We start from the raw sequence: 288,358 nt of genomic DNA on the forward strand, positions 1-288,358 counted from the left end.
GGGCACAGCATCATGTGAAAGAAAAGCTCAGTTCCTCTGCTCCTTCACACAAGCCACAACAACAATCAGCTTTGCTAAGGGTGCAAGTGCCCCCGTGACATGTGAAATACAGGAGTGGAATATATAGCTAGGCACACAGCACAGCCACGTTACAACTTGCATAATCTCCAACAAATAAATGTATTTGCCATAAGCAGCAAGCCATCAAATACTTATGCTCACTTCAGAGGTGGGGCCTCACCCATAGACTGTGAAATGGTCCAAAGTAGAATGAAGTTGCCTTGACAAAGACTAGTTCAAAGTTGCAGTGCCGATCCTTTTCTCTCTCTGCAATGTTCCTCGTGGATTTGTAAATGCTTCCATTGTCTGTGGGCACATCTTCAAAAGGCAGACTAGAGAACATCACTGTGCGTTCATTCAGACCTGCGTGAACTCATCGACTCAGAGTTTCATACAAAACCAAGTGAGGGCAGAGTCTAGCCCTCCAAACGCTAGCGTTGTTTTACAAAGCACCGATTTTATTTTGCAGGGACTTAGAGTAATGTATTTTGCATTGATTTTACCACTGTAGTAGATTGCTTTTCAGGCCAATTAATTTAAAGGGTAAGCAAACAGCTGACGGTTTTGCTTGCAAATCACTTGTTCTAGTGAATTTTAAGCAACGGGCTTATTTGTTAAAAACACAGTAAAGGAAGAAAAATATCACGCTTCCGTAAACTGGAGTCATTCAAAGCACGAGTTTGGGTGGATCTACATCCTATTACACAGCAGATAAATTGATTGCATACATAATTTTTGTTATCATCTTTTAGGCTACTTTTCCTCTGTTCCAACATTCCTCACCTCTTGCTGTCACCACGCTGATGGGTGACATTTTAGATGCTCCCTTAAAGTGCAGGAAAATTATTTTTCTAATTATTGCAAATCTCTCCGGACTCAGGAATATGAAGGCTATAGGTCAACTGTCCTTGAAAAGTCTATTAAGTAATAATCCTCTACACAGATAACATGGAGTACCTTGAGGTGAAGTTATCTTACCGACATTATCTTGTTTCTCTTCTGGCTCTACGTAGAGATCATTTGCATGGCAGGATGGAGCTTGCCTCTCTCCTTGCTTTCTTTTTGTACCTGAACCAAACTTTCCTCAGAAGACTGAGCGAATAGTTTCCTGGCTGGAAGGCATCTATGCAAAACAAAATCCCTGATGATTCAAATTAAGAAAATTTAAAATAAAAAAATAAAGATGAAAAAAGAAATAAAGAAAAAAAAAAGAAAAAAAAAGAAAGTACTCCCACCCATAACCCTTCATCACAGAGAGTACAAACAAGGACCTTATAGCTAGGAGCCATGTGAGTGGGCTTAGCAAACCTTCACCCAGTGCACATATAAAAAAGGGATATGAGATTCCTACAGTCTGCAAGCTTTTGTGTAAATAACTTTACTAATCTGTGCAAACTCATGCCAGTATAGATTGCTATGAAGTGAAACATAACTTCAGTGGGTAGACAAAATATTTGTATTTCAGTTCCTCAGCTGAGAAGTCTTGGATGACTCAGTACCAAGATCTAAATGGAAAGAGTCAGTTCTGCAAAATTTCACTTGGAAAGACCAAATCCTTTCAAATCCTAAATGAAGAAGTCACTACTTGTGCTGGATAGTCCAATGCCCCTAAATGTCCAGTGTCCCCACCACTACAGGCAGGCAGAACACAGGTTAGTGTGGAGGCAGAAAACTATAAATGAAACAGTATTTAAAAGTTACAGCCTCCCAGCTAGATTCTTCACAGGAGTTACTGCTACCTTTCTTACCTTAGCAGATTGCAAGCACGCATAGAACGCACTTCAGATTAAGGCCAGTATCTCGTTAAGATGAGCTATTTTACCTGCTGTGATCTGACAATGCCCATAGATACCTTCTAAAATGAAAAACTCTTACTGGCTAGGTGATAAGTAAAAACACCTTTTAAAAGGTCCTAAAAAATCCTGCTTTTGGAAAGGGCTTTAGTTTCTGAACTAAGTTCACTGAAGTGGAAATCAGTACATACTCCCCATCCTCAAGTTTCTCATTTCCAAGCAGCAAGAATCCCTGCAGCCATAACCATCAAGAAAACATCCTCGTGAGCTCAGAGAGGCTCTCCATAACCAGCACATTCCAAATCCCAAGGTGAGTAGATCCATTCAGAATCTGCCCACAATTACTGCCACAGTGCAGTACTTTGGGACTCTGTGCTGTGAAAAGCAGTCCTTAAAACCACATTACAACAGCTTCTAGGCAATTATTTATCCTAAATAGTTAAAAGTTTCCTACAGGATCATCTATATTTTAGTAAATACAGAAGCATCTCTTGCTGTGACAGAAGCCTTGTCTGCCTTACCTCAGGGTCTGCTCAGTCTGCAAGCAAACTGCTATTCTTTAAAGACATTTTCTATTGTAGAGGGTTTGTTATGGACTAACCCTTTGAAAAAAAAATACAGCAAATGTAAAAAAATCATTCACTCTCTTCAGGTACCAATTCTAACAGAAGTCCTTGAAGATAACAGACTTGGAGGAAAATGTAATAAAATCCATCATGGATTTAACAGAGTTGTAAGACGCAAGAGAAACCTTGCAAGGATTTCTATTAAGATAATATAATAATATTTTATTTTCTAGATAAAGAAAATGCCATGAATCTAGTTTGACCTACATATCAACGCATATATCTTCTTCTATATACTTATTTTGATACCACAGAGATTTCCCTGTCTAATTGAGGAAGATAAGGACAATGTTAAGGAACTCACTGAACAGTGAACAATGGCACTTCCTGTTCAAAATGGGATACGGTGGACATCCTCCTCAGTCAGTCGTGGGATGCTTCAGCCGTGAGGCACACAGAAGTCCTCAGCACAGGGGACAGACAGCACCTTGTGCCCTCAGCCTGGGAGAGCAACAGTGGGCAACAATCAGCAGCAAAACTTCCAGGTCACACGCTGAGGTAGAAGTGGTAAGAACCTGACAGCAGGAAGGCACGAGCTGAAAAGATGCAAGCTTAGAATAGCAGTGAATAGCAGTTTGTCTACTGAAATGTCAACGCAGTGAAAGAAAATACATTGGGGTCATGCTAATGAGGGGAGAAATGAGCAGAGTTAAATGAGATATATATGCATAATCAGGACATTAGAAATTAGATCAGCTTGCACATCAAATAGTTTATCAAAGGAGTGAGTGTCTGCAACAGTCTTTTGTTAGAAATTGTATGACAAAACTTTGCAGTTTTAGGACAGAGGGAGGGGATCTGTCTCTGAACCAGACGGAGAAGGCAATGAGACACAAGAACCCACATGTTTTATCCCCACAGAAGCTGAAGAGTGGGAAGAAAGCAGAGATTTGCTGCTTACAAATTCTGCTCTTCTAGAAGTAGATATGCACAAACTAAGCCACTTCCATAGAGAACACACGACAAATCCAGGATGCCTATCTCTTCTACTAACAGAGCCTCTGGCAAAGGTTTTAATTTTGCAATCATTCAGCAGAAGGCCAATACTGGTGTCAGATGTCAGACAACAGCATGAGAAGAAACAGCAATCCTCCAAAAAGAGACAGGTATCTATTAGAGCATCTGTGCAGTGAGTCAGAAAAGGCTGTAAATCATCCCGAGATCCTCTGGAACGAAGATTCCTTAGAACTACAAAATCTTTGTCATCAGCGGAGGATCTAGGAAGGAAGTCATTCACGTGGGCTGCATTTCATAATCCCATGCTATCAAACTTATGCTCTAGTCTCCCCTTGCTCCAGGGATGCTGAATGCCCCTTCCAGGCAGGTGCTGTAAGAGATGTCATGTACCTTTTACACCCCCCACGAGCAAAGCTTAATCAGGTGTAATAAGGTTTATGTTGGTTCTCAGCTCTGCCATAAATCTAGTGTATGAACACTGGTAAATCGTTTTTCTTTGCATTTACCTTCAGAAAAAGTAGTAACTTTTCTTTAAAATTCTCATTTATCCACATAGATCAGAACATCCCAGCAATGTTTTTTACTATGCTTTTATATACAGAAATTAGCAAAATAAATAAATACCGATTTGGGGCCAACATTGTACAAACAGTAAACAAAAAACAACTTCACTGATGATATTCCTGAATAGATAGATACAGAAAAAGTAGAAAGAGAAAAGGCAGTATTAAAACTTAATTGGAAAATTGAAACAGTGGAAGAATACTAGTAATGCAGGACTCATTAGGGAAAGTAGAGTCTGCTAGGTAGAATCACTGTTTAGCTGTTCAAGGATACAGCAGATGATCTCTTTTTTTTTCCTTAACACTGAGTACAATGACCACTATGATTCCAGCTGTAATCAAACGCATAACCAAAAGTGGGCTAAACCAGAGAAATCAGAAGAAAAAGAACACAGGGCCAGACCTTCCCCCACTAACTTCTGTGGAATTATCTGGCTGAAAACTCGCACTCATTCCAGCAAATCAAAAGCAAAAAAAGCTCAACATTATTCTGAACAGCTTCACATGGCTGATGGTATCTTCCCCACAAAGCTGAAAGCGTATGCACAATGATCTAAATGAATACAACATACTTTCTTTCTCTTTTTTCTTTTCTTTCTTTTCAGGTTATATAAAAATTAGATTTACATTGTTACCCTCATATTTACATAAAGCATAACAGTGAGTTCAGCAGCTGGGTCAGCAGCAGTTCATCTGCAAGATATCCATCTGCATCATTGCATTTTAGTCAGTTTTAATGCATCTTAAGTCCAAAATGATATACTGGGAATCAGCCTGGCTACAGCTTCACTTCTACTTACTGTTCTATTTATGAAGACTGATGACAAAAAACTGCAACAGGCAAATAAGAAAAACAGTATGAAATGCATCTACAATAATATGGAACAATTATGTGTCACAAAACGTAATCACTTGGAAATTCAGTCTGTCAAAGAACTGGACATTTAATTATTATAATCAGTCTAAACAAGAACTAATTGAAAGCGAAGATTCACTTTTATCCAGAATTTTGCTCATGAATTTTAAGTATGTTACCTATTAGGATATAACCAAAGCTATGAAAATCTGAACAAATTACTCTTCTTCCAGTAAGCCCTCTTTATGCAGTACAAGCATGCTCGCCTTTTTCTTTTCTTTCTAACCTTTTTTTTTTTTTTTTGAGGCATCTGAATGCATATTTCTAGCTAATGGCTAAATTCTTTTCCATATCTAGATTCAAAGAGGCAAGGGATACATATACTTTGCTATTCCCCTAGAGAATGGATTTATTTTAGGACAGCAAAAAATGTATCTACTTTCAAATTTTGTCTCTTCCTTATGCTTCCCTGCCTCCACTTATGAATGTAAAATTTAAAGTACCTATAACTACCTAAGGAAATAAATTTAATTGCACAGATATAACCAAAGTATGCCCTACTATAATCATTACTGATTTATAAGTGCCATCTTTTCACTCTAACAACCTTGACAGTTACAAATCACAGCTGAAAATACACCAATATGTTATTTACTAACACTGTCCTGTTGGCTAACTCAACATTGGGATCAGCTTTGCATTTTTCTGCTGTACTGTGAGAAGTACCTCAGACAAACCCATAATGGTTCCAACGTAAGAATTTTCTTTCTATGGTATTCTAGGTTAATTTTACAATCTAAACTCATTTAAAGCAATTTTATATATCTCAGAGTCACAAAGTTTTGTCCTTGATGTACTGCAGAAGTTCAGGTTCATGCTTCTATGAATTGCTGCCAGGCATCAGAAGCTGGAGAATCCAAGGTGTGTTTCAGGTCGAACCAAATCTCCTTGTGTTTTCTCACCACATTACACATGTATTGTTCTGTATAGCAAAATCCAGGTTCAGGAACTACAGCCACCATTGAAGGAGTTGTCCGCCACTCTTAAGTAAACTTGCTTGTTCAAAGACTGAAGTCAATAGCACCCTCACAAAATAGGGCCTGGATTCTGTCTAACAGCCAAGCAACACAGTTGCACATGCCATTGCTCCAGGAGGACCCACAGGTTTATTCTTTGCTACCGTGTTACCTATAAAAGAAGAGGAAACTGTTACCAACATAGAATCCATCCTTTCCCCCCTTGCAAATGGGGAAGAATAAGACAGCCTGCAAGGAGGCGGTTTTGTCAGCTCTGCTCTGTAGTGTCTACACATGTTATAAAGCTTAACAAACACAGAGCACTTTTTATTTCCCTCCCCACAGTAACTGGTTTAAATAGAAGCCCTTCAGCCTTTCACATATTTAACTGTCCCACTCAGCTACCACCTATACATCTAATTCCTGAGTAGCATCAGGAGTATCTTCATGCTTCATACACCTCAAGTCAGTCTAATACTTTCAAATAAGACAGCAGATTTAGAAGTGATTACGTGGCATTTCCTCTCTCAGTGTATAATTAACCTGAGGAACTCACTGTCCCAACTAGGACTGATCCCAAGGTCTCAGTAAGCTTTAAAACTTGATTAGAAATTTAAATGGTAATGAGATCATCTTTGCTATGTAACATAGAAAAAAAAATAGCATCAAATGGATCTCAACACTCATGCTTTAGATATAAGCCAACTACAAAACTGGAAGAATTTCATATACGAGTACATATTCTATATCTACCCACAAAGGTATTGCTGTGTCTTTCCTAAGTATACCAGCATTGAGCCATACAGGCTGGTGTATGGTTTGGATTACTGCTCATTGGACAGTCCTCTTTTTGCACTGAGTTTTAATAATGTATTTAATGCAGATTGAGCTGAGTTTGGACAATTGTTTTGTTCATCCTTAAAATAAAAAAATAAGTTACATCAATTTTCCCCCTAACAAGGCTTTTTTCCTTCCATTCCTTTTCACACTCCTTCCAGCTCAGTGTTGTTTGTGCCATAAGCCTCTGTTCAGAATCTATTCATTATATTTGTGCAACAACTGTGCCTTAGTAGAAAGAGAAAATCACTCACAAGACATGCAGAATATATACGGAGGAAACATGGATCTGCTCTTTAAGGTAACCTGCTACCAGTCTGCTCCCTTCTCCAACACGGCCAGCCACTAGTAAAGTTTAGGACTCCTCTCAATAAGAGGTATAACCAGCAACTTTGTTATTCATATCTATATTTCTGTTGCTGCAGAACCAGGATCTCCCTTATGCTGTCACTAAGCACATGCACAGTAAAATACAGCCCTATCTTAACATGTGTAAATCTAGAATAACAAAGGGCAGCAAAAGATAAGCAAAATTATGCAAGAAAAAAACCGAGCAGCTCTCATATCAGTAATTCAGTAGAACAATTCACATCTAAGTACAAGTGCCAGTTGTCTGCTTATCCTTGCAATTAAATACCCCTTAAAGTAAGCTCTTATGGTGATAAAAACCAATGCAAAAAAACATTACTTCACATCCCAGCAAAGTAGAGGATGAGTTTAATGAAATAACATTTGCTCTCATATTGCTACACTTTGCCCTCTGTTAGACTCACACAAACTCATTGGAGTTGATGAATTTGCACAGGTCTAATTGCAGGCAGGATGATTTGTCCCACTCTAGCTTTATAAAGACATCCCTAATCTCATCAGAATGCATTGCCATATTTTGTAAGTTTGCTGGTTGCAATTTTTGTCATGGATAATAAAATAAATGATCCGTGCCAAATCTGCCCTTCTATTAGTAAACTCCCACTGACTCAGGCTGCCTATTTTCACTGTTTTAAGAGCAGGAGTCATGAGCACAGGCTATATTACACATATTGGGGTCAACTGACCTCACTGAACTGAATGGCAGTTGCTTACAGGAAGGGACACCTGCATGAATGAAGACTTGATGCTCCAGTTGTCAATGCCACAGATGCAGTTTCTATATTCAACTCCTACTTGGCCTGTCTCACCCCTCTGTGTGATGCCACCACATTATTCCTTTTTTCATATGAGCAGCTGAAGTCAATGCCTATGAAAAAATTCAAAGGCTGAGGGTAATTTATACCTTTTCCATAACTCATCTGATTGAGCAGTGGGATTGGACATGATGACCTCCAGACTTCCCTTCCAACCTAAACCGTTCTGCGATCTTTAAAAGAGGAATATGGTTTTTCAGACTTTTCTGGTCAGATTTCTCCAGTGAACTTGTCACCACAGAATGTGTATGTCTGGTTTCTGGATCACTGCACTCACTCCATAGCTGCCCAAAGCCATCTAATTTTCTCTTTCATCCTGAATTAGTACATGTTTTGCTCTTAAAACAGCCATTATTAAGCAGCATTTGGTGTCAGTATTTGCTTATTAATTCAGACTGTTACTTAATCAGCAATATTCATTTCCATTTAGAAGAGGCTGTAAAGGAAAAAGCTAAGCATATGTCTCTGCTGCTTTTGCCTGCTGAAAGCTCATGTTTTATGATATATTTATACACGCAGTTCACTACGACTTGTTGAACTTCAATGCACTGAACTCATTTCAGATTGTTAAGCAGACAGAGAACATGATATTTTCTTTCTGCTGGCCATTAATTAAGAAATAGGATGGCAGAGCAAAGCTTATTTTAAAAACAGGTTGTCACCATGATGACCTGTAATTAGAAATTATCAGAACCAGCTTGATTTCCACTGGTGCTCAGTGTCTCACAGTTTCAGTGACGTCAGTACAAATTCTCAACTCCAACGGCTAGCTACCTCACTCCAAAGCTAGAAGGGCTTTCCAGTAGTGCAAGAATATAACTTTACACCTTGGGTATACAACCTTAGTATGCAAACAGAAGAACTGATCCTGGAACATGATTATCCCCCTAGCACTGATCACAGCTGAATTGTTTCTTCAGTTTGATTCCAACATCCAGTAACTTAACTAGGCTGGGAGCTAAGGGGCAGTTCTTACCCAGCATTTTCCTCCCTGAGAACAATCACATTAATAACAAATTAATAACAATCTGCTTTCCAGAACACTGAGGAGTCCAGTATTGGTGCTCACAACCACAAATGCAATGAAATAAGCAAATGTCATCAGCAGCCTGTGTTTAGATAGGTGATCTCTGTACTTGCCTTTGTGGTTTTTACTTTATTTCCACTGCTGCAAGACCACCCTGAATAGTCTGGTAGTACTTTACAGTCCTCTCCATCCAAACAGGGGTTCATATGACACCACCACTTCTGCAGGACAATAGAAGCTTGAAAAAGAAATGAGAAAGAGAAACAGAATACAATCTTTTCTTAATAGTGTTGTCATTTGTAGGTAGGTTGCCTGCGAGCTGTTCAGTTGTTTGATCACAAAAGGTAGAATGCACAGTTACTGTTTTAGTAGCTTATCATGCTGAGCAAGTTTAAGCTTAAGAGGTGACTAAAAAAATTCACCCAGACAGGATAAATGGCATACAGACCAACACTAGCACAGAGTGATCTGGCCTCTGGAATTGCCTTTCCTCCTCTGCTGACTACGGAGGTGGCATTTACATGCTTTAGCAAAGAAGCTGCTGTGAGGCAGTAGAAAACTGAGGCTTCTTGTTTAATTCAGATATGCATATGTGAGACTGGACAAAGAAATGCCAGTTTCTCTTTCCACCAGGTAAGAAAATAGAACTGCACAGAAGTAAGCATGTGAAGTCTGTCAGTAAATAGGGCAAGTGAGGACATGAAACCGATTGAAAAGCATTAGATTATTAACTAAAAATCTTGCAGTTACACTTACAGTTTTGCAATATGTTTAGCAAGGCTTCAGTAGCACACCAACTGTGCAAATTTATTAATTTTCTACCCTTAAGCCAATTTCTGTTAATAAGATCACGCTTGTTATTTTTATAGTCGTAGTTGTGACTTTTTAATACTGCTGGTAACTAATTCCCAAAAACTAATGCAAACTTCTGCATGCATCTCTCAGTTTTGCATTGTTCACAGGATTCATCAAATCCCAGAAAATGATCTTGAAAAGTATCAGTTTGTCATCATACAGAAACTAAATTGGATTGCAAAATAAAACATGGTGGGGAATGTTGATGTCGTTAGTCTGCATTACTCTACAGCATGCACTGGAGTCTACGCTTTAAAAGACAGTACATCCAAAAGAGATGAACAAAAATAATTCAGCCTAATTCTTGTAAAGCACTTTTTGTTTCTTTGTAATTTCAAGGTAGATTTGTATCTCTGCAACCTTCAGGTAAGGGTGAAAAGCAGGCAGGCTGACATGAGGATATTGCTGAAATGCTCATTCAATTACTTTTGTTTTGTGCTTTCACTCTAAGGCTACATGAAGAGCACTATGAAAAATGTATTTCTGAAGCACCAGTGTAGCTTCTAGAAATGATTCTTTCACTCTCCTAACGTTGTAAAATGAATGCATGATTCCTATCACAGCTATTTCCATCCTAGATCATTTGCTTTGATGCTGATTGCTGATAAAATGGATGAAATGTGGTTATGCCTCTCAAAGAGGTGAGGGATCACTTCCACTCGAGACAAATAGTGCAGCAGTTTATTCATAGCTTTGCAACTTTCTAAATTTTATTCAATTTCCATACCACATTAATTTCTGATAAACATAACCTCTAGAAGGTGAGACTCAAGAAGCTCGAGGGCATCTCGAGGGCATCAGGGACCTCTGAATGACCCTGGTAGTAAGCTATCTGCATCTCCAAAGCTCTGCTTCAGAGCCAGCTAGCCCCACTGGGAGGCCTGGTTACTGCTTTACACGGCTCTCCACACTCTGTGAGTGTGGATGTGTTGGCATAGGAACTTGCCTGCATTAGGACATGAGAACTTGCTTTCATATTCACAGTGCTACCTTAAAAATTTAAGTTCAGCTTCAGACATCGAAAACAACCTCTCACTCATTCAGCTGTCCCTTCAGGTGCCTAGAATCCCCGGTACCTCAGATGTTGTGATAACTACTCAGATCCAACCTTTTTCAGATTGCCTTGAGCACAATTTGTTCTAAGACTACAGAAAGTGCACCAAACACTGCAGGGTTTATTTATCAATACAACCTGCATTAACCTGCTTCTAACAACTTATTAAAAAAGGCACTTACTGTCTTCCCAGAATTGCAACACACGAATGGGTCACACAGCATCTTGAACCACTGTGACCATGTAGCTTCCCGGTCCATGAAGCGTTCACAAAAGGCAGTGAATCCCAACCATCACTTCCAGCTATACCATCTTCCATTAAAATAAGCAGGGATATGAAAGGGAAACACTGTGGAGTCAATCTAAACCAAACAAGCTCTTCAATAGCCTGCCTAGTTCACCTCCTATTCATCTCATGTTTAGACACTTTCAGAGAAAATGACTCCTACCCTTCTGCTGTTTGATTTTCACTCTGTGCATACATCTTTCTTCCCATTAATGGAAACACTTTGAAATACCTAATACAGGTCTCATTCTATTAACTTTCAGCAAATCCCTAATTCTTTGCTGTAGCAATGCACTAATTCTTATATCCATTTTATGTCCAATTTCTTAGTAGCTCTAATGTCCACTCTGCTGTCTGTACATCCTAAATGGCTGTGGCTGTTTGTATCAAACACACACCTGAGATTAGTCTATTAAAATTCTCCATCAGATGCTTAGGTTAATCTTCAGAGCAAGAGATCTTTAAGTATTGCTGTCCTTGTAACCGTGTGACTCCACAGGACATAGAAGTTTCCACTTCTCAGATTGAGGCACGCTTGAAGACATTTCAGCAGATGACTTTTCTAAGGAACGAGAGCAGCTATGTCACACTCGTACACAGCCACCCTAATGAAGGGAAAGGAGACTGCTTTAGTTTGACATTTGCCAGTCAATTTGCTGGTGGTTACCCTACCAGAAATAAATCTTCTGCTGACATCGCTCCCTAGATGATGCAATTCCATGGAAACAGTAGATTCATAGAGATTAAGGCCAAAAGGTGCCAATACATCATCTTGTCTTGCCTCATGCAATTCACTGTGTTGTGCCCTCAGTTGTGTTCGGTTACATTGTCTTCCAAGCCATTCTGGCACAGGTGAAGAAAGTAACTTCTCCCACTGACATTTTTCACAACAATTAAACAATCTCAGCATGAAACACAGAGTTTTAGTGGGGTTTTTTTTTTTGTTTTTTTTCCTCTTTAAACCTCTTCTGTTGCACTTTCTTCTCCTACATTACAGCACCTGTTAGTAATCATCATTTTCTCCCTGTGAAGGTATTGAACGCGTTGCAATCAAGTAACTTTTCAATCTTCTGCCTGATAAGCTGAGCCCATTCAACTTCTTCAGTTTCTTGATGCAATCCATTCATCTTTATTAACACAGAGTTTTTTTGAACAGGTTCAACTTCCCACAACACAGGACTACGCCATGTGACTGCCTGGGGCAGTAATTAGTTACTCCTTTGATCCACCAGATGAAATCCATATATATATATATATTTTGTCGGGAGATTCTATATTTGCTTTCAGGTCACTGCTGAAAATGCTGCAGAGGGATAGATGTAGCACTGTGAAATCCCAGTAGGTATGTGCCATCTCACTCTACCTCCTACTGATGACTGTATGGAGACACGTGGTTTTGAGCTACGTTAGGATCCTGACACTGAGCAGTGCACATACGTTGTAGTATGTTTTACAGTTTAAAGCTGAAGGGATTACAAAAAGTTTATTTAATTATTTCATTGTATTCTACTTAAACATATCTGTGTTATCTGTAGTCATGACAAATACAGATGTCTTTCCTACCTACTCAGATTAAGCTTTCCACGTAAATTTTCAGTAGAGTATTCATTTTATTCTATGTTTCTTTTTCTTCTTTGAATACTGACATAGCATTAGCATCCCTTTGAGTTCTAAAATTCTCCTGAAATACATCCAAACACAATGGTAAGGGAATCTTCTCCACCATTTGTACTTTTATCTGTTTACTATGTACTGATTTTTTGTTTTCTTCTTTCTCTATGGTCTCTTCCCTGCAGTCTGTAATCCAGTTGGGCTCTCAGCCAGAACTGTACTTTTTCTTCATTGTGTTTCTTTGACCCTATAGAAAAACTTTAATTATTTAGTCCCTGAATCCAAGCGCTTTTCCTCATAAATTCCACGGCTAAGAGACTTGACTGGATGGAAAATGATTTGGCTAGTGATGATTTACTTAGAGGCATTTAGAAGCACTTTGCTTCTCTCCAGACAAAAGTTATTAATGTTTTATCTCCTTGGCAGAAGCTGGTAGACAAGCTGAAAGTGCTTACTAAAGAAGTTATTTTCAACAAAGAAAATGGACAAAAACAGAATCTCGTTATGACTATTTCAAATGTAACTGTTGATCCTTGACAGACAAACGAGTTGACCTCTGTTAAGCAACATTTTCTATAGCTGGAATCAAGTAGTATAGCTACAACTCAAGGCAGGGTATATAGGCTGTATGGTATGTTTTCTCTGTATATTTAATTACTTCCTATCATTTTGTGTCCAGTTCTGGGCTCCCCAGTACAAAGAAGACAGGTATCTCCTCAACAGAGTCCAGTGGAGGGCCACAAAGGTGATGAAGGACGTGGAGTATCTCTCTTATGAGGAAAGGCTGAGAGAACTGTGGCTGTTCAGCCTTGAGAAAATAAGACTCAGATTTGTTCCACGTCTATGGATATCTAAGGAGCAGGAGGCAAAGGGATGAGTCCAGGCTCTTCTCAGCAGTGTGTGGTGATAGGATGAGGGGAAGTGGCCCCAAACTGAAGCATAGGAAGTGCCACACAAATGTGCATGGGAACTTCTTCACAGTGAAGTGATGAAGCACTGGAGCTGCACAGAGAGGTGGTGGAGTCTCCTTCTATGGAGATGTTCAAGACCTGCCTGGACACCTACCCGTGCAACCTGAGCTAGTGAGCTGCTTTGGCAGGGGGTTGGACTAGATGATCTCTAGAGGTCCCTTCCAACCCCTACAATTCTGTGATACGTTCTGCTTTTTCCTGAGTTTAGTGGCTCAATTCATCTACAGCAACATTTCTCAAAGCAGCAAGATAGCTTGTGTCTGAAAGGTGGGAAAAAAAAGAAAAAGGACAGAAAGCCTTGCTTTTCTTGTTTGCCAGTACTTGCCAATAGCTTTCAGAAGTAAGTTCAAATACACAGATCGGAGCTTCTTGTTAGCTGCATCCAAAATACAATTATCCAAAAGAGAAGAAAGTTAATGAGTATGCCAATGTGGACAAGGGATTACAGAAATGTCCTTATCCAAAGACTTCTTCCTCTATACTCCTCTCTTCCTCTGTACTCTCATTTAGGCTGCAACAAGTGATTTTACTACGCTTGTTGAAATGCTATTGAATATCCCAGACAATAACATTGATTTTAGTCTTTATATCCCACTTTTTAGATGAACTACTCTGATTTTTGCTGCTACCAACGTTTAAAGTTTCTGGGATGAGAGACACTGTAGAAATAAATGCAAAGCACTCTATAAATGTTAGTTAGGCCCCACAGTGCTGTACTCAAGGCACGTCAGAGTTTCATTTGATATATTTATAAGACTTAAATATTTTTATATTCCTTCCTGTACAGTTTTAATAATGTTTTCCTTGAAACTTACCTGGATATTTACAGTCTTTCCTGTAACTCAAAATACTTCTCTTAGTTTTCTCCTTATTATTTATCATTCAGAAAAAAAATGTCCCTTTTACAGGTCTATGCCTGAATGTAATCATACAAACATCCAGTCTGACCTGTCTCAAACAGGAGACTTTCCTGAAATTCTGGTAGCTCTGAGTACTGGTACACTTTGCACTACTCCTCCAAGCAGGGTTCAGATGTAACATATAGTACTGCTTTAATAAAGTGCTGCTTTAATCTGACCTTGTGTAAAGTTCTTCATCATCTGTCAAGCTATTTCAAGATGTAAATATCCAGCTGGCCTATGACTGCATCCTAAAAACAATCATGACAGGCTTTATAAACCTATTTTATGGCCTGTTTATGCAAAAGGGCACAATGCCCAATACCTATCAACAAGGAGCTGTGTTTGATGAACTAGATTCTAACTCCACCCAAATTAATCAAAAATCTGTCACTGAAACCCAGTAGGAGTTGGGTCTGAAAGCCCGTATGCTGAAAGACTAAGAAAATCCAGGGAAAAGAAAAATAACATCCATAAAATACCAAAACCACAAGTACAGTTTTCAGATGAGGAAAGCTTATTTTGATTGTTACAATTTTCTGGGAAAAAAAAAATAATAAAATATATATATATACATACATATACATATAGCTGGAGGCTACTTGAATGTGAAGTTCCATTCCAGAATAGAACAGCAAGAAAAGCTTGTCTAGACATTACTGAACTCACAGATCTTTACTGCCTTCCATATTTTGAGAGAATCTATTTGCCTCAGTAGTCTTAATTTCCTGTGGATGAGCTATAATCTGTAATTTGCCAGCCTAGCTGAAAGGAATGTTTAGAGCCAGCTCACTGTGCTTCCTGGATTGTGAATACTAAAACAGAAACCAGGCCTTCATTCAAGAAAAGAAAGAAGCAGCAGACTTGCTAAAAATCATCTCATAGATATCAAAATAATTAATTGTAATTACATAACTATGTAACCACTCATTTATTCCGTCAAGAAATAAAAACACTATTGCATTCCAACAGCTTTTTTTTAAGGTTGCTATTCAGCATTGAACATGAAATATGAGCCTGTTCACCCTGTTGCAGTCACCTCTTCAATGCTGAAAAGTTCAGTCAGCATCGACATTTGTCCAATTTCACCCTATTTATTATTGTTTTCCAACATGACTTTCACAATTATTTCCTTTTTGAACATGTGTTGACGAGGCTAAAGTCCAAACAGAAAGTTTTTATATGTATATACATTCTACTTAGATTTAGAAAACATTTCCTATTAAAAATTACTAAGTAGTAGACATTATAATCAAGAATTTCAATCTGTAAAAGCATCTGCATATACAACCAAAAATCATGTCATCTGACACAAGTGGGTGGCACTTAATGAATACAAATTCACTGAACGTGAAGTGCCTTATTTCCTCTTTTCTCTGAGCCCAGTTAAACATGAATGCAACGTGAGGAAGGAACTGCAGGAAGCAGCCACCATGTGTGTGCCGATGTATGTTCAAAAGCACAGAGATAATGCAAATAATAATTACTACTGGATGAGGTCTGAAGTTCAAAGAAATTACTTCAGAAGACTACTATAAACCAATTGCTCTACGGAATCTTTCCTTTAGGTTGGAAAAATCACAATTCAAACATACTCTTCCCTCTAAATTCAGAGCAAAATACAGGCAAATCAAATATCCCTCTGTTCAGTAGAATGGAGTTAGAAAAGAAAACAGAATGTCTATGCTGGACTAAAACATGCTAATTCATAACTTTTTTTTCAGAAAATATTTCTGGTTTCCACAGCATAGAAGCCTACTGAAGGCTGTGTACAGAGTGAGGAAAAACATGCCTAATCCTGAGGCTAAGTAAAATTTGTTATAGTTTCTGTGCTACAGCAACTGAAAAAACACTGTAGTCTCAGATGCTTGCAAGGAAAAAAAGCAAAAAGTGAAGCACCAAAAAAGAAGGAGGAATCAAAGACTTGCATTTTAAAAACCAAAATCTCACAGTCATAATATTCTGTCTTATTTAATTTCAACTATACTTGAAGGAAAAAAAACAGCCGCTAAATTCTCTCAGCAACTATTTGCACTGACAGCCTGAATTAAGCTTCTACCATATCATACATTTATGTCTTTCTATCACAGAATGTAGTGTCACCTTTGCAATCCTTAGGCAAGTTTAGAACACTGACTGACTTTTATTATCTGTCATATCAAAAAGTAGTTCTGATGCTTGTTGTATCACCTGAAAACAGAGGGTATTTCTCCTTTGAAGGGAAAACTACTTAACAAATTGTACAGTTAAAGCTTATTGTGCTCCCAAACTACAAGGCATGAAAAGTCTAAACAGTCTAAGAAAAAAATTAAAATGTTTTCTTAAATAAGAACTGGAAAACAAGAAAAAAAAAAGACATTGCATGTATTTAGTTTTATGACTAGAAGTAAATAGCTCTGAAAGTTCAAAAGAAAAATGTTTTGAGGCTTTTGTTTTAAATTTAACTCATAAAGGTTGAACTTCCATATGGAAAAGCTCACTCTGCTCTGGTCTACTAACTCCAACTCATTTGGAGTTAAAACGTACACAACAGAGTAGATATGGGACGCCATTATAGCACTGATGTCCAGCATTAAGAGCCTATTTGGTACATAAAATGGTGAGTCATCCATCTGATAAACAGCTTTCAGAGTCAGATACCCCAGAATTATCTGCATGCTCGCTCTTAGGGCTGCATTTATTACCCAGTGATTTTTCAGCCAACTTACTAGGTCTAAAGGTAACTGGAAGAGTTAATAGCCTTAAGTTAAGGTTTTTCTATTTCTGCTCTTTCTAGACCCATCTTAAAGCAGAATTCTGTGTGCAAAAAATTATGAAGTTCTATTGACACAGACATGAAATGGACGAGTACATATATTAAGAGGATTAATTACGCCTGGATTTATGCACAGACTCATTACGATCAACGCGCAGCGATGTTCTCAAAATTAACAAAAGGAAGGATTATGCTTTTGAGGCAGAGGGAAGTCGAGCAATCAAGGAGACGAAACTTCTCAAACAATCCTTATGAACTGTGAGTGAGCAGGAGACTTCTTACCTTCCACGCACGAGGGCTGAGCCCGCGTCGTCCCGGCCACCTGCCCCGGGAAGCAGGAGCACTTGACTGTTTGTGATCGTTCTTCAATCCGGTTCTTATTGCAGCAGCGATGCACTGCCACAACCTCACATGTCCCTTGCTTGACTTGGTGCTGGCCTAATAATTGCAAGGATCAGTGATGGAGAGGAAAATAAGACATCAGTGTATACAGTGTATAAAGAAAAAGCCAAAGCTTTTCAAACAGATGGAGAGAGGCTTGGCAACCACATCAGACAGTTTTCTCAGGGCCCTGGGCTCCTTGCACTAGACTGTTTTCCTCCACTTACCTCCTAAACCCTTGCTCAGCAACCCCACTTCATAATACTCTCCTCTTTGCATAACTCATTTCCATAGCCTCACTTTCCTGAACTGCCTTCAAGTGCTTCATCTCACATTTGCTTATCTTACACAGAGTAGAACCCTGAATGGCACTTATCTATGTTTGTAAAGCACCTTGTAAATTAGCACTACCACAGAGAAGGGTGATGGTTTCCGTTTGTTTGATTTTCATTTTAGTAAGTAAGTTAGATGGGGAGACAATGCCAAAAATATTCACCATCTAAGTGTTACACCTTCCTTATACGAGAATGGAGTAAAGTACAGATTCTGATGTAGGTATCTCAGTATCAGTTACTGAGATGTAGCAAAAGAAGTGAAAACATTACAATGACAAGCTTGTAGAACTGCCCTGCTTGCCCATCCAGTATCTGTAATCAACTGTATAGAGAGCATCTTGCACTGATGCAATATGGACAGGTTTACGTGGTTACATCCTTATAGACAAGATGTTACTGAATGATTAAGTGGGAAACCTTCAACGAAGTTAGCAATGCAATTTAGGCCTCTGAACAGGTTTTCCATGACAGCAAACAAGAGGACAGCATACAAATATATGCATAATTTTTAAGAGGTTTGCTTGGCAATGTTACTTTGCTGTGTGTGTTTTTGTTTCACAAGTACTTCGAACACAGCTGGAAGGCTGCCTTGACTTGTCTTGCCAAATCTGTATTCACAACCACCTCAATGGGCAGAAAACTATGTATACAAAATTCTGGAAAGGAAATTAAGTCTTTATTTGCACGCTCTAAATGTAAAAAGAAACTCTATGTACAGAGGTATTTGGATGTCTTTTTTTTTTCCCCCCTCAGGTAAAAGCCACACTGTACTTCTAAGCAAAATACGCTAGAGCAGGAAAATGCATAATGCATTTTACAGAAAGTAGGAAAAATGTTGAAGACAGCATAAAAGTATCTTACATAGATACTATATTAAGTTTACTGTGAGTTTTCATGCAAGTACCTAATATCTACATCATAGTAAACATGAAAAAAAGGTGAAAGTAGCTATGAGCTTGTAGGACTGTAGCTTCTCTGTAAGTCAGTAAGAAAAATAAAAGCACAAACGAACAAATTAAATTGGCTGTGCCACTTCATTCCAGAGTATTATTATATAAAACACCTCTGTGTGACAATGCTTGGAAGTAATGAGTAGACAGACAGAGATTCTGACAGAAAAGATTTCGTAAATTGAGGTTGTTAGACTGAGAGCATTTATCTATTTATTTATTTATTGGATCAAAGTCCTGAGGCAGAACATTTTGGAGCAAACAGTGAAAGTTTCCATCAGCTTAGAGTAGTGGTCCTGCACTCACTGCAGTCAATGGTAAAATTCCTCCTGACTCCAGGAGAGCAAAGTCACTGGGCTGTCTTAGAGAAGGACATTTTATAATGGAGTGAGGAAAGAAAAAAATTGGAACTGCTCAAGCCACGTACTTGGGTTTGCTCTGTATCTCACCTGAAAGACCAAGTGGTCAGGTCTTGTTTTAATTAAAGTCATTATTCACCCCACATTAGATGCCAAGATAAGAGAAGAAACCATTTTGTCAAAGAGCACATCATAAGGATGGACTAGAGCCAGCTCCAGAGATCAATATGCAGCTGAAAGAATATCTCTTTTCAAACCCAAATCCTGCTTCCTTGAGGTGAATAGTCCTGATAAGTCAATACCAAAAATAAATCAAACAGGATTTGAGCCTAGCACACAAAAAAGAAAAAGGAAAACAAAAAAAAGGCTTGCTTTCAATTATCTTATTTGAATTTTGAAGCACTGTAAAGCACCAGGAGTCAACAGGCACACAGATACTCGTACAACACAAAATTAGGTTACATCCCAGATGCGTCCTGTGGCTCAACAGTTGTTTTGCTATACATCCATACAAGCATAAGTAAAAGAAGGAGTCCCCTCTTTGGTGGCCGGGGGAGGATTTTAATGCTTGAGAATACTACTGCCACGCAAAGGAAGACAGAACTCCTATCCTTTGTCCCTAGTATGCAGATCACATGGTGCAAAACAGTGAAAGGTACTGAAAAGCCAAAGACATCTGCATGCATCATTTGCATTAATTGGATTGCCCTTGTAATAGTCTTTTCCCTCCTACATATTCACATCTGTATTTCCTCCTGCTTGTTCACGCACATCTTAACAACTCTTCATTCTGTTGAACACCCATATACATTTCCTCTTAATATTCCAGCACATTTGTGAACAGGTGCTGAACAATTGCTAAGCATTAGCAAGCTAGCTCTGTGCACCGTTTTTCTTAACATTCAGCAATCCAGAGGACAAGCACTCAGTGTGCTGAGTGGCTTTCAGAGTTCACAAAACTCAACGAGTACCTAAAAAACTAATCATCAACTCAAACAGGCTATTCACTGCCTAAATCTCTTGAAACCTATCTTATCTACATTCAGGTGCCCAAAGGCAGAGAAAAGAAAGAGTACAGGAATACTTTTCCACACATTTTAACCTTCATCTTGAGCTAGACAAACTTTCAACTCAGGTTTAGAGTACATTTAAGTTACGGCTGAGAGTTTAAGAATCAAAATACTCAAGAATGTTCTGAACATGTTTTCTAATGAATGGATTCTCAGAAAGACAATGTACTAGAGAACTGGGGACTGAAGAATTTTTTAAAGATCACAGTAAGTGAATTCTATGCCAGACACATCAGGAAAGCCATTTCAGGGAGAACTGCAGTGAGAGATAGGTAGAAAACCAGAGTTGGGAGAGCGAAATCCCTTTGGGCTCACTTATAAAAAGCCTATAAATTCACAGCTCTTCACCTGTAAACCTATTCAGATCTGCAACCTAAGGGCTGTCAATATTTGCAGTTGAAATTCAGTTACATTTTCACATTTAAATAAGAGAACTCTCCAAGGAGAGATGTGTTTTATCAGCAACAGTACTAGAGAGAGGTTCCTGTTGTTGAACACCTTTTGCATACTGAAAGAGGAGATGTCTGCCAGTCAAGCTCCGTGGAGAACAAAGGACAAATCCTGAGAACTGTAGGACACTGGGCTGCCTCTGATCAGGAGTTTGGCACAGGAGTTCTCCATATCCCTCATCTCTTAGCTTCATCAGAAATACTAAAGCTAACTAACAACACCCTCTATATCCCTCCATACAGGACTCAGACATAATGAAAAGACCTTGCTTTCACTTTCTTCGTGTAAGTCAAGGGACAGATATGCAATAAATGCATCATTAATGCATAATTAATCAGAAACAAGTAAGTTGGAAAGTCAGCAATGCAGTTCAGAAGAGCAAAGCACTCTAGGAAGCCCAGCACCAGTTCATGTGCCCAGCCTTCATGTTACATTAGCCTTTGCTTACACACAAGTTCTCACCAAGAGGAGAACATTCCTTCAGGAGGGAAAACATCCAACTATAAAGAAAATAGTATTTGTTGTTTTTCACAACATTTTGTATGTGCATGTCTTTTTGAGAAAAGGGAATGGGCAAAGGAGAGGGGACATTCCGAAGACAACAGGTATTCTTAGGATAAAAAGCTGAAAGTCACTTGGAATGTAAAACAAAGACCCTATCTTCTAAGATGAAATGAAAACAGAGGGCTTCTCTACTAACATCCCACCCACCACTGGATTTTTTCAGTCATTTCACATTCGTGTCAAGGTCCTGAACTAGACACTCTCTTTCAAGGATGTACAGTACTTACATGAACACCTCCTCATAAATTGCTTTGGCATATAAAGTTCAGTTCTGTTTCACGTGTAAAGCTGTACCTTTTCACTTGTTGGCAGACAAGAGACTGTTCAGAGGCAGTCCAGAACTGCCACAAAAGGACATTTCAACTGTCTTGCAGATAGACAAGAGATATCTTCCCATAATCACCTGGCCATGATAACAGGCTAAATAAGATGTAGTACAAAACCAAAAAGAGAGAAAAGGCATTCAGCTTGCTATCAGTTACTTTCACGTTCCTCAAATACGTAGCAGTACTGTGATTACTGAAGCTAACATCGGTAACAAAGTAAGAAGAGATGCAACAAACTCCCACATTAAGGAACTGACACAGATGCACACATAGTGTTCATGTTTCCAACCAAAGAGTTCCCATAAAGTGGCATCCTGTGTTCCAACTGAAACATTTACTCATCTGCTGCTGGGGAAGCCAGTAGTGTGGCATGTCCAAAATCCCAATTGGTATTGTAAGTGGATGACAAGTGAACACTGATCACCTTTAACTTGTTTGGGGCAAAAAGTCAAAGTAGGTAAAGCGAGTAAAATAATGACTCTCAAACATGCAACCAATTTGAGAGGAGTCCTAAAAGGAGCAGATCTAGGTACATATTTCAAAAGGTGAGTGACTTCAAGCCCTGATAATGAGAACCAAAACAGTTAATGGAATCAAAAGCATGACCTTTCATATGTGCAGGTAGAGGAACATGCTGACACAGCCAGAGTGAATCATGTAACACAGTGAATTCTTTGGCAAGTATCAGAGGTCACATCCATATGGAGATTAAAGTCCCCAGGAATAACTAGTGTAAGTGACCTTAGATCAGACACAAACACCAAGACTTCTCAGTGGAACAAAACATTAAATCTGAGCAGTCGATAAATCAAAATAGCTGAGACCAAAGTAAGCGCTGCTAGTGTGGCAAGGAGGGGGGAAAAGTTGCTGCAAATGAAAAGAAAGGTGAATGAAGAATGACCTGGAAGCAAAAACAAATTAAAACATGAAGTTCTCTACCTGATGGGGTGCTATGTTGAAGCTAATCAATAAAGACTGTCTTTCAGCCAGTCAGTAATATGCGTTCAGGTTCAAGCACATGTACTGCTTGTACAAATTCAACCTAGGAGCATAAACTTCATAAAGTACCCTGGAGTAAAGCAAAGTGGTGCTAATCACTTCCTGCAGGAAGCTTTCCAGCGTGCAACTATGTTAGGTGAGACTAGAAAATATATGAAAAGGAAAGACTTGGTTTTCTATCACATCTTGTAGCAAATGAGCAATGCTGTCAGCTATAACAGGCATATCTCCTGCACGTCCTATTAACATGCATGCTTGCTATTACATGTGGACAGCCCTTTTTCTTGTTTGTTTCTTCCTTCACAGATTTATCATGGAAGAAAGGGAAAAAGAACAAAGTACCTCTAATATTATCATAAACAGGAAAGAAAGAAATGAAAGGAAAAAAAGAAAACTTTGTCTCATGTATGCAACAAAACAAATTTGGGGGATTAGGCCTTGTGCCCTTCTGAGCATTCCTCCGCCACCTGAAATATCAAATGACTGCTTTTGGGCTTAGCTGTACAAAACAAATGTTTGTAATCTACTTAATACTGGAGGTATTTTTGACTCAGTTCAAGGTCACCCATCAGACAAGAACGATATTTGTTTAGAGAATACAAAAGAGTAATTCTCAGCTAAGACACGAGCCTCTGCAGATTAAGAAAATAGCAGTTGCTAGAAAACAGAGCAGACATTTGAGAAAAAAAAAGCACTTTTTTCATTTCAAGCAAAAATCAAAATTTTATGGTCATGCCCAAGTATAGTAAGTAAAATGGAGGAGAGCAAGTAAGAGAACCTGTACTCTCACGCATTTCAGAACCCAGTACAGTTAAATACACAATGTAAAAAGAACAAAAACCCATAACATTCACCTTTTTTGCTTTTACCTTTTTACCTATTTTAGACCTGAAGGTGAGTCTCCCTTCTTTAATTACCTTTTATGTGACTTCAAAGGAATAGGACTGTGCCTGAATTTGGCAGTCAAAGGTAAACAAACAATTATTGTTTAGTTGGCCCTCATTTGATAATCTGCTCAAGAAAGGTCCAAGAATAACTGGTCATTAAACGCTGTGGTTTATGAAAGTTTTCCTGGTGCCATTTCCTGTTTGACAGCCTTAATTTAAAAGACTGAATTTGGCAGTGAATCTCTCCCATTAATTGCTCTGTGTTTATTATAACCATGTAGCAATGTTTGCTGCTACTAGAAGAACTGCCTCTTTCAAAAACAAGGGCCGGTGGATAACAGAGAATTTGAGTGATACATTTCACCGCTGAAGTGGAATGAAATTTTCATGTGATAGGCAAACCAGTAAATGGAATTTCGAGGCACACTGAAAGCAATCAGATCGGTTAATGCACTGGGCACTGGGCCATCAGCTCCTCAGCTGGTCTTTAATCCCTGGAAAAGCCTCTATGCCTTGATCACCGCTGATTAATTATTTTCAGAGTTTGCTTCATTTTATATCAGGTTTTATATAGCTGTAATGGTTATCTTGGGTTTATTCTGATGGAGTGGACAAGGAAAGCATTGCAGCAGTCCAACTATAAGATCCAGCTGCCAGTTAAGCAATAACAGGTCATAAAACTAAATTGCACAAATGCATTTTTAATTCTGAGTGACGTGAGGACTTATAAATGGTTTCAGCAAGTGCAGACTATCCAACCTGGCTGAACAGCTAATTGAACTTAAGCTGTTTTAACTATTATGTCCATAAAGGCAATGTATAAGTGAGTTTTCCAAAATGCTGGCAGACTTAATCAGCCAATATTATAGAATGGTTTCTTTTTTTTATATGGAAAAAAAAATAACACCACAGAGTGCCCACCATTTAATGACACAGTGTAACAGCAAAGACAAACAAACAAACAAAAAACCCCACATAAAATACAGTCACAATCAAATAAAGAATCAGAAACTGATCACAGATTCCCATAGGTTCACATTGTAACTCATGATCCTGAATTATTTAGTATTATTATCATGAATTAACAGTAAAATAATAATTACAAAGGAAGGCAGGATTCAGATGTTGCAAAGGTCCATAAATTTCCTATGTTATGCTGGTGACTCTTTTCCCAAGTTTCACCATGACTGCTTTTTACAAAGTTCTGCAGATCTCTTGAGTCTTTGAATTCATACAATTTTAACATTTGGATTGGTTGCCTGAAGGAGGTAGAACGGAGCATGAGAAAGTCTAAGATTCCAAGGGCTTTGAGATTCCATTGCCAAAATAAGAAATCAATATCTATCTGAAATCAGTGTAAATGAGATTTTTAAATAGCAGGAAGACACCAGCATATCTTTCTAGATCTTGTCCAGAAAACAAACAAGCCACCTGGAAAAATGGACAGGTTTCATTCACTATACAGAAAGAGAAGATTCCTGCTGTTAGCAAGAACATTTGTCACAACAGGGCAGGTTGTAGAAACAACGTAGAGAAATCATCTTTTCAAAGTACCTTAGGTAGCTTGTCAGATTTGACTAACCTTTATTCTAACCAGAAAACAACAGACTGCCTCACCTGGTGAATTTTCCCTCGACCCTAATGAGACTATCAGCAAATGTAGAGATGAATTAGAATAGTCATTAAGGAGGCAGAGCATAAAAAATGAGTCATGGGAAAGGTCACAGCAATGAGAGTGAATGAAGAAGAGCACGTGCCCTGTCACAGCCATTACAGATGCGAAGGAAATAACCAAGGGAGAGAAGCAGATGTTCCTGTTAAAGCTGTGCAAATTTGACGGCTGCTTTCAAGGATAATGGAGCAGGCATAGGTGGCAGGAGAGGGCATGCCATCAACTTACACAATGCTACAGTCTCCCCCAAGAGTCATTGACTTTAACAGAAATGTTGCACCATCTCCCCAGCCTCAATCGGATTAAAGGTGACCTGGTACAGTTGTCATTAGTTCCACTATTCTTCCACAAAGATGGTCCTCTGACCATTTTAATTAGCTTTTTCCTCTTGCAGTGTGCATGTTAGGAAGGAGAAACTTCTCAAATGTTTATCCTCATCACATTCTTAAGAAAAAATAAAATCAAGTTACATGGCTTATTTTTCTTACCTTTTAAATCTGTGATGATTTTAAGTCACTGGAAAAAAAGTTACTGCTTCTGTGATTGACTTTTCTTAATCTTAAAATATGCATTGCCTCACTTGCGAGATAAATTAGCAGAATCGTAGCCATCTCCACCAATGAACACAGATAACACACATTCTGGTACCTCTTTTAATTCAGTGCCCTATCAGAGATAGAGTGGGAAGGACCAACAGGTGCAGCTTGTGATAGCTGCTCTGCAGAACAGTGGCAGCTCCATGAAGGCAGGCATCTCAGCAAGACCAAGGTTCTGGGAACGCACACAAAGGTCGGTTTAATCACTTGTGAATCACAACAGCAGGAGTGAGTGACAACTGCATTAGCACTACTGTTGATAACGAGCTGTGAAGCTCTCCACAGTCAACACAATACACTTGCACAATGGCTGGGATTGGTCATGGATAAAGATCTCTCCTCCTCTAACGCCTGTTCAACTGTTATTTTCAGAGTTCCATAGGACCGTGAATGTGGTTGCAGCATCCCCCTCACACTGTTTTTCCACTAGCCTTTAAATATGAACGACTCTACTACCTCTTTCTGTCGATGTGCCTCTAGTGCCCAAAGCAGGGGACTCATGCCTGACACTGCTGCCCAGCAGGCAGTTCTCAGCAACACTGAAATTGGCCAAAATTCATTACCTTTACCCAATCAGCTCAATACAAGAAAACAGCAGAAATTCTGTCTCCAATCCAGATAAGAAGGAAGGAGACAGCCTGAAAGAAAACCACAGCCACAGCAATTTTTCTTAGCTAGACATGTACTTACTAACAATGCTGCAATCTTCAACTAATTTCACACTAACCAGCTATCTGAAGGCACTACCAATCACTACCCAGCAGGTCGGGATTAAAAACAATGACTTCGAGGTGAAAGGCTCTGTATCTCATTACTAATCCATTGAGGCTTCCTGTTCTCATGTGATTGCATCTTGTAATTATTTACAAGTGCTTCTTTTGAGCACAAGAATGTACAAGTCTTCCTTTACGGTGACTATACACATTTGGAGTATGTAAAACTGGCCATTTGAGATCAAGCAATATAATTAGCTTATTTATTACTGCACAACCACTTCTGTGAAGAGAACTCTCAATTGTCAGCAAACTGACAGGCCTGGCTAGACAAGTTCAAATTCTACCTTGATGTGGAGAACATTTAAGGAAAATAGTTCAGATACATAAAGTGCCAAGCTGTAACTAATAAAAGAGTCTGGCTTTTTCATTTTTTATTTTTTATTTTTTTTACTATAAGAATACCTCTATTTCTGCGTTAATAAGAAAATTCAGTTTTGCCTGAAAAAAAAAACCAACCTACAAAATCTTATTCTTAGGCAAAAAGCATGGCATTATATAGCATAAAAATGCTGAGAAATAAATGAATTTTAAAGTCTTCTTGCTATTTTATACTTGATCTATTGCCTGCAAGTTTCTTGTTTGAATACTTGTAACACTCATCCAGTTTATACTCATGCATTACCTAAGGAATAAGAAGAAATTTAAACTGAGTTCTCCAACTTGCTTCTGAGAATGTAAATTTAACAGCACGGAAGTTAAGGAAAAAAAATCCTTTCTGGACAAAGGTTGAGTAAGAATCAAAAGGGGAGAAAGATTTAAGAGATTCTAGAATGACTACAAAATAGTCATGGGTTTAAAACAATAAAATACAGTGAAAGATACATCCTGTTGGCTGTGATAAGGAAGGACACATCTAGGATGAGTATTTTTCTTCATTGTGAAATTGGTGGCAGATCATCAGATGGCCTGAGGTTATCATAAATATGTACGCTTTGGAAGTGGCCTTAGCTGCAAAGGTATCTGTCTTCCACAATGGAGCCTGAAAATAGTTCACTTCAAAACAGGAAAGCAGATTTTCCAGTATCAATGGTGTTCCAAACAACCTGTGCTCTGAGAAGCTAAAAAAAAAAAATAGCAATTCATCTTGAATAATAACAACTCAAACTTGCATAACAAGCTTGATTGATGGGCTCATAGTCAACACAGTTTAATCTGATGGTATATAGAGTATGCCTAACGTCAAATTACACAGTGTTTGCTTACAGGGTTCAGCATCATGAAGATCCAGACCTACAGATACGGCCTTTAAAACTTAGGACACTTTATTTAAAATATCCTCCTTTTAATGAAGGAAACTAAAACAAACAAACAAACAAAAACAAAAAAAAAAACAAGAAAAGAAAACTTCAGGTAATACACAAGGGGTGGCTAAATGACATTTCAACTTCACCTTTTCTCCAGGGTTTGTTTTTCACTCTAACGCCTTTTATGTCACAAAGACATAAGCAAAGGCAATTCCTCCAAGTATTACGAGTACAGCTCTAAGGAGGACAATATCCACACCGATAGACTCAGAGTGACGTTTCTGCACTGGCCAGGGATGGGACACCCAAAGCAAACTGTGAAAGTTCTCACAGTGATTTCTGCTGTCTCTACGTAGAGTGTTTTGATGATCTCTGTTAGAAGATGATCCCTGGCAAAAAAGCTCGGCAGAGATTTTGAGTGTGGCTTCCAAACTGATCACAACAGTTAGGCTCCTGAAGGACTGTGATTTAGTGTAAACTTCATTCCTTTTCTGAGCTTTAAGTACAAGAATCCTGCATATCAACAGTAAAAATCTCAGACCCACAACTTGTTAGCTATGGAGCATACCCCTTTCTCCTCCCCTTGAAATCTATTCAGAGAGTGAGCTGGGGTAGTTTTGTTTCCAAGGTGCCTTGGCTTCACATTTGTTCTTTAACAAGAAGCATTCAGAGCACTGAATGGCCACCTACAGGTATCTTTTACAATAAAATGAACAACAGGGTGTGTCAAAGGAAGAACTTGGGTGCCTTCCTACTGAGAACCATTCGATTTTTTCAGTTTATACTAATTAAATTTTGCTAACTATTGGACATGAAATAGAACATGTTATTTGGCAACAAACTTGACAGTTGCTTTCCATGGACTAGAAAATACAGCATCATTTATCTCCTGCAGGAATGTGCTTTGTACACTACAATTAAAAGGTATGGTCTCTTGAAAACCGTAACTCAATTTTCCTTTCTTTTTTAATTTAAGACTAGACATATTTTATCAAAAACTTTGGTAATACATTTACATGAAAAACACTGAAGTTGGGCATTAGATTTCTATTTCTTTCAGTTACTATCAGCTTAAATATGAGGGATTTTTCTAAATGAACTCTTTTTTTAACAAGTCCATCAAATTACAATACAAATCCCAGTAGAGAAGAGGAAAACTCTAAATCGAGACCATCTATAGATGAGATGATATAGTGAAAAAGGACATATTTGTGCACAAGACACACAGGCCATTTATGCAGGCTTACTGTTGGAAGTGGAAATCATCTTTGCAAGATTTTGTCAACATCTTGCCTAGATACCCTCACACTATGAAGCTCATGCTCTTACTGAAACAGAATAGGACTCCTACGCAAAGCTACAGCCTAGGACCACAGAACACTGAAAGCAATTCATTAAAAATAAAGAAGAAAAGCCTGAAGAAAAGGACTGACCAGTTTTCAGTTACAGGCAGACAGAAAATGTACTCTAGATTCCCTCAGTAAGCAATCTCTCCTTGGGTGTAAGTACAACACAGTTTACATCTTACCTGCACCAGTACTGAACCAAGACAGGCAATTAGGCAAAATGACACTGACCTCTGTGAGACCATTTGTTTTTTGTTTACTATATAGTACGACCTAATAGAGACTCTGCAGAAATGAAATCCCTTCCTGGAGGTCTTGGCTTTGCTCATAACTCATTACCGTAGAGACAAGAGATATCACTGATGTTATTTTAATCCACTAAGCTGCCTTTGCTCAGCTATATAGTAAGTCTGACAAAACTGTAGAGTAAAAAGAAAAAAATCTCTCCCCTGGCAAGACGACCTTGAACTTGAAAGTTTGATTCTCTGTCAAGTCAGTCTACTGCAAAATGATTAGTCATAATAGTACAGCAAAATAATGCCTTATATTTTCAAATCTTAAGTTCTGATGAATAGTACCAGTACACATGCAGCAATCCTTGTCACCAATCTTTACTACTTCACAGCAACTACCCCAAAATTCTCACCAATTAACTGATTTTTGTTTCCACCATTTTCAAAATGAAGAGAAGTACCGATGTCTTCAAACCACAGTCAGTAGTTGACACATATCTTTGATCTATCTGAAGGAGCTGCTGTCACAGAGATTGCTTAAAAATATATTTGAAGTGGTTCCATACAATACTTCAAGGATGTATTGCAGAGACTTCTGCAAGTATTAATTTTTGGGGTACTGTTTAGATCAGTACAAATGAATATATAACACTCCTCCATGGCCAGAAGCGATGATTTGAAGTAAGTGCTATTTATAGATGGCCAGCATTTTAAGGGCTAAAAGAATATTGAGAACTGCAATTGCATCTAAAAATAAAAATAAAATAAAGCAATTCTTGACTTTTTCAGCAATACACGCTAAATATTTAATAAGGGATCCTGGAGCTCAGAAAGCTAAGACAGTGTGTTAGAATATTGAACTAATAAGCTCCTCCAGTAAGTCTCTAAATACGTATAGTTAAACACTACCTAGTTTATTTTAATTATTTAACACAGACTGAAGGAGGTTAATGTGACCCAGTGGACTTGTTTATGTTGAAAACTATTGCCTCTCCTTACTCAAAAATCTGAATGCTGAGCTGCATCATAGCACAAAGCTACAAGGGAGCAATACTGAATAGACATTTACAGCTGCTTGGTAACGTCCAGATGATAGCATTTATATCAGGGCAGTGACTGCATGAAGGCACAGGTAATAGTCAAGCCAGGCCCACTGACTTTGTTGACTTTGCTGGAAAACCTAACATGTACGTTAGGTGCACACTTCAGAATAGCTTGGATGATGGAGGATTTTCTTGCTAATATTTCATTTTATAAATCCACAAATCTCCATTTAACATGCAGCTTACAAATCATAATAGCTTACTAGCTGTCCTCTCTTCAGACCATGGATAGTGTATCACTTTGATCTTCAACATTCTCTTCCAGATGAGATGGTGTAGAAAGCAACCTTCACTAAGCCACTGCAAACAATGAGGAAAAAAAAAAACCCAAAAAAACCCAAACCCTTCTCTTCGAAAACCCAAAAGATAAACATGTAACAAAAGGAGAACAAAAGGAAAAAGAAGCCCCACTAGAGAGAAAGAAAAAATCCAGTTCTAAGCACTACCAGCTAAGGCCTGGTCTATTAGCTGTAAAAAGTAAAAAGATTAATAACTAGCTTTAAACAAGTGATAAAGGATTTGAGATTCATTTTTAACTGGGTAACTAGTTTAATAAAAGAAACCTTGTTCAAAAACATTCATTTTCATTTGTCCTCAGGAACACAATCACAAGATGATGCTCATGCCCCTTCTCATACATGAAATGCAAAACTGTAAGCATCACCCTCAGCATGATGTGTCAAGAAAAAATGGGGATTAGCTTTGCAACACTTCTGATTATTTTAGAGTTTGGAGTCATCATTTTTTATTTTTCAAACCAACATTTATGCAACAAATGTTAAAAATAAAGGAAAAAGCTATGGAAAGCAGAAGTCACAAGGTTCCTAGGAGATCAGCTGGCAAAATGAACAGTTTGGAGTTACCTACACTAATGGTGATTAGATGCATTCGGAAGGAAATAAATAAAGGTGCATAAATTCCAAAGCTACTGAATTTCAAGCATTTAAATAAGCTGTTTTTGGCATCTTGGACAAAAATTACTGCTCTCACTGTGAAAACAAGATTTTCAAGCAACACTTTGGTAAACTGATCCCACTGCCTCCAAACAAAATCAACACTACCTTTAATCAACTAAAATCTTAGTAATGGAGCAATCAGTGGAGCAGAAACAGAGAAGGTCATCTATACAGGAAGAATATTCAAACAATTATTGATTCACATGTTTTATCTGAGAATAAACCCAGAGATACCAGAGTTTTTTTCCTCCCAGTCCCAGATAAAAATAGTACACTTAAGTTTTAATTTTGTTGGCTTATTTTTCCTTTTCTGCAGGATTTTCATTACTGCTTGCCTTTAAAGCTCTCCCAAGACTCAGTTATGTGCCCAGAGAGCTTTTAAAGGAAAAGAGCTTACTTGCCTGGCATCTCTTTCCAGCCTATCTCAGCTCTAATTACAAGGTGAAGATTAAAAAGACAAATTAACTTTATCATTGCATTCTTGGCCTTTTGGAAGGGAAAAACAAAACAAAAATCAGTGGAGCTTCCAACCCCAGCCAAATTGTTGAAGTCAGCAGCTTGTACAAAGGGGGGAAGAAAGAAAAGATGAAATCCAATTTACCAAAAAAGAAAAAAAAAATTCACTACAAAGCTTACATGCCTTGTGGCAGTCTTGCTGGAGTACAAAGCTGTACAGCATGCAGGTGACATAATTAGGTCACTGGGGGCAAGGCTTCTTAGAACTATCACATAAATAAATCTATAAAACTTTTCAAATTAGACTTCTTCCAGGTTTCAAAGGTAGATATTTCCTTTTTGCTGCCATGGCTTAAAACAGTGACTCTGCAAGAAACTTGGACTAAGTCCTTCCTGGCAGCGGATAGCACTGCAGTTACATATTCTGGCTAACTCGTGGTTGTTCTTCATGACTACTTCACTCTCCACTTGAAATTATTTATAGGACCCTGCTAAATATATTTTAGAACTTCTGTGCTGAATACAAAACAAGATTAAAGAGGTGCAATAGGCAAGTTGCCATTGGTGTTTCCCTGTCACTTCAGGATGAGGACTGATATTGCTCATATAATAACAGCGGACAATGAGTTAGACTTTGCAGATAGGAATTCCAGAAGTGTCCAAAGGGTGACCCATAAGCACTGAATTCAATGACCTTTCCTGCTCAGAAAACAACAACAAAAAGTGCAAATAGACACTTATGTGGGAATGCCAATGGCTGACTTGGGAGGGACAGACTTCAGTGTTGGGATAATGGCCCACACTCACACAACAGCTACAGCTCACAATCATAAGCAGCCACCATAAAGGCTGTTGTTGAGTATTATAACCTAATGCAATACCTGCTCCCTGACCTTTATCATCACAGGCTGGTTGGAACTGACACAGAGATGACCCTATAACTGGTACATCTCTCAGTAATAGTGGCATAAAGAACAGTATCTAAGTCATCACTGTCTTCTCTCATCAGAAGAAACCAAATTTTTCACAAGTCAAATCCCATTTCAGAAGAGGCCATCTCTTAGCGTGTGCCACGACCTATCTCACTTCCAGAAATTCTGCAACATTTACGATTGTTGTTTAGTTGGAATTGGACAGCAGGCTCAAAAATGTAGCAGGGATTCAGTACCATTTGGAGGGAGTGTAAAGTTACATATGCCTTGCTCCTTTCAGGAACTTCTAGTCCTTCTGGGATAAGAGGTGTTCAAAATGCAAGATGTATACATAGTTCTCATTTTTGAAAGCACGATGAATTAAACCACTTCACTAAACACCTTTGGACTCAGACAGCTCTTGTTCTCTGCAACAGCCACAATTCCATTTGCTCTGAAGTTTTTCATAATTAATTCAGAACATGCTGGACCACTGGATTGACAAGTATTGTAATACACAAGAGCAAACTGAAATGGAACAGACTAAAGAAAAGGAAGAAACAGCTTGCTCTGTACAAAAAACAAAGAATTGTTCTTGCCACTCATAGCTAATCCCTATACTTGGAACAAGACACCAACATCAGGATCTATTTTATAGCAGTCCTTTCACATAATTATTGCAGCCACATAAATAATTTCATAACTGTACAATATCATTTTCTACTGAATGTACAGGAAAGAATCCTTGTGTTTATCTATTCTGTACCCTTAAAACTCCAAAATTCCCTTTTAACTGCCCAGTTTCAAAAGGATTATTTCATAGGTCTTCCAGCTAGAGTTGCTTTTCTCTCTGTGGATCCTTCCATCATCTGTCACCTGGGGTACACACAGCACATCATTCCCAAACGGCCAGTCACAGTTAGATTAACAATGATAACCAGGTGCCTTCTCTGAGTGACACAATTAACCCTAATTAAGAAATCTCCTTATTCTTAAGGAAAAAAAAAAAACTTCCTACAATGAGATATTTTCTTCCTTTGGGCTTTCAAGCTAACCAGATATATCCAACTGCTCTTCCAGCTCCATACATCGAATGGATCCAATTTCCATACCACAACATCAGATAATACATTCAGCCAGTACACATTGCTTGCGTGGATAAGTTTAGGTTTATGTCACCATATTTGCAAGGAAGTTGCCAAAATCTTGTTTTAGTCTCAGACTGAAGGCCAAATAACGTCAAGCCTGTACCTGCTTCAAGTTTAAGTTTTTCCCCTTATAACTTTCCTGACTTTTATTGTCTCCACGTGCTTGCCTAGAACCAACATTAGGACCTGTAGCTGGAATTAAGTCTTTCCCATGTAACCAAAAGGAATTACTGTGTAATTACCATTAACTCTTCAGTCACTGGACATCACTGTTTCTGTATTTATAGGCCCTGTTGCTCTGTTCTGATCTCTTTCACACTTGCAACATCAATTGACGTTGAATATGATATTTAATATCATATTCAACTCCCCTACTAAATAGAAGTATTTTCTTTTGGAGGTAACACAAAGTTTAAGAGAAAACAATCGTGATGTGATCAGAAACGAATCCCATTGTCATTTCAGCCATGGTATTTACTAAGTAATCACAGTTAAAAATATCTAGATAAAATCCCAAGATTTGGTTGCAAGTGACTGGAAGCCAAAGAATAAGAAAGCTCTTGTTCTGCTGATCGAAGCTCAGTCTCCACCTAGCTACCCAAAAATGTCACCATCATTAAAATTTTAGTTTTTGTGGGACTTTCTCATACCGCAGAGAGAAACTTACCTATTCAAATCTCAATTTCTTATGTGCACATAAACTCCTAGAAAATGCTATGGAATTGAACTGCCCACACTTCCACCCCAGTGTTTGTTAGTGAGCTGGATCTCATTTAAATGCTGGCACAAATATAAAATGTGTCAAGTCCAAGTATAAAATGACAACATTTTCTTAAGGAATGTGTTATGTTATAAGGGCGCAGCGTTACACAAAACGTTGTTACAAATTTTAAGTGGCATAATTTAAATGTTAAATAGCCTCAAAAATTAAGAGACTGCTTCAAGTAACATGAAAAAATGTGGGATTGCTCAAGGTCAAATCTAATTACAAAGCTTGCTAGGATGAAGACGGTGTATTTAAGTAGTGGGAAATTAAATTATTTGTCCAAGCTATCTGGCAGTAAATACCTGCCTGTTTTAATTGCTGTTTATTCAGCCTAATAAATACTGGAAGGGAAATGCTATGCTCGGCATCAGTCCCCTTTCCAGCTAAAGCTCTGCCTGATGTCTGGTGGGTTGGTGTGGTCACTGCTGCAGCCTGCACCATACCAGGCAAGCCAGCACAACACTGTCCTGCTGATCATTTCCCACTGGGGTTGGTACAGAAATACACATTCTTACACACTGGGAGGAGTCTGAAAACCAAGCTGTACCTCTGCTGGGTGCAGAAAGGAAAACAACAGATTAAGCGAGAAGAAAGTCTCATGAAAGCTAGAGGAATGTTCCTACTTGGATGGTCCCGCTACTCAGTAAAGGAAAAATAAAATGAAATAAATAAGAAAGGAATGTATGGATGTGTTCCGCTGCTGCCACCCAGTGGGAAGGTTGAGTAAAAAGCACTTCAGTAGATCGGTGGTTAACGAGGGCTGAGGCTGAGTCACGGTCAGGTTGATATTTATGCTGCACCTCGCTGTCAGTGCTTTCCAAGACAGAATTTTTCAGAGAAAGCAAACTAAAACTGAAGGAGAACCATTGCAACAGTCTGCACCTTCTGTGCAACTGAGTCACCTTGCTACTTCAACTCAATCCTGGTGCCTGTTAAATCACCCTATGGACCAGATCTGTTTCAACCCCACAGCTCTTGAGCTGTTATTTTGGGATGTTAGCTGTTGATTTTTTGTGGTCCTCTGTGGAGCCAGAAGTTGAACTCGACAATCCTTGTGGCTCCCTTCCAACTCAGGATATTCTAAAATTCCCTAAGATGCTGGAGCTGACAGAAAGACTGCTTACACCATTCCAATTTTCAACTCTTCATATTTACAGATTTCATAGTAGTTAAAACTGAAGTTCAGCACCTACCCTGTTACACACATCTGAAAAAGTCTACTCACTGCAGATCTGCAGCAAAAGGGATCTAAATGCCTTCCTAAATTTGGCTTTAAAAGTCCACATCTGCCTCATTTCAGTACTTGGGAGCTTGAAATACAGATGTTCAGGGTAAAATAAAGAACTCTGATACTCTGCTATCCACTTAGCATCCCCTCATAGATGAGGCAGGGCCTCTGAAGTGGTAAACGAGAGCATAACATTTTCATTATCTACATCATTACTTGAGGATGATAAAGCAGAAGCAATGACAACAACTTAAAGACAACTCAAGTTGTCAGAGTACAGTCTACAGAGCAATTAATGAAGAAGATAAACTTCTGATGTTAAAGGACTCTCCAGCAAAACAGCAATAGGCAAGAATTCCTCCAGCAAATCAAGAAGAATGGGAGGGAAGTGGGGGGAAGTGGACTGCCTTGAGATGAGGACAGATGAAAAAGATAAGCCCCTCTTCAGCAGCCCAGCTGCACAAGCAGCACTTTGCTTTGTGATGTGCTGCTCAGACTGACTCTCACTCCTCTATGACAATTTTTTCCATGTCTTCATAATATTCTCTGTAGAATGAGTACAAGCAAAATTATCACTGTACCCACAGCATCAAAATGCAGTATGCAGAGCTCTGCCAAACAGCAGCAGTGGCGTGGCAGTTAACAAAGAATGGGAAGCTTTCCTTTTGGTGCATGGGAGGCAGCGGGTAAACCGTGTAACAATAAACACCATCCACCAGTGCTGACATTCAAATACACCATCAGCAGAATGAAAGAATCAAAGTTCATGTTTCATCTGTATTGTGTGCTGAGGACTTACCACATGAACCTAACTCTATCTTGGGATCTGTATGGCAGCAGCAAAGATTGACATACGTTGGCCTCTTTGAACAGTTAACTATCCTGAAAAGCAGGGATACAAACAGAACCCTCTGTACTCCAGGAAGTTCTTGCTGCTATAAATAGTATTCTCATCAAGCCAGATGCAAAATTTAGAGGTGCCCTGTAACTACTTACCATACACTTCTTCAGGCACCAAAGTCAGCATTCTACAGGGTAACTGCATGTATATCTGCCCTTATTTTCTGCCCTACATTCAGTTCAGTTCAAACTGAGCAAGACACCATTCCTGGGATCCTCTCAGCGCTGAATTTCAGAAGCATTAATTTAAGGCAGTTAAGTTTCACCAGCAAACAGATGTCCTTGATTTGCTACTATGCCAAAACACAAAAAGCCCATTTTTTTCTTTTTTTTCTTGAATGAATTGTAATATGAAAGCTACAGTAATATGCACACCCATACAAACAATGCACAGAAAAAAATACTTGCATAGCATGTAAAATGAAGAATAACTTCTGCCTTGGCACATTTCTGTTAAGTTACTGCTTAACCATTTTAAACTGTAACGCTTGTTTGGATACGGGACAGCAGAATTAACTGAAGATGTCAATCTATTATTTGATCTTTCATTCCAGTCAAGAGGATATGTAATCATTAGCACAGACCTATTTATCTTCCTCTTTATTTCGTCATCCTGTAATTTAAATGATTTCTGGATTTCATTTGGCTTATCAAGTTCTCGACAACATCATGAAATCCTGTCTCCACAGAAAATGATTTCTGCCTTTCTTCTTCTTTGAAGACTGTCATGTCCTGTTCACTCTATCAATCAGCCTGACATTATCTTCCTTCCATGGAGTGGAAAGCTTAAGTTATCAGATTTATGCAAAAAATAACAAGTGGTTCTCATTGCTCCAGAGATCGCTTTGCAATTGGATGTTGTTCTTTAAACGGAGTTGCTCTTATTGAAGCAAGGGGTTCATTCCTGCATATTTCATCCTCTCTTCTATTTATATCCATCTATTTATTGCTCAATTCTTCATTTGCAGCATGTAACAACATCAATGGTCTCTGTTGTTGTTTTTTTTTTTTAATACTACTTACTGAGTTTTGATCAGATACGGAAAAATAGATACACAGAGAAAAAATGGAAAGACAGGTGTTAAAGAAATCTATTAACACAAAGTGGAATCAAGACCTGGAACACACACTCATTGCATGTAAGCTAGTAAAGCTCATCTATTAATACACAGGTTCTAAATACACCACATCACTGAGAAAACTCCAATGACCATCACCTTCCTTCTCACGCTGTGTGGTATGCCCAGTATAGACAAAATGCACCCTCTGTTTTGTTCTTTCTTTTTTTAAACCTGCAAACTCATTCTCAACTAAGCAGTTGCTCTGCCATTACAACACAATGTATGTCTCACACAAAACGGTGAATTGTTTTGTAGGAACCAGAATGTTATACATTATCTCTTGGGACTTGTGTGTCCCTGTTGCTATGCAGTGACAGTATGAGCTCCTCAGCTCAGAGGGAAGAACTCCACTTCTCTCCCCCATGCTGACATGCAAGTAGCAAACCAGTCCTCAGTGAACATGCCAATAAGAGCAGTAACAATTAGCAATATCTCATTACAACCATCTGCTGAGACTGCCACAAAAACACCATCTTTCCACTGCTCGTCTCCTGACTGAATTCATCATTTCACAACATTCAGTTTTTCCTTGGTCAAGAAATGACCTTGCTATTACTATTTATTACTTAATGGATCTCGATCTGAAAGCCCACGTCATAGTCTATAATAAAATATAGTGAGCAAAACTTAACCAACTTTTAGAGCATTTAGCATTCAACACAAAATGTTAATAATAATTCAAAAGTGCCATTTATTCACATGAACTTTTGGCCAGCTTAGCTAATGGATTCAGAACTAAGAAGTATTGAAAATAATTTTGGGGAGGAGCTCACCAGACACTGGTCAGCTTTCAAATGTTTTTCACTCTAACTGGCCAGAACAGTGCAATGATGTTATTTAAGTACCATACTCTGTTGTTTGCATAAATAAAACTCCGCATAAATTTCCCCCCTTTGGAAGGCAATACAAAATAAAAAATTGAATTAATTTAAAAAGAAAAAAACCCCAACAAAACAACATCAACAAACCATCACTGTATTCAGACTACATCATATTCAGGCCTTGATTCTGATGCAGAGTTCACTTAGCCCGAATCCCTCGATACTGGGGAAGGGTGGAAAAGTCAGGAAAATGCTTTCTGCACTCATTGTTGGATTAGATTTGCCCCCTGAAAGAGGTCACATTCTCACAGTAAGCTTCCTTTTCTCCCTAGCTTGGCAGAAACCACCATGCTATACAGTCTGGATATTTCTTGATTTTAGCATAGCAAAATTAGCTCAGTTATGGAACCAAAATAATTAGTCTACGTCTGGGGACTGTCGCATCCCTTGCAGAAAACAGCATTTTGCTGAGGACAACAATTTCACTTCATTTCTAAAAACTGGTGACAAAAAGTTGCAGATTTCTTTTTTTATTATTTTTTTGTATTTTCAGTAACAAAGCAGAGGGGAAGAACAGTGAGCCTGTAACAGCATTTCAAAATAAATGCCAACACTGGAAATGAAAATATCAGCACAATTTTCATTCTTTTACTGACCCCACAGTGCCAACTCCAGCGGGATGCACCCAGACAATACTCAAGGACCTTTTTCTACATTGCTACCATTTTTGATGGCAAATTTTACATGATTTCAGTTTGGGGTATTTGTTTTCAGTTGGAAGAACACCAAGCATCTGCTGAAAGGACTGAATAGACAGAAATCATTAGCATAAACACAGCTTGGGCCAGACACTCATACTGCTGGTGTGATTCACGCCAACAGACATAATCTGCACTTTGTTCAAATTATATCCTGACTTGATTTTCATACTTTTAGTAAATTTTATTTTCTACGGATAATCTAGGAATACCTAAGAATAGGAGCAAACATCACAGTAAACATAGATACCTTTCCATTTGACTTTCTTTGAAGAGAAAACCTCCCCAAAATACTAAGTCATAAGAGGACAGTCACCATATCTCAGGGTGACCAGTTATTTATTGTCCCTCATTAAATAATAATAATAATAATGTGCCTGTGCAATTATTGCTTATTCATGAAATGAGATAATATGCTTCCTTAATTTCCAGTGTCTCAGTACATTTATTACACCAACAGCAGACTGTGCAAAGGACATCACTGAGACAAGAGCAGAGAATGTCTCAGAATGCCTTGATCTTTTCGAATTGTTTTGTGCACAGGATATTATTAAAGAGCCTTAAATATCTGCTTTCCTTAGACATAGATATTTTCATAATCTTTTTCAAGAAATATTATCTTTCACTGTGCCATACATTTTGGATCAGGAAGTGCATGGGATCCAACCTGGTACTCCATAGTTATAAATGAGGGGTGCTGTTCTGCTTTTTCCAGCAATGGAACTGCTGAACACCACTTGTGCTGGAGCCAAGCAGGTTAATGCCACCCTAGACTCACTGTATTCTCACCTTTATGATCCATCTAGTGATGATCCAGAGGCAGTGTGAAGGAAGAAGGTCAGCATGATCTTTATTTGCTTCCATTTCTTGCTATAAAGAAGGAAATCTCCCAAAGAAAAAGGGAAATAAAGGGGAAAAAAAAGGACAGAAAGAGCAGAAAAGATGCTCAAAGCTTTTTAACCAGACAGAAAATAAAATACATGGGGAAGACTACCTTGATACATTTAAATTACATTCATTTGTGTTAATCAGGCATCAACAACCAATATGAAACTAAGTCAGCTATAGGCAATGCCTTATAAATACTTGTTAATACAATTATGATCTGTCACATACCAATCATGATGTTCCAATATGATGTTGTAGAAGTACAACACCAACCTACATTGCAACAGTTTGTCACTGTGCGAGGAAAAAAAATACAGTAGAAGAAAGCCATTTATTCTAACACTCACTGCATCTTAGGATGCTACTTTGACTCAGGTGCAAAACTAATAGGACAACTGTAACCAAGAAGATGTAAGCAGTAAACAAAAGCTCAGAGTAAACCTATCACGTGCTTATCTGGTCTTCATCTCAGATTAGTAAAAAAAAAACAACAGTGAACATCACTGGACCATAAGTCACATGGGTTATGTCCAGCAGAGAAACAAATGTGGAAATAAAGAAGGGGAGAAAAAAAACAAAGGCAGGTCAAACACTAAAAAACAGAAATATTAAATATTTTCTGCTCATAACTTCTGTTATTGGCAGGGTATCATTAAAGATTGCCTCCCTAGAAGATAATGAACGTCAGGTGTAGCATCAGTTTGTGTGCTGACATAAAGCATCTTCAGTCAGACAAGGAGAGATCACCCTGCTCAACCCTACAAGACATCTTTAATCACCTGATTTAGAACCCAATTGTCATTCTCCTGAAGGAAATCTGTCAAACACTGAAAAGCAGAAAACTGCAGCAAAGGGATAGTAGCAGCAATTTAATTATTAAGTTTTGTTTGTTTGTTTAAATCCATTGTCAGGTTCTTCCACAATTAATCATATTTTTGTTTACAAGCCAAAACACATCCTTGACATGAGACACCCACAGTACAAACCTCCAAATTTAAACCAAGCAGCAGGTTATTTCTGCAGGGGAAATAACCACATCTGGCATGAGAACAGAGCTGAGACCTTTACATGGTCTTAGTGGACGAGGCACAGTTGAGGTCAAACATGACAACTGATTTCCTGCTTTTAAGTACATGACTTTTTAAAGCCTGTGCAATCACTCATTTGGAACAGAACTCTCCAGTAGCACAATGCCTTACAATTACATTAAAATTGGACTTCAAGTCTGGGACAGGCTCTGTGCTGCTATTACAACTAATGTGATTGTAAGGCTGTGACAACACAACCCATGCAGTAAGCAGAGGCATGTCGATCAATAGCTGAACAGACCCTAAAGCAATTTCCATCCCTCAAAATGGCAGTGATTTGCAAAACACTGAATGACGAATTCAGTAAGAATTTTATTAACACTTGAGCATTAATAAAATCATAACTACGAAGTCTAACTTTTCTTTTGGGACTGAGCACCATATGACGTATATGGAGCGGGCTGGAAACTAAATCACAGAAGAAACACAAACTTCCCATTCAGTCTGGTCAGGACTTCCATCTTAAGTAAGTCTTTCAATCAGTTCAGAGAAAGGAATTCAATACAAGTCCTTTACATTTCAATCTATTGCCTTCATCACTCAAACATCAACCTTCCCAAGGACTCAGCATGTTGACCTCCATGTAAACCCAGAGCACAGCTTTTGAGTAGAACACATTCTGCTTTCCATTGGAATCATAGAATTGCTCAGGCTGGAAAAGGCCTTCAAGATCAAGCCCAACCTCAATCTAACCATACTACCTTAACTCTAACAACCCACTGCTAAATCATGTGCCTGAGTACCACACCCAGAAGGTTTTTATACATATTCAGGGACAGTGACCCAACCACCACCCTCGGCAGCCTATTCCAGGGCTTAACGATTCTGTAAAGAATTTTTTCCTTATATCCAACCTGAACTTCCCCTGACCCAACTTGAGGCCATTTCCCCATGTCCTGTCACCAGTGAGAAGAGACCAATCCCACACTCACGGCACGAGTTTGCTCAAGTAAACACAGGTCAAGACACCTTCCATCTTATTTGTGGATTTCTACTTCTTTGTCTCCACATTGGTACAAGCATACTCACTTGAAAAACAGTACTTTATTTTGTACTGTATACATATATACGTAACTTCTATGTAATGTAAGTTACAAGTTTGGAGTCAGTGAAGAAAAAAAGAAAGAAAAAGCGAACAAAGATTGCTCGATTAGAATTGCGGAGAATGGAATATAAAGATTACCATTTCTGCACATAGTGACTATATGAAAAAGTGATGCTGCCAGTGTAAGATGAGTAAAATAAAGACCATATTTTCACAAGCTTTCCCCAAAAGTCTTAGAATAGGGTCACCCTGATATGGCTGGAAACAGCTTGGTTTCAGCCTCCTGCCTCATATTGATACAATGGGCTTATCATTTTTTTGTTAAGTGAGACTCAATCTTCCAAAACAATCTCTCTTCTTTTAGCTATATATTATTGCTTCTCTTTTATATTTTTTTTCTAACATTATGAAGTACTATACACTTAACTACACATTCTTCGGCTCATCAGTAATTTTTCCCATAATTCCCTGAGATAAATGTTTTCATATACAATCATATACCACTCAGCTAAAGCACACACTCAAGCTATGTTTTACCCTATAAAAGACTAAATTAACACCAAATTTCTTTTTACCGGTAGCCTCTATGTACACATGGATTTTGAAAAAGTCCATAATATATACAGCAAGTTCTCGCTGTTATTTAAAGCTCCTCCTTCACCCCTTGACCCCAAATAAAGGTTTATTTCTTCCTCTTTCTTTCTTCTCAAAAAAACACCAGCAAACTTCATGCAGAAAACTCCATGCCATTTTGTCTTAAAGGGATCCAATTGCTCAACTGAATTGCTTTCCCTACCCTATTACTTGAACAGATTACAGCCACAGCTGTATATTGTAGCTACCCTATATTTAGTAGCTGGATAATAAAACACATAAATAACACTCTGAATAAAACATTAAGACATAAAAGGAGTTGAACAGCACAAAAGGCTAAAGCTTATTGCGCACTAACCACATCTGACCCATTGAAATACAGAAGACTCATAACTCTAATTAGTAAAATGCACCGTTATGACTTAAATCACGAGACAGCAAGCGTGCTGTCTGACTGCAGCTGTGCACTGGAGCCCTTTTCACAGCCTTGCAGGGCCCTCTGGTGGAGCCAGGAACCAAGCCCGTAGCAATCTGACAGCACTGTCAGGATGAACAATACCCCAGCCCAAAAATAAGGGGAAAAATCAGAAGCCTGCTTTTCCCTTTTTTCCTTGAAAGCAGCAATATCTCTAACATAAAGTAGCATCTTTCACATAGCCTCCAATTAAAGTAGATTAAGCCGTGGAGCTAATGTAAAAGAGAAGTTTTTCAACTTGACTCCATTGAGGGCACAGTTCTACTCACAAAGTCCTTAATGCTGTGAAAAGCTGCAACGGATGTGGAACTCTGCTGCTAGACCACCTGAAACCAAAAGCCTGACCAAAAGGTCTGAATTCCAGCTGACAGTAACATCTCACATTCAGAGAGGAAAAAAAAAAAAAAAAAAAGCAGATTCAGAGAGCCCCGCAGACCAAAACAATTGCAGTCAATGGCAGAACCCTGTCCCAGGCCTACGTACATACAATACTTGTCACTATCAAGTGACAAGAAGACTGTTTCTATGACAAACAAGTGAATTAGATTGTCCCATTAGAAGTCTAGATCAGAGAGCAATTAAAGACAGGTAGAAAATCAGAAATGGGTGCATTCTAAAAAGACTCTGCCTTCTCTAAGCAACAGCAAGGGCAGAATACGAGCATCAGAGTGGAGAGCCTTTGTTTTTTTGCATCAAGGGCACAATCGCATAACCCAGATGATGAGCTGAGTCCCTAGCACTTTCCTCACCCACTGCAAGCATCAAACAGAGGGGCACAAAGGAAAACAATCACGGAAGCCCAGAAAATTATCTCAGACCCCAGTGCAGACCATGCACAGCACAACCAACAAAAGAAGCCATCTTTTACACATGATGGAAACCCCTGGTGCTCTGAACACCAGCCCAGACAGCATCCTGGTTGCAGGAGATCGCATCTAAGATGCCAAGCAGCAAATTAGATTTTCTGCTGCATTTCACTAAGCAAAGAGGTAGAGTTTTCAACATCTCAGGCTGCTGTTAATTCCCTTATGAATCCACTTCCCAATCTCCACGGTCATGCACATTTGACTTGCCATTGCAGTTTTTAACAAGACTTCCCCCACTGAACCTCTGATAACCCTGTAAATTAAACCTTCTGCAGAGCAATGGGAAATAAACTCTGTGAAGTTACTACTCATTCTTCCAGTTGGCAAGAAAACCAAACTGTCCCAGTGAACTCAAACACAGTGATTTATCCCAATGCTCTGCATCATCCTGTACCCATGGGAAACAAGCAGACTATTAGGGCAGAATTCTTCACTTCAAATCATGAAGAAAAAAAAAAAGAGGTGACCCAAAGAGGACAATTCAGAGATGAATTTGGCCCTACAGATGTATATTAAGCATATGGTTTCCAGGCATATTAATAATGGACTCTCCAAAATCTGGAATGTTCAGCAAGCAGAAGGAGGCTGAAAGTATTTCAGGTAACAGTCGTCACCTAAAATAAAATGTAGCAGTCTCAAAAAAGCCTAGCTGCACTGGTAATTCATGACAGAAACTGTTCAGCTGGTTATACCAATTAATGATCTACAAGTCCAGCCTCCAAGTGAGATGACCTGAGGAAGCGCCTATTCAATGTTTCATCATTTCTGGATCCTGACTTACAGCAGTGAGGTGGAAACAAATCTTTTCTGGTACTGAACGTACGTTGCTTCATTCAGCACAGCATGGAATTGATGGTTATATTGGTATCAGTTAGGAACTCCGGGAGCCTGAAATACTGCTTAATTTTAAATAGCTGTAGTAAGGTTGGTGCTCAACCATTGTCAGTGCAAAAGACAAACTCTTCAAAAGGGTATTGTACAGCAACAAAGCTAGATGAACTTTCTGAATTGTCTTTTCTCCACAGATGTACAGGGGGCTTGCTGAAATAATCTGCATAAGCAGCATCTTCAGTGATCTAAGGGTAATGAGAAGGAACATCTTCCCTCTACCTTTTGCCTAGTTAATTCTGTCAGTCAAAACAATTACACCATCCAAATGAAAAATAGGTTGAAGCGTTCAAGCTGGGTTTAAGAACCAAACATCTTGAGAGCAATGGCAGAATTGGCTTGCTAGATTGAACAAGGCTCTTTCTCCACTAAGAGTTATTTGATAGCAGCAAATATATTGCAGAACAAAAGAACAGGCCTGCCTTGTTCTACACTTTATTACAGTGATGAGTCCCTTTTTGTCAAAGTGACTGTTCAATGCCATTGTCTCTCACTTCTCAGCAATGGGATGGTTTCTGAGTCCTTAAAGATCCATCCTCTGTTCCTGTCTGAATATTATGGAGACAGATGTCAAATGTCATTCTTTCAAGTGCCATCTAAAACAACCAAAGTCAATATGTGTCTTTCCCTGGATTAGACTCCTTAAAAATTGCAGTATTTTGAAAAGAGAAAAGTCAATCCCACTTTTCAGCTTAAATTCTATTGTCTGCCCTTGGCTAATAAACTTTCTTAGATGTAAAGACTAAGCACTTTACTCTTAAGAAGTCTCTTAAAAGAGACTACTGATGCCAAATACATAGAATTAAACAAACAGGTTTTCATGGGCAAATGTATTCTTAAAAATAAGCCTGTCTTAAAATATCACAAGCGAGGTAGATTGTGTCTCATAAACAGCAGGTATTTCCCACCTTAATATATACCTACTGGCTTACATCTGCTTAACCTACAGCTGGAACATAGAATCAAACTGGGATGGGGTCACTTCAGTGTATGCATGAGAGAAGCACACATCCAGGGAAGAATATAACACCACGAGTCTAAAAAAGTGAAAAAAAACTCCAGTTTCAAGGCAGTCTGTTTGAAGAAGAAAAAGCTCTATAATCTGACCAAACTACTATGCAGAATCTTTCTGTAGCCTACCAGAGAAAGCACTGTAAGAAAATTTGCTTAACAGTTGAGAACCTCAATTGTGTTTTACAATACCTCTTTGATAAAGGGAAAAAATTCTTAGTGTCAGTTAAAAGAATGCAGTCAAGCATTCTGAAATGTTATGTTAAAAGATTGCCAAAATTTACATGACACATAATGTGCATTCATCATATGAGCCCACAACAGGGGATCACTGCTGCCTTATTACAGATATTTCCCTTAGGTACACATGCAATGTGCATCTTAAAAAGACAAAAATAACTTTTTGCAAGGCTCTTCCCTGGATCACAAAAGGAATTTCAATGGTTTGATCAGATCCAAAATGTACTGATAAGCAACAGTTCTTTAGAGGAAGGGTTAAGATTGCCTAATTAACTTGGCATCATGTGTTGACCCTTCTCTTCAGTGAAATGGCTTAGTCAGCTACCATAACAACTACCTATAGAAAGGTAATACAGATCATCCTCTGACCCTGTATTTGCTGGAACCACCTTCTAGGCTTCCACTGAAACTTCTGTATTTCTCCATGACCCATGACGGTATTATATAGCAAACACACTTCACAGCATGAAAAACACATCTATCAGGCAGTGAAAGAAGTAGCATCTAATTATTTTGGTATTTTATCAGTAACTTTAACACGCTTAAATCTGGTTTGTAGTTTTTGGCTAAATTTCCCTCAACAAGATGGTAAACACCCAAAAGAAAGTAGTGGGCTGGAATCCATTTTCAACAGTTTCAACAGATACAGTATTCAATACAACTGCCAATAAACCCCATCAGTCCCATGCCTTAAGGAAGTCTCCAGGGATTTTTTTTTTCCCAGTAAGAAGACTAAATGTAAATAAAACTTGCATGAAGCAGTAGGCTGATGCTGGATGGGCAGTGCCAAGTGACACACATGAGCATGATACAAATGCTCTACAGCACCACAGAACCCAGAAGCTGGTGACAGGGCACAGTCAAGAGGAATTTTGTGCAGTTCTTAGATACACACATTGCTAACATGCTGCAAGTATGTAGATAGACACAGCAGCTGTATGTAGGTCAAATTCTGTGGGATGTGCCAGGATTTTCAATTTTTTTTTCTGGCAAGCACGTGAGGATCCTTCAGCTCCTACCTAGACAACCACCAGAAGCAGCCAGGAAATAGATCAATAGGTTGTCTCTAACAAATGTATCCTCACTTCCTAGCACTGAGCTGGAGTGTATGTTAACATTACATGCAGACCCATGAGAATGTGACTCAGAGTTAAGAACATTTCATATGGATTAATGGCAGTATGCCTAATTTGACAATGTGACCACATCACAAATAGGAATCCTTGCAAAAATCCCCAGGCCAGTGTGATTCTAACTACAGTACTGAGAGCTCAGTCTTCTCATTGTAAGGGTGCAGCCAGGATTTTGAGCTCTCCTAAAAGCAGAACTCACTAGTGCCACTATGTTAACTTTACCTTTTCTGCTTCTGGGATCAAAGGTGATATAGAGGAATTACCACTGGTACATACGTATGCCTTTCTGCAGTGAGGCTGGGGTCTCTGCATGGTCCCAGACTTCCAAGATCCAGCCTAGTATCAATTCACAAAGCCAACCCAGTTTGTTCTGAGCTGTTTCTGCCTATTATAATGAGATACTTACACTGTTTCTTGGTAGATATATCGTGCTAGAATAGAGCATTTCTTTAAATGCAATTATTTTTGCTTTGCTCTGCAGGAAAAAAATGTAGCATACCATAAGCTGAACTAAACCACAGTTTCCTATCTGTGTTCCTTTGTGAAAGAACTGGCTCAACACAGTCTTAGAGCTTTGATCTATTGCTCACCAAAGCCAAGGATACAGTTGGAAAGTCTCCTGGTAACTATTGGATAAGAAGGGGGAAGATAAAGATACATTTCAGAGTTGTTAAAAAAAAAAATCCCAAAGTCCTAGCAGTTGTGAAGCTCACCTGAGAATTTCTGGAGGGACTTTACTACAAAATTGCTAGAGACTCCGTGAATTTTTACAGTAACACATTTTGTTGTTTTGCTGTATTTTTAACCCATTGCACTGATTGTAACACTCTGTCAACAGCCCCATCAATTATCCACTGCTAAAAAGTGGGCCCTAACGTTCTGCAAGTGGTATTAATTGGTCTCTGTAGCATATAATGAGTTCAAAAACTCCTACCTGTATGTCCCCGGGGATGGTGGCTAGAGGCGGACAACAATTTACAGCAGACCATTAACACATAGACCTGAAAGAGCCAGTCAGATAGAAGCATTGATTTGGCACAGAATCTCATCCTGGAGGCAGAAAAGGAAGAAGATGAGTGAAAGAACAATGTGAGTAGGGAATAACATAAAAACAGCTCTGGGAAGGAAACACTGTGAAGACACTGAAGAATAACCAATAAGGCAGCACTGACAAAAATCACTTTCACAGTTTGGCTGAAATCAATTCGTTTTTTAAAGTATGTTTTACAAACAGAAGAAATGCAATGGCTATCACACAGCATATTGCCACACACATTTATAATAGTACCATACAAATCTTGAGTGCAGTTTTATTTTTCAAACTAAGGTCCTTCCACACAATTTAAGCATATATATTTCTTAGGTGTGCTACTATTTTTAAACTGCACTTGCATTTTACACAGAACAATTTCATCTGTATTTAATGCTTCTCAGGACATATTTTTAAAGATCACCTTAGATTTCCTTATATTAGTGGGCTGAAGACACCAACATTCAGGTAGGCATGCATGCAAACTGGTTTAATCTCTCAGTTAAACCTTACCTGCTAGCTTTCCTGGAGAACACTGGGCTTGTTAAGGGTTAAGCAGTCACAAAACCATCTCCTCAGTCCAACACACAAGAACTCACTATGCTGCCAGCATTAGAAATTATTTCAGAAGGCAATTGCTTGACGGAAGGCAGATGTTGTTAGTCTTGTTTATGTTAGTGATAGAAATAAGGCCACAAATCCCCAGCAATTTTGCTGCAAATATCTACAATTAAATCCTTCAATAGCTTATGTTATGCCATTCATCATATATAAAGGTAATCTGATCATTTTCTTAAATTCAATTAAGATGATTTATTACTCATGCAATACATAAATGTGCATTATGCACTCGAACTCCTAGATGTAACATTCCCCACTTTCAGAAAGTGCTGTAAGCAGGAATATATCAAATTAATTAAAGGCAAATCATAGATTTGCATAAATTGAACTAAACACTGCTTTCATAGCAGCAATGTTAGTCCGTAGTTAATCAGCATGCTGGGATTTGGACAAGCCCATCACAAGCATTTTTATTTGCACCAAAAAGTCCTTTGAGAACTTTTCCCTGCAGATTCTAGCTCTGATTCCTGCAGGTATTTTGTAAATACTTGTTTAAATCCTATGTATCTTTACAATACCTGAAACCATTGAACTAATCAGATCACTCAAGTGCTGAACAGCCCAACAGTTTCTTAAAAAATAAATTAAATAAAAACAAAAGAAAAAAACTTAGCTTAGCCTGCGGCAGGCAGGTGAGGGTCCTGTTTTAAATCCAATAACCATCCACACATGAAACTAAAACAGATCTCACACTTTCTCATTTGAAACTGCTTGCCTCATTTTCCTTTTCACTCATCACAAGACAACACTGCTCTGAGAATGTGTATTAATGAGAATATCGATAAGGCCCAAACAATTCAGAAATGCACTTCTTCGTACCAAAAGTTAAGAGGCCAGAAACCTGTTGTAAATATATTTTAGCAACAAACACCATTTTTTACCTGCTGGTTTGAGGTTTCTTGCTTGTTTTTAATCAAGATATTGTTCTCCCCTTTGTGATGCCTTCATACACTTCAGCCCACTGTTATTTTCATTAAAAAAAAAAACCTCAGCATATATTGTTAAATAATACACCATCTTAAAGAAAAAAAATAAAGAAACCACATTTTAAGGATTGAATTAGGAAAAAGTATGGATCTTAACCCATGTTAAGAAGATGCTCTCTTTTGAAATCAATACAAGGGAAACAAAGATTCTTTATAAACGACACGTCTTCTGCAAGCATGAATCAACCTCAAAAGACAAAGCTTTTGCTGGTCCTTACCTATCCTATAAGTATCCTCTTACAGAGCATCCTAAGTTAATTCACAGCAGTTACACTTCAGCTGATGACCATGTGCCTAATTCACCTCCTGCACCCAGCTGAACCACATAAGGCCAGCACAGCTAATGAGGTTGAATGACTGTGAATCCAGAGCAAGTGTTGTTATTGCTGTTGATCTTTGTCTAAGTAAACTGCACATTAGGTGTTGAAATCAATCTACCATTTCAGAATTCAGTCCCAAAACTTTCCCCAGGTTACAATATCAATGTCACTTTCTTGAGGAAAGAACTGAATTTAACCACAGTTCTCTTTCTCCTTTTATGAGAACAGAAACACGCGGCTTGCACCTCATGCATCAGCCACCTTTGTATAGGAAGCCATGATTTACTCATCTTGATCATCAACTCCCTGCTGCCTTACACTCAAACAGAGAAATCTGACCCAGGTATCAGAGGACATCTCAGCCCTCGTGTCACTCTGCAGTAACGTAATGAAGACAGGGACTTTCCTTCAGGTTTCCTGAGGTGTTACTGAAAGAAGGATTTAACCCTTGGAATTAAACACTATAGAGAGAAATTCTGACCATGCCATTTCTGGTGTGACTTGACAGATGGGACAGATATTTGGCCCTAGATCGTGCACTGGCTGCTCAACAGCTCCTATTTCAGAATATAAATGAATCCAGGCATTTCCACCATTCCCAGTAGAGGAGTGAGCCCAGGCTCAGTGGAAACCTGCTGATACCATTTCAAAGCTTTCCCATATTATGAAAGTCTGATTCTGTTGAATCATGGACCCTGACGTTAGACAGGCAATGGGAAACAAGGTTTAATTAGGCTAACAGAGTAAACTTAGTCCTAAGTAAATACGTCTAAGTTCAGAAATATCACTAAAAAACATCCACGTAGTTACATCCAAACTGAGAGGCTGCTAAAACCATTCAGTGTCACTAAAACCAAACAACACTTGCAGGTAGACAGGATACAAGTCTTCAGCCCACTAATATAAGGAAATACAGGGTGATCTTTAAAAAGACAAGGGAAGAATGAAATTTGGCAGACAGATGCGACAAGGGGTGCTGGCCCTTCAGCGTCAGTGGGCTGCCACTCTCAGAAATGTCAAGCCTTAACTCTCTTGAATTCAAGTGGATGGTGTTGCTAACCACAGCAGCAAATCTTCAGTGTCATTTGAAAGATAAAAAGCGCTCTTACCTTGGGGACTTTGCAAGAATTTTGTTCCAGTCAAACACAATTATTTCAGTGTGTTTTTCATAGTTATTCCAGATTCCCATTTGCGGCTGCAGATAAGCCTTTCTGCATTTCAGAATTTTTTCTTCGCTTTGGGGACCTACAAAGAAAGCCATATTACACTGCAATTAACATCCAGAACGATGCTGTGAAATAGATCTTTGTTATTAAATCGTTGCTTTACAGTGCCATCTACAGTACAACCCAGTGCCAAAGGCAGCAAGCGTTCTGCTCTTTTCATTTGTTTAGAAAAAAACAGAGAAACTGTGTGGAGACAGATCTGAAATACCACTACATTAACAAAATGCTTGGAAATTACTGGAAATAACAAACAAGGCATGCTCCTCACTGTGGCCTCTCAACCAAGTGTCCTCTCTCCACACAATGTCATGCAAGCTGTTAGATTGAGGAAAGACACAGATACGGCACAAACAGTTTTCCAAAAGATTACTTCAAACCTCCAACAAATTGAATAAGACATCGTTAAGTACGGAGTGAAATCCTCCACCGTCTTCATAAAGATTTGGCCAAGGCACCTGGAGACCAGCTACCCCAGGAGCATAGGGTCTGTAGGGCTGCATCTGTAGGATGATGTCTGTGTGATCACTATTACATCTCCCACTGATGCTTTTGGCTCCACTTGCACCAAATGCAGGCCAAGCCCACCTGCACCCAGAAGCTACATTTCCAAGCCATTATATGGAGATTGATAGTTTTCCAGCAGTACTGACATGAATTCCACAGAATAACGAGCTCAAACACTTGATTTCATAGGCAGTCAAGTCTCTTTGCTTTTATTGTTTATATTTGTTCTCTCACTTCTATCCCTGGGCTCAACTTGACCTTCTGCTATTGGAAACACAACACAGTGTAATTTGTGAGACTAATAATGATGTGGTCTTCACTGACAGAGTGATCACAATAACCTTTTCCCATGTTCTCCCACCACTCCTCTCATTTCAGTTAGAAACCCACATTTTAAGAAACACAAAATTACACTATCACACTATGGACAAAGCATTTCTGGGGCCTGAAAAGACAGTAGGCAGACACCTTCCAGGAGCTCAGGACAGGAACAGCCCTGGCTCAAAACACACTTAGTTTCTTCCTGCTCAGAACACCATGAGAAAATAGTGATCTGGAAATAGAGAGGCCAACAATCCATAATTAACCACGTTTAACTCTGTCTCAGTCTTCAAAAGTGGAGCTCCAGAGTGAGTCAAAATCACAGTGCAGCAGTTCAAATCAAAAAGATGTCTTAATGTGAAGCACTGTATCAGGCCTTTCTTATTAGTAGTTCATAAGCACAGAGTATATTAAAAAATGCAAAACATCCATGAGCTTCCGAAGGCTTACTGAGAAGAAAAGCAAGCAAACAGGCTTTCCAATGCCATATTGAATGAGTGAAGTGGCTGCATGGTTCATTTCCACCCATTTCATAATAGAACAGATAAATATATCCTCGGAGTGCTCTTGCAGGAATCAATATTTCAATACACCAAATTCGCTTTTAGCGCTTCTTTGTCCCATAATTTTTAATAGAGAGAAGGAAAACCAACTTAAGGTGCACCTGCAGGTAAATGCTAACTTCAGTGTCACCTATCCTGCAAAGGAATGTTGAACTCTGGTTACAGATGGGGAAGTATTGATCATTCCAACTCATTCTGCTTAAAGGGATACAGCAAAAGAGGCAGACCGTGCTGCCACTGCATACCGTGGGGCATCCTGATGCTTTGCAGGCACTGTATATTTCTTTTGACAGAATAAGACAGCGTTATAAAGTAAGTACTCATCCCCTCGATATTTACACGTTGCAGAATGCCTCTTGCAGACACTTTTCTGCAGAGGATGAATTACCAAAGCTTTTTAAGCCATCTCTTATAATAAGCTATTCAATAATTTAGACAGCCTTCATCCATTAAATATTTAGAAAGCTTTAATTCCTCCATTCTCGCGAACTCCTGAGGGGGGAGGGGGGGGGGAGGTCAGCCGAAGTCAGGCTCTTAAGCGGCCGCCTCACTACGGGACCGCGGCTCCGAAGGCACCCGAATGCACCCGAAAGCTCCCGAATGCACCCGAAGGCTTCCGAATGCACCCGAAGGCTTCCGAATGCACCCGACGGCGGCCGGCTCTGCCGCGTGGCGCTGCTGCCCCCTGGTGGCGGCGCGCCGCCTCAGCCGGCCCCGCGCAGCGGAGCTGTCCTCGGCCCCCGCGAGCTCTGCTTTGCGCGGGAATGAGCTGTCCGTCCAAATTCAGTGCCGTCATTAATCACGCTAACACTCTGCTGTCACAGGACAAATCCGCTCCTCCGGGAGCTAGGCGGGTATGTGAGCAGGCACTGGGCAGAGCTCTGCCCCCCGCCCCCCTTAGGCTGCTCTCAATCCTTGAGGTCCTCCGTGAGCCCCCAGAAACGGGCAATCGCTTCAGATTGCAGCCACGGGTAAGTTGGGCTTGATCCGAAGCCTTCAAGTGGCAGTAAATTCAGCACAGCAAAGTTATTCCAGCAGTTCATTAACCTCCCTTTAAACACTGTGCCTTATTTCTAATCTGCATTTGTCCGGCTCTGCTTCCAGGCATCCGATCTCATTAGGCTGCTTCTCCTCCTCTGCTATCACACACAGCACTTGCAGCCTGCAGTCAAGCCCTTGCTGAGCAACTTCACACATGATCGTTCGATGGAGGAAGCCTCTCCTTGAGAGGTTTTGCAATATTAAATCCATCACGTAGCTCTTCTCTGTATCGCTGCTGATTTCTCAACATCAAGCTTTTTGAAGTGAACATCAGAAGGTGAAGTAAGTAGAGATGGTCTTTATTAATACCGCAAAGAGAGGTAACAAACTTTCCAGATTGTATTTAGTGTTCTGTCCTGATATACCCTGTGCATCTCCCACGTGGGTTCATCACACGGTTCTGCCCATCCTTACATTAACAGCTCCATCAAATAAGAAGGCTCTATGCGAACAGAAAGAACACAAAACTGTTCACAGTGTATCATGAGACCATTCTCCCATTGCAAGAAAGCAAAGCTTTTACTGGAACCAGTTCCTGTGTCCCTTACTCCCAGTGTAAACATCAACTTTGCTGCTTGCAGTTACTCTCCTGAGGGTACCAATGAGGAAGGCCTCATCTCATCAAATACTGAACTGCTGTTATATCCACATCTCATGAGGTATTGACCCCAGTAGTCGCCAGCCTATCCACACAAAGACAGACATCCTATGTGTCATTTGTCTAGGGGCAGGTGGGTCTGCCTTCATCAGCATTTGGAGCTCTCTCCAGGGTATATCTGTCTATGCTGTCCCCGTTAGAGATGAGATCAAACCTTCCATGCATTGTGGACATGTTAATAGGATGAGCTGGGAGGGCTGTAGAGAGTGAGAATTACAAGTCATGTGGATCCTCTGTTGGAAAGCCTCCTTTAGTTGGACTAAAGACCTCAAAGTTTAACCTGGTGTAGTTCAGGTCACACAGAAGCAGTAACAGCATTATGCAGAATAGGAAAACAAATTCAAGGTGAGAACAAACTGAAGTCTAGGGGACTGCCAGAAGCTCTCAAGTTCACATAATGCAAGGAGGATCTTGAAATCACAGCAGCTGCCACCTCTGCTGAGGCAAAATGAGTCAGGTATTGACTCAGAACCTGAAGCAATGCAAACTGCAGGGCCTGGCTTAGCCCACTCTAGGCAGGAGAGCCCTAGCTTCTTCAAATACATCAACTTCAGCACCTGTGATTTCCAGAACTCACAGTTTTAGAGAGCATTTACATGGCCAGTAGAACTAACACTGAGTTATGCTGGCACAAGTAAATGATCACTTTTGCCATCCAGAAATACAATCTCTGTGTATGAGAAGATCATCTATATGAAATAGAATCTAATTTAGAAAAGATGTTAGAGCCTGCTCTCTCAACTCAAACTGAACCGACATCTTTCCTTCAGGAAAAAGTTCTTCTAAGACCAATAGGATTACAGCTGTAATCCTGCAAATTATAGCTGTAAATTGAAGACAGAATGTACCCTTTTCTCCATATAGCATTATTTATTATTCATAATCATCCTACAAAGAACCCTTCTGCCAAAGTAAATGCACGGAGAGGTAAGTACTGCTATCAAGGTTTCATTTTTAAGGTTTCACAAACAGGCTTCTCAACTTGGACAGCAAACACAGAATATTTCCACGTTCCAGCCTAGCATTTCAACTCTTTCAACTACATTTATCAGAGAGAATTTTTCACTATGATTACCCAGGTTATTCCAGGCCCTCACTGTAGCTTGTGAAACAGCTCAAAATCTTCCCCACCTCCTGGTGTATGGCCTAGTTAAAAATGGGCAGAATTGCAGGCACTGTGTTCAAGGAAGCTCAAGAACTGCCTCAGCTCTGTTCAAAGAGGAGGCAGCGTCCAGCTCCATTCCCAGCTGACCTCCCCAAAAGCAAAGCAGTACTGTTACAAAGCAGGCCAAGAGGTGTGGAGAAACACGTATTTGAAATAAATCCCTTCTGCAGAATGTTTCAGACAATGCAAATATTCATTTCCCCTACTGTAAGCTTTTTTACCAAGTAGCAAAGTGGGAAATTGGTCGCACAAAGTATTTCAAGCAATAACGACCCTGTTTTCCTTACCCTGGATTGATGTGAGAATTTGATTATTTCCATAGAAGTAAAAGATAACTGACCCATAGCTATAGAGTAGGTCTTGTGCCTTTCTTCCCACTCACCAGGGACCCAGGTGAGCTGGTGGGTGTTTTCACAGAGATCACTTGAACAAAAGAAAGAAAGGAGAGGGAAGCAGGTCCCACACCTGTTTGTGCTTCTGCATAAGGCCAGGGGTCCCAGGGCTGTGCTGGCTTCTGCCCTGCTGTGCAGCCAGGCCTGGACTCGCATGCAAGAAGCAGGCAGTACCCAACTGTAGGTCTTTGTACCTCAATACCCTGAGCACAGACAGCCATCCAGTGCACCTCTCTAATAAGTGGGGGAAAATGGTGGCAGAAAGAAACTCGAAACACCTCCTAGGTGTCCTAGAGTTTTTTCATGAAGACATGTTCAACTTGTGATACTTCCAGATACCATTATGATTTTCTGGTGATTCTGAAAGGACTGATGCAGCCAAGATCCAGTTCTTTCTGATTCTACCGCATTAGAACACTATATTCTCTTATTCTCTAGAACATTTTGCTCATAGTAAATAGTCACATCACATCTGTTCATTCTTTCCCTTCAGTCCCCATCAGGCTGTGACTCCAACAGGATCCATCCATTTCTTCCTCAGCAGTGTAACCTGACCTCTGCTTTCATTTTGTTGTGTGTAATGCTCCAAGAGGAAAGCATGGAATGGCTAGATTCACTTTTAGTACGCAAACATGCTTGATGAGCAATAGATGCACATTGGCCAATGAAAAATCCCAACTGCCTGGGTATGTGGGATAATTGTTCCACTTGGGACTCATTAGCTAATTGTTAAAAGATTCTAATGAAAAGCGTTTCATAACTACAGCACTAAATTTCCAAAAGTGTAATTATGGACTGAATGCACACTTTCAGCACCTGTGTTATCAACTACACAAGCCAACAGCAAAATATGTTGTGCTGTGCTATTTCTGTTCTTGCTCTCAGTCACACTGTAGTGCATAGGACAACTACTAGCAAACTGAAATCTTAATTTTCCTATTTTTGTACAAAAAAATAGCACAGTTAGCTTGAGATTTTTTGGAGATTCTGCCAGCATACAGAAATTCTTGTAGCAATGGTGGAGAACTAAACTTGCATAAGAGGGAAAAGGCACAGACCATGGAGCTATGAGTCAATGTCTTGATCTCTTATTGTCATTTGACTTTGAAACTACTGGACAATCTTTTTACTTGGATTTAGGAAACATAGTTTGCTGATCAAACTTTGATCCTCAAATTATTCAAAAAAAAAAATCATTACCTCCTCTACAGAATAAGAAAAATCCAGATCCAGGTTCCTAACCTGTCAGCTCAGGAGCTGTTAGTGAAAACAACAACAAAAAAAATTATTTGATTCCTCGAGTTTTAAAATTCAATAACACAATAACAAAGGCAGCAAAGCACTGTCAATATGTCAACAAGGCATTTTTATGACTTGATGACTTGGAACTGGGTCAATAAACAATAGCACATTAAAGAAGGACCCAATCTTGTTCAGTATTTTTCCTAAGTGAACAAACAAAAGCATATTCAGAAACAGTCTCAAAGTTGTCTGGCTTGGCAGCCCCACGCTGGATGGAAGCTCTGACCCATGCATCCCCCATGTAAGCAGCACTGTCAGAGCTGGGAGTACCTCAACTTGCATCCCAACGCTGACTGCACTGTCTTGAGTCCTGAATTCTGGCTTTTGCTCAGCCTTGTATCATGGAGAAGTGTCTGCTTTTTTGGAGCTAATTGGAATGTGACCATCACTGTATGGACACACCACAGGTGAGTTTAGCTCTCACTGAGTTTGAGAGACTCTGGTAAGGCTGTGCATGGTTTGTATTGCACTCTGCAAGTATCAGGAGTCTTGTAAGGTTTACTACATCATGTCAGCATGCCCTGGTGCAAGAGAATTTCTAAACTGCTACCATTTACATTCTGCTTCCTTCCCTCCGGAAGTGATTTCCTTTGTTCCTTCCTCTTCCAGCCCTATCCTTCAGACCTCCTTCACTGTCCCTCCTCAGCTCCTTTCTCGTTTAAGTAACAGCCCTTCCTGCCTCCCCTGGGAAGCCCACCTGCTCTGCAGCAGTATGTGAGAGCATCAGGAGAATGGCTGGCAGACAGGGAAAGAAAGCCCAGCTGGAGGTCATGCATTGATCAATGGTGAAAGAAGGCCTCCTCGCTTAGAGGAGATTAATCATCTGCTGGCTGCTGTTTGCTTCCTTTCGCCAGCACGAGGAAGCCAGGCAGACCTCTGAAAAAGGAGCAGACCTCAAAGGGAGAGTAGTTCTCGGCAGCTTACCACTGCTGAGACAGGATAGCAGCAAGCTGATACTGTTTGTCAGAAGCAATAAGAGGTGTTGGCATCGTATTTACCACTCAAGCACCTGAAGTGTCAGAGGGGAGACAGAAGCAGAGCCCTCCTTCTGGTACCTGCCACAGCAAAAGGAGCAACATGTGAACGTGTTTCCATGCAGAGGGCTCGGACAGTTACACTGACCAGACTCAGAGCACAGCCAGACTTCATATGAACAACAGCACACCCTCTTCAAGAGCAAAGCTAGAAACTTCCTTCTTTATGCTTAAGTACAAAAAAGGCATTTTCAGACACCTTATGCTTTCTGTTCCCAATCTGCCCACAATGGATTTTGCTTTTGTGTGGCCCCTTTGCTCATGCACAAGCCATTTCATGATCACAAGCCATCTGCATGAGTGATGGGAGGAGCTGGGAGGAGGGTAAGTGGCATAATTTTGATTGTGCTTTGAAATGCTCAGGGTTGGAAATGAAGTATGAGACCCGCTCACTTTCCCATGATTATGATTGCCTTAAAAAATGTGAGATCTCTTGAAAGTAATAAATTGTTGATCGTTTGTTTAGTTTCAGGGTAGACAACAATCAGCTTTTAATCAGCTTTTCATCACCTCTGGAGAGCTATTAACTCTCTTAAAAATAATTACAAAGCAGAAAAGAAAAATTTCCTCTAATTATTTTCATCCAGGAACTCGAGACTTTGTGAATAAAATCAAGATTCACAGGAGAAAAAAAAAAAAAAACTAGAAAGAAAAAACAAGCTGAACTAGGTGGCACATTTAGTTCACTTATTTAACATGAGCTACTGTTTGCCAGAGAGCTGGGGAAGCAAAACATGAAAAAGAGAATGATACTTATGTTTTTGCAGACAGCCTGCTTCAGCACATTGTCCAAAGCTTTATCGCAGCCTGTGCTGAGCACTGACTGACTCATGCACCTTGTCACAGCCAGCAGTGCCCTCCCCTCCTCCTCTCAAATCTCTTTGAGGTTTTTCTCCACCTTTTGTCTCCCGGAGCAATGTCCTTTTGCCGCAGCCTCCAGATTTGCTATCAGATTGGCAGCTGTTTCCCCTTGCTTCCCCCAGATACAATTTGTCTGAGGTCACACTCACAATGGCAGAGCTAAATAAAATAAGCACCATTTCTGTTTCTACGTATTATGCTTCCTGAGTTATGGGTACTAACATCTGAATAAGAACCCGTATTTCCAGCCACCTCGGATAGACGGTTAATTTGGATGATGGTTTGGTTTGTTTTTTGTTGTAGTTTATTTTTAAGGGAAGAGATTGCAGGAACCTCCCATTTCTCTGATCTCTGACAGAATCCCATTTTTCAGGTCACTGCAATACAAATTTTTTTTTCTTTTTTTTCAGTAGATGAACTGTGAATATTATCCTAGAGGAAATAATCCTCAAACTTAGCTACAATAAAAAGAGCAGCCTCCAAATTTCCATCCTATTGGAATTATCAACAGGTAGGAAACATCTCAGCAGATGTTCACTTCCTGTGGCTTCAGGTCAGCAATGTTAATTCAACAGAGCCCCTCCATCCCATGTACAACTTTTTAGTAGTTGTCCCCACCGATAATCCCTTGAAAATAAACACTCAGCATGCCTCATTTACTTCATAGGTTCATAGGTTCTTTAGGTCGGAAAGGACCTACAAGATCATCTAGTCCAACCATCCTCCTATCACTATCCCTACCCACTGAACTACTAAATCAAATCCCTTAGCACCTCATCTAAGCACTTCTTGAACATGCCCATTGTAGCTCAAATGCAGTTGTCCTTCCAGAGAACAAGATTACGAGAACTTCACTAGATCCTGAGTTAAGTTTTCCACAGATATTTCCCTTCTGGGATAAGGACAATGTCCTATACTTTCCAAAATTACAGTTAAGCAGGAAGCAGCCCTTCGTAGGAAGACTGGGAGATAGACATGTTAGATTGTTATATACCATGAAACGTGTCCTCAGACTCAAGACAAGATGCCCTCCTTGGTGGTAAGCATGAGTCAAATATATTTCTCAGACCCAGTCAGAGCTGAACCAAAATGTAATGGACTGTGAAAAACAGATCAGACTGGATTATGGATTTTAAGGGACTACTAACTAGAGTGTGTGAGAGGCTGAGCTAATTAAATACTCCCCCATCAGGACCACAGCTGCATTTTATTTAATTTTTCAATTTCCCATTGGAGATGAATTGTGATTCACTTTAAAAAGGGATTCTTCTTGTAAATCGATCAGCGTTAGACCCATTTGACCTACTAGTGTCTCTTTAAAGATTGATGAACTGAAACACAAAAGTGAAATTCTCTCACTTTAACTGTTCCCATCTGAATTTCCTTCACCGTGAGATACATTTTTAAAGAGTCCTATGGAGTGGTTACGTCACCGATTCAAATCGAAATTTTCAGGTTATTGCACAAAGCACTTCCATAGCCTGGCAGTAGGCAAGAGAGCCACACAGAATGAGAGACAGTCACAGATGAAATCTTGTTGTTAGCAAAAATGCTCTACATCTCAGGGACCACAGCAAGAATTTCTTAAGCCTTTTAACTTTAACAATGGTAAATAAGACAGTGGAATACAAAAAATAAAATAAAAATGGCTAATTGAAATCAGAAAAATCCATGATACAGAAAATCACATGCTAGATTTACAGTTTTCCCTCTCCACATCAAACCTCTTCCTTGCAAACAGCAACCTCCACAATGAGCAAAAGAGACTGTAGGTAACCAAACCTCCGCTCACCAAAGGGTGCCACTTCATCCAAAAGGAAAGGCGGAGTTTTGCACTGTTCTGGGCAAATCCCTCTTGTTTTCCTGCAGCTATCTGCTGCCTGTATGGTATGCCCGTTTATAAACCATCTCTACCAACCTCTACCTTCAGCTGTATGTCACAGAGAATGGTCAGAATTCCTTTCTCTGCTCACAGCTACTGACTGGTGAGATCCTAAGAGATGTTTTAGAAAATCCCCATGGAAACAAATGCTTATATGTCAGATGGAAATGAGCAATATTTCTGCTCCTGAAATATTTTTCTTATTTTTTATTTTATCACCCTTCAGGTCCTTTTCCTAATTTTGATGGCTTTAGACAAATAGGCTATGTACTCAGGAACTTATCTACTCAGCTTCCTTCAAACTGTTTAATTTTGAGGAGGTATGTGTGAGCATGAGGTGTTTTATAGCATCTTGCTGGCAGAAGGATACTGTAACTTACTTGGTATACAGACAGTACAGCTTAGAACAGAATAAATGGCCGGTGGGGGTGTGGTTCATCATTTTAAATTATTTTTGTACTCAAGCCAAAGACAGTTGATCTTGTCCTTTTTAATTTGACTCAATTGAACAGGACTTCCTCATTATTTTTCTGCTTGCAGTACCACTATCCAACTTATTACCTGAGAAATAGCAGTATCACATGAATAATCTACTGCCTTTTGAACCTGAAGGTCTCAACATCTGATCTTGGAGAGTATGAAAAATTTCTAATTTAATAATGGAATATTCCTATAATAGTCACTCCAACGGGAAAAGTAATAGCTTCTGAAGCTTGCGGTTTTCCATTCTGAAGTATTTAGGGTCAAAATATTTCTGCACAGCAGATGACAGTGCAGAAATACAGAAGCACAGAGATCAAGAGCAGGCTGCCTATACCATGGGGAGCCAAGATTTGCACACTGTCAACATTCAGGCCAGAAGTGTGAGTGTTGCACCAAGGAGATAGCAGACTGCAGGCCAGCATCGTCACTATTGCTCTGCTTGGGTCTCTGTTAAGTTAGCAGGGCTCTCAAGCTCCAGTGCAGCAACGTAAGCACAACTGTAGGTCAGCTGGGACCACGTGAAGCTCTTCCCCACCCATATTATTTGTGTCACAAGTGTAGAGCCACGGCTGTACCCTGCCTGTATGTTGTGCAGCACTGAACAAAAATGTTTCAGATTGAAAGAACAGATACCAGTGTTGCTCCTGTGGCAAAGAAGAACCAGTAACAGCACCTCTGTGTGACTGGGTTGGTTTCAGTTGAATTTGCGCAACTACTAGGATTTTATTTTATTTTTTCTAACTTGTCTGAGTAAGACCTGCTGAGCACCATGTAATAACAATAAAGACAGACCAGACTTGACAGGTTTGCAATTAATTTTCCTTGGCTCTTATTTACATCTTTGGTCCTGGCAGCCTTCGTCTTCTGAATGAAAAACACTGGCTCCCCTCGTAGCTCCTAACGTAACAAAATCCATACTGTGGCAGGTGTTTGCTACTCATTTCATTGACACAAGTATTATCTTTAATCAAAAGCTAAAGCAAGACAAAATGAATAAAACAAGATAAACCCGTGCAAAGCCTGAAGCAGCAATCTGTGCTCAACTCTTCACAGTTTGTCAGGGAGCTGCTGAGTAACAATCTCAGGTTAAAATTTGCCTGCCTTGGACAAAATCACACTCTGTACTGTCAAATCGTCCCATGGAAGCTCAAGAAAGTCATCCTAACAAACTTCTCAGCTCCTGTCCTATGTGCTGATACCTTACCCAGGGAGTTCACAAAGGCACTGTCCAATCTGTTCCCAGTGGGAGCATGGCACACCCACAATGTACCCCCTCTCTTTTGCATCACTCATTTGAGTTTCCTCAAAGAGGACAGCCACAGGTATAGAAGAATGCAACATCTGGAAATCTTTGTGAACCAGCTAATGCTTTAGCCTCAGAAGCTAACAGAGTTGTCTAGAAATGATAGGAATAACCAAACTTAAGAACAACAGTTGGACAATGCAATTGCAACAGAAAGGCAGTGACCCAAGGACCTGAAGCAGCAGCTCAGCCATGCTTGTCAAATGATGTATTTGTAACTGCACTGAGATTTGAGAAAACACATTCTGAAAAAAAATAAATAAATAAATAAATAAAAAAAAAAACCAACCAGGATCTTCAAGCTTGAAAACCAGCATGACTTGGGAGTCACTTAGAATTTAAGCATGAGAATTGTGGGAGCTTTATTCAAAGCACAGCACTAAACACATAAATATTCCACTGGGGAATCCACCAGAGGAACTTGTGAGATAAAAAAAAATAAAGTTTGTGACAAAGCAGCCTTTCCAGTAGAAGGCCATTTATCTCCTCCTTTAATGAGATCAGCCACCATGTCTTCAGAGAGCAGCTCCTTCTACCTCCTCCTCCCCTGGGAGCAGCAGCCACACAGCTCTATCAGGGCCAGGACAGCAGCCCGCCAGCCTGGCCTGCACACTGAGCCCTCCTGCACAGCAGAGCCTGGTGCCCCTTTGCAATCAGCTGGGCTCTGCCCTGACAAGAGGTGCACGATAACAAAAGCAACTTGTGCTCCACGACAGAGGCCCTGAGACATCTCTTTTCAGATATGTGTAATTTGTAAAGCCAGTCCAAGAAAAATAGCAAGATTTGAGCCTGGAGTTTTGCCAGCTATGAAATTCATAGCACATGTGTGCAAAGAGAAGAATTTGCCAAGCACTGGAAAAAGCAACCTGGCTTCCACCACCGAAGGCAAAGCCTGTAAATATTACTATTGATCAGAGCAGGACTACTTTCATCTGGCTGCACTGTACTGGATGTTAAGCATCTGCAGACTCAAGGCCTGTGTAAGCTAAAGCTGGGATGGACAATACCAGGGATTTAACATTCACAATACATGAGCAATTTTCTAAAGAACAATTCACCAAAAACGCTATGGAACCAAACTAAAAATTAAAGAATGATATCAGAAGTTGATTTTATGTAATACTGCAGGTTATGTCACAGTATATTGACATATACAACAAATTAAAACAGCTAATTCATCTTACTACATTCCACTGATAATTTTGTAATTAAGTCACTTATCTTTATCTGCATATTTAAGAATTCAGATCCTTCATTATTCATCTCTTAAAGAAAATCTATGTTGTCCTGATTTTGCTACAGCTCAAACAAGTGAGCAGTATTAGTTAAGATAAGGCAGGCTAATAGGAAAATAATTCATTAACTTTATTAAGAAGCCCGAAGAAAATGTGACAATGCAAATTTTCCTACTCCTGGTAGTCTTAGTTATGAACAAAACTTACTTCTTTTTAAGATTTGTATAACAAATCTTAAAAAGAAGTAAGGCAACATGTAAACAGAAAAGGAAGATGGGAAAACTATTTGAAATAGAGTTCAATGAAACATAACAGACACTTCATCCCTAATACCAAACCATGTTATAAAAACCTTTATCAAAAAGCATAGTAGTCTGAAATGAAGGAAGAGACTGGAAGCTAATCTACAGCGCTGATGAGAAGTGATTGTGTGATTGTCTTACTGCCTATCCACTGTGCAGTTCTTAAATATTTGCACATCAAAACAGCCCCTGGTTTTACACTGGGGATCCCAGTGCTTTATAAAAGGCACCGTGGAAAGAGTAAACTTTGAATCTCAGCTTCTGGAGGAAGCAGACTTTTCTAGTCATCTTAAGTGTCCTTTTCTTCTCAGGGTGACCTTAACTTTCAGGTTTGTAAAATGGTTTCCTCTTGTGTTCAATTCTACTGTGTAATAAATTTTAAAAATGACTATTTATCTTCTTTAATATATTAGTCATATGTAGCAGGAGAAACCTCTTTGGGATTTTTTGCTATTGAGTTTGCTCAAGCTTAAGTCAATGCTGATTTAGAAAAAATAACTTATGCTTGGCGACAAACAATCATGAATATATTTATTGGAATAACATCTTTCCATTCCCCTCCAGCAACGTGTTTGGTTTATCGTTTGCAAAACTATAGACAGGCATATATTTACAGTGACCGAGGCAATTTAAAAGCATTGCTTTTATGTTGCCCATCTTATTACACTTCTGCAAACCTGGTTCACTCGCATTTGGAAAGCAAATAGATCTGATCTGATAAAAAAAATAAACCAAACCCAAAAACATAAACAAAATGCAAATTAGACAGGCAGGTGTAAGTTTTATTTAGCTGAGAAAAGTGAGAATCAGTGTATATTGCAGAAGTTCTCTTTAAGCAAGTTTAAATGTTTCTAGATGTTGCCTCACTAATCATGACCTCAGCTGCCTGCACCATGTAATGACAATAATGAATAAACATGCTGTGCTTATGAAGAACTAGAACCTAACAAGCTGATCAATTGTTAATTCTATAAAGTGACTAAAACGTGTCTCTACTATCAATAAGTAAATCAGCTTCTATTTGTGGGATTAATGCACCTTGCACATATCCTCCAGCTATTCTACCCTTCTCTATAATAATGTAATTATCAGTTTGGTCGTATTAAAATGCAACCTGAATTAGATTTATTTTATTTTATTTTTTGTCTTGAGTGTGGAAAAAATAGAAGGAAAAATTACCAGGCTATTTAAAGAGAGACACCGCATTCATCTGGAGGTTACGGATTTTCCATTCTCCTGCCAATTAGTAATGCACAATCGTTCATTTGAAAACCAATTATTTTGAAATATTATTCTTAAATGTTATAGATTATTATCAGATAGCCATTCCAGAGAAGGTGTCCCTTTTATTATTAAAGCCCTCTTGCTCTAAGCCTCCGTAACAAAGAGTTTAAACAAAAGACAACAATACTCATTAACTGTAATGGATTGTATTACTTCAGTAGGAAAAAAAAAAAAAAGTGAAATAACATTTCAAATAAAATCAGTTTGGCTTTATTCAAGCTGTAGTTTTCCTTTTAGATGAGGGGAAAAAAAAAAAGGAAGATAGATCATTTTTGTAGCCACAATACAATTATTTATATTCCAAATATGCCACTTACAAATAGCGACCACTTTCAACTACATTTCCAAGCAGGACTTAACAGCAATCGTTTATTCATTACTAAAGCTCTGTTCCAGAAGAACATGGAACACAAACAGAAAACAAGAGTTTTGCTCAAAGCACTCCATTTTCTTCTCATTTCTCCAGCCATCTGCAAAGACACTGAGTGCACGCAGCTACCTTTGCATCCATGCAACAGCACGGCTTGGCTCAGCTGGGGCACAACCAGGCAGTGAGCACAACCTGAAGTGTGTGGTCAGTGACTGATGCACACCAGCACGGTAAGTAACGGTGTTTTATGCTGCTGCACCTTACTCAGAGCTATAAACAGTAATTAGTCTTAAAGGTTCAGAGCATATATGTTTATTATGTTGTTAAGTTTAAGTATACATCACAAAAATACATTGGGAACATCTACAGGAAGGAAATGTTCTGGAGGGAAATGGTATTAAGTGTGTGGATAAGCTCAATACCAATTAATTTCTAACAGTTAACGAACCAAATGAACCTATTCATTTCTCAGGTGGAATGTTTCACTGATCCTGCCAGAAATTGCCCTGCTTCACCTCACATCCATCCCTGTGTGTCAATGTGGTGTAGAAACAGAGGGACAATCCTTCTTACCTGATGCACTCATAAATTATAAGAATCAGTGCAGCTCCTTAAAGGCAAATTTCCTAACAAAATTTTGGTCTCTTACTGGGCCCTACACAGAAAACGATCTGTAATTAAATAAAAGCAGAACAGATCATTTTAGCTGCACACAAAAAATGTACGGTAATTCAGTACTAAAATAATTATTTTGCTTCACCCCCCCCTTCAGCTCCAGTTAAGCCTACGCACTCTGTAGCAGGTAAACACTTCCACAGTTAAACTACTACAGCAGTAGCACATTTCAGCTAAACAAGCCAGTGTCAAAAACTCTCTCATGCTCTTACAGGAAATGGATATCAACGCACGGGTTCAGAGACGCAGTTTGACTGACTATTTTAACAGGAATACACACGCATACAGTAAATTTCTATATCCCACAGAATTACTCATCATTTTTAAGATTCAATGGCCTATTTTATGTGCTGCTGCGGACACATGTTTGGGGAAATTTTTATAGCTCTTGACTTCTAACCACGCTGCTTCACAGTCATTACGTTACATGGGTAGTGCTCAGTACAAATAGCAATGCAGTCAACATGAGCCCACCGGACCGTCGGGGTCAGTCTTTCACAGCTACCTGCATTCATCCTGGGGCCATCCCAGTGAAATCATTGAAACTCCCACGGAGTGAGGCAAAGCTGCTAGGAAGTCAAACCTTTTCCTCTTTTTACATAGCCAGCTGATCGACAGTAAGTTCAGCAGCTCACTGCATCCCAGTGCTTCCTGAGGAGGGAGCAGTGCTGTGCCCCACAACCAGGTTTCAGCAGCCTTTTCTCTGCTCAGCTGCACAGATGTGGTCAATGAGAGACCACTTCCCTGCACGCTTGGCAAGGCAGAACCCAGGGAGCATCTCTGGGTAACATGGGGGCTCAGCCAGTTCCTCCCAGAGCTGATAGAGACGGTGTGAAGTGGCAGTGGAAGCACGCTGCCAGTCATCACCAAGATTTCCTTTGCACTCTATCATATGTTCTAAAAACAGGGCACTTGGGTGTCCCAAACACAGCCCTGGCATTGAAATGTACGTGTCAACAGCCAGAAGAGAAGATAACAGTGAAGATGACTCCTCATGCCTTCAGGCAATCATATCTGCTGGGCATTTGTCAGGAAACTGGAAGGAAGCAAGGAGTCAAAAGCTCACAGACTGCTGGAAAGGCCAGAGTATGGATCATCAACATCACTTTTTCCTTCTTGGAATACTAATGAAGAAAGAGCCCCAAAGGTTAATTTAAGTAGAGCATATTAACCTCACAACTTGTGTCCAAAAACGTGCTTCTGTTAAAGACCTCACCCACATCTGTTTTATAGTTTAAACCGAACAACAATTTCCATTTAGGAGTCTAACTTAAATGAATTTTATTGAGAAATTATAATATCAATGCATTATATTCATTTCGGAAGACATTCCTCTTCCTATCTCCATCCTCATTAGCATGTTACAGTGGCTTAAATTAAAAAAGAAACATTTTATCACTCCCTGATATCAGCTCACTGCAATATAACATTTTTGAAACAGGAAAACATCACAGCTTTGCATCGTAAATTCAGTGCTGAAACAAGATAAATCCTTCCTATTAATGTAAACCGCTGTATTTCACAGTATCTCTTTATCTGCAGTGCAATTCTATTTGCTGATCAGACTATCATAAACACACATAATTCTCATTGAATAATGGAAGCAGCAAAGAAAACCAAGCATAGCTATGCTCTCTAGGCTAAAGCAGCCACAGCCTGGTCCTTCAAACAGATTCACACACGCAGGGATGCTTCTTCTCACAGATGACAATATAAAACACCACAGCCTCCATAACTGGAGTCTGGATGACACAGCAAATGACATCCAAGTACAGTCACTCCTTAATTACACATGCACAGAATGTACTCTGGAAGCTTTAGTAACTCTCAGTATATATATAAATCCCAGAGATGCACTTACGTAAGATGAGGGATCCTATTGACTAATAATTTCCAAACTTTTTAAATTGAATATCTGAAATGACTCAGGAAAAAAGGAAACTTGTTTAAATTTGTTGAAAAGAAATCTATGCATTCAATGCTGCCTACAACAACTGAGTCTTCTCCTCTTCAGAAACTCACGTGACCTAAACTTATGTGAATTTGGCACACAATTTAGAAAATGCAAGCACAAGCATTGTGCAGATGGCAATTTGAGATCTGCCAAAAGAACTTGTGTCTACTGGAGTGCTCACATCTGGGCACTACTCAGATGGTTCTGGTTGAGGGAGCAGTTTCTTGCTGACTAGACAAAAGTCTAGGAACACTTTAAGAGCTGAAACATCCGTGTCCTGCTTTCTGCTATTACATGGTGAGCTGCCTCTAGAATCAAAGTCAGGCTGGTGCCAGCTATACTGCATCCCTCAGCTCACAAGGATGTAACACACCACCAGGTGTGCTGCAAGGGGCAGTGTGAAGGACAGAAAGGGGCAAGAGCTGTGCACTGGGGTCTGGGGACTGAGGTCTTCAATCAGAATTTTGCTGTCACGTAATGGTGAGGCTAGAAGTGTTGCCATTTAATAATTTACCCTCACGGTGCTTGACTTGTTATTTTAAAGGAAGGAGGGGGATAACTTGTGCTGATGCTGCACAGAGGGAAATATCCTCCAAGGAGAAAGGCCTGACCCCACCAGAGTTTTTATTCCACAGATGTTCTCTGTTAAGTGTAACTGAAATTGAAACACAATAGAAGGGCAATAAAAACAATGGGTCACCTTTGGAGTCACAGACACCTGATACTACTTTCCTTCATTTGAGCTTTACTCTGGCATAGTTCTACTGACTCTGAGGAAATCAGTCCTTCAGCTCACGGTCTTTCCAAAATAATCACTGTGAATAAAAAAAAAAAAAGAAAAGAAAAATAGAGCAAAACTGGTGAAATCTACCATCCTTTGTTCCTCCATATAAGCCTCTTTAGAATAGCAAAGGAGCCTGAGTTCAGTGACACAGCCCCATAGAAATCCCCATAGCTTGCAAGTATTCTGGATGCTTTGCCACTGCAAAGCAGCTCACGTTGCACTGCCTAACCTCAGGTGAAAGTGTGCTGTGATCTTCTGATCCACAGGGTTAGCTCTGGCTTCAAAACAACTGCCTGAATGATGGTTATCAAATTTTTAAAAGGGAAAAAGAGATGCTGAGAGAGTTATCCTTAGTAGACTTTGAGAGGGGGCAAGAAGTCCCAGGGCCATAAACTGTAAGAGTGAGACAAGGAAAATCCAATATACTGGATGAAACACATACATAGAGGAGAGCTCTTTATTCTGAAAAGTCTTCCAAAAATTAAGAGAAAGCAATATCCTCGACACTTTCCTCAGGACACTGGAATGAAGCTTAGCACTCAAAGGCATCTTTGCTGCTCCTTATTCATGTTGATAGTGAGTTAAAAATTTGTCTTAGAGTGTTTTTAAATATCAATGTTCCACTCACAAATTCAAGTTTCGTTCTAGGTTAAGGAATTGTTATTTCATTGGCCAACAGAGCTATATGGTATTGAAAGAGCACATTAATTTCAAGATATCACAAGAAGTCTTATTCTAGACGAACATGAGTGCTTAAGTGTTTACCTCTTAAATATACTTTTTTTTTTTTACTACCACTTTTGCAGTGTTGGCCAAATTCTGCCCTTTTCATTCGAAGTCCAGACCTTAATCGGTCATCTTTTCTGGGCAAGGGCACCAGGTATTGGCCTTGGATTGGTTGGCATGGGAGATCCAGAGCTGCCCTGCACAAGCACCTCCATCCAATTGCCACTTCATAGTTAATCCAGACCTGTCATATCTGGGAGGCAATATCAGGGAACGCTTCCTTGGTGAGACAAACGTTCAGGAGAACTGCTGGATTTAATCTCATTCTTAGGAGCAGATATAAATCTCAGAGAAGCCAGCAGGAATCTTGCCATGCAGTTTCAATCATATCCCAGAATTATCAGAGCTGGGGCTGCCTTCTAGATAGCTGGGCAAAGGTGTCATGGAATATGTGAGCATGGTCCAGACTATCTCTGCACCCTAGTGAGGCAGAAAAGCTGTTCAGAATTGGACTGACATCTACTGCTCAGCCTCTTGTGACATTTTGCATGTGACAATGAGGAGCTTTAAGCAACTGGAGTACATCAAACCTTTACCTTGCACAGGCACTTAAGTCATTGAGAAAAATAATAGTAAACATAGGTGTCAAACTAGGAGAAAGAAAGAAAAAAATCTGCTACAGCATCACCTAAACATGAGATTGTAAGTAATAGCATTCAAAAAAATCTTTTTCACACCGATGAAAATCATTACAGTTCTCTAGAGACCCTTTCTCTCTGCAATAGCCAATGTTATTTCCTAGCAAGTAAAAATGTGCCACAGGATACCAAAAGACACAAACATTCTTCTAATATTAATATTCTCCTAATCCAGTGACGGCTCGTTTACAGCTTTCTAATTTAAAGGTAGTTCATTTTATGTGTCCTGTCACGTTATGTTGGCATCAAAGGCATAAGAATCACACGCACCTCTCAGGCACGTCCACTCTGTTGCTAATATTCTGCATGGTTCCCTCAATATAAATGGCTATCGATGCAATGGCACAGAAAAGAGACTTTGTGTGCATGTACACAAAACTGTAGATAAACTCTGGACCAAAATATTATGTCCAAGAGTCAGAACTCCAGGAAACACGAAGAAATATATTTGAACTGATACACAAGATTTGTGTGCAAATACCTGTGATACTGCTACAAATGCCTCACACGGTCAGTGCTGAAGCCACTGTTGACCTGTAGGGAACTCAAACAAATCTGCTGCAGAACTATGAAGGTTACAGAAGCAGAAATGCCCATTCCAGGGATCAGGCTGTACTTGGTAACATGTGCCGTGATTCAACTGAGTTTAAGCAACCCTAGAGCAATATAGCAGGATCAGAGGCCAAGAGCTTCAGCCCCGCTGGACCTGGCAGCGTGGAGACATCCATGCCTTGGGGTGAAGCTAAGAGCACAGCATGGCATGGGGGCACAAGCTGTCCTGCCCCACAAGCTCCCTCAGCACCCACCTGACTGCGTGGTTTCCCTCCTCACTCCTCCAGCACTGTGTCTATGCCCACGTAAGCAACTCTGCTCCAAGTGCAGTTTGCACAGGTAGAGCCTCTGCGTGCTCTCACACATTGCCCAGGCAGCCTTCCTGCCACAGGGGCTGAGAACACTTTGGCTGTTTGTATTCAGGCAGCAAGCAGCTCAGCCACGTTGTATATGCACCAACATCAGGACACTAATATGTCTGTTTTCCAACTCTTCCCAAATCTTTGATCCACCAGACTAACCATATACAACGTGCCTGTTTAATGAACCTTGCCTATCTCAGGGGACACAAGGCAGAGCACAACAATGAAACTGCTAGGAAACCACCCTGTATGTTCAAACTTGTGTTATCCCATCAGAGCAGGGCAGGACCACCACATCACTTTGGAAGGCAGTTTGGGTCGGTACGTGTCCAAAACCATCCCCTCATTGGCTGTCGATGATGTCATGCCCATGCATTAATCCCCAGTGACTGCAGGTTTAACATCGCGCATATCACCACATCATCTACATAACGATGACAAACTCGAGTTAGAGAGGAAATTACCAGAGCAGAGAACAAAGCAACTTGTTGAAACAAGGAAAGTGGCATCTTTGAAATGATTTCTTTCAGCTTTTTCGTTTTTTCAAACTGAAGTTGATGGGCTAATGAGGTAACATATGCCTCACTGAAAGGGGTGGGTATTGTAACAGCTCTGTTTTAAAGAAAGTAAGTCTTCAAGCCCTCCCACTCGAAAGGATAAGAGTACAGTGGTGCGAAACCACCTGATCTGGGAAATGGAAGTATTTCAGAAGCCATAAAACTGGTAGTGAAACTAAAGCATTTCTAAAAGGGGGAAAAAAGAGAACACAACCCAAAAGTAAGAGCGGTATCTGCAAAGCAAGCTGTCCGACTGCTAGTGCCACCGGATTCACCGGAGTAATTACGGCAGTTAAGCGAGCTCCACACACACACACCAATACATCCGTGTATTTCTATATCATAGGAGGACTTCAAGCGTGACTCCCACAGCCGCACCCCCGCTGCCCGGCCCGCAGCACTCCTTTAAAGCCCCCTCCAAGCAGGGGGGGCCGTCTGCTGCCGGGCACGGAGCTGCGGGCCGGGGCAGCCCGATCCCAGCAAATCACTGCGGGTAAAACCGAGCTCTCCCGGCACTGCCGCCTCCTCCCGCCCGTGCGGGATGCGCAGTACCGGAGCTCCCATCCCATCCCATCCCATCCCATCCCATCCCGGCCCTCTCCCCCCGCGTACCTGGCTCCGCTCCTCCAGGGGCAGCTGGCGGCAGGATGATGCTCCGCACCGTCTCGGCGGCGGCTCCGAGTGCCTTCGGAGCTCCCCTCTTCCTCTTCAGAGTCGGGAGGGAGGTAGCACGGTATCGTGGCCCTCGTTTTTCTCCCTCCCTTCCTCCACTTTCTCCCCCGGTGCCGGGGTTCTCACCGTGCCTCTCGGCGCGGTGCTGCCGGGGAGGTTGAGCCGCTCGGAGATGGAGCTGCCCGCCCCGCTGGGCTCGGACGTGGAGCTGCGAGCGCAGCCCGGACCTCAGCTGAGCCCCGCCGCGGTCCGGCAGAGAGAGGAGGAGGAGGAGGAGGAGGAGGAGGAGGAGGAGGAAGGAGACGTTTTCTCAGCCCGCAGCCCGGCCGGAGTTCGCGGCATCTTCTGGAGACAGACGCAACTTGAGAAGGGAGAGCGGGGTCAGGGCCACCTCCTGCCCTTCCTCTTATCACGGATCTGTGGTCACTGAGGCTCCGGACACCACGGTCCTGCGTGCTATCAATAAATCATCACGCTCGGGAATTTAGTTCAAATGGAAAAAACAACAACAACAACAACAACAAAAGAAGTGGTTACAGCGACAGCCAGGGTCAGTGCTTTCCAGCACGCTGGGAAAAGGGGTCTGCCTCCTGCTCTGCCACTGCTTTCTGACTTTCTGTGCAGCCTTCTCCAACTCACTTCGCAGCCTCCGTTCCTCCCGGTGCCTGCCTCGCCAGTGATATCCTACACGCTCCAGCGGGAGGCAGGTGCTTAAATACGAGGGAGGGCACTGTCTCACAATAAGTGGTTGTAGAGCTTAATGCGATGGTAGGGAACGCAGCCAGGATCAGACTAAGTGCTGCTGTAATGCAAATCATCATCTAGAACAAACATTCTTTAAATAGGAAGAACCACTGAATATATGCTTTGTGGAACGGGGCGGGCCACTTTTCTTATAAGAAATCACTCATCTGCTATAGATTTGGAGTTGGATATTTGCCTTCCGAGTTGGCCACTGGCAACTTCTTTAAGCATGCTTTTGAAAACCAGTAAAAATCTCTGTAGCTGTTACACCACAGCTCATTATAAATTAATAGGCCAGTAGCAGATTCTCATATCTTGGATAAATTTGTTTAGCCTGAGAGAAAGGGTCCAAAAAGTCCATCTTAGCTCTCCCTCATCCCACATTAGCACAGCCTGTCTTAGCTCTCCTCGTCAACAGGAGTTACAAAAGAACCAGAACAGGAAGGAATGAGCCCGTGGCGTCAGATCAATTCTCTCAACCTCAGTCCTTACCCACAGAGCTACCACCCCCCTGCCTACTGCACCTGACACAGTCACTCCCCTCCAATCTTTACCCCAGACCCCAGTGAAGCCTCAAAAAGGAGGCAGAAATGGTAGAGAAGGGAAGGAACTCCAACCTTGCACAAAGGGTTGTGAGAAGTAGACTGGGGGGGGGGAGCAGGGGGAGAAGAGAGAACAGGAGATACTGGCAGCAGAGGGAAGGATTTAGGGGACAGGAGACATGAATCATAAGAAAAAGATCTGGTCTTGATGTCTGGGGAATAATTTGTTGAAAAGAGCCTGGCCAGGACATCAGGTGGGGATTACACGGGATCAACACCCCCATCTTGTGTGGGTAGAGCAGACTGCTGGCCACAGGTGCTTTTATAACTGAGCTGCTCACTGCTCCCCTGCCTTGGTGCACCCTGCATTCAGTTCCCCTCCTCATCCTCCTCGGGCCAGTCTTGGACTCAGTTATCCCAAGCAGACAATGGAAACGGCCACATTTCTTGCGCAGGGCTGCTGTCAAAATGAATTAAGTGATGTCCAAAGAGTGCTTTGAAATGCAGATATTATGCTCACTAGTTTTAATGCCTCCAAAGCGGTCTCCAGATATCTCTAAATCCTCAAGATATCCCTGATCAATTCCTGTTTTACAGATGAGGACGCTGAGCGGAGGGACGAGCGCTTTAGTCCATCTCTTTTATGTCGGTCTCTGCGGGTCCCCCTGACCTTGCCATGGCTCAGGCACCCGGTTCCAGCCCGCGATGACCGAGCCACATCCAAAACCACGTTTTGCTGATGACATAGAATGAGCATCACACACTCGGCACATCCCCACTGCCTTTCTCCCCATATTTCCCTTTGTAGGTGCAGGACACAGGAGCTCCCAGTCCCCAGGCCTGTGATCAAATTATCTCTCCCTCTGTCACACATCCTAATCATCGCAGCTGGCGGTCATGCCAACAATATTAACGCTGCTGAGTAGCTTTCAGTTTTGCAATTAGCAAGGTTTTCTGCTTCCTGCAAATATAAAACAGGCTTGTACTGCTTAATGCTGCATAAATGATGCGGATACATCCAGGCCCATGGTACTGTCTCGTTGAGATGAACCGACATTAAAAGTGCTGTAGATATTTTAAATCTTTTGAAGATTACAATAGTTACAACGCTCATTATTTCTAAATGTGTTTATCCTTCCTCACATTTTTGTTTGCAAAATTAGGCAACGCGGAGTTTAAATAAACAGCTATTGTACTATTAAACATTGATTAAAGAAAAGAGCTCCATTTAAATTATTAAGTGGTAAGATAAAAAGCATCCTTTCTCTTTCGTATGCTACTTTATTCAGAAGTCAAACTTCTGTAGTCTCACTGAATGCTAATGAACAGCATAATAATGCACAAGGGCAAGAGGGGGCTGAGTAATTAAAAACAGAGGCCAGAAATCAAAGGGCTTGAAATATACTTACCAAAATAATTCAATTATACATTAGAAACTCAGGATAATCAAGGCACGTCCCTCAGTTTCATTCATCATTACACCCCAATTTAATATCTCCACCAGTTTGCAGCACGCAGGGAGCAGCAACTGGGACTTCCACTTGCAGTGCTCCAGCTAAAGAGACAAAGGCAGTGTGAGCTCAGGTCCCACTCTCCTCATTCTGCACGTTGGAAATGGCTTCACTTGGCTGGGTAGGATCTCACTTAAACTCATTTGCGGGACTATTTTTAGGCACAAGACAATTCTGTATTGGTTGTATATCCCTTTTCTCTCCAGCTTTGCAATTAATTAATAAAAATCCCCACATCCACCATTTTAGCTTCCCTATGAACCCGTTTCTTTCCTTGGCTTCATGCCTTCCTGGCTCTCTACAAAATCCTCTGCCCTGCCATGCAATGTCTAGGTCTATTCAGCAAACCGTGTTTTTAGCTGGGATGGCACATCAAGCCTCTGAGGTTTTCACACAACAAAAACTGGGTCAGAATATCCTGATGTAATTTCACAACATCACCTCTTTTATGGGTCAAGGAGTCCCTGCGCCTCTTCTGGTCTCCAGGATGGCAAATGGGGACCACGCATTTCAAGGAAGCTCCAGTGCCACGTGATAAAACAGAGAAAAAAGAGCCAGTCTGACCTTGCTCAGTGAATTTGGAGATCAGCACAGGGTCGGTGTTGTTTTGTGCAGTCTTGATGAGATCAGCAGTGATGAAACACTGTCCCATTGGCTCTAGTGAGGGCACTTCACAGAGGAAACCCCAAGTGAGGCACTATCAGCAAGCACAGGAAAACCAAGAGCAGAAATGCAGAAGAAAAGAAGTTTTCAACTGACAAAGGACAGCACCAAGTTTGCAGGTGCATGAGTTAATCCAACCCTTCTGGTATATAAGGCAAAACCAGGCAAAAATGGTTGGAAGCAGCCCGTGGCAGGAATTTCAGCAAAACCAACACTCAGTGGTTGCAACAGCTTCCTGAAGAATCAGTCTGATTGTCTTATTAGGATTTTTAAAGGTTTAAGCACAGAGACTACTAGTTGTCTCTAATGAGTGCAGAAGTCAAACAAAATACTGCTGTGCTTCACAAGGCGCCGGGAGCCTGGAGGCCAGCTCAGGTCAGAAAATTAGATGACAGAAAAGAGAAAGCTGAATCTCAGGTCAAGCTTCCAAAACCAGAGGTCTTAATTAAAATGAAGGTTATGACTTTAGCAGATGGGTGCCATTTAGCAAAGTCTCAGCTGTTACTCAGATTTGCTGCATCTTCAATTTAGAAGAAAACAAAACACTGTATGGGGAAGAGCAAGCGGGCTTCAGCCACTCTGTGACAGCAGTGAACGTGGCTGTGTCCAGCTTTCTTCAGTCCTACCAGCTTCATATTCCTCAATTGGAAATAAAGCTCCTTTTGAGGTGTGTCAGCTTCCCAAAAAGATGTCCTTTCAGCTGCTCAGAATGAGATCATTAAGACCAACCAGCCATGATGTGAGCCGGAACTGTGCTTGCCAAAGGAGAAGAGGAAAATCTACAAATTGAGATCAGTACAGTTTCAACATACAGCAAAGCAGAGACCAAAGTACCCATTTCCCCCAAATTTTTCTAATTAGGACTTCATTTTCAGAAGAGAAAACACCAACGTGTGTGTTGCATGATTTTGCAGGGGGATGGCATGGAAGGGGGGACCATGTCCCTGGACAGAGCCTGGGCTGTGCTGGAGCCCAACTGCTCAATATTCGGCTTCCAAGTTCGGCAGCGAAATACTCTAATAGATATCTTAGTGACATCTTTTTTTTCCAGAAACCGTCTGGGGCAGTAATTCTAACAGGACAAGTCAGCTGTAATGAATATCTTTCCTCAGCACAGATGGGGCCTCGCTTTACTTGCATGCGTAGCTCCTTCAACTTCCTAAGACTGCACAGAGACAAGAGCAAGTAGCTCGGGCCTCTTATGTTTACCTGCCTTAAACAATACAGTGGCAATCAATAAATGAACTTCATTTCTTTTAAATATGCAATTACATGGAATAGATTATAGAAGTGACAGAAACCAGAGCGACTCCACAAACGCAGAGCCAGGCTCTGATTTCTATCAGTATGAGATCAAAGCAGCGTAGTTGCTCATTTACAGCTCAAAGCTGCATTATTTTCCCTAACTCAGGCTCTATTGCCAGCCAACTGAATGCTGTAACATAGAAATATCAAGCCATCTTGATGTTCCTCCCACAGTAAATAACGACTGACAAAGGAGGGGGAAGATCTCCCTTCCCCTCCCTCTTTTAATTCATTAAGTTCAACTGTGATAACCAGTGAGGCATACAGGGACGGGTTAGGTATCTCTGCCTCTGAATATTTAATTCAGGACTAAATGTAATGCACAGCATCTTTATACCCTCGGGAGTTCAGCAGCCAATATGCCAATGAATATATCCTGACAATAGTGATATTTTCTGCACTTTGGAGGCATGAGTGACATTTGCTCACCACATATGTTACATCGGATGCTGAGGTCTACACTTGTGAGAAATTAATCAGAATCCATCTGTTTCCTTCTCATCCTGGACAATTTCATTACAACTTAACCAAAGATTATAGGATTCTCATGGCTGTGTCCCCAGCCCCCAGCCCAGTCTTGGTGTTTCCATACCCGATGATTAAAGCTGCTTAGTTTAACTAAGGTCACAAACAATCTTCCTTCCTGCAGGAAAAGGCATAATGCTCATGAGCAGGGTCCAAAATCTGCTCTAAATTACACGTAGGCAAATCCAGAGTATCCCTACTGAACCAAAGAGGGTTTAGATTGATTGCAGAGCAGAATCTGGGCCTTGTTCTTCCCATGAACATTTCTAGTGACTGGTTTTGATTGGCATTAGGTTTGAGATGGCACAAAGCCACTCATTCCGTGAGTCCCCTGTTACGTTTTTTTATCCCCTGTCCAGTGCTCAGGGATGGCTCAAGGCTAGCAGACATTACGTTCATGTTGAGAAGAGAAAGTGCTCTTTCTTAAGAAAAAAAGGGAAAAGGGAAAAGGAAAACGGGAAAAAAAAAACCAAAAAAAAAAACCCTTCCCTGTAAGGAAGCTTCGCAAAAACTCTGTTTGTCCCTTATTTAACTACTTGCCCACCAGTGCTGTTGATCAGCCTCAGTGAAGGCAAACTTAGAGACACGAGGTTTCCCACCAGCTTCAGCTCACCCCTTCCAGCAGGGAAGTGGAAACCAGATGCAGAAGAGATCTGCAAAACAAAACACCACTCGGACAGCTAGAGATGGGAAACAGCACGGAAGCTCCCTGACCCCGCTCGGAGCCGTGCTGCCTTCCCCGCTTCTCACTGCTATTATTCCAGCTGACTTGCAGATACCCGATAGTTATTTTTGAAATGAAGGTGCATTCGGATCAGGCTGTCACTGCCTGTCTTTTCAATCATGAGTCACTTGATCAGATGCTTTTTTGCTGTAACGTAATCACGAGATAGCAGAGCTTTAGACAGGATCGGCATTCTAGCTCCAGAGCTGGGTAGTTTCTCGCCAGAAAGATATTGACACATTGGGAGATGGCTATAAAAGAAAAGAAAGATCTTGCATAAATTATCTTGCACTATTTATAGACATGGAGAGCAGTCTATCCATGGGACCATCTGCTAATCTGTGTCCCATGGCAATTAGAGTCAACATTTCACCATATCTTCTCCATCAAGGGCTGAGATTATGCATTGTACTCTGCTTTTTTTTCCCCGTGCAAGACCGACCTTACATCTGTGCTGCTCCAGCATCTCATGACACTTCCTATATCTTCTCCCTGAGCACCTGCCATAAGAAGGGGAAAACTGGAACACCCTGTTTTATTATTGTGAGGCTAAAGGGCCAGTGGGTGACAAAAGCTTAGTTTAATTCATTGATTCTCAATAAATCTTCTGCTTCATTAAAAATAGACATTATGAACATACAGATCAGATGCAGAGCTGAGTTTAGCCACTTACATTTCTTCCTTGCATCTTTATTATATGCATCCCACATCACACACACATATTCAGAGAGCAGACCTCACCCATTTTCTTCAAGGAACACAGAAAGCCTAAAAACTGAGGCATCCAAACATGTTACTTTGGAAAACACACGAAGACAAACAAAATAACTGTATTTAGGGCACAGCTTGATAATATTACAAATACCAGAGAAGGCACCAAAGTGACTTAAAAGCTCAAGTCACACTGCCTTGTTCTTTTTATGCACAATACATTTTTACGATTCTGTGTAATTTTAATAATTTACAATGGCACCATCATTTCAGCAATTGCATTCACTACTTATAGCAACAGGAATTACTATAAAAGCAGGAAAATACAGACAATTCAATTAGCAGAAAGACTTGCCACAACGTCAGCTGTAAGCAAGAGCTAATCCTGATGGACTCCTGCTCACACAGAGGATACCAGCTTATGGAAACTGGACTCAGATATATGAGAGGGAGAGAGCATGGAAACATGAAGCTGTGGCACAGCCAAATGTTATCTGTTTCAGACTGAAACTTGTTGCAGTCTCAAGATACTCCACAGCCACGTGGAAGTAGAGGTCCCTACAACTGGTGCTGCTCAAGCTGCTCTGTACAGGAACTCTTGACAGATCCTCCATCATCATGCAGCATCACCAGGACTTCCCTATCTCCAATTTCCACTTCCAGGCACAGGATACAAAGCTCGGAATTACCGAGAACAACAGCTCCAGACCAAAGGTGCTGAGGGTGAACATTTGTGACCGTGACCAAAGGTCTAAACTCTCCACTCAAAACCTAAAGGTTATTATGCAAGGTGCTGGAGGAAAAAAAATTGTTTTAATACCCCCTCTCAGCATCTGAAAAGACATAACAAACCATTACTGCTGCGGATATAACGTACACAAAGTATACTATGGCACAGACCTAAGTGTGGGGAAAATTTTACAGCCACTGTTGTCCATTCTTGCACATTAAAACCCACAAAGAGATTTATTTAGAGCACTAAATCATTTCGTTTCTCTCTGGCTGGAGTTTTAACTATTAAAATATTCATCATGAGTCTCTATGCCAAGTATTTATTTTACTGTATGGCTTTTAAAAGAAATAGCTTCTTTAAAATACCTTCAGGTGTAGATATGACTCTTAAAAACACTGAAAATAAGAGCCCTTCTACAATCTCCAATGATTAAGGGATGTGCTTGTACACAGTTACTCCACCTGTTTTGTTTTCTCTCCCAGACACAGAGATTAATGCAGAAGGCAAGCAAGATTGCATATGTAGACACTGACTACATCATTACCTAACACAGAACTTAACACCGAGCGTCTGGGTCCCGTAAAAGGTGACATGCGTTGGTGAGGAAATGCATTCAGCTTATTTATGGACAACAGAGATTCACTAGCTCACAGGTTTTCCTGAGTGAAGTGCCCCAGCCAAGGTAAAGCAAGCAAAGATGTCTTGCAGCCAGGGAGGAAGGTTGGTCTTCTTCAACGTGTTGCTTGTGTATGTTGTACTGGGTATCATTAATGGACTTCAGAATCTTTACTGAAACGTGACCTGCTATTTCCACAAACAAGGCCCTTACCTTTACCACATTTATTTCTACAAACTCTTTGATTTTCATTTACTGTTCATCTAAAGACCCAGGCGCTCCACTCAGCTGCACTGACATTGTCTTTTAATTAGCAGAGGTCACTTCATGCTTTTAGTACCCACAACGGCTGCCTTCTTTCCACGATCAACTGCAAGAGCATCACCGTTAATACAGACTGATTAAAACTTGAAAATCCTTTAGCACAGAAGTATCCCAGGACAAATATAATCAAGCCTCGGCATGTAGATCATTTTCATTGACAGCTCTGATTGCCACTCCATTAACGTGTGACCGATTACCACAGTGCAGTGTCATTTCATAGCAAACACCCCAATTTCTGCTGCACCACCAGGTCACGAGGAGAACAGCTCAGGACTGCTGATATTTGTATCAGGGGTTTGTTCAAAATAAATGAGTTTTTTGGGACAGGAATCACGTCCAATTCAGAACAACAGCAAGGCTTTCCACGCCAGCATCATTTACCCTTTTAAGAGAGAGATTTTAAGAGCTAAAGGTAAGCAGACTGGTCTTCTGTCTCTGATTACCAACAGTTTGGTTAATCCTTGCCCTTTCGACCCACGCACAAAGAATATTATTCCTGGAAACCATTGGTAAGAACTCCTTCATAATCCCTGTATTATATTGTATCTGCAGCCGAGTCCCCAAAATTAGTACAATGAGAGGAGCTCTTACTCTGCCTGCTACAAATTAACGAAGGCTTCTTAGTCTCGGTAGCTTTTTATTGCTAGACAAGGAGCATATGTCAGAAAACATATGGCAGCCGACAAAACCAGGATGAACCAGACTAAAAAAAATAAAAACGGAGCAAGCATTTCTATTTAAAAAACAATTACATAAAGCTCCCTTGGAATGGCCACATACATCCACAAACCAGCCATTCTCATCTCCTGTGTTGCATTTAGGTTATGAAAGGATTTTGTTTCCTAGAAAAAGAATTTGAGACATAAGGAATGCAGGACAATTTTAAATTAAACAGCATGGCTATGGTAACATCTGCAATAGATTGGTTGCCTGAAACACAATACAGGAGATAACAGTCGTCTTATCTACGGTTTGGTAAATAATTTCTCCTACCTCAAGGGTCATTACATCTTCAGCTCTTTCTGTCATTTGTGATTCAGCTGAGGGGTTGAGGAATAAAGTCTCTACAGGTGCTTCTGGTGGTGGTGAATGGCTCTAAATCACAGCTCTAAATCACAGCCCTGAGTTTGGCTGTGCGGGACTGGGAACCTCATTCCTTTCCCACCACTAACTCCACAGCATCTCCCTACACCAGGCTGGGCAGGAAGTCAGCAACAGAAGCCATCAGGGAAAGCCTTTCTGCTACATCCTGAAGCTCCATAAAGGGGAGCTTGTTAAGGGGGTGAGAAATGAAAAATCCCATCCAAGGGCAGGCCTCCAACCTGGGGAATCAGCAGAAAAACCCTTCTGCAGTCCTCAGGTTTTGACTCACTGGGTGGGGGGTTAACAGCAGCCAAAACCTGATCTCACCTGGGGCAAGTGGAGCATGGGCAGCTGCTGCTGAGTGCTTGGGGTGCAGCACTGATGGTAAAAAAAATTCCACAGGTCTGCAGCTGGAGGTTTTCCATGTCCTGGGAAAAAGATGAAAGAAGAGGGTCACCTTAGCTTAGGAGAAGGGGGGCTGGAAAACAGCAAGACTGAGTGTACTAGAAAAAACTAAAAGCTGCAGAGAAGATGAGGAGCAGAGCTGAAATGATGCATGTAGATCTCCTGGGAAAAGGCCAGGAGAGAAGCGACAGCTGGCCCGAAGAAACAGCAGTGTGACATCCACAGTCCTGCCAGGCAAGCCCCACAATGTGGACAATGAGGAAGCCCAATAAAAATGGGCAGGCAAAGAGAGGACATGAGGTACATAAATACACATTGATTGAATAAAGCAAGAAATGGAACAGCAAATTTGAGCAAACAAGGCTGCCCGGTGATGGGAGACAGCCCAAGTTATTTGCCTTGCTGAAACACGGCAGTGTGGCAAACACAGTGGGGGAAATGCTTTGTCTCAGTAGGAATTACTCAGCTGAGGAGGGTGAGGTCACAGTGAGAGCAAGAGGCAGCCCCTGGAAGCCATCTCCAAAGGAAGAACAGTCACACAGACTGCGCCTGATGGATGTGGCTGAATGTGGAGCATTGTGCTGTTGGCTTGGGCTATAGAAAGCATTAAATCCTATATATATATATATAAATATATATATAACTACAAGGAATTAATAATAAAGCAGTTGTGGCTTTAATTACCTACGTGCAGCTGATTGCTGCCCTGTGCAGTGCTGAGCTGTCTCTTAGCAACTCACAGCAGCTTTCAGCAGGGCTGGGCCCAGGGACTGAGCCTCCATTCCCAAGGGACCGAAGGTCAGTGGTGAACTCTGCCCGGACCACTGTGTTCCAGGGGCTGAGTGCATGGCAGTCAGGCAATCTACCTCCCATGGGAAGGGACCACACTGAAAAAAAAAAATACTTGGCAATCATTGAATCATTAAGGTTGGAAAAAGCGACTATGATCACCAAGTCCAACCTCAACCCACCACCTCTGCGCCCACCAACCACGTCCCTCAGTGCCGCATCTCCATGTTTTTTGAACCTCTGTGCTCCCTCGCTTCCCTGGGCAGGGTAATGAATGCAGATGGGAAGAACTAGATTTCTCAAAGTGAATATTGAAAGCTTGGATTCAGCACTGGCAATGTACAGGCAGCTCTGGCAGAAGGCGCAATTTCTTTCATTGTAGAAGAAATGATTACTACTAGACATCACTGGAAGTTACTCATGTTGAGGTGAGCAATGTGTTTCTGTTGAAGAGAGCTGCACTTCCCTGCAAGATGCTTGGCAAAATAGTAAGGAAAACTCACCTCTAAAGTGAATCATCTTTGTATAGGTCTTTGAGAAGGTCTGGGCCAGCAGCACTGGCAGAGATCTATGGATGACCTGAAGAAGACATGAGTATTTTAATTTACCAGATGCTGCTTCACACAGGAGCTAACAGTGAACACAAGAATAACAGGAAATGGAGCTGCCTACAGGAGCCCTGATAAAACTTCCCTCTGTGATGGGCTGGCTGGAAGAGCAACAGGCAGGGGAAGCATCATTGCATAAAAAGATGTCAGCCCTATCTGATGCCTGCTGCTGAATGGTAAGCTGTGGGTTGCACCCAGCACAGCCACAGCCAGCTCCACACGTCATCTCAGACCCACAGCAAAGCCAAGGGGTGGAGCAGGAAAAGAAGTTGTCCAAGTGGAGACAAGCAACAGAATGGAGCAGAGACGCACAGACAGCTGCCCCGAGGGGAGAGAGCAAAGTCCTGCTGCTGGGATCAAGCTTCTGCCACGGACAGGGTTTGCATTTCCAACTATTGCTTCCAAAGGGACAGCAGCATCCTCGGTTAATGTCATAGCACAAAGCTAATATTAAATGCTTTCAAATCTGATCAATAATACAGTTTACATTAAATGATCTGAAAGCTGTCAATTATTTTTCTCAAATCCTCATCTTCCTCACGAGGTCCTGACTCGAAAGGCAAACATTACAGTTAATAAGCAATGATTGATTTATTACATACCATACAAAGTGTGTTTTCTTTGGAGCACGCATTAAGAGATCTGACACTCACAAATTTTCCTTTAGGTTGAATGTTAAAACACCGAACAGCTAACATCCGGGAGAGCCTCGCAACCAAGGGCATTAGAAGGAGGTCTGTGTTCCTCTTAATGTAATTAACTTTTTTTTTTTTTTTAATGAAATGTTTTAATAGTCCACACTGAACTAACAGCACGGCTCTCCTTCACTAGGGAAGGCAGCGCTGGGAACAAACAGCAAACAGATTGCTTGCAAGAACTCAAACCCAAACCCCGCTCAGCCTTCAAAGGCACAAACATATTTTTCAGCTGCAGTTCTCCCTGTTGACAATTATCCAGTTCTGGAATTAGGGGCAACGTGGAGAATACTTGCTGCTCCTCTGGAGCAGTCCTCTGCATTTCAGCCGGACGGACTCAGCCGCTGCTGCAGGACTTGGGGTGCTGGGAGGAAGTTTTGTAAAGGAGAACCCAGGCTGCTTAAATTATGAATTAAGAGCCATCAAAGAATGTGCAGGTAAAAGGACAGAAGCAGGAGGGCTGATGGTTTAAACCAAGTCAGACCACAATAAATAAATGATAAGTGATGCTGCATACTTTACGAAGTATAAAAGTGTCAAGCATAAAAGTTCCTACGCCTCTCATCCTCTGCTGGGTCCCCAAGACAGAACTGAGGCCTCACCTGCTCCACGAGGTTGTTTCCCCCCACACACATTCCCATCCAAGCTGAGGCACCCTTATCTAACAGCACCCATCCCATCTCTGAGGCTCGCATCCTTTTACACGGCAGACAAGCCTGCTTATTTTTCTGACACCGTTAAAGTTCGTACAGTCATAACACACTAAGAGCAGCCAGTCAGACTGACAAAGATGAAGTGATAGGTAGGAGGCATATTTCATTACACTATCAAGGTAATTGGTGAAGGAACAATTGGGAGCTGTCAGCTCAGTGCACACGCCTGCTCACTGAGTGACACACTGAGTCCTTGATGGGGTAATGAATGATGTCCAACCACCGCCGCGCTCACACCTCCTCCCCAGCATCCTGCAAGAAGCCTGAGCAGCACAGGACCACCACCAGGACTTTAATTACCTGCAAGGTGCAGAAATCAAATGCCAATTCCTCGTGTAATCACAGGCTGCGGGATCAGCCCGGTTAAGGGCTGCGAAGCTCACCTGTTTTCTCAATAAAACCTTCATGGTAATTGTTGGTTCTTAATAAGATAAAAACTATCAGCACCCTGTTGCAGTTTTCTGAGTGTCAGTGGTCTGCATTTCCCGTGACACCAGATGTGTGCATGCATCTCAGTGGGAGAAGTAATGAGGCAGCACAAGCTGCACGATGCATGGCATGAGCGGGTGGAGGCAATGCATACATGAAACCCAAGGCTGCAGCAGAGCAGGAATTGTGTCAGCAGCTAAAGAGCACTGCTTTGGGCACAAACTACTTTTAAAAGAAACCTTACTTGGCCACGAAAGATCAACTGAAAATCATTCTTCCAACACAAAGTTGCTTCTGCCACAGCGTCTGAGTAATCCAACGCTGAAACCTAAAATCTCCCTAGACTATTTTCTCCAGGCATTGCCTTCCACAAACAGGAGGGAAAAACAAAATCGTCATCTGCGGGAGCGATTGCTTTATTGTGCTCCTCTGAGCTGATTCTCTGCATCTGAAACTCGATTCCCTTCCAAGAGACAGGAGAACTTCGGAAGGGCTCTGGTGCCACCTACTGCTGAAGTACGAAGGGAACACCTGGAAATCACACCCAGAGACGGCAAATAAACACGAATATTCTTCAGATAAGAACTCAATCCATTTGAAACGCTCAGAGGAATGGAAGTGAGAACTCAGCCTCAGTGCAAACACTGGAAATTGAAACAATTCTTCATTACTGAAACCAAAGAAAAAATTCCCCTTGTAGTTTACCATTTTGCAGAGCTAAGAAGCATTCAAGAATGTTTCCTTTAGTTTACCTGCTTTTTTCTTTTAAGCAGAAATTCTAAATCCTGAGTAATCCCACTGATAACTGACCCAGTCAGATTAACAACAAGAACGAAACCGTATCTATAAATGCATTCTTAACACCTCCCCATCACAAATCACTCCTCACACTCACTCAACTTCTGCAGAACCTCACAAAAAATTAAGCACATCTCGAAGACTCCTGAGGTAAAACAAAGGCACCACGTGTGTCTGTAAGTTATTCTGTATTTCCAAACCAGCTGCAGATGACACGGCACGTGAAACGGGAGCAATGCTGGAAGTACTCAGGATCAGCAGCATACACTGAGTGCCACACCTGAATTCATCACACTGATGTCATTGTGAAAGTTAAACACAGTTTCAGTTCTTTGATAATCCTGAGACAAAAATCAAGAGTCGCAAAGAGCAAAATTCTATAGTCTGTTAGGAACACACAGTCCAAAATCATACCCTGCCTAAAGAACAGATTCCCTTTGACTCCAATTTCCAGGCATGGGATGGCACAGACCCTCTTTCAAAAGGTTTTGTTGCCCAATTTCTGAGGATTTATTGCCAAAATCCCATCAATCCATCAGAACTCCCTTCGACTGCCAAGATAATCTGGGGACTATTTGTAAAGTTCATCAACCAATTACTGTTTTCATCCCCATAAAGCTAAGCCATAAAGACTGAAGAATATGTTGGCCAACATCAGTATCAACCACTGACATTGCATTGAGAGTTGCAGAAACCAGCGAATGCTGGCAGGACATTTCACCCTTGGATGAAGTCCCTGCAGCCTCTCACCACGCATTCGGGCATATGGTTGACTGCTTGATTTAGTGAGTCCTAGCACAGCACGAAAGAGAAGCTCCTCATTAACCGCTCCTGTAAAGATTCAAGAACACGTTTGCCCTCACACAGTTACTTGAATGGCATCACCTGCAGCACTTACAAATACATTCCACAAACCAAACTTAAAACACTCCGGCAGCAAAGCCATCAATGCAGGATGACAGCATTGCCTGTGAATAACTCCCAGCTGATGAAAGGAGGGCCAGCTTGGATCTCGGGACGTCAGGTTCTCACAGCACTGTACAACGAGCAGTATCTGCAACACAGGCCTTCAGCAGCTGACAAACTACGACCAAAAGTTTCTTTTATTTCTTTTTATTAAAGGACTTCTTAGAAAACGTATCAAATACATCTGTGCACAGTTCATAGTTAAACGTCTTTTACATTTTCAATTATTTAGTTGGGTTGTTTTCCCCTCTCCCCACTTTACTGAGTTAAGATCTATACATTACTTGAAAAATCCTACAAGGTTTAAAACCAAACAAGCAAACAAAACCCAACCCAAAATGCCAACACAGGAAATTGTATTCTCAAAGGTTCTTCCTTTTCCACATATAAATAAGTGCAATTTTGCTTTCGTGGTTCTTTAAAGTAAAACAGTTTTATCCATGAGTTAACGCCATATAGCACACCAAAAACTGCACTGAATACCTTAATATACCACATGGATCAGCTTCTCCTATGCACTGCTTAAGGTCACGAGAGATCTATATGAAAATTAAGCTTACTGTAACTCATTGTAACCAGGGTAGGCAGGTCAGTGAGTGCAGTTACTCTCTGTGAAATTGCCTATGACTGTCGGTGAATGGAAGTCAATAATACCTACAATTACAGCACTGAAGTGTTTACATTACTGCAACTGTCTTGCTTTTGCATACAAATGTATGCTTTGCTTTAAGCCCCTGAAAATGTTTAATTATACTGCAAACGTAACGTGAGAATCCAATTCTCAGAAAGTCCATTGTGTAAAAGGGAACTCTTTTTTTGCCTCTGAAATCCACACACCATTCTGGCTCCCCTTAAGATAACACAATTTCTCTGTTTGTTTCATGCTTTCCTTCCTCCCCTCCTTAGCCCCAACCTGTATGAGCCCATAAATAGGGGGAGGGGGGATTTTATAAACAACTCAATTTTGGCTTCAGTGAGAACAGTGAGCAATGCTTCTGGCCTCAGAAGGATTCTCCTAAGTTTCTGAGATGGGCACTTCAACATTTTAAGAAAACAAAAATTGATGAGGCTTTTAATGACTCCAAGAACAAAGTTCCTCATGATTTCACCTCCTTCCAGCTGCAGCTGAAGGGCACCCTTTATTCCTTATCATTTGTCACTTGAAGAAAAATCCTGAAATCCAATCCCTTTAGCATCCTCAGAAAGATAAAGGTTTTTTGTATGTGCTTTTCTTCCAATTTGCATAGGTTTTCCATTGCAGAAGTGCAACATTAAGTGAAAAAGTAGGAAATGTCCAAATCACCTAAAGTTCCTAAGTACCCATTTAGGAAAAGATTAACTTGCACTGAGAGAGAAGACTGACCAAACTTGCTGAGCAGATTTGTTACACATTGGCATCTAAAACTAGAGGGAGAAGAGTCAAAGTTATATTTATACACATAAACAAAGAATCTCTAATGTGAATGAAATGGATGGACATATCTTTTACAAAGACAAGCATTTCAGAATCTGGAATGCAGAAATATAAGGGGGAAGAGGGGAAAAAGTAATTTAAATATTTTTTATTAAAGAAAAGCACCACGAATGAAAGAGACAGATGATACAGATAAGGTGCAGTGCCCTGAAGTGTTCTGACAAACTAATTAGGAGTTATTTCCCTCGTAGAGGTTTACTTATTTCACACCAGCACTTTGCTTCACGTCATTACAATATTTCATGAAGCATTATTCAAACATAATATTTCAGTCAGAAGTGTGATTTAGAATTCATCATGCTTTACCCTAAATGGCCACTTGGAATGCTGTGAAACATGATTTGCAGCCAAAAGCACCAAGTACATAAATTCTTCCACATCAAAAGAGTAGTTTGTAAATTTTGGATGTTCTCCCAGCGTTGGGTGGTGTCCCTAAAAAAATAAAATAAAATGAAATTAAGTCTTTTAGACAGAAAGTTCCCATACATCTTCCATTTACAAGCAAGAAAAAATTGAGGACGTGCAATTAATACATTATTCCTGATCCATTGATCTGCTCTGAAGCAAAAGATTCAGCAAAGCAACTGCAAAACAGCAATGCAATGGATGGCTCGAAGGATTAATTTCTATTCTTCCCTCATTCATTAATACCAAACTTCCTTAATCACTGCAAGTTCATTTATTTGGTCTAAAGAATGAAAATCGTATTTCAAATGGCAGAACACAGACAAGTGAAACAAACCAGCCTTTACATTCATTCAGTAGAGCACGAATACTGCAGAAAACCCATCTCCACTCTCCCACCAGTAACCATCATTACCTGATCTTGAGGGAATACTTTATTTCTTTTTCGCCAAGTGATGTAGTGAATGCCTCTGAGCCTTGCCAAATCCAGGTAACAACGCTCATCCTCACAATTGTACCTAGGGAAAGGCAGAAGAACCCACTCACCCACAGAGTTCATGCTTGAGTTGTTCAGAACAGAGCAGAACAAAGTGTCAAAGCATACACCTTTGTTGGTCAGTTCCAAAGTAACAAAACCACGGACAAATTCTGCTCCATTGCAAAGAAGAATGAGGGCTGCCCACCTGTTCTTAACATGTGGTCAATGAGACAGTTTGAGACACATCTGCACATCAGATACCTCCCAGCCCAGCTGCAGCAGCTCTTGGGCACATAAGAAAAACCCTCTGGTGTCTGAATTCATTTCCTAATGATCTTGAGCCAACATTACACCACAGAGCAGCAGCTCCACAGCTTTCCCTACTGCTCTGTGGTGGGATTTCCCAAGATAGGGTATTCAGTGCTCTTTGGACAAGCAAAACTCCATTTTTCTTTCATTCCACAGACTGGAATGCCTATTAACATCCAGCTTCATGACAAAACATATTGAAAATGGAACTACTGGAGAACTTTGGATAAGATAAAATGACTCTCAGCTGAGCTTGGCTAGCAGGCTGGTGCTCGTGTCCCAGGTATGGAAAGGAGAACAGCAATATCCACCAGAGGGATCTGTAAGAGGCTGGATGTGCATTCTCAGAATCAGACAGAACACCATTATATCTCAGACCCACTAGAGAGGATCTGACCTGTGAGATTTGTTGTATTTGTGTTATTGTTAAATTGTATTATTGTTATTGTATTATTATTAAATAAGAGGCTGGGTCGTATTTGCCACCTTAAAAAATCACTTGCTAAGCCTTCATGATAGCTACACCATCATTTTCAATGAAAACTTCCTCACTTTCTGCTCCCAGAAGAAGAGACTGTCAAAAGTGAAGTCCAGAAGACAACGCAAGCAAAGCATTCGCAGTCACATACTAGAAGGGGAATGTGCTTCAATAACATATATGAACAGACATTAGCAGCTGTGTGTATCATAGAAAGAGGAAAATAACACTTACAGCTCAAAAACAACAGCCCAGTCTGGGAGAAAGAGCAAATGGGTGAGTCCAGCTCCATGCATCCCAATGAATATGTCAGAGTTATGTGTAATTCTCAATTGCTCTGAAAATTCAAGCTCCCTGCAGACAACACAACAAAAACCAGTGATCTGGCATGTCTCTCCATCTCAGTAAGAATTAGTTACATGTACAAAGTGCAAAATTAACTTAAGGGAATACTGAAAGAGAATTGATTTTTCAGGAAACAGTACTAAGAATCATAAATGCGGCAGCGAGCAATAACTCAGCATGGAATTAGAAGAAATGCAGACAGGTTTCAAAACTTCACATTAATAAAGAGACTATTCCAAAACCATGATTTCATTGCTAAGTTTAAACTTCTCAAAGTGGGGAGGTTTTTTTTATTGGTGGTGGCCTTTTGTTTTGTTTTTTAACATAACAGACCTGAGTTGTTCACAGGGCATCAAGCAGGAACAAGGAGACCAATTTTTGTTTTGTTTTTCAGCTCCTGCCTCACACTTTCACTTCTTTCCCATCCTTTGAATGTAACCTCCAAATACAGTATTTTAAACAATCAGGTGCTCCCTGAGAACACAAGTAAATAATGGGCTGAAGATCATTGTGAGAGATGACTGACAAGTGGAAAGGGAAATCACAGCAGGCTTCGTCCACACATTAACAAGACACATTAAAAAAGGAAGAGAATAAGTTCTTCTCTGGTCAATTTGAAGAGAATAAAAAGAAGTTGGCTTAAACTGCAACAGGAAAACGTCAACTGCTTAACCTACTGTGAGTGCAGGCATCAGGGAAACCCCTGCAACCATGATGGGGATGATGCAGCAGGATAGCTGTAGAAATAGTGAATGGTACTACAGTTTCAACAAGTACAGGAATTGAGGAAGCATCACTGGGTTATGCTCTCAAAGGGACTGCCCAGAAGCCTACCCTCTTATTAACTCCCTCAAATGCTGTCACTGACAAAGGAAACAATCAACTTTCAACTTCCTCACTCTGCCTCTGCTTGGGTGAAAAACTGATCTGCTTCAGCTCCTCACTATTCCTACGTGATCCATGACAGCACCACTGACCACAAAAGAGCTGTGCTGCCATCTGGTACAGAAATACACCACTTGGGAACTACTTCTTCAAGCCAATTCTTACTGGCACAGTGCCTAGCATATCTGGGCACCACGAGATGATCTCAAGTGGCATCTGCAGGGGCCATTGGAGCAGCAAATAAGTTATCATTCATCATTAAATAGAGTCATATAAAAGCATACTACGAGATTGATTCACTCCTAAGCACTGCATCATACGATGGGAATGCTGAACTAGCTCACCACTCCCTCACTAACATTCATCCCTTCTTACCAGTTCCTGGATTGTGCAAAGCTTAGAAACTGGGAAGAAACTAGAAAACGTGTATACTTCTGCATGACAGCAGTTTGCACCAGCCATAGAAAGGGCACTGCCACACCAGTTTCCTCTAGCAACGTACTCACTTGTATTTGTAGTCTACCACTTTGACCTCCAACGTCGATACTGTTTTCAAAGCATTCACCAGCTGAGAGGGGAAAGAAAAAAAGACAATGGTTTGGTGTTCTCCTTGAATTGATTCCTCCCCTACAGTCTTCCTCACCACAGAATTACAATGAGGAAGACACAACATACTGTCACTGCCATATAAAGGAGCTGTTCTCCTACTTTTCTACATTCTCATCTAGGATACAAATATCATTCCTAGTAAAACAGCCACTGCAGAGGGGATTTGAATCTCAGAGACTACTGTTGACTTGTACATATGCTACAGGGCCAAGTCTCAAGCCACTCAAACTAGTACCGGTTTTGATGAAGGTGGGAATTGATGAAGATATGACTCTTTAGGATGGATTTCCAAAAGGTATTCCAATACCTAAAGAAGCAAATTAGTAATCTGAAGAGTTTTCCAAAATATTTGACCAGGCTCCTACTCACACAAGAAATAAAGCCAATATTGCCCAGGCTTCTAACTCAAAAGGGTTTTTTCCAAGTCTTCAATTCACAGCTAGCAGGAGAGGGAAAGAGATGCAAGTATTTTTCTTAACAAAAGATCAGTAAAGAAAAGATTCACTTCTCATTTTCCATTATATGCTCGTTATCAGGAAATACACAGCACAGGTGGTGTAAGCAGGCACTGTGGATAGTACAGCAGACAGTGCACACGTCTGGCAATCTGAGCCCTGCCTGCTCTGACACCAAGCTATTGCATGAAATAAGACTCAGTTTCTCCCTTACACAAGGAATAATAATGACAATCCATTTTTGTCAGGCACTGGCAGCAAAGAACGAAGAGAGCTATAAAAAAAAAAATGATGTTATTTTATCACAAGAGAAGCTTCACTCTAAAGCCACTAAGCTGCACGATTCAAAACAGTGATTCAATATGAAAACTCACTGAGTTTTAAATGCATACATTCAGATACAACTGCTTACATATTTTGATCTGCACGTGTAACAAAGCTTTTGTTAGAGCCTTGAACACTGAAAATGGCAGAAACAAGAGAATTATCTGAAAGCAAAATTTAATGCCCTCAGAAGTTCTGCAGCATCTGTTTGTTAAGAGGAAATACTTTTAGTATTACATCTGTAGTCCTCCATTGGAATTTTAAAAAGGGCAACAAGGTTCAGCATCTGGTCTACAGAAGCAGAGACAGGATAAGAGGCACATTAGAAGAAATTAATATTAGCACTAAATGTATTTGTCAGCAGATGTCTTGGCTGTGCCTGAAAAAAAAATCAATTCAAAGAGCAAAATTTTACTTCCAATAAATTTGTTTTATAAATAAAAAGGGCCACACCTCATTCTGGTTTAATATCTTCCGGTAGTCTGTACTGCGTGCAAGTATTGTGACTCGAATTTTCCCATCCTAAAAATAAAGAGGAAGCTGAGTGTTAACAGTGAGGCAGATCTCACTCAGAAACAAGGAAAGAAATAAAAGAGGAAAAAAAAACAACCAACACAGAACACAACCAGAACTTCCATATTTAATTTTGGCAATTATCTGAGCACTAAACACATTCCCTCCTCGTGTAATAGATGATGCAACCACCTTAAAGTTCACACTGTATTTTCCAACAGATTAAAAGTGTCAAAAACTTGGTGAAAGTCTGACTACTAGCAAATAATAAAATGTTTTTTGAGAGATTTATTTTATTCCGTACAAAAGAGTCTTTGTGCTCTGCATTATACAGCAGTTTTTGAAAGCAGCTTTCAGGACAGTTTGTTCACAAGATCCACAGGAAAAAAGTATTTTTCTTCTTTAACAGTTCTCCACTTTACCTCTTTAAATTAATTGGTCTCATGGGGGTGAGTGTTCCAAGTGAAATAAAGAGATTTAACTGCGTGACTCCCATTACAGTCAGCAGGAGAAGCATAACTAAATGTCTGTGCTTTGCTTTGAATGCGTGCCCCTCAATGACAATATGCAGGCTACTCTCTAGCAAACACTTGAAGAAGCTCAGGACTGCTGTACCCACCAATGCAGCCCTTGTGACAATCTGCAACAACTTCTAGCACAAAAAACAGATATGTCCATGGCCAGACAGGCAGTGCTGGGCAGGAATCAAAGGACCAGCCTCAGCCATCTCCTCCTCTGATCTGAGCTCAGCAGTACCTATGAGGACTGATAAGGAACATGCCTGCAGAGAACAAGCTCACTGTGTTGCTTTGTGGGGTCCCCCTATTGGACCCAAGGTTCTTGTCAGCACACTCCAGAAAAGGTCATGTACTGCATACTGCGTGGCTGGGAAGAAACAAAGACCTCAGGCACAGAGAACAGAGGTGGGGAAGAGACACTAGGGCTGAAAGGAGGATGTTCTAAAGCCTGGCCTATGGAAACATGACAGGAGGGTAACTGCCCATGTGTTTGCTGAAGGCCTTTACAGAACAAACTGACTTATTGGAAGAAAAGTGCAATGTATGCTCCTATTCCACACTGAAATCGCTCCACACCAGCTAGATAATGCTGTTTCCCTGCTAGGATCTGTCAGCTCCACACTACAGCTTTAGTGTTCCGTTATCATACCTTGGGTCCTTCTTGTGTGATATTTAATCTGTGCAGCACATGCTGAGAAAACGCTCTGAACAGCCCTGTACCATGGCAGCCAGATATCTGAAAGCAGAAAAGCAATCATGAGTACAAAAGGTTATTTCACACACACAAAAAAATCTCTCTTTGGTATCAATCTGATGCCATTCTTACAGAACAAAAGCCAAGTGCCACACACTAAGCACAGCACTATTTGCTTCAGTGCAAGTGGCATGTTCATTTAGAAGCAATGTGGCTCTCTCTGTAGCATTATAGCCTGAAGACATGAGCTAATACCCCTAGGAAAGTGCCAGAGAAGTTCTTGTGCTCTGCCAAAATACCACGAAGTCCATGGGACCCTCTCAGTAAAGAGGTATAGCATATCTCAAGACAGTGGGGCAGAGGACTGCATATAACCAGTTACTATCAACTAGCTGAAGTAACTTCCCTAAAGAATTTGGAGTTAAACAGACCTTCAGTGCAGTACGCTTCATGACAACTCAGCAGGATGTTTGAGACATTCATTAGCTCAGACTTTTCGTGTAGCTAACACGAAGATGGATAAGGACTCACCAATGGTGTGTTATAAAACAAGCCATACCGCATTCGAGGCAGTAATGAGAAGACTGCTTCTTTAAAACACACCTGCAAAAGAAGATCACAAGAACTTTACAATTACACTGCACTGTTACCTTCCTCTGGTACATGCCATGCTCAATCCGTGGGATCACTGCTTACAGTGAGCTAGCAATCACACGCTCCTGACAGAACAGCCTCCCTTCCTCAGCTGTGCAAGAGAATGGAACAAAGACCATCCTGACCCCAAAGGAGATCTCAGCTCAGATGCTACAGATACAAGTGTGGGAAGACATCTAAAAATCAAACAGGAAAAAACACCCCCAAAAGCTAGAATAAATATGAATTAAATAGAAGATAAATAGAAGAAAACCAGGTGAAGCATGGAGAGTTTAAGACTGAGTTTAAGGGATAGAAGAGAGCTCTGATTGAATTTCTACAATTGAAGAAAAAGTTATTACAGCTTTGTCTGTGTTTTTTTATTTGTTTTGGGCTATTCTGCTTGATTTCTGATGATAAGCAGCAGGTACACTAACAGCTGCAGGGGAAGATATATATCTCAGTAGGAAGCAGAAGACAGTACCACTTGAAAATCCTTTGCTTCAGTAATGGGTGTTGCAGAAGTGAAACTAATACACAAATATCACTTCCCAGAAGGCAGAGAAGTTCGGTCTGCCTACGTAAATGCAGACACACCACAGAATTAGGTTACAACTGCATCTCCTGTTTGAGACACGCTCACGTTACACTAATTAAACATACATGTAAAGCATCAGTGCTCTTCTATGAAGAGCATATATCCAGAAGCAGGTTTAGAAGCAGTCATTTTTGCTGCACAGTCACTATGAATTAAGACAAAATATGAAATTTCATACCCTTTTAGAGTCAAAAGTTTTCAAGTGTATTATTTCGTAGTCAGTAAATGCCTTCCATGTCTCACTGAACAGGTCACCATAGCCATAGGAGCTCTGCGTTGGAAAGGAAGAATAGAAAGGCACAATAATTACACAAATAAATATAAAAACTCCCTTTGTCACCTAAGAGTTCCATACATGAGCTTAAACACACTCTTAACATGCACATCACCACCACAGGACCTAAGGCATTCTAGCACAGAAAGCACACATTACTGAATACCTAGAACTGCAGTTACAGACATAGGAAGGCAGTTAATTTTTTGTTACAACAGTTCTATAACTTAGCAATCTAGGCAAATTCTTCAGCAGCAAATTACAATCCGAGTTAGCAGCAAGGTGTTTCCCCAGAGACCACAGAACACAAAACAGAAGCAACAGAAATGGAAGGAGAGAAGAAGATATAAACTTGGACTCCTGGGACTAAAAACCATCCAGGAACCCAAGTGCAGCAGTAGCATTTGAAGGAAAACATCACAGCAAGTGCGTTTCCTATTTGCCCCTGTTTTGGGATGCTCACTTGCATACTGCACACGCATCTCAAACTGGAAGCAATGATCTGATTTGGTGGAAGAGGGAACCAGGAGACATGCTCCATAACTCTATCTGCTCACCTTAGAAGTGCTTTAGAAAGATTGCTTTCTTGCAGTTGCAAAGACAGTCTGCAGATCAACACCCAATGGATTTCCTACTCATTTTCTGCTCTGTTTAACCTACATCAGAGGGCATTACTGTTTAATAAGAATAGTGCACCAGCCCTACAGTAGCTAGAAAGTATGCCCAAATCTAATTACAAGGTAAAAAAAAAAAGAGAGAATGAATAATAAGCTCAAGTCTATCGTTTGATAGGTATGAACAGCACATCAGCAGTTAGCTGGTGCCATCACCTGGCTGCCCATGGCAATGAACTCAAGCAGACCAAGCAGTTAGGAGTCATTTAAAATGGTAGTGCTGTTACTGTACATACTGTTAACGGTACATTTGGAAGAGTTATTTGATTCAACAATGCAGTATAAGAAGAGTTTCTTTTCAAAGTAATTTATGGTGCTGACACAGTTGATCTTTTCAGAAAGCCATTGGAGCTGGATTAACAACGGGTCTCTCTATAAAACAAGCTCGCTTATGTGGCAGGCACATTTATTTTAGCTTTCAAAATGTAAGAAAACTAAGGAAAGGAGAAAAAAAAAGAAGCCAAGAAAGATCTCTCATTAAACAGCAAGCATGCAATATTTGCAGTTCTTCACTGAGTATCTGTCACAGCAGTAAACACAAAGGAAGAAAACATATTATAGGAGAACAAGGTAACAGATGTGGGACGATGTTAGAGTCATCAAATCTTTGTTCCTTCTGAACCAGACATACATGTTATCTGGTATATTACAAGTTGCTCACTTTTCACACACACCTGTACAACTTAAATTCACATCAGTAAAACTACTGTTACACTTAAAAGTCATGGTTTCCATCCAGCAGAAATAGTTCCTCTTAAAAAGATTTATTCTAAGGGGTGATGGAGAGAAAACTGCACAGCTATTTTAAAGAAATTAAGCATTAGACTGTTTTGATGCATGCATTGTGTATCCAATAATCCTATCAGTCATATTATATAAGGATTTTATTTAATTTTCTTTAGGATACGTTGGACATCACTGATTTAGAAAGATGCTAGGCTCCATTTCTTTTTAAAAGTAGAAGAAAAGTTTTAAGTGTATTTCAGCAATCTCAGAGGAAAAAGTCCACAGAGAACAGCATGAAATATTCAAATGCCACGCACTGGGAATACACATGATGTTACTTTGACACTTTTACTGGCAAGAGCTAAACATACACTGGCAAAAAACTACAGCACAGCATTCAAACAGTTCAAGTGTTCAAACAGGTTTCTGGCAGCAAATCTGTTCCCTCACTACTCTCCATGCACCTCTATTAAGATAATCCAAAAAACTCAGTCTCTGTCAGACAGCAACAGAACCCATTACAAGTATGTTAAAAGCACTGTGGACTTACAGTGTCCCACATGACTATGTTGACATCCGTACTGAAGGAATTATTAATATGCTGTGTAATATAGAGATTGACAAAGTCACAGAAGTGATGGTACATATTAACACCTGAGGAAAAGAAAACAGTGTTAGCAAAATGCTTCACTATTCACTCCACTTTTCAGTGGTTTATGTGTTTTTCTCTAGTAGTTATCTCACGTTTTGTACTAGTTTTCTCCTAATTCTGACTGAACTCTTCTTACCCTAGAGAAGTAAATCTTTAAGGGAATCAAGGGAAGGAATCTGAAGCAAAACAAACGTTAAGAAAGGCTCAAAACAAATCAGAACAGCAGCAAAAAGTCGGTGAAAGAAGAAGATAAGTTTCTTGCAAATGCCTTCTGAAGTATATGAAAGCAACTGCTGCTCAACTAGTTAGACACAAAGGAAACATGAGAAAGCAGGCCTTTGGCACTGCTCTGAGTTCTTTCTTATTCAGGTTAACTGAAGCTCTGTCTGGAGGACTACAAGACAGAACTTGTACTTGCACAGGAGCCAAAGCCCAAGAAATTCCTCAGGTTCTTTCCCAGAGCATTCTTGTTTTCTTTTGGTTTCTTAAGCTAATACTCTAAGACCACAATGCATAAAAAGCTACCATGAAAGAAAGAGTTAACATAGTCCAGCCTGCTTGTTAGCTAAGACCAGACATGAGCTTTGGGACCATACAAACACAGCTCTTGTTCCAAAGCTTCTGCCCAAGAAGAGGTGCCATGGTAGGAACCAGCTCCCGGGCTTCCCATACTGCTCAAACAGCAGTTCTTCTCTGCCTCCCCTAAAACAGAGGAGCTAGATGGCATCACCTTTTTAACACAGCTAGACATCCCTGTTCCAAGGTACAAGTTGACAGGACTGCAGTTCTTCCACAATTATAACAATTCAGGGGAATACAACAACTTAGTTTAAGAGTGAAGATACTCGTGTCTGGGGATTAGATGCTCACCTGCATCTAATTTCATGAAGTACGTTGGCTTTTCAATAACAACATCACACTTGCCATCATCCAAGGGCCTGAAGTTTAACGAAGTAAATGTCTGGAGTTCTGCAAACCTACAAGATTCACCCACAGAGAACACACTTGGTCGTTAACATATTAAAATACATCTGAGATTCAGCAACTGCTCTTTCAGTCCATCTGATTTAACAGGATGGCTGAAATCCGATGGAGTCTGACAATTAAAATTATTTAAAATCCTATTGGAAGTGTCTTCAGGTTATGACCTTCAAGAGGTTAAACTCTGCCTTTGATCTCAGGAGTGAACAGCATCTTTGAAGTACAAACCAAGGCAGGAGAGATGTAACGAGAGCCTTAAAGCATACATTGCTGGGTCTGTCCAACTTGATCTGTGTTGCCAGACACTTCAGCAAGATCTTCATGCTTTGCTCAGAATAATGAATGCAGATGCAATATTTATTAGCCCTGGATCTAAACAGGGATGAGCAGCTGAAATGACAACAGCAGGTACAGATGAAAAGCCTTTTCCTCACCTGGAGCTCTTCTTAACTGAAACTGACCATCAGCCCAAAGAGGGAGAAAAAAAATTGAAAATGTGAAAAAAAGCATAAAAACTCAGTTCCTCCAGGCATTTTAGTAGTTCCCTGCCTTCATACTCTATCAGTTAAACTGTCAGCTCAGCTCTGAAGAGCTAACATGCAACCCATGACACTAAGCCAGCTACCACCAAAGCATCCTTGTACTTCCTTCTCAGCCCCCAAACTGCTGCCCATTTCATATTCCAAACACAGGCTCCCTGGGAACAGCATATGAGTACATATCCAGACCAAGCATTAAACTGGCCCCAACGTCACCAGGACTATATGAACTAAGGCATAAATGCCAACTCTAAGGTATTTCTCAACAAAAGAATTGGCTCCTTCCATAGGCAGACTAGGCACAGAGCTAACATCTCTGGAAAACACTTCATCATTAGAAGTCTAATTAAAAATGTTTCCATGTCTGTTGCTGCTGTAAATTAGGCAGAAAAGGTACAGCTGGACAGTACCATCGGTCAGAACAGCACTCTGCATAGACATAGTTATAGAGGTTATCTAACACAAACAGCACAAGCTGACCTTAGAAAGGAACAACCAATTCCCCACAATGAAACACCTTACACACAGATGCTAATGCCAAGGAAAAAAAAAACTGATCAGTGAACTTGGAATCAGCCACAAGTGACTCTTACCAAGACTGCAGAGGGCTTTTGCGTTGACCTTCAGCTAAAAATGCTTTAACGTCAAGGGTGCAATGACCTCCAATCTCTCCCTTCTGGAAAAAGTCTTCTTTGAATCTAATGGAAACGAGTAAAAGTCTATCAGCCTTTGTGCAACAGGGCCACAAGTGCTCTGCAATCAAGGTTCCTCAATCAAGATTATGTGCTCAAGCCAATGTTATTTAGTCTCTTTGTACATATTTAAACCTGAGTATTTTCTTCTCAGTGCCTCATATAGGAACAATTCTACCTCACAGGCCAGCTGAACGAGAAAGGATGTGTCTGAATATGCAGAAATAATGTCTCAAGATATAGAAACACTACCCTCTGTTCAGTCAGGAGGAGGCAGTATCGTAATCACCCACCATCACTCCAAAAATAAATGAGTCTTATAATAATCCATTCTGCAGCAGCAGACAGGAACCAAGTGCTAGTGATGTAGAGCTCACGGCTTCAGTAACATGCCTCTGACCACGGGCTCTGCAAAGCTCAGCAAGTGCAGCAGCTGTAAGCACAGCTCCAGCCAACAAACTCCTCAAACCCCTCTCCCTGTCACCCCTTAGTTTTACTCCAGCATCACAGAATCAAACCTCTCGTGGTTTCTCTTTGCAGTTCTTAAGTCAATGTACAAGTTGGTTGCTCTGCAGTGCTGAAGGAACTGAGAACAGGTCAGAGATGAATCTCCCTGTTAAAAAATAAATACATTTTTACTGATAGCAACAATTAGGTTTCAGACAAAGCGAGAAGCATAATATCTACTGAAAACACCTACCTCTGCTGCAGGCTTACAATGGGTTTTCATCTCATTCAGCCTCTCTTGAACATAACCAAAGTCAGCTTGTTTCCAGAATATCTGCTGGGCCGTCTCGATGTCGTTCGCCCTAATGAGGGGAAAATAAAATGCCATTGCTCAATTCTAGTAATAGCTTTAACAGACAACTGTTGTTTTTCTTCCCCCAGTAAAAAGGGACAAAAAAAACCCAGCCAGGTACAACACTGACACGCAAGATGCAAAGCAGGAAGCAACCTATCAGCTCCACCTCAATGAAAACACCAATGACAATTTAAAGCAATCCTCCTGTCACAGGCTCTGAATTGTTTTAAACATTTTTTCATCTGCTTTTAAAGCTAAGGAAAGGAACTGCAGTTATTTCAGGAATCTGACTACAAGGCTAAATCAGGACAATGAAAACACTGCAAGAGGAAGTATTTCAAGCAGGATTTTTTTCCTTAAAAAGCTGAAAGTCACACTGAGAGATGTATGTTATGTATGTGCAACATATGTACACATGTATATGTGCATCTGTACAAAGATGGACAGTCCTCCTTTAGACTCTGAAGGCCACAGGATTGTTAACCTGACTGCTAACACAAAAGCGAGCACTATTTTTCTTCCCTTTCTGAACATACTGCACTTTATACATTGAAGATGCAGCTCACCATCCTGATTCCACGTAGTCACACACCGGGTAACTGAACCTGTAATCCGATTTGCAAGATTTCTCATAGCCCCAGCAGGACTTCAGTTTCTTCAAGTATTTCTGTAACACAAAATTACTGAATGCAGCAAGCGACCAAAGTCGTGTGCTAGCTTATAAACCACTTCTCAACAACAAATCCTGTTTTCCAAATCTTGCCTAAAGAACTTTGAAAACAGACCAAGCTGTTTCAGAAAGAACACTGCCATTCTTTACATGCAGCAGAGGGCCCACAGAAGACACACCTAGCAGCATTGGTTGGAGGGAGCACAGCTGCCAGCCCCAGCTCAGCAGAGCAGCTCCATCCCAGGAGATGCTGGAATTACCCCAAGCCACACACAGCTGCCATCCCCAGGTTCACCATCCCCACAATTCCTAACAAAGCCAACTCACCAGCAAGGAGAACAACTCAACACCTCTAAACCTCTTGGACTCCACCAACAAACTGCTCCGTAACGACAACAGCATAAAATCAAACCTACTTTATAGGGGCAACGAGAGTCCTGCTTGCAGATGCCAGCAACGTGCCGATTGTTGTGCAGATAGTATGGGATGTGCTCTTCTGGCAAGTTGATAGTCCCGTAGATGTACGTCGGCTCTTCGGGAACGCTTTTGAGTTCAGTGAGATTTTCATCTTGGGAATTAGCCAGGATTTCTCGCAGTAGCAATCCAAACATCAGCAAGATGAACATGGCAACTCACGGCTTCTGCAATCAGAGAAAGACAACGTTAGCTGCAGCTGAGTGCATTTCAAGCATACCGGGTCACAGCGTCACCTACTCCGGGCGTTTTCACTCGTGGTGCTGGGGAGGTTTTTTTTGTTTTGGGTTTTTTTTTTCCTTTTTGTCCGACGGAAAGCAAACTCTCACGGACAGAGCAGACAGCGCAGCCCTCGGGATTATCTGGGGATCATTAATCACCGGGTAATTACGCAGACTAAAACGGGCGTGTTTACTTTAGCCGGAGCCCGAGGGATCCTCGGAGCGCGGCCGTGGGAGCCGAGCACGGAGCGGGCAGCGCCCAGCGAGGGGGGGGGGGGGGGGGAGGAGAGTTGAAAAACTAAAACGATTTGGCCGGAGCATCGTCTCCGGCTTAGGAGAAAAGAAGGGTGAGAGGAAGGGCAGCTCCGAGCAGCCACCAACTGAACCACGGCCCAGCGGCTGCCGTCGTGTTACGGCGCCGGCATACGGAGGCACACGCCGCAGGGACCGCGCATCACCTTCTGCTTCCACACAGCCCCATCCCGAGCCGCTCAGCTCCCGGAGGGAAGGACAAAAAGAAACACCGAGCCCGTGCCTAAAAGGCGACGCGGTCCGCCGTTACCTGTCAGCTGTAGGGCGGGCGCACGGACCTATAGGGGCGGAGGGGGAGCGGAGCACGGCCGCGCATCCCGCGACGGACGCTGGCGGGAGGGGAAGGGACAGAAGGGGAAGGGACAGAAGGGGAAGGGACAGAAGGGGAAGGGACAGAAGGGGAAGGGAGCGCCCGCCCCGCCCCGCCCCGCGCACCCCCCCCCCCACATCAGAGCTACCGTCCGCATCCGCCGCGGCTCCGTCCCCCCGCCCCTCCTTCACACCCGCGGGCAGCGCCGCGGCCCGGGCCCGCCCCACCTGGAGGCGGCGGGCGGGGAGGAGCGTGCTGAGGGAGAGGGCCTTTTCCTGCCGCGGCGCCGCAGGAAGCGCGGCCGCGCTGCAGCGCATTGTTCCATTTCCTCCCCCGCGGAGCCGCTGCTGCCCCTTCCTGCTCGTGTAGGTGATCCCTTAATCCCATTACCGCCGCGCGCTCGTGAATGCTGCAGCCCCCGGTACCCAAATAGCAGCGACGCTCACGTGTGGCTGAAGTGAAATTGAGAACGCGCGGACCGTCCGCAGCCCGAGGCTGGGCGTCTTCCTTTCGGAGCTCACGGGCCGTGCCTACCGAGAAGGAAAACCCCACAGCACCGCGTTAAGCCTGCGACAGATGAAACCACAGCCCCCTCTTAGCATAAAGTTTTATTTCTCCCCGACCCGTGCGCTGTACAGTTTATACACATTTTACAATTAGAAACCAAGGCTCTGTTTTCACCGCAGGGTAACCCACGTTGTTGTGTATTCGGGATCTTTATAGCCCTTGGCAAGCTGTAACAAACATTAACGGGACGAAAGCAGACAGAATCAACCCTTTGTCTGATGGATGGATGGATACAGGTGGTTTTTAATGCTTGCTCCTTTGCTCCTGAAGGAGCCAACACCAACCCAGCATCACGCCAGCCCCTTCCATACCATCCCAACCCAGCTCCCTTAGCAGAGGCCTTGCTCCTGCTTGCCAAAGGCACAGAATAAGACCCCATACTTTGAGCTCTTACATCACCCTCCTCCACACTTGCCTGCGCAGTGAGAAGGAGCTGTACATGAATTGCTTCCACAAGGGTTTGTTAAAAATAACAAATCTAAACGGAAGAGGATGTCAGTGTTGTGACGTAAGTGACTCTTGCATGTTTTTTTCTTCCTTTCCATGCCACTGAGAATCAAACGTCCTGGTATACAATAACGTTTCCTCAAAACAAGCCCACGAGTGTTATATCAAAGTTAATCACAATATTTAGAAGTCTACGTTACCTCCCACCAGCTACTCTTGGTTTCTAAGGCTCTGATGCTTAAGACACAGTAGGCCCTTGGATTCCTGCGTGGTATTAAGTGTTACACTCAATGAGAATAAAGAATCCAACAAGAGTCAGTACAGCTATTTACATCTACTTTTGCAAAATGTAAAAATCTAACACTGTCAAATGCTTTCGTATCTAAAAAATGTGAATGCTGAGTGTGCGTGTGTATGGGAGCTGCTGAGTCTCAGCCTGTACCACTGATGGATCACCTGAGGCAAGCACTGAGTCAGCTGCAGGAGCACAGCTGAAGGCAATGCACCTGTGAGATCAGAAGGGGTGGAGACTGCTTCCACCTCTCCCAGACCACACTTACAGGCTGACCAGCACTGGGGAAGGATCACTTCCTGGAGATCACTCCTTTGGAGTTACCTCTTGTGAGCCTAGGGCATGGGTGAGCATTTCTCTATTTCAAATGTCTCTTTTCCACCCTGATAATCTTTCTAATTACACCAAATATAAAATATATTGGCAAACAATGCCATTTGGTATTATTCACTTTGTTAACTTCACCCCTTACAGCGTGTAAATTTCTCACTTACTTCCTGAAAACAAGGCAGCCTGAGATGCTCAAACCTGCCCCTGAAGGAGCATCCACGCACACGTTATGAAGGAAAAGTTACCTTCAAAAGCACTGGCAATAGTAAGCCCAAACAAAAGCCATAAAGTGATATCTATTTTTTTAAAGTGCTCTGTTTGTCTTCTAGGATTGTAAAAAGAACAATGTACTGATTCTCTGCAAAGGAGAACAGCTGTTTCTCAGCATTAATTTCCATGAAATAAGGTTTTGTTTGGAGGTTTGATTGATTTTTTGTTTTGCTTTTCAAGAAATGGATGAGCTAACGGTAGCACATCGTAGCTCTGTCTGACTTAACATGCTGCAAATCAGTAAGTTCTGGCAAGTGTTTTTATTTCAGGTTCATTTTTTGTTGTGGATTCTTTTTTAACTTAAAGCAACTGAGCACGTTCAGTATGATGGTGAAAAGCCACTCAGCTCTTACCCACTTTGCCAAAAGCAGCTCCTCATCATTCATACCCTTTGTCTCCTGTTCTCCAAATACTGAAGCAGAAACAGAGTTCTCCAACACCAATGCAAAAGAAACCCCTCACCGTGGAGGCAACAGCATGATAGGCAAAGAATTTCAACTGCAGAGGATTTCACACAAGTGTATATCACAACTCTGAGATAAAGAGAAATATTTGCTGTCTGGAATGCCAAGAGGAGGAGGCAAGCTTCTTCCCCCGATTCTCAGCATTCCCAAGGGTCCAATTCCAAAGTTTCCTCTGACACAACCCAAAACATGGCTAAGCATCAAGACACGTGGATGCTGCTCGGCCAATACCTCACTCAAGGAATGGTATGAGAAATACTTTGCAGCCGCTGGAGACTTGCTTGAAAACTATATTAAGCAGCAATACAGTTCTGCAGAAGTCTAAACCTCGCTATTTATATACCAGGAATGATGACATGAGAGCAGCAGCAATGCTTTTATTTCAAAAAATATCTACTTTTTTTTTTTTTCCTGCATTCCTCTGAACCGTTTTAGCTACCATGATATAAAAGTCAGCATCCAACCCTAGAGAAAATACTGAATGCCTCCTATTTCTGGTGTTACACTGAGAACGACAAGCAGACCAGCTGCCTCTAGACAGCTCACAGAACATGAGCAACAGATAGGCTGAACTTGTAATTCATACAGTTTCACCCGTGTCTCACACTCTGTTTCACAGGACACAAAAAATTAGATCATGCTGACTATTTTAGATTGAGAACTGTTGTCCTAAAATGTTCAGACACTGCAAGTACAAATATAAGATCTCCCCTTCATATCCAATTACCCTTCAGACAGCAAACCACTGCAGTTTTGTTATTAAAAATGATCCGGTTCAAATTTTACAAAAACTCCTTTTAGCATTTTAAAAAGACTTCTGATTTGTCATAGGTATATGAGTTTATGAAGGGCCACTTGAGTAAACCTCATGCCATCCAGTGCTGGCTCATGAGTAACAACCATCATTCCTGCTAGTGTTTTTGTATGTAAAATGGTCCTTTTTTAGTAAAAACATAGAGATGACAGGTTTTTTTTTAAATATTGCACAAATAATTTAACTGCAGACAGCAGAAGACATTTAAAGCATTGATTTTTGTCAACATATGAACTCTACTGTATAGACATTTTCTATCATACACTTAATTTTTTTTTAACTAAGACATTTTAATCCAGCATTTACATAAATATCTATACAATCTGTTACCATATCACATTACGAGTTCCAGCAGGAGTTAGTTTTGTCTTTGTTTTAAAAGTTCATCTATCTGAGTCTTATACATGTTCTTCACATCCTCAAGGTCTAGCCGGAGTTCTTCAGCTTCCTCTGCTTTCTCCCCATACATCTGAAGAATGGTGTTGTACCTTTGATCCAAGTCCTGCAATAACATATAGTTTGCTATCAGACTGTCACTCAGCTTAAACATTTGCTGCTAAGACACCATGTTTATCCTACTAGAGAAAATGAGCAGAATGTTATTTTATCAAAGTGTAACTGTTTTACAGTGATACACAAAGCAAACTCTTTATGCTTCAACTCTCTAAGCATGGATAGATTCATCCAAATATGAGAAGAAACCCCAAAGTTAAAAATTCTTGACTACTAAGAGTTAGTGCTGGCACAGAGGAACCACTGAAGCAAGTTTAACTGCCACATGCAAATATTACACTGAAATTTTACTATGGAAAGAATGGCAGTTTGTGAAATGTCTGATGATCTGCATTTACAGAACAATAATAATTTCCAAATTATTAGCAGTTCTGAGATGTTTACAGGACTAAAACATTTGTCCTGTTAACTACATCACCGCCACACACACAGTCAACCTCTAGATCAAACTGATAAATCCATGCTTGATTTAGTAGTTCAGTGGGTAGGGATAGTGATAGGATGGTTGGACTAGATGATCTTGTAGGTCCTTTCCAACCTTATGAACCTATGAACCTATGCTGTTTATCAAAACATCTCCTTTACTATAAAGGCTTGCCCTCAGCATCATTATATTGGGAAGAAAAAAAGGACCTCTCACCGATTCACCATGCAATCCCATGTAAGGCACATGTTTTAACAACGACATATTGGAAGTGACTATCAGTCATGAAATAGGGATTACCAGATTCTAATAAGCAAAGAAACTATTTACAATTAGAGACATTTTAACAGAAGTACTAAAAAAAACCCCTACTGTATCTGATTTACAACATAAGTGCACTTACCTTTAACTGTGCACGCAATTTTGGTATTTCCCTCACTTTTTCTTCAAGTTCATCATTTTGGTTTGTTAATTTAACCAGTTCTTCTGCCATTATTGACCTCGTTTTTTCAAGGTTTCCAATTTCCAGCTGAGGGAAATGTTTCACAATTAGGAGGAAATAATAATTACCTTCTTTTTTTAATATATTAAACAGGATCTAAATGTTTTCAAACAGTAATTAAAGATTTTTCATGAACCAGACTAAGAAACAGCATCTCCTGGAAGCACTCTCACTTTCTTCTCAAAATTGATCAGTGCTTTTTGTTTCCTTTTGTTTCAGACAGGCAAGATCAGGTTTCTTGATAATTCCTTGTCGAAACCAAAAAGGAAGCAACAAATGTTTCTCTTCCTCATCCCTATCTACTTGGCCATTTGTGCAGTGGCTTTCTGAGTTAACAGAACCAACAGTCAGCAGTGAGGAGAGGCATCAAGCTTTTTAAGTATGAGACCAGTAAAACAGAGCAGACTGCACTAACATTTAACCCTAAAAGTGCTGCATTTCATCTGTGTAAGAGTAACTGCAGTACCTGTAGGTGAGAGATCTCTCCTTCTCTTAGTTTTAACTGTGATTGAAGGTTTTCAATTATACTCGAACCTGCTCCCATCCTTATAGCATCATAAAGATTGCTCCCACTGGTAGCTGTTGGTCCAAATGAGTGATCATGAGGGTCATCCTACAAACAGAAAGGTTGGACAACCTTAAAATCTCACAAGTACCTGCTTTTAAATCCTCTCTCCTGAAGTATTACTTCATTTAAAAATTACAATTATACTGTTACTAAGGCAAGCACTTCAATACTTAACATTCATTTTTTAAACAAAAGCTTAAGGTGAACAGTTTGAGATAGCTCCTTACTGGCAAGTTTTTAGGTCATACAACTACCATTTAACACAGACACCAACAACTGCATCCATATGAAAGCAGCAGACTTCACAAAGGCCACAACAGTCAATGATGTCGTGCCCTACACCAGGATTAATTGTAAAGATCAACCAGCTGTTTTGACTTCCACCAGTGTTATTCAAATTTTCTAGCTGAAATTGGTCACGTGAACTCAGCACCAACACATGCAATATCTGTCTGCAGTAAGAAACTGTTTTCCTGCTGTCTTTCACAGGTGCTTTATAGTCATAGACAGAACAAAGTTCTAGAGACTTTTGCTTAATAATCACCCCACCTAAAAAGCAACATACACTTCCAGAGTCATTTTCAGCATTAATAAAGCTTCCTGAAGAGAAAAAAGTACATAAAAAAGTCAATATTACTGAAATACAATACCTGTGACAGAAAAGAGGTCTGAAGGCCTGCCATATCAACTCCACTTATGGAACTAGAGCGTGACATAGTTGGAGTGCTTGAAACAGTTTCAATTGTAAATGACTTCCGATCCTTAAATAAAAATTAAAAAAATAAAGGAAAATAACATCGCCACTTAGTCACAGAAAAAGGTTTACAAGATGGTGAAAGACAGATTATGTGAAAACAGACTTTCCTCTCCACACCTAGTGAAAAACGTATGCAAGTTCAGCGATGAACTGTTGTGCTACTAATACTTCAAGTCTTTGCTCATCTCCTTATCCTTCTCAAGCAACACAGACCCAAGCTACAAACAACAACAAAATAATTTCTCTTTCAGTAGCCAAGGGAGATGCAGAGGCAATTTTAGATGCCCAAATGCATCATATGAAGAATAACAACCCGAAAGTACATCACTTCTTGGAAAGCACGTTAATTCTCATCTCTCTCTCCTTGCAAGAACCTCTGAAGGATGAAGCTGTTACATTTGGAACTGGAGAGAGGAAGTAACCAGCAACAGAAACAGTTTCACTCGAATATCAACTGCTAATCAGAAGTTACTGACTCTGCAAGACTATTCTGTGACTTAAAGTGGAAGGTATGCAGTACATTACATACAACTTAGTGAAACTCAGAAGAGGAATTCAGTGGAAGCAACGCTAGCAGTCTGGGTAAAGAAAACAAGCAGCTTCAGAAGAAAATGAATCAGATTAAAATAATCAATATCTGTTTTTTTATCTTTTCTCAGATTAAATGAATTATTACTTTAGACTGACTAGCAAGTTATTACAAAAGCACATACCTCACTTGAAATAAGTCAAGCACAATAAAGAAAATGCCAAATTCCTAATGTGTTTGCTCACAGAATATACTGTACTGCCCTAAGGCTGCTTTGCTCTTACTACAGTTTTAGTATACAGATATCTAACAGAATAATTACAGCCTCAATGAAACTGAACAGAAATGTTGGGCTTTGGTACCTTCTCTTTTGCTGCTTCTTGTGCAAAAATTGCCTTCTTTCTTTCCTGCTCAATCTTCATTTTCTCCATTTCTAACTGAGTAGTTAGCAGTGCCTACAAAGGTAAATGCAGGTTGTTAACCCCTGCTGGCTCAGGTGTCCATAGCAGCTTAAGGCTGAAGCAGACTTGGAGACAATACCTTTTCTTTCTTTGCATCTTCCAAGGTTTTTGCATACTCGCCTTTGAGTTCTTCGAGTTCAACCTCATACCTACCATTGAAGAGGAACAAAAGGTCAGGAAGTATTCCATATTTACTTTTGTTCTGATTTTTGGCTGGGATCAAGTTAACTTCTTTTATAGAGGCTTGCAATGATACTGTGGTTTGGATTTTTGATTAAAACAGAGGTGATAACACAAGAATGTTTTAGTTAATGCTGAACAGTGCCTGCACAAAGACTTTTCAGCTTCTCGTGCTGCCACCAAGGAGGCTGGGGGTGCACAAGAAGCTGGGAAGGAACATAGCCAGGACAGCTGACTCAAACCAACCAAAGCCATACCATATGATGCCATGCTCACCAGTGTCTTTATCACCACAATCTTGCATGGCTTCAAGATGTTAAACATTATGAAAGTGCCCTACTTCAGACAATCTTTAGCATGAAACAAAGTATTCTCAAGAAGTTAAGCTACTTTCTTAAGAACTGGGGTTTTTTGTTTTTAAACAGTACTGTCAACACTCCAAAGATCAAAATCAACACAAGGATCCAGCCTGAAGTCAAAGATCTGCTGCAGATGTTCATAAAACTGAAGGTTTACTTCACTGTACTCACCTACTGTTTTCAACTTCCATTTTCTTCAATTTGTTTCTCTCCACTTCTAGCTGAGCCTGAAGGCGACTATTTTCCTGCCTTAAACGGCTATTCTGAGACTCAGCAGAAGACATCTGAACTTTGTTAGACATAAGCTCTTCTGTAGCAGCCCGTTCTCTCTCAGTAGCTGCTGCTAGTAGAGTTTGAGACTCACCTAATGTTAAAGGCAAACAAACCAACAGAGAATTTACCTTTTCTGCTCGCACATTTATACCATGGATCAATTACTTATGCATTAAAACGGAAGCTGAGGCATTTTTGTCAGTATTTTTGACAACTTTTTTTTTTGTAATGCCAGTCTACTTTCATTATCTGGGTTCACGCTTCTTTTAGACGCTGTAAGTCCATGTATACTGTAACACCTCTATCTTACAGTCCCATTATCCCTTGTATTTTAAAGAAAAATCAGTGAGCTACATACCCGAGAACCTTGGCAACACAACTCCTATCAGTTCCTTACAGGAATGCATTTTGTGTGCACCAATCCCAGTTCACTCACCCAACACCTAGGCAAGCATTAAGCCCTTTTAATTTACCTTCAGTTATTTTACATCTTCCGACATGAGTCTTACAGCTCAGCATAAGCTACAAACATCTTACCAAGTCTGTCAGAAAGGTTCTTTTCCAGTTTTTCCCACGCAGAGGTCTGTGCTCCCAGTGTGGCTTGCAAGTTCTCTATCTGCCGCAGAAGAGGGCGTGTAGCAGAAGTAACACTTTGGCTTAGTTCTTGGTTCCGGCTCTCTGCTTCCTGGAGTCTCTGAAAGGACAAGTAGATAAAGCTTTAAAACCATGCAATGGATGTAAATGATATCACACAACTCATCCAAACACGTAACAGTTGCTTTGCATTCTAAAATGCTTTTGTTTAAACTCTCAGTGAAGTCTGAAATCCCAGCAGAGAAGTGCAGTCTTCAGATACACAACAAAGCAACAGCCCATGGATTTACATCTTCAAGAGCAGAAAGCAATTTATCCCATACCAGTGTTCAGTTCTGATAGCTGAAGTTTCCTTAATGAAACAAGAGATGACTCCAAGTATACTAGACGTTACATACAGACCAGGCAGCATACTAAACATTTCAGCAAACACAAATAACGCCCCTAATTTAGGTGACCTTCCTCTTCCTCATTCTCTACTTACACATTTACACATAATTCTACTCAGTTCCAGGCCCGTATAAATCCCTTCGTGCTCCAGTATCATCTGTTATGTTTACTTTCCCTCTGAATGCCACCTGAAGCACTTTGACAATAAAGTATCTGAACTTTAAGATCAAGAAAAATACCCTTAAGAAGCAGATAAGAGTCATTCAAAACATATTTGCTAGCAATTTTAGAAGACTATCACAAACTTAATGGCTGTATGTTGTCTCCTACTAGAAGAACAGCATTACATTTAAAATGCTTTAAAATTAGCATTTTGTTTTCAATATTAAAGGAAATGTCTTTTGATCACACATTTTTATTGTTCTACACGGGAAAAAAACCACAGGGAATACAAAACCTCTCTTACAGGATATTTACGACATGCAAACATTCTGTTTTTGGCTTTTAGAGCCCTCCTTACAGATATGTGTTGGCACTGTTTATTTGCCAGAATACCTGCTGTAGTTCACTGATTTCCTGGCGCAAATAGTCCTCTTTTCTGGCTGCCTGCTGTTCTGCACGTTGCAGTGCTAGCCTCAGGTCTGCCACCTAGGTAAACAAGGCATTGTCATTAACCTCTTACCAAACATTACAGTGCCATCGACTAATTGCTACAGTCCTCTATCACTCTTCAACACTGCCAAACAGGGTGTGTCTGCTTACAAGTTTAATGCTTGAGTTCCACATTCACACAAGCAGTCAGATCGATTTATTTATCCCTAAAAGTTGTGTCCAATTAAATTTCTTGACCTTTGCATCATGATACAAATACTACACACTTAGCATGTAGACTGCCAAAGTCACTTTATTTAGACAAATAAAATTAGAAATCTTAGTACACAGGAATGAGTTCCACCTTCTTTTGTGTCTGGTGTTTTATGGAAGATGTACTTGGCACTGTCCATACACACTTGACTGTTCAAGTAGAAAGTTTAAGACACACCTGAATTGCCAAGGCTTCTTGCTGCTGCCGAGCCTCATCCTTGGCCTTCTCCAGTGCTAAGCCAAGCTCTTCCTTTGCCTTCATTTCCCGACTCAGGGCAGCTTCTTGTGCCTCACTGTCTTTTGTAGCATTAGCTTTATGAAGATCTGCAAGTTCTCTGTAGGAGAGAGAAAAGAAATGACAGCGACTTCATAAATAGCTTCATGATATATCCTTGTAGCATCTTAGAAGCACTGCATAGGAAATAGACACTGAAACTGACTGTACAGTGGAACACAGACATACAAATATCTGCCTACTTGTAAGCACTGTCAAGTGCTGCCTGGACACTTCTGTTCCGTTCTTCAAGGTCTCCTACTTCTGCCTGAAGCTTAGCAAGATCCTTTTCTTGTCTCTCCACAACAATGTTTAGTTGTTTAATGCTGTCTCGATGCTGCTTCTCAAGGTCTTCCTTGCCATCAAGTACCTATTAAGGTGCCAACAAGAAGCATGAGATTAATTCCAGTGCACAGGGCAGATCATGTCATTTGAGTTAGGACAAGGATAACTGTGGTAACGCATACAGAATGAATTTACACAAAAAAACCTGATCTAATGTCTTAACAAAAAAGAAAGGGAAAAGGCCACCTCCCCAGAACACACTCCATCACCACACAGTTTCACATACTTCCCCATGTTAGATCTTCAGCTTTTAAGACCTTGATTTGAGTAACAAATCAAAGTTAAAAAAACGAAACAAAACCTGGCCATGTTTTTTCAACTCAAAATTTAGTAAACTCAGTTTGGTCAGCCTGAAAATCAGCAGTGCAAGGGCAAACAAGAAGGAAAGAGATGTGACTGCAATTTGAAAAGGACTGAAATTGCATCTCTGTTTTCTACTAACATGAATTAGAAAAGTTTCCCACCAAAACAACAAAAAAAGTCCACCTATGGGTTCCCAAAAGGCTACTCTGTAGCTCAACTAAAATAAATAAATAGTAAAAAGCTTTTGTAAAAAAAGCAAATTTCACCTGTTTTAAATGCTGCAACTCATCTTCCAGCTCCTTAATCTTTTTGTTCTGTTTCATGTTAAGATTTTCTCTCTCTTTCTCCTTTGCTCTTAATTTCTTAATAGTGTTGGAATTGTGAAGCTGTTGTTTGGAAAGCTTTTCTCCTGTGAAGAAAACATTATATGTAAGTTAGCATCTACTGCCTGCTACTCTATGAACAGTCTTCAAACGATGTATTTTCTTCCCCAAGTAAAGAAGGCTTAAATGTGAGTACAGTACATTTCAAATCAGTCTACAGATTTTATTTATTTATTATTATTTTTTTAATTCTTACCTTCCTCCATCAAACCTTTGATTTGCTCTTCTTTTTCTTTCAGTAATTCAGCAGTTTCATTGGTATTAAGTCTAGTAGCCAACTCCTCTTTAACGGACTTTACTTCCTAAATAATGGAATAAAGTACTTAAGGCCATTTACTAAGATACATTTATGGATAAATGCATGGTTATGCTGATCACTTTTTGCTTTTCTCCCTCCCTCTCAAAATGCTCCTCATGAACAACATAGGCTGGAAGGGACCTCTGGAGGTTATCTGATCCAACCTTGTTTTCAAAGTAAAGCTAACTTCAGAGTCAAAATGGACTGTTCAGAACCATATTCCATCGAACAACCTCCAAGGATTTATTTCATTAAAAAGCTGATTACCTTTTTAGCTGCATCTCTTTCTTTGCATGCTAGCTGGAGCTTCTTTTCAGCATCTGCTATTCGCTGTGCAAACTCCTCCTTAAGAGATGAAATGCTGCTGGTCTCTTCTTTCACTCTAAACATTTCACTACATTTCAAAATAATATTTCAGAACAGTTTCACAGTTATGTGACATTCCAAACACTTCACATCAGTTTAAATGCTTTTAAAATACGTTTATAATTTTTATACACATCCATATTAGAAGTACTTATCAAAGACCTTCATTACTCCACTGTTACCAGTGAAAGCAACAAAGTGCAAGATAGACCATAACAGTTTTGCCCTTTAATCAAGTTATTTCAGAATAACCTCTTAATCTGTATTATATGCAGGGCAAATAAATTCACTTATTTTTAAATTAAGATCAATTTTGTCATAAAATAAGACCTTCACACATTATCTGTAAATGTCTAGAATTCACATTTGATCAGTAAACTGGCAAATTCAACTTTTCATTGTGCATCTCAACTTGAGTTAAATAATGAATTCATATTTTAATTACAGCCATCCCTCCTACCGGGCTTTCACTGCCTCCATTTTAGCCACCAAATGATGTAGTAAATTAAGCTTATCTATTTGTACCAGAGCAGTCAGTTTCCCTTCACAGCAGAACCCAGCCTTATAACAAAGGTCTTTATTAATATCAAAATTAGACTGCACATCTGACTCTCATTCCTTACTGAAACCTCCTTCATCAGCCCTCCCAAAAGAAGTTGTAGCCACAAGAAATAACAACTTAAAGAAATAACATCACAGCACACACAAACCACCTGCCCAAACAAGTGCATATCCCTTGCAGCCTTCGTTACAGTAATACCTGGTACCCATTTTACCATTTTTTCTACTGTGTGTATTACAATACAATTGCAGCCAGACCAGTGACTGTGTGTATTTTCATACTCACTCTTTCAGGTTATCATAAGCTTCTTCCAGCCGTGCCTTCTCTTTACTAGTACTCAGTAACTGTGTTTCCCTCTTCTCCAGTTTCTCAGCTAACGAATCAATCATCTGGACAATGTTTTTAAAGACAAAGATTGGGTGAACAGGACAATTAAACAAAGTTAAACTTCTTAAGGTTTTCAGAAATGTGAAGTTAGGTCATCACATGCCTGCTACATTTATTTAGAACACAGTTATTTCAAAACACAAGATACCTGTTCTAGAATTAAAAAAACCCAATAAATCCTAAGCAGCATGCACACATGGCTCAGCTGAGCTCCTCGACAAAATGAACAGCAGTTATATTTATTTACAAAGTTTATAAACAGAGCTGAGAGCCTACAGAGCTACAGCTGACATTAAGCACTCAGACAAACACTGCTCTCCTCATACCACTCTATACAAAGCCACAGAATCATTCACACTTGAAGAGGTCTCTTCTGTGAAATGCTAATATTGGATGAGAAAAGCAAACTTTCAGACATGGCATGGAGTTGATAACAAAATCACCTAGTATCAGATTTTGAAAGCTAAATAGAGGGAAATAACTCAAAATATAAAGAAATCAAACTTTCTATTAATCAAGGTCACTATATAGTCAAGAAAACATCTGTTGTGGCCCATTAATAACTATTCAATATGTCAGGAAAGCTTATGTAGATTCCATGACTATGGAGTTTCCCTAAGGAAACTTACTGTGACACATGCTGTGCAAAAATGCTATGTCTGAAACAGAATGCAGGAAGAAAACAGAGTAAAATATGCCAAAGCATATCGGAATCTAAAGACAAGAACAGAAGGGCAGGAAGTGGCAAAGGAAATGGGAAAAATAAAACAGTGCACACAAAGCTCAAGTGTAGCCTTCCATAGAGAAACTGAAATGTGGAGAAGTAGGATACTCCATCTGTTTAAACCAGCCATTCAAATTTCCCCTATTAACTATCAATAAGTATGCTTATCTTCTTCATTTAATGCCTAACATACCTCCTTTTTAAGATTATTTCTGCTAAAACAAACATGAATTTATCTAGAACAAAGGACTTTCACGCTATTACTGTCCTCAAAGATGACAAGTAACACTCCTGTAAATAATCAGATTTTGACAGTTTGCAAACCTGGGGAAAAAAACACTTGCAAAAAAAATTACCTTGATTACCAGTGAAAGACTAAGGGCATGCAGTTCCACAAACCAAACTAAAATACCCCAAGAAATCTCTTCCATCTTTCACAGAAAAAGAAATTTATAGCAATCAATGAAATGAACACGCTTGACTTTTCAGTACTTCCTGTTGGCCTGCACCAGCCACAAATCTCAACGCTGACAGCTGAACACAAGTGAAACCCAAAATTATCTGATCTGAAATTTCAGCAATGCTCTTTCAATGCAGAATATCAAATAATTTTCTTCAATTAGATCAATTAAGTATTAATCAATGCAGCTGAGGTAAAGCAAACATTTCTAACATGAGATTAGAGGGTGTGTCTGCAAAACTTTTACGCCTACCTTTTTAAGCTTTGCCATCTCTGAGTCCCCTTCTTGCACCTCTCCAGCAGCATCGGGCTGAGGCTCAGCCTCCTCTCTCACAACCTGTTCTTCAGCTTGCACAGCAGACACCAAAACATCTGGCTGCTCAGAATTAACAGGGGTTGCACTTCTCCCACTCTCTTCCATCTCAGCTTCCTCAGTGTGTACCACTGGACTGTCATTCATATCTTCAGATTTACTTTTCAGGGCGTCAACCGTTTCTGTCTTAGGTGCAGGAGGACTGATAGCAACAGATGCTGAAGCACAAGCCTTGCCTGATAACTCATCATCTGAATTTATTTCACTTACACTTCTACTATCTAAAGACTGTACACTAAATGAATCTATTCTTTCAAAAGCATCAGAGGAGCAGCCGCTTTCGGTCATTTTTTGAAAGTCATCCAAACGATTATAGTCTGCACAGGCAGATGTAGATAAAAGCTGAAACGACGTTTGCATTAGATGAAGACTGGATTTGGAATCTGCAGCTTCCTGTCTTGAACTTACTGAGCTCTCACTTATTACACTTTCGTGATCCAGTACTTCAATATCACTAGTTGTGGATGTCCCAGAGGAGAAAGTGCTTACTGGAGGTGAAGGTGTATTGCTTTGCCTGTCCTCAGTTTTTCGTTCCTTAGTTTCCAAGCCTGCATCTTTTGTACCAGTATTAAGAGACTGTGAGCTGCTATCCAGCACACCTCCTGTTCCATTTGCCCCCACACTGGATTTTTCACTAAGAGCATCCTCGTGTTCTTTCAAATTTAGAGCAGACTCTTTTTTGTCAGCAACTTCATTTGTGCTTTCTTCATGCTCAGCATTAGATTTAAGCACAGAATTCTCTTCTAGTTTCTCCTCTGAACTGTCAAGACTTTTCAAGTCCACTAGGCCACCTACAGAGGAATCTTTCACTTCTACCTCTGTTGTCACGGGTACTTCCAGCTGAACGAAGTGTGGAGGCTCCTTTAAAGTGCTTTTCACCTCCTCCTTGGGTCGCTGTGATTTGGCCGGAGGTTTGGACACCACTGGATTTTTCTGTATGCTCTGAACATCCGTTGGAGAGAGAAAGGCACTGAAGAAGTTTTCAGATTCATCTACCACTGTTCTCCTCACTGGTTTGGTGATTGCTGTTGGTGATACTGGCTGACTCTGTGGCTCTGTATTTGAATTTAAGCCCCACGAAGAGGTATCCCATCCTCCGCTTATGAGAGAATTTGATCCTAAAGCAATTAAAAAGCACAAAGACATAGCAAACTTCAAAATTACTTCTTTTTCAATATCTGTCTTACATGAATATGCAACAGGTTACAAAGAAAAGCTTTTGGTATCATATAAAGCAAATATAAACATGACCACAAACAGCAATGCTTTTGTTAGTACTTTCTACCCGAGCCTGGAACTGACTTTTAGACAAAACACAGGAAAGATAAGGAAGACAAAGTAATTCAAGGACTTAAGGTGGCCCGAGACACCTCTAGCAAGTATGAGCGTCTGAACAAAGCAAACACACTCTCTCTGTGTTAAACAGTAACTTGAGCGAGGCCTGAAAGCCACGCAGAATCAGGGCAATAACGCCAAGACAGTGAGGAGATGGAAAAAAAGGGTCTGGGGAGACGGTGAAAGGGAGAAGAGCCCTTGCAGCACTCAGAGGGCCCGGGAGGAGGGGAGGCTGTGAGGGGAGCCGCCCTCCTGCCCCACGCAGGGTAAGCCCAGGCCTTGCTCACCGTCGCCGTAGTCGGGGATGACGGCGTCGGGCCAGGGGCTCTCCTCGGCCTGGATGTCCAACACCCGGTCGATAGATTTCTGCGCCTGGGACAGCGCCTGCTTGGCGAAGCTGGACAGCTGCGAGGCGTTGAACCAGCTCATCGTCCTCGGAAGCGGCAGCCCCAGACCACAGGCAAAGCCGCGGCCGCGAGCCCCGCGCCCGCAGAGCCCGCTCCCCGGCAGCGGCGGAGCCGGCGGCCTCGGGCTCAGCTCTGCGCCTGCGCGCCCGCGCGCTCCACGTCGCAAACAGCCCGCGCGCAGCCGCCTGCCGGCCCCCGACACGTCGCGGGAGGCGGAGCTAGGCCTTCCGCCTCGGTACCTGTCATGGCGGAGCGGCACCGCATCCACTTCCGCCTCGGTATCTGTCATGGCGGAGCGGCACCGCATCCACTTCCGCCTCGGTACCTGTCATGGCGGCGTGGCGCCACTTCCGCTTCCGCGCCTGTCATAAGCGTCAGCCCGGCCCACACACGCTCTTAAAGAAGCCACAAAACTACAGTACCTTTATGGGTTTTTATTAATAAATATGTTAACAGCACTGATGAACGTAATTCTGCAGTACTGTGTGCAGCAGCTGATGGGTGACTGCAAACGGACGTGTTTTCATTTCATCCTTCTATGTTTACCTGCAAACAAATAATCTCTTCAATACTTCACACATTTCATACAACTGAGCAAATCCCAACATCAAATAACAGGAGATCACTCATTTTAGTTTTACTGCCCTCTCATGGATTCACGGTGACAGCAAGCGTTCAGGAGTGCTGGGATTTGAGCCCATGTGCAGCAGTTCTTCCTTAAAGGTCTCACTTTGCATACAAATGTATGCAGACATGCTAAAAATTAAAAAGACAAGAAGACTTTTGGCCACTCTACAATTTCCATGTGTCTGAAAGCAGATCAGCATCAACATTTTGACACAAAACTTGGGAAAAAGTACACTCCTATACATCAGAGTTCTGTACATTAACAAATATTTATACAAATATAATCCACCAAATATTGGCTTCTACTTAAAATTCTGAAATATGGTGATTCCTTTGTGTTTCCTAACCTTCAGCAATGCCAGTACTAACATGAACTTCTCAGGTTAATTTAAGATCCAGAGTACATTTGTTTTTACAAAGTGGGTACACATTTCCCTCGCTGTATAACCAGTTTACTTATACATAAATTAAGTGGTAAAGTGAAGTTTGAAAAGCATAGTCTGTGGCGTAGTAATGTCAGCAACTGCAAGTTCCTGGCCATCCACAAGTCCCAGTTCTAAAACAGAAAGAAAAGTTTAAATGCAGCAAATCCACATTTTAAAATATATATATATGAGTGTCCTTCACGTCAACCATACATACGATGAAATAAAGCTGAAAAGTATTCACTAGCTAAACTAATATTCATCTGATTCAGCTGGGAAACCAACAGACCTTATCAAAAACTATACAAGCAACTACTGAAGCACCTCTGGTCTTCGTCAGTTATCAGTGTGCTCTGTTACAGTCTTTTGTAACGTCTACTGAGAAATGTCATCTGGTGAAGCAAGTGGAAGTTCAGCCCAGAACAGTCTAAGAAGAGCACACTGCACTTGATAACGAAGCAACACGTGCCACACAGAGGGGTGAAACCAAATGATTATCCTTCTATTTAAGAAGTGTATCTTGAAAACCTAGAAGTGACAACTGCCTGTTACCTTTTAGTGTTTTGGAAAGATTTGGCCTCGTTCGTTCTTCAATTGAAGCTACAGTCTGACAAAAGAAAAAGTCAAAACATTTCCTGTCAAACTCAGGCAAGTAAAGTTAAATGAAACTATTTAACAAAATAAACAGGTTCAATTTACCTGTAAATAAAGTGTTTTATTCCCCCCATACATGGTTGCTGTAATTGCAGGAGATTTCATTTGCCTATAAAAAAAAAACATTTAGAAAAACATGAAACAGCGACAGACAATCAGGTAAAAATACAAGTAAAAATTGCCTCTTGGAAATGTTAAGATTACCTAGAATTAGAAAACAAGTCAGAATAGTTGCATACTTACAATGAAGCGTTATTTGTCAAGTAATCCAAGATCTCTTGCAATTTAGCTGATGGAGAAATCTCTATGTTCTGGGGAAGTTGGCTGCAAGCTGGACAGTTCTCCTAAAACAAAGCACCTCATGAGCACAGGCTGTGTCTTTCAAAACAACTGCTCTCGTAACCTTTTTTGATTTGATTCTGAGTGTTCTCAAGTTGTGTTTTATTTCATAAACTGTGCTTCGTGTGTAATAGGTAAAATCTTCAGGATTCACTTCCCCAAAAGTCAAGGACTGCTTTCCCCCACAGGTCTCATCACAAACCTTTCAGATACCATTGCAGCACCAGCACTAAGCACAGAGCAGTCATCTGAAGAATCTCCCTACACCAGGAACTACTTTTCCAAACATTAGGACATTTTGGCTAAGCAGGCAAAAATTAAATACATCATTACATGTACTATGCAACAGTTTTTCTTCTACTTATCAATTTACCAAAAACTGTTACAAGGACATCCAACCAGGTTATCTGTTGATCTGGAAGTAAAAACTCCAACTTCCCTATGCTACAAGGACAAAGCACCACCCCAAAAGCATACAAGGTATAAAAAAATAAAATTCTACATCCTACATGCTGAAAACAATATCCTAGAAAAGAACTAGACTACGAACACCATAATTTCTTCTTTTCAAGCTTCAGAAACACTTGGGTATAGTGCCAGGGACCAGAGAAGTTCAGTAGTGAGTTTCAAACACAAACTGCACTAAGTTCAATAAAAATCAAAGAAATAACCCTGCAAGCCTCTAATGGCACTGACCTTTCTTTCAGCTTCGAATGTGTATGTGTATAATCCATCCACGTCATTGAACACCAAATAATTGTTGAGAGGAATGTATGCACTGTAATGACATACACATTTAATGTCAGTACATGTCCTTACATTGGAAGCCGTGTATGTAATTAAGAAGAAATGAAATACCTTGTGGCTATTTTGAAAACTTCAGTGGCACAAACAGCTGGAATCAGAAAAACAAAACCCAATTTGTTTGTTTTCTACATCCATCTTAGAACAAGCAGACATTAGTGTACAAAATTGTAACAAAGAAGCAACAAAAAACACTTCAGAAAGGGAAATACAAACATGTGAAGGCAGCTGGTAGTTCCATGCATTACCACCACAGAATTGGCACTAATCTGAGATTATGTTAAACCTATACATTGTATTTCCAGTTATTATTTTTTTCAAGTCTAAAATGCTTTTGCTCACTTGCTGTCATACATGAGCTTAAAATTTATACACAATCACATTCAGTTGCTCCAAGTGGGGAACAAAAATAAGACTGTAAGGGTAAGTTAGACCCATTTAAAAGCTACAGCTATCCTTCTGAAGTTCCCTATTCTAAACTTTTTCCTTACTAAAAATAAGAGGTTAATAAAGAAGAGGTGAAAAGAGTAAGAAATGACATTCTGGTTCTTTCAGCATACCTGCAATTACTGCATTTGTAGAAGCTACTGCTGGAATAATTCGTTTCACAACCCCTGTAAAAACAGAACATAGAACTTTGTATTTTTCCAAAACTATACAGAAAGATTATTTTTAGCTACAATAATTACAGAAGGGTGTACCCAAAGGTACTTCAAGCACTTTCCAGGAATCTCTGTATCAGCAAGGTATAATGGCAGGCTGCTCAAGCACTTTGGCATATTTATTTATTTCAGGACTAGACACAGAGGAAAAAAAAAAGATAGTACACAGAGAATAAGCGAATAAACTCTAAATACAAGTATGCTGTAATTACTTAGCACCAGAAATAAACGGTGCTACAACTCAGTTCTACTGCTGGTTAACTGAAGAAGGTGGACCAAGATCAAACAAGCTTTCCTATACAGGGTTGTACTAACAAAGAAGTTCCCTTTTCATTTTTCAGGCTTTTCAAAAGGACAGCAAGTTCCTAAGAAGTCTGGCTTGCTGGTACTGACTTAGCCCTTCACATCCAAGAAAACATGCATGAAAACTTCAAGCTTTGTCTCCTCTCTGCTGTGTAGTTAATACTGAAGCCATCTTAAAATGCTTCAAAAACGTGCAGCCATTTGCACATATGTAACTGCATCTGAGAACTGGAGTTCATGTTTATCTGTGCCAAAAACCTACCTGCTACAGTCTTACACAGCAAAAAGTGGTATAAACTGTTGCTGTGGCTAAAAGAGGCAAATCACATTCTTCTGCTCCCACTTTTTGATCCAGAAAACGTGGAAAGGGATTAATGTAAATTGTGGAGTTATTCCAAGTTAAAAATAAAATAGCAAGAAGAATGTTCAGTTTTGTCCCAGACAAGTTCCTATGATTCATCACAAATATCTAAACATCTGATTCATCATATAATATTTGTGCTGGCACAGGAGATGAGCTGCTTGTTTCTGTTTTAAGATGTTAAGGGAAAAGAGAACTATTTATTTCCCAGAACAGCTGCCAGCTTAGTTTCCATAAATGCAAAGAAGGCCAATCCAGGCTAGCTGCATTAGTTAGTAAAGCATCATATCCTTACCTTGAGTGAGTCTGTATGTAACACCTTTAATATTAAATTGTGATGCTCTTTCTAAAGACTTCTGGTAAATCCACTGTATATGTTCAGGATCATCTCCATCCAAAGCAACGCCTTCTGCAGCAATTTACAGACAAGTTACGGTTATAAGGTGGTGGTTTTTTTCCTATTCAGAAATAAAGCATTATTTTTTTGCCTAAAAACATCCTTTTTTTTTTTTTTAATTTGTGAAAAAATAGTACTCCATTTAAAACCAAAACTTGACACTTTGACACTTCAAATAACCAAAACATAACTTCTACAAACATATTACGTTGTAGCACATTTTTGATAGAATGAGTCTTCAATTTCACAGGTTTGTAGAGAGGTTACATGTTACATTCTGAATCAGGAAAGACACTGTGCAGTAGGAGAAAGAGATACTCATCCACACCTATGTACAAATAATGGACTAGAGAGTGAGTCTGAGAAGAGAAAAACTTATCACCAGCTCAGAGAGGGCCCAGTTTCCAAAATACAGTGCACCATGCTGGTTAGAAGGTCAGACTGCAGGTGTGTACACTGAACTCAAAACAAAACTGTTGAAATTAGAAATGTTACCTTACTGTCAATGCAACACAATAATTACCTCCAAAAGGCTGCTCTTTTGGCCACTGCAATATCCTGACATACTCTATGCAATGTTCTGGTAGTCTGGGCATAGATGCAATAGTACACATGGGAAAATTGACCTGAATGGTCAGGAGTGGGGAGAAAAACAGAACAAAAAAAAAGAATTTATTGTGTATAGCACTTGGAAAAGAAACAATCAAACCAGAAAACTGAATATCTATAAAAGGAAACATCCATGCTAATTACCTGTGGTGGATAAAGTTCAAGGGTGCATTCAACACATGCTGTCATACCAGGAATAATCACACGAGCATTTCCTTTGAAACCTTCTGTCCCTCCATCTATTAAAGGTATGATGGAACTTGGATCCAGTACACCATCTTCATAATGTAAAAATGACATCTAACGAACAGAAGCAGACTTTGCTGTGGTTTTGTTTGTTTGATTTTACACTTGTGGGAAAAAAATCTGCAACAATTTTGTTCTTAATGCTGTGAAATAAGACTGAACACTCAGTATGCAGGCTACTAGAAAACAAAAAGTCATAATGGTAGCATCCAGAGAGGCTGTGTAACTTCCATTCTTATTATTTTCAAAACCCAACTGCACAACACCCCAGTTAGGTAACCCAATTTTGAAATAACCCCTTCAAGGCACTGCTCACATGTTGACTAACACTCCTCAAAAACAGGCAGGTGAGAAAGCACGCACTTCATCCTTTTCACAGCAACAGTAAGGTAGAAAAGGATACAGCAAGCTGTGAGTTTCAGCAGCCTTTATTTCATTTTAATGATATCTTTATGCAAAGCTGATCAATTTCAGCTACATATACTCAAGCAATAACCAGGCTTTAAAAAAAGTTAATACTTTACCAGCATGCCATTTATCCATCTTCTTGCAATTATAGAGTCCAGCCCACAAACAATAATATGAAACTCTAGGGGGGGGAAAAAGTGACATTTAAAGTCTATACTGTCTATACTGGTGCATACTTCTTAAGACAACCAACACGTTCGGTCTGTAAGTTTTACAGAGGAACTGGCTCTAGTTTAACCACCTTTCCTAGGTCACCAAGATAATAGACATGTTTAAGTTTTGTCTGTGTTACCTCCGTAACCAGTCTACACTCAGTACACCGTAGAAGTCTAAAATAATTAGCAATTTAACTACCATGAAAACAGCAAAAAAACAACTGCAGTGTTCCCCTGAAGCACCAGTGATGTTTGGCATGCAAACAAATGCCACTTACGTCGATAAAAGCTTTCATCCATGTCTTGAATCTTTTTAAAATATCTGTATGTAAGCACAATAAAGGAATATTTATAATGTGGTTGATTTTACTGTTTTCTATTTGCTGATCTACAGCCAAAGCGTGATATAATCTATCACTATAATTTTATATGAGGCTTTCTTTTAAAACTAAGTGATCAGAATGCTTAAAAGTTCTCACAGCTGATGCTGTAGCAACTGGTAAAACAAGTAAAGTGCACAAAGTCATAATCACACATAGGAGAAAGCTCAGCAGAGAGCACTACTCAGGAAGCTCAATACATGCTCTTACGAAGTCCTACATCAGCAGTGCTGCTCTATGTTTATAAATGAGCATGCCTCATATTCAAAAGCCTCTGGTGAATAAATCTGTAATTCTAACATTCCAGTGAAAATGAGAATATCTGAATTAAAAGATTCAGTGGAAGCATACAGAACCGTTTCTTAAAGCTCAGGCTTGTTTCCCCATGCATTTTTACTGCATGTTGAAGTCACTCTGGGAAACAATTCTCAACCATCAGCTGAATGAATCTGTTCTTTATTGTATGGAAGAAAAGGACTGCAGCAAAATATTTTAGATACTCTTACCACCTACAAAGTTTTCTAGGTTTTTTAAGGTCTCTGGGGCTACTTCACTCTAAAAGGATACGCTACAACAGAGCACTTGGGGATGCGACTGTTCAGGAATTCAGCTGCAACCTCTGCTTTGGGCCGCCCAACATCTTTGGGTCTGGTACAAAAAGAAAAGGAGTTACAAATGCATTAATTCTAGTAACATGCAATCCTTTGAGTTTACATCTTCCAAATACTGAATCAAGTGACTAATTATTACTACATGATATTGCATTGATATGGATAGTGTTTCTGTAAAGCAACAGATGTGAGAGCCCCAGAGTTATCAGTCTATCCATCAAATAGCTGTTATCAACACACATACTCAAAAATTCTGACTATAAAAGGGTACCAGAAAAACTGGTATCTCTATCTGCGTGCATTATACTTTGGTGTCTCTGTCTTCATTAGCCATTAACAACACAGATCTCAAAAAAAAAAAAAAAAAGAACAAAAAAACCCAGAAGGAAGAAATGCATAACATTTAGTTAACTGCAACTATTATGTTACTACTGTGATATGGAAGCTCAGAAACCTTTAGTGACACTTGGTCCAACCAAAACAGTGATCGTATCCATACACATTGTTTAGGTACAAAGAAAGAAACATGACAGTAACACTTACCGAAACAGGAACTGTCGGTTCAGATTAGACACATCTATGGTATCCATGTCAATAACATGGATCTGCCTAAAACCGGACAGAGCCTGTGAAAAGAAAGAGGCAACTTCACCTAACAGGCAATGAAAAGCTTACAGTGCTGCAAGATTCATTCAAAATGCCAAAAAGGCCACCTTTGGAGGAACAAATGTAGTTGTTCTTTGTTCCCTGCACAGATTGGCATGTCAGCTTTCCTTGTTAAAATGCTGGGTTGCTAACGCTGGTATTTGGACAGATGGAATTAGCAATATTTCAGTTGTCAAAGACAATGTCCCACTGAAAGTAACAGTGCTTTCCCCTACTTAATCATAACATATAGAACTAAGCTCATCTTGAGGAGAATTTGCAGTATTCCCTCACATCTGAAGTATATCAAAAGTGACTATTGGGAAAAAGGGAAAAAAAGGAGAACTGGAGAACTGAATGCTGTAAAGCACTGGCTTTAGAGAAGGGAAATGGTTGGTGGTGTTCTGAAGTGACACAATAAATTGAATCCTGTGCTCCAGTTCATTGTTGTTTTTTTTTTTCCATTAAGACTCAAACCTGTCACACATAAAGACTTTTGAACTTCTTATTTTATGTTTTTTCTACATCCCATGTGTTATAAGTGCATTAAATGCTGCACTGTGGAACTGATTAATCAAACGCACAAGACTAAAGATTTTCAAAACAGAAATTAACCTCTGGGAGAAAAGCAGTAAGGATTTCTGTATGTCATACTGGGCACCCTTAATGCTGAACACTCATTTTGTTTCACAGATCAATGTTCAGCTTTTGCCCATTATCATCAAAGCAGATCAGAAGAGCCTAAAAAAGGCAAGAGTGAGCCCGAGACATGAGGAACATACACACTGGAGCCCTTAACACTGTTTTTATTGGTGTGTCAGAGACATTGAATACATGAGAATATCATCTAGATTTACTTTTGAGCGTTTCTTTCAGAAAATGATAAATAAATCATGATAATTTCTCTTTGAAAGATGTGGGCTGAGTGCACATGGCAGATTTATGAAAACCCTTAACACAAGTCCTTTTCTCAGTAAGTTAGCAACAGAGTGAATTTGTTATGCTCCAGTAAGCCCACAATATAGCAGCTCCAGGCAGAAGATAAATTCACCAGCACTACATGTTCAAAGAAAGAAAACTGCCTTGTCTCACGGAGTCTTCAAGCAAAATCCTGCTTAAGTAGAACAGTAACATGGCAGTACCAGAACAATATTACTCACAAGTGCTGGAACATAAAACCCTACATTAACTGATCTGGAATGCCTGCCTTGGCATGAGGTGATTGATTTATCAAGCAGCCCAAGCTCAGAGAAAATCTGTAGTGCAGTGAAATAGCAGTAAATGAAAACCATAGTAAAATGAATCAACTCTTAAGTGCTGATATAGGAACTGTATTTCATAACAATTTCCTGTATCAGTAAGGACAGAAGTTTGTATGGTTGAATGGAATCATGTTCACTATAGTGAAGTAAAAGTAAAGCTAGAAGTAAAAAAGTACAACATCTTAAACTACCACCTTTCAAGCTTATTTCAAGGAATAACTAAGATTTTAAGAAACAAGGGATGATAACTGTGTAATTACCAGGTTTTTCAGGAGTTCACATCCTAATCCTCCTGCTCCAATAACTAGTACTTTACATGTGCTTAACAGAAATTCAAGAGCCTGTGGAAAATATAAAACAAACAAAAAAGTTAACACACTATAGAGGAAAAGGTATTATTTGTCCTTTGCTTCACACACCTTATAATTGTGTTATCATACATTTTCAGTGACGAATAATCTTTACATAAAACAAGTTGGATCAATAAGACAGTTTAAGCTTGCAGCAATAATTATACTTGGACTTTAATCAGTCGCTGACTTTGTGTAATTCCTATATCTCAACTTAAAGGAAAGCAAAACTTTGTTTGATGCCAGTATTCTCTTTGTATTAATTTGTGAAAAAAAAAGTGAGGTCCATTTTATTATTACTCAGTTTAAGGACAAATTTCAGTTTAGTTTTTAGTTTAGTGTCCAAGAAGCTTGCCTATATATAACACAAAATAAATATAAACAGATAGAAAACATTGCTGGCCAGATAATTCTTTTCTCTGTTAACTGTTCCACTAGACTGGACAGTCAAAGTAGCAAATAATAACAGAATGATACGTTAAAAAGGTTAAACACATTCAACTGCAAGCTTTGAAACAAAGCATACCAAAACAAGGAAAGCAAAAGAAAATTAACAGAGCTAAATTTTGTTTTTCCCTACTGAGTATCTTTCTCAGTTCAGTAAGTACTCATGTTGAGTTTAATCTTCCTTAAGTACAAGCAATTATTTGCCATATCTAATCACTTAAAAATCAAAAGACAAACGCTGCTACTTTGCATGTGAAACTCCAAGATGGAGAATAATTCTTACACTGTACCATAAAATACTTTTCTACACATGACAGCAAGCTTGTAGCCGACAGTTTACAATTTAAAGATGAAAGCATATAAAAAGAACACAATACACTCTTCTAGAAAATTAATGTTCACTGATTGAAATGCATGGTCTTCATGCAGGTTTACTATTCACATACTGTCGGTGGTCAATTAATGAAGAAAACATTAGATTCCAACACACACTACAGTTTGTTTTTTTTTATTTAAAGTAAGTGTTTCTCACTTGAGTGCCTGGCTCGAAATCAGGATGTGTGAACGGTCCAGATCGCTCGAGGAATTTCTTTACATGGTTCCAGCGACCTTCCCAGTCTCCAGAGTCCCCATACCCACCATCAACAGCCATTCTGCACAGAACATAGTAAATTCAGCTGCAAAACCATAAAGAAACAGCCACACCTCTAAAACGTGCTTTTTTTTTTTTTGTATAGGTTAAAAGCAAATTGCTAATCACTCATGCAAACATATCCACACATCAAGTCCACCATATATGCGTGTCAGTCATGTGCATGAACATCTGCAGGAGTGGGCTTCACCAGTGGAACCAGTAAGCAGTAATACAAACATGCAGAAGACAAAAACTTCAATAAATCCCACTGATTTTGCTGTCACTAGTAAAAGTTGACCTGAAGAAATGAAAAAGGGCCTACTCTTTTTGCTGTTATTTCCCTCACATTTTAAGAGGGCGCAAAAAAACAAAACCAAAGGGTGCCCTTTAGATTTTGAGGGTGCTGTTTCCTCACCAAAGTTGAGCATTTAATTCTTTTGAGCTTTCTTAAGAAAGTTCACAAAACATATTTACAATTATCACTGTGTAACTGCAAACGTGAGGCACTGAAAGAGTAACAGTAATGTACTCCAACGTTATCTCATCTGAATCTCTACTCTAAGTAGTTTAAACAACTGTGAAAAGGTATGAATTTTGAACCACCCTCACCCACTATGAGTACCAGGATATTTATGACACCCTCACTTTCCAGCTGTCTGACATGAAAAACAAAAAAAAAAAAAACAAATTTGCAGTTATCTTCCTCTAATTTACAGAGACTTAATTTTACACGAAGTACTCCCACTACTCTTTTTCTCCTTTTGCAAGTCACTTTTAGTAGTATGTACCTATAAAGTTAAACTGCTAAGAGACTTACTCGAACAGTTCAAAATCAGCTCACCTAAGTAATTCCCTCATGTCAGATCACCTAAGAGGAAAAAGTCTTAACACACACACCTCCCTTTTCAAGTTTGAGCTCCACACACGAATACAAATGATTGTTTGCTCTATGTTAATAGAAAACTAAACTGGTTATAAACGAGCTTTCAAAGGTTGGATCATCATCAATAAGAAGCATTATTTGCTTCCTCCTATGAAGAAATATGAAGAACGTTTCTATCCATAACTGTTTATCAATGTTTGGAGCGTATTACTTCCTTGGGTCATGTTAGACAGTGAATCTCTTGATCCTCACAGAATTCAGAAGACGGACAGTATGTCCACAGTGACATTAATTTCTAGGTCAGAGTTTTGCAAAACGTTTTCAGTAATGGGACAAAAACTTAGCTCAAATACAATAATAAACATATTAGAGTCTGCCTGCATTTTGACTGCAGACTGAACTCATTCCTGGTCAACTGTTGGCTTTTAAGAGTTAAAGTTCATAGAGGATCTTCTGACCTGCAACCTGAGCTTCTGTATGTTTCCCAGTCTACATCAAAATGAGACTTTAGGAAGGCAGGAAGACACAGAACTCTTCCTCCACCAAACCCTGGTCTCAGCTGTTTTGAACCAGTTTTCAAGATGTGTATGAAACAACAATTTCTGCAAACCTAACACAGGTGAATAGAAAGCACAATAAGTGCTTTTATGGATTTTATCTTGTTCCAGAAACAAGTACAGAAGTCATGCTCGGTGACGTGACCAAGGATTCTTTAATCCTCCTGTACAGGCCATATAAACAGCCAGTAGGCAGCTGTACTCCTTTTCCATTTAGATGTGAATTTTTTTCTTTTTCATGATGAGACCTAGCTTCACTTTTGCAAATACACCGGCTTGGTTTTTACAGACTCGGACACTGTGGAGATCTGAACAACACCAGCAACTCAACACGAGGCGTTACACTTAACTTCAGTGGCAGGTTGTTTTTTAAGCGTTCATTCCCACGTTGTTAAAGCGAGTGCTTGGCTCTATTAGGCTTTAACAAAACGTGCATGCACGTCAGCGAACTTGAGATTTCATTCAAAATATCAGAGCACCATAGTCCTTTTTAGGCCCACACTTTTCCCTGCCACCTTCGCACACCCAACGCTCCATGCTTGTGTGGGAACGCTCCATGCACACCCCGCATGCCTCAGGGTTTCCATGACCCTCACCCCAGCTCTCAAGCTCCGGGAGTTTTGGGAAAAGGGCCACAGGGAGACAGAGGGGAACAGCCAAGGGATGGAAGCAGACGAGCTCAAAGACTCCTGCGTGTTAGTTTTCAAAGCTGCACAGAATTCCGAGCTTTAATAAGCAGAAGCAGCCGCCTCAAATGATCACTTTCGGCCACAATGGAGTCACCTGCTCCTAGCCTAGCGGCCCTGCCGCATCCCACGCCAGCCTCCATCATGCCAAGCTTCAAGCCCACAACCCCCGCTGCGGGTGAGCCCTCGGTCCTCTCCCCAGGACATTCCTCTTCCCCAGTCCTTGCTGCTCAAGCGCCCTTTCGCTTTCCCTTCTCTCTCTCACCCCCCGTCCCTGCCCCGGGCCGGGAGCCCGCTCGCCCGCAGCCCCGCACTAACCCATCCGCCAGCAGCTCCTCTAGCCTCCTTCTTTTCTTCTCCCTAAAAGAGAGAGAATAAAAGAAGGGTCAGTATCGCGCTACAGAGACCGGGGAGGAGGGAGAGGGGACCCCAGGGCCCACCCCGTCCCCGGGAAGCGGGGGGGGGAAGGGGCGGCCGAGCACGCACATACAGGGCACTTACGGTTCCTCACCATCCGCCATATTTTTCCCTCTGCTTCCCACAGTGCCCCGCGCGCCGCCGCGCTCCCGCCATGCGCGGCGCCATCGTGGGCGGAGCATCGCCAGAGCGAGAGGGGGAGTGAGGGTTACGGTTAGGGTTAGGGCGCTGGTGGTTGTGCTGTAAAACCTAAAGGCGAAACGTGGAGACGGCGTTGTCCGCCGGCATGCCTCCGCCGGGCAGCTCTGTCACGTCAGCTATGCTCCCGAGCGTTGTCTGATGTCTTCCCAGCTCTCCCCTGGCAGCGCTCTGAACTACACGCGCTACATTATGCACAGAGCGGTGCTGATGCACTTGGGGTGCAGTACTGATGCAGGTGGGGAGCAGTACTGATGCAGGTGGGGAGCAGTGCTGATGCAGTTAGGGTGCAGTACTGATGCAGGTGGGGAGCAGTACTGATGCAGGTGGGGAGCAGAAGCGCAGCGCGCATAGGGATCATGGTTATGGCCTCGGGCTCCTGAACGCAGTTTGAGGAATGCAAATGCTTCGCAGGTTGACGTGGGAAGCTGCCACGAGCCTCAGGCGTTACGGCCACACCCGGTCTGAGTGCCGAGGCACAGGTGGGGAGTCTGTGTGTGCCGGGCGTGCGCGTTCAAGCCACGCGAAATGAGGTGTAAAGGCACTGAAAACGTTCAACCACGAGCTACGGCGCCTACAGTCATCCCGTCTGCCCGCGACAGCTCCTGATGGAGGATTCGGGGCACAGCCAGCAAGCCGCCAGCCCTCAGCGCATCCCCGGGCCGTCCCCTCGGCCGCAGCAGCCCGTCCGCGCTCGGTGCCGCCCCGCTCGCAGAGGGGGCGAGCCGGATTCGCACGCACCCGACTCGTGACATTCGTGCAGGACCAACAAACGCAGCGTGCAACCACCGGTGGTGACGAAAGCACGGCGGCAGCGCCGCACGCCTTGCCGGCTGCGCCGAGAGCTGCGTGGCGGACCTCCTTTCCCGTTTCCCCGCGGCCCGGGGCGGTACCGCGGAGCCCGAGGCCGGCGCGGCAGCCATGGAGGTGCAGGTGGCTCCGCTGCGCTCCTGGGAGGACTTCTTCCCCGGTTCCGATCGTTTCGCCCGGCCCGACTTCAAGGACATCTCGAAATGGAACAACCGGGTGGTCAACAACCTGCTCTACTACCAGACCAACTATCTGATGGTGGCCGCCGCCGTCGTCGCCATCGTGGGGTCAGTGCGCGGGGGGGTGGGGGAGGGGAGCGGCGGTGCACGGTCAACCCCTGGTACGGATCGTAGCGATGCTGCCAACCCTACAGCCCCCTTGTACATCTGTGTTGGGTGGGGGCCGGCTTGCTTAGCGGTTTCCGTGGTTTCTCTTTGCCAATCTGGGAGCTGCCTTTTGTTTCCCACGGGCTGCCCGAGCAGGAGGCGGCCGGCTCTTCTCGGGGTGCCTGGCGGATGTCACTGGCTCTTCTGCGGCGATCACTGCTTCCTGCCTCAATCTGCCCAGCGTGGCTGTCAAGCGGAGATCAACTTCACCACAAATTCCAACAAAACAGAGAGATTCTGCTCTTTGTTACAGTTTTAAGCCTATGCCAAGGAGACGGAGCAGGCCTTTCTTTTTCTGACCTGATACAGATTGAAAAGCCTTTAATATAAAATAAGCAGAGCACCCATCTGTTTTTCTAAGACTGAGGCCTTCATGTCTGGCTGTAGCTTCCCTAAGGAGAACAGGGAAGTAACCTAATCATTATTAGAATTAACGCCTGTGCGACTCTTTAAGCATTGCTTTAAGATGAAGAAGCTCTTTGTCAGGAGTTGCAGCAGTGCCTGTGATGATTAAGCTTCTAAAATGGAAACTGAAATACATTCTCTGCACTCCTCAGCAAACAATGTGCAAATGCTTCAATTGGAGGACTGCCTGGCCACTAGGCCAGAGTGGTTTTGGCAGAGGTATATTTTCTCATATGTTGCAGAACCTTTAGATTTTCCCCTTATCCTTTTTTATTGCTTTGTTTGTTTGTTTTCTTGTTTGTGGTTTTTTTTTCTTTGTGAAGCAATCTAACTTTTTAGGGCTGCTGACACTATTGATCCAGCATCTCAGTCAGTGAAGAATCTGTGCTGCAGGGAGTTCTGTCCTGTGCCTTGTGAAAGGAGAGACTGAGAACCCTGCTTTTCCCTTCTTTTTGCTGCTTATCAGCTAAGGGTCTGGCATGATAGACTTTCTTCTTAATTTTGGTGAAGATCCATACACCGCAGTCAACTCAGTAGTAGATCATTAAACCAGTAAAAAGAGACTTCCAGACTCTTACTCACTTTACATAGAGTCTAATCTTCTCTCTTCATCTATCTTTACTTAGCAATGCAGCGCTGTAGCCAGTTCTAAACAAGCAGGTAAACTAAAGCAACCCTGGAAGGCAGAACAACTCATCTCCCCCAAAAAGCTGAGAGGAAAAAAAGTGAACAAGTTTGTTATCCTCAATTGGAAAACTGGAATGGCAGTGGCTTTTACTCCTAAATGCCATCCCCCTTTTATTCTCTGATTGCATCAGATCAAGGATGGTGATATGTTCCCATTTATTTCCCACAGTTTTGCTGCAGTGGTGATAAGGAGCAGAGCCACACAAATCAGAGATAAACGCCAGAACTGTAATTCTAATATCTTTACATTGAACAGTAATCTGCTACATCAAAAAAATTACAGACAAGAAGAACCTAGAGTGAATGTTTTTACTGCTCAGCTTAGAGCCTTTGATGCGTGGCAGATCTGCTTCTTCCAACACTGAAGTAGAGGAATGGGAGAAGAACTCTGATGGATAACACTTCAATAAAGAAACACCCATTTCTTTTTCATAAAAGATTTTTCTCTTGGCTGACCTGTAGCTTTGGGAGAAAGGCTGAGAAAGTCCCAATTAAATTTACATTGATGACTAAGATGCAGTCTTGAACTTCACCCTGTAGTGGGCAGGAATCCTTGGGTGATAAGTGATGAATCATGGCTTTTTAGGAACTCCAGGACTGCATGTAGGCCTTTGGGCAGGATTATTGAAACTGCTAGTGCAGCGGTCTCTGTGATCAAAACTAAACTTTGCCCATGACCAGCTCTATCTGTTCTTAAGCCACCTAATCATGCAGACAGGCATTCAATGCAGAGATGATATTTTGGCTACTGTAATAGCTTGGTAGCTGTGGTAATGCTGGGCTGAGATGGATGTTGTACTCATGGTATCAAGAAATCTCTGGGCAACAGTGCTTATTGCCATGGCATAATTTACTGCCTCCTGGACAACAGAGTTGACCTCTTCAACTATCACCATCTCCACATCTGTATTGTATGAAATGCCTTACTGTGAGTGCAGCATTCTTAATCTGAGCTAGGGCCTTGTCACCGTGGGAGGCATTAAGTTTAAGAAATATCCGCACAGCACTCCTAGCACCCTGTAACACTTTCCCAACCAATCAGTCTGCCTAGTAAGCAGCTTTTCTGTAATTTCTCCTTGTCTGATAAGGCTTCTCTGTCTTGCAGTTCAAAGTAACTACTTAAACTGATGTTTTGTGTTGCCTTGTATTTGCTAAAAAATAGTATGTACAGGAGTGATAGTACAAAAAAATGTAGTGGGCTTCAGAGTGCTGCATCCTTTGACACAGTGTCTTCCCTGCAGCCTGAAGTGCTCAGACTCTTGCTCAGACTTGCCTGCTCACATGCAGAAAAAACAGACGTGACAGCAGCTGCTGAATAATCAGCCAGAAATAGTTGGATAGTCATTTAAAAGGGAGATAACTCAAGGAAGGAGCTTGCTTGCTTTCACTTTGTGTTGACTTCTGGATTCACGCTGCTGGAGGTTTCCTGCCTTGTGCAGAAGATAAGTCTTGCCTAGCTCTTCTTCCCCATGCTGTAGCTATGAATTCTCCAAGTGCTTACCTCTCCTGCTATAGGGCTCTGCACAGCCATGCAGCTGTGAAGCAACTCCATCAGATACAGTAAACATCATAAGTCACTGAAAGCAGAGCTCTTTGGACTCTAGTGCACCTATGTGGGGATCTAATCAGCTCTGGGACAGGTGGAGTACACAGTCTAGAAAGATTAAACCAGGAAACTGAAAGTACTCCTCCCACACTGTTGCAGCCCCAGCAGGCAGCCCCTCTGCTATCTATCTTGTGGTACAGCTTCCAACAGATACTAAGTGTCTCAAGGCCCTAGTTGGCGCAATGTTTGTTTCCCTGCAGCCTGTGGACAGAAAGAATGTTTCTTCTATTTATTCTTTTTACTCTGCATTGAAGCAATTACAATAGCAGACATGTAACTGCAGGTATTACTGTCACCCTGAGACACCAGGGGCACTAAATCCAGGTGACAGCTTTTCCTTGCAGTTTGTCCCCTCTGTGTTGGAGGCTGCAGCATCCTACCAGGGCTGCATCTTGTCTACCAGAGGGAGCAATGAAATAGGGCATCCTGTTAGGGGGCTCTGAGCTCAAGGTTGTTTGCACACCAAATGTTGCTCAGTACTGCCATACTGACTCCTTTCAGTGTAGTGAGAGGTAGCAGTTTTCTTCCTCAGCCCCTAAAGAGTTCATCTTCCCTTAAGATATCTGAGCAGCCCAAAATCAAGTTACCACAACACTGCCACACTAATAGTTCCGTGCATTGCATTTTTAAGTATTTGAGAGGCCTTACAAATCCCTCCTAAAGATAATTATATTTAGAAAGTATCCTGTAGCATGCTTAATGGCTGGCCACTTACCTTATCTCAGCCAATTCGCCTGACCACAAATTCATTATATTGTGTTCTGATCTGTCTGCAGAGAAGGCCAATATCACTGCTGATGGTTCAACTATAAGAGGACTTCTAGTGTTGTTATACAGTGCTCCTTTTCCATCAGAAATGTGTTCTAAAACGTGCTTGTGTTTCTTTCCTTTCCAGTCTTTAGCTGTTGTGATAGTGAGAGAAGCATGCGAGCAGATCTGAATGAAACTGCATAATGGAGGCCTGCCCTCCTGAAAAAAAAGCCATTGCTGGAGAAGAAATATCTATATATGAATTTCTGGGAGAATTATAGGTAGCACTGTGAATTTTGCTCATTTAGCGATTCAAACAGTGGAGGGGATCTTGGCATGTGACACCCAATCCAGTACTGTAATCAACAGTATTGAAGCCTGTGGACACATGGCTGATAATTTGAATACCAGTTTTTAATGGCAACTGCTATCCCCATCTGTTTTCATGTGGCTCTGAATGACTTCATTTGATACTTATGTTCACTGTTTCCTTGTAAGCATTGGAATGCAGCCCACTTGAGAAAACATGTAATTCAATTAACTTTCCCCAAGAAAATGGGATCTTTTGAATGTATTTTTTTTCTTCACATCCCTCACAACAAGCCAGTAACACACAACCCATGTAATACCAAAAAGAGCATAAAGCACAAGAGTTTTCAGTCTATTCCTTTCCAACTCAGGGGGATTGCTTTTCACTAGCAGTTCCTGAAGCTGTAACTAGAGTGAGAGGAAGAACAGGAAAGATAAAGCCTTGAGAGTATTTACCTGGCTCCTGGAGCATGGAGCTCTGCCTAGCCCTTTGTTCCTTCCAGGATTATTTTTTCAGTAACTTTTTGGGAACAAAGCCAAGGGTTGCTACGAGCCATCCAAGTGAGTTTGGCCATTTCTACTCCAAGCTAACAGTGATACAGAGATAATTTCTACTTTAAGAATCTCGTGTGTCCAGTAGTACGTATATAAACAGAACACTAGTGTGGTGCAGTCGTGAGTCACCCTCCTTTGTCTACAATGGAGCACAGATGAAACTGATTTCTTTCCAGAGCTGTACTGTTCACTTTTTCCAGCCTGGAAACTTAGGATTGACAATTCAGAGCTAAATATAACCTGGCTGGCTGCAGGGAGTGACTCAGATGCAACAAGCAAGTCTGCCCTATCGCCATTTCCAAATAGCCATGCTGGCTCTTCAGCATGAGTAGCAGGAGCAGGTGGGGAACTAGTTTGGATTTTAATCTCTATCCATCCACTTGTCCCATCTCCTGTTGGCACAATTGCCTTACAGAGTCTAGAGCCAGGCTCTGAAATCATTCTGGGGTGTTCTTTGTTCTCTGGGGAAATGCCCTCTGGCACTGCAGGTACAGTGTTGATGTGCCAGTCCAGAAAGAGATTTCTTCAGCTTGTGCCGGATGTGAAGCACAGACCACAAACCATAGCATCCTCCTCAGCACTGGGGTGGAGTGTTGAGTCATTGTGCCCAAAACTTCAGTACAGTAAGTCTGACTGCAAGTCTTTGGCAGAAAATCTTTACTGCTTTACAGGAGCAGTGTTATGCTGCTGTCATTGTGGTAGCAGCTCAGAGTGTTCAGCTACTGTATAATTAGGGCTGTGCAAATACAAGCAAGTAAATCAGAATGCAAATGATATCACACAGCTTATTTCAATAGAAGTGAAATGTAGTTGAGCCTGGCTTTTGTACAAGTACAGAAACAAGCTAAGCAGAGTCATCAGTGAAAAGTGAGGACAAAGCAACCTCTTAAATACTTGGGAGCAGGTGATGTTCTCATCCTGGTCCCAAAAAGGGACTTGCTGTTTATAGTCCAAAGCTGATCCACTGGGTGGCTTGGTTTGCTTGGTAACTCTGATAACAATAATAGAACACAAACCTCAGCAGTTGCCCCTTTGCCAGGCCTGGCTCTTCTTCCTGCAAGACCTTTCCTCCATGTGTCCAGTTCCATCTGACTCTCAGACACTTGGGACTGGGCTTCCATGTGTCTTACTGATGGTAGTAAGCTCCTGCAGGTTCATAAAATTACCTTAGTCAGAGTTAGAGGGTTAATCCAAAGTTAAAGGACAGTGCAGAACAGTAAAGTATAAATAAATTTAAAAAGAAGAAATCGTGTGGTGAATGTCTGGACTCTAACAGTTGTTTCAGTTCTGTATTCTCAGGAGTAATGCCTGCTGGGGAAAACCTTCCTTTCTTGCCACCTCCCCACACAACATGTCTTCAGTTAAAGTTACCTCCAAATCTAATGTTTGTTTGGCAAGGGAATTAGTGTAACAGTTTGTATCAGTATTTTCAAAGATCTGCTGTAGTGTTTCTGTAACTATTGACAGATTAGGTAGCTGGGCATAATGAACAATAACGAACAATAATGAATGTTGCCTTCTTGTCATAGCAAATTGCCAGTAAGTTGCTTCCACGTGCTTGTTTTGACATAAACACCATATGCCAAACTTGGTTAAGTATTGAAGACTTAAACAACAACAGTAAAGTAACTCTCCATACTCAATATTTCCCATACCTTTTTCCCTTAGTAAATGTAGACAAGAGGATGAAAGCTAGCTGACCATTCAGGCTGAGCCTGGTTTTAGTAGCGTGCAGGGGCAAGATCAACCCCTTGGGTGGCTGATCATTGCACCTATCAGCTGCTGGCATTTGCTGACTTGGGGTGTGATATTAAGCAAATGCATTGATAGCCTGGGTGGGAGGCAGCCTGGTGCTAAGTGCCTCTATTAACAAGGTGATGCAGAAATTCTCATCATCCTCAGCTACATTCAAGAAGAGAACATAAAGACAAAGATTATCTAAATATGCCAATTCATGGCTAAGGGTTGCTAGTTCAGTTGCACTTACTATTTTATTAGCTTCGGGTAAGTCAGAAGTCAATAAAGGCTTCTACAACAGCAACTGACTTCTTAATGACTTAGCTACCCACCTACCTACCTAGCAACACAGACACCAGTGAGCTGGATGTTTGCTGTGTGGATGCAATTCACAAGAGCTCTGAAACAAGCTTCCTTTTCTCTCTCTCTTTTTTTCTTTGATCTCATCTCTTTTCTCCAGGTTTCTGAGTCCCCTGAATATGCTCATTGGTGGTACCGTGGTGGTCCTGATGTTCCTGGGGTTCGTGTGGGTATCACACAACAAGGATATACTCCGCAGGATGAAGAAGCAGTACCCAACCACGTTTGTGGTAGTCATCATGCTGTCTAGCTACTTCTTGATCTCCTACTTGGGAGATGTCATGGTGTTCATGTTTGGGATCACTCTTCCTCTGCTCTGTAAGTATTTTTGCTATTCTCTGAGGGCTGAAAACGTTCTGAAATAAATCTTGAAAGACTACCTGCCTAATGGCTGTGCTCTGTCTTTATTTAAATTGTCCCATAGCAAAATCAAAATTAGGGGAAGGGGGCACATAAAACAGCACAGATCATCTTAAGTGTTATTATTAGCAAACAGAAACTTGCAGTTACTGAAGCAGTCATCTTCCAGATCATCTTCCAATGATTCATTTGTTGGGCATGACTGATTAATGAATGTGTTTTTGTTATGCAGTGATGTTTATCCATGCTTCTCTGAGGCTCCGGAACATAAAGAACAAGCTGGAGAACAAAATGGAAGGAATAGGTTTGAAGAAGACCCCAATGGGTATCATACTGGATGCTCTAGAACAGCAGGAAGATAGTATCAACAAACTGGCTGACTACATATCTAAAGCAAAGGAGTAAGCAACTGCAATGTGGTGTTTTTACCTGTTGCAAGAGTGTATTTGCTATTTACTATTGTTCAAGCTTGCTTTCCATTTGTGTACAAAACAAGACATGCACATGTGGTGCAGATCAATAATTGCAGGATACAGTATTCCAAGGAATTCAGGCCTCCTCTAAGAATATTAAAAGGGTAACTTTTTTGTTGTCTAGTTAGATGTTCTGGTGTTTACACAAATAACAACATATTTGCTATTCTGGGGGGATAAGGGAGAAGAGATGGAAACCTATGGAATGCAGTCTCTTAAAATGTCTTGCAACAAATTTGTCTGGTAGGAAGAGTAAAACCCCTTTCATCTCAGCTTTCCAAGTTGGCAGTTTAGCCATTTTGTTCTGCTGTGTAGCACCCTCCTGCTGGCAGTGTTCAAGGTGAGCTGGAATGTATCAAAAGTATGCATCTCTTGCATCCTCTAAACCCCTAACTCCAGTGGTCTTGTATTGAGACCATGTTGCTAGCTTAACTGGCAAGTGGTAAAACTGTACAATACTTGTAACCAATATGGGTTCTGTCTTCACCTCACATTCCTCCTTGGGTAGCTGGGAAATGGTCAAAGTAGATCTAAGCATGAAGAATATGTATGGCACTGTGCCTCTCAGTTCCAATAAAGCATACCTTTTTTGTTTCCTGAAATCTTCATTCTGTTGGTCTCTAGAAGCTGCTCTTCTCTGCAAGAGTGCCAGAATTTCCTCACGTATCTAAACCCAAGCATGGAGGAAAACAAAGTTTTTGAATAAACTAGATGAATTAGGTTTCTACCCTATTGATGTTTTTAAACACTGCTACTTTAGGACTTACCTTGTTCTGCTTTATTCTGCATCAGCTGTTTTGTAGATGAAGGTGAATGTGTTTTCATGTGTGGCTTGTTTGCTGGTTTTTTTCTTAAGCAGAATACAAAGGTACAAGCAAAGCATGCACTTCACTGACACAATTCTGACACTCCTCAGAAGTACAAACTGGGTTTCAGGTTTACAAGAAAAAGCAATAAATGTCAAGATACAGTTATAGAATACCCATTCCAAATTCATACAGACACTTGCCTGTAACAACCAACAGTGGTGTGTGGGATTCTTTTATATATATTTTAATTACCAGCTCTGATGGAATTGTCTTGCTAATAGCAGCTTGCAAAATATAGTGGGAAAACAACGTTGTCCAGGTGACACTCCATTTCAAATATTCTCGCATTTCTCTTTTTCTAACAAAGTAATTACTGTAACAGTAAAGCAAACATCCTTACAGTTGGAGCTTTTATGTAACTTACCATGCTGTTTTCATAGTGAGCTGTGTAGAAATCTGAACACGTCATTCCATTTAAGTGTTAAAGTGATCAGTATTTATTGAAAATAATTCCAGCTGAAGAGTCAATGGCCTGTTCCTCACTTGTAGCGCATGGTCTTTGTTTCTCAAAACCATTTCCACACTTAAAGGTTGTAGCCTATGACTTCATCATTACTGTAGAATTTTAAAAACCTGCACAGTTATGAAGAAAAATAAATTCTAATGGTGACTACTGAGTGTGTTTCCTTCAGCTTGGGACACGTGACTCTGACCATAGCTTGTGGATGGCTGGTGACCTCAGTGGGGTGCTGCTGGGAGAGCTGCTGTCACCCTGCCACTCATGCCTTGTGATGAATTCTGGTTTTGATTGCTGTCTCTATTAATTCTGCTGAGGCGTGAGAGAGCTGCAAGAATGGTGCAGCCACACTCTTGCATCCTTTAAAAGCCCATCTGCAGAAGTGCACTTATATATATATATATTATATAACTGCTTAACTGCAATTTTACATTTCTTCTTATTACCTGTAAGGGATTTCTGCCTGCTTCTAAGGTTACTGGGAGCCGTGCCCTGAGCAGCACTAGGATTTAGCTGCCAGAGAACCATTGCAGTTGTAGGCAGCAAGGAGACACTGACCTGCAGGAAGGCCTGCCACAAGCTGCACAGTGGGCGTTGTGAGTGAGTGGATCAGGAAGGCAGAAGAGGTGAATGTTAGCAAAGGGAAAAGCTTGGCTGGGAGGGGAGTGGATCAAAGGTGTTTTTACAGGAGTAAGCTTTGTAGCTTTCAGTAACTCAGGGGAAAAAGGAAAAGAAAAAGCTGATCTCACATGGCTGCATTCCACAGGAGAGTGACTTGTAGAAAAGTCTTGCAGCAAAACCATCTGATACGATTGAAAAAGGGGAGGAGAAAAAAAATTCACAACAATATTGAAGTAAAAATAAGCCATGCACATTCAGGTTACAGAGAGAGAGTTAGGGCTCATCCTCCATATGCTTGGGAGCAGTGTGAGAGAGGTTGGCAGTGGCATTTTGGTGCACCCCGAGGTGGTGGTGGTGTGGAGCCTGATCAGGGGTGAATTGCATTGAACTGAGATTACAGCTCTCTAAACAGCATGGCATCATCTTTTGCATGCTGGTCAGGTATGAGACCAAATAGATTGATAGGAAACACACTGGCTTGAAATCTGAATGCCCCAAATGCATTCTGCTCTGCAAGCTTCTTACAGCCCATGGATGTGCTGCACACTTCTTATGGAGAGAGCTTTTATTTCATTCATTTCCTTAGCCTAAAAAATAAAGCTGTTTACATAGAAACCAAATGCTTTTCTCATGGACAAGAGAATAATCAAGGAGCATGTGTGCGAAAAGAAAGATAAGCTAAAGCACAGCATGTTCCTGCAGAATTGGACAGCAGAAGGACAACATGGAAGCAAAATAGTTTACTGACAAACTAGAAAGACTTAAGGTTATTGATGTCTCTGAGGAAATCCTCCCACAACAAACTGGAGCCTTGAATCCGTTTGGCAGACAGATGGCACTGGGATTTTGATACCTGATGGAAACTCGTGGCGCTGATTTTTCCCATGCCAGCCTTTTTCATCACACTGAGAAGTGCATATTGCAAGCTTTGTTCCCAAGGAGTCCCATACACCACCTGGGTTCTGCAGAAAACTTCTGCTGGAACAACTGAAAGCAAAACTTGAACAGTCTTTGCTCCGAGTTGTTTTCTTTGGGTCTCTCACTCCAGCTGCTTTGGTAATGGCACCTGGACAAGGACAAAGAAACACTGTAAGGAAATCTCTCAAAACAGTTTAGTTCAAACCTTTCAGAAACTGAGAAAGGATCAGAAACAATGAATTCAGGATTGTCTTCAGTTCCCCACTTGCAGTCTGTAATGCTTAATGCCCAGTAGATCACTTTACAAGCTATGAGCCTCCCCCACAAAGATCAGGACACCCAGGTTGGCTCAGGCATAAAATGTGCCACAGTGACACGAAACTGAGGATATCAAGGCAGAAAAGAAGTTACCAAAATCACATGAGCAGATAAGGATAAAACCCTAATGCCCTAAATCCAAGCCACTTGGCCTGATACTAGGTGGATCAACAAAAAAATCAGCACAAATGCCTTTTGTTTCATCTCTTCAGGTCACCCAAGCACCCAGACGCATCTCCCAGCTCAGCAAACAAGCAGCTCTGGGGCTGCAAACAGCAACAAATCCCACAGCCCTTGGCTGTAAAGATCTGCCTGGGATTTTGGGGGAGGAGGATGGGGGTGGATTAGGGCTGTGCCAGTCGAAAGCCACAAGCCCAGCTCTTGGTCTGGGGGCAGACCAGTAGCATTAACTCCAGATAAGGGTTCAGGGTCACTGCAGAGCTGGTCCCTTCTGATATTTCAGGACAAGAAACTGCCTGAAATTACTGAGGGAATAGTTAACTTCTGTGCAGATAAATGAAAGCAAAGTGTCCCCCATTACATAATAGTGTCAACATTAAGCAACATATTACCAAATAAGATTGACCATTTCTATTTGCAAGGAGTTTTTTGTTCTCTGCCTCTGACCTTAGCAACACAAAGAGGCATCAACATCACCAGCTACACATATCTCAAACAGCTTTCAATTTTTCTTGAAGAAAGTGAAGCCAAAAATGAGCATCAGAGGCTTCCTGGAGTGATGGTTCCCAGCATCAGGCCACTGTGCTCCGTGTGTACCAGGTGGGTGCCTCGGGTGATCCTCCTTCCAGCACCTTAACAACTTCTTAAAACAGAGTAAGGATGAGCAACAAAACCCAAATCCTTAATTTGTACATTTTTGCAGAAGATCAGTAGAGCACAGAACCTATTATTTTACCTGAGATCCTTTTATGCAGCTCTAAAAACAAATGTAGGCAACCAAGAAAAAGCAACTTTTACCCATCCTGCTGTTACAATTCAGGCTCAGACCCATGGAGAATACATTATAGAGGGGTCTTTGTACCATCACTTCTATAGAAAGTAAAAATAACAAGAGGGCTATGGCATGTTTTTCTTTATGGGGGCCTGAGGACAGATTAAATGAATTGTGTGAAAAATAACCCCTGTTGTATACCCCTCCCTGTAGTATTATAAGAGTATTTGCATATCATGACAGCTAATAATATTATTAGCAGCACATTAGTACTGGGTTCCTCTGAGTTTGTTTGCCCTCAGCTGAATTTCCTTTTATTTAGCTTCATAATTGAGGAATAAGAGGTTAAAATCCCACACGTATCCATGTGATGGGACCAACCACACACAGCATGGGATTGTGCTTGGAAGTCCCACCAAAGTACTGATGGGTACAGCATAGGATGAGAAGTAATGGCTTTAAGATGGACCATGGGAGGTTCATGTTGGATATTAGCAAAGATCTCTTCTCAGAAAGAGCAGTGATGCAGTGGCACAGGCTGCCCAGGGAGGTGGTGGGGTCACCATGCCTGGAGGTGTTCAAGAACTGTGGAGATGTGATACTGAGGGATGTGGTCAGTGAGCACGGTGGGGTGGGTTGGGGTTGGACTTTGTGATCTTAGGTCTTTTCCAACCTTAACAACCCTATGATGCCATGAAAATAGCAGCTCTGGAGCACGATACCTCCACCATTGAGCACTCACCGGTTTCAGGTATGCGACGTTGCTCTGACGGATGTCATTCAGCAGCTGATCTCTCGGTGTTATTTCAACAAGAGGAGGGGGCCTTCTCCTGGGGATCGGCTTCAGCGTTTTGATCACATCCTTGAGGTTGGTTTTCTCAGTGGGCTCCACGTACTCGGGCACGGCAGGTTTGCGTTGGATCTTCTTCAGCTTGATCACCCTGAAGCTGGGCTCAGCCTCATGCGGTTGCTCAGGGGCCGCAGGTCGCATGCTTTCCTTCCCCCGTCCCTGAAGCACTGAGGTGGGGATGGGTGGTTTGGGTGCTGGGGGAGCCTCATGCGGCCTGGGCTGGGGCAGTGGACCCCCCAGCATCTCCCACATCCCAGGTGGCAAGCCCAGTCCGTTCTCCAGCATGGTGATCAGCTCTCGCTGCTCTTTCATTTGCTGCTGCCTTTGCTCCTCCTGCCTCTTCTGCCTCTGCTTGTCCAAGTTTCTGCTCAGCAGGTTGGTCACCACCATCCTGGGCCCTGGCAGCTCGAAGTGGTAGCCCATTTTCAGCAGAGTGCTGTTGGCCTTCAGCAGCCTGGCGATCTCCATCTCGGCCTGGTGGCCCAGCATGCTCCTCTGGTTGTGGAAGCGGAACTCTGTCAACGTCTCGTTGTACTGCAGGCACCTCATGATGGCCACAACGCCCTTCCCAGAGATGAAGTTGGAGTCGATGTTGAGCGTGGTGATGCTCCTGTTCTCACGTAGCATGTTGGCCAGAGCGAATGCGACGTTGTCGTCAGCTCCCACGTTGGCCAAGCTGAACGTTTTTATGTTCTTATTCTTCTTCATCGCGTTGACGAAGTCTATCAGCATTTCCTTTGGGATGTTCTCTATGTTGTTCAGGTTGAGCTCCTTCATCTCTGGACTGTTTTTTCGGACTTTCTCCAAGCTGTCTTCTAAGTTGGTTTGATTTCCTGATGGCCTGGCACTGAGCTTCATGAAGCTAGTATCCAACGCTAACTTTTTGGGGATGTTTAATTTTGAGATTTTCTTTTCATTTTCATCTGGCTTTTCTGCAGTTTCCTCTGATTCAGGACCTGGTTGCTTGCTTGTTTGATCACTGTGATGATTTTCATTAACACAAGTTTCCTTCGTTTCTGACTCACTTTCTTCCTCCTCCTCTTCACCTTCCTCCTCCTCCTCCTCCTCCTCCTCATTGCTTCCAGCTCTGTTCATCTCCCCAGGCAGTGTTACAGCATGTGACACGCTCTCATTTTTGTAGTGCCGCTCTTTCCCATCAGCCTCTGGCCAACTCCTGCTGCCCTCATTGCCAGAGCCACCACTGCTGTCTCCCATCTCCTCTGCAGTCATTCTCTGGGGGAGACAGAAGCAGCCAAAACAACGTTAACCTCATGCTAAAACCACGGGATGGCTGTATTTCCATACCACTATGTCCATTGTATAATAACACTTAAATGTGCCATTGCCTGTAAGTCACAGTGTGCTGGCTTGGTATGGAATGAAAGGACAATTGCTCTGACAGCGGCTGTAGGCAAATATCTCACCTTCACCCTTTAAGAACACTGACCAATAAATCCTGGATGGATTTAATGCTATGCTAAGGTGGGAATTAAAGAACTCTGATCCTAATCTGCTCCTGGATTTGGTGTGATTTTTATCATTTCCTTGTCAAGAGACAAAGTTTGTTTCATGAGCCACAAAACACTGTGAGCCCACGTGAGGTTTGGCTGTGTGTTCAGCCTAAAGGAGGGAGAAAGGACACATCACGATGGCATCAGGGTCAGCTGCCACACGGACAACGAGGCAGTGTGCTTGTACCTGTGTTATGGAAGCAGCCATGGATAAAGCACAACTTCATTTTGTTCTGAGTCTAGGGGTAGGGAACCAGCTCTGAACACAGCTGCTGAAAGGCAGTGGTACTTTCAGCATCAAAATAAAACCACCTGCAAGCTTCCCCCGCCCCACTCTCCCCCCCGCAGACACTCTCCTGGATGAGATTATTAAGAATTTCCCCCCTTTCTGAGGACAATCCTAGCACTTTGAAGGCAGAGGGGCTGCTCTGGACCAGAAGTGCCACAGCTGCCAAGGCAGGTCCCAAAAAAACTGAGGATAATGATCCACAGGTTGGGCTGGCTCTACCTGACAGATATCTGAGTGTGACCTTAACCTCTATTTAACTCATATGGATAGTACAATAAATCTAAGGACTGTGATGAAAAGGATGGGAGCAGTTCATGGGGTTTGCATGCCTGGTTGTTTATGAATGTTCACATTGTAAAAATGGACTGTAGGATTTTTCCCCCAGTGTGACATTACACTGTGCCAATGATTACATTAAACTTACTCATTAAACTAAATGCTCCACGGAAAAGCAATATGGTGTCAATCAACGTGCAAAGCCAAACCAATTTCTTATGCATTCCAGGTTGATTTTCTGAGAGTTTCTCAATAGTTTGCTTTGTTGAAACAGCATTAGGATATTCTTCTGTTAAAAACCACAAGTAAAGACTTAGGGGAACATCTAATTATAAAGTTTTACTCCAGTCCAAGCTGGATCCTGACATTACTGAGGCTTTTAAACCGTTTAAACTCATGGTTTCTACCATACCATTCTAACAGAGAATGGAACCAGGGGTAGATTAAGGTATTTCAGCTACCAAAGCGATCCCATAGCAGACACACAACAGATAGGGGTGATTTTTTGCTGGTTACCTCGGAGGGCAGGAGGGTGACGGGAACTCTCTCATCCTCGAGCATGCGCCGGGACGCCTTCTGCCAGTACAGGTAGTCCACCAGCGAGCGGTGGTCAAAGCTGCCTGTTGGGGGCTTCTCTGTCTGATCCCTCTGTATCATCCCCGTGGGGAGCTCGGGGTCAGGGGCCATCACCTCCATCTCGCTCTGCAGCTCCTTCAGTTCCTCGGGGGAGAGGTTTGCCAGGATTTCATCTTCATTGATATCCTCGGGGGATACGTCTTCGTCAGACGTTTGGCCGAGTTCAGACATGTTTGCTCGTTCCCTCCTTCCCCTATTACTTTATAAAACTAAAGAGAAAGATACTTGCTTGGTTAAACCAAAGACTTTGTGTTTTGGTCATGAGCGGCGGCAGCTCTCGGTCGCAGTGCAGCAGAGGGGCAGCACCGCTAGGTCTATATTAAGCAGCACTTGGCTGGATAAAGAGAATTTATGGAGATGCTGCCATGCTCCATTTTCAGCAACGTGTCAGCTGTGCAAACCCTTCTGACATTTCAGTGCAGCTGGTGCATCCCCCATTGAGACCCAGAGGAGATGGTCGTTTTTGAGGGGAATTTTGTGCAACTTTCAGTGCATCACCACGTGCACGGATTGCCCCCTGGTCCATGGGTGGAGTTGATGCTGCCTGCGAAGTGCTCGGGGGAGTTGTGCATTGAAATTACTTTTCTTTATAATTTCGTGAAGTGTCTGCATCCATCGCACCTCAGATGTCTCAAAACCAAAATCCAAATGACTGTGGACAGTGGGGGGATTTCACCACCCTTAGTGAGGTCTTAAAACATGAATATTGCAGGGGGTGCCAGTGCAAGGTCACCTATGAGCTCTTCCAAGTACCAAATCCTGGTAAGACAAAGCCCCTGAGATAGAAAGAGGCAAAAAAAATGTCAGCACAAAACACACCACATCCATTTGGGGATGGGTCCATCCCCTCTCCCAGTAGTGAGGGTTTCCCAGCACATCGCATCCTGCCCAGGAGCAATGCAATGCCCACTCTATACATCTTCACCAGTCTTCCTCTATCGTGGATGTTACTTGCATCATCACCAGAAATTGGCTGCAAAACACATCTCGGGTTCACCCTTTTCCTACCTTGAAGTGTGATTTCAGGTCCTCACTTGATGACCGTAAATGTGTCTTTCATTGCAAAGAAGCCACAGGTGAGAAGCTGTGAAACCCTGGGGTTGGAGCTCAATCCAGTCATGCTCTGCTGGAATCTGCCAGCAGCAAAACCACATTTGCAAGATGGGGCCTCACGTTGCTGAGTTCTGTAACAAGAACCGTGGGGTCCAAAGCCCTGTTAACCTCAATTGAAGAGCCATAAACCACAGGTTGGTGCACAACTGCAGAGAATTCCAAAAATTTAAGAATCAAATAAATGGTGAATGTAGAAATAAAAACAAACCACACCAAGAACATAATGCTTCTGTTTCCCCCTTTGGTATTTCAGGGGCCATCCTTATTTTACATTATGCAGTAGCAAGCACAACAGCAGACCCACACATCAATCTATCTGCTCTTGCAGCTCTAACCTCCAGCAAGTGCTACCCATAATAGAGTCCATAAAAGGTTTCCTGATGTTATCAAATAAATCAGTGATCTCCAGTAGCCGGTATGTAATTCTCCCAAACGATGCTGTTTGGGTCACAGAAGCTGTCTATTCAGTGGTTACAAATCGCTTGCTAATTTCTTGACTGTAAATAAAGTCCTTGGCCACCTTCTTGTATTTCCATGATCTGCAGCCAGGCCCATCTTGGGCCCTGGTCTTGCCAGATCCGCTGAGTTAAGTAGGGTCAGCCCACGAAGGCCTCTTGAGATGGAAAATAGGGATACTGAGAACACTGATAGGGATTTAAAAAGCAAGCTTTCTTCTAAGTAGAAATATATCATTTGTCAATACTGCCATTAGGAAACACTACACCTCTGGGAGAGGTGCCTTCTCCATTGGGCACAGGGCAAAGGCTGCCCAGTGACACCTCTCCCAGTGGCACAGGTGCTAATCCCACAGATTTCCAAAGTGGGTATCACATTTTGCCTACTTTAGGTCTCCTCCATAAATTATATCGAGTACAGGGTCCACTTCCTTTTCTAACACATTGCTTAGTGTTTTGGTGTACTGGAAACAGCACGTTAAGGCAACAGAGGACACCCTCTGGGCTGAAACCATTCTCAGGGCCAAATCTAGAAGTCCTTTCCAAGGCAAAACCCAACTCTTCCTCCCAATAACATTTTGAATGCGTTTCCATGAGAGCTGTCTGAAATCCTCCCTAATGCCACCACCTTTGATGAGAGGGGAAAGCCACTTCCACTGGTGGCACTCATCGTTTCGTGCCAATTTGACACTCGCTAAGGAATCCCGGCACTAAAGAGCTGCTGCATGAGATGTAGGGATGAAAGAAGAGTTAAATAAAAGGAATGAATTCTTACTGGGTTGACAGGAAAAGAAAAAAAAAAAAAGAAGAAACCTGCACATTTAATGAACAATTCATAGTTCTTGTCTGTTTCTAAGGCAAGTAGTTATGCGGGGCTGACTCCTGTGTCTTGGCTCTAAGCAGCCCATCAAGCCGTGCCTCAAATTTGTTCTGTTTTTAAGGTAATCGATGGCACAAATCCTGATGCCAAATACTTGAGAGGAATTTCTATAATGCTGGCTGTCTTTTTTTTTTTTTTTTTTGCTAAAATAACCCACATACTTATTTCCCCTTGCTACTGATCCATGCCATTTCCCAGTGCCAAGGCATTAAGTGGAAAACAGTCAGAGAATGTGCCTGTGTAACATAACCATGCATCGCTTTTAAGAAACTCACAGGCTCGATGGGGCGGTCTAAAATTGACCAACAGAGGCATACACCAAGAATGTCCAGCAATCCCTGTAATGCAATATGGGGATTATAACAGGTCAGATGATGGGGACCTGAACAATAACAGCCACTGAGTAATGAGAGCAGTCGTGGAGAGAAACCCTGTGGGAAAGTCACCAGGGAGAAAAAACACCCCCATACACCTCCAAGCAGTTACAGATATATGATCAGATTGAGTTTGCTGCTTAAATAGGGCAGGGATGTCTGGCTTTTGAGGCATGTGCCCTAGCTGCTTGGGAGGGAGCCGTGAAGTGGAGCTCTGGGGCAAAGCAGGGGGACAGGGGCCCGATGTGGAGAGGCCAGCAAGATTTATTATGAATTTATGTTGCACTTTTCACTTTCTGATAAGCCTGAGAGCAGCTGAACCGAGTCCTTGTTGTGCCATAGGACAGCACCAGTGCCATTGTCTGTGTCCCCTATTGCATGGAAACAAAAATGAGACTGTGCACAAAGGGGAAAGGGAGTGCAGGGGGAGCTGGACCATGCCAGAAAATAAAGAGAGCAAATTCCACCACCAATCAGGGCCCCAGCACACCCACATCGATACCTGCAAGACAAGGAAAGTGCCAGCACTTCCAACACCAGTTTGGACCATCGGTTGCCGCTTCCTGGACCATTTCAGCTCTTTGAAACCATTTGACAAAAGCCTGCCCAACCCCATGGGCAGCAGGTGGAGCTGTTGGTCCCAAGCAGGTGATGGGGTCTGTGCAATCAGTGATGCTCTCACATCTCACATTCTCCCCACCTTTGCATGGCAGAACCTTGAGAGTGACAAAAGCCCCATCCTACAACAAGCAGCTAAAATTAAGTTGTATTGTCCCCTGTCTTCTTTGCCAAATATATAATTTATCTCCAACCAGTGCACGTCAGTGCTATCTGTGATAAAGCACAAAGGGCTCTTGAAGGAGTAATACCATCATAATAACCTTCCAAATGAGTGATCTCTACAAGCTAAACTGCTGAATTCAACACAAACCAGACAATGAAAAGAATCAATGAGCCAGCAGATCAGATATCAGAACCTGGAGTCCTTCTGGGGTAGCAATGTCACCCTTTGCTTCAAACACAGGGGTGTATCTGGATTTCATGGTGAAGAAACCTATCACAGCCCTGCACCCTGTATCACCCTGCCACCAAAACGTGCCCAGGAGAAGTGCTGCTGGGGCTACGTGATGGGTCCTGCACATGTCCTGCCCTAACCTCTGGCCAGGAACAGGTGGGAGGCTGCTTCTTGAGTTACTCCAGCTGAGCCCCTGCTGGCTGCAAATGCTTCTCCGCCTGTGACTCGTGGATGGCACCCCAATCATTAACTAGAAACTGAGACTCATGCATGCTGCTGAGCCCTGAGAGAGGGTGAACATCCTTCAGAAGTCAAGGGCTTGCTGAGGGATTTATGGTGACGTGGATAATGAAGCTGGATGGAAGGCAAGGAGCTTTTCCTTGGCTAAGGTTTCATCACTCTTTGACAAAGACCCTACTGCCTCCACATCCCCCCATGCTACCAGCACCAATCACTGCTTACACCATCCCTTCTTCCAAAGAGGAAACATCACATCAGCTTTGCTCTCGGCATTGGTGCTTGGGAGTAATGGCCTTCAGTGACAAATCCTGCCCTGACACGTGGCCCATGTGGTCCCAAAACCACCTGCAGCTGCTGACAGGTGGAGGTCTGGCTACAAAAGGCAGGGGCAGTGCAGCAGGGTGTCACCATCCTTTGCACACGTGCAGAATAAAACAAGACTCTTTTTCTTCTTATCTCAAACACCTGCAACAAGTGCCCAAAACAGTGTGAAACCTTGGCGTGTGTCACGTTGCTTGTGTCCCAGCTTTGCTCCGGATGGCAGCAAACACCAATTCCTAAGGAGCTCGGAGATGGGAAGGCTCCTCTCCTCAGTGGCACTGCCTGGTCGCTAGGTGTCCCTGCTGACCCAGCTGCAGGAAGCCAGCGGAAAAACTTCAGCAGCTGAGTTAGCACGTCAAACAAAGCCCGGGTCGTTTGAATTCCACGTTTGAACAAAAACGATAACAATTATAACCACATCTCCGTTATCTTTTCATTTGTGCTATACAGACCCGGAGCTGAAATCCAGCCCTGGAGGTTTTGCACCCCATGGACTTGAAGCCACCCCATGTTCTCAACACGCCCATCCCACCCCACATCCCAAAGCACCTGGATTGCAGCCAGCCCTGTGCCAACACGGCTGAGCACGGCCCTGAGCAGGAAGGGAAAAGCCCACTCAAAATTCAATGGCTTCAGCATCGAAATAAAGGCACGTAAACAACGTTTGAAACGGGGAGCAGATCTCATCACACAACTCATTTCCTTTTGTATAAGAAAAGCCCTTTGTGAGTGCTGATGAATCACTGCAGCACAGGGACAGCGTTTGCTGTGCACGGGGCAACGGAGCCCAATGGAGAAATGGAACAAACGTGGCTTATCATAAAGAAAAAAAGCAGGAGACAACGAATAACCCATTGCAATTTCTGCAAAGGCACCGAGTGCAGCTCAGCACTGCCAGAAATTCAGACTTGCAGGGATGTTTCTTCCAGGGCAACCCTGCCTGGCAGTAACACAGCCCCTGCCCCAAGATGGGGACCTGCAGGGGAACCACTGCCCCTCATCACAGCCCAGAGGGAATCAGGCCAGGCTGACTCCCTCTCCTACCCCCCAAACCTGGAAATCCCACGCACGATGCTCTTCCACAATCGCTCCTCAAGGAGAAACAGGAGAAATGCTGACGAGGTTTTGGTAGCACACTTTGCAGTTTATTGACCTATACAAAATAATAGGTCTAGAAATCCGTTAAGTAGTAAAAGAATAAGCAAAAAGAGCTTTCGCGTTTCTAGGCTATACAAATATGTAAAACTGAGGAAATAAGTTATTTTATTCTGTTGGGTTTTTTTTTGTTACTCCTTTAATTCCCAATCGCAACTCTAATACAAATGACTAAGTACCAGCTTAACAAGTGTGTCCTTCTGTATATATTACATGCTCTGGAATATTGGTAAAAAACGTCAAAAAAGCGTATCAGAAACCTTTCTATTCACAATATGAACAGGGAGTTCCTAACCCTTTGTATAAAAGAAAGAAGAGCACCATTGTATGGGATCCTGAAGCACATACAGCTGAGACGCGAGGGAGATTTTACAGTGTGCAGATGAGGCGTTGTCAATCACACAAGTGAACCCACGCTAATTTGTTCCTACAGATGGATGATATGAGGTAGGTTTAGCCCTCTCAGACCAAGACTGCAGTCACACTTTTTCTTTCCCCCTAGACACATGGTTTTGTTAAAAAACTGTTCTGTCACTCGGTGACCCCACAGCACACTAGGCAGCACGGGTGAGCGTGGTACAATGCTAATGCCCCTTGTTGTAAGGCACCCACTGGGCTGGCTGCACCTGCACCCCACCCTACAATACTGGCCATATGTCACATTGCTCCTGTGCCAAGAGGAGCTCTCTCCACGTCCGTCCTCAATCTGCTATGGCAGAGCAACGTGGAGGTGCCACCCATGAGGCTGTACCATGGAGAGGTCCAACAGTGAGGATGTTTGTTTCATCACGGAGAGGAGCAGACTCCTCCTGCTTCCCTAACTCACAACCCAGAGTTTTACACGATGTATTGTGACAGCTAATTCTTTTCTTCCCAGAACTTGTTTGCGGTGCTACCAATCACTCTTAACAACACCCCCAAAAACAGACAAATTCATTCAAACCTCTGTAACAACAACAACAACAAAAATATCCAGCTTTCCTTCAAGTAATGTTCCAATACTGATCAAGTCACCCTTTGCCTCATTCACACACACAGAATCAATCCTTCATCAGCTTATGAAAATCCTTCCAGGTCCTCACAAACCACGGCGGAAGAAACCTCCATTTGTTCTTCTTTCAAACATCAGAATTGTGCTCCTAGAATTCCTGGTTTTTCCGTAAGTTTCCTTTTCACATTTATTTTTTCTGAGATTTGCTTTCAACACCTTCCAACAAAAGTGCTCGCTGAACGTAAATACTTCAGCCAAGTGCTGCATCTTGTCATCAGTTCAGCTGTGGCTTGCCCTTGCTCGTGGAGGCGACCTGGACTCAGAAAGAAACGCCGCTCTTGGTCAGACTTTGTCATTTTGCTACAATCCCTCTTAATGCTGAATTTCATCGTTCCCGGCGACATCGGTCTGGAAGGTGCACCCGAGATCTCCTTCGGAGTAACAGCATTTTGTGCAAGGCACGCAAGGGTACGAATGTGGGGCTGCAGGTGGTCTACACGAGTGTCCCAGGCTTGGAGTCCTCGTGCCAGAACAACCTCTGCTCGCTGCTGTGCAAGTCTTCCTCCAGCTGGTTCTCCTCATCGCCACCAAGCTGGCTTGGTTCCGGGTACGCTCTGTAAGAAATAGGGCACCAGGGGTAAGCAGGAGCTCCCCAGAACCACAAGTGCCCACTGCCTCCATCCAAAGGGCATGGGCGCTCAGCCCCATAGGGTGGAAGGAGCTGTGGATGCTGTGAGTGCACCCCAACATTCAGATCCAAGCATCAAACCCCAGGCTTTGTGCTAGCTGTGTGCAACAGGATCGCTGCCGCTCAAACTGTCAGGAGGAGGGAACACACGGATTATGGCCATAATCACGTTGAAGTAGAAAAAACAAAACCCCACGGGGTTAAAGATTGGCCAAATGATTGAGAATGTGGAAAACTAACAGTAAAAGAGAAAGAAAAAAACACTCAGAAAAAGCTGCTAAAATACACAGATTCCAAAGCTCAATTATAGGAAGTTAAGTAGTTAGTAAAAACAGCACTCTTAGACATCGCTATTATAGATCTTTTAAATCACTGCAATAAAAACAAGGCGTTCAGCTCAGCCACAAGGATCCGGTAGAAGCCTCTGCATCTTTTTCTTACACTTGAGCTTCTTCCTAAACAAGCAGACAAACAAGGCAGGCCTTCCCCACGGGGCAGCCTGGCACAGGTCCAAACCGCAACGCCCGGCTCCGGGCACACACATGCACAGTACTTACTAGAGCAGGCCGTGCTTGGCATGGGGGCACTGGGACATGGTGGCATCTGGGCCACTTCTGGGACAGGCAGCTGCCGTTCTCCCCGGTGACAGCTGGCGTGCGAGGGCTGGGGCAAAGCGAAACCACGAAGCAGGAGCAGCAGGGGTCCTGCATGCATTGCTGCAATACCCCAGTGGGATCCTGGGCTCCTTGCAGTCCTCGGGAAAGCCCCCGCACCCAGGGAGGCTGCAAGCAGCAGCAAGTCGTGCCGAGGCCAGCGGGTGAGCTCTGCCAAGCAAGATGTGCTTGGTTTATTAACAGGCTGAGTGACGGCAGCGTTGCCTTGGAGCAGCAGCACACAGGTGTGAGGCTGAAGGGGATGTGCAGGGTGCTGTGCCCTGCTCCACTGCTGGGAGCGTGGAGCTTTGGCTGCATCAGCTGGGGAGGCTCATCCATCCCTCATGCCTGATCCCCTTTCCCTGAAGGCTGCTGGTTAGGCAGAACTACACCAAGACAGAGAAGGCACTCTCACAGAGGCAATTCTATAAGCACTCCTCATCCTGGTTCTCTGAAACCAAGCTGCTTGCTTCAGATGTTTTAGTAGCCCGTAAAGTGCAGGAGGGGCAGAAAATCTCAACCTTTTACTCACCTGCTCTGCAAAGGAAGGTTGCCATAAGCGTTTCCATAACAGCTGGCAAAAGAGGAATGAGATAACGTGTCATAATCAGAAAGTCCCAATGCAAGCGGGTTCCGCCAGTTCCCAACAGTGTTTGCAGAAGATGCTGGAATAAAAAATAAAAAAGGCACAGTCAATTGGATCCTTCTGCAGCACAAGGAGATGAGAGAAATGATACAGTTCTCACTAGTGACCTCTATGAGTTTTTGCGGGGCACAGAGTCAGAGAATGCAAACAAAATACTATCACAGGATCACAGAATTGCAGGGGTTGGAAGGGACCTCCAGAGATCATTGAGTCCAACACCCTGCCAAAGCAGCTCCCCAGCCCAGGTTGCACAGGTAGGCATCCAGCAGGGTCGTGAACGTCTCCAGAGAAGGAGACCCCAAAACCTCTATCTACAAACACCATGGGGAGCAAAGCTGTGTGTGGGCAATACCTCAAGTGAGGGAATCTATTAGAGCTGTTCAGCAGTGCCAACTGCACTGCATCCTGGACAGCACCACAGCAACTGCATGAGTCCATATGGCATCCTGGTGTCTGCCTCTACTTGTAGGCTTTCCTGCTTGAAACATACAGCTCTCTGTGCTTCTTTGGGTTACTGTGCTTACAAAGAGTAAAAGTTTTACCCAGTGAAGGCAACAAGCAGATCTGTGCTCAGGAAGAGAACAACAGGAACAAAAATCCCGCTGAGTTCCTTTTCTACCTTTCAGCCTAGCCTATATTCTGACTTCATTACAAGGGCAGAATCTGATGATGGAAAAAAAACAAAAAACAACTCAGGTTACCCGAAGAGAAAGATGAAACCCGACTGCTGGGAGAGCACGGCACCTGCAGACCAGCAAAGCCCAAACTCCTTTGAGACCCTCTGTCAGACTCAAAGCCTGCCTGCAGGCCATGACCCTGCTCCTTCTGACTGGAGGCACGCTGGTACCACCCCCGGAGATGCTCTGCTACTAAGGCCTTGTGAATGTTTTTGGTTATATGCTCCGTTTTAGCAACTTGCTTCCTTGGGAGCCGTAGGGTGGCATATGGGTTGTGGGGTACTCTGTCCACTTCGTCCTCATTGTAAGCCCTGAATTCCCTGTAACGGTCGTATCCGTAATGCGCCGACGAGCGATACGAAGGATTGACACTGTACTGCCCCTCTGTGTCGCTCTCATAAACGTATCCTCCATTGTAATAAACATCAGATTCGGTGTACGGGGAATATCCAGAAATATAGTAAGTGGAGGAAGGCTGCTCGTGGCCTTTGTGGTAGACACCGTTCCGGACATCCTTCTGGGCAAGATTTGGCATACTTCCTGAACCTGCAGCAGAAATGTGCTGTTTCTTTGACCGCCTTCGACCCCTGGTCCTGTTGTCAAGAGTCTGAGTAGTGTAATATGGTTTGGGTGTAGGTGTCACACAGTAATATTCCGTGCTCGACTGGCTGGTGTAGGATGACCCATCGTCGAGGATCTCGGTGCTGCTGCTTCTCTGGGACTTTGTGAGGGAGAAGGCCGTTTTCTCAGGGGGAACCTCAGATAACAGGTGGGTCTGGGACTCCAGGCTGCCACTGCGCTGCCTGCAATGGTGTGGGGAAACCTCTGGCCTGCAACAACACAGATGTAGGTTGGTTAATGCAGACACACGCAGACAGAAAGCTGGAGAGAGCACATATGGACAAACCAGGCACGCTTCCTCCCGAAGCGAAGCACAACACCAATCTGGCATTTCCTTTTTACACAGAATTCAGCTTGGTTGAATTTTACGTTTGCTGCAGCAGCAGCAGGAGGAGATTTTTCAGGTAAAATTATGGTGAGGAAGGTAATCTACGAGAGTGACAGATGCAGCAAAGCTCACAGCCTCTCATTTTGCAGTGAGTTACAGCAGGGAGCTCACAGTTGAAGCACGTGACATCTAGCCAAGCAGCTGAGCATGGGAGCATAGGAAGGTGGATTTCCTGCAACTCTGCATCCCACAGTTGTGTTACCTCAGCTAAATAAACCAGGAGGTCTTTACCACCTTTTCATGGTGGCAACCTGGTACCCAAATACCCAGATGAGACATTTTGAGAGCCTGGCCCTGCTGTAGGGAGAGCTGCACCACAGAAGACTTTTTACCCTCTCAGCACTGTTCAAAACTCAGGATCAAGCCCCTTACTGTAAGTGGCTGCTACTGTAGGCATTGCGTGTGAGCACGGGCGTTGTAGGCATGCTTCTTCCTCCATGGGATGGGGCCGCCCGTTCCAGGGTGCGGTAAGGACTGCTGTGAGTGGAAAGCGGGTCCCTGCAGCCAAGGAGAAAGAGTTTCACTCAGGTTAAACACAAGACAAGTCATGCAGACCAAGACTATGTGCACTGTGTCTTAAAGGGAAGGGAAAAAAATAACCTGAACGCTTCATAAAAGACACAGTCCAAGAAACACAGTGGGAATTCTTATACTGACAACAACCAGCACCAGACCAGATCCATACAGCACAATCTCACAGCTGAGCTACTGCTCCCATGTGTTCCATAGAGCTGTTTCCCTAGCACACCAGAGCCCAAATCCTATAAATCCATATGGGAACGTGAGCCACTCACTGCAGCTGACACTAACGCTGGCACATGGCTTACATCCCAGTAATTCTCCTATTTTTAGACAAACTGCTTCTCAAGTCTTAGGTGAATTCTGTGTTGTAACAAAGTACCTGCTGAAATAGTGATAGGATCAGGAGGGATGGGTATGGTTTGGTGTTATCTGAAGCAATTACACACTGAAAACAAACCACAAAAACAGAGACAAGGAGTGAAAGTAATGGTGGGCAATTCCTTAAGCACAGCCCTTCCCACTGCACTTCTCACCTGACTCACAAAGACAGTGCTACCCTGCAGTTTCACAGACCCTGATGACTGATTGCACACACGTATTTACTAAGCAGGAAAATTAACGCTTATCACCAAACTCTTCAGCCACAAAAGAAGCAGCAGCATCTCCAGGGAGTCCATAACAACAAATTTTTGATTCAGACAGGGCTGAGCTCTCATGTCAAGCAAAGCAGAGAGCCTAGCAGAGCAGAGATGTGCAGTACCTGGAGTGCCTCAATTCCAAGAGCTGCTCATTCATGGATGACTTTCTGAGATGAACTCTCTCCAGCCCGAGGGACTTTGGTGGAAGCAGCCTTGGAGAAAGCTGTGCAGAGCTGGTTCGTTGTGCTGGCACACTGAGGGATTCACTGCCTGTTGGAAAGAAATACATATTCAGTTAAGCAAAATCCATGCTTTTATTTTTGCTCTAAGTGCAAATCTGCAGCCACTGAGTAGAAACTTTGTGCTGTGGAGACGAGGGCAGAAGCTGTGACTCCAGGAAGTTGCCACACAGCTGCCTGCACCGTGCTCTCCTGGCAGGACATTGTGGAGACTCATGCAAGTCTCACAAGCCCTGACTGCTGCCGAGGTTCCTGCCCAGCATTTTGCAGGACCACCAAGTGGGAGCTCCTTGGGCAAGTGCCTGCTCTGCAGCTCTGTCCCACCCAGAGCAGAGCTGGCATGCTCAGCTGCACCAAAGCCAGTTCTTCTCCCTCACCATTCAGCACCTTCACTTGGAAATGACATTTTAAAGATTAATTTAACTACAACCTGAAAGAGACTGACTTCAAAAGGGACTGAATGAGCAAAGGCACTGACAGACAAATTTGGCTGAAAGCAGTTGGGAAGATGTTGGCTTGATCCTTGTTCTCATTTTGCTGAGGGCAAAATCCAGTAAAATCCCATTAGAGCCAAAAGGAAACAACAACTAACACAGGTAAACGCAGGACAGGTATCACAGAGACTGTGTTCCCAAACCAAAACTTCAGCTCTGCTTCTAACCAGGTGTAGCTCCTTTTTATAGTGCCAGATAGGTTGTACAAGTCTAAAACTGGGACAAGTGAGATCAGAATCAATCCCGAACTGAAAAGTGAGTAATAATTTAGATAATGTTTGTCCCCGGATGATGATTACCCAGTGAAGGGAGAGGCAAAGCCAAGTCCTTTCCACCTTGTGGAACAGGGTGTGAATGTGTGTCTGTGGGTGTGTGTGTGAAATGAGTAAGCTGAGCAAACACCAAACCCATGCAAGACGCAGCTCACTAGGTAACACTGAAACGTAAACAGATCATTACTATCTCTGACTCTTCCACTTTTAGTGAGTTTTAGTAGCTGTGAGGATAGAAGGGCTGGGCAATTCCTCCCAGCTCCCACATCTGCCCCTGCTCAGGTCTCAGGGACAAAGCAGCTGCTGGAAGCTCACAGCAGCTGATCACAGTCCACCAGATGCCTTCCCTGAAGATGACTCAAATCAGCCCACGGAGAAGAACCTTTCAATAAGTAACTCATTACGAACACCAACTCCTGACTAAGCTCTTTTTCCCTCTGCTGTGATTTGTCATTGGAAGGCAATTTTTATAGCAGGCTGAAGGGTGTTAAGTGAGTGAGCATCTCTGAACAGGCAGAAGGAAGGGAAGGATAATCAACGTACCGTCATCACAGGTTGTTGTATCAGAGAGAGAGCTGCTCTCAGATGGGATTATATCATCTGTGAATGAAAACAAGCACTTTAAGAACACTCAACGTTAATTTCAGAACATCACAGAGCTTATTTTCTAAAGCTCCAGAGCCAGCTGATGCCCATAACGCCTCAACCAAACCATTTAAGACCTCAGCAGCCCAAAGACAGCCCTGCTTTGCTTTCCTATCAGGGCCTATTTGTTTCCACTGCAGCTCTGCAAGCTACCTACATCATCATCAAAGCAGATTTTTTCAGCTGCAGCAGGAATCAAGCCAAGATTCAGAAAGGTGTTTTCCATTCAACTTGTAAGAGATTCTCACAGGGTGTTCTGGTGCTTCTAGAGGAGGCAGGAACATACGCAGGCATGTAAATCTTGTCTGCTAGCATCTGATCTCCTTAGGTACACCTGAAATCCCACCAGGTAGGTCCTAAATACCTTTTGAAATTTGTCATTATGTTAGTTTGTGAATGTTTCATCAGCATACAAATTCTGCTTCAATTCAATTAATATGAACCCAGGACATCTTTGGTGGTTTAAATCTCATGCAAGAGCTCTGAATTTAAATCCCAAGCCTGTGTAATTTGCTGTAAAAGAGGAAGAAACTCTCTGAGGGTACAGAGGAAAGGGAGAGGAGAACATGGCAAGGAGACAGCACCATGTGTCCTTAACATCCCAAGCCCCCAGGGATGGGAGGCAAACAGCTCTGGTGTGATTCAATAAATCAGTGTCACTTTTCAATGCGTCACTTCCAACAAGCCAGTCCCAAACCTCACAGCTACACGTGACATCACTGCCGAGCTTCGTGCAACCCTGCGCCTTGAGGCTGGAGTACCATCAGTGACAGCAAAAAAGGTTGCACCAAAGAAATCAGGCATTGAAGGTGAAGCAGGAGAGAGCTGCTTCAGGTGGTGTAAAGGCACTGTGCTGCAGGAGTCAGGAGCTGGAGCACAGCTAACCTCCTGCTGGCTCAATGCCTGCTGCTCCTACCCAGAAAGGAACCCAGTCTCTTCTGTCTGTCACACAGCAAATGAGGATGCCATGCATCAGATATTGCAAAACAATGGGCTAAATGGTGCTTGTTTAAGGACCGAGGGTTGCACGTCCAACTCTGAAGTTCCTTGTTTGCACAGTGGTAGGAAAAACTCCATGCAACAAACAGCAGTAGCTATGCACGGATGCTGCCCATGCTCCTGGCAGGCCTTCAGCGACTTGCTCTGCTGTTACTTCACATCACGAGCATGGTAATGCAGGACCCCCCACAATTAGTGCTCAGATCAGTAAGCTATAGGTGGAAAGACAGATGTTTTCCTCATCTCTGTCCATCAGGAACAAGATGAGCCACATAAAAGAGCAATCATCAGCCTGCCAGGATAAGCACCTCGCGATGACAGACAGCCCAGCACTGCTGCATTGCATGCTGGCTGAGGACCCACACTGAGCTCTCGGTGAGGGCAGGAAAAGTCATACAGTCTGGTTTGGCCAGAACTGCAGCGTTGCAGAAAGAAAGGAGGAGAAACCTTGCGTGTGGCAGCTCAGCAATACACCTGGATCCACCACACTACAAACTGGGACACCACACCAGTTTCGGCAGCGGTGTTCCTGCCAGCCCTCTATCTATAGCACTGCTGGCCCGTGCCTGGTGCTGCTGCGTGCCCACACCTGTGCCCAGAACAGCAGCTCATCTGCCCTCAGCCTATGAGCCGTGTGCTTATTGCAGCAGCAATTGCATCTTGCTTTCCTAACTACCTCAGAGGAGATAAAAATCATATAGAGAGATGTAAACAAAGCATGTAAGCGAGCCAAATGACTTCTATTTTTTTTCCATCAGAACATGGGGAATTCTCTTGTTTACCTGGCAGAGTAAGAGCTGATTTCTGGGTTGGCTTTTTGCCACACTTGATCCTGTATTCATTTATGGAGTTTTCTATCTCTTGAAGCTTTTTTACAGCGTCGGCATACTCCTGTTTTCTTTTCTTCTTCACGTTTTTGCAGAGGTCTGGCTCGCTGGCCAGTTTCTTTGCAGCTTCCACCAGCTTCTGCTGGATGATAAAATTGCTCTCCAATTCCTGCAAAGCAGGATCCTGCAGATTTGAGAGATGAGTTACTCAGATGAGATTATACAAAAGAAAAATTAGGTTGTGTGGTAATTAAGCGAGATCTTGAGCACAAACCACAGAAACACCAAAGTTTATACAAGAGAATCTCAGCACAGGAGATCTGTGACTAAGATCACAAGGTCTCCTGAGAAAGATCCGAGGTCCTCAAGGCTGTGTGGCTGAAGTTTTGCACACCTGAGTTCAAGGTTAGCCCCTCCTGTTACACGGCCAGCTTGCAGGCTGCTAACCTCCTGCTCCAAGGCAAAGCCTGGATACACCTCTCTGAATCCCCTACGTTAGAGAAACACAAAATTCCTATTGCCATGCCTACGTAACAGGGAGCTTAGAGATTTAATGAGTTGTTTGCAAACAACTGTGAGAGGCTCATATGAAAGAAGTGAAAAAGTGCTAAGTGGCAGATTATTAAATTTGGATAGCAGGACTTGGCTTCAGTTGTATATAAGCAGTTTGCTTCAGACAGGGGTTACACTTGTACTACAGAAGCCAGGGCAGAGTCTGGGGTGAAGAATGAATGCTAAGTGCTCAGCATCTACTGCTACTTGGATGATACAGCCAGATAGCAAATCTCTCAAGGAATGAGAGGGAATGATGCATGTCCAGAAACAACATACACCTGAATGAGCATATCTCCTGAGTCAGGCTCTGCCAGCAAAATTCACATTAGCTTCTTGAGCAATACAGAGAGCTTCTATTTAGGTGGAACTTGCATTAAGCCAGAGATAAATTTCCTCCTGCTGTCATCTGTCACCGAACTATGCTCATGAACAGATGATTTTGCAAAGAGGCCAACACACCTCTGTCACGCTCTGGGTTCAAACACAAGCTCAGCACAACACAGATCAGGAATAAAAACTCAGTCATAGGTTCTCAAAGGGCATTATCAATATGTTCTAACTAGCAGCAACATTTATATTAAGATATAAGTTATATAGCCAAACCAGGGTTCAGGTTAGAGGACTTTAAGACTGAAATAAAGGCAGCACCGGTCTAAATCCTCCCCCACAGGCATGCAACTGTCTCATCTTAAACAACCAGGGAAGAGCTGGATTATTTAAAAGTAGCTTTGACCACTGGTCTGACCACCCCACCTCTGCTGTGCAAACAAGCCACAGCACTCACCTCCTCAGTAGGGAGCAGGTTGTCATCCAGCTTGAAGGCTGTGCCGACACGTCTTCTGACCTGGGGAGGTTCCTCTCCAGCGCTCAGAGGATACTCCTTTGGCATCTTGCCCGTCAGCTCCTGAGGAACAGAGAGGGCTCTACGTGAAGGTACAGTGAGCAAGAAGGGCTCTCACCCACCTCAGCCCCCACGTGCAGCTCTCACCGCCTCACGCAGGCAGATTTTCTTCAGCTCCTCTACTTTCTGAAGCAGCTTTTCCTGAAGGAGTTTCTCTTTCTTCTTTAGCTCCATAATTTTCTCCTTCTTTTGTTCTTCACTGACCTCTGAATCCTGAGAGCCTGAAAAACACATCCTTTTTATTAGAGAATTTGCAGGTAAAAGCCATTTCAATCCACCCTGCAACGAAGGACCAGGCAGGTGAACTGAGATCTCCCCAAAGCTGGCTGACCTAGTATTACTGCATCACCTTTGAGACAAAACATCCAGCCCTTGTGCCATCTAAGAGACAGACTCTTAAAAATCCACGATCCTTCAAACTCCCCAAAACTGCAAGTACATCTCAAGTATACAACCTAAAACCCACTATTGAGAACATTAGGATTAGCATGATGGATATCTGTGAAATACTTGATACAGATTTGATACAGGCAATGATGCTCTTTCCTCTGGTTTCAGCTCCGTGCTCTCTGGTCGGACAAGGCAGGGCTCCATCTGCCCAGGCCTCCTCTGTAGGTGGTAGAGACATTCAGAGTCCACTTTGGACCCAAATTTTATTTGAGAAAATGTCTCTTTCCTGCTTATTTTTGAGGAAGCTCAGGTCCATTCAACTCCTGGAGCAGGTGCTTAAAGCCTGCCTGGAATAAATCGCCCTTAGACTCAGATGCAACATATCCTAAGACAGGCTTACTGGTAAACTGATGGCAAGTTACTTAGGGATCAAGATTACAGTGGAGCTTATCTGCTTTCAGCATCTTTTTATTTCTTTGTTAGTTACAGCAGGAATGGAAACAGCATATGGTAACAACAGACGTCACCATCTCATACGTAAACTAACACATGCTGCCATTTTCTCTGTATTTATGGTCAGCTGGACTCATTGTCCCTCCCTACACACACAAGCCCTGCTGTATTCATGGCCTTGCATTTACAGTGTTACCTGATGAGATTAAACTGCCATTGCTGGCCATAATAAGCTGATTTTTTGCTTCCAGAGTCACTAGCTTTGAAACCTTTGGTGTACCCATCTCTGTCAAATCCATGGCGATATCATCCAAACTTCTGGCCGAAGGAATTTTTGCCTGAAGGAGTTGAAAAATAAAATCAAGTTACTCCTAATTAATCTCAGAACGCAAGGTCATGGAAGATGCCATTTCACACCTCATCCCCCACAAAAACTAAGGGCTAACACAACACCCTCACACAAGAGCTGCCCCAGCACTCCTCCAACCTGGCCCCAAAGCCTGAACTGCCTCCAAATCCCTTCTGTATTTGCACCCTGTTCAAACCGAACATAAGAAGAGACAAAGGGAAGAAGGCAGATTAAACAGTGAGACGTGGGAATTCCCTTCGCTGTGATTACACTTCCATAGCTCTTAATTGGATGCAGGCTCAAATGGATCAAATAACAATACTGCAGCTGACAGTCTGCTCAAAAAGCGGATGAAAACTATTTGTATTTTTTCCTCTGGAGAGCAGTTTATCCACGGAACAACATGCACTGAAGGACACACAGGAGAGGTGTTGAAGCTCATGCCTACAGCAAAATGCCACACAACTTACTTTGCTTTGTTTTCTGTCCAAGTAGAACTGGTGTTGACTGATTGCCATTACCCAGATGGATTTGATCAGGGAAGTGTTTGCATACCAGGTTTGCACTACCAGTCCGCTCTGACCAAAGGTCCTTCTTGACACTGAAATTCTGAAGAGGTGAAAAAAAAATGCAGTTTGAGGACAGCCCTGCTAGGTTTGAAGTCCCCAAAGCCTCTCTCCTAGCCAGTCGAGGCTTCATGCTACAGACCTGAGAGCTTGGGACTCCCTTCTCCCCCACCACCCACTGCTGCCTTCCCTCCCTCCTAACTCCCAGGAGTCAGCTCTGTAGCACAAAGCCAAAATTAAACACAGTTCTGCATTGACATCAGCACGAGAGCCCCTCCCACCCATCGCTTCACAGGGACAAGGAATGCCCACGCTGGGAGGGATTCCTCCCACGGCTCCGTGTGCCCCTCCAGCCTCACCTGCGGGGATCATGCACTTCCACGGCAAACTTCTTCTCACGGAAATAGAGGTTTTCCAGCTGTTTCCATTGGAATAGCTAGAGGAGAATTGGGAGAGAGCAGCAGAGCACTGTCACTCCAAGAGGCACTGATCACCCTCCAGGTTATGCAACTCCAGCAAACCACAAATCGTGCACATCCTCAGCTACAGCACTCACTCAGCAGTACCATTCATAACATCAGTTAAACCGAGCGCACAAATAAAGATGTTTAGGATGCCCTTCAATTAAACACACACTTTTATAAACAAGGCGTTGTAACTTTTGGATTTTGCCTGCAACAACATCTGCTTGCACAAGCAGTGCATGTAACGTCACTGCTCGATGTTTGTACAGACCTCAGGGAGGTGGTCAAAGTCCTTTCTGATTAAATGCAGAACTATAAAGTAATCACATCTACACTAACAGTCTCTCCCTTTAGAAAGGCAGTGGCTGGAGAAAGCCCAAGCCCTCTGCTTTCTGCACATACAGGGCAGGGTGTGAGGCTGAGAGACACTTTGGAGCAGGGCTATGACACACAGCGAAACCGCAGCGAGGAGAAGAAACCATCCCACAGCACAGACATGCTGCAAGGAAACCACTGATTTCCTGCTGAATGCCAGCTGGCAGAACAGGACACCTCTGCAGCAGGGCTCAGGGATTCCCAGCAGCCAGAAACACAGGGCATGAGGGCACACGGTGTCCACACAGGTTGACCTGAAGGCAGCCAGGCAGCTGTGACCCCCCCTCCATCCCCTTCCATCGAGGCCACCAGCCCCGGTGCGATGCTCCAGCAGGATGTGACTGAAAACCCACACACTGTGCCACAGCTACACTTCGTGCCACGCTCCTCCATGCGTTCTCACCAGGGATTGGGAATGAGACCCAGCCCCGTTCACACACCTGTGGGAAAACCCCAGCGTTGCTCTTCCAGTGAACCTTCACCTGCTTCGATAAAACTTCCTATCACACCACGACTCGTCATTCTAATGATAAATCCCCACTCGACGAAAAACGCATGGGGGTGGGGGGGGAAATAGGGAAGCGGCACAGACGTAAACCCGTAAGTCATTTCCCAAACGAACCTTACAAGCTCGCCGCTTCAGCGCGTTTATCTTCAGATCCAACGCTCCCGACCCTACGAGACGCCTCGCCCGCTCTATCGTTATCGCTCAACTTCCCAAACAAACATTTTCCCACGCAGCATCCCCCCCTCTCCCCCCCACGCTCACCTCCGCACGCAGCCGCGCGGTACCGCATCCCTCCGGCACCGCTTCTTCCCCGCCCCGCTGGGGCGGCTCCCGGCCCCCCCTTCCCCGGCCGCGGGTGAGGGGAGCCCGGCCGGGATCGCTGCGGCTCCGGAGCGGGCACGACGCGGAGCGGCCCGGCGCCCACGCTCGTAAAGGAGCTGGGTGTGCTCGGAGCCGGGCACCGCGGCAGGTGGTGACACCCCCGGGCTCTTTGTCACTTCCTCTGGGCTGGGCCCCTCCGGACGAGCACGGCGTTCCCGAGGGCTGCGGGAAAACCGCGGAGTGACGGCTCGGGGGTGGGGGGACGCGAACGGGACGGTGCTCCCCCCCAGCTCCTCCTCCTCCTCTCCTGCACAGGGACACAGGGCGAGGGGGTGCGAACTATGCAGAGGGGATATAAAGGGGGAGGAAAGAAGGGGAGGAAAAGAAAAAAAAAGAGGGGAAGATAAACGGGATGAGAGGGGAAAAAAGGAAAAGGAAGGGGTAAGAGGAAGAGAGGGGAGACAAAAGATGAAAAAAATAAGAGATGAAGAAATGGGGATAGGGAGCAAAGGAAAAGGGGGGGAAGGAAAGGGAAAGAAAAGGAGGAAAAAGAAAGAAAAAGGAAAAAAGAGAGAAAGGGGGGAAAAAAGGGGGAAATTGAGAAAAAAAGAAAGGAGAGAAAAGAAAAAATGAAATCAAAAAAGAAGGAAAGGGAAAAAAGGAGGAGGGAGGGAAGGGAAATGAAAAAGAGAGAAAATAATACTAAGAAAAAAAAAAGCCTTTGCATCTCAAGACTGCTTGAAAATGCAGGGCTCACACAGGGACAGTGCCCAGCACAGGGCGCTGCCCAACAGCAGTGCTACCCCCAGATAGCTCTGCTGCATTCAGAACACTGGTACTGCACTCGGGAAACTGCCACTGCAGGTTCATTTCAGTTTTTACCTAACTACCCACACATGCAAAGACAAAACAGTTGTTTAAAAAATAAAGGAAATCTGAAACTGGTTTTTGAGGACTGGAAGTACAATTAGGAATAATTACCGTGTTTTTGTGGAAGTTTTGCAACCAGGTGATTAGGTCCACCTGAGCTAATGAATGTTTTCTCAATAGCCTTCCTTTCCTTCCAACTGCCAGATCCTTACTTGCTCATGGAAGACTTCCCTTGTGTATAGTGCAGGCCATTCATCTGACCCTACAAGCAGGATTTGGCTGCTCAGGGTTCATTTCCACACAAGACAGAGATGCCAAGTGACCTGATTGCACCTCCATGCACAAGCCAGGCTTCCACTACCCAGCTGCAGCTCCTGAAAGCACCAGTTGCTTTAGGCTTTCTACACAGTAGAATCGTCAGATGGCTTCAGTTGGAAGGGACCTTCCATCTCATTCCAACCCCGCTGCTGCTGCCTAAATCAGGCAGAAGATCAGGCTGCCCCATCCAGCCTGGCCTTGGACTCCTCCTGGGTTGGGGAACTTGTCCCACAACAGACCACTGGGAAACACCACTTGTCACTTGCCTCCACCTGAACACAGAGCCATTGACAACAACCCTCTGGCTGTGAGCACACAATTCTTTATCCGCCATATAGTCCACTCTTCAAACTCCTATCTCTCCAATTTAGAAGCAAGGATGCGGTATGGGACCACGTCAGAGGCCTTGACCAAGTCCAAGTAGATGACTTGGATTGCCCATCCTTTGTCCACTGATGTTATCACTACATTGTAGAAGGCCACCAGATTGGTGAGGCATGATCTGCCCTCGGTGAAGCCATGCTAGCTGTCCTGGGTTGCCTCCTCATCTCTCACAATCCTGCTCTTGACAGTGCAGAGCACAGACCCAAAAAAATAAAAAATAAAAAAAAATCACCCTCCTCAACCTCTTTCCCATGCAAAAGGAGCTGGTAATTGTAGTCTAACAAGAAACAAAACAGACACTGACAGCTTAAACAGGGAGACACCTTAACAACAGGAGCAGGTGGTTTACAGCCTGGTTTTGAATAAAATGCAGGTTTGTCTGGGCCTCAGAGCACAGCTCCTGCTGACAGAGCCTGCATCTCCAGAAAGGGGCAAGGGGCGATGAGCTTATTGCACGCCTCAGCCTGCTGCATTCAGTTTAATATCTTTTAAATAACACTTTTTTTCAAGTTTGGGTGGAAACCCAGAGAGCAAAGCCAAGTGCTGCTGCTCAAGCCCAGCAGTGATCCTGGCACATGCCAGAGCTGCTTCCCAGACCAAGGGTGATGGCACATTCTCACCAAGAGCTAAATTATCCCATTGCTGGGTTTTCCATCTGAGAGATGGCTGGGTGATGCAGCAGGGATGTGCAAGCTGTACTGCCGCACTGGTGGCAGCAGTAGGCACTTCCAAAGGGCTCATCATGGGGATGCATGGTGCCTGCAAGGAGGACCAGCCACCAGCATCCCCATAGCTCGCTGGGAATGGCAATCTCCAAACAGATCTAGCAATTCAGACCAAGGAAACATAAAAGATTCGAGCCCAAAGAAATGCACCCCACCCCAGTGAAGGAAATTACCACCCTGTGTTTCAGCCCCTCGGCTGCAGTGTGCTGCTTGGCAAAGTGCCTCCAGCTGAACTCTTTTTTTTGTTGTTGTTGTTTTATTAAGTTGCTCTGCCTGGCTGCAAGGGGAGGCACCTGAGGAGATGGCAGCAAGGCCAGGCTGCCCCACCTGCAGCAGCTTTTGGCAGGAGAAGGCAGACAGCCCTCACCTGTGCCAGCATAAATTGACAGCACTCACACCTGCAGGCATCCATCTCTCACATACTAAGCCAGGTGCCTAAAAACCTCCTCAATCGTATTCTTTTCTAATGCACTTTGACCCATCCTTGCCAGGTTCTCACTCATCTCAGAGATGTCTGTGCAGCAAACAACCCAACTGCCACAGAAGGCAACGTGTCCTTTGGGGCACAGCCCTTCTGCACATCTGGAAGGAACACAATTTCAGAGCAGTCTTGTAACAGCTCCGTGTTTGTCTTAAATAATTATGCGAGCTTAGTATCTGAGGTCTAAATCAATGGCTTCCACTCGGTGAGAAATAAACAGAGTGAAAGAAATCTTTGCATGATTAGATCCACCTGCTGAGAAGCCTGCACAAACGCCATTGTGTTCGGAGCAGTTCAGCAAAGCGGGACAGAAAATTTACATTAAGCAAATCTTCTGCAAGGGAAAACTTTCAGCGTCAGCATTTAGAAAGCGTACGTTGAATTAAGAGAGAAATATCATAAGTATGACCCATTTCAAAACTAGTATATTCTAACAAAAACACTCCTGAGAGCATAATGCGTTCAAGACGACCACCATTAGGATTGAAATTCTTGCAGATCTGAAACAATACCACAACGAGATTACTTTTTCTCCCCAGACACTACAGTTCATTTATCACCAGGGAGTCGCCCACAGAAACACAATGAAGTGGGAGAAAAAGTGGAAAAGCAAGCAAGCAGCTTCTCACATTCCCATCCCTCGGAGTATCCCCACGTCTTGGCTGAACGCAGAGTAAACCCAGCTCTCTCCACAGTGCACTCTCCACAAAGGAGACAGAGCATTGTTTATCTCACCAGTGAGAAGAATACGTGTAGAGATGAAAGACAGAACTATCTTGTTTTGAAACAGCATATGAAGCTCTGGGCCCTGGGACCTGTTTTATACATTTCCTAATCAACCCAGAAGAGATTTGGGATGGGATCTTGGCATGCCACCTCCATAGTGAGGAGGAGGCACTGCTCCAAGCACCAGATATCTGTATTAACTGCAGCTGAAGGCAGAATGCATTTGCAAAGCAGCAGGACTGCAGAGCTAATCCCAGGTCTGAGCTGAAATCTGTACACAGGTCGCAAACTCAGTCTTTTTATGCCCTATAAGACTTGAAGTTTATAATCAACTGAGCCATAGCATAATCTCCAGCCAGTATGGAGCCACAGCTTTTATCCACAAAGAAAAAGACAATTTTCCTAAGTGACATAAGAATTACTCTCCCTTTCCAGTCTGTTACAGCACTGAAGCAAGGCTCCTCCATCAGCTCCCAGAGCAAGCATGGGTCCACTCAGCTGAAAACCACTTCCAAAGAAACACAAAGTTCCATGGGCAACTTACAGCAACAGAAATCCTCTTCAAACAATCCCAGGTCAAGCAGCAAACTACTGATGGCTGGGGCCCAACTTCCCCAGCCAGTCTGACACACACAAGCAGACCTGGTAGGTTCACTGGGTCCAGCCCTGCATTGCAGGCTGCCCCTTCCAACAGCGCTTGGGTAGATGGGCTGCAGTGCTCAGGGTGTCTGATATGACATGTACAAGCTCTGGCAAAGGCAGGAGATGTGTATCTGGAGATTGCTTCACTTGGTTGTCTTGCAAGTTGTTTCCTGCGGAGAGCATTTGACACCATTCAAGCAACAGTGTTGATCCAACAACAAAATCTTCGGATAACCACGGTGCTCCAAGGCTCATATTTAGGCTTCTTTGCCTGAAGACCTACTTGGATCAAGCCAAAAGATTTCACTCTTTGAGGAGGATGGTTGGGAATTAATTGACATTACATTAATGGAAGCAGCTGGTTATTTATATATATACACACGAATACATACGCATATATATGTATTTCTGAATGTGGATTTCTCTCTGAACACGTGCCCGCAGTCAACGCTTTAAACAAATTCAGCCTTGTCTGAGAGCAGCATTTGCTATTACACAAACAGCACAGCAAAGCTGCCAGGTGGGAATTTAAGAGAAACACAGGCAGCAGTTCCCCATCTCCTGCCTGAATCTCAGAAGCTTTCCCACTTCAACAGATCTCAGAGGGGTTTGCACATCCAGAGATCACTTGCATCTTTTAAAACGGGGAAGGCCAGCTGAGCTTGAGTCCATTAGGTTTGGACTCAACCTTCCCCTGTTACTGAATTAATCAGGCTGATGTGTATTTAAACATCACTGGCTAGAGACGTGGTGCACAGTCAGGATGCTCTCCCCCAGATGGCTGGGGATAAACACAACGGCACTTCTGATCCACAATATAAACAGCAGGATAACACCAGCACATGGTAGTTGTGAGTTTGGCTCCTTTTCAGAGAGGAAAGCAAGAAAATTCTGTGAAATCCAGCAGAACTAGCACTTCTGCCCAGACAGGCAGACAATTTACATGCCTACTCCCCTCTTGGTGCTTTGGAAAGAATGGTAGTGCCTCCTCCTCGGAGATCTTGACAAGCTGTACAGACTGTTCTTCTTGGAAAACGTTTTTTGATACACTTGTGAATGTGAACAAATAACAACACTGGTTAAAGGCAAACTTCTGCCTGCCACAGCACAGACAGTGAGGTTGCACTGGAACAAACAGTGGTGTTGCAGCATCTTAACTCCAAAGCCAAGTCTGGATTGGATGGGCACCTCTCTAGACCCAGTGTGCTCTCACACCCTGGACAGTGATCTAACTCCAATTATTTCCATAGTTCACATTAGAAGTGCACTGTGTACTTCAAACATTCTTAGCACAAATTAGCAGCGTGTTTAGTCGCACGTTAAATGTAGGCAGGACTGCACAGAGGCTCTGCTGTTTTTGTCCTCTCCTGTTAGCAGCAGACATGAATCCATGACTCCACTGTGATACTGCAGCCATATCCATCCACGCTTTTTCCATGAGCTTATTGGCATTAAACCTTCCCTCTGCATTAAAGCCTCTCTTCGCCACCTTCCCTTTTGATCTCTGTTCTCCCTTGTATAATTATAATGATAATTACAGTACGGCACAGAACTGTTACTATTTCCATTGCAACACTTCTACAGAAAGGGTTACTTGTGAATGTTGTTTGGTTGGGGATATTTTTGGCTTATTTATTTTTAAAGTTTTTCCCCTAAACGTAACTCCTACTCCATTCAAAGGCAACACCTCATAAGAAACTGTAGCAGGGTGTGACTTGGTATCTGGGCCCTGCTGACCTCAAAATATTCAAAATCTGTCCGGTTGATGTTGTAAACTGAAATCCACAAGCAGCAGAAGTGCTTGGCGAAGCAATGCTTCTAGCCAGGCAAGGCTGTATTTTCTTGGAGGGAGTTGATGGTCACAGCTGGACATCTTGGCTGGAGAATAATCTGTGTTTGGTCTGATTGGAAAATCTCATAGATGTCTAAATAGAGGAAAGAACTGGAAGAGCAAGAAGAGCTGCTTGTTGCTCTCCTCTGATGATCAATGCTATATTAGCGTTGACTTGATTTTCTAGGGCTCCTTTTGTGTCACTGTCATCTTTTAATGTGTGTGATAAGAGACATTTGGGGCTAACGTAAGCGTTTTACTGAACAAAGCACAGGCTTGAGAGCTCAACCTTGGACACACAGATGTATAAATATAGCACAAAAGAGACCAAGTCATAGCCTGTCTTGGAAAAAGAAGATCAAGTTGGGAACTTGAAAGGGAATTGCTCTTCACAAGGAAGTTTTGTTAAGCGGTGTTTTTTTGGCACAAATGCACTAAACAATATCATTTTGCAAATGTAAAATTCCCTGGCAGGAAGCACACGCTTCATGTGAACTCCTGCCCAGACAATTCCAGGGAAAGGAGAACAGCAAACCCCCATGTCTGCACCTCCTCACAGCTTCAGTGTTCTGACAAAGACACGACCAGAAAGAAACCATTCCCATGAAACCCAACAGCACAGCTCCTTCACGTGCGCCCCTGGCTCCTACCCACCACCAACAGTGCATCGCCAGCTCCTCAAAGACTTTCAGGGCTCAGCCCCGTGTCAGTGAGACTTAGGCATCAACACAACACACATCTGTGGTTGGGCTGCAGGATGGATTTCCAGGGCCGCCAGCAGAGCCTGTCAGGGCTGACTGATGGGAGGTTGAGGGGAGCCAGCAGGGGAATATGGGACCCTCTGCTCTGTTTAAGCAACAACTGAAACTGTTGGCAGAGTTCTCCTGCAGAAGACATGCTGGGGAGAAGGGAGGTGGAAAAGGAGAACGACCTCCACTATTTGGCATTCACTCTCAATTCCTCCTTATAATTCACTGTGTCACAGAAGCATACAGTTGCCCAAGCAGGCCTGCAGCTCCATCCAGTTCATCTTGTATTTCACAGGCATCTGTTCATCATTTCACACACAAAACACACCTCTTACAGCCAAAGGAAATGCTTCCCGTGCAGAAGACCTTTACTTTGGGACGTGCAGAAGCCCAGTTGCTTCATACTTCTGCAGATACCCTTGGAGGCTGCCAAGGTTCCTGTGGAGACCACCAAACTCCAGAAGACAAAGCACTCACAGGCAGCTTACTCACTGTGGCATATTAGCTTCCAATATTATGCAATGGGGCAGAATTTTACTGCCTTGGTGCTAACAGAAGTCTTCTGCCTCCAACCCTTTGTATTTTGCTCACTAGTTCAATAAACAATAGCTTAAACAAGTATATCCCAGCATGCAGCACCTCTCCATCCTCCCCCCCAAATAGAAAAGTCAGATGCAAAAAACTTACTTTTCTGGGCTTAACTTTGTCTTGTAAATCGTACTGGCCTATTCCTTTGTAACTTATTCCAAGCCACCAAGGGATTCCTTGTTTATCCTGAAAAAAGAAGCCTGCATGAACCAAGAGCTACTTAAGAATTAAGCAATTCCAAGTACAGGTAGGTAAGGAACAAGGACAATTTTTGCAAACAAATAGATGTGAAGTGGATTGCTAAGGTGAATGTTGAAACTTTCTTCCATTGCCTTCTCAGGCAGAGGCAAGAAACTATGCATTGGTTGTGCAAAGTGGACAAAAAAAGCAACAGCGCTGCTGAAACAAATGAGTGTCACTCCTTGCAAGAGGTGGCTGTGAGGAGGAAAGGATATGGGGCAGAAAAAAAAACGTGGCCAATGACTGCATCCATGAAACTCAGGCATGACACAGCTGCAGGAGAACAGTGCAAACCATCAGCTTCTCAGGTCTGAAAGCATGGAGATGTCACCTCTGCTGAGCTCTTCTGCAATAAAACATTTTTGTCCAGTCTCTGTTCTACAAATGGAGATAAATGTTGCATTTCCATCACTCTCCAAAAATACCATTCTGCTATACAGTGTTACTCCACTCTACATATGCACCCACTGATCACCTGTCACTTAGAAGCTCTCTTTTCTACATTATTTTAATTAGAAATGTCTCTGGAGCAAATATTAATTGCTACAGATCTAGAAGTGATATCCTCTTTAGTTAAGCTGATACAAATTTAGCTCCTGATAGGACTAAAGGAGGTTTTTAATGGAGGTTACCCGCTGCCTTCTTTAGCACAATGTTTTGCTGCTCTCTGAAAGCACTCTAAAAATAATACTGAAGAGGCAAAAAGTAAAGAGGTCGAAATATGTGGGTTTAATTCTTGATAGAAGGGTACTGAATCATCAGATTGCTCCTTTAGGAATGCAATCACATGTAATAAACTAAGCAACGACATCATCTACCAACATTTACTAACCTTTACTCCATAGTAATGGACACCATATGTTGGCAAAGCTTCTACCACTCTCATGTACCTGTAGACAGATTTATAGCTTATCAGATCATTTTTTTTCTAGAGGAAATGATATCTATTAACATATTTTTTCGCACATACATTCAGGACATGTCATTTATCATTTGCATATTTTGAAAGCCATAATGATTTAATGCTTATGTCTTCAGAAAAAAAACCTATCATGCAGGCTTGGGGAAAGATGTGGTATTTTGGCCCAGATAAAATGAATGGAAGATTTCTCATGCAGCAAAACATTCAATCTTTAATCAAAAATCCAGAGAAGAGAAAGCAAAGCTTCCAGTTCTGCATTAAACATGAAAGCCTTTGGGGAAATATCTGCCTCTAATTATTTCACGATGGTGCTTTGGTTAAAATGGATAGTCTCCAAATCAAATTGTTCATGCAGTTGTACAATTATTTCACAATGCAATTCAGACAACCACTGAACGGATAATTGTTTTCTCTCTTCCCATTGAAAGAAGCCCCTGAACTAATGAGATAGAGCTGAGGGCACCAAGCTATATGACAAAGCCTGCAAGCTGTCTACAGCACACGGCTACAGAAGCCACCTCAACCAGGATGCAGGTCATCCTGCAAGGCCTTGTTCTTTGAGAACTAAGTTCTGAGCATTTGAACAAAGATGTGCTTGTCTTCCTTAGAGAAGATGAGATATGGTTTTCCCTTAGAGCTTGGTGTGAAAATTAAGTGGTAGCAAGCAGGGCATGGAGAAGGCAGTACAGAATGGAGTCCATATCATTTCTTCCACATTTGAGGTATTTGAATGAGGAAACTTGTCACAGGTTTCCTCAGCTGGAAACTATCACTCCATAAAAAATAACTCTGACAGATACAAAAAGTAACAAGGACCAAAAGATCCTATGCTACCACCAATCAGGAAAAGAAAAACAAGTAAAGATGTCATTTTCACAAGTCAATAAGTGTCATACTCACTGAACAATGGCTTGTCCTCTGCTCAGACCTTTTATTTGTGTATAATGTTCGATAACTCTATCCTCACTGCAAAACAGGCACAAAAACCAACTTAGAGACTCGATGACTTTTCCCACGTATGACAGTCTGCTGACATTTAGGTGCCTGCTCAGAGTGCAGAGAAGTGCCCCTCCATGCATTTCTCACTCTAGCTTACATTCTGTTTCTTATCCACTTCTTTCCCACCCTTCATTAAGCAGCGTGGAGCTGCATCTTAATCCCCGCCATCGCATGCTGCGTTCCGGACTAATTAGCAAATCGTTTCAGATCTGCTGCAGATGCTGCTGCAGAAGAATGGTACTAATTGTACAAATTCATTTTCATGTTCCAAAGAACCAAAACTTCAAAGGCTGGTTAGCGTCCCATGCATAAGGCAGAAGTTGATAAAAGAAATGTTTTAATTCTGCTGCACTTTTTTACCTAGCATTTCAGGGACTAAGAACTATGGATTTGTCAGCAATGGCATTTACACATTTTTCCCTGCTATATACTTCAACACCTTGTTTTAAGCAGAACATAAAATATGCATTTAAGTGTCACACACTTGAATGTAAAGAAATACCCAACAGTATTCATTCTGAAAATCAGTCCTAACAGAGGACTGGCATACTTGAAAATACATCGAGTATACATCAAGCCTGAAAAATGAAATAAATGAACGAGTCAAACCCAAATAAAGGCCATGAATTATGAGAAAACAGTATTGTTGATTCATCCCAAATGTTGCATCTCCCGTGGCACACTCAAGCCACAGAACTGATCTTGCATTTCTGTTTCCAGCTTTCCAACCTCATCTTCTCCCCTTGGCCTGTCAAGGAGCATGAGAGTGGCTGGGTGGGCACCTGGCACTGGCCAAGGCTGGCACATCACAGACTCTCTGCTGCTTGTTGGTTCAAAAGGTGTTCTTTCCAAAGGCAGACTTGGCTGGGGTTCAGATTTTAGCTCTTTCTAATGCGTGGTACCCCACATACTCCGATTCATTATTGTGATTGAACTTTCAGGGAGGGATTTGCATCAGCTCTTGTGTAATTCATAACCTTCTAAAACTGGAAACGCTTGAACACGAAGCGATTAACTCAAAGTCCTTTATAACTCAGGCTGAGAGCCGTAAAAACACTTTGCAAGACTGTCTAAGAGCAGTCTTGTCACTGCCATCCACAGCAAGGATTTACATTTAAAGTGAATTAAACTGCTCACCAGTAAGCAAGCGATGGATGTTCCTGCAGTGTCTTGGTGGGAAAGACAGGCAGTGTCTTCAAGTCTTTCCGAGTGTTTTCATCACTAGAAGCAAAAAAGGCACAGAGTCACTGCTGGTGAATCATAGATGCAAATCACCAGTTTCAGCAACAGGAAAGGGCTGCGTGTGCACCCCAAGAATGGTGCATTGCCCCATATCAGGCCATCATAGCAACGTAACTCTATCTGCCCTCTCACATGACAGTGATGTATGTGGTGTCATGCAAGCTCCTGTTGTAACTCATTATACAGACACGTGATTAACGAGGCAGCCAGGCCACTGCGGCGGGAGTGTGGTATCAATATTTATTTTGCACACACTTGCTCTGTTTGCTGAGTATGGAATGAGCACTCAGCAGCTGCAGAAGGAAAGCTTTTGCCCAAAGGCAATGCTCTCAGAGCTATTTTTGCTCTATCTTTAGCTAAAAATCCTCCCCAGGAGACACCAAATTCCAGCATGGTATTTGTCAGATCTCTGAGTTTAACGTTGATCTGATCCACAACAAAGGATTTCAGTTCACACATTAAGAGATATTTCTACTGAAAGGAGTTTTCCTGAGCTTCACGTTGTGCAGAAAGTTCAAATATTTTGGACTTTTGGCTTGGAACAAAATAAAAGCTGTTGAAGTATGTGAATGCCATTTGTCACAAAAGCAACCACAACAACAAGAACCAGCAAAATTTTTTAAAACCTATTAGTAGGCACCAGCAAAATGGTTAATATTTTCTCCTTCCGTGCTCTACTAATTAATCAGCTGAAAGTTGCACGCCTCATTTCTGCAGGATTTCTGCATGCCTTTGCAGCAGCACAGACAAGCATGAACACGACTCCTCTGAGAAAAGAATGCACCAGTCAAGTTCATCTGCATCACCTGCCTCTGCTTCTTGAAGGTGGTTCCCCACTTGAGAGCTGTATCCACCAGACTACAGCATTGCAGATTTTCTCTGAGCTGTGTCACCCCCTCTTTCCTTCCTTACGAGCACCTGTGAGCAGCTCTATGGGATGGAGGAGGAGATGGAGGTGCAGCAAACCACTCCCACCTCCAGTCTCACAGCAGATGTCACACAGAAGGTGCAGTAAGTGAAAGTTCTTTGGCTAATTGCCCCCAAGCTTCTTCCCCAGCCCTGACAATGTGCCTCAACTCTAAGAGGGACCACCTCTGGGGAGGAAACAGTTCAATCAAGGGCCTCATTATTCTGCAGCGTCTTTGATGAAGTTGCCAAGAAGGGGTCAATTAGCACGCAGGAGCTGTTGTTACTGAGCTTTGCAGCCAGCAAAGCCAGGAATATGCACTTTTCTTTGCAAGCTGGCCAGCACCCAACTGCCACGAACAGGGACATCTGGGTAGAAAATCAGGATCTCTTCTCTCAGCACTTATACAGCCAATGCTCACACAAGCAGAGGGGTTTTGTTTGCCCTTTAAAAGCCTGCTGATGGGAGCAAAATGCTATACGATGTTCCAGCTTGCAGATTACCAGGGTTCTGTAGGGACAGATGAAAGTTTAGACAGACCACACCCTCCTGAGGCCTCAGAAATCAAAGCCATGACAATAACCTACCCCAAAATGAGGAAAAAAGACCCCACAAAGTCCTAAGCAAATTATTCTGATCTTATAGCTGACCTTCTCAGAGCAGGAGGCTGGGCTCTTGAGGCCTCTTCCAACTTAAGGCGTAGACTCAGGCTAATTTATTATTAAAATAAAGATTTCCTGCTATTTTAAAGCCTGACTCATAATTGCAATGGCTGCATTGACAGTCAGGGCTGGTAGGGAAAAAGTGAAGCAGGAGAAGGTTTCAGAATGAAGCAATAACAAAATAGCTCATTTTTACCAAACAAAAGGACCGTTCTTCTAAATATTGATTTTCAACCTCCAATATTCATAAGCAGAGATTTAATAGCAGGCCAAAATCACTTCAGAAACTTCACTGCCAGCAAACAACGAAACAATGGCTGAAGTGCCAATGAAAGTGATGCTGGGCATTAACAACATCCTTGTCACAGGCTCAGCAGAAATGTCACCAGATCTGGCAGCTGCGTTCCACCATGCACAAAAATGCCACATCATGTCCCATATGTTGGGACATACAATGACAAAGGGGCTGCCACCACTTATGTGATGCAAGGTGGGCTCCATCCCTCCAGCATCAGCCCAGAACCCGGGCCCTGGGGCAGCTCGTTAGCAGGACTGTCTAGGGAGTTGTGACAGTGAGGCTAAAACTTCTTCATTCTTCTTTGAATCCATCCAGTTTCTCATAATATTGGAGAATGCACTCCTTTTAGGAGGCAGTGTTGGCCCTTGGGACTTCCCTTCCTAAAGGGACAGAGTCTTCTATCTGGTTGATCTTGTAGATCTATGCTCCCTATCAAAACGGCTTTATAAGGCCCAAAAGTCTATGAGAAACATAACTGTAAGATTAAACATGAAACAGTCCTAGAAAAAAATGTGAAAGATCTGGAGAACAAGGCACAGGTCCTTCTGTGCTGAATGCCTTCAAAGCAGACTGGCACTCAGCAGCACAGATCTGCTGACTGCACATCCAAGGATTAGCGTAGGGGATGATTCACAGCTTCACAGATAATAAAAGCCTCAAACAGATATCTTCCTTCCTTCAAGAGAGTTCATTATCACTCCCATCTGCAGAGAGGAGACCAAGCACGTCTCCCCTTGACCCTTAGGATCACTTTCCCAAGCCCTCTTGGACCCAGCCATTCTCCAGAGGTGACAACTGCAGATAGGAGCGACAGGTTGAATTATTACCTGTTCCTGTTTAGTTTCAACGCAACCACCAAATGACCCAGAAATCACTGAGCAGACACCCCAGGCTCCAGATGTCCTACTGAACCCACCATCCAACCAGACAGACCGTGCTGCTGGGGAAAGGTGGCAGCTCTCCTCAGGGCAGCAGGCCTGGCTGTCAGGACCCACAAAGCCTATTTGCATTTCATCTGACCTCTGCCACAAAGGGGCTTCTCGGCTGGTGGGTCATGGCATGAGTCCAACACATGAACAGCCCAAAGTCAACGGGGCTGAACATTTTTGGCAGAAGATTTGTTTATTTCTCTGGACTGGAATCTAGGAGAACACTTATCTGAAGTATCTTTTCCACTATGAAAAAGAATGAAAGAAAACAAGCCAACGGACCCATTCCTTTCCACGCTCTACCAGCAGGTATTGAGCAGAACTTGGACTGATCTTGAAAATCGATGTCAGAACCTCCTCACACTGATCCTTGCCTCTCATTCATAATATTCTCTATGTAGAGATGTTGAGGAACATAGTTAGGTGAGAATTATTGGAGATAGGTTGGACGGGATTATCTTGTAGGTCTTTTCCAACCTTGGTGATTCTATGATTCTACCATTCTAATTTGCTGCTCATCCATGCCAGCTCTACAGAGACTGAAGGGCAGCTTATCTCTGGAATAGCCAGTCACAATGTTTAACCACATACAAATTACCAGATCCAAACAATCTCTAGCAGAAAACCAGCTACACTGTTAAATGCTACGTGCTTTCTAAAGCCTACTAGCCTTCCCGTGAAATTTTAGGCATCCTTCTAAAAGCTCACCAGAAACCTAAGGAACCACTTGACTCTACTGGGGCATGCTCTGCCGAAAGCACATAACTGAAAATTCAAAATGACATTTATGCTCCCTGAAAGTGCATCTTCACAGCTTGTAATCGCATGATACAACACTCCCTGCCAGGCAAGGACGCACAGATCTATATTAACTAGGACCCTTCGTTAATGGCTGCACAGGCTTTCCCCTGTCCCTGCTCTCACAAACTGCTGACGCCCGTTGCTAATGCAGTAATTCAAGGTAATAGATGTAGATGTAACAAGATGTGGTTAATGAGATTAGCATAAAACGTGAAGAGCAATAGACACACCCACAGCAGCAAAAGCATTACTGTCAGGCTATAGCATAAAGGTTTATCAACCCACTTCTACTTTGTAAACATTAATACCTTGATAAGGACAGGACTTCACACAACTTCTTCACTGACTAAAGCAAGAGCAGGTGTGAGTCTACTGAACTGCACTGACAACACTTTACAGGGTAGGGATTTATCACTGGGGAAAGTTCATTGTATAGCAATATTCGTCTGTTATTGAAACCTCTTATCCTCACATAAATACTTGCTTTTCTATTTCTGTGTGATCATGAGCAAGTTATTCCTGGGCTGTTATTTCACATTTGGCTCAATCTAGTAGTGGATTTTGGCTACACTGTAGGTAGAATTTAGACTGGCCCTGTTTATAGGAATCATTGACCATCTTCATGAGCCAACCTGAAAAGCATGTCACAGACACCAAATATCAGCAGCCACTTTTCAGAATCACATGCGAGTGAAGAGTTTCCTTCTTACTCTGTTCAAGATGTTTAAAGCTAGACACATAAGCCGATAAATACTTTAAGTATACAAAGAACAGCCCACACTACTGCCTGGTCCTACAGCAGCCAGACTCAAGGTGCTATCACCAAGGTCTCCAAGTTGCTCCCCTCCATATGACCTTAGATGAGAGGCAGAAACGTGGGCTGCCACCACCACCACATGGCTGGGGGACTGCTTTGGCAGCAGGTGCATTTTCTGTAGGTTTTTGTTGTGTTTTAAAGCCAACAGAATGGCAGAGCAGGATGCCTTGCATGCTCCAGTGGAAGCAGGCCCAAGGTACTTCACAAGGAACAGGTGTGAGAAGAAGCAGCACATCAAGAAGGGAAGAAAAAATAAATGAGCAGGGTTAAAAGTGCAAGAGAAAAAAAGGGGGGAAGACAGAGCAGGAAAGGTAAGGGGAGAGACGACTGATTTAGCAGCTTTTGAGTATGTCAGAGCAGCAGGATCTTGACAGCAGGATTTTGAAAAGCACTCCCTGACAAATCCTCCTTTGTGACAAATGCCAGACGTTTCCCATCATTTCCCAGCCTTTCAGTTTATGGTCTGCTGGCACACTCAAGGAAGTTATTTTTCCATTGAAGGACAACCAGGACCCGGAACGCCTGTGCACACAGGGCTCCCATCTGCAGGGGCAGCCAGAGCCCAGCTTCCCCTGGCCAGCGGGGAGCTCTGCTGGGCAGGGCTGCAGTTCACTTGGATACCAGATAAGAACTGCGTGCTCAGGAAGGTATTTAAAGGAGCATTTATAAGAGCCTTCCAAGCCTCAGACATGAAAAGGAACACGATAAAGAGTGCAGATGGCTTTCTCAATGCCAGGCAAATGCTTGAGGCTTACTGTGCATCTGTGCCGCAGCCACGCTTCTGGCCCAGGGATTTCCATGTTGTACTGCAAGAGCAGTTTCACCTCTAGTGTCTGACCTCCAGCTCCAGGTTTCAGGCTAACTTCTCAGCTTCCTGAGCCCTGTTTGACCCTCTGAAAAAGCAGCACCCGTTCATTGCAGGGTGTTTGTTCACCCTACTTGCTGACTTCTGAAAGGTGGAGCAGGAACACTATAGAAAAGCAAAATCTTTTCCATCAGTTACACGTGTGCACCTCTCTCTGTGAAGACAGAGACCAGGCAAATGAGTTCCTAGATTTCCTTTGGCTGATAAAGCACCCACTTATATTTCCCTTTTGCAGGGACCAGTTCCTTGGTTTTGAAGATCAAGTCCTTTGGTGTTTGAGCCCTGTGATGTTGACTGCCATTGGCCTGTCCCATATCCACACGTACGCTGCTGCTCAGCTGCACTGGCAGTGCATGTGTGTAGGTTTTCTGTCAGATCAGACACAGCAGGATGGCTCTACTTGAGCTGGAACTCACTGGAAAGCAAAATATCACTATTCACTGCTGCTGTGACTCTTGAAGGATCCACAGCTCTCCCTCATGACTGGCTGTTATTTCTAATGCTCACGCTCTCTTTTCCTGTTCACACAACAGTCAGACTAGCCATATTAGCCACGGCTTTTTAGCATGTCTGAGTGCTGCAGCAAAGCTTACAGCTTGTTATCACTGCTCTGCCTGCTGATACAGAGATACAGGCTACCACAAGAAAAATAAAGTACCCACGTAACAATGAAAGCCTGACAAGTCTGCAAAAGCAGGAGGCTGAAGCTGAAAAGCTGACGTCTCATTTCCTCTAGGCACAGAACATGCACTACTGGATAGATCCCAACCATCACGAGAGAGGAAAAGCAGATGAGAATGTTCTCTCCCTCTTTTTGTTCAGAGTCAGAGCAGAGCCCAGACAAGGGCTAGAACTGCCTTACATGAAAAAGGGAGAAAAAAGAAAGGGCTGTTTAGGGAGACTTACATATGAATAAAACCACAATGATTTTTGCTGCCTCTTCAGAAATTGTACTGATATCGTGTACATAAAAGATGAAGATACGTTATTTGCCATTTGCGTAACTATTAGAGCTATGCTGCCACATACAAGCAGCAAACTCCAAGAGATCAAACTGCTCAAAGCATTCTCTTCTTTTCCTATATCTAGTTTTTAACACTGCGTTTCCGCACCTAATTCATGCCAGTTCATCGGCTGCATAATAAGCACACTATATTAATTCCTCAGGAGCCCTTAATTTCTTTTTTTTTCCCCCAAGTATCCTATTAAATAAAGAACTTTTATTATTAATAATATTATTTATTATTAAATAATAATAATAAAACTAAAGTGATGTCATTGTAGAGATGGCATAAGCTTTGGTCTGCCCTGAACTTTATGCATCTACAGTAGGAGAAACCTGTTGCTGAAATAACCAAAATAGAGTTAATGGTTCACAAGCAAATGCCCAGTGAGGTATTTAAAGGAGAAGTGCACAGAGGGTGAAGTTGCAGCCAAAAGGCAAAATACACAGTGACTCACTCAGCAAACAAGAAGCTGTGGAGCAAAGCGAGTGCCTGCTCAAGAGCAGAACACTCAGCACTGATTTCCCAGCTGCACATACTCAATGACTGGGAAAGGTGGGCTGTGCTGGAGGAAGCCTCTGACAATACCAACACAGGCATTTAAAATATGCACTTCCATTAAAAAGAAAATCCCAAACTAAACTGAATTGGTGTCTATGACAGGCACCAGATCACCTTGAGAGTGTGAATCCTGCCAGCTTGTGTATGCACCCACCAGTACAGCCCATAACCCTGCTGGGAAGGACAACCTCCAGGCTGACAGAGGTGTACAGACAGTGTTCAGCTCTCTGTCACTGTGCTGACATCAACACCAGGGCCCCTCCCTGGGCTAAGCACCAAGTGGATCCATATGAGCCCTCTCAGACCTCTCCAGGATGCAAACAGGCAAGTAGGGACAACTGGGGGATGTGCTCCAAATCAGCACTTTGCTTTGACCCAAGTCCAGGCCACACCTGGAGCTTTGGCCATGTGAATGTGGTAAGGTTTCTGAAAACAGGCTGGGTGAGCTGGCACCAGCAGCCCTCAGCGTGTCCTCTCCTGGAGCCTGGCTGCTCTGCAGCTAGCAGGTGCCACACTGTCACAGCACTGGTAGCTTCACCCAGGCAGCTCTGCCCATGCCATCATTCCCACTCTCTTTCCCACCAACATTCCCCTGTTTGTCTAGCAGAATGGCCATCCTCCCAAGCAAGCACTATCCAAAATCTAAGAGGGAGCACACACTTAATTAGGAGCAAATTGTTGATACCAGTTTTCTGCAACTAGACTAAGCACTTAACTCTGTTCTTTAATGAAGTTCGTAAATGTGGGAGCTCCCCTGTAGCTGCAGCGTGGGAGCCTATCTCTCATACAAACCTCTTCCTGTTGCAGGCTGCATTTATCACCCACGTACTGATAAACCCCAGTGTCTCACACATGTCAGCTATCAGGAATTCATTATTTAGTCTGTGTTATGTTATACCAGTCCAGAGTTATCTTTGCAGCCCACAGGCCAGAATCAAAACCGAACGTGTCAGCTATTTAAAGAAAATTGGAAGCCCTCCTCCAGCACTTCGTTAACCTCCAGGGAGCAGGGCTGGGTTTTGGGCCTGGAAGCGTTCCTGTGGAAAATGCAGCTCAAGATTATCAGGAAAACTTTGTTTAAAAGCTACTTTCTTCATTTATTTTGATCTGGTGTTAATAGGCTTCCACTCCTACCTTCCCCAAATACTGGAATAGCAGTGAAGCATTTTTAGGATTGTCAGTAACATTGGTTATAAACTCTATTATTAAGTTAGAGAAGAATAAATACAGTATTCTATTACTACTTCTGAGGGCAGATGCTTAGTCGGTAAACTAAGCACAAGTGAACCATTTATTTCTCAGAGACAAGACTTCATATACTGTGTATTTACATGGCAAATAGTCAGCAGCCTGATCTGATAACTGCTCTGCTTAAGTCTCTTACAATCTATATGAAATTCCTAAAATAAACAGCACGCAGCATTTTGTTTTCCCTCTCCAAAATTCAGCCATGTCAGAGGCTGCAACTTAGATCTAATTCTATGAAAAATCTTTGCACAAAGTTTAAAGTTTCAAGGTTGGTTTTTTTTTTTTGGCAGCTTTTTCATAAAAATCAGAGCACTATTTGAGTTGAAAAGAACTCTTAAAGGCCACCTGGTCCAACTCCCATACAAGGAGCAGGGACCCTACAGCTCAATCAGGCTGCCCACAGCCTGGTCCCGTTGGTCATGCAAGAGTACGTCTGCATTTAAGGAACACAGAGCTTCAAATCAATGCTAACATTCACAACATTTACTTTGCTTCAGGTTCTCAATACAGGAGCTGGAGAAGGCAGGTGGGATTAACTTCAAACAGAGAAGCAAACGGCCAAAGAGTCCTAGATCAGTCATGAGCGATGAACAGGAGCAAGCACCACTTCCCTCCTCTCAAGCAAAGCATACCAAGCCATCCTACAGGAAAGCAGAGGGACACCAGTATGCAACAACTCGGCCTTGCTGCTGGCAGCACAGCTGCAGACCTCTAGGAGAAACCCCAAGGCTGCCCTGCACATAGGAACAGCTCAGGCACATCTGCTTCTTTGCCACCTACATGGGCTAACTAATGGCTGTGGCCAGGATCACTAATTCAGTAAACAGGAACTGGGCACATGGCAAGCTGCCCCACGTACTTGTGGGAAGCGATCATCTTTGCCAGTAATTTTAGGCTGCCTTGGAGAAACCAGAGCCCAGAAGATGTGCTGGAGATATATGGGACTGGCATGCCTTGTGTCATTCAAAGGCAGAGTATGTGCTCCTGTCCCAGAAAGACCCACTGCGTATCACCTGCAAGGACTGAGCCCTGGGATCCTCATGCTACATGCTGTCAGTGCTGCTGGGTGACCTCCATGGAAACCAGCAGATGTTAGTGTCTCCAAGTGCCCACATGTCAAGTTTGCTTGCTGAAAATGAACAGATTTCCAAGGAATGTGCTCACCCACTCAGCACAGGACAAGGGCAGATTACCACACTGTTCCTGCAAGGTCTTATCTGAAGAAGGGGTTACTGCAGAGCTGTGGGAGTTTATGGTGCCCTGGTACTGGCCTGAATATTCCCACCTGGAGCCAGCAAGAGTGATGTGCCCTCAACAAAAGCTCCACACAAGGCAGGCAGAGATCACCAGCGCTGTCCAGACTGGCCCACCTTTAACTGACAGAGAGGTAATCTCCAAGACTTGAGGCAATTCAGCACTAATCCTATATATTAAAAAAAAAAAAATTAATCATGCCATTCTCACGTAAGCACGGTAAATGGTGCAAGAGCTGCATTCCAGAAAGTGATTCAAAATGGAATTGCCAAACGATAGGCAACAGTGAGCACATCAACCCAAGGCACTACAGAGGGAGGAGGCCTCAATGTGCAGAGAGAAGGTGTTCCCAGGACTGCCAGGGGGTTTGCTGGGACACAGCCACACAGCATCTTCAGAACACACACCAGTAAGGAAGCCAGTGCTTTATCATTGGTGGTCCAAATGACACTCATGCCACACAAAATCAAATTCCTTCACTTCTGCTGCGTGGGACAGATACAGAAGTGTAACTTTTTTTTTTTAATACAACAAAAGCAATTGCTGCAGCTTACGACCTTCTGCAAAAGGCAACTGTTAAGAAGAGCTGCATTTGGAAAAGGATATCGATCTCATAGCGCACCTCTCAACTTCTATGTTCTTTAAATACTTTGTAAGGTAACCACAGGTGATCCACGCCTTCTGACCTGTCTGATGAGGCATGTGAAATAACCACGTATACAGTTCCTGAGCTTGTGAAGCAATACTTACAACCCTATTTATTGCAAACGATAAGGAGTCAGAGCTAAGTTCAAGCCACGCAAGGGAGGTTTTAACTACAAAGGCAGTTTTTAATCTTAAACCTCTTTTCCTGTGTGCTTCTCCCAGGCTGAGAGAGCCCATGCCACCAGGGCTGCAGCTCAGCAAGTTGCTTCTAGTCAAGTGAGCTGTGGTGATGTGAGTTCCCTGGTTATCTGTTCCTGCATTGAGGGAAGCTGCAGGAAATTAGGCAAGATGAGCAGCCTTTCTGCGGTGAAGGGCAGCACACTGTGGCTATAAGCAATATCCTATGGGTCACAAAGCAGGTCTGCAGTGTGAATAGGAACAGAAAAATCTGCACAGGCAGCCCATCCAGCTGGTCTTAGTCACAAGAGCATCTCTTCCTCTTTGCAGGCATGACAGCACACCAACAAAAAGCAGAGAGAACTGTGATGGGCTTCACAAAGCACATCCCTTCCATACAAGAGGGACGGGCACCAGGGGAAGAGGTCAGAACAGAGCTGGCACTGACAGAGCAAAGGATGCCTGTGCTGTGGGTTTCAGCATCAGGCACAACTCATACTGCATTTAGCAGGTAGCCCCTCACTGGGCATTCTCCAAAAACATCTGTTGCAGCAGGAAAGCTGCTGCAGCAGGAGCATAATGTCCTACTGTATGGAAACTCAGTAGATGTAAAACATTAACACGACCAACGCTGACCTTTTGAATTTCTATTTGCTCAGCAAGCTGTTCCTAATTGAAGGTCTTTTCTCCAGACTCCAACAGCTCTGAGTGCAATCCCAGCTACCCCCCAATGCCCCCAGTGCTGCTATTTGAACCAGTGCACGGGGGTGACCAGGCAGAAAGCAATTTCCAAGGGCAAGCACTCTCTGCATGTGCAGCCCCAGCACAGCGACCGCTCGCACGCAGTTCAGCACAAGTGTCGGGTCAGGTGCAGGCAGGGGGAAGCCTGGGGGCAGCTGCAGAAGAAAGAGGCTCATTGATTTTGGGTGGGCAGCTGGCAGCTCCGTGTCCCCCACACGTGCTGTGGGTGGGCACGGTCTGCAGCACCAGGCACGGGCTGGCTGGGATCAAGGGGCAACAGCTCACTCCCTGTCCCACTCAGGCATGCACGCAATGGGAGGGGAGCAAAGAGGGGATTGGCCTGGAAAGCTGTTTTGATTCTGAGCCTGTTCACCAAAGGACTCACCCTGCAGTCAGATTTTATCCAGCCTAGCGGTGCATTTTGCTTTCTTCAGCTGCTGCTCTCAGTTGGACTTTACTCCTCACTTCTGATTGTTTGAAACACAATGCAAACCAACCAAAACACATCCATCAAGCCCGTTAGTATTAGAAAGGAAAATGTTATTACCTGGAATAGTCCCCTTTAGCTTCCTACAATTGAAAAACAGTGACAGAATTAAAACATGATCTCTTCAAAACTCCTCTATTTTCCCAGCATTGTTCACTTCCCCACTCCCACAGCTTTTTGGCTGGATCCCGACCTCAGGCACATTCACACAGAGTCCAGAGGCTGCCTGCATGCACTCAGGAACAGAGCTTGGCCCTTTATGCTTCCAGCTGTAGATTATCCACCTCCTCTGTAATTAAACATGCTTCTAGAAGGGGGATGGATTTCACGATCCACATTCAATGTCACCTCTACTGCCCAAGAGGTGAAATACGGTTTTCTCTCTGGTTGTCCAAACCTAGCTGAAGGTCAGCTCTAGGAGCAGGTCAGACTTTTTAGAGGAATTGTGCTCTTGGAAGCAGCTCAAGCAGATGAGCTTTGCTGAGCGTGTTATCAGAGACAATGGGGGTGGAAGGGGGAGCAGGGAGGATTTACATTTTAAAGGTTGACATTTATATCACAAAGTGGTAATTAAATCTGAGGAAAGCACAATGAAGGGGAGAAAAAAATTAATATAATTTAAAATAACAAAGGTATAAAACATATGCTCTGAAAACTTCACCAGACATAGGACAGCAAACTTTAGCTGCACTATTGCACTCTTTCTTCACAGATCTTCAGCATATATTTAAATTAGAAGATTAAGTGATAAATTGGAAGTAAATCTGCTCAAATAAATTACTTCCCTTGGTGAGCTTTTCCTTTCTTTTTCTCTCCTCCAAGCTAAAATCGTTCAGATGCCTATTTCTCCCACTAGCCTATAAGAAAAATACTAAGTACAGAGACTACAAACAATGAATGCTACATGGCTTTGTCCTTATAGAGCAGAGGAAAATAAAGGAAAACGAATCCGGAAAGGCAGTACGCAGCTGAGCTAACAGGTCGAGGGGCTGCCACATATCAGACCAGCACCGCACACCGACACGCAAAGAGCAGCTTACCTGCAGGACCAGGGCTGCCAACTTGAAGACGGTCTCACTTTCGACCTCGATCTGCCCCTGTGCAGGGAAAGAGCAGAAGGTGAGCACTGGGAGCCGTCCTGTCCCCGCAGAGTGCGGCGGAGCACCGCGTCCTGCCCGGCTGCCAGCACAGCTGGGTGGGAGCCCAGCTCTGCGTCCCAGCCCTCTGTTCCTGCCTGGGGAGTGTTTCTCCTCCTTTCGTGAGCACTTGGTGTGTGTACACAGACGCACGCAGTCTGTTTCCCACCTCCCCCCAGCTCCTCTCCCACCCCCTTCTCTTGACATCGCATGTCATCTTTCTGAAGCTTTGTTTTATTGCACACACCCAGGCAGGTACCCAATCCCAAATACTTTGAAACACACTGCAAACTGCCATGAACCAGGGAAAGGAGGGTGAATTGGAGGAATTTATGGCTTTAAGCACACCATCTCCCTGGGGCAGCGACCTCAGCTCTTTACTTTGATGGTGGTACACACACCCATGATGCTAGATAAATGATAGTTATTAATCGTGAGGCGAGTATAACTAATTTTCTTTTACCACACACAGTCTGGAGATCTTACAGCCTCCAGTTCCTGCAAGTACACATGTGCGTTATTACAATGCTCAGAGAAACACCATGCACTCCCAACCCCTGGAAATCTCAATTTTTGACCCCTCTCCAAAACCAGGCAGAGTCCTGCCCTGAAAACCAGTGACTTCTAACATGCAATTGATGATAAATGCTAAAACATCAGAAGTATGCAATTTATTTTCTTTTTCTAGCTTGCTATCTTCACTGCAATCTTCACAAGACAGTGTTTCACAAGGAGAAATAATTTTGGTTCCATAGCAGGACCAGCAGTAAGACTGAAAGAGTCACAATACACCTGCACCTCAACTCCGAGGTGGTCAAAGCCATTCTTGACACCTACTGCATCCTGTAAACTACACGTAAAAGCCAAAACTTCCCCCAGGATCCATCCCCTGAGCTTTTGTGCAAAGATTTGTTCCTGTTAACCTTCTGCAAGAGAAGGCAGTGGACATAATGTCCCCTCTCACTGATAACCCAGCACATCCTCCAGTCCCCAGAACTTAGAGGCTAGAGGGACAGAGCTGAAATAATGCTCAAACCAGGTCAGCAAGGAAGACCTATAGACTTAGACAGATACGGGGAAATTACATCTCTAAATATACAGGGCACTTCTGGAGTTGGGCTAATTTACCACAGCTGCAGGTTTGGCCCCCAGAGACTAAACTCAGAAGTGAACAAACAAATAATTCAATTTTCATGGAAAGGAGGCTTTTTGCCAGCTTTGTCAATAAAACATTCCAGCAGCAGTGCTCCCCCAGGCAGCTCCACCAGGGCAGACTGGGAGGAATTTCCCCTTCCCAACAGGTGTGGCAACAGCTATGCAGAAGTGGCCTCCAAAGCATTCCCAAACACTTCATTAGAAGAGGAGGGGCACATCACAAAGTAGAAGGAAAAAAAAGGCTTCAAATTCTTCCTTCCTTCCCTCAGATCTCTTTAATGTCAATGCTCAAGTGAAAAGGCAAGGTTTGCAGCCCCATCTTCATGTAGGTGCAATTTTAAGGCACTCTGTTACTTCCAGGTCTGCATCAGGTTAGTCTTTGTCATGCACATCTGTGCTGCCTTCTTGGGCTTAAACTACATATGCTCCAACAGCCTCTGAAAAAAAACCATGGCAGGATGAGGGGACATCAGGTCATCCCAGCACCAGCACATGGGGAACCCAGGCATAAGGAAAGCCATCGTCCAGAAAGCTCTGCTGAGCAGGAAAGACAAGCTCTATTTCAGCAAAGCTGTTTCTGGATCACAAAATCAGGGAAAACAGGGCCAGAAGGGACCTTAAAAACTCATCACGACCACCTCCCTGCCCTGGGGCAGAAGCAGCTACATGGGGCTCATTGGCTTCATGCTACAAATTTATGCAGAGACTTAACTATCCAAATGCAATTCTCACATCAAAGGCCCTCTTCTCTTTGTTGCAGGCTCCAAGGAAAACTCTGCAGCATTTGGGTGAGCCACTTCAGCAGTAAGTCCCTGCTGACCCATAGCAATAGGTGCTGCTGGCATCACAGCACTGTTTGGGACTTAATAACCCAACACCCCTTCACTTTTCATCTTCAAAGCACGTCCCAAACATGAACTAATTAGCAATAGTAATTATGGGGCCGCTCTTACGTGTTGATTTATTCGGTCCAAAATAAAAGCTTAAGGAAACTCTGGTCACTTTACCAGGCTGCTATGGCATTTTGATGAACATTGAAAGTGTGCTCACAAACCACCTCATTTAGGGATTTAGTGGGCTGAACGGGACTGCCTTCCTCAGGAGTTTCAGCCTTTGCTTTCCTGGTGAGACTTCTGCAGTGCCAGTGCCCTTGCTTACAGTGCATTGGCTTGGCAGCTGCATCTAGATGTGAGAAGGTACGAAGGTGCACTCTGGCCTGACTTTTAAAGGCACTGAAGTCAAAGGAAAAGATGGACACACCAGCCTGAGGACAGGAAGCAATTAAGAAACAAGAGAGAGGATTTTAAGCAGGGGATCCCAAAGCCCAGCTCAGTCTTTATCTAACAGAGTAATGCTGAGTCAGTGACAGTCTCTTGGCACAATTTTCTCCGAGCCTGGAATTATTTTCCTTCATAACGTAACATTATTTGCCATCTGGTTCCACAATTGGCCACTGCTATAATATTATCCATCCCCGGGCTGTCAAGGAGCTGGACAGCCTTTGAATGGACACATCCATATAGCAGTACATGTCACTCAAACAGGAGTGCAGAACCAGGGCTCTCAGACAATATCTCCATTTAGTAACAATCCTTCTGTCCCCAAAGCTGGTGAGCAGAGGTCTCTGTTTCAGCACTGCTTTAACAGGAAGGACAAATTTCAAAAATAGGTGGGGAAGAATGGCTGTAAAAAGCTTCATTAGCAAAACCTGCAATTGGCAGGGTAATTCGAGTGCAGGTTTCAGTGAGTAGGCGAGGGCCCTGAGAGCCAGGTCAGCAAAGACTCTCATGGCTGTGTGTTTTAGATGAAGATGGAAAATGCTTTCCTAGATGCATCCCAAGTGGGAACAAGGTCCCTAGCATGAGGCTAAGGAGATGCATGAAATTCAGATAATGGAATCTGAGTCTTGTACCTTTTAGATGTAAATAAGTTTGAACAGAAGAGAGGGTGCAGCTCTAGGGAAGGGATGAAACTGATATTTTTCAATTGGAGTTTGCACAGGGACCAATCATTTTACCCAGGGAGACAATTTCATCCTCATATGCAGCAGAACTGAGCCCCTGGTTCAGATAGGAGCTCAAGTTTTTCCTGGGCAGAAACAGGCTTACAAATGTGATAAAAATCACAAGACTTGGCTGTGAATAGAGCAGTGCACCCTCATTAAGCACAGCATCAACACCAGAGCTGACTGTCGGAGGTACAAGCCGGAAACACTGAAGAAAGCACAGAACAAGAATGACAATAGCCAGATGAGCATGAACTGTGCTAAGCAAGCCTTTAGATAGCTTAAAGCAGTTTTTCTTTAAAAATAAGCAATACAGGAACTGTCATCTCTAACTCTTCAGAGCCAGAGCAATGAAAACAGTTTCTTCAGAGCACACAACCTCCAGAGGTTAAAGACTGACAGCAGAAACATTTCACGTGAAAACATGAAAATTATGATATTAAAACATCCCCTGCCTCAAACCAACCTCTTTAAAAATTTATATTAACCAAAGACTCACCCCAAAAATGCACATTACGATCAAGTAGCCTCTAGACATCTACAATACTGAACATAATTACCTGTGATTTCTGACAGGTGATTAAAAAAGTGAAGAGAAAGAAGGGGGCAATTAGAGGGAAAAGGAGGGAACCAAATGTCTGCAGGAGCGTGTTCGGATTGAGGATGGCAATTAGCTGGGTGTGGACCCAGCACAAGTGAACAAAGCCACGCCAGCTCTGTGCCCTCATCCAGCACCACTGCAACTTCTCCAGTCCCCAGTGTCCCCAGATGTGGCCCCTGAGCCCCATGGTGTGAAACAAGGTCCATTCAGGCAGAACATTAAGACTTGTAGCTTTCCAGCACTCAAGGCTTATTTAGGAGCAGAGGCAGCAGCTGGGAGGCCTGAATTGCTGGGATGGGGCTGTCACCCACAACCTGTTGCACCACACCATCAGCAGCTCTGCAGTAAGTAGGTCAGCGAGCTCAACAACAATATGCTCTTTCAGAGTGGTGCTGGGCGGTTACACCGAGGAGACAACAACAGCAAGTGAATGCCCCTCCAACCTGAAAGTGATACCTCCAGGGCCCATTCTGATCTCAGCACTTGCCCCTGCATCTCCATCCCAGCTGCACTGCCTGTGGATCACACTGCTCACAGAGCATCCCATCCCCATCCCGACCCTGTCCCCTCCTGTAGCTCCAAACCTTGTTGGTCTCCTAGATGCAGCAGCTCCTTCTCGGCAGAAGCTGTGAGGATCAGTGGCTGAAGCCAACGCAGAGAAACAACAGCTACGTCACCACTGCCCTGTATCATCTCACAGCAAGCCAAAGCTTCAGGTTTCTCTGTTACACCCTTTATTTTGCTGCCTTTGCCAGCCATTTTCATCTCCTTTGTCTATGTTTTGTACCTCAGCCAAAGTTCAGTCAGGATACATGCTAAGTATCGTTAGGCTTAGCATATATTCATATTCTTTTGCTTTCCTACCACAGTGCCATAGCAAGATCTCCAGCACACAGACAACCAGAACAGACCGAGCTGTCTCAACAGCTTCACCCCTTGGGCAGAAGATCAAGCAGAACTCCCCACCACAGTTAATGCTAGTAGTTAAGGCTCAGGAAGATGTAACAGACAAGAGATACAACATATGAAGCTCTGCCTGCAAACCAGCTCAACCCTCACGTGCAATGGAGTGGCCCAGTTACAGCTAGAACAGGAGCTATACCTCCAAGCCGAGAGCCTCAACAACTCTCTAGGGCATCACTGCCATTCACAGCAGGCAGCCTTGGACCACCCTCTACCACCATGCAGGCCCTCAACTCTCCCCACTCCATGGCCAGCCCCTACCCAGGCTACCAGTGACATCCAGTGGGAGGTGTCATGGGGAACAGCTGAGTGAGGGGCTCCCATGGAGACAGCTAATTAATGTGTGCGTCTTGCCTTCTCCCAAGAGGCAAAGACAGTCACTCACACTGCATTCAGTGACACAGCCATGCTCTATCCTCATTTGCTGATGCCTCACTGGGAGCTCAGGCCACAGAGATGGCCATCAGCATCTACTAAAGCAGAGTACAACCTGGAAGGCAGAGGAGCGAAGGCCAGCTGGTCCTCACTCTGCGCCTCACACCTGCCATCCTCAGGAGCAGAATGACAAACAGACAGTGTGTTTTAATAGACTTGGCACGAATCAGGCTACTCAGTGTTACAAGGCTGCATGGGAACGCTCCCCTCTCCCTAGGGATAGGGGAGAATTAAGAAATATCCGTTATAAAACTTTCAAGGGCTATCTAAAATATACAGTCACTTTGCTCTCTGCGAGCTGGAAGCCAGCCAGACGTCATGCTCACACCAGGGGTCTGCATCAGCAGCTCTTCTCTCTAAGCCCCAGGCTGCCAAGTGCTCACAAGCATCATTGTTCATGGTTACAGGCTCCACCAAAAACTTTCATTTCCTTTACCTTTATTTTATTATTTTAAAAGCGATTCCTGTAAGTCCTTAAAACAAAAGCAAAATTAAATAAATAAATCCAACACCCAAATATAGATGGGAAAAAGGGAACACAGCCAACCTGACCAAGACCTTCGTTTACAGAACATATTTTAAGGACTGGCAAGGAGTCAATTGTATGGCTGCAGAGCTATATGGAGGTTAGCTCTAATGCACAATAAACTTGTCAGTGCTTTGCTAGCCAAGAAGGGTGTAATTTTTCCAAACTTGGCTGTTTTGAAAGAAAAGACCAATTTTTCTTTCCAAATTTATCATCATCATGCTCCTACCCTCCTTGAAAACATCCCAGCTATGGTCAGAGGTCTGGGCAATAGCACATTGAACTTGTTACGAAGCTCTTCTATCCCTGTGCAAACACGTCAGTTCTGAGATACCCATTTCACCTGAAACTTCATGCTGAACTTTCACTATTTAAACTTCAGCTGCGCAGAAATTTTCACAAATCACCATCAATCTAAACTAGCTTCTTAAACTCAGTGACAAGAAAAAGCACGTAAACTGAAGTTGTCACTGACAAAGGTTTTCAGGGATAAAGTTCTCAAAGCCTTGAAAAAGAAAAGCGTGTGTGAAAGGGTCAAGATGAACAAAGTATGCTTACATCCATTGCAAAATACACACTGATAACCCATTTATAACTAAATCATTGAGAGGCCCTTTTATGGACCTGGATATCTCAGTTCCTGCAGCTCCCCTCTCCTGCCTGTGGGCTCACACTGCTCCTGGGAGCACACACAGCTTCTGTGAGCTCCAACCCAAAGAGCATGGATGCTGAAGAGTAGAGCCAGCCAGCCATAATGACCACATAGGACCCAGGCAGCAATAGGATTGCTGTAGAGCAGTGAGAAAACAGGCAGCTCATCATGAAAAAAGGGTAGGGCCAGAGAGCTGGCAGCATTTGCTGTCCAGGCTGGAGTCCAAGATGTATGCACACACCAGCAACGAGGAAACACCGAGAGTTCTTATGAGCGAAACATCAAATGTTTCATTTGGTTCATTTGCAATGAGAAACAGGGAGAGCATAGCCAGCAAACCCTAACATGTTGTCAAATCTAACACAGGAAGTTTATTTTCCAGGTGTGTAAAGAAGTTTTGCATCGCCCTGCACAATGTGAATCAGAAGGAAAATGGTGGTTGTGTTGCACTGGTGGGTTATGACTGGAGCAGCTCAGTGCAGCAGCAATTCTGGGCACAGACCTCCAGCACTGGTAGAACAATTCACAGAAGTAAAAGTAGCACCACGGTCCTCATTGCCTGGGGACAAGGGGCTCTCCCCTGGCTGCCCAGCTGCACACAGGGGATGAGCACAAGGCAAAGGGGACATTCAGGGAAAGAGACAGATCTTATAGGACCCACCACTCTAGCACACGTCAAAGGGCAGAGGCACAAAGGATCTGTGACAGAAAAGCATGGAGGTGGTGAGTGGGTGAGGAGTAGAAAGAAACATTTTTGGCAGCAGAAATCTTATTGTATATCTTGTCTCTCCCTTGCCAAAATGGCTATGGAATTTGCAAAACAGGCAAACCCCTAATTCTTCAAACCTTTGTTAGGGCAACCTGGCATCTAGTTTGCACGAAGGGGCAAAAAGGACTGCAGAAATCTGGAGCTGAGAGGTAAAGGACAAGAGGGCAGCTATCATACTCCATTCAGAACAACAGGAGAAAAGATCCAGGTTAGGAAGCTAAGCCTGAAGTTTACCATATAGGGTAAAAAAAAATGTTTGAAAAGAAACTAATGTGAAGGTTAAAAGCTACTGAACCAAACAAACACTGAAAGTAAATGAACTTTAAATAAATAGCTGGAGTCCTGCCCATGTTTCTACCCACTCAGCTGAGTTCCCATTGCCACATGTTGCTCCCTTTGCATAACAAACATGGGCTACCTTGGTTCAATGCATTACACTAAGTAAGGTGTCAGTCAGGGAACACAGTGCCATGAATTGATTGACTCTTTATAGGCTTGATGAGAAGTCTATGATCAGTGATGGCATTTTTCACACCTCCCTTCTCTCTCCTCCTTTCCTCTTGTGTTTTATGCATCTACAGAAATGCACATACTGGCACCCAAACGTGCAACCAGTATTTACTTCAATAGCAGTGCTACTGAAGTGCTATCTTCCCCACTGAGAACCAGTCCAGCTTTCCAGTTCCAAGTCTTTTTTTGCTGAACTGCTCCAGCATTCCGTGGAAGGATCACAGCAATTTGCTGAGACCCTTCATTGAAAGTAGCAAATAAGTCAAACAGAGATTTGCTATTATTAAATTTAACTAGTAAGGCTCAAGTTCTTCAAACATTTTTTTTTAAATGTGAAGGTCTTGTGAAAAGGTGTGAGTTTCCTCCACTCTTCCAGAAAGCAATTCCTGTGCAACCCACAGCCACAACTTCGTCATTAATTGCTTTTCAAGTAAGCTTTCTGATCCCACCAATGAAATAATGAATTTAAGATACAGCGAGACTCTTCTAAAATATGAAACATATTAGAGGTGAAAAATTTGGCCTGCTATTCTGAGCTTCAACACCAACTTAACAATAAGCAATTATTTTCCAAGAAGAACCAAGTGACCCTCCTAGGCAGATTAAATCATGAGTGTAAAACAGCCAGATATCAAGTTTGATATTAACTAGGCTTTGCTGAAGTAAAGTCCACTGAACCTTGGCTGCTGCTCCTCTGTTTATTAGGGGCACAATTAGGTTGCCACACTGCCCTTTTTTCAGAACAAAATGAATCTGCAGCAGATAAATTTAACTTCTATGATTTTGTCTCTGGATCATGAAGAAATATTTATTTAATGTATACAGTAGGAATAAACAGTTTAAACATCTAGCAAAAACAGTGGAATATTTGTAACCAGAGTAAACATAAGAAGCATTGTAATAAGTGCCTTTGATTGTAAACATATGGGATTTGTAACTTCAAGAAGTAAATTCAGGCATGAAATCAGGGAACTAGGAACCATGCTCACAGCATAAGACTTTCCTCACCCTCCTCAAATGCATTCTACGTAGCATGCAGAGATATGTCAACTCTGAGTGCCTACCCAAAAGGCTACAGCACAGATTTCAAATGATTTAAAAGCTTTCCGGTATATAAGATGTTTCAGTGTGGTTAGCACACAGCAGGACTGTGAAATCATGACCAGGAAGCCATCATCATCTTTACCCAGACAGTCTGCAGAAGGGGTGGTAGGGAGGAATAAAGAGAGATGGACAACATGGAGCACAAAAGGAAGCTGAGTTTTACCTTGTGTACACAGGACTTTGCATTCAGGAAGAACAACTCTACTGTTGTTTTATCCTTGAGGAAGGAGATGCTTTCAATGTAGAACCTGATAATTAAACAGAAAAAGAACAAAGTCACTTCCCTGTATAGGCTTCATCTTCCTCTCAAATCATTTTATTGCCTTGGCATTTTGTTCTCCAGCAATAAAGTGGCACAGTGGAACTACAACCAATACACTTCATTTCCTGCCTCTTAGGAGGGAACAAGCAAAAACCGTAGACCAACAGCATGCAGAGATCAACTCCTTTTGTTCAATAGATCACAGACATCTGATAACTTCTCATCTTATTTGAAAACTGTCAAGGTTAAACCAAGGAGCAAACCTCACTATCAAATGAAGCAAGACCATGGTTGGTTATGCTAGCCCAGCTGAGGATAGCAGATGTGTCCTGGTTTGTTATACAGCGTTATGTATGCAGCTGGCACTCTGCAAATAACACAACTTGTCTGTGCACTTCATGACTCACTTGGGGCACCAAAGTAAGCAGTGCCGAGATGCACTGAAAGGTGCAGAGAAAACATCTCTAATTCAAAGAGCACAGGACTGCCAAGTCAGTTCAGAGAGACAAGTTCTATGTGAACATAGTCCTGTCAATCTTCTTTTAGCGGGATTTAAAAGCAGGACACCCATGCTTCATTATCAGAAGAACACAGATTGAATCCAGGCTCTCCCACATGATGCTAGACAGAGGGCACACTTTGTTCAGCCAAGCAAAGGGTTGGGGCAGCCACCACCACCCTGGCAGTGCAGACCCTACCAGTGTCCTCCTTTTATTTATGATGCTATCAGCATCCTTGAAACTTGAAAGATGCTTTTGTAAGTCCTAAATCTGCATTACACAGCCCTTCAAGCAGCTGTGTGTATCATATGAAGATTTACATGACTGGCTTGAGTTTATGCCAACTGAAGAAAAATATTTTAAACCTGAAGTTATTTATCATGTGTTTCATTAGTGAATGGCAAAAGCTCAGGGTCTAGGAGCTGTGAACCAAAGGAGAGATATAACCAGGCACCTGGAGATAGCCCACATTCCCAGTGCTGCTGCTGGAAATTGACTAGTGCTGCACATTAACAAAGGACAGCTCTGGAGGGCTCTGGGTACTTTTCTCCATACCAAACATAAAATGGCATCAGTTCTGCCACTCTAGCACATGCCACTCACCCAGTCTTACTGTGCCTTCCATGCCAACCTCCAACTGTGCAGTTCAGCTGCTCTCAGGGGAGTTTAATTAAAGAACAGACTATGGCAAGGCAAATGTGTTTGCATGAGATAAGCGTCTGAACCAACCACCCAAGGCACATGCCATCCAACAAATGCCTGGAGTCACTCACTCATCCAAAAGATCGTGACAAAACAGTGCTGTACATTTTGAAGTCGTATTTCTACTGAAATATCTATTTTATTTATTTTTTAAACATGAGAGTTTTTATATTGCTAATAATCCTTCTGCTCTTCACAGGCTTCCCATACACCATACTCTTCCTTGGGCCTAATTTCTTCTTTTAGATCTCATGATTCTCAAGCAGTATAGGCTTAATATCACCCTCTAGAAGTTGATCTTCCTAAGCCCACTCTTTATGCATCAACTTTTACCCAGGTCTCTGTTCACCTTGATCACCTTGCAGCTGGATGGGCAAAAATGAACACCTCAAGCCAACAGCATGAACTCCAGCCACAGAATTGCTCTGTTATGTGACTCTCTTTATGACTTTTCTTGTGCTCTCCGCTTCTGAGAGGGTTTGGGAGACAATTTAAGTCCTGACAACAGTCACAGGAGCTGAGAACAGCACTAGTTTCTGAGAAGATCCTCAGTCTGACCCAAGTCCTTCAATCTCCCTGTGTAAGGAGGTGACAACATAAGGCTACTGGAGGAATGTATAGAAATGACCATGTCCAGTCATAGAATTTAGTCTTCATGTTCTCAAACAATGAGCATGTAAGAGTTAATTATCCATTAATATTCATTATTACTAGGAGTTGGACTCAATGATCCTTATGGGTCCCCTTCAACTCAGGTGACTCTATGATTCTATAATTCCTTTTTAAAATGTTTGTGTTTTCTTTTTCCTCTTTGTTTCTTTGTTTTCCTTTTTTTTTTGTTAGAAGGAAGAGAGGAAGAAGAGAAGCTCTGAACTCCCTCACAAATTAGCACATATTCAGCAAATACAAAGTGTCATTTGTTTGAACCATTCCCATAGTATCTGGGGTGCAGAGGATATGGTAGAGTGACAATGCCAACTGACCCAGCTGCACAACAGGCTCTGCTTTGGGAATGCTGGAGATAATTAAGCACACAAAGGCCAAAATCTTGATATGAAAAGGGAATGAGGTCAATCCGCCCTCATTTTCCTCACAGACTTTAAGAAAGACAAAAATAAGAACTCCAACAATATTAAAAATACGATGCTTGGTCTTTTAACCAGCACAATTTCTGACTGTTATGGGCCTGAAAAAAACTGCATCCTAATCAGTAGAGCTAGCAAAAACCCTGAAGTAATGCAATTACTTTGGCCAAAATCATCACTTTGCTAGCAATTTTAGTCTCTCTTGGGGACTGCTTTAAGCTGTGTGAGCAAAGAAGCCAGCAGCAACCCCTTTCAAGTACTGACAAACCTTAAGTAAACATGAGAACAAGTATAATCATTTAAATAAACTGTATCAAAATACAGCACTATTAAAGACAAGTTGGGCCAAAAAAAAAAAAAGGATTTAAAAATTGAGAGATTCAAAATCATTCTTAAATAAGAAATGGAACAATGTGCTAATAACAGCTTAAAAAGCAGCATGTTCCAAACTGCCTTATTTCACAGGTAAACAAAAGAAAGCAGCACTTACCCACGGCTTAGCCTCCTTCTAAAAATAATGTGTCACTTTGACATTTATTTCCTTTATCAAATCAGTAATTTGTTCTTTTAAACAAAAATCATGGTGATAAATGAACCAAACAGGCACTGCTTTCTTCGTGGAAGGAATTACTCACCTAACAGCAAAATACAGTGTTGCTGGGCCTGGTTTCTTGGGCAAGTCATGATCCAGGACTCTGTGGTCCAGCTGCAGCCAGACGCTCTGACCTCTGCAGGAACAGATTGGGAAGATGGTTAAAACTGGGAAGGGAAATACAGAAACGTGTTTTTTTTCAGTGCTCACGTTTACTCCAAGCTGAGTTCCTTTTAGATTTGCAAAAGTCAGCTCTGATGCAGGCAAGCAGTTCATCAGCTTTTCCCCTTTCTCTGACTTCTGGATGTTGACATAGTTCACTTTTGGACACTAGGGAAGACCAGCCACAGCTTTACACATGACCCCATCTCAGAGCAGAGGGCCTTAACGTAGGTGCACTGATTAATGAGGCAGCTGGATGAAACAGCACTCTGTTGTGGCTTCCCTAAATCAAACCTGAAGTGAACCAGAAAAAATAAAATGAAATAAAATGATCCCCCTAACCCCATTAACTTTCCTTAGGACCTGGGATTCAGGGCAGCCCAGGAGCCCATTGCTGCCCTGCAACATAGCTGGCCAGCCATGGAGCATGGGTGCCCTCCAGAGGCCACAGGGAGCACCCAGTCCCAGTCTGGAGTGCCCAAGGGAGCTTCTGGGGCCCGGCAGTTGGTTTTGGGGAAGCCAACAAGTTTTAGGTAATCCCCTGGCAGCTCCAGAACTTCATGGCAGCTTTCCCGGGGGGAAAAAAAGCCAAGTGTCAACAGTGCTCTTGAGTGGTTTATAGATGAGCTGGCATCTACCAACAGTCACGGTGTGGCAAAAATATTCAAGATGAGGGCAATTTAAAAATAATACACTAGTGCTGCATGTTCCACAGGCAAGCAGCTCCTACTGGTCCCTGTGAGACCTAGCAGCCAGTCCTGCACACGAGATGGGAACTACCACATGGGAAATTACTTCTGAATCCATTTTTTCACCTTATGAGATGAACACAAGAAACAAAAGTGTCAGCAAGGAATGTTAGAGGTATTTTCTGTGTTGTGCCAAGAGGATATTTTCCAAATATTTTCTGTTTGGGTGATGTAATGGGAAGACACAAAACAGTGTGAGTACAAGGGAGGAAAATCTTCCAAATCTATCTTCCCAACACACTGAGCTGCCACAGTGTCCAGGATAGATTTTACTTCACAACAATCCCATAACTCTTTAAAACAAATTACTATACTTACGTATCATCTATAAACGTTATCCCAAAGTACTCCTTTTCTTTCAGGTTGAAGTGAGAGGCCACCAGATCCAGCAACTCTCGAGACAGAAGCTTGGGCTGTAGAAAGAAACACCACTCAGTTCATTTCAGTTCAGACTTCTCACTAAAAATGACAATTTTCTCTGGAAGTACAAACAAACAAACAGGTCTGAGGAGGTGCTTGCATGCCTGAAAGCATATCCATCAATTCCACCTCTAACAGTTGCTATAGCAAGAGATACAACTTCTTCAAATATCTCTTACAGCTTCAGCCCCATATTGCACTCCTTAAGCCATCAAGCATGGAAATCTGGCCACAAGTATAAAATCAGCATTTATTTTTAATCAATTAAGGGACAAGTTAAACCGCACAAGGGAAGGTAACAAAGTACTCTGGATCTCTAATACAAGTTTTCTAATACAAGTTTTTCAGTGGGTTTACTGCATGGTTTAAGACTTTGCAATGGTCAATGCTTCGGTGCCATTCCCAGCACCTTGCCATGTGGCACACATAACAGGGCATTGTTGGAGCAGAATGAAAACGGGACAGAACTGGGCCCAGCCATGCTACCAGTGCACAAACCAGAGGGATCTTTACCTGAACCAGCAGCTCCAAGTTCCTGTCATCGAGGAGATGCACCTGGCAGTGCCGGCCCTCTGTCATCTGCAAAGACAGCAACACTGCATGGTCAGAAAGAGTATCCCAGCTCATGCTACACCCATGGGTGGTGGCAATGGCCTCTTGCACTTCTAACGAGTGGGGATGACCAGGGACAAAAATTCCTCCATCTATGCAACACTGCAGCCAAAGCTCAGCATGCTGCACAGGACCTGGTCTCCACCCTAGATGGGTTCCCACTGGATAGTGCATGTGTACGCATATCAAGAGGTGCTCAAACTGCTTCAGTTCCCACTCTATACCACATTTATCTATTGCAAGCAATCTCTCTTTCCTCTTCACAGGAGGAGACTTCAGAAATAGCTGCACATTATTACACCCTTTTAATATCTGCCCTTTGAAATCCAATACATCTCCACAGACCTTTTACATTATTTAAACTCTGCTTTAATTCTGGGCTCTGTGCAGGCAGAGGGCTGGCAGCACAGCTCTGGAGTGAGAGATGGTGGAGAGAATCTGGATTTGGACATCTCACCACTTCAGAACGACTCATGAACCTGACAGCACCAGTTTCTCACCAACTCTGTTTTGAGCTCTAAGCAGAAGGTTGTTCATATGGGCTCCCAGAGGGACTGGCAGCCACACACATACCCCTGAGCATGGACAAGGACAAGAGCCATGCTGAAACAGACCCAAAGACTCTAAAGACTCAAGAATGAATAAAAGTGAATCCTTCCTTCAGCCAATTCCCGTAAAGTGAACAAATCTCATGTCCTCCCAGCTGCCCTGTTTCAGGGCTGCAGCACTGCCTCTGTGAGGAGCAGCCAGCCCCTCTTAGCTGAATTAACAAAGGTTCACTGTTTGAACTAATTGAGTTCATTTGGAGCAAAACCTGTGAGGGAGTTTCTTTCTGAGTAGCTTGGCAAAGAGTCTGGGGATGAACAACCACTCTGCCATATGAGGAAAACTAGAGATAGAGCACCTGCAGCATCAGCATGCTGAGACTACTGAAAATATAGATTTGTATAATGATGTGTATCATGTTGCTCACCAAAACAGTAATACCGGTCAAGGGATCATTAGCAGAGCAAGTCTAGCCTGAGAAACAAAAAAAGCAAGTCAAAACAAACATTTTTGTTCTCGTGTATTGGAGTGAATGTGAACTAACACACAAGCACCAGGTAAAGAGGATCTCAGTCCCCATGGGAACACTGGTGACCACCTCCACACAAACCACAGCCACATCCCTGCAAGGGACTGCTTCCAGCTTCCTCCCCCAAGTTATGGAACAAGGCTGCAGCATCACAGTGCTGGCTCCCTTACTGTGTGCTGCCCTTAAATCCATCATGACCCCACCACAGGTCCATGTGTAACCTACAGCTGTGGGTCCATCTCTGTGTGTGCATAAACAAGCCACGTGCTCCCATCAATTCATCCCACCGGCTCCTACACAGTGTTACCAAACTACCCCGGTGCGAGGTGTCAGATCCAATGCAGTTTTTAAATCATTCCCCATCTGTTGCTCTGAGATAGCAAAAAGGTTGCCATTATTTAATTGCTAGCTGCTTTAGCTTTCACCCAGCAAAGTCACATTAATCACTTCTGACTGCTTTAATTGCCTCAGTTGTCTATTGTTGAGTAAAAAAGGTTTCTGCTATAGCAAACACAAAGCCTTGTACTGAGCAGAGAGGAAGGTTGCTGGTGAGACTAAAACACCAAAGATGTACCAACCATAACCTGGGTTCTATTCAGCTACCCAAGGTGATAGCAGTGTCTCTTAAAAAATAACTGAACTTCATGGAACTATTAAAGATAGGTGAGATATAATTACCCCTGGTTTTATTGATGAGGCAATGTAAGACTATGTCAGAGGAGTGATTTTCAGAAGGTATGAGCACCCATAGCCATACTGTGGTTGGGAGGAGCTGCTGCAGACTACCAAGGATGCTGAGCTCACACAGAACACAGAGCTAGCCCTGCCTGCATCATGGCTTCTGCTGTATGAGTGCAGCTGAGGAAAGCCTACTGGAAGGGTATCCCCACTCTCCCCTTCACAGCCACTTTTCTAAATGGAAAATCCCCACCAGAATCAGTTCACAGAGAGTTGAACTGACCTGCGCTGCTGCTGGCTCCGAGGTAAAGGAGGACAATAAAGCCCCTTCAGCATGGGCCCACAGCACTCTAAATTATATAGAATGAAAAAAGAAAAAAATGACATCTACTATGAGACTCTCATAAAGATGACTGTAGTTTTTGAAGTCACTGTGGTAGTCTGTGTATAAAAACAAGCCCTAATGTTGTTCCAGTAGCCAATTAAAAATAAAATAAAATAAAAAACCATCAAAACCTCCAACTAATTCAACTCCTGCTCAGTGACTAATGCTCAATTCCCAGCACTCCAGGAACCTCACCTTGAGAGCACTCACACCGCTGCCACCCAGACTGCTGGAAAGCCAAACCACAGAGCTGCATTCCTGCTCAGGTGCCTTCCCCACCCAGGCTGGAGGCAGAGCTTCAGAGGGTATGAAGCACACTGAGCCCTGCTGAGGAGCACATCGCTGCTGAGGATGCCAGCCGTGTGTCTTCAGCCTTCAGTTCCTCAGCAAGGTTCACCAAGGAAGCCCAAACATCAGCCCCAGCTGCTCTCACAGACCCACTGCTCCAGCAACCCACTGCTCAGCAGGTGCTGGGTTCCCCCTTGCCCAAGACCTAACACCCTGTGAGCCCCTCACAGTCACACTTTCATCTTTAATTCAGTGTGCCTGGCTAATCTGAACAATATAATTGATTTTCTATTTAGCCAGACCAATCAGTCATGAGATGAGCACAGCTGCCTGACTAAGCTAAGAGGCAGTGTATGCACTCCTGAGATATATATAGACTCACATCTGTGTTTTCAGCTCATTCTCATTGATTTTACATTGTCTGTGCAAATGAAAATTTGTTATTTTTGCAACACGTACCCAAGTTGGCCTTTTCAGCAGTTATTTTTGAGAGGTTGCTAATATTTAAGCTATTATCCAGTGAAGAAACAGAGTAACATTCACTAAAAACCCCCATCTCATCCAATCCCAATAGGAAAACCACAGAACAATGCAGCACAAACATCTTGCCCTTCCACTGGCAAAACTGTATCAAGATGCTGGATTCTTATCCTTTCCCAAAGTCACCCCTATGCTTTGTGCATAAGCAACCGAAAAATGAAGAAAAAAAATGGAGAGGGAAAAAAAAACACCAAAAACCTGTTGGGCGCAGCACTTTGATAGCACGGCAGCTCTGCAGCCCTCTAAACTCTCAGGTGATGTTGGGCTCTCAGTAAGAACCACATAGAATCATTAAGGTTGGAAATGACCTCTAAAATCATCCAGCCCAACTGCCCACCTCATCTACCCTCATCTCTCATGAAGGAGAAGGAACAAGTCTTGCAATGTGCATGAATATCAAGCACACAGTGAAAATGATTCTCTGCAGTGGGTTGAAACATTGAGAAAGGTTTTAGATGGCTGCTTCTTCACCTGGCTGCGAGTTTTGGGACGAAGAAGTCCTAAAAACAGGCACTGATGTTATTTAGGTTTAATTCCTTTAGTACTGTTTGCTGAGCAGAATTTTGTGGGGAGAAGAAAAACACATTTTCTCCCCCAACCTCATGTCAAAAATTAAGGCAAATTCTCCATGTAAAGTCATGGAAGCAAGACTTTCCAAAATCTCAGTCCTTTAATATGGAAAAAAAAAAACTACCTGTATAAAACAAAGCAGAGAAAAAGACTTATTTCTCAGTTATTTAAACCAATTCCATGTAATATCCTGAGTCCAAATGTTTATCTGGGGAAGAAAACCTACAGGATATTTATGCTGCTTCTCTTCAGCACTAACATCCTCCCTGTCTGAAGCCAGTGGTTTCTTGCAATATTTTTAGATGCACACATGTATCATCGAGTTTGGAGAAGGAAAAAAAAAAGAAAAAAATAGTAATTAGGACATAAACAGGAAGTGTCCAAAACAAAACAAAATACTCAGGCCAAAAAAATAACTCCTCTCCTGAAGAACAGCCCTCAAGAACTCTTCCCTTCCTTGTGAGAAATCCGTGTGCTTGGGTACTGTGGTTGCTGGGCTAAGGGCCCCCCCAAAAAAAATCTCCATGCCTGTCTCTTTGTGCAGAGCCTTAGAGGCACTGCACAGGTGTGAGCCCAGGCAGAGCAAGAATTGAGCTCAAAAGAGGATTTCATCCCCAAATCCGCACCGGAGCTGCAGTTAACCAGCTATAAAGCTACACCAGTAATTTCCTGTAAGGGTGTTTTTCCCAAACCCCTCTTCTGTAACTCATAAGGCCATAACAGATTTCAAAGCCTGCTGTTGAAGCCCCTACACTGACCTCAGGTTTTCATCAGTATTTAGGGCTTGTTTTTTCCTTCAGTTATGAAGGCATTTCGGGTCCAATCCTCAGCTGCCTTAAATCAGCACTGGTTCATTGCCTCGATCCCAGCAGCCAGCTTATGTCTGCAAACGTGCACTGCCTGGGAAAATAGGGAATAAGACAAGAATGTGTTGCAATAAGGAGCTGCCCCAACCAGGTGCATCCCAGGGAAATAAAAGCAAAGGGCTGTTCCTCTGGAGGGAACAGACTACATGCTGGCAAGGGGGAAAATTACTGCAATGCTTTAGATGACCTCAGAGCTTCCTAGGGCATCTGCTAGGAGCACAAATCTTAACACGGTCCAGCACCTGAGGCCATGGAAAGCTTGAAGAAAGAAGAGAAATAACTAAGAAAAGTTGGGTTTGATACCAGCATTTCTACAAAAGCCTTTTAAAGGTTCCACAAAGGTCTCAAAAAAATTGGCTGGCACAGCTCTTTGCAGCCCATGGGTCCCCCAAGCCCATGGTGCCCACCAGCAGGAGATGGGCATGCATGGGCTCAGAGCAACACATGCTGCCTCACTGCCACCCCACTCACTTGAACAGGTCCAGGGTTTTGCCTTGAATCGTTTTTTATCCTGCTGTTAACATTCTGCCAGGATCTGCCTTATTTAAATAGCCAGAGGCAGCTGTCTTCCATCCTCTGTTCTGCAACAGACCCCTCAGGACCTACCCCATCCCACCAGCAGGATCCTGAGTGCTGTTCCCTCTCTCCTCAAGGCTGGGGACTCCTTGTGCCTCTCATCCCAGAAGAGTTGTCTCTGAGTATAGCACATCCTGAAGCCATGCTAAGGATGAGACAAACTGAGATTACCCACTTCAGTGCACACGGGTATCAATGCCCCTTGGATGATGCTCTCCATCTTGGCTCTGCTGGAAGTTTGACAAAGGGTTCAGGATAAAACACTCAGCTTGGAACCTAAAGGATCTCTAGGTTGCGTGGCACCTTCCTAAAATAGTCTCATAAACTGGAGATGGGAATGAAACTTGTCTGCTGCAGACTGATTGATGGCAGAAGCTCAGGCAGGGGGTGACAAAGCCCTGCTGCTGGCAGCCCCACTGCTCTGCCCCACTGCACTGAATGTTGCTTTCAGGGCCAAGTGCTGATGAGCTTTCCTCGAGTCTCCTTTCCCCATTTTTTCTGCCGTTTCTCACCGCAGGGGATGACAGTTCTCTATATTTCACTGATCGTTTGCCAATTCCTGCAGGACAAGAGGCAAAGCCTTGTGCAGTCACTGGAACGCTGCAACTCCATGCAGAGAGCCAAAGGGCTTCAGAGCACCTCCTCCTCCCCCCCGAGGGCTCAGACATGAATCACCCAGGAGCAGTTCTGTGATCAGCCTAGGGGGTTCAGCATCCTCTGAAGTGAGAGAGGTCGGCAGCTTCTCACTTCCCACAGATGGGGAAGCCCACTTGGTGCAGAGGTACCCTCCTTAAGTTAAATCAAGGTCTTACTCAATAACAAAGTGTTTCTCAGGTTGTGTCATTCTGCAGGCACCACTCTTCCCATTCCTACCACTTCACAGCACGTTTCAAACAAAAACAAGGGAAAAACGGACAAGGAACTTATCCACAGGCCTCAAATCTGAGTTTTAGGACTTGCAATAGGAAAGTTAATAGGAAGGAATCAGCACAGCTCTACTGTAAATATGAAGTCAGTGAAAGACTCCATCCAACATCTGCTTTCCTCAGCAGAGTGCAGCTCACAGACTGCTGCAGGGATGCTTATCACACAGCGCTGGGATGCTGCCATCAGCTCACTGCTGTGCACAAGCCCATGGGGGGGGTTTGTTCCTGTGCAGCCTCCTGGGGAGGGAGGGGAAAAAGGAACCTGTGCACTCTGAGAGGTTTCCTGGTGGTATCTAAGGGAAACTCATGGAGCACACATGGCATGGCTCTGCATCCCTTCCCCATCGCAGACTGTGCATCTCACTCATCCGCCCTCCCACACCTCCTCAACCTCCATCCTGGCCCCTTCCTCCCTATCCTGCCCTGGGCTTTTCCAGCTGCTCGGTGCTTGGCAGGAGACCCTCAGGAAACCCGGACGCCAGCCCCAAGCCAACCAGACATGAGGTAAGCAGGAGGCAGGAAAAAAAAAGCAATATCACGAGTCCATCTGAACCACCTGTAGTTTCTTATTTAAAAAACACAAAGAAAAAGCCAACAAAGCAAGAAAAGCCCAAAACTCTCAGCTCTCTGCAATCTGCACATGGGCTGTACACAGCACCGAGCAGCATTGCTGGGGCAGAGCTGGTGGAGAGGAGCCAGCACCCAGTGCCAGGCATGCACACCGCTCTGCTTTGAAGCACAACTGCTCCTCTGATCTAAGCTCTTTCTTGGCAGCTCTTGATGAGCTCCATGAGCATTTGGCAGCCCTGTGCCAGCCTCTCCAGGAGGGTTTTTTGGTGTGATGGGTAGGGACCTCACTGATGAGATGCTTAATTATTACATACTGAAAGGAGCTACTGTACCAGGCACTGGCTGCCCCGCCTGGCAACTTATAAATTTGGGCTTTGTTCAGTTTAAATCATATTGCAAGCAGCCTATGAGTGTAACATCTGAAAACATGTTTTCCCTGTATTCTGAAGTGACAGACCTGCTTTCCAGCTGCATCAAAGTTAGCAGGATCAAGTTTGGTTTGGCACTTTGCTAATGCAGCTGAGAGAGCATGGACAACAGAAGCAGGAACAGCAGCAGTAAGTGCTGAGAGTAAACACGCAGCCCTTATCTGCACAAGGGAGTGCAGAACACACACAAGTCCTTATGGACTCATCTGTCAGAAGAGCAAGCATAAAGGGTTCAGCCATCACAACCAGAGCACCAAAAGCAAAATCACAGTGCTCTGCATGTTTTCTGGCTGCCCTCCCTCCTATAAGCACAGATTCCAAACTCTGCGTTTACTTTCATGCAACAGTAGTAAAGAAAAAAATAAGAAAAGAAGTCACCATTATCTGCCACCGCTAAACATCAGAAATTGAAATACAGGCTCTTACCTCCAAGCCACAGCCTTGCTAGTTTAAAAGGACTGGAGAAATCCAAGAAGCACACAATAAGAAGCATGGACTCAGCCTTTGTATTTTCTGTACATTTGAGCTGGGGAAGAAGGGAGACACGATCTCAGGCTCCTTCCGTTGTCATAATCTCAAGGAAGTGACCTTAGCGTTTGTTGCTTTGATTACACATTCAGAAACAAAAGCCCTTCCAGTGTGAGTCAGGGAACACAAGATGTTGAAATGCGATTGTTACAAACAGGAGTGGGAGCGAACAGGGAAACCACGGCATTATTGTTTCTTCTCAACATTATCCCCTCTACTATGAAACAAAACCAAGTCCGAAATCAGCAGCTGAGCAAAGGCATTGCACATGGTGCTCACCTCGGGGCAGAGGACCTCAACAATGCCAATTCAGGTCCAGGCCGCTGCTCCAGACCAGCACCTCTAGGCTGGCAGCAGCTGAGGCAGTTTTGGAAAAGCATTTTAGAGACACAAACTTGCATTCTTCTCCAAATACAGGATCCAAAGCCTCAAATTAGTGGGAAAATAGAGAATGAGTCATTTTTCCTTAAAGACACGATGTGAAGGTTACCTGGGTGGTGCCAGGCTCTGCCCTGCTGGAACAACAGGGTCTGGTGGAAGGGAAGAGCACAGCTCCTCAGGAATGTACAAATACAGATGGAAGTGCAGAACTCAGCTGTGCTTTGAGCCACAGATAGTTTTTCTAGATGGGAAAAGTTAGATTAAAGTAGACATGCATACCAGGAAGAGGCTCCAGTGGCTGAGGCAGTGACTTTGTGATCCTGCCGAGCGCAGCACATCCCAATCTCTCTGCACCAGCTTCTTTGGAAGCGAGCAGATGCAACTTGCTTGCTGCTAGTGAGGAATTACCCGCTTTCACTGAGGCTTAGTGAAAACACTGAATTAGATGCTCTGAGTGCCCAACAGCACTCCAGTCAGCTTTTTCCCCCGTTAGTACACTTTACCCTCACAGATCTGCTGCAGCCAGCCCAGCATCCACCACACAACTCCACACCCAACACCTGTGCTACACCCAACACCCACCCTCAGGGCAGCCACCTCTCCAGAGTGATTCCAGCCCTTGTTTTTCTGCACACCTACAACCTCAGTCCCCACTGATTGCACTTATTCTACTTCACCCATTTGTTTTCCCAGGCTTCCTTGCAAGCTGTGCTCAGCTTGAGGCAGCAGGGCTTTGACAGATCCAAAAGGAGTCAGAATCATTTTACTCTTTGGTCTCTCTCCTTCACACAGCCCATACCCCTCATGCCACGCAGCTTGTGCACAGCTCTTTCCTGCTCTCTCAGTGCCTCTCCTCTTGCCTTTCCTCTCTTGCACAAACCAGCAACCTACAGACAAATTGTGTTGCCTGCATTGCTAGTGATGGCTTCCACAGCTAAACAACAGCACACATTCGGGCTATTCTCAGCATTTCAATGGCCCTCATGCTCCTCACCTTTCCATCCCCAACACACAGAGCTGATGCGTGTTTAGATGGAAGGCAGAGCATTAGCAGGGAAAAGTGTGCATGTGTATGTGTGGGAGGGCATTTAAGCTAATATTTTCCAGTGCTGATAGCTTTATCCTCTTTGCAGCTTCAGAGAACAAACTGGTCCCATCCATCTGCACAGAAGATTAGAAGAATTACTAACCACTAATTATGACTCAGAGGTTTTGAGAGCAATGCAGAATGCACGAGAATGGCCTGATTTTCTGAAAATTGGGAGACAGAGATAGCACAGTGTTATTTTAAGCACACGGACAGCCCATATGAGGTTGCCAAGAAGCACAGTGGCACTGCTCGCAGGAGCGACAGAAAGCTAAACGCTCAGAGATGAAGTGCGGAAAAAGCAGCGTGAGCCTGACATACTTTTAAGTTGCCTTTTCGTAAGCTTCTTGCTCAGCCAGTGCAAGCTGCCAGACTCTGCACAAGGCTCTAAGGGTGATTTATACCAGAACATTCGTGTGGTGATACGTCTGCAAGAGATGGGTTTTGAAAAGTGGCGCCAGCGACATTTGAAATCCAACGCATTGAGCGAACTGCGTCACGCTGAATACAAATATATACATACAGGCCAGGGCAGGCAGTGAATAGAAGGCACTGTTTGAACCTGGCACCGGGACACCCTGGAGGAAATGAGATGAAGTTCAGTCTGGCTACAGAGTTTGTCTGCTGAGGAAGAGGGAGGAGCAGTACAAAAACTATATTTTTGTCTCAACCAACTCCAATAGAAAGCCCTGTACCATGAGCTCAAGTGGAAATATGCCTGGCTGTAATGTTTGGAAAGTGGATTTTGGAAGACTGAATGTGTAGAAGTGACCTTAATTCCCAGGCTGAGGCTCCCTGTGAGCTGCAGTCATGGGGAAGCCACTCAGCATCCTTGAATAAGGTGCCTGAGCTCCCTCAGAAAGCCCTGAGCTGGTGTGAAGGCTGAGATGGTGCTTCTGAGCTCGGCCCCATACAGAGCCAGGGGAGCTCTGCCCATCACCAGCCCATAACTGTAAACTTATAACTGTGAAAAAGTTAAAAGGAACCTCCAAGTTTGTTGTCAGCAGTTTTATAAAGAAAAGTGAAGGCGTGGCAGCAGAGGAAACGTGCTCCTTACTGTCCAAACCACCCCCATTAGTACTATAGGAAACAGCAGCCAGCCGCTTCCTCTCTGCTCCACCCAGGCAGGTATGGGGTGGACATGGACAAAGCTGATTTTCTGTGCTGCATCCGCAATTTTTTTCCCCTTCTCCCAAAGGAAGTGACCTTTCAGAGGTTAAAAAGTATGTCATCCCAAAAGCCACATGACTTCAAATTACAATTCTGCAGCCAAAACTGTTTGCCAAATGACCAGCATAACCAAGTAGCCTGAGCTCAGAGATGCCTCCATCCTCCTTCCCAGCTTCCTGTCCATCAGACATCCAACATATCTCATATTCTACACAGTTTGAGAATGGTTTGCTTGGTTTCTCTTCCACACCCTGTAAGGAGTTCACAGATGGACATTTCTAACACTAAAAAACTCAACCAACAAACTTGTCATTTATAGAAGTGAGTTGGGCTGGTTTGGGTTCTGCTATTGTTGAACAACTGCATGGATATAAAACCATTTCAGTTGGTCTCATTGCTCTGTTAATTAGATTCTGGACAGGCAGCCTAACTACTTGCAAGGGGAGAACCCAGCTGAGTGCTTCATTCTGAAGGAGGCACCTGGACACTATGGCACTGAATGCATCCGTTGCTGTATACAACACAAGGAGAACAGGGAAGAGTGCCCTCATGCCACACTACCAGGTCAGAGCTGCACATGAGCTCTGTACAACAAAATACAGCTCCAACCTCTACCTCTTTCCTCCCTTTCATAGGAAATAGGTACTCTTGCATGAAGATCTCTATGCTGGACTCTCACCTCAGACTTTTTCCCCTAACAGCATTACTCACACTGACTTGCTGCAGTCACAGAGGGGATCTTTGTGCCAGCTCTTCCATCAGCCCTCTGCAAGTCTGTTTTCTTCATGCTCTGAGGTATTGTCTGCTGTGGACAACACTCCCCTACATGCAACCCAAGCATTCAGAGAGACCAAGATCCCTCTTGCACAGGTTCAGATGTTATTTTGGAGAGAAATAGGACAGCTCCTCAGCACTGTGGTTCCAGGGCAATAGCCCAGACAAACGGGACAGCCCACCTCTGGGCAGGTCTCCGTGCATGAGACAGGAGGGTGGTGAGCACCCTGCAGAGACCAACTCCAGGATGTGCCTGAAACTAGTGCTCCCCACACTGTGTTCAAAGGGAAGGTGACAGACAGAAGCTGCCCTGCTCCTGGGTTTTGGACTTGAGTCCCTAAGGCACGTAAGGGCTTTATGCCAGTAGAGGGGCCAGAAGGCTCTCACACATGATTCTCCTGGCAACTAGCAGCTCCAAAAGATGAAGGTGATCTGGTGTGGGAATGAGAAGGAGGGTCGCATTTTTGGCACAGCTTGGGTCTCCCACCAGGTTTGCAAGCATTTTAACAAAGGACAGCTTACTATTAAAGGAAAACTTGCCAGCTCAGGGAGAAGAAACCCTGATGGCTTTCCTTCCAACATAGTAATTTAGTGGTGTTTTAAACAGAGAAGAGACCTGTACAGTGTCACCTCACCTGAAAACAGCCAGGAGTCCTCAAAGTAGCATGAACCCCCAGCACAGATGAAGGAGAGCTGCAGCCCTCAGGGTTGCACAGCAGTACAAGGACCTGTCACGTCACCCCACCTGCACACCCCTTGCACATAACCTGGGGACAAAGCTCCATGTTGTTCCCTGAGCCGTTAAACCACACACGTCCCTGGGAGACCAAATCAAAACCAGAAATAATTTATTCAGCCTCTTATAGGATTGCTACATCCACCCAGACTGTGACAACGACTGCTGCATGCTCGTTCTGCTCCCGGCAGAGTCAGGCAGGATCCCGCCAGTGTTTTCAAACAGCAAAGAGCCAAGAGTTCAGCACAAAAAGCAGTGTGTTGCACAACCCAAGGAAGAGCTGCAGGGCATTCTTTCAGCCATCTCTGTTTAACGAACCCCAAAATGACCGTTAGGAAATTCCTGACATTAAGATGTGAGAGCAGCTTTGTTCCTGCCTGGTTCCATTACGGGGAGGACCTGGCACAGCCTAGAGCTGCACAGGACAGCAAGATGGGGAGATTCCAGGCCCACACCCAGCACTGGCACTGCCCGGCATCACTCATCCCCTCATTTTGTCCATTTTCACATCCCCACACCAGCAGGGGAATGATGCTATTTGCAGAGAAATAACAAATTAATCCCAGTCCTGAGTCACCAGGATGCAGTATCTTCAGACAGAGGTACAGTCCCACTTTGCTTTAGAAGAACTTTACACTTTGAGGCAGCCACTGGCAAGCAGCAGCAGAAAAGTTGAGCACAGCTGCTGTCAGTGGGTCCTCGGCCAGTCCAGCAGTGCTGGTGGGGCAGAATAGGTCACAACAGGGGTGGGAGGAACAGCAGCCAGGCTGTGTGTTCCCAAACTACCTACAACCCATGCTCAGATAATATTCATGCAATGCCAAGATACATACAAGCACTGTAAGAATCATCACTATACAGCTGCTCTCCCACTGCTGGATGCACGTGAACCTGTGCATACCACACAGCTAAACAGCAACAGGTCTCTTTGGGATTGCACAGGTACAGGTGCCCCTTTAGCACAGCTTCCACATGCAAGCAATGCCTTAATGGTTATGGAGAGAAAGCTTTGCCGTGAGCTCGGCAGCTCCCCACATCACAACACAGCAGGGAGAGGGAAGGATCAGCTTGGGAACACCCAGCATTAACTACTAAACAGCTCTACACGCAAAACCCCACACCCACATCCCTGCTGACAGGTGTCCCCTACCTGGTAGACGTCCCCGAGGCCGCACCATGCCCGCAGTGCTTGGCGACACGCTCGCAACCGCCCCGCGTACCAACGCCGGAGCGCCGTCACCGTCAGCATCCACACACAGCGGCTGCCCCCGAGCAGCAGGTCCTCCACCCCGCACATCAGCACCGAAGCCATGGACCCAGCACACCTCCACGTCCCGCCGGGCCGGGTGTTTAGCACGCTGGCATGCCAGCCCGCTGGCTTTATAGGGCGTGAGGAGAGCCGCGTCCAACCTCCCAACAAACTCCTCTTTCACTGCGTTTCCTGGGCAGGCTCCAGGCATGCCCCTGGAGCCAGCGGCTGCAGTAGCCCGGCCCCGCCAGCAGCTCACACAGCAGCCTTGTCCTTCCGAGCGGCTTACACAAATCTCCGCTAAGCTCCGGGAGCTGCCACCAGGTTTTCTAATTAAATTTTAACCCTTTTGCCATATGCCCTGACAACAACCCCATTTATACGCCACCGTTAAGGGATTAGGGGAGCTGCCACCCTGCACCGAGCTCTGCCGTGCATCCGTCCGCATCGCTCAGCTCCGCGGAAAGGACCCAGGGGGAATATCACACCGACACCTCGTTATCTGCCACGCGGGGAGGGAGCTGTCAGCGCTTCCTCCCTAGGAATCCTATTTTAAAAAGCACCTTTGGGAAAAGCAAGTGGAGGGGAAAAATAGATCGGTGCAGCTCCCGCAGAATGGAGGCACCGATTTCCTCAGCTTGGGTGGCAGAAGATAGCAAAAGTGCAAAGACACCCTGCCTGCTGTTTGAGTTTGTACTGGCTGAAAGCTGAACACCTGCCAAAGAGACAAATGCTGCTCTCCTGCACAACTCGCACAGCTCCGTTGATACAGGACTTGCTGCACAGGAAAAACAGAGCTCCTCGTGCATGCTTCACAAACAGAGCACAGAGAATAAACACGGAGCTAACAGCCCACGAGGGAATGCAGCCTTGATGCTTCATCTTATACCAACTCCCAGGCAATCTGCCCTTCTGGGGCAGAAGCTGTTAATGCCAGAAGCTGCACCCCTCATTTGTGAGCTCTTTCCTAGATAAAGCTAAGGGGAGCAGCTCTGAGTGGAAGGCAAAAGGCAATTAACCTTTTTAAGATCCCTCACGGGATTTGAGGTTTCCTAAAGCTTTCTGGTGCTGGAGCTGTGAGGGGCCCCGCGTGTGACTGTCAGCACCTCACAGAAAGAACTGCACAAAGAGCAGACTTTGGCTAAAAGCACCAGACAAACCCCACTGCCTCATGCAATGAAATGAATGAGCAGGGCAGGAATAGTTTGAGCACAGGAGAGCTGAAGCTCCCTTATTTTGAGCGTTGCAGTTTTTTGTTAGACAAAAAACCACGTAATGACTTCTTCCTATTCACTCCAAGGACAGATGCCTTGATTTAGGGAAAACGTGAGGATGCAGCTTTGGCAACAGTGAGGGGAAGCACAAGCTGCTCGTTTTGTGGGAAGCAACCCAATATCTGAGGACATTCGGATCCCAGTAACAGCAGGAACCATAGCAGCGTTACCCAAACAGCCCAACCCCACTGGTTGTCCCCACCCCATGAGCAGAGAAACCAAGAGGCTCTCTTACTCGGTATCAGACCTCAATGTCACTTAAGACCAGATTTGATTTTCAAGTGGGTTGCACCATCTGCTCCTACACAGTCACGGCTGTGCTGGACCAAGTGCTTTCATGGGAGGAAGACACCCTGTGTGCTCTTAACACAGGGAAAGTGTTTTCCAAGCCTATTCTATTCCATGTCAATCTTCCTATTGCAGGAGCCCACGGTCACACAGTTAGCTCATGTCCTATTTGAGAGTCAGTTCATTGTTCCATCCAGCATTGTCTTAGCCTGTGGCTGCAAGGAAAGTTTCCTGCACTTTGGGTGTTACTCATCACTGCTCTACATTCTATGTTTAGGGCACTCGGATATCAGTGCAGATGTACAAAATGAAAAGTTTTGGTTTCCCCACTGAGGGAGGCCACTGCCACCATCTGCAGTCACCCCAGGCAGCTGAAGGTAATTGCAGCTGGATAGCACTGCTCAAAGAGCAGTCAGGAGCACCTCCCCCACGGCATCTGTATGTTGTGGTCAAGCCATCGCCAAAGGTAAACACAGATTAAAAAAAGAAAATCCAAATTTCTGTAATTTTCAAGTTCCATTTCTAGACAAAAAGGAAGGCAGCTTCATAGCTAAGAAAATAGCACAGGGAATGGCCTCATCCTAAGCCAGGAAAAATCAAACCATGCCACTCTGAAAAATTCCAATGTTTGTTCTATATTCTGTTGTCATTTGTGCCTTTTTCTCCTAAATAAAGGAAAAGATAAGGATGGGCATTTTCTCCTCTGACATAGCACAAGGGATATATATAATATTTTTTTTGATGTGGCACAATCCATGGTATTTTTAAATGGCACTTGCACATCAGGCAGCTACCCTTTGTGCTTCCCATCCTGCTGTGCTGCTGGGACAGCCCCAGACAGCTCCATCTCAGCCACAGTTCTCTCCTCAGCACTCGAAGAAGCAGAGTTTATAACACAAAGAAGAGTTGAATGCAATCCAGAATGGTAGTGTTTTAATTTGGGACTGATCAAGCATCCATTCAGATCAGTGCCTTCTGTTGACTTGCACTTTCAGAACGTGATTTCAAGTGTTTTAATTTGAAGTACATAAATGATACTCGTGCTCCTTAGAGGCAGAATAAAGATCACAGGAAATTCACTATGGGAAAGCCAGCAGGATGCCCAAATGGCTTTCAAAGATTGAAGTAATCAAACCTCTATGAGGAAAAATAGGAGAAAAAGACTTTGTAGGTGTATGTGCTGCTCTCAAGGTAGATAGATACTATAAATCTATTTGATCTGCAGCTGTATGAACAACAGGGCATTCATTTCTGGTGAGGAACAAGCCCACAGAGCAGGAATCTAAGGAGCACATCGCTAAAAGGATAGAAAATGTGATGTGCAACAGATTCATGCTTTTCTTTGTATTATTGATTGTATTTCTGGAATAATTAATACTAAAAGGGAACAAAGGTTCACCAACATAATAGGAAAAGATCTCAGAGGGATCCTCAGCCCTCCTTGCATGTTACATTCTGTGCCACAATGAATGGAACGAGGGTAGCTGAATCACTGCTTTTCTTTTCAAGGTACCTCATGCAAAGCTCACGTGGATACATAATTCATCTACCTGCGAGACCACAGGACAAAAGCATCAGTTTCCTCTGACATCTACAAAGTTGCATTGCCCCTCAGTACAGACCATTGATTAGAGTTACAGAAGAGGATGCACAGCCAGTCCCTGGTGGCAGGTAGCATTAAGGCTTTGATACATTTTGGTCTTTGCACCTTCAGCAGTAAAAAGCGAGTCATTGTGAAGATGCACCAAATAATTGTAAGGGCTAGCAGACGTCTGCCCCAGCCATCGCTTTAAGTCCTGGACATGACTTTAGTCCATGCAGCAAAGACCAAGGAACCACGGAGACAGCCCTTGTGGAGTCCTGAGAACCAGTTCTGCTTAGGCCATGTCACTGAGTGAATATCTGCTTCTACTTCCACTCCACAAGTTCAAATCCTTGAGTCCTGACATCCTGGGTTGGTCTCAGGGCACTGCTAAGCCCTGCTGTGATCCCTGCTTACTGGTGGGTTTGGGCTTTTTCAGCCCTGAAGCTGCACATCTCCCTGGAACTTTCTTACAATTCTTGTCTTGTAAGAAGCCCATCAGGCTGTGAGCATTAATGCAATTAACCCCAAATAAAGATGAAGTGACTTTTCAAAAATCATTTTTGCTACACTCTGGCCCTTCATTACCAACTTAATAAAGATAAAGTGAAGTAGCCATCAGCCATCCTCTCTCTGATGTTGTAACCACTCAGTGCATAAGATGCTTTAAAAGTAGCAGCGGCATACAGGATAAGCCTGTAATCCAGCCTTCCCCAGCTGAGAGTTTTTGAGGAGAGAATGAACTTCTAGCAAAAGGTATTTGCAAAGCAATTTCATTCTTTGAGATTATTAAAAAAAAAAAAAAACAAAAAAAAACAACAACAGATCTTCGTAACATACTTAACCTTTCATACCAGGATGAATTTTGGGCACCTCTCAGGAATAGATCAGTTGTTCCAAAGATTTGTCTATTGTCTTTTGTATTATTAAGCCTGAATTTAGAAAGCAAATGAAAGCTGCATGGCGGGACCATGCTGTCCTCCTCTCAGCTAAGAAGAACAGATGATAGCTAGATCTGGAGCAGGCAGGTGAGAGATGGAGAGGGGCATTTTCCATGTGCATCTCCAGGCACTACACGGGTTCCCAGCTCTTCCCACTGACATGCCCCAAGCCAAGGGGCCACCAAACCCAACAGCCAACTGCATCCTGAACTGTTCACACCTGCAGGATGGAGCCTCTCCCATCTGCTGCCAGTTAAAGGTGCTGGCTTAACAGCAGCTTTCCACACCATGGATGAAGTACTGTCTTTTTGCCTCCTCTCTGTATTTATATTTTTCTACACTAACAATAATGCAGTGACAGGCATGCATTTTTAAAGACAGCACTGTGCCAGAAACACAAATTTCCCGCAGTCTCTACCCCACAGTAAGCTAATTATCATCTCATGTCAGAAACGAAGTGCCACTGCCTTTTAACTCTGCAAGTGATTAAAGCACTTTCAGCCTGACTCCTCCAACAGCAACCTGCAGCCACGTACCTGGCGCTACAAAATCAGGTCAGGTTCAGCATAAGCAGTGAGTGCTCCAGTTTCACAAACTTGGGGGTCGCCTTCATTTGCCACTGCCCTATCAGCATGAGGCTGTGTCACCCAGTTTCCACAGCACAGATCTCTGGGGGCTGAGAAAATGGCAAAGCCACCTTTCCCCTCTACCCCTGCAGACTGTAATTTCATACCTCCACCTTTCCCAAACCAACAGGGAACAAGAGCATGACATGTTTTCAGCATCCTACTTTTGTCACTCAATTCACCAAGACATCATCATGATGGGCACCATTGTGCTGTCACCAGCAGGTCCCCAACCTGCTCTGCTTGCCTTCCCTCATACCCCCTGACATTAATCCACGATGAGTGCCAGCATTACCCAGCTCCTGCTGCAGTCCAAAGCAAGTTGGCATCCCCAGCACTTAGTCAGCAAGGAACATTAAAGGGAGCCCAGAGAAATCAGGTAACGATGTTGGATGAAGGACTTTGTAGTAGATACAAATACGTGAGGAGTGTGAAAATCCAGGGCTGCCCCAGCTCTATGATTTTTTATAGCCTCGTTAATTCGTGGCAAATGGGGCAGAATTACTACCTAACCTAAATACTTGGCAGAGATCTACAACACTGTAAGAGGAAGCATAAATGGGATAGTAAAGTTTCAGCATTTTGCATGATATACATGGCCAGGATGACAAAAATAACAACCCAAACCTATCAGTCTCCCGACAAGAATCATTTATTCTCACTATTTTAAAGATGTCTAACTATGATAATTATACCCTCAGTGCATTCATTCTCTCAGGATGAGTAACCTGGGATTCTGCAGCTTCCAGAAAAAAAATCATGACTCAGAGCAATGCTCTGTCCTTGATCAGACTTCATGGGTCATGCCAAACCCAGGAAACCCACACACCCAGGAAAAGATTTGTCCTTCCTGATGTACGTGTTCAGCGTCACAGTTAAGATCACTGCACATTAAGGAATATGAACAAAGGGACCACCTCAGCCCCCTTTATGCCTTTCCTCCCTACCTACAGTTTCAGACCATAAACCCAGAGTCCATTCTGAGTCATTGCTACACTTGGCACAGTACCAGCACTGCTATGAACTTTCATTAAAAACAGTATTTAAAGTCAACCAGCCCCATCCACCTCCACCACTGCTGGTGGAGGTCAGCAGCATGGCATGGGCAGCTAATACCTCTCCCAGCACCACAGTGCACCTCTCCCCCAGCCCAAGGCACCTGGATGCAACTACACTGCTTCAACACACTACAGAGAACTGCTCTTGGGCCATCTTTAGTTGAGGCATGATCCAACACAATGTGACACGGGCAGGTTTGGTTCCACAGGTCACAGGTGAGATCAGACCAGATCTCTCCAAGAGACAGCTGAGTATCTTCATGGCCAATTTTTACAGGAGAATCACAAATGGGTAGGAAGAGTGCCAGCAAATAGAAGAAAAATTTGTAAATAATAAATCTATATAACACATTGCCAGCAATTGCTATTGAGCAATGCTTCCCAAGAACACAGGTCTGCTGCTGTAAATTCTGCTTCAAGGCAGAAAGCAAAGAAATTTCAAAATGTATCACCTGCTGCTACAGCAATTACTGCCTCATTTTACTAACAAAATACCCATGCAGTGTACATTTGTCAGTTCCAGACAAATATAAAAGGGAATAACCATCCAGAATTTGGAAGGAGACAAATCAGTGCCTTTTGTTGTTAGAGTTAGTCATCTCTGGTGTAAGCAGCATGTTTCTTGATGGTGAGTCTTGGTGCTATCCCACTGTTTGACCATGGAAAAGGAGCCGAGTCAGGCAGCACACAGCATTTCCCCACAGAGGGATCTCATCTCCTGTGTGGGACACTAAACACTGCTGAAAGACCAAAGCAAACCTTCTGGAATGCACGAGCTGCTGCCCATTCAGAAAACAGGGACACATCCAAAAGCACCCAGCCACGGGGTCCAGGGAGCAAACGAGCCAAAGGCAAAAGAACAGCTATTGAAAGGCTGCTTTTATCCTCAGAAGACCTCCAAAACAAACAGCCAGCACGCCGTGGGCCCGATCCAAAGCCCATTGAAAGTAATGGAAAGCCTCCAGAGGGCTGGCAGCAAGGTTGGCCACGCGACAGCCCCGCCACCTCCCAGCACTCCCCTGCCCTTCCTCAGGCTTTTTGGGCTTTTTGCAAACACTCAAGCTGGCCAAGAAGTAATTAAAAGTTTTAATTTTATTCTAAAGTATCATGATTTTCCACCCAGCCTCTGGGAATAGAAAAGATGGGTCAGGACCCACACAGCGGTGCCCCCAGGACTCACCTGGGCACACAATGCCTAAACCACAGCTTAGCTTCCTTCCAGAGGTGTCCCCTGGAGCTGAGCCCCTCTAAGCACCAGGAGCAATACTCCTTCACTACCTTCTTAGGAAAAACACCTGGAGACAGGAGTGACACCAGCAGCAGGTTTATCAGACACCTGTGGTGGGAGTGGTGACATCAGAAGCACCAAGCTGTGTACAATGCAGGAGGAAGCCAAGAGGGGAAACGTGGAGGGGCTGCAAAGCTGAGTCAGGTCCTCAGAAGTGGGACCGCACCCCTTCAGTGCAAGATTTGTGCTGGTGGAGGTGCTGGACACAGAGCCAGAGGGGTGGGAGCTTCCCAAATCTCAGCTGGTGATGCACAGAGAGCAAGGATGTGGGTGCAGAGGGTCAGCCCAGCCCTCATGGTGCTGAGTGACTGCAGAACTAAAACAAAGCAGATCAACTTCTTTCATAGAGCAATGGGTGGGAAAAAAAATGGGCAGAGAAAGGGAGCAGCAGTGCTCCCCAAAGGGGTCAAACTCGAGACCACTCCTACACTAAGAAATGCTATTCCTGTTCTAATGGGCATGAGTGAGAGCTCAGCATTTGTTAACAATTAGCACAGGCAATAACCTCAGCCTCCCTCTCCTGCTTGAAATGGAAACATTGCTGTAAGTGAGCAGTACCTGTTGGCAGCGAAACTTCTAAATGGATGGCGAGGAGGGGCCAAAAGCTTCCTCAAAGAAACCCTCATTTCTATTTTTCCCCTCTGGGACATAAAGCAGGCTTGCAAACTACCCTTGCCATTATCAGAGCTGTGATTCAATCAGTATTTCATGGCCATAATTAACGGGTATTTGTTTTCATGGGCGTGATTCCTCATTTGCCAAGAGTGCAAAATTAAAATGCATTTTTCCCATGCTCCTTGGAGAGGACATGATGTGAGCTTCAGCCAGGGAAAGGAATCCATTTGGAGCAGGAAGAGGATGCTTGGAAATGGAGTTACAGAGCTCATATTGGACTCTTTCTGCAGTCACAAGATCACACAGGCATTGAAAAAGCCACACTGCTACTCTCACTCAAGTTAATGGGTAAAGCTGTGGCACAAACCCCTTCCCCTTGCCCATTTCAAGAGGTTGCTCAGCACCATGTAGCTGCTCCCAGGACTGACCCAGAATCCCACTCCCATCTTGCACACATGGGGGACTGGGACACAAGGACCAGGGACACCAGTGCACCTGCCCCTCCATGCAACATCAGGAGGAGGAAGGACAGCCTGCTGTAGAGAACAGGTTGTTTGACAGCTTCACTACCCTCTGCCCCATACAGTTGCTTCTCAAACCTTGAAAAACCACACCAGCATTAACAGGAGAAGCACTAAGTGAGCTTGGGGGGGGACACAGGGACACCTACCCTTCCAGGATCTCCAAGCTCTTTCAGCACATCACGGCACATACTCATTGGTATGACTTGCACAGAAACAGCGAAGGAAGAATAAATTCAGGGATTCCATCACAAATCTCATTGATGTTAAATTTCCCAACGCTCTGGGAGGGAAAAGAAAAAAAAGGTTATATCTAATATCCCTTAGCAATCACAGCACGAGGAAGGGATAAATCAAATTCAAACCCCCACCAGAACGCAGCAGCCACTGGAATACAATGCCTGTTTCTGTATCACTGAGTCGTGCATTAGCCTTACACCAGGTAAAGTTGTAGCACAGCACCATCTGCTCCTCAATATGCTTGCTGCCACAACAGGGATTTACTCACATATCTGAGTGAATATCGGAGTGCTGAGTTGATGGGGAGGATGTTTGTCACCAGAGAAAGGGATCTGTCACCTGCCTCTATGGCACACAGGGGATATTCCCTATCCCAGATTATCTTATGGGACACAGGGTGGGCTCACAGTGCCAGCTCTGGTGAATAGAGCTTGACAGTGCCACATATCCTCACAACAATACTGCAGGAGAAAGCACATTTTCCAGCTGTTCATACCTTATGTCACAGCAAATTTATATCAACCTCATTTCTAAATATCCTCCTTCCTCCATCACGATAGGGAAATCTGTGAAGAACAGCTTGCATTTCCCCAGCTTTAGACCAGGGCATAAGGGACTTGTGCCAAAGAGCACACAAGTCTCAGCCATTAGCCAGGGAGATTCCAACATGGATTTGGAGCAGACCACAGAACATCCAAAGCTCTTTAGAGCTCGGTGCAGCACTGGCCCTGCAGGTCCTGGTGCCCAGCAGGGCATGGGTGGGAGCTCTGAGTCCAGCAGCAGGGCACAACAGCCCAGGACTGAGAGACTGCAGAGCCCTCTGCTCCCTCTCTGCCTGCAGTACTCAATCCAAGTACACTCAGAAACAGCCTCTCAATACCCTTTGTGCTAAGGCACTCCTGATCCGAGCTCCTGGGAACACCTCCAACCACAGAAACAGAACTGAACACGCAACACAAGTCACTCATGCTCAGTGCAAACAATCTCAACCTCTCACCTGAGAGCCGATGGCAGGTACCTTCTGGAGCCCAAAGCTGCTCACACACCTCACTCTGTGCCACGCTCCATAAAGCCCTCCTCAGCACCTTACCAGACCCTGCTCAGTGCCCTGAGCTCGGCTGGAGCCTCTGCAGAGCCCTCCCAGAGCAGGCACCTCCCCGCCAGCACCCAGAGATGGGCAAACTGGTTCAGCCTGCTGCCTGTGAGGGCCCACAGGGCAGGAGGTGTGCAAGCTGTTTGCTCCTGCCCTGGCTTGGAAGAAAAAAAAAAAAAAAGTGGTTTTGCAGGATTTCAGACTTCCCCCCAGCCACGTTCAAAGGGGATGTTCAGTGACCAAAGGGAAACAAAGGAAGAGTTAGAGATTTCATGCTAGATGCAAGCTTTTCCCTTTTCTCCCAGATTTTTATATGTGACTTTGCTCTACTGCACCTCAGCCACCACTGCCTTCCCATTAAAGCACTGCTGCTGTTCTGGAGACATTCATCCACTTCCCACACAACCCCAAGGATACACTCACACCCAAAGGAACATGCTTCTCACTATCATATCAGAGTTTCATTCTATCACCATTTGACATTAGTTCAAATCTTGACTCCACAGCAAAGAAAGCATCAATTTGCCCTCATATAACCTCATGCATCCTTAGAGGGATATATTTTCCCAGTTTTTACCTGGAGTGCCCTCTTTGTCCAAGCTTCTATCTGTAAACTGCCTACAGATTCAGACCGGTATGTTGCACAGATGCTGGTGCATATCTAGAATCATGGCACAACACCTTGGTGCTGCTGGTGTTCTCCTTTTCAGCAACTACAGCTGCTGCATGCCTCACTTCATTCCAGATGCAAACCCAGCCTTGCTTTACATCTTTAAGTTCATCTCTGCATAATTCTCCTCACCATTAGATTAATGAATGAAGTGTTTCCAAGGTACAGATATATACATGCTCCTTAATTACAGGAGTCAGGCTGAAGCAGATCCCTAAAACACACACCTCCTGATTAAGTTCTAACCCTGCACACACAGCCCTCCCCACACACTCCTGGGTATCCCTGACACAGCTCAGAGCAACAGATGTTCCAATACTCTCAAAGTCATGTCTGCACTCTTCCCCAGCACCATGCAGATGAAAAAAAAAACTAACCTGCAGCATCTCACCTACAGAAAAGAAGCCAAACCTTTCTTTGCACAGGGTCATCAGCACTGGTTCACACCAGCACACGTCAAAAGACACCCTACAGTTTTCCCACACTGAGAAATCCTGCACAGAAGCTTGCCCTTCACTCCATCAGCCCTTCCTCCCCCAGATCAGCCCAGCAATGCTGGGGATTGCACCAAGCTGTATGGGGCATGGCTGCACACCAGCACTGAGGGCCAGGTCTGACAGCACAGTGCAGCACCCATACCTCCCTAATCTCACAATGCTCTCTGGGTGTGAGATGTAAGTCACCTTCTGCTTAGCATGCACTAATCTCCCAGCACTTAGATTCCTACCAGGTAATCAGGGCATCGGTTTACATTGAGATTTAGAGGATAAGGCTCCTCCCAAGTTTTAAGAGGCCACCAATGGCGAGCACCATCCCTGTTCCTGCAGGACCTTGCTGTGGGCAGCAGCACGCTAGAGGGCAGCCGGTGCCTCGCTGGGCTCCTGCTGCCTCCCAGCTTCCACCACAGATTCCTGCAGCTGGCTCTGCTCCCCATGGCCTCCAGCTGAGCAATCAATGGACAGATAACACCAACCACAGCCATCGCTCATGAGAATGCCCACGCCATCACATGCTGAGCTCCTTTGCGCCAGCCAGACAACCAGAGATCCAGCCCTAATGCTGGGAGATTTGTTCCACTTCACATATTTATTTTCTTGGTAAAATCTTACTGCACTGTCATTGACTTTGTATGGCAAATTATTATCAAAGAATCATTAAGTTTTGGAAAGATCTCTAAGGTCATCCAACCATCATCACATTGCCCACATGCTACTGGCAAATCAGTATCCCCATGGAAACTTCTCCCCAAGGTTTCAACAACCTCCAGTGGGGCTGATTTACTTCTATCATCACTTAATCAGGTCCAGTATTTTAGTCCAACCCCTTTCTGATAGCATTACATGGGGGATCAGAACCCTGCCACACAGCTCCCTGCAGTCACCTGGAGCCTCTCCCCATCCATCTCTCAAGGGGCAGCAATGCCCTGCAGAGCCCAGCTCTAACACTGCTCCAACCACTGCCTTCTGATGGGCCAAATTCAGGTCTGCTATAGACCAAGACGTGACAAACCAGTACCTAACAAAAGAAAATTGCACTCAGACTAGAAACACACAACTTAAAAGAAACAGCATAAGAAGAAACTTATCAGGATGATTTTCCTCTATTTTACAGCCTTCTCTTCAAGGCCACCACGGTCCCATTTGCACACCCAGACACAAGCCAGACCTAAAACATCTTAGCATCTAAAGACTGAAATAATTCTGAGCAATTCCCTGTCAGAATTGGTCCTCTCCACAGCCACTATACAATTAATGTGCTCCTGCTTTGTGTATTTTAAAAGCCTGCCCTATTCATCTGCTTCTGCATCAGCAGATTTCCAGTGTGGGGAAGCCAGAGTTGGTTCCATAAGCATTTTGCCCATCTGTCCCTTAATTCTCCTGAAATCACAGCAAGACAACAGACAGAGGTCATGCTCTGCTCTGTTACTAGAAAGTCAGCCCAGAGCAACAGTGCTGTGAGAAAGCACTCTCTGGGCACGGCAGCACATGAAGTCATCGTCTGAGGCACCTGAAGCAGCTTAGGTACTCAGGCAGAAGAAAATCCAACCTCTTCCAGAGCTGTTTTAGCTCTGCTTGGACAGGGATTTCCACTCAGACACTTATGTATAGATTAGAAATGAAAAGAAAGCAGCCCTTCTGAATTAAATAGCATCCCATCTGTTTTTAAACAATGCCCTCATGCCTAAACCTCTGCTGGGATTTTTATTTTATTTTCCAATTCCAGTAATGCAGCAGTGCATATTGATTTTGAAAGACTGGACAATGCTAAGTAAGCAGGATGCAGGGGCAGCCAGGAAGAGCTGTGGAGAGAAGGGACTGCACAAACACACCACTCCATTACTGGAAGATCAGAGAGAGTTCATCTCCTCCCTCACTTGAATGGCAAGCTTCCCATCAGTTTAAAGGGAGCCATTTCTGCCATAAGGAAGTCTAGGAAAGTCTAAATACACAAGAAAAAAAAAACAGCCCATGTTATCTAGAGGCTTGAGGATAACTTTTATTCCAAAGAATGTTATACAGCATACACTTTACCTCGCTGAAAAATGCAGCTGCATTCCGGGTACATTGAATCTCCTCAAGTTTCACACATTCTAGATGTGTTTCCTGGAAGTCCCCTCAATGCCCTCCATAGGGCAATGCAGAACCTCCCCAGCCCTAGGGGTATACAGCACACAAACCTTGTTTCTGTACTGGTAAAAACCACCAGTCCTCTCCTTGGAACAAGACTATTACATTATCTACAAGCCAGAAAAAAAAAAAAGTACAGGAAAGGGATTAGTGTTAGAAATTAATTAAATGTAATGCCCAAACAAATGAGTTACATCCCAGTTTATTCACTGCATCCCAGAGGGAGAATATCCTTCTTATCAGAGCAGCTGAGAAAGTGAGGACAAGTGTAATAAAAAGGCAAGCTGGGCTTCCGAGAGTTGTTATTTTTAACTAATTCTCCCTTTTTGTTCCATGTTGCTTTAATTAAAGGGTTGAGATTGCATTAAGAGCCCAAGCTTGCAGTAGCATTAATCTACAGCGCCCTGCAAAGCAGAGAGGGTTTGGCTGAAGTCACCAAGCACGATTTCTAAAGAGACTGTTCTGGTGCACGAAGCAAAGCACGTTAGGATGGAAGAGCACAGCATCTCCTCAAAGCCAGTATCTGTCATGCAGATCAAGAGAACTTACCTGCCAGTGCCCCCACTGCCAACGCACATTATGCACACTTTGTGTTTTATGAAGTGCAAAACATTCATTCCAATACGAAGCAAGATTTCAATTTCAAAGGTCCTTGTGAGAAACACAGCACTTTTCACAAATGACAAAAGAGAATCTCAGGAAACACACAACTGAAATGGAAAGGGGAAAATGGAAGAGGAAGGCAGCCACAGGCAGCAGCAGCTCCTAACTACAGCACTGACAAACTCAGAGCTGTTCAGCATGGCCAGAGCCTGCCCCCTTAGCAGCTCTCTGAAGCTGCAGGAATCTGCCCCAGAGCTCCCCAGCATCTATACTGCAGATCACACAGAGCATCTAGTAGATCAAATTAATGCTTTCCAAAAAAAACCTTGCTTTGATTAAGTTGTTCATAGGAAATAACATAATTACAGGATAAAAGACAAAGCTTCATCTGGGATAAGAACACAAAGAAGTGAGAAATGCATGATAAATTGCCACTTGGGTTTCTTTCCATTTCCCTTTGGAGGCTCACATGCCTGAGATTTCCTCAGCTACCCTGAATGCCACAAACCTACCAAACCAGAGAGCATCTGCTGCAGTATCTGGACTCCCAGAGTTTGGAATTCATGATGCACAAAGAGAAAAAGCCAGAGGGGGAGTCTACTTGGTAAAACAGCAAATGCTGAAGGCCGCCATTCTCCATCATTATCAGGGAGGGCAGGAGCTTGAGCCTCCTGAACAGACAGCAAGAGTGTATAAAAATATTTTTAGGGCACAGACTGACCACTAAGTGATGGGGTCAGGACAACGACTTCCTCTGAGGAACAACCAACACACAGTTGATCTGTATCAAAACACAACTGTCAGCTGGCTTCCAAGCTGTGAAATTACTTCCATCTGCCTTCACCCGGACTGACAGCCAAGCCCCTGGCACGAGCACAGCCCCCACAGGCAGCCCTCCCTTCCTTCCACAGCCCACCAGGCGTCCCCTGCTGGGGGTGCACGTTCTGGTGCTGCCCTGCAGCCAGACTCCAGTAGCTCTGTCTCACTCTGTGCAGCACAGAGGAGCGTGGAGCCAACAGGATCTTTCTTCCCGTTAGGTGATCATGAATGAACTGCTTCACTGCTTCCTTCCTAAGCATTGCTAGGAGACCAAGGGCTACCCAACCTTGCAGCAGAGCTGATCAGCAACAAGGATGGGCCCAGGTGTTTCCCACTTAGGGACTGTTCCCAGTAGCTGCTCCATCCCCTCAGGGAGCAGAGCTCTGTCCTTGAGAGCTCCCTCCCCAGCTGCACACACAGTGCTCACCAAGTTCTCCTGCTGTGTGTTCCCAAGCACTCAGCAACCAGAGCAGAGAGAGAACAGGAGCTACTCCTTTTAATAATAAAGTATTCTTAGCAAAGCTGTTTTCCTACTCTATTTCCCAGACACATCACAGGCTGCCATGCATAAGACAGGGGTGTAGCAGGGGGACACCACCACCTGCATCAAATGCAGCTGCACGTGGTATTGTTCAGGAAGCCAGTCCTTTGGCTGGTTTGTACATCATCCTTCTGCTGCTCCTCCCACAACCAGTTCAGCAGTATTTGATCTACAGCAGTCCCTGAAGGCAGTTACAACCCTTTCAGCAAAGACAAATACGCTCAGCTGCAGCATGTGAAAGTAGAAGTGCTTCTTCAAACCTTCGTACCAAGCCAGAACAGAAAATACTTGTCTCAGAGCTAGACTGTAAGTGCTCTTCCATCACTTGAAAGACCTTCTCCGGGCCCTCTTTCTCCCCTCTTGGAGGAGCTGTGGCAGCCCAGCCCGACACACAAACAAGGAGCTGGGAGTACAGCCATATCTGAGCCCACTGCCCCATCCCACAAGCAACACACAACTCCAAGTTGTGCTGCAGCAGTGCTGAAATAGCACACAAGGCAAAGCCTACAGTAATTCTGCTTTTGCAGCTTGCTTTGCTACTCTGTGCTCCAAACACTGTTGAAAAGATCTCTGACACAGGCTCTAGATCCATTTAACAATCCAACTAATCATTACATTTCATCTCTCAGGCCATTAGTATGTAATGGAGCTGTGGCTCCCTGAGCTCCTGGTACCTGGCAAGAGCTGGTTTGTACCAGCACAGCAAGTCCACCATCTCTACCAGCTGCATCCCAAACCCAACACACACCTCGGGAACAGGACCCCTCCCTGCTCTGCCCTCAGCACCTGAAAGGGACAGTTGCCCACTTATTTTCCCCACTCCCATTTCTCCCAAGTAACAGAAAGCCACTTATATGAGATGCGTGCATACATATAACAAGCTAATTAATGTCCTCAGCCCAGATCAGTGAAATCAGCATGCCTCAAGCAGCGACGCAGCAGCTCCATAATCTGAGCTGCCGAACTTGCTCCTTCCAAGCAATCTTTAATCTCCCCCACCAGCAGTTGGCTACCTGCTGAGGAGACTCTTCCAAAACTCAGTCTCTGGGAGGATTTGGTTCCAGCCAGAAGCACTCAGGGCATCTACAGCAGGGCAGGAATCAGCACTACACCCAGTGAGCGAGGTGAGCATCTGCCCCAGCAGGCAGAATGACAGGCAGGACAGCAGATGAGCTCCCTGCTCCCACTCAGCACACATCCACTCTGCAGGCACAGAGCAAAGACCTACCACCCATCCATTCACCTGTGATTCATCATCTTTAAATTCAATTATAAGTTTACCAGCTGCGTTGAAATATTTCTTCCAGATGAGATAAAACAATTGAGTTTTAAGTACTCATTTTCTGTTCGCATGTTTGGATACGGGGGCAGCACATCGCTGCTCCTCCATCTCCTGCCCACATAACCCATCTCTGCTGGGTCACAAAGCACTGGACCAGCAAGGGAGCACAGGAACAGAAAACCAAGTGACACAACAGCGTTTTGGTGCTCTTGAGCTAAAGGAAGACACGCTCTTCATTATCTACAGATGCACCGACCCAGTTTTTACCTGGTTATGGATTTCTTTTCTTTCTGAAAAAGGTTTGAAGCAACAAAGAGAGCACAAAGGGAGAGATGGGAGGATCGTGGCAGCACATGGGAGATGAGGAACCAGGGGCTCCTGCTTTTGATGCTTTGATGATCACGTCATTGCAATTACTATGTTGAGGGCTCTGCTGTGTCACTAGTAAATAAATCATCTAAGGGAATTAACTGTGAGGGGAGCTTGCACCACAAGACACTGCAGGTATAAATGATGAGAAGTCACAGCATTTCAGATAGGAAGAATTCTAACATACCAGAAAAACAGAGTAATGTATTCTTGAAATCATTGCTCTAACAAACACTGAGACTGGGTAGGTGCCTGAGCAGGGAGGATAAAGGAGACTAGCTCCAGCCACACGGCTTTGGGGATATGAAGCCATCAATTAATCATGTGTACTCGACTGCAGACACAAAGAGGATGAAGAACCAGAGAGAATTTGTCTTCTATAGGGAAATATCTGGCACTCAGCCTTCTGAAAAAAACCCTTCTGATACTGATGACACAACACAGTAATTACCTTCATTTAAAAAATAAACCTACATAGTATACTGCCTCTTCTCCCCCCTCTTCTCCTATCATAATGAATGAACTGACCCACGACACAATGATTACACAGCATTTCATACCTTTCAAAGAGACCCAAAGTAAAACACTTTCCCCAAATACTTGAGATGACCAGTAAATTCAAGTTCCCTGCCATGACTGATTCCTGTTTTATAGATGAGCAAGCAAACCCACAATGGTTAAACAACTTGCCCATGACCCCACAAGCAAGCACTGGAGGCAGGACTCAGGCTGCCCCATGGACCTTTGGCCATTCTGGGCTCTGCAGCCTTACCTTCCCTCTCCCCCACCCTCGGCCAAGTCTGATTTACTCTGAGCTGCTGCCCTCAGCCCCTCCCATCCATCCCTTATTCCACACACTCCTAGCCCACAGGCTCCAGCAATGCTTTCTACACACCTACTTCGCAATTCAGAACATCATTGAACTCCTCCATCAGCTCTGTATTTGGCTATAATCCCCTCTGGATCTAAAATGTTTATACAGTATTACTTGCAAGATTTAACTCAAAGATGATCAATTGGGTTCTGTAATTTTTGGCATCATTTTGATTTGAAGGCAGTAACAAAAAGCCTGGATTTCAATATCTTATGGACTTTGCCTTGAATCAAAGCACTTGTGAGTTTGATGAACTGATTTATAGCCCTGAAAAAGAATCAAGGTTTTATTCCACTTTTATCTACCCCTTCACTTAGGCCCATCTAGCATCAGAGAGACCACAATCTATAATCACATTCATAATCATATTTATTTCAGAGCAAAACCCAGCCCATCCCACTTGGAACTACTAAAAGCTCGGATCTTGAACAGAAGAATGAGCTGTGGCAGGGACAGCCAACGTGACAGCACGCAGTGGCATATGCATCACAACTACTGGCTCTGCACCCATCTGCCCCAGGGTGCAGGGATGCAAAGTATTTGCAAAACACAGCTCACAGCTGATGCAGTTTCCCTCAGTACTCAGTACAGTGAGATGGTGTTGTATCTCAAAACCCAACTCCTGCTTCACATGAAATCTTACACCTGGCTGGAACACAATCCACTCGAAGCTGCCCCTGGGCAAGAGCCACTGGCTAATGTAATCACCTTCCCTGCAAGAGTGGTGTTTAAAAATCACTGCACCTTTGATCACCTTTAATTCTTCAAACTGATGCAAGCAGCAGAGAAGCAAGTCATTCCACTCCCATGACCCCATATAACAGAATGCTCCTACAGAGTAATTTGTCAGAACAGACAAGAAAACCTTTCCTGGAAGAAGCCTTACTGCATTCAAAGCCAACACATAGGTGAGCTGTACCCAATACTGCAATCTGAGGACATTTCTCATATCACAGTACACTTTCCCACCCCTCTAGAAGGAACACAAGAAGCTGCACACTGACTCCTCAAACACAGCCTGAGACACGACCAATCAATTCCATGCCAGCTTTGCAAGGTGGATGCATTGCACTGGGTCTGTGCAGCACTGCTGCACGGCACGGCCCTCAGCCACTGCTTGAGGACCAGCAGAGCAGATACAGAGCAGCCCAGCTGCTCAATGCATTAACAGCTCCCAGACCTTGGGAATGGCCTTGATCAGTATTCCCTGCAGGGACTACTTTTGCTGCAGAAAATGAGTTTATTATTTATCATAGGAAATAAAGTGGCTCTCTACAGCTGAGAAAGCCACTTTCAATTTCAGAGATGTCTTGATACAGTGCGTTATGTAAATGCCTTCTATACATACACAGGATTGCCACAGTCTAAGAAAACTTCCCAGTGTTCAGCCATAATGACAAACTTTTTCCATTAACTTCAACAGAATCAGGATCTGAACTCTAAGTTCTCTATAGGATTACAATAGGAGACAACCAAGCTTGCTGTTTCTGCCCCAAGCTCTCATCAGAGCTCCCTGAACCACACTCTACCTGCCTACTTTCTGGTCAGTCAGCATGATTTGAACTGCAACCATTAATTCTACATGCAAACAGAGCCACTGGATGGCTAACATCCTCAGGATTGCACTGCTGTGTCACATACAAGAGGCACACCTAGCTACAGGTGACTGCACTTATGTAGCACTTAGTGGAATAGTTAAAAAAAAAAAACAACCAAGAACCTATTAAGCTCCCTGGGATTTGATGTGAAGGTTGAAGCTGTTCTCACAATTGAGAATGGTTCAGATGAGAATGACAGACACCAAGCCATGGCACCTCGCTCAGGCTTTACCATCTATTGCCATTAGCTGTCAGTGAGATCTTAGGTCTTTCCACCAATTCATGAAGCATTTTGATACTCCATCACTTGAGGCTTTACTTAAGTATGTCAACTCTCCTAAAGACAGCTTTGTTCCTCTAGAAGAAGTTACCTTAGCTCTCCTCTAAGAGGATCTGAGAATCCAAGGCAGTGCACTGGTTGTGGGAACACACTGATGGCCTCAGTCATTTCAGAGAAATAAGTAGTAGGACTACTGTGTTGATTTCTGGAGTGGACAGGGCACACTTTCTACTGGAGAAGGAAAATTTCCCAAAGTATCATTCCCCAAGGAAAAAAGAACCTTAAAAATATCAGATCGACTATAAAAGTACTACTGTGGAAAAGAAATCAGGCAATGCAAATAAGCGCAGACACAGTCAAGCGAGCCCCAAAAAAGGATAAAGTCAGAAATGTAAAAGTCTGACTCCTCTTTAATGCAAACACTAATCACAACAGGGCTATACAGAAAAACTTACAAACTGCAACCCAGGATCCTCACCTTATTTTAGCGTTGGGTGGCACAAAGCTTTGAGGCTCAGCTTCTTCAAACCACCCTTACAGCACAGAATTGTTACACAACATTTAAAAAAGATAATGCTGGGAAAAAGTCAGATGAGTTTCTGACTCCCAGAGTATACAGATGCAGTGAGCAGCAAGTGCAAATTGGGCCAGTTCTGACCCAGAGAAGGGCACCCTCTGGAGTTTCTGGAAGTAGAGCATCAACTGGAGAGGCAGGAAAAAAAAAGTTAAAAATGCATGGCTGCGGTAGAGTAAAAAGATAAGAAATACTTCATTTTATTTTAAATGGAGAACATTATGATACATACAGAATTACACACAATATTCTCCCCTGGGAAACTGAAGTTTATGCCAGGTCTGCACAAGAGGATAACACAGCTGTGACAGAGCAGGCCTGTAATTAGGTCTCTGTTGTGCCATCAACAAACACAGCCTTTATGAACATATATCCCCAGAGATGCAAATCCCACGCATCCACAGCTGAAAGCTCATCCATCTCCCATTTACAGCCTTTCTGCCTCGTGCATTTCATTTTGGGTTTGATTATGAGATGCTCACAAGAATCTATTAAGTAGAATGAAGAACGAGTGGCAGAGCAAAGCAGCAGCAAGGGCTGTGCCCATCTTTGCCACCAGCACTGCAATGCTCTGCTTTTCAGTGGGGCACCAGGTGTCCCATCTCTGCTCTGGAGGTCTTACAGTGTAATTTTGCATTGCTCTCACTGCAAGTCCAAGGAGGGGAATGATGCCACTGCTGAGGGTGTATGCGCTGCAGCTGCAGCACACAGCTTGTTTTCTAGCAGCAATCCACTTTACTGCTAGGGAGGCAGAGGCTTCCTGAGGAGCAAAGTGTGCCCTCGTGTAGTGCGTTCCTGCTGCTATGAACTTCCCCTCCATGTAAATTCACAGCTAGGCATAAAGCCAACTGTTTTTGTGTATATCTATGTTTTGGCTCCCTTCTCTGCAGGGAGAGGCTAAAATGTGGAGGAGAAAAATGACTTGAGAGTGAAGATAAGAAAGCAACAGAAAAACCAAAAATGCCAAGGAAGCATGGCTGTGGATAAAACATATTTCAGCAGCAGAGCTCTCCATATCCACCAACATCCACAGGAGCAGCATGCATGCACCAGAATAATGTGGCCATATCTCTCAAACATCAGCAAACAACAATTTTCCTGCTTACTGCAAATAGCTCTTCATATAATTCAGCAAAGACACAGAACAGTCTATCATATTTCTCCTCCTTCCGAGCAGCAACATCGTTTTATTCAGTGGTTCATTGTTATGTTGGAGCTGACTTGGATTTTCTGTAATAGAACTCACAGGAGCATGCTGCTAGGCCAGATAGCTCCAAATCGTTTCAGATTTCACAAAGCATTTCTGATGAGAGCACCTCAGCAGCATCCTCCTGTAACAGCACCAACACACCCGGAAAGCCACAAGAACTCGTATTCCATTTAACGCCACTGGGCATTAAATGATCACCTTTCAGAAACACAAGGACATCAGAAGACAGCCTCCCTACAACGCTGCTGTGGAAAGACTGGCTGTGTTTATTTCACACACAAGGCCTTCTGTTTCCCCCCATGATTCAGCAATTAAAGCTTCTTCTAGTACACACTACAATTCTTACCTCTCTAAAGCATAAAGATGCAACATTATTGGGTCTTTATCCAGGAAAGCTTTAAGTAACTCAGTACCCGAGCTCTCAGACACTCCTGGACATGAGCTCATTTCTATTTCAAATGAGAGCCGAGAAAAACTTCCTTAGGAAAAGACACCTAAATGATCACACATCTTTGGGAACAGCATCCTCTGAAGCAGCCAGTGCTGCATGCTGCTGGAGATGAAGCATTGCTACAGCTTTCATTTAGGACTTGATTTTGTTCAAAGTATTCATCACCTTCACAGCAGCCAGGCAGAAAGGGCATTTAACACAAGCAGCACAAATTTCATGGTGCACCAACACAGGGCTCACTGCAGCGTAAGCATGACAGATCTGTTAAGTCTCTGGGTGTCTGCACAAAGGTAAGAGCGCTCATTGCCTCTCATTTAAATGACCCTGTAATAGCAATGATAATGGTTTATTACTTTGGGAACAGAGTGCTGTCCTGTGGGACAGTGGTTTCTACACGACAGTGTCCAACATTCTCTATCCATAGGTAAAGTCATCAGATCCATTTACAGGGCACATTCACTTTTGAATCCCAATCCTTCCTAGCTCCACTTACCCAAACCTCCCTTCACAGCACCCCACTCCTCCTGCCAGTTCCCACTGCAGGTTAGGAGCTAATTCATGACAACTCATTAGGCTGCTGTAACTCAAGCAGCAGCAATTCCAGCTGTAACCTTCCTAAATGAATTCTTCAGAGACACCACCCCACCCTTGGAAAAAAGGTAATTAAGGATTCTTTAGCCTGCTCCCAGAAGATCACAAGGCAGATGCTGTCAGACAGGTTTTCTTTCTGTTATTACCAATTTTAGCAGCAATTTTTTTTTCCTCTCCTAATCCCATTTTGAATATCAGGTGCTCACCCAGACTTGTACTGGAATGAAATAAAGAAGATTATGGTAACCACCCAGGCAGCAGTACTGCTTGAGATGGAGCCTAGAGTACGAGACAATTAACTACACTAGGACTAATTGCTCTCCCCAAATTTGGAGGATATATTCTTCCAAAGCCCCTCAGCCCTCCAAATATTTGCTCAAGTTCTACGTTATATTCACAGTGCATTTCTGAAGGGAATGATGAGCACACGGAATGCATCCCACTGCTCATCTTGTCTTTGAAATCAAAGTGAATGCTGACACATTCCTGCCCAGCTCAAGAGGTGTGGGTTCTGCTCTCACAAGTAGAGCTCGAGGAACGGCTGGCTCTCACCTTGCTGCCTTGCCTTCACTAAAACCAGAGATACAGTGTGACTAATTTTGTCCTCCCCTTGCCAACACTGTTAAACCCTCACAGGGGTCACAGTCATCCCACTGAATGATTACTCTAAGTTATTTAGAGAGGAAGGGTGGCTGCAACCATGCCAAGAGGTTCTAGCACTTAAAAAAAAAAGCCTGGATGTGAAAGAACTAAGCTTTAAATTAATGAAGCTGTATGCATGCTCTATTACTTGATTCTGAGTCCATTTGTATGCACAGCAGACGCCTCACGTAACTGCTTTGCAAAAGAGATCCTGTACTGAGCAGCACATGCAGTTAGAGGTACCTGAGCCCGCAGAGCTTGCAGTTACAGGACAAAAAGCAAGGTACAACACAGCATCCCTGGGTGTGCACAGGGCCTCCATAGGGCACATCTGCTTGTGCCCAAACCCTGCAGGGCACTACTCTGTGTCTCCATTCAAGCCCAGCTACAGACTATTTTTAATCAATCTTTGCATCTCTATTTTGAATGAAAACAAATGCAATTCAATTTAACATACACCTGTTAGGAACGCTGGGAGTGCAGTGGTTAGGAGACTCACCACCTCATCTTCAGAAGAGGTATTTCAAGAAGAGTGATATTGCTCGCCTTTAATAACAATACTGACAACTTACTGCATGGTGGTTGGCTTGAATGCAATTCTTGCTCCTGTCTTGCCCCACTCCCCTCCCCCCAGGTACACATCACAGCTTTAGAGAAGTTGCTTGCTTTGAATAATTGCATGCTGAAGGGACAAACAAAACTTACAAAACCTTCTGTGCTTAAGAAGAGCAGAAAGCACCACCAAAAAAATACCTCTGAATTCTCTCCCCCTCTTGAGTCACATACCATACCTTATGCATAACAAAGATGTAGGATAATAAATTGAGATGCAGCACAACAAAAAACTAAAAGTCAAAACAATTGATGGGCACAAATGCACACAATTACATGGACAAACATGTGCCTCAAACCCCAGGCCAATACCTAGGAGGGAGACACTAATGCAGAGAAACCTTGGGTCACAGAAGTCCACCCACATGGATCCCTGTGGATCTGGTCCCAAGCACTGTCTGCTTTAATGCCTTGGACACACTTCTGCTTGCTGTCAGCCGATATTCCAGAGCCTGGCAGGGACTTCTCTGCAGAATTCCCTAATGTAGAGCAAATCCAGATCAAGCATGTTCCCATTTCCTCAGCTTTCTGCACTATCATTCCTTCTTGCATTACACTGAGCAGTCTTCCCATGCTGACGTATGCACCAGTCAAGAATTGCCATTATGTTTTTTTAGCAGTGCCCTTCTGAAGCCCTGCCTGTAGAGAGTGAATGCCACGGATGGCTTGAAAAGAACCCACCATCCTGAGGCGATGGGCACTGCTGCTAAAATTGCTCTTACATCTGTCTTGCCCCAGAGGCAGAGCACAAGCTACAGCCAGGTGTTGATTCATCTGTTCCGGACTTCTTTGCCAAATAACCTCCCCTCCTGCAAAGCCTTTTATTCTTTTCCAGAAGCATTAGATATCAGTGCTCTGGGAAGAGCAGCACCCGGCACCTTATCAGCCATCTCTTCCTGCACAGCAGGAGTTTCCACCCCCACCTCCCCCAGGAGGCACTGCTGCCCCACAGCTTCCCCCCAGAGCTGGGAGAGGCCCAGGGGGTGAAGCTGCAGCACCCAGGACTAGGAGCTGGGAGAGGCAGCTGCGGACAGCAGCAGGCATAGATCTGCCCTCCTCTCCATCCTGCACTCACTCATACGTTCCTTCATCTCCTCTCCCTCCACCTGATTTCAAAGAAGCAATTAAAACATTTCCTGTGAGAAAGGACTCAGCAACTTCATTTTTGTAAATGTTTCACTGGGTGTTACTCATACTGCATTTGACAGCTTGGCAGAGCATCGTTTTGCAGCCTGATGCTACAGACCCACATGGCACAGCCATGCAAACTGTGCTCTCCTGCTCTCCTCCCCACATGCTCTTATCCTGGTGCCATGCAGTGAAGACTCTCAGCAGCTCCAGCAGCGAGCAAAGCATGCTGCTGTGCTTCAGATTAGCTGTTACGGCACAGGCCAGAACACCCAGGCACCAGCCAGGCAGACAGGGACTCCAAGCATTTTGTTGTAACAAGAACATGGATTGCAACTATAGAAGTTACCAAGCACATTAAAAATTAAGAAGGAAACATTAAATGCAATAGGGATGAACCTGCACTACTGCTCTCCACATCCAAGGCATATCTCCATACAGCTTTCACAGTTCAGGTCTCAGCTAAGATATCACATCTCCCAGGCCTGTTTTCATGCTTCTGAGTAGGTTGCAAAGGAAAGAAGCAACACAGCGTCCTTCCTTGCTGCTACAAAGTGCCACAACCTGCTCCCATGTTGCCTTTAGCCAGATCACACAGCACAGCGAGGGGCTGAGAGCGCGGTCAGACTGATCCCACTTACCTGGGAGCACCAGGCACGGCTTTCTAACAGCAACCAGCTGCTCAGTCGGTGCCCTGCAGCACTTCCATGCTTGCCACTTGCTGTGTTCATTTCACACTTGCTTTTTCTTCTGCCTGCTGCTCCCAGCCCAGCCCCACCCCATTGCTTTTCTTGACCTCCCCCCCCCCCCCCCACTATGTTTCATTTTAGCAGGACAACATTTCATTTTACAGAACATCACCAGCATGCAAAAACAACAATTACCACTTTGCAGAGGAAGCGCCAGACAGACAGTCTACCACAAAGCACAACCAGAAGAGACGGATCTGGAGACAACAACTGCTGAGCAAACTGGGAGCCTTATTCCCAGTGCCACCAAAATCCCATGCAGCCACTTTTCAGTCAGAAACAAAGATGCCACTCTGATGTGTTGGAATAAACATACCGTATCTCAGCTGCTGCCAGCTCCAGGCTTCATCCAAGCAATGCAGGAGAGGTTGGGAAAGAAAATAAATAAAAAAGAAACAAAAAAAAACTCGAGAAGGATTTCTCTAGCAGGAAGGAGAGAAGAGATGCAGCTTGCCCTAACAAGCATATGACGCTGTGGCAGGGCGTAACTTCTGAAAGAGGAGATGTTAATGCACTGCTGAACACCACTTCCACCAGGAATCAAAGCTATGCTGGGCTAACAAAAAACAACAACACAACAGAGCAGATTCAGGCTGAGAATGACAGGGTTAAAACTACCAAAATCAGCTCCCCAGTGCTGAACTGAAGGCACCATGCTAGTAGGCAAGTGCTATCAAGTCAGCAAGCTCCCTAAACTCAAACAGGGTTAACTCACTTCAGCTGAATAGCTTTTACTACAGATTTCTTCAAATACCTTTGTTATGAGAGCTGTTTATTTAACAATAAATCAAGACATATCTTATATAGCCGACAGCACAGCAGGACCTGCTGGTTTCCTTCCCTCCAGTTTATTTTATGTACTCTTCAACCTACCACAGACCCACCTCCCTCTTGGACTGGGAGAAGGCAATGAAAAAATGTTCACCCCCAAACATTATTCAAACAGTTAGATTCATACACTGCATGGCTTCCTATGCAACAAGAGAAATAGAGCAATAGCCCCTAGGATTTAAAAGATAAGCAAGGTTTGCAAGGGAGAAGTAGGGTCTTTGATCCACAGTGATGCCAGCCCACACAAACACATCCCTTTCCTCCCCTCATTTGCTAACAGAGTTGAGAAAGCCCATTTTCTTCTCCTTGTGCCAATAATAATCAATTCCAAGTGACAAAGAAGGAAGCTCTGACATCAGCCTGGTTCTTGCTACTGCCTATAGGACAGCTGCATGCATTGAGCTTGCTGGCGTCCCCAGAATGTCTCAAGTTCATCAGGACCCATTTGTTTATTAGGTTTCAACTTCCATTCACCTTCTGTCTCACAGAAAGCTGTTATTAGATGACTCCCCTGTTGTTCAGCAGAGACTCAAATCCAACCCTTATGGCGATTTACTTGTAAGTGCAATGATGGCTAAAATGTGGAAAGTGAGTTATGCTTTTGCCAAGAGAGGCAGACTCACATGGTCACCATTAGGAAATACTGACAGATAAGCACATAAACGTTGCTCCATCCATGCCAGATAATGCATCAGCCTCAAGGCTGCCAAACAGACACCTCTGGAGCTTCCTAGTTCTGATTCCCATGCAAACTAAGTCAGGTTGTGCTGCAGAAGTGGTCAGGAAAGGTGCCCCCTCCAAGCTTTTTCCTCTGCACAAGAGCACAGACCTCTAAATCAAGAGCAGCAACTGGTTTTCAGCACGGATACAATAGGAGCTTAAGAAAAGTTTAGTTCATTGCCTAAATCAGAAGTTTTCATTTTGGAAGACCAGAGAGAAAAAAACAGATTCCAGAAAGTCCTACACAACACGTACACATCTCTTCTCCATCCCATTAACAAGCACATTCACAATAAATGCCAATTGTACTTTAATTGCTGAAGCATTAGATTCTATCATCTCCACTAAGATTTTTGATGCTGGGGGAAGGAAGAAGCATTTACAAACCACTGTTCCTCTTACTGCAAAGTTACACAATGAACACGGTAAAGGTTAAAAAGACTTCCACTGCAGCACTTCCTTTTAGTTGCCATGCTTCACCCCCCTGCTCCGTACATGGCTTTCATACACGGTGCAGTCACTTTATTCAGAGTATTAGTAAAACATTGTTCATTTTAAGTTTGCTTTCAAGCAGGTTCAGGCATCGTTCCCACAAATAAAGATATCTCCTTTGTATTAGACACAAGAGGAAAATCAGTGTCAGAGTTAAATATGTTCAGATTGCTGAATGTACAATCTGGAGGGGTTATTAGTTTGCTCTCTAAACTAGAAACATAAGTCTGGACTTAGCAGAAAGAGCAAGGAGAGAGATCTGTCCTACAACCAAAGGAAGGGAAGGAGAAAACCGCCAAATCTTCATGCAGCTGTAGCTATCCCTGCACATTAGGGACTCACTTTTGAAGATGCATCTCCAGCTCCAGACACATCTTCCACCACTATTGCCTTTGGGGACAGACAGCATGACAGATCACAGCCTGTAATCATACCTTCTTTTTAAATCTTTTGAGATTTAAGATGTTTTACCTTTAGGAACTGCTTTCTTGATAGCTTTGATTCAGACCAAGCTTTCTTGCACAACAGCTACTGAACACATACATCTGTTTTCCATAACAGCCAAGTGGGATTCCTGAGACTGATGCAGCAACCGCGTTCCTATAACCTATGCGTTTAGCACAGCAATGCCTCGAGAGGTATTATGTCACATAAAATCCATCAATATGCTATGATCTCAGCCTGAGGCTAGATTACGGATGGCAGCTGCTTTTTGTACAATGCCCAGCCAGGTCCAGAGCAGTGACCCTGGCAAGCTGCTCTCCTCCTCCTCCTGGTTTTCTGGGCTCCTTCCCCCAAGCTGAGTCTGCTTCTTGCTCTAAAGCATGCCTACATCTTTCTACCACGTTATCATCCTCCACCTCCCTGTTACCTGAGCCTTCAGCTGGCAAAGAGATGAGTAAATCAAGCACAGCCATATGAAAGCACTCAGTCTTAACTCAGCAACAGATTCTGCTGTGTTCCCTGGCCAGGGCAGGCTGAGTCAAATGAATGCACTTTCCAAAGTGTCCAATAACCATTATTACTTACAGACTTCCTTCTAAACAACAAAAAACAGTCTCTGCGCCAAGAAAACTTGTCAAGTCTCTCCCTCAAATTCTCACAGGGCTTCTCGAGAAAGAAGGAAAAAGGATGCTGATGCCCATTTAATCCACCCATTTAAAAGCAATCAAAATACTCCAAAAGATTGTTTTCTAATCACATTGGACTTCATTTCAAGGCAAAAAAAGAAAATCAACTGGATGATCATTTAGAATAAAGCTAGAAATGTGTGGAAACTGGTATTTCAGTACAACTGTGCACCTTCACAGCTCTGAAGGACACTAATAAAGTATTCCAAGCAAATCTTTAAGCAAAACTCCAGGAAAAAAAATCTAGTCTGAAGATTCCAGTCAATTTTGAGAGGGTTAAGATCTCACCCATGGACTTCATCACTGAATTTCCTCACAGGTTTTTTCAAGATTGAAGAGCCTTGAAAGTTCTCCCTTTCTTGGAATGTTTGTGGGGTTACAATAATTCCCCTGCTCTACTGCAGTTGCAGAAGAGTCGTGTTTTTTACTTTGTTTCTGCTTTAAAAATAAGGGGAGTTGTTTGTAGTGTAACACAAGGTAGAAGTATTTGTTTCTAAAGCTATTTCTGAAAAAAAAGAAAGGATTAATTGTATGAAAGATATTCATCTACAGGGAGATCAACCAACCTATGGAATTCACTTCGAAAGCAATTAACAAATATTAGCAGAAGAAAAGCTGTAGGGGAGCATGCTTTGCACACATTAGAAAGCATTTTGGGGTACCCACATGCCTCTACAAAGGCACAGCCACAAACAGCATGGGCAGGCTGTGATGATTTGAACTGATTATGGACAATCAATACCAACTTACCAAGCACACACACACACCCTTTAGACTGAAAGGAGTCTGCTGGCACAGTACCCAGACCACATCTCCAGCCCCACCCAGCACTCATGGGATGTTGAGAACTCAGCTGCAAACTGGAGGCACATAGTGGTTTTGAGTATCTGAAGTTCTGAGGCAACCTTACTGTTTCTTGGGTGACTGCTTTTGAAATGGTTTGCTAAAATGATCAACAACTCACAAGATTCCTGTTGTAGAACTGACTTTCTTCTTCAGCATCTCTTCATGCTGAAGTCCTCTTCCTTGGCACTGAAGTTTTGACAGCTGCTGTAAACCTGAAACTATGATCTGCTCTTATTTCAGATGACCTACAAAGAGTTTATTTTCCAAATGAAGAGGCCATTGCAACAGCAAATCCTTCCCCAACCTTGCAGAAGACAGCTCTGTAGGCAGGCTAAGCAAAACCAAAGGGCTAACTGAAATTACAGCTTGCATGTCTTCTATATGCAGTTTATGTTCTCCAGAAATCACTGCAATTCTGAAGAACCCACATTCTGGTGGTTTGTTGTGTTGCTTTAAAAAGCAAAAGAAAACAAAAACCTCTGCCTTCTGTAACGATCCTGTGGTTCAGTGCTATAGGTTAACAGTTGCTGAAAGCATTGGCACATTATGACTGGGTACACTAGGAAGATTTGATGCTTTGAAGTGGCTGCAACCAAACAATAGCAGATTTGCCAGTGGCTTTTCATTGTTTTATTGGATGCAAACTACCTCGCCTGCTTAAAAAAAATATAATAGATATGGATGCTCTAAGCCAGCCAAAAAATTGTTCCTGTAACTAATCATTGTTATACAACACCAATGCGAGTTCTACAAGATAAATCCACAGCTCATTTACCAATAGTGCCCAGCAACCTAGTTACCATGCTGAGCTCTAGAGTTAATAATCTCAGCAAACAGTTTTAAGTATGGACCAGTCTTGCAGCATGCGGCACACTGCTGGTTTATCTGATACCTGACTGCAAATGCAGAGGTGCCAGGCCTCTGCCTCCCTTCAAGCAGCCCTTCCTGACATGACATGGTGAGCTAAAGCTTGATTTTCCCTTTTCTGTCATGCAGGGGAAGGGGTGGTGCTCCTACCCTGTTGTCAGCTGGTCAGAAATCCTTAAACCAAAATAAATAAATAAAATACAGCTGCTGTATGAAGACTTGTTTTCAGAGTGAATGTGGAGGGTTGCCTGCAGACAAGCTTCATTAAACAAAGGAACTGTTGCGCTTGTATTAGAAAGATATATTGAAGTCAAAATCTGGCTGGGATGCTGCCTGACAGCTTCAAGACCCAGAGGTCACGGGTACCATATTACTTTATGTTCCTCCTTTTTGTGGTCTTTCTAATTTAGGCTGCACAACACTATGCCTAAATAAGAAGTATTAAAACTGGGTACAGACTGCTCCATCTGAGCCAGGGGCACACAGCTCTCTGCACCCCATAATACACTGCTCATAGCAGGGGGTTGGAACAAGATGGTGTGTATGGTTCCTTCCAACCCAAGCCACACTATGATTCTAGGATTCCATCATACTCAGCTGGCCATGGCAACAAGACTCAGACCCAGGTACAAAGGGTCTTAATCCAGAGCTGCCTTACTCTGCCTCAAACTGTGTGGCAGCACCCCCATTGGTGAGAGCGAGGCTCCCCATTGGGAGTGGTTTCTCAGTTAACCACAACTCCCCATCCTGCTCATTACATTCACGTCGCTGCTGCAACACAGCATCCCAGAGAAGGGAAGAAAGTAAACAAAACACACTGCAGCCAATTTGTATGGAAAATCAATTTAGTTCAGACATCTCATTAACCTCCTAACCTGTTCATCCCCCAGCTTCAGTTCATACCACCACTTGCTCGCAAATACATCTGACACGTTGGCCCATCATTCCCATTGGAAGATGCAACAGCCACAGGCAGAGCCCCTGGATTGCAGAGGACTGCATTCACACAGTTCCTTGCACTCCCTTCCCTCCTCCCTGCCCTTTGGGGGAGAAAATAAAATCGTGGGTACAAGATGCTTGAAAATTATACAAGCCCTGCAGTGGGTGTCTCCCTTTCCCCCCCTCTGCTGCTTTAATCACCAGAAACTAAGGGGAGGCTCACAGCTGTGGATGGATGTTCCTGGTACAAGCATCAAGAAAAGTTACAGAATGTGTCATAGCACAAATCTACAAAGAGGCAGTTTCCAGAGATGAGATGCATTCACCACCCTTACTCCAGGGACCGAGGCAGCAATTTCACCTCACTAGCCAGAAAATACCCAGCTGCAGTGAGTACAAAGCCAGCATCCCCAGCAAATGACAGAAAAATGCTCACCTGCACGTTGGACCTCAGGAATTCATTTATCCTGCCATGTTTTCAAATTTATGGCATTCCAGGGCTTAATGGATTGAAAGGTTTCTGTACAATTGCTGCCTTTTGACTACGATGACATTATATATTTCTAATGGACTGAAGTGCACTTTCTAAGTTTTTTTTTTTAAACATGTTCAGTACATCAGAAGCAAACTAAAAAGATCAAGTCTGGCATAGGTGCACCCACAAAAGCCCAAGGAAATCAGTAAGACAAATCTTGGCATAAAACAGGCCAAATCTTGGCCAACCCCTGAAGCCCACTCAGTTGCAGGGAATATAAATCTTGAGGGCAAGCGTTGCTAGCTCCTGCAGGATAAGCTTTTTTAAGAGCAGCATAACTCAAGAATGAGAGAACACAGATGAGAGCAGGCAAAACCTCCTAGATGCGTACATTCCATCTCTGCATGAACCAGGCAGGAGCACAGCACTACATCCTCCCCAGGCTGCAGAGCAGCTCTCCAGCCACTCTGAGGTCTTACCCGTTAGAGCCACATAAAAACTCATTAGAGATTGGACTACATCACTGCTGGGAGCCCTGCAAAGGTTACAGCAGCTTAGCTGCTCTCTGATACAGGATAGTCCCCTGATCCTGCAGACAGGGCTGTCTGTGGGTCAGCACAGACACATAAACCCATTCAAATGGGCATGAGACCCAACCATCATGCTGCAGGAGCTGTGAACAGGACACTTTCAGACACACCTGGTCTTTCCCTGTGTCTCCTCCAGCCCCACTAGGGACACTGACTTCACTCCCTGCCTCCAAGAGTGATGCATACAATCTAAGTCTCCAGCTACATTCAACACAGCTGCAGAGCACCTCATTCCAGATATGAAGAGAGGGGAGCAGCATGGTCAAAATTTAAGCCTTAAGTTGTTTCACATCATTAATAGTGGAGCTCGGAAGCCTAGTTTACAAGCACAGGGCGTTATATAAACTGACCCAAAGCACTGCAGAGGCCACCAGTAATCTCCTCCTGACCATGTAGCAGCTTCAAAATGATGAAGTTGATTTCAGCACAGTTTAAATCTCTTCATGGGCAATTGGAGTCGAATTGAATCAAGGCTGCTGCACTTTCCACAAAGGAAAAAGGAGGATTTGCCCAAGTAGGAAGCTCTGGACTTTAAAACTCTCCGGGGTGGGGGGTGGGGGTGGGGGGGTGGAGACTGATGTGGAGGGTGACAACACGTATCAGAAGGGCTTCTGTGCTGAGAACCTGTGGTGTGAGCTGGAGGAAGAGCGAGGCGAGAGGAAGCGCACCAAGAACAATACAGGGAAAGGGGCTATTCTAGGAAAGGGGAGGAAGCAGGGGAAGCCAGGAAAGCAGCCACGGGTAACACAGGCAGAAAAAGCCAACGGCAGGGACATAATTCCGTCCAAATGCGCCCGTTCACAGGCTGACAAGCCATGTGTTGGGCATAAACACAAGGCTGCAACTCCTTTCTGTTAAAAGGAAAGGCAGGAACTGGGCAATGCAGAATGACAGCGCAGCGGTCCCATCCCGCTCTGCAGACTCTAAGTTAGCGTGGGAATATTTCTCAGCCCACAAGCCAACAAACGGCACTCATTGTCTGGCAGCGAGTAAATATTTGCTAGCAGTTAAGCCGAGAGCGAAATCACGGCAGCGACGCTCCATTTTCCATCACCCTCGGCGGGGAACCGAATTCCCCCGAGCCCTCCCCCGATGTGCACCCCGCGACCCATCACCGCCGGGATCCATCACTCCTCCGGGATCCGGCGCTCCACGCGACGCCGAACTCCGGGTGCGGGATGGATCGCGGGGCAGCCATCCCCCACCCCAACCCCGAGCATCCCTTACCCCGCACCGGCCGGGCGTGACCGCGGGGCAGCCCCACGCGCGGGGATCCGCAGCCCCGCGGGAGCACCGCTCCGCACCGCCACCGCCCCGAGCAAACCTTACCTTGGCTCCGGCGGTGCTCAGCGCACGGGGGCGGCCGGAGGAGCCCAGCCCGGCCCCGCCGCTCCCCTCGCATCCACGGCCGGGCCGCCCTCCCTGCGGCGACTGCTACCGGGGGCCGGGCTTAGCGCCGAGCCCTCCGCCCCCGCCGCGGGGTGGGTGGGTGCCGGAGGGGGCCGGATCCGGCCCCGAGCCGCAGCCGATGCTCAGGGCATGTTTACAGCCCCGCCCGCACAAAGCCCCCAGGCACGGCACGGCTCTCAGCCCCAGGGGTCACCCCTCGCCCCGCCGCGGTGCCCCCTTTCCAGCTGCAGCTCGCGATGTAGGCAGCAGATGTGCCCACCTCTTGGCTGCGCGGCTTTCTGACGGACAATGGGATTTGCCTAAATCCAGGCGGATCGGTTCAGAAGGGCCCTTTGTCATCCTGACGGTGCTAAACAATGAGACGTGCCGTACTGTGCTGGTGATTACAGCTTCTCAACGCCGAATGGAAACGCGCTGCCCGAAGCGCAGTAATGAATAGCAGCCCGGCTGCTGTTTGGGGGTGGTCGGGTAACCTGTAGGGCTGCTTAATACACCAGAAAGCAGGGTTCCCCTTGGAAAGGAGCAGCACCACAGCAAGGTCTGCGAATCTAAGTCCCATCTGTTCCACAGAAGAAACCATTGCAGCTAAAGCATAGCGTAGACTTCACGCCAGTATTTGGTCACAAAGGAACATGCAGTGTTTTTCCAGAAATATCACACATCACTGAGAGTTCACCGAGTCAAAATGAAGAGGATCTCAGGATGCCCCTAGGGAAATTTGTCATGTTTTGCTTTAGAATTACCTCTAGTATGAAGTAACAGTGATTAGTCCCAGCTTCACACTGGTCACACTTACAGGCTGCAGTGCCTGACTGTTTGATGCCTTGCTAAAGCTGAGGAACAAACAGCTTGTGTGGGTTACAGTTTTTGCATGTATTCCCATCCACACTCAGACTACTCCTTAGCTCTACTGCATCCATTCCAGCTCCACAGTCATCTGCTCATGCTCTTCTGGTGCTTGTTACACCAATCATATTGGTGTTGCTCTTACAATTCATTCTCTTCTCATTCCTCCATACACCCAAACATCTTCTCTGGTTCTTACTGCCATCTGCCTTCCCCAGTTTTTAATTCCTTCTCTTCCTCCAAGGTCCTGGTCTGGGGACCCAGAAGTGCTCCAAGATGCATTTCCTATTGCCATGAACGTGACAATACTCTCCCTCTCCAAGCAGCCATGAGCTGAGATGATACACTAACAACTCAGCGTGGTTGGGTTTTGCACATCATCGTCCCAAGCTTTCTTCTGTATACCCTGCATCTCCACACTTACTGCTGTATCAGTAGTCTCATCCCCACCAATTTCCAAACAGCCATCAGCCCCAGTGGGCTCCATACTGGGGAACACACACAGTCTTCCTAAGAAGATTCATTCACAAGGAATCCTAACACTAATTTCAGCCAGTGAAGTTGACCACACCCACCTTGCTGCATGCAGTGCTTCATTAGGGGAAGTTACATCGATGTACTTTGATGTGCACATCCATCCACAAATAAACCTAAATCAACATCTAGGGACAGTGAACCCCCTTTGAAGAAAGAAGATCAGACCATCTTTATAGAAGGTGGAATAAATGCTCTTTATCTATTTTATAGCTGTATTATAATGAAATCAAAGGCTTGCATGAGACAAACAAGTGCATGCAGAAAACAAGTAATAGCAGTGCATGACAAGAAGAGAAGACCTGGTGTGATGAAGGCAAGCAGGGAGAAGTTCTTCAGCCCTGCAGCCCTTCCTGGCTTTATACTTGATCCCAAGAGGTTGGGCAGCCTGTAACAAAACCCTGCATTCCTACCACCAAAACATTATTTCTTAGATATCAGCTTCATAAGTAAGTATCCAAAGCCTGTGAGTTAAATATCTAAAGCAGATTGGGTTATAGATGTTGGGAACAATCGCTGAATTTGTTCTACTTTCCTCATCTGGAGGGCAGACTCTATCACTGACCACAGCTTTTTTGCAGAATCCCTTTATAGCAAAAGAGGAATTAATGTTTTAAAATGTACTCTGCCTCTCTGCTGAGATCTGTCAGGGATGCTAATCTGTACAAACTGCCAAAGCGGGTAACATTTATTATTCAGGATGAAGAGCACTGTGCCAGACTAAATGGACTTTCAGTCTAACTCATTGCAGCATTATTTTGGGAGATGCTACTAAAGACACAGGCTGTTTGTGGAGTCTGGCACTGACATCATACACTGATCCTAACTCAAGCATCCCTGGAGCAATGGCAGGGCAGACTTCAGGCTGTATTTCATGCCCTCTGCACAGCTGCTCCTCATCTGCATGTGCCAACTGCACCTGCCCAGGCTCTGGGGAAAAGCTGCAGTTCAGGCTGAGGCCAAAACTCCTTTTCCAGGTTCTTCAGGAGGATGAAAAAGATGATTTCCCCAGCAATAAACCACTTGACATGGCTGAGGGTTCCTTCCCTGCAGTTCAGCTGGCAGAATGAAGCATACTCTCGTGCAAAGTCAGCCAGCTTTGCTCAAAAACCTTCTGTAGTCACAATCAGCTAAGCTGGGTAATTTGGTGCTATAGCAGAGATAGGCACTCACATGCTGGAGCAGGAAACTCCAAAAAGAGAAGGATGGCAGTTCACTCGGAAGTGATTCAGAGTCATTTTGCAAGCAGGTGGTGGAGGTTGAGAGTTGTGCCTAAACCTTTGCAGTGTGGGCACTCAGTGTGTTAGAAACAACCTGAGATGGACTGGAGTCAATGCCAAACCCCTACAGTCAGCTTACATAAGCTCCAGAAGTGCTGCAAGTCAGCTGCTGGGTGTCAAATATCAACCAGTACATGCTGGGCAGTCTCATGTGTAGAAGATGCTCTACTCTGAGAAACAACCAGGATGCTCTCGCATGAAATGATTTCACTGTTACAAGTTCCCCCCTTTCAAAACACATCAGCTGAGCTAGACAGAATATCTCTACAACAAGCTTTCCTCCTGTGCCCATGCAAAGCAGCTTCCCATGTGGTTACACTGATCTTGCTGCATAAGGTCTGACTTAGCCCAGAGCCTGAAGGGCAACCTCATGAGCACAACCTTCCTCCAGGAAAAAAGGAAGCTGTAGGCCCCCACCCCCTTCCTTTCCTGATTTCCCTCTTCCTTCCTTTGCTTCCCAAAGCAGCCTGGGGTCTGTGCCTCATCACAGCCTTTCACAAGCAGCATCTCTTTGTACAGCTTGGGGAGTGTGTTTTAAATGAAGGGGAGGACAAGGGCTTTCTGGCCTTTCTGTATCTGATTTCAGACTCATCTCAAGTGTGCCTTATATGTTGAATAGTCATCTTTGGTGTATTTTTAGAAAAGGAAATGAGGTAAATAAAATGTGGAAAGAGTCAAATGATGTAATTTACCTTAACTGCCAAAGCATACAAACTATTGTTATAAAAATACAACAGCAGACCTGAGCCCTGAGAAACTCCTTAAAAAGCAGCCTCTAGATGCCAGGATTCAAGTCCAAGGTTCAAATTGAGCAAATACATTCATACTTGCTTAACTTCAGCTTTTAGTGAGGCTCCAGGGGTATCACTGGGGCATAGCAAGCTCCAGATTAAAACAGTCTGCTTGTGTTAGCCAATATAAAGCCTGGCTGTGCTGAAATGCCTTCCTCCACCTCTACATCACTACACAACTTGAAATCAATACAGTTTTACTTAAACAGGAAAAAAAATTACTAATTAAGTACCACAATAAATCTCTTAAATACTGCTGCACAATCTTTAGCTTTCCTTCACCTGCATTTCAAATGCGCCTGTGAGTTGGTATTCTTCTAAAATACTATAAAGGCAATTAGAAATGGTAATGATTATAAAATCCATTTGTGTTAATTGGTAGTATTCTAGAAGTCTGATGCTTATACATACCAGTCCCAGGCAGCTCTCAGCCACAGAACAGAGCCAAACAAGCAATTACCCATGAAGTTGCACAAAACAGGACCCCTCATGGTTAGACTGTAGGTGCAGTACAATACACTCCTTGTCTTCAAAGACATCTAAATAGAGTCTGATGTCCATCTTTTCCTCTCTCCCAGAGGCCAAGTTTTACTAAATTTAAAGCCAGAGCTGTATCTCCTCACTCATCTTTGGCAAGATTTCGTGATAGAGCTCCACTTTTCTGCTCTTCATCTAGGATAATTCAGTACCAACTTTCAGGGCCTAAAATAAAGTGAGATAACCTGAGCTTTATTCAGGTTATCTCCCCACACCACTGCTCCAAGCTGGCACTTATCTATTCCACCTCCCCATATTCTTCATTTTTGTGAGATGCTGTCCCCTACACACAGATTGATGCAATAAAAGCCCAGAATGTGGATGAAGCATGCAGCATGAGCTGGAAAAGGTTTCAAATATTTTCTGATTTTCCCCACTGCTCTTATACATGAGGCACTTCCACAGGCTAACACATGGCAAAAAATACACATTCAGGTACTACACACCCTCTTGAAGGCTTATTCGTGCTCAGTAAGAAGGCAAGCTAAAGACACAGATGTTTTTCCTTATCAGTTCTGAGAGAACTGAGTTTCGTGATGGCAATTTCCTTGGCTGATAGCACAGTCTGCTGGGCTTTTATTGCATTTCACGTCCTCATTCATTATGAGCTGTATCTATTGTTTCTGTAGAACTAAAGGTACTACAGACTCTGGAGTAGCTCATCACAATCCACAGGCAGTGGAGCAAACACCACTGATTGCTGCAACTCACAGTCTCTTAACTGCTGATCAAGAACATATGTCTCAGAAGAAGCACATACCTCCAGGTTTGTAGCATCATTAATGATGAAAGGAATCCTGCTCACTATGTTTCTTTGTATCCCTCTATATTCACATCAAATCAGGAAGAGGTTTTACAGTCTCATTCCTGATCAGTAAATTCATGCATTCTGAGCAATTTGGAATATTTACTAGTTTGGGAAAACAAGCTTAAAGCAGTTCAATTAATTTCCCTTGTTATTCCTGAAGTTGCCTCCCATATTTAAAAAAAAAAGTGCTCTTGTCTATTCTCCATTACTGTCTCATCCAATGACTTGTTTTCTCACTGGGCAAAGGCCATCAGTCTTTGATGCATAAAGAGAAGGCCTACTTATTTCTGTCCTCCTGTATCAGGAGAAGAGCTGGAGGCTACTTTCCTTGTAACCCCATGTACATTTGATGAACACAGACCAGAAGCACTGCTTCTCTGCTACCTATCATTCATATCTCGATGGCTTTTTGTTTTGCTTTCTGACCAGCCAGTCTAGGGAGACAAATTAAGATGGAAAATGCATAACACTAGAGGCATTTAACCAGCTAAAAATACCATGGGAGATTCAACAGACATAATTCCAACAAACAAGGTCTTATTTGATCATAAGAGAAGAAACTGCTCCAAAGGCTACATTCCAATTCCGTTATGCTGGTGTCAAGGAGAAATAATGACATTCAGCGCACAAGATTTACTGTGCTTCCTCAGCAGTGCAGTCTAGATCAGACACCAAGCCATCCAAATGTAGTGGTTGACCTCCCATTATTGCTCTTGGCCTCCAGAGTGCCCTTCATGAGTGAATGAAACAAAGTGAATGAGAGAACTATGTGATTATGCTCGCTGAGAGCCTTGGCCTCTCCCTGTGTCAGGAGAGCGAGCCTACAAATGCACCAACATCAGACTCATCCATGATTCAAAGGAGAAGGTCATGTAGCTCCACGAAGTGAAAATCTTGAGTAAAATATCCTCAAAATAAATAAATATATAAGACAGTAGGAATGATCATGGCAAAGCTCATCACCAAGGACAGTAGAAATTATCAAGGCAAAGCTTATAATCTACACCACGTTTTAACAGTATATTTACCTCATGATTCAAGTCTCCTGCATGATAGCTACATCCCCATGAAAATTCATCAGTAAGAAGCTCACTAAAGACACTACTAATCACAAGCTTGGCTGAACTCCATCACATCTCCAGTCTCTAGTCAATAGCCACAGATACACACTCAAAGCTCATTTCTACAGCGTAATAACAGCAAAACTACTGTATAGAGTGTGAAGATCAGCTGAGAAGAGCATTTACCATGAAGAAACAGGATATGATCGATCTTATCCTTATCAGAGTAACCTCACAGGAAAAGATGAGGCCGACTATTCTTGAAAGAGCAGGATCTCAGCAGCCAGGGCTCAGCTTGCCATACCTGAGCTAAAGAGGCCTTCAGGTCACGGTCAGCTTTCAGCCAGGAGTCCACACCACCAGGACGATCTATGGAGACCATGCCCAATGAGAGCTCAGTCTGTAGGTCAGGGTCACTGAAGTTCACATCCAGGCACAAACATGACTTGTGCTTCTCCAGCCCAGCTTAGAGAAGGGATGAAGGCCTTCCTCTAACCTTAAAAGGGCTCTGTGGGAGTGGGAGGAGACCCAGGTGAAGGCGGTCAGGGCCACTAAGGCTTAGCAGGACCTCGGGGCTCTGTTAGTAACTCAGATTGGCCCCTGACACTGTCAGACAATTGTTTTAAGAACTGTTTTGTAGTCAACTGTTCTTGCTCTTTTTACACACAATCATCTCCACAGCGTGATAGCTTTCAGAAGATTTAAGGAGGTCAGAAAAGGCAGGGAGGGTTTAAATGATACCAAAGGTGTCTGTGTGTGTGAGGGATGGAGTGGGACACAAGGCCACATCAAGAAGAAAAACCATAAAGCCACCTATGGCTTTTAAATATTTGGCTTTGTGCAGTGTAACTGTCTCGCAGAATGAAGGCTTTACAGCAAGACTGCTTGGAAAGCAGCATACCTGGTTTTCTTCTCGTGTTTGAGTTTAAAACCAGAGGAAAGGGGATTTTCCAGCCCACAGAGATTAGCACAGAAGGCCGAGTTTGTTTGGTTTTTATGACTAGAAGGGCACCAGACTTAACATCTGTTTGTACTGTGCAAACAAACAAACAAAATCTCTCATTAGACCATAGTACATAGGGGCTTCCAGAAGCTATCCACCAGCAGCTGCCTCATGGAGACCCAGTAACCTGGGCTCCTATGCAAGCTGCTGCAAATCCCACCCAGATCATCAGGAAAAAACTTACCCCCTTCAGTAGAAAAACTGGTCTGCAAAGGCATACTGCATTTCACAGCAGCAAGCCTTTAATTTCCAGGTGGTAATCAACACAGCAAATGTAGTGCCATCAGGGCCTTGATAGTTTCCCTCTGCCCTTCTCTACCTGCACCAAACTAGATCAAAAGAACAAAAGTGAAGGGGCAGCTGGCTGCTCTTTGTTTCAGGGGTACAGCTGTACAAAAAGGTTTTAAATCAGCTTTATTTCTTACGTATACTTAACATGTTATAGCTTGGAAGATGGCAATTTCAAGGGAGATTAGAGCAGTTTGGGTCATGTTTAATGAAAGCCATCTAAGATATACATTTTCTGCTTTCTTAAAGTGTAAAGGATTCCCAGCTCCACTGTTCTTCACTATTTAAATTGCTGACTAAACACTGCAACCTGTATGCAACTTTAGTACGCTTTTTTTCATCCTCATTAATAATTGAACACTTTTCAGATCTGGAAATTATTGTATCTTAATCTGAACTGCAAGTTGATTTGTATTCACTGAAGCAAGCAGATAATCCATGAGAGCCTATGCTTAAAAATCACTGTTAGAGGCAGTGCAGCCAATGAAGATGGCTATATGTGAAGGATAATCTCTGCCCATGTTTCATCCACGGTGACTACAGCACAGTTACACAGCATCCCTCCCATAGGAACCCACTGGTCACATGATTTTAAGAGGCACAGATAAATAAATGGATGCATAAACACAATGAATTGGATACCCAGCCTGGCAGCAGATTAAGACAAGAAGGAATATTAAGTTGTTTGGGTTCCTATTTAAAAATAAATAAATTGAATCTCCCCATGAATCTGCTTAATGTCAGTCAGATTGACTTTAAGCAGATAAGTAGTGACTTAACCTTGCAGGGTAGATTTCTTCCTATGGCGCAGAGGTCACATCACACTTGGAAGATGACAAGTGAGTTCTTTAATTTCCTGCCCTGCTGAAGATCAGCAATGTGTTTGCTGGAAAGCAGAGGTGCTCTTTGTTTTTCTGTTTTGGATGCTCTGGGGCCATTCTGATGGGGGCCAGCAGCATAAAACCAGTGCTATTACATTGCACCATGGTGCTGTAAATATTTCCACATGGGGAGAAAGTCACCTCATTTTAGGCACCAGGGGATAATGGGGACTGCACCCAGCTGGTCATTTGCCAGTTATCATGGGAAACCATTCTTCACAGACCCTCAAACTGCACATCCTCACCAGCCCTGTGAGTGCCTACAGAACCTGGTATGCAAAATGATTATTTGCCATCACAGGCCGTTTCACTGCATTGTATTTTATTGTGTTGGTTTCTCTCCCATTTTTTATGCAGACCTTAAATTGGTTTGCTCAGCTGAGCTTCCTCAGCTGCTTACCAGCTCCTGCAAGAGGTGATTTTTCACTTTGTGTTCAGATGTCACACATACATCACCTGCACCTGTGCCTGCCTGGGCTTAACCCTTGGGGTCCCGACTCTTCCCAAGGCTGAGCATCCCTTTGCCATTTGTTCACCACTCTATGCAAGATGAACATACGCAGTGTGTACCTCATGTGTATCCCCATTACTTTTACTCTCCTTTATCTTCATTCCCACCTGAAATGAATAAGCACTGAGCCCAGAGTGGAAGTTTTGTAATGGTTATTGTGGCTTTAAATGTTTCATTTCCTGGGGCACGATTTTCTTATTCTGTGACAGAAGTATTTCTTTCATTGCTGTTGGCAGCTCTGTCCACAAAATCAAACCTCCTCAAATATGTCGTGCAGTTACATTTTCTTTTGTTGATGACAGCTGATGGTCCAAAAAAAAAAAAATTAAAAATTAAGAGATATCACAATCCAACAGAAATCACTAACATACTTGATGTGTTTCTGATAGTGGTGTTAGGCTGGCTGGATGCCCTCAGTGCCTGCCAGGACAAGTGCCAAAACAGTTGTGCCATCCAGACTGTCTTCTCAGCTGTGCTTAGATTATCTGGCAATGAACTTGGTTTGGGCATATCTGCCCCCAGGGGATGTGAGCTCCATCTGACAGCGGGCTCATTCAGGGATTGATAGGAACCCACTGTTCTGCAAGTCCTCCCAACCCACCTCCCTTCGCCAGCGTTGGATGCTGGCAGCACAGCTGCATTAAGGGCACTGGAGATGTGCTCACATATACGGTTTTCCAGTGTGGTCTCCACTGCTCTGACTGTTAAGAGTTTGGATCAGCGAGCTTCTAAATTGCTCTAGTCTGCAGGGAGCAGCACAGGGAAGGCACTACATAGTATTAGACAAGAGAGCTGGGAATTGTGGGGGAAGGTCAGCAGACAAGCTGCTGGGAAAGGGGACATTCTAGGCCCAGCAGAAACAGAAGACTTACTCATAAAAAAATTAGAAAAAGAACATTTTGTGACCAGAAGTAACCAATTTGAAGAAGTGTACACAACTGCAGCATCACACTGATTTCCTTCCCCTGGATGTGATACCCACTGTGGCATTTCTTGGGGCTGTTTTTTCAGTTAGTGATCAAAATTTTGGTGCCCTCGTGCAAAACTCTTACTTTGAATCCTCAGAAATCTTTTGCATGTCTCATTTGAGTTCATATCTGAAGTGCAATGGCCCAACTGTAAATGCTTCAGAAGTGCACCAAACTGGAGAGTGCGACAGGGAACAGAGGTGTGGGAGCTGTGCTGGCAGCTGCATGTGATCTATCCATCACAGAGCATCTGCTGGTGGTCTGGGCAGCGAGTGTCCCTGCTCCCAGTGCTGCTCTTGTGCCAGTGATTGCAGTGAGGACTGAGAAATGCAAAAATCCCACTGCCATGAATATTCATGTTAAGCCTGAAGCGTGCTTGGTGTGTTTGTGTGCACTCGGTGTTTGTTTCTTGCTGGACATGCTGACAAATGACCGACTTTCTGGCAAACACAGAAGAAAGAGCACTCTCTGATGTTATTCCCGTTGCACCTAGGAGATACACCTAGAAGGAGCACAACCTCTGCCCCAAGAAACTCATGTGCTAATGCAGGAAAACAAGAATCTGATGGGGGAAGCTCGGGAAAAAAAGAAGATCTTGTGGTGATGGCAATGGCAGCATGAATAATGGGATCACATCGTATGCAGACCTGGCCACCCTGTGGCATTGGTCAGATGGCCGTGCAGTTGGGAGAAGGCTCAGGGATGCTGGCTGGAGAAGTGGGTGGCAAAAGCTGCAGAGCGAGCTGCAGGGGCTGAGTGAGACAGCGCAGCCGTGGCATTACAGCAACAGCGGTTGGAGGTGCACTGGGCCAGCAGGTCTGCTCCTGCAATCCGTGGAGCCAGGCAGAAAGGGCTGAAATTTGAATTTCAAATGTCAAACATCCACAGTGACTCGGTCACCAGGAAATTACAGAGGGAGAAACATTTGTGAAAATCATTTGGTAGCGTTTGAACAATCGCTGTGCAACATTTGGGTAAGAGCTCAACCTGTCCTTAGGCAATTTGCAGGTGGAAAGGAATGAATTAATTATCCCCTGGGATTTTGTTTTTGCTGTTTCACAACTGTTCCGCTGAAATTCCAAACCACTTCTTTTTGTTTCTCATCTTAACAAAAGAAATATGGTTCTGAGCTAATGCAGCTAGGAAATGTGCTCAGTGATAAATCTCTTCTATTGAAAACCATGTGATGTGTCTTCAATTACTGAGTCTTTGGTGAATGAAGAACTGTTGCTTCCCTGTCCCTGCAGACATCAGGCAGGAGATAGTCCCAGTGTCACGGTTCTGAGCTTAGCAAACCAGGGATTCATTTCTCTTTCTGCACAAAAACAAAACAAAACAAAAACAAGAAGCTCGACACTTTCTTGCTGTAAAAATTCAATTGTTTACGATGTCTCGAAGGTGGGAAAGTAATAACACAGAGCAGAACACCAGCCAATGTGAGCATGGAAATTTCCATCAGTGAGGTTCCCTCGAATGGCAGGGACATGATTTGTGGCTGGATGAATAAATACAGCCAAAGCTCTTGACTTGCATGCTTGAGGAGCAGGATAGCCCCCTTCTCCCCCTCCCTTCTCTATCCCCACTGTACTTGATACGTGTTTAATTTCAAAGGTCCTCCAGGGCCTGGCCTCTGGCACCGTGACTGAAATGAAATGTTCTGGTCAGAATGGAGCAGAGGGGATGGGGACAAAGCCCGCAGGCAGCGCCCGGCTCCCAGGCTGTCACCGCTCCACCGTGACGGACGCAGACAGCTAATTAACAGTAGACGCAAATAATTAACGTCTGTGAAGCCAGACAGCTTTGCCTCAGGACCTCAAGGAGCGGAGCAGCCGGTGGCTGCGTGACAAATGCTGCTCTCCAGCAGCCAGAGTGCTGTGGAGGGCAGATATTGCTGCTGCCGTGCTTGTGACAGGCATAGGGATTTTGTCCACGGCAAATGCCAGCACGATAGTTTAGTTTTGTAGATGCTGACGCTGATTTTATGGCAGAAACCAGTGCTGCCCTCTTTATTTCTTTCTAGTATTAATCATAACAAAAGACGCCTGTTGAAAGGGCAATGCAATGCCTGCCCCAGCCCCTCCTTCCCATGAAGGCAATTTAAGACCTGACCAACGTGTTTGTGTCAAAATGAATGGCTCACCACCCCCAAGCAGGGATACCGATGCAAGGCTGGGATGTCTCGAGGTCACATGATGTTTTTTGGGGGGCAGAAATTCTTTCCCATCACCACTTTGCTGTGGGGGAACCCATGGTTGCTCCCCAAAAGCCAAGCATGGGCTTTCAGTGACTGCCATGACACACTTCTGACCTCTGCTTCCTGCACACCCCACTGCCTCTGCAGATGGGCCTTCAGCCTTTACAACTTTCATGGTGCGATGCTTCACTGAGAAATTTCAATAAATTACAGCCTTGTAAGGCGGGGAATGTTTAGGTTTGCTGTTAGATAATGTGAAGTTATGTCCTTAAAGCTTTATTAATCAATATGGATACACAAGCTGTCACTGGGAGGGCACACGGCAGGCACCAGAGGTCAGAGATGGGGACTCAGCACTCCATTAAGTTATTTATCCTCAAATTGTTTGGGATCTGTGCATGGCGGGGAGGAGAGATGTTTTTCCCCCTCCCTTCAGTAGACAGGACAGGAGTGTGATGAAGCTGGCTTTGCTGCCCAATTGCCTTCTTCCAGTGCAAAGCAACAGAGCTTTCAGCTGGACTGGTAAATGATGTCCCTAAATCTTAACTGCATGGTAGTGCTGTTGGAGTACAAATAGCTCATGATGATATAATGCAGAAAAGTGAATGTTCATTAGTTTGCAAATAGCTTATAAGATCAGAGAAGTAAATATGCTTTTCTCACATGCTGAACACTTGGAATATTTGCATATTTCAGTAATGACAATAATTTTTTGTGCTGTATCTTTACTTGTGGTTATAAATCCATAACACAGCTCAAGGTTTAATTTCCCCAAAGTGTGATGTGCTTCAGGTTTTCTGAGTTATGATTGTGCACCTGCAATTTGTTAAGCAACCCAGCCAACTCATTTTGCATTTCATAATCACTGTCTTTGCATGACCTTCTTGGTCTGATGGCTCAAACATGGTTAATAAATTATCAGAGGAGATTATATTATTGAGAGAGGAGCTCTGTAATTAGTTCAAAGAGTGCTTAGAATTGAGGTGGTTGGTGTCTGCTGGAATTAGAGGGGGGAATGTTATCAGTGAAACTCCATCAGAGAAAGGGAAAGCACTCACAAAATGAAGACTCAGGATACATTCAGATCTAAAAATAAGTCTGGATTGGTTGCAGTTCATAACTCTTCCTGCAGGTTTCAGCTGTCAGATGCTGCAAGGACCCATACCTTCAAGATTTAGAAAAAGACCAGGACCTTTCCAGCCCCTGTGCTGCAGCAGTGAGCATGGCAGCACAAGGCAGGGTGGACCTGTATTTTAAACTGTAATGCTTTGGGCTGCCGTTCTAAACCCAACCAACGAGCTGTAAGTCTTAAAGAAATAAATGTTATTAGTGAGCTAATAAATGATAGCAGCGTAGCAGAAAAAGCCATCCGTTCTCATCCATGGAACTTCTCAGCTTCAAATATATTTTATTACTTTTAGAGTATTCAATCTTCATCACAAATCGTTTGGTGGCAGTTTAATCAATACATCAAAATTGTGCACGATTCCTTCTACTTAGTGAACAGCTTGCATCAGAAGTGCTTTCTGGGTAGTATGGAATTGGGCAGATAATTAAATCTAAGATCTAGTGATGGAAATACTTCTGAAAGAATCTCATTATTTTCCTTACAATTTGTCTACGTTGCCTAGCTTCGGTGTGTTGAATATCTTTAATCGGAGGACTGTCTGAAAAAAAAGGAGGGCCCTAAAAGTAAGCCTAATCCCATTTCCAAGGTGCAGATGGCCCTGCACTCCAGAAGCATTCCTTCTTTTGTGTCAAATAAATCTGATACTTCCTCTCCTCCCTGCACTATTTGGGAATGTTTCTCAAATCCTGTTTTCTTCACTTTGGAGACAAAACTCCAAAGTTTATTCAGAAATGAGTTCCTCTCCCTTCTATTTTTTTTTCCTCCTCTCTTCATTTTCATCTCCTACAGTCTCAGTGCAGATTAGGAACCCTGTTATGTACGGACCAAAATGAATGTTATCAACCATGGGACAGTTATTTGTGAGAAAGAGCCTTTATTTTTACATTTCTTCTCCCTTAGGATGTAAGAGTGTGCCATCCCAGTATGGCCTCCTGAAGGACGAAATCCCAGTTACAGAATGCAGCTCTCAGATGTCAGGTGGCAGAATGCCTTTGCATGAGATCTGCAGCCCCATGTCTTCCTTCCAGATACAAATATGGTGGGATATGCACGCACTTACAGGCACTGGGGTGTTTAACCATGTGTGAACTGGACATGGGGTGTAATACACTGGATGTATTTTTTAGTGAATTTAAAGCATTGCCTTGTGCTGGGTAAGCAGGGTTTCCCTGAGCACTCCTGACTCAGCTGGCAGAGAGATCCCTCCTGTTCTCACAGACAGCAATGGGATAATGGTTCATTTAGGTTATATATACCAGTACAAGCCATGTGCTGATAGAGGGATTTAATAGTGAATAGAGCCAAAGTAGCACCTCATCAGGGAAGGTGTATGTCAGCATGAGTTATGTGCTGCCTCCGTACCTGTCTCCAGCAACACATCCTTCGGCACGATGTGAGTCGCTTACACAACTGTGATCTATCCTTCCTTTTACACAGGGGCAAATAAGCAATGAGTATTAGCCTTTCACTATTTCTTCATGAAGCTGTCACTGACTTAATGAAATTGCCATCTTCCCACTGACTTCAAAGAGAGATGGGCTGGGGCCAGCTGTCAAGCAGCCATCAAATTACTGTAATCCCATTCCTCTTATTATCACATTTCTTCTCGTGTTTTTAAAGGTGATGAAGAACATGAGCAACTGAATTCTTCTGAGATCGGGTCACTCACTTGTAAGCAATTTTCCTCTGCTCTTAGAGCATTTTTCCTTTCAGCCCCAAGGAAGAAGCCAGCAGAGAGCAGTGACAATTTTTTTTTTGCAACGTGTTTCATTTTTTAACATATCAGAGGATGCGTGGTAAGAAAGCTTAGCAGTAACCCTGGCACGTGATACACAGGCAACCTCCAGCTGTGACGGCATGTGCTGCATTGTAATTGTTTTCTGCCCTGACATATTACGTGCAGCAAGATGTTGCTCATCTCAGAAGGCACAGATACTGCTGTAATGTGGCTAAATTACTCTACAAGCATGACAAGGCTCCTGGGGTGGGAGGAGTGCTGTCGGTATATTTGGTGCTCTGCTTTTGGTAGGAAACTATTTCCATCTCCTTTTGTATTTGCTGCTCATCCAGTGCTGTGAGCACAGTGGGAACAAGCCATGTGTCAGCCTATTGCCTTGGGCTCCTCCATCCCTCACACAGTATCAGGTGGTGCAGATGCTGCGCTGGTGGCAATGGGAGGCTTTGGCAGCTGCATGCTGGGCTAGGAACAGCTTTGCCTTCCTCAAATCATCTGTTACAGGAGCTGGAATTAAGCTGGTAAATGTGTTCCATCAGAACTGGATGTTTTACCCCCAAAATAGGCTCCTAGGACTTCGTCATTTGGCAGAAAACTGAGGGCTTTCAAATAAAAAACAGATTCTCCCTCCTCCCCCAAAACTTATGCCAAAATCCAAGTCATTGATTACAAAACAGCACCAGGGCCTGCTGCAAGCCTGTGCTCCTCAGGGCTCCCCTTTCCCATGAAGTAGATCTGCTTCCTGCAGCTGCATTTCCACACCAGCTTCATCTTGTAGTCAGAACTGCTTTCACTTTTCCTTGCCGTGTTTCAAAACACCATTTCACAGTGACCTCCACTTTCTCCAAGGAAAGCCTGTGGAACCCTTTCCATGCTTGCTTTTTTTCGACAGTGGGATAGCATTCATCCAGATATCCAGACATCACATCGCTACGTGCTTTGGCCTCAACAGGATGATTTTAGCAAGATATTTTATTTTCTGGCTTGTAAAGTCCATCCTGAGGTCAAACTATGAACAGTGTGTGCATGGCAGCATTGGACTCAGAGCAGGTTGGGTGCCTCCTTCCACCCTGCACGGCTTTCAGTTGAATTCGAGCTCTCAGCTTTTTGCATTCTCCTAAGAAACAGAGTTGCTGTGCTCATGGACTCAGCAAACCTCACTTCGTAACTTGAGGAGTCTGCTGAGAGCACAGGAGCTGCAGTTGGCAGAAAAATGCCAGTTTGGAGTTGTGAGATTATTTCCAGCCTTATCAGATGAAACCAACAAAACAGAACGGATTATAAAGAAGAGCTACAAAGCTGAGATTCATAACCCAACAGATTATGCACAACCAATCCATTTTGGCTATGTATTATTCATCACTATTACATTCTTCTGGCATTCAGTGAGTTCTACATACAAAATGCAAGCACAGAAGAGTGTTGTTTTTTTTTTTCTTTCCCTGGGCTTTGCTGTGTGAAGAGAAGATGTTATCATTTGAAAGGGCTCCTGCATAGCTAGACAACACAGATGAAAAATGAGCAAGCTTGTCCTGTTGGAGTCTGTGAACTGTTTTGTATATGAAAACCAGGTGAATAATTAATTATAAAGCAAATTGCCCTTGCTTCACACAGTGAGGCATTTTGACATTTGTGCTGGCAAGTTTCCCAATGAAATGCAAATATTTGGGTGGCATTTGAGAGTAAATCAAGTCAGGTGCTCCCAGGGCTGTACAGATCTAATTTCTTTGAATGTGCATGGTCCTCTTCCCTCGAGGCATCAGAGAAGAACAAATCCATTCGATTTTTTAAGAGTAAGCCTCCCTTACAAGCAGCAGCTCATGACGTTGCCAGGGGCAGTGTGTAATGCACATCACAGGTACCAAGTAAAAAGGTTATCTGCTTTGTCTGTAATCTTTTTACTGCATGAAAGCAGATCCTTAAGCACATGTAGGGATTTCCAGCCCAGCACACGGAGGGTGGTGAAAGCCTCCCCTTGGCTGGACAGAGCTGGGGAATGCTTTTGGCAGCAACATGCAGCACTGGGATCCAGGGCATGTTGGAGCAGTGCACTGAGTAATGATTGCTCAGGTGAGTTTTTAGGGTGGTAGCAGCCATCTCCTTTGCAGAAAAAAAGCTGAATTTCAGCCCAAACTGGTATTTCTCTGGCAAGTGTGCACTAAGGGGAGATGACCATTTGCCATCTGCAAAGATGTTCATTTCAATGTGCAGATTGCATAGAAACAATGTAAACTCTGCACTCTGCATCACTAAAGCAATGGCCCCAAAATCTCATCCTGCGGACCTGCCAAGATTTGAGGCTCCTTTCAGTGGGAACAACCTTGCTTTTTTATTTTATTGTTACAATAAAAACAACCAAAGTATTAAGTACATTCGCTGAAGTTGGCAGGAAATAACTGTCCAACTTTTTATTTCTGCAAAAGCCAACAAGATTCCTTGCAAATGCATCATAAATATGTACAAGTAATCTATGCTAAGGCCTGGGGAGGAGGAGGCGTGACTATGGAGTCACTATGAGCTCCCAGGTTATAGCAGGGTATGGGCAAAGATGCAAGGAATCAGAGAATCAAAGAATCATTATAATTGGAAAAGACCACTAAGGTCACCTAGTCCAACCATCAACCCATCACCACCGTGCCTGCTATGCTATTTACATAGACTGTATGGGAGTAAGAAGTGACACAAATATTTCCTCTTTTTAGAGACAGGAAACAGGCAGAAAGGCATCAGATCCATGCTATTGTCTGTCCCTGGCCAAACAAAGGCTTGGGCCCTTCAGGGTGCACAGCAGATTATTTGGTGTTGTAGCTAGTGGCCAGTGACTGCAGGAGATTTCAGGGCATTCCTCTCTGCTGGGGGATCTGTAGCATTTTCCATTTGCCTGAGGGATGCATAAAGGATTTGACTTTCCAGACAGTTTTGTGCTTAAAATACCTCCTTGCACAGATTAAAGTACTTACTCCTCATTTAGCAAAGACCCCTTGAAATGCTGGATGGAACACAACATGGTTTTCATTCAGCTTCATCTGCTGGCTTAATTGGGGAGGAATTAGAGGTTGGCCTGATGGGAATTGGTGTTAACTTCAGGGTTCAATTTCCTTCTCTCATTGATGGATGGTGGATGCTCAGGGCCTGTCCTGCTCGGTTATGATACAAACATGAAGCCTGGGAAATTCTGGAGAAGAAAACAGCATTGAACACAGCTGTGCAGTTAGACATTTCTGACTTTGCTGTGCCGAGGGGCAGCAGCTCCCATCCATTAGGGCTCAATTTTCTCACTTCCCATGTAGTGTTGGAGTTATACATTTCACATAAAATGAGAGCCAGAGCATCTCAGCCTGCCTGGATCCACACGGGCTGAGGGAAAGAAAAGACATTCATTTAACAGATATATATATATATAGTAGGATGAGTATTTTTGATTCGAAATCCCTTCGAAACATGCTTTTATAATCAAGAGATATTCCCAGCTTTGCCGGGAGCTCTTCCTCTCTCCTATCAGAGCACTGAAAACCACTCTCAGGAGTGTATAAGAAGGAGGAACAAATGATTTATGACTCTTTTTCAAGTTCAGCTTCTTCCTGGTATGTGAAGTCTGTCAGCTCTTTTTAAGGACTTTATCACTCCTCCAGACTGATAAATACTTTGTGCAAGAAATGAAGACATGAATCTTGTAATGCTTAAAATGACCAGGCATGTTTTATATCCTAAGAAAGAAATGCAAAGATTACAACATTTTTGGGTGAATAAGTAATGTAGTTGCCCATCCTGGGCAACATAACTGCTTGTTTTCTATCGCATTGCTGTTTTACTGACAGTGTGCTGGCCTGGTCAAAGGCAGAGAGAAGTGCTGCTGAGGAAGATGAAGGTGCACTTCCAATGCTGAAGTGAAGGAAGCACTTTCTATGCTGGAAGAAGTACCACTGCAGTGTAACAGATATGGTCAGATCTAACCTCACCTCTCACACTACTCTTTAGTGACATAAACCAGCTGCATTTAGCCACTGGGAAATCTAAAGGAGGTAGTTTTTACATATAGAGTGGAGAAGAGAGACGCAGAAAGAGAAAAAGAAGGTGAGAATAAACTATAAAAAAAATAAAAGGAGCACAGCAACGCATGTTGCTGTTTACAGGTAATTTATAGCTTTAAATGCTATTGTCATTTGGTAAAACTCCCATCCGATTTATTTCACTGGGCCAGATCTGGTGGTTTGTTTTTTTTCAAGCAATTCCATTTTATCAATAGTGCACAAAGTATTACAAATACTTTTGGCAGGAATATACAGTGATGTGATAGCAAACACTGCATTACTAACCCCAGTAATGGAGGAAAATCCTCCTTCTATTGTGCGAGCAGGCAGCAATATAACACTGAATTTCCCCTTAGGAATAGATCGCACTCTTACAACAAAAGCGCCGTGGAAGTCTTTGTTCTGTTCCCTAAGGACTCTATGAATTGTCACACAATCTATGCAGATCAGCCATTCTTTCTGATAAGCAGACTGTGCTTATATGAAAGCTAGCTGATGCTTGAATAGCATGACAATAATAACAACTGAGAGGTGGGTTTGATCATTTTGAAAGCTATATATTTCGTTTCTTTTTCTGCGAAGCAGAGTCTCCGCAACGCGAAGGAAGCCCAGCTGAATTCGGTGAACCTCTCTGACTTCACTCAGCTAGACCCAAGGAGATGTAAAGTTCAGGGAGGCCTCTAAATACCTTTGGAAAGTAGATTTTGACAGTAGATTTTCAGTGCTTTCCAGAGGCACTCTCTGTTTTCTTCAGTTTTAGGTGGACTGTTAATGTCCAAATTCTATTTTGTGGAGATACATGGCAGCATCCCATACATTTGGGAACTTTTGCTGTATTAATACCCACAGCACGTATTTAATGTTCATCATCTGATTAAGACATCCTCTCTCTTTCTAGATAGAGAACAGCAGGCACTGGTGCTGCCTGTTATGCCTTACACTTATCCCAAGCAAAGTGCCTGCTTGTGACCACTGCTGGAATTACTGGACAAGCAGACCTACAGTGGTGAAACACCCAGGGTGGCTTCTGAAAGGTGCTTCCCAAAGGTATTTTTATAGAAATGGACAAACAGGATCTTGATGGTCTTAGAACATAGCATCAACTCATTGTAATAACTCAAAGTCACTGCTAGGTAGTTATTAGGGCAGTGATCAGTGATCATATTTGTTCCTAACAGATAAAAAAGGTGATTTTCTTTGATAGGTTTCTTGCAGTGATGGGCTGTGTGTTGGAAATGTTTGAATACATTAAGTTGGCTCACATGTGTTTTAATCCAATCAAGAATAGCCTGTTTGGAGTAAAATATTCGGAGATAAAGGGAGAACCAAAAAGGCAAGATGTGTACTTCTACTACAGCTATGCCCTGTGCCATCAGGCTGGGGAATTTGCCTTTTGTGTGAGCACGGGGCTGGGGACCGCATCTGCTTCTCCCTGCCCATCATTAGCATTCCCCTCCCGCTCCAGCACCAGAGGGGAGCTGTAATTAAAATTCAATGTGACAGAGCATGTCAAATGCAAGGGGTCCCCTTTGCACAAATCTTTGCTAAGCTCCTGTTCATTTTGTAGTTGAATCAGTTACGTGTGCTGCTTTCTAAGAACGTTAACAGGAACAGGTTGGGTTTTCATGATATCCTGTGGCAATTTTTGTTTAGCTCATTTTCTTGCCCATTAAACACCGTAGATGTATTGCTTGTCTCTTTCTCATAGAAACAAAGCCATGCTCCATTAATTATTTCTGTTCAGAGCCTGGATCTGAACAGCATAACAGAACATTGCCCCTGGAGTGGGGGCAGCTCCCCCAGGGCCACCACCCCTCTGCAGATGGGAGGGCACTGCCAACAGAAGTTTTTCCAGAGGACAGCTTCTCAGTGTGGAAACCTCTCCTGGTTTCACCTGAATGACCACAGATTCAAGAAATACAGGCAATGCTTCAGCAAAGGGGCCCTGAGATGATGCTTGTGTTACATGAAGGGCTTGCCAAGGAGATCTGGAGTGCTGCCCAAGGGAGACACCAGACACCTGAGCTGCACGAGCTCCTGCAGCATGCCTAGATAATATGAAATGAAAAAGCAAAGGGAGTACAGTGAGATAGGAACATGCAGAGCAGGGGGGAGGATGGAGCAGGTGTCAAGGGGGATTCTAAAGCAATAAGGTGGGAGGGACCCTGAGGTGTAGCAGATCCATCCCCACCACTGGAGGTATTCTCCCTGAGCTCATCTTGGCAGACCAATGCTGCTTGGGCAGGGATGGTAATCAAAGCCATAACATCCCTGGAAAGCAGGAGAGATGTCAAATCTGATGGAGCGATCATATAGTTAATGAGAACAAGCTGTGCCTTGTTGGCTGGTGCTGTGGGAAGGCACTAGCAGGTATTATAGCTGGCAGGCTGCCTTGGAGACACGTTTCACCAGCTCTGTCGAGTGGCAGTTTTCTGTAGTATTGCATCGAGGCATTATGCATTGTGTCAGGAAGAGAAGATCCAGCTGGGATCCTCCCCTCTACTTCTAAGGAGATGTCGACCCGTAAGCCACCCTATGGTGCAGCTTCGTTACTACATGAGTTTTGGCTTAAACAGTAAAAAGGGGATTATGAATGAAGTGGCTATGTCTCCAGGTCTTCTGTTCCTCAATTCAGTCATTGTCTGAGCTTAGGAAGCTTCCCAGGGTGCAGACTTATTGTTGCATATTCATAAAGGAAAATGCTGCTTTGTTCTTTTTGAGACATGTGACTTCAGTGGTAGCCGACATTCCTGATTGAGATTTCTTCACGCCTTCCCCACTTGGGTCTGGATCTACTGAAGTTTAGGAGCCTAAGGATTTAGATAGGCTATTAAGTATCCCTGAGGCTGTTGCCTTCTTCAAGCAGCAAACGTGCTGTTGTATTAAAATAACACTTTCCTGCATGGGGTAGGAGGGGAAATGGTCACCACCCTCCAGAGCAGATGTCTGTTCTGCATTTTCTCGGCTGGGCCCTCCCCTGCCTCTTCCCGAGCATTCCTGTGGCATTTCCAAAGAGTAACCACATACTTTGTATGCTGCAACTGTTGTCACCCACTTCATGTCAGCCTCACACCCCAAAATAATCCCTGATGTCTGCGCTGTGACTTACCTGCCTCTGCTAAGGCTGGAGAACTTAATGCTGTTCAAAATTAATGGCAGGGAGGTTAGGGTTTTGGAAGTCCTGGCTGTGGTATTTTAATTACAGCTCCCCTATTAGTGCTTGGATTGTGAGTGATAGCACAGGGCATGCTGAGCTCCCACAGCTGCTGGAGGAAGCTTCCATCCACTGATGGGGCTCATCCTCTGAGCTCAGCCTCCTTCCTCCATACAGACATCAGCCTTAGCAAGGAGCAAAGCACTTCACTGAAGCATAGAAATGTCCAAAAAATGGGTAAGGCTACAAGTTTGGTGCATGCTCTCTCATCTACAAGAAGAGATGGCTGCTTCCCCCCCAGATCCCTTCCCCTTGCAATTCATGATAAAGGCTTCTGGAGCTTAGTACAGCTCACTGCCTGTTTGGCTCTGAGTGGTTTGGTTCAAAGCCTCTCCCTGCCGGGTTCTGACAGCAATCCAGAGCTGCAAAGGGAGCGTGGCAGTGTGCAAGGTGTGTGCAAGGCTTCACTGTTAAACTGGAGGAACTCTTAACTCTCTCCTTGCTGCTTCTCAAAATGTGATCAAGCATCATTCTACAGGCAGTAAAGCCTGGTGTCAGCAGCACCAAAGTCATTAATTTTACACACCCAGGCTAGCAAATAAGTACACACACCCTCATACTTGGGATGGAATAATACATACCAGCTGTATTTTAAAGTCTAGCTGGATTTGGACATTATTAAGATATAAGCCAAATCCAGGAAATTACCTTGCTAACAGCTCATTGAAGATTTCCATATATGGTGCTTATTACTGTTATTACAAATGAATTCATAGGAAATTTAATTAAAGTTCTCAAAAAGAAACAAATGGTTTTTTATCTATTAAGCACACTGGCCAAGTTCACTTTTGGCGTATTTCCTTGTCACATAAAGGTTTTCAGTACATTATTTTTCTCTGAGTAATCTTGTTACTAAATTAAGCCTTAGGGTCAACATCAGCTTGCTGTATCCCATATAAAACGTTGATAATTTCACTACGCAGCACCCGTAGGCAACAGTAATTTAAACATAAAAGTTGCCATTCTCTAATAGCATTTGGGTAAAGATTAGAGCCACAGACAGGGAAATAAATGTATTTCAGAAGTGATATACCAACTAGCATCTCTTCTAGGTAGTCAAAGCCTCCCCTGATGTGATGGCAGAACCCAAGCACATCTCGCCAAGTATGGTTATGTCTCCCTGGCCACAAATCCAGCCCAGTTCAGGGCTTGAACTCTGTCCCTGGAGCATACCCCCCTTTCTCTGGCATCACCTACCTCCTTCCACGACAGAGACTGTGCTAAAGTGAAAAGAATAACGGCGTGTATCAGTGACAGACAGGGCTAATCATTGATGCTCCACCCTCTGGTCCTTCAGGCCATGAGGAATGATGCAGGGGAGAATGGGCATAGTGTGATGAAGTTGCTTGTTTAGGGAAGAAGAGAGCATGGCCATAAATCTAGAGTCAGTGCTTATCTGCAAAAGGAATGTTACAAACAAGTGCCACGTCCTCTGCTTTGTGCTCCCTGGTATCGTGTTGGAACTTGTAATCTTTTCAGAGGAGGAGAAGGGGAATTTGATTTAGTAATGTAGATAAAAATAACACTGGGCATGAGAAACATTCTTCCTAAATCCTGTTATGAGCCAGCAGCTACCTTTTCATGAATCTAAGCTGACTCCTTGCATTTCAGCAAAGTCTTTTTTCAGTGCATGAATCAGATCACACAGATCTGTTTGCTGGGCTGGAAGGGAATTTAACAAATATTTACTCAAAATGAGCATTTCCATTTCATTTTTCACCATTGTTCTGCAAGTATAGGCTGGTCTAGCTTAGAATCCATGCTAGAGAAAGAGGTTTGTGCTAAGACAAAATACCCCTGCCAATGCATTTGACAGCTTTAAAACCATACAGAAACGGATGCAGAAATGTTTGCTTGGTAAACGGCAACTTGAAATGGGTGTTCAGGCAGTGCTTTTGCTCCTTGAGAGATTTAAAGTGATTGTCAAATGCTCTCTGCTCCTTGGAAATGGGGATTACTTGAGAACCTTATTCCTGAAACTCTGTCCCTTTGCTTGTACCCTTTCACTCCAAGCAGGCTGTAGAGGATGTGCACCTTTCAGTGCACCCCAGCTGCCCCTCTAGCCAGGAGATAACGTTGCCTAAAACCGCTCTTATCTGATCCTGTCCTCTAGGGCTGGGAAATGCTGTGGAGTGAGAGCAGTACCCCTGTCAGACTGCTACATGGCTGGTGATGTCATAAGTGAGTGCAGGTGTATACTGATACTATCCCTGTGGTCCGAGACAGATGGGCAACGTGCTGTATTTAACTCTTGCTGTGTTTAACTTCAAGACAGACAGCTTTGCAGAGGGCACCACTGTGTTTAGCCCTCCTGGGCTGATTTAAAGCAGCTCAAGTGTGCATGTACCAAATGGTCACCAGCCTCCAAAGCTCTTTCCCAAGGTCCCTCTCAGAATGCGAGACAAACTGTTCTGAGTATGCTACAGAACAGCAGAATTTGCCTGCTGGTCGTAAGGTAAGGCTTTTAGGAATCCAGGCACAGCTGAATGCCTGCTTTCCCGAGAGAAAAGCCGGACCCTATTGATGCCAGTCGGACCCTATTGATGCCAGTCGGACCCTATAGATGCCAGCCCGGCCCAGCAGCGAGGCGGCAGCGGCCCCTGCTGGGCACACCGGGCAGCAGTCAGAGGGGAGCGCAGAAACCTTTGTTTGGAGGGGAAATTTTATCGCTGCTTAAGTGATAATTAGCGTTCCTGCAGCCGATTGCAGCGAAAAGTTGCGTTTAGAAGAGTGCTCTCAGCTTCTGCTGGGATTTGGGGTTAAATGTGGGTACTGGAGCTTAACGGAATATCTCATGGGTGCCTCGGTGCGCAGCGATGGGCTGAGCTGGTGCTCAGCATTGAATGCTAACTCGATCATCTGTCTGCTGTGCTAAAATGGGAACTGTCAAGTTTCCACAGAGCCTCTGTGGCATTTGAAGTGCCACGGAGGGGTAAAGGGAAATACCCTGGGGAAATGCCCTGGTTCCCTAGTTGGTCAAAACCTCCCATTTTATCCTACGAAAACAGGATATTCAGATGGGACCTCAGCATCTGAAAGCTATAGGGCAGATGGATTTTTGGGTGGTGGCTGTAATGCGAGATAGGAGGTCTTCAACTGAGAGGATGGCCTCTGCTGCACTGTGCTGAGAGCTGTCTGGAAAACTCTGCTGCCCTTTTCCTCCCTGTAACTGGTAAACTGTTTTCACGCAAAAGAATGGAAAATTGAGCAATGTGCTGAAGGCTTGATCCAAAGCATTTTGGCTTCAAAGCCCATCCCAGAAATTTGGCTTCAGAGGAATTTGGAATCAAATAATCTCAACCAAATAATTTTCACATTGAACAATAGTAGAAAACAAATGTATTTTTCAGTAAATGTAAAGGATGGTGCCAGACAGGTGCACCAAACACCTGAAAACCTGAATGGAGCCTTGGGCTAATCTTGCCATTGCAAAATGCCATGGAAATAGTGGTGCTGACAGGACAGGAACACTTCACCTCAGTGAGACCTGCAGATGTGATAACCAAAAAATTTCTAGAAAGTGTGTATTGTGTCGTTAAAATCTTATCTCTGGGAAGAGCAGAGGTGTTGAATGTGCCTGTGGAGCAGATGAAGCACTGTTGGTGTCCTCTCTTGCACACTCAGATGTCTCTGTAGCTGGCTATGCTCAGAGGGTCTTGGCCCCTCTCCATCTTGCACAACGCCTGCAAGCAGAGAGCTTGTAAGGAGACACCCAGAGCAGCCTGCTTGTCACAACTGTTTTTCAACAAGGCTGCTCTGCACCCAGCAGGGATAGCCCGGGGCTGCTTGGCCTGTCCAAGAATGCGTGCTTCCAGTAAACTCTGCTCAGGAGAGGAAGGCGTGTTTAGAAAACCCAGAGCAATTCTATTTCCTCATTTCCACACACAGATGCACAAAAATAGTAATAATGAAAGAGAGACCTTTTAGTTTGTCACAGTCACAGTGGGACAAAACATCTGGTGGGTGGAGGATACTGGGGAAGAGAATACCTGGCACTTGGCTTTGAGAGGGCCCAAGCCTTCAGGCAAGGGCTTGCTGGACCAGGAAAATCAGCATCAGGGCAGTGTTTGAGTGTGTGCCCCACTGTCATGCTGTTAGCTGAGCTAGTGAGAGCAGTAAACCTTCTGCAGGGACTTTGGGAAGGAATCTTCAAAGCTGTTGGGGCAAGAACTTAATGAATTGTTTAACTCTTAAGAGCTGCATCAGAAATAAGGGGTTGATGCAGATTTTTTTTTTTTTAAACAAAATTCTGCCTGAACCCTGCACTTCGAAAAGCTCTATCAACGGAAAATAAAAATTTCACTTGTCTCCTTCCCATCTGCAGTACCCTGAGATCTGATGGCTGTGGAAGTGGGACTCTGTCTTCTCCTCCAAGTGCAAAGTGCATTGGGCTCTTAGAGGAAAGCTTGAGTTCATCTTCAGTGTATTTACTTGGGGGGGTAGGCTGAGGAAGGAGCTAAGATTCTGACCTACAGTTACATCAGCTTATTCAGCTTCAGCAGCCAGAGCACGTGGCTATTAGTAATCTAGTGAAAAATGTAACAACACTCGCTTAAAAATAAACAGCCCACTCAAAAAAGGAAGTTACAATAAATAAACTGCATGAGAAGCAGTAATAAAAAGTTTATGGCTGGACTCATAATTTGCCTTAGAAATAAATATCCCAAAAGTGGATGATATTGAATATTTTCCTCCCTGCATCTTGCCACTGATATGTCCCCACCTGGAATAAAGCAAGTACCCCTTGGCCAGCATGCTGTGGAAGGAGAGACGCTGTTGCACTTGAAGTTACCCCAGTGCTTCTGCCCACACAACTTCCTTTCTTGAAGTCACGCTATTGAGAGAAATTTTTTTCCCTCTACTTGCTCAACAGAGCGTGGTGAGATCATAAGGAGGAGACTTCAACTTTCAAATGTTGAACTTGGCCAAAATCTGATTTCCCTCTTTACTTATGTATTCTTCAGCAGTTTCCATGCACTGAGGCAGTGTTGTATTTATCTTCACCAGCTTTTGCTCCTGATCTGGACAACTTGCTGCAAACAGATCTGGTTGGTCTGTGAGTAGTCCCACAGAATTACAACAATCCCTAATTGTTGTTTTTCTGCTAATCAGGACCGGCCACACGAGACCAGGACAGCTGAAAGCAGTCCCAGTCACCAAAACCCCAATCCAAGGAGAGCACCCACATGAAGCAGCCTGTTGTCCAGTGTGGGAATGGCCTGTGCAGAGGGAACCCAGCACAAGCATGGCAAGTCAGGACAAAGCTCCTGCAGATCACTTCTAGAGAGATGTTATTCTTCACTGCCGCATCCCACCACATCATGCAGAGATATTGCCCTCCCACGTATGTTGATATTGTTCTCCAGAAGGCGTGTGTTTTTTATTGTGCTGGTACAGTTGGATGAAACTAATGAGTCAATGGCCTCACATTTTTAAACAGATGGCTGAGATACCACTTTCAATTTCAGTCAGCTGCTGTGTGTAGTTGGCTCTGAGTTTTAGAGGGAGTGTTTGGAACTACACCTGTAGGGAAGAGAGGATTAAAATTACTTTGAATCCAGACTGAGGAGTCATGGCATCTTGCTTCAAGAAGCCTTCCATTGGATGTTGTCTGGTTAGAGATAGCTCTCTTTATGATGAAGATGGTGAAAGGGAGGTGTCTGGCAGTGGTCCTTAAGGAAACCTTTTCTTGGGAAAAGGTCCTGAGAATGACTGAGACTTCCTAAGCAGCCCCACACCCAAAGAGAGCTGCTGACAGTGACCTCAACCAGATTTCAAGAGTGTTGGATAGGCAACAAAAGTCCTTTTGGAGAGGTCCCAACGTTAGGTTTCAGTGCACATCTTCACTCTCTCTCAAACTGCAATGTTGTTACTCATGTTAAATAGTTCCTTCCTGTGGAAATAGCCCCACTGCTTTCAGTAGGACTACTCATGGCAGATACTAAAACTGAACATGAACAAACAGCTATTCACATGCGATGGGGCATATGAAGTTGTTCAGGGTTCTGTGTTGTGCAAACCCACAGGCCATGATAAGGATATGTATACTTGTGTGAAATTCCAGCCATATATCCCCCCTGTTGTGTTGAAATTTCTGCAGAGCTAAGAATGAAGATATTTTAGTAATCAATTTAGAAAGTAGTCTTTTCCTCTGTTCTAAACGAATTCCCTTCCTGTTGTTGTCTGGGTCATGCTGACTGAGCTTAAAAGGTCAGAAGTGGAAGGAACTACATGTGCAAAAGAAATAGATCTCGTGGTATCTGAGTTCACGCCAGGAAGTATAGATAATAGCAAGCGGGCTCTGGGCATGGCAAGTTAGCTTTATGGTGGCCTGATGTCACAGATCTGATAAAAACTTAGCTGCTCTCCAAATTTCTTGTGACAAAGTGGGCTCTGTAGGCTCCTAGCATTGTAGCTGATGCTAACTGGAGCTGCTCCATGACAACGCTGGGCACTTAACATTGGGATGAGCAAAGGAAAAGTCTAATTGATAGTGTTTGTTGTACGGTCATCTTCAAAGTAACAGAAAGAGGAAAAAAATAGATATTTATTTAGATAATCCCAAAAGACAGTGTATTTAGATGGGAGAAAAGAAAATCAAAGTAGTACTGAGCAGAAGAGATATACTAGCAGAGCATGAAGACTGGAAAAGTTATCAAGCGTGTGGATATAACTAGTTTTACCACTTTGGGGATGATTCTAATGAGTATACTTAAGGCTTTCTGGCATTGCTTGTCACCTTGGACCTGTTCAGCAGAAAGGGTCATGTATCACTAAGGGCTCCAAGGCAGAGAGACTTGGTGCCAAATGGGCACATCTCAAAGGCAGGCATACATCCACACCATAGATTTTGAGCTTCTGCAGCACTCCCTTCACAGGTACTTCAACAAATCCCTCTGAGTTGCTCTGGAGAAACTGGGAATTGCTGAAGAGGGAATGGAAAAATCTCATTGCCCGTGTCTTTGCCAGAGAAGCCTGTAGATGAGAGAATGCTTTGAGTGGCATTCATGGAGGCTGCCAGTCCTACATAATTTGTGTAGGAAGTTTCTCACCATTACAGTGTGCAGGGACGCTTCTGCTCCCTTAGTGACCTAATTTTGGTGAGCGAGGACTTTCCTGCCTAACTTTCCAAGTGATAGTGAGAGCCAGCAGGAGCTGAAGCCCATGTTCAGCATTTCCCTGGCTTGCTGACTGTGTAAAGGAATGCATTTGGTGGTCCTGTGACTCCTTTCTGGGAGCCCTGCTGGTGTATACAGACAAGGTGATGCTTAATGGACAGAATATGACAGCACTGCTAGAATAAATAGGACCTCATTATACAGAGCAACCTGATGAGAGCTTCAGATCCCACTGTGAGCAACTCAATGTGGCTTATTGGATTTTAATAGAGTTTTGCCAAAAGAAAACAACTTCTTTTTTTTTTTTTATACAAAGCACATGATTTTGCTTTGAAAGAATGTTTACAGACTACAGCTCATTGCCTCATCAGTCAGTGTACCCTTGATATTTTCATTTATGTGGTTTCTTATTCAACACATGTTTGAATCAGATGACTTCCACTCCTTTATCTGCATTTATCTACTGGGAGGACTTTTAAGAGTGAAATGTCAGTTAGGTGCATACCAGACATGCAATAATCACTTTTTTTTCCCCTCTGCTCCTCATCTCAGTTCTCTGGAATTCCCCTCTGCTGTTTTTTCATTCTTAATGTCCACTTTCCAGCAAAGAAAAAACAGCCCTGGAGCTTTCTCTGACCAAACACTGAGTCATTAAGTTTGGACAAGACCTCTAAGATCATCTAATCCAACTGTCAGTCTACCAACAATGCCCAGAAAACTGTGCTCCTTAGTACCACATCTGCATGTTTCTTGAACACTTTGTATGTAAGGAATACATTCAGTGAGGCCCTAGGTCTACCTCCTTGCTCAGCATCTTTCATCCATTTAAAGCATGCTAGAGTGTCCTTTTGTTTCCCTACTCTTTATATTTCTTCAGCTGATCTCTGGGTTTGCCATGGAAGGCTCCCTTGAAGCCTTTGGTGAGTCTAAAACCTGAGAGCAGCCAGAAGCATGGGGCTGGTTTGTTGGAGTGATTTTCAGGAAGGATTTTCATTCTCTAATTAATTAAAAGGCAAATGAGGAGTGGTTAGGGGACAGACTGAGTGGAAAGCTGTGGGATGGCAGAGATCACAGCACCTTCCAGGTGGTGAGGGCCCCTCGTGCCTTTCCATACCTTTGAGCATCTGACCTTTCTGATTTCCTGTGTTGCAGCTCTATGAGGATCTGAGAATATTATATCTATGGGGATCTGAGAATACACTGGAATAGGAATGGAGTGTCTTTATTTGTGGTAAATAATTTGTTAGTGCTGAGTGTGGACCATAAATATATGCCCTGGCATGGTTTTTACATGTATCTATAAAACTGCATTATTCTGATGAATAGGGAAACCTAGTAATACAGAACAGAATTTAGACATAAGAAATAGCTGTTTGGTTTTTTTCCCCCAAGCTTAAAACAGTGTATCTAAGCATCAATAATAGTATGATGGATATGCAAGAATGATGAATGATGATAAAGATTAAGCATGGGGGTGGTGTGATGCTGAGAAGGAACATTTTGATTTTTGGTGGTGTAAGAAGTGCAACTTGATGTTCAGAAATCCCATCAGAATTCTGCATCTACACTATATGTTTACCATGACCTTTGCAAATTTGCTCTGGTTAGCTACACGTGGAACACTTTTCTGGCTGTTCTGTGCACCGACTTCATAGGCTATCATGGCTGCTGGCATTAGTGCTTGTTGCACAGATTGCATGAAAACAGGGCAACATCTGGCAGTGAGCACTTCAGGCCCCCGATCAGAAAATGGAGTGTGAAGAGGAAATGTGGTTTTGTTGTCTCCCAAGAGCTTTAGAAAAGCAAGACAGACTCAAGAACAAAACTATTTCTTAATGAAGCCTACAAGTTCTTTCCAGTATTAACACTGCAATGATCTCAGACAGCATCTCCCCAGAGTGCTGATGTGGGGTTTCAAATGCATCTACAGTCAGCAAAGGAAAGGTCCTACTGCTGTAACCCATGGCAAGGGCTTGTCCTGTTGGCCTTGGTGGCAGCCAGGCAGGACAGTGCTTGATCTGTGCTCAGCCACACAGCTGAAACCCAGAGGGGTGCAGCACACCCCTACAGATGGGCACATGGTTAAGTCCTCTTTGTGTGTGGATCTGCTGCTTAATTGCACTGATGGCATCCAAGCTGGGCTAGAATCCTGTTTGCTTGGATCTGCAGTGCTAACGGGGCCCACAACTTCCCAATAATTACGAGGTGCTGTGATTGCACATTTGCATTTGCTGATGATGCTGGCATCTTTCAGAAGAAGGTGTAGAGAGTTTTGCATGACTTTCAGCTGGAACACAATGTCACCAGTACTCCCGCTTCCAGGCTGGTGGAGAAACTCTGATTGCTTGCAGCTCTTATTAATAGATTTGCTAACATCAAGGAAAGCTTTATGAACACTTAGGATATAGGAAAGTGCCAGAGACTGCACCTTTTGCTGCTCCAGCTAATAATACGGAGAAAAAATAAATAATGCATTTTATGTAAAAGACTTACAGAGATGCTGGCAATGACTGTGGCTGAATTGATCACTTGCAGTTGTGGATGTGAGGCAAGTACTGGACTTCTTGGTATTCATTTACAGTTCTGGGCTGAAGCAGCAGCAGCTGCCCTGCTCAGACACTAGCAGGCAGACTAGAGCTCCAAGCCCAGCACAGAACCTCCCATCTTTATCGAGGGCAGCCCAGGTGAACACAGGCAGGTAACTCAGCCAGGCAATTCTGGCTGCTCTGAGCTCACACCTACCCAGTAGACTTAGTATGCTGCTGAGCAAGGGCCTTCCGTGTTGCAAAAAACTTTGTGTCCAGGCTTGCTGTGCAATGACATTTTTATGGAAATCACTAGGGGGTATTTTCTCCATTCTCCCACAGCAGTACAGAGTGTACTTTTTATTCCATTTTGCCACAGTAATGGCATTAACTTCTGGGAAAGCAGGCAGCATGAACTCCAGGTCTGGCTTTCTTATTGAATAGCTCCTTGGAGGGAAGACAACTCACTTTAGCCATGTCTATGAAAACTGCTCTGCCAACTAATTGAGGCCATGTGAAGCAGCTTGAATACACAGTTCTCATAGTACATCACCTAGAAGGATGTGGAAAGTTAAGCCTCTTGTCTGTTCATGTATTCTAGTCACCTAACTGTGTAAAATTTTCTCCAGGCAATGCTGTTCTTTTTCACCTCTCCTAATAAACCAAGTAGTGTTAGCATCAGTGCTTCCCAAAGGATTGCCAGAAGGAGTACTTCAAAGGCAGTGGTTCACGCTCTGTTGGTGGGGTCACTGCACGTGGCTGACCTATGGGTTATGGTTTTGGTGTACACTGACATTCTCCCAAAGTTTCAAGTAGTCACAACAGGTCTGATAAAACCTACATTTTACTCTTGCCTTTACAGAAAAAAAGTCCCTCTGGCAAACTCTCCATTCCAGGTATATGGACGCAATGACATAACCTTACACTGCCTCCTGTCAGATCAGTGCCAACCCACTGAGAAAAAAGAGGGGGAAAAAAGGTATCAAATCCCTGGTGGAGTTTCTGCAGTAGACACATTATGAATAAAGCACTTAATGATCACACAAGATGACTTTTGTGAATCTTTTCCTTTTGTATGGGTGATTTTGATTTCAGCTATACATAGGATTGTGGAAATATGGACAATGAGAAAAATCACTTGGGATTCCGACTTCAGATAGGAAATATGAATCCTAAGATGATCTGGGAGGGTTTGTGCTTCCTGGAGTGTGTGTAAAGGCCTGATGTGAATCAGAAATATTAGGACCTTAGTACACAAGCTTGTGAGTATTAACTACAGATGTTCATATTTCCAATGAATAATCTTGAACACTTAAAAAAAAAACAACAAAAAAAAACAGTGGAAGTTTTGCTCTCCAAATAGCACGTGTATTGAAGTCTCTCTCAAAAGACAAATGAAGCTTAGGAAGAATTCAAAGATTTGTATCAAAATAGAAAGCTGTAGAAAGTTCTTACTGAAAAACAACAGTTTTCCATTCAAAACTATTATTGGGAGCTGAGGACACAGAGTAAACACCTTCCCCCTGAGCTGATTAGATTATGTATATTTTGAAAAAAAAAAAAAAAGTGATTTTGGTCTCACCTTTTATAATAGAACTTCCAGGAACAAATTTAGACCTAAGTGTTGTTGATGTTAAAATGACACAGTTTCTCAAGAAAGCTAAGAATAAGGTGCCTGTGACCAGAGCTCCTGGGCCAAGTCCTCTTTTCTCGATGCACTTTGCTCCCTGTTAGAAGCAGTTGCTCACATGTCCCTACAGGTTGTGCTGGTTTAAACACAACAGTGAAAATCTGGCTGAGGTGAAGCGCTCTCTTGATTTTAAGCAGCCTAGTTAAGCCAGTGCCAGTATTTGGGGCAAATTTATTGAAACCAGTTAACTCTATAATCAGTTTAACCAGCACTGGTGCCACACCAAATCATGTTAAATCAGCGTTAGAGTTTAACTTGGTTTATCTACATTTGCTGTGGCCTTTGCGCCAGCTTGAAACAGATTTGTTACACCGAATAAGGTTGCCCCCACAAGCTTTATTCCATTGGCTTTCACTGAGTTTTAGAGGCTTGTTCCAGCCTGACTGTCACTGCCAAATGGCAGCACGTGATGTCCTGCTCTGCTGCTGCTCTCCCTGTGGGATCCCCCCCAGGTCCTCTGCTGGCCATGGACCCAAGGGGAGAACCCTTGGATGTCTCTTCTCCATCCTTCGTCCCTCCCAAGGCCAGGGAAGACCACAGAATCATAGAATGGCTTGGGTTGAGAAGGACTTTAAAGATGTTCAATTTCCAATGCTGTCCCATGGGCAGAGACACCTCCCAATAGACCAGGCTGCCTAAAGCCCAATCCCACTTGGCTGCAGGATCTGCAGTTCCTCACCGCACAAAGGCATTGATCTCCAAAACTGTCTGCTTGGATCTAGCAGCATCTGTTCAGTCTCTTGACTGTGGAAATCTTGAAAGCTAGAGCTGGAGGCAATGACTGAAATCCCAGCCCAGGATTCTTTTTATTATTCCCAAAGCGGAGTCAGGATGACATTGCTATTGCAGCTTCTGTTTGTGCTACCACTGCTGTTGCTAACCGGTGTCATGAGATAGTGTCCAGAAAGAGGAACACGTGAAAATCAAACCAAGGATATTGAAAAACGGATTGTGTAGTTCCCCTTGAATTTTTCCATCACCTACCCATTTAAGTGCAGAAAAATATGGTAGAGATGAAGAAGGAAAGAGCTAGGAATTAGTGCATGACTCATTAAAGGAACAGAATTCATTCAGGAGCCCAGCTGCAGAATTAATCACCTTCAGTTCTGCTGATAAAACCAGCCTGGGACTGACAGCATTTCAGACTTCGTTCCAAGTATGATGAAGTAGTCTTAGAAGCTCTATTTTAAAAGATGACTTTTGCTTACTTAACCTGGGGCTCACATGTAGTGAGAGGGGCTCATTTTCATTCTGAGAACCAGAAACTTTCTCTACAAGAAGCAGATGCAAATCTCACAGGGAATTTTTTTAGAACTGGCCCCACGTTTTGCGGGGTGAGTTGTCCTGCCTGGATGTGGGGCACCCAGACTGTTATTCTCTCTCTCAAAACGATTTTTGGATTCCCCAAAAACATCTGGCTGCTTCTGATGCCTGGCAAACCCTGCATGCAAATGAAACGAGTGGAATTATTGGACTGCTTGTGGCTGCTGGCCTTCTTGCATGTCAGAGAGATGTCGTGTGCTGCTCTTGTGAGAGGTCCAATGGTAATTGGTTGAGATATATGCACAACAGTTATTTAACAAGTTGGAGCCTTCTGGGAGGTTTTCTGTTCTACATAGGAGCAAGACTCCTCATGCTCTGTGAGACTTAAGATCTCACTTAATGCCACCTTTCTGCATTCAATACTGAAAGCTTTTAAATGAGTCCTCTGCCTCGTAGAGAGAGAAGGCAGTAACAGCTTCTTGCCTCGGTCTGCTGGAGTAATGCTGCTCTCATCCCGGATCTCACAGTGTGCAGAACAGAGTATGAGTGCTAAGGCCTGGGAACTTTCTTCAAAATTGTCACATGCCTGTTTGCTTTTTTGAATAGCAGCATTGACTGCTTCCTTTTCCCTTCAGATGAATGCACAAACAGTTGCTGTGGGGAAATTCTTTCAAGTTGTGAACTCTGCTGACTTGGGTGGCAAATGTTTTGCCCACTGACTTAGATATCAAATGATGTTGCTGCTCGTGATGTCACTAGAGATCCCCAAACTGCACTTTGAGTGGCAGTACTGATCAGAGAGCTGTTTTAAACAGTATTTGTGGATCAGGAGAGGAAAAATGCAACTTACAGGATCTGTAAGTGAAGCCGCTACAACTGAGGGTGGTGAAGAGTAATCACTGAGGGGAAAATAACAATAAAACAGCTCTGCTCAAAATGCTTGCTGCCCATGGTTGTATGGTAGTGCTCAATGAAATGTGACCTTACCAAGCAGACAGTGGTTTGGACCTGCTCACAGGTCATGAGCCTTGGAGGAATGATGATGCCAAAGAAACCCTACATGGGAAAGGTCTCAGTGGGGTTATATCTGTAAT

General features: G+C 43.4%; 7 protein-coding genes across 14 annotated transcripts; 1 reads left to right on the top strand and 6 right to left on the bottom strand.

The window, feature by feature from the left end:
• Positions 1–8,993: 8,993 nt before the first annotated feature.
• On the bottom strand, positions 8,994–52,080 carry TAFA4 (TAFA chemokine like family member 4). Its single transcript, XM_065749706.1, has 4 exons — positions 52,001–52,080; positions 48,869–48,984; positions 17,633–17,788; positions 8,994–9,157 (listed from the first exon to the last, which is right to left on the bottom strand). Exons 1-4 carry the CDS (start codon positions 52,078–52,080, stop codon positions 8,994–8,996), a joined length of 516 nt encoding a protein of 171 aa, XP_065605778.1.
• A 36,747-nt stretch (positions 52,081–88,827) lies between these two features.
• On the bottom strand, positions 88,828–104,909 carry EOGT (EGF domain specific O-linked N-acetylglucosamine transferase). Of its 2 annotated transcripts, none has more exons than XM_065749332.1 (16): positions 104,875–104,909; positions 103,826–104,040; positions 103,306–103,406; positions 102,638–102,746; positions 102,456–102,550; positions 101,839–101,943; positions 100,596–100,702; positions 99,624–99,727; positions 97,578–97,670; positions 96,700–96,771; positions 96,124–96,210; positions 94,897–94,965; positions 93,562–93,623; positions 92,060–92,179; positions 90,976–91,078; positions 88,828–90,587 (listed from the first exon to the last, which is right to left on the bottom strand). In XM_065749332.1, exons 2-16 carry the CDS (start codon positions 104,033–104,035, stop codon positions 90,441–90,443), a joined length of 1,584 nt encoding a protein of 527 aa, XP_065605404.1. In that variant the 5' UTR covers positions 104,036–104,040; positions 104,875–104,909; the 3' UTR covers positions 88,828–90,440. The 2 variants fall into 2 exon arrangements, with proteins under 2 accessions (XP_065605404.1, XP_065605405.1); XM_065749333.1 differs by lacking the exon at positions 104,875–104,909 and adding an exon at positions 104,667–104,742.
• Positions 104,910–108,063: 3,154 nt separating this feature from the next.
• On the bottom strand, positions 108,064–120,606 carry TMF1 (TATA element modulatory factor 1). Its single transcript, XM_065749545.1, has 17 exons — positions 120,422–120,606; positions 118,680–119,917; positions 117,141–117,244; positions 116,195–116,321; positions 115,826–115,931; positions 115,513–115,655; positions 114,802–114,968; positions 114,503–114,659; positions 114,016–114,108; positions 113,014–113,170; positions 112,375–112,567; positions 111,744–111,813; positions 111,566–111,658; positions 110,568–110,678; positions 109,816–109,962; positions 109,251–109,376; positions 108,064–108,412 (listed from the first exon to the last, which is right to left on the bottom strand). The coding sequence occupies exons 1-17, from the start codon at positions 120,561–120,563 to the stop codon at positions 108,269–108,271; spliced, it is 3,318 nt and encodes a 1,105-aa protein (XP_065605617.1). The 5' UTR covers positions 120,564–120,606; the 3' UTR covers positions 108,064–108,268.
• A 354-nt stretch (positions 120,607–120,960) lies between these two features.
• Positions 120,961–133,620, bottom strand: UBA3 (ubiquitin like modifier activating enzyme 3). 6 transcript variants are annotated; one of them, XM_065749565.1, is made up of 18 exons: positions 133,548–133,620; positions 133,365–133,406; positions 130,819–130,939; positions 129,750–129,830; positions 128,126–128,208; positions 127,539–127,619; positions 126,870–126,913; positions 126,493–126,557; positions 125,867–126,022; positions 125,637–125,739; positions 125,012–125,125; positions 123,951–124,004; positions 123,445–123,481; positions 123,283–123,364; positions 122,491–122,591; positions 122,293–122,356; positions 122,146–122,200; positions 120,961–121,724 (listed from the first exon to the last, which is right to left on the bottom strand). In XM_065749565.1, the coding sequence occupies exons 1-18, from the start codon at positions 133,565–133,567 to the stop codon at positions 121,636–121,638; spliced, it is 1,392 nt and encodes a 463-aa protein (XP_065605637.1). In that variant the 5' UTR covers positions 133,568–133,620; the 3' UTR covers positions 120,961–121,635. The 6 variants fall into 6 exon arrangements, with proteins under 6 accessions (XP_065605637.1, XP_065605641.1, XP_065605642.1 ...); XM_065749569.1 differs by having other exon boundaries at positions 133,537–133,617; XM_065749570.1 differs by having other exon boundaries at positions 133,558–133,573.
• Positions 133,621–134,397: 777 nt separating this feature from the next.
• Positions 134,398–142,701, top strand: ARL6IP5 (ADP ribosylation factor like GTPase 6 interacting protein 5). The gene is made up of 3 exons (XM_065749282.1): positions 134,398–134,758; positions 141,367–141,584; positions 141,859–142,701. The coding sequence occupies exons 1-3, from the start codon at positions 134,583–134,585 to the stop codon at positions 142,029–142,031; spliced, it is 567 nt and encodes a 188-aa protein (XP_065605354.1). The 5' UTR covers positions 134,398–134,582; the 3' UTR covers positions 142,032–142,701.
• Positions 142,702–143,033: 332 nt separating this feature from the next.
• On the bottom strand, positions 143,034–150,084 carry LMOD3 (leiomodin 3). The gene is made up of 3 exons (XM_065749254.1): positions 149,677–150,084; positions 146,977–148,317; positions 143,034–145,112 (listed from the first exon to the last, which is right to left on the bottom strand). The coding sequence occupies exons 1-3, from the start codon at positions 149,965–149,967 to the stop codon at positions 145,086–145,088; spliced, it is 1,659 nt and encodes a 552-aa protein (XP_065605326.1). The 5' UTR covers positions 149,968–150,084; the 3' UTR covers positions 143,034–145,085.
• A 5,233-nt stretch (positions 150,085–155,317) lies between these two features.
• On the bottom strand, positions 155,318–219,517 carry FRMD4B (FERM domain containing 4B). 2 transcript variants are annotated; one of them, XM_065749836.1, is made up of 23 exons: positions 219,313–219,517; positions 206,486–206,551; positions 205,871–205,965; positions 204,685–204,777; positions 201,664–201,748; positions 192,685–192,741; positions 191,705–191,727; positions 180,144–180,227; positions 178,908–178,973; positions 177,918–177,975; positions 176,945–177,031; positions 168,223–168,299; positions 167,768–167,906; positions 167,145–167,286; positions 166,193–166,326; positions 165,989–166,108; positions 164,605–164,833; positions 162,722–162,778; positions 161,296–161,443; positions 160,386–160,511; positions 159,029–159,834; positions 158,214–158,346; positions 155,318–156,954 (listed from the first exon to the last, which is right to left on the bottom strand). In XM_065749836.1, the coding sequence occupies exons 1-23, from the start codon at positions 219,472–219,474 to the stop codon at positions 156,834–156,836; spliced, it is 3,108 nt and encodes a 1,035-aa protein (XP_065605908.1). In that variant the 5' UTR covers positions 219,475–219,517; the 3' UTR covers positions 155,318–156,833. The 2 variants fall into 2 exon arrangements, with proteins under 2 accessions (XP_065605908.1, XP_065605907.1); XM_065749835.1 differs by lacking the exons at positions 191,705–191,727; positions 205,871–205,965; positions 206,486–206,551; positions 219,313–219,517 and having other exon boundaries at positions 161,296–161,446; positions 204,685–204,767.
• Between the last annotated feature and the right edge of the window lie 68,841 nt (positions 219,518–288,358).

Source organism: Cyrtonyx montezumae, unplaced genomic scaffold, assembly GCF_038088225.1.
Source record: "Cyrtonyx montezumae isolate F1298 unplaced genomic scaffold, pur_monq_1.0 scaffold_6, whole genome shotgun sequence".
Taxonomy (NCBI): Eukaryota; Metazoa; Chordata; class Aves; order Galliformes; family Odontophoridae; genus Cyrtonyx; species Cyrtonyx montezumae.

Coding starts and splice junctions, on each gene's coding strand:
- EOGT (XM_065749332.1), bottom strand. CDS start 104,035: ATGTTCATCTTGCTGATGTTTGGATTGCTACTGCGAGAAATCCTGGCT. Junction 92,180..93,561: donor GTGGTAGACTACAAATACAA/GTGAGTACGTTG, acceptor TGTTGTCTGCAG/GGAGCTTGAATTTTCAGAGC. Junction 91,079..92,059: donor TGGGCTGTTGTTTTTGAGCT/GTAAGTGTTATT, acceptor GCCTTTCCCTAG/GTACAATTGTGAGGATGAGC.
- UBA3 (XM_065749565.1), bottom strand. CDS start 133,567: ATGGCGGATGGTGAGGAACC. Junction 127,620..128,125: donor AACCGACAGTTCCTGTTTCG/GTAAGTGTTACT, acceptor TTTTTGTACCAG/ACCCAAAGATGTTGGGCGGC. Junction 126,023..126,492: donor GATGGATAAATGGCATGCTG/GTAAAGTATTAA, acceptor TCTGTTCGTTAG/ATGTCATTTTTACATTATGA.
- FRMD4B (XM_065749836.1), bottom strand. CDS start 219,474: ATGGCTTCGGTGCTGATGTGCGGGGTGGAGGACCTGCTGCTCGGGGGC. Junction 205,966..206,485: donor ACTTGGAGCTGCTGGTTCAG/GTAAAGATCCCT, acceptor TTCTTTCTACAG/CCCAAGCTTCTGTCTCGAGA. Junction 177,032..177,917: donor TCCATTACTATGGAGTAAAG/GTTAGTAAATGT, acceptor TTCTTTTTTCAG/GATAAACAAGGAATCCCTTG.
- ARL6IP5 (XM_065749282.1), top strand. CDS start 134,583: ATGGAGGTGCAGGTGGCTCCGCTGCGCTCCTGGGAGGACTTCTTCCCC. Junction 134,759..141,366: donor GCCGTCGTCGCCATCGTGGG/GTCAGTGCGCGG, acceptor TCTTTTCTCCAG/GTTTCTGAGTCCCCTGAATA. Junction 141,585..141,858: donor GATCACTCTTCCTCTGCTCT/GTAAGTATTTTT, acceptor TTTGTTATGCAG/TGATGTTTATCCATGCTTCT.
- TAFA4 (XM_065749706.1), bottom strand. CDS start 52,080: ATGGGAATCTGGAATAACTATGAAAAACACACTGAAATAATTGTGTTT. Junction 17,789..48,868: donor CCATCCCCGGGGACATACAG/GTAGGAGTTTTT, acceptor TGCAATTATTAG/GCCAGCACCAAGTCAAGCAA. Junction 9,158..17,632: donor TCAGCCCTCGTGCGTGGAAG/GTAAGAAGTCTC, acceptor TTCTTTTTCAAG/CTTCTATTGTCCTGCAGAAG.
- LMOD3 (XM_065749254.1), bottom strand. CDS start 149,967: ATGTCTGAACTCGGCCAAACGTCTGACGAAGACGTATCCCCCGAGGAT. Junction 148,318..149,676: donor TCACCCTCCTGCCCTCCGAG/GTAACCAGCAAA, acceptor TGTCTCCCCCAG/AGAATGACTGCAGAGGAGAT. Junction 145,113..146,976: donor ACGTCGCATACCTGAAACCG/GTGAGTGCTCAA, acceptor GTCCTTGTCCAG/GTGCCATTACCAAAGCAGCT.
- TMF1 (XM_065749545.1), bottom strand. CDS start 120,563: ATGAGCTGGTTCAACGCCTCGCAGCTGTCCAGCTTCGCCAAGCAGGCG. Junction 116,322..117,140: donor GCTTATGATAACCTGAAAGA/GTGAGTATGAAA, acceptor TTTGAAATGTAG/TGAAATGTTTAGAGTGAAAG. Junction 110,679..111,565: donor AAGAAGCAGCAAAAGAGAAG/GTACCAAAGCCC, acceptor TTTTTATTTAAG/GATCGGAAGTCATTTACAAT.